At 41.5% G+C, this 288,358-nt stretch overlaps 1 protein-coding gene and 1 pseudogene across 1 annotated transcript; both read right to left on the reverse strand.

Annotated features, from left to right (window-relative positions):
- Positions 1 to 32,064: 32,064 nt before the first annotated feature.
- Positions 32,065 to 217,668, reverse strand: LOC126438124 (pro-neuregulin-2, membrane-bound isoform-like). The gene is made up of 7 exons (XM_050090490.1): positions 217,653 to 217,668; positions 217,231 to 217,561; positions 168,027 to 168,145; positions 128,330 to 128,429; positions 119,207 to 119,265; positions 102,881 to 103,052; positions 32,065 to 35,175 (listed from the first exon to the last, which is right to left on the reverse strand). The coding sequence occupies exons 1-7, from the start codon at positions 217,666 to 217,668 to the stop codon at positions 35,157 to 35,159; spliced, it is 816 nt and encodes a 271-aa protein (XP_049946447.1). The 3' UTR covers positions 32,065 to 35,156.
- LOC126438131 (5S ribosomal RNA) lies at positions 129,562 to 129,679 on the reverse strand (annotated as a pseudogene).
- Positions 217,669 to 288,358: the final 70,690 nt, after the last annotated feature.

A 288,358-nucleotide genomic window follows, 5' to 3' on the forward strand; every position in this document is an offset into this window, starting at 1 on the left:
ACAGTCTCCGTTCTCCTTCCATCCTATAAACCACCGTTGGAAGGGACAGTGTGAAGGCAGGAGAGTATGCATTTTGTTCACTCCACGTTGCTCGTATTTGCGCATGCAAGTCCCGCCCAAGGTGATATCACTCCGCTAATAGTAACCCATTTCCCTAAAACAGAAACGCATTTGTGAGATTAAGGAAAACACACATGAAAATTGAAAGGGTGATAAAGTGTGTATATGAGGGGCGTAGAAACAAGAGGGTATAAGTGACAGTTCTCACAAAAATAAGATAAGTGCATCTAGACTGTGGTAAGGCATGTAAAATAGTTGTGGAAAAGAGATACAAGTGAAATCCCACACTGTGCTGGTGCGTGGTGAACGAAAGAAAACTTTTTACAAGATGTTACGAAACAGTTACGTCCATGTAGGATTATACTGATTTTTTAGGTTAGTTATTATCTAAATAATCTTTTTATTATTCAAGAGAAAAAGGAAGTGACCCAAATGATACGAAATATTTTCAGTAATGGAATAACACATTAAACAGTAATCTTTTACTACTGTAGGCCACAAAGACATGGTGTTCATATAGTATTGCAAAAATGATTTATTATAGCACTAAACAGCAATTTTATGATAACAACAAATAATAAAGCATTATACAGAAGATGAAGTAGGCGATAGGGAATAAGAACATAACAAAATTAAATTGACAAAAAGTGCAAATTGGCTAAGAAGAAATGACTAGAGGGCAAATGTAAGGCCTTAGAAGCATCTTTCACTAGGGGAAAATTGATACCGCCTACAGGAAAATTAAAGACGCCTTTGGAGAAAGGTGAAGCAGCTATATGAATATCAAGAGCTCAGTTGAAAAACCAGTCCTAAGCAAAGAAGGGAAAGCTGGAAGGTGGAAGGCTTACACAGAGGGAAATCAACTTGAAGGTAATATTATAGAACTGGAAGAGGACGCAGACGACTATGATATCGCTAGAAGAATTTGACAGAGCACTGAAAGACATAAATCGAAACAAGGCCCCAGGAGTAGACGACATTCCGTCAAAACTGCTGATAGCCTTGGAAGAACCAGCCATGATAAAACTCTTCCAGCTGGTGTAAAAGATTTATGAGACAGGCGAAATACTCTCAGATTTGACAAACTGTGTAATAATTCAAATCCCAGAGCAAGCGGGTACTGACACATGTGAATATTAACACGAATTCTTTACAGAAGAATGGAAAAATTTGTAAAAGCCGACCCTGGGAAAATCAGTTTGGATTCCGCAGAAATCTAAGGACACGTGAGACAGTACTAACCTTACAAATTATCCTAGAGGATACATTAAGGGAAGGTAAACGTACGTTTATAGCTTTTGACAATGTTGACTGGAATACTCTTTTTGAAATTCTGAAGGTAGCAGGGGTGAAATCAAGGGAACGAAAGGCTGTTTACAACTTGTACAGAAAACAGACGGCAGTTAGAAGAGTCGAGGGTCATTAAAGGGAAGCAGCGATTGATAAGAGAGTGAGGCAGTATTGTACCCTATCGCCAATTTTATTCAATCTGTACATTTAGCAAGGAGTGCAGGAAACAAAACAAAAATTTGGAATACGAATGAAAGTTCCAGGAGAAAAAATAAAAACTCTGAGAACTTTCGATCAGACTGTAATTCTGTCAGAGACAGCAAAGGACTTGGAAGAGCTGTTTAATGAAATGGACAGTGTCTTGGAAAGGAGATATAAGATGAACATCAACAACAGCGAAACAAGGATAACGGAATGTAACAGAATTATATCAGGCGATGCTGAAGAAACTAGATTATGGAATGAGACATTTAAAGTAGTAGATGAGTTTTGTTGTCTGGGCAGCAAAATATCTGAGGATACAAAATACGGACGGGCAATAGCAAGCAGAGCGTTTGTGAAGGAAAGAAATCTGTTCGAGTATAGATTTTGGTGTGAGGAAATCTGTTGTGAAAGTATTTCTATGAAGTGTAACCATGTAAGGAACTGAAACATGGACGATAAATAGTTCAGACAAGAAGGGAACTGGAGCTTTTGAAATGTGGTCCTACAGAAGGATGTTGAACATTAAATGGGTAGATCACGTAACTAATGAGGAGATACTGAATAGAATTGGGCAGACAAGAAATTTGTGGCACAGCTTGACTAAAAAAAAAGAGGATCGGTTGACGTGACACATTTTGAGACATCATGGGCTCGCCATGTTAGCATTAGAAGGGAATTTGGAGGTGGGAGTAATCTGTAGAGGGAAACCAAGAGATGAATACAGTAAGCAGATGGAGAAGGATGTAAGTTGCAGTAGTTATTCAGAGATGAAGAGGCTTTCACAGGACAGAGCCGTATGGGAGTTACATCAAACCAGACTTCGGACTGAAGATTATGGCACAACAAACACAGAGCAAACTTAAATCACATCAGAGGTTGAAAATACCGCTTCAGTTGTAAATTTCTTTTATTACCACGACCGCTTTCGGGCTCTCATAAACCCATCCTCAGGTGTCGTAACTGTGCAGTGACACCCCCGACCGCCGCGGTGGACGTGTATTAGGCGCGGTGTGCTACCTATGAGCGCAGAAGTCCTTGTTCTGGATCCGTTCTCCCTGTTCTGCGCTCATAGGTAGCATACCGCGCGTAGTACACGTACACCGCGGCAGTGGGGGGGCCACAGCACAGTTGCGACACCTGAGGATGGGCTCATGAGAGCCCGAAACCGGTCGTGGTAATAAAAGAAATTTACGACTGAAGCGGTATTTTCAACCCCTGGTATAATGCTCAGTTGCGGATGTTCTTCAAACAGGATTGTTTGTAGTTAAATCACATCCTTCTTAATTCATAATGTTCTCAAAGCAAAGAGATACAAGGACATATAGATTTTGATGAGCCATGATGTAAAACTGATCATTTTATTAACCTGTTATTCTGACATGCGAACAGAGAATTCTGCAAAATGTTTGTATCTCTAATATACACAAAGATTTTGATAATCCATTTCGCAATCTCGAAAGGTTTCTGAAATACTGTGAACTTTAACTTCAGTTTTCTCAAAGCAACAAGTAGTGTACTAATACCCCTTTGCTTCTTAACCCTCATATATTATTTATGACTGTTGAAGGCTTAGCCGCAAGGCTAGAATGTTATTCAGAGTGGGCACCAAGAAGCACCGTTCTGCCTGCACCGACGTTCCGTCAGTCAGCTATCAACTGACGAAGGGGCTGGTGAACACTTTCGAAAGCTTGAGTTTTACCTCAGACGTAATGCTTCTTGATCGCCAAGAAAGTTTCATACATGGGTGAAACATCGATAAATTCTGAAACCGGATCACAATGTACAGAACAGCCAGGCAGCGGTAAGAGATGGAAGACAGGCGTGGTTTAAAAGAGGGAGTAAGTATGTAATATGATAGTGACAGAAACGTTTCACAGAAACGGTGCTTCCTCATGTCGCAAAATAACTACCATTGGATAAAAAAGACCTTTCGCCAGCGGCTTCAGTAGCTGTCCTCTGGATCTGGAGGAACGTCTATTTTATTCGGTGACAGCTATTTTCCGTCATGGTGAGGTACCGCTCGCAGAAACCTTTTATGCCAACGGACTCATGCAGCACAAGGTAGCTCACTTGCAGGTGTGGTCTTCAATATAGCAGCTCCACTATTCATGAATAATAGTGAGGAGACTGTGGAGGAAATGGAAAATAAAGTTATAATAGGATCAGTGTGCAATATTCTTGAGCTTCACAGATGAAATTTTCTGCTGATTTGATTGCAGCGTAGGATTTGCGTGGCGTCGGGTTTGGGCTGGGGATTGTGAAGGAGTTTGGGCTGCAGACACGGACCTTTAAAAACAGTTGATTGAACATGAAATATTCTCGACAACAGAGAAACAATAATAAACAGAATTTAATTTACACCACAATACAGTTCTTGAAGGCAGGTCTTAACAAGAAAGTAACATCATAAAATATCTTTAGGAGAATGAATACAGAATCCACAATACTTCGTCCCAGCAAATAGAATCGGGTCAACAGCGGTAATAGTTGCTTCTATGCATCTCATAGGAGATGCTTGATAAGCAATACTAAAACACAGATAAAGAAAAATAAAGATTTATTACAACCACAATAGAGAGATTTCATAACAAATGAAAAACTCTCCTCAATAAAAGTAATACAACTTCTCAGACACTAACAGGCATATGCCTGGAACACATAGTGAGTATACGTAGTGAGGTGTGAAGACTATGCCACTGATAATCCCCAATGATGGAGGTGCAGCTTTCTGCATAGTCGGCTGACAGACAATTCTCAGGATAACGCTGGAAAGTCGTAGGTCTCGCTGCGATGGCTTCTGACCATGCATGAGTTGGCCCAGAGCTTTGGTGAAGCGAACTGTCGGCCTGTTTCTTTCTTTTTTTTCTTTATTGGATTTCGATCCCCCCCCCCCCCCAGAGGGGGGCGGGCTGGCAGCAGCACAATACGTCTCTCTGCAGCCTACAGAAAAGTTAAAAAACAGAATGAGGAGATATGAGAACAATAAAAGCAGGCGATAAAACGGTGACTGTTAAAAACTGAAACATGGAGAAAAAGATATAAAAACAAACGGTCGGTGACGCTGATTAAAACACATAGTAAATAGATGGGCACAATTAAATAATACGGCGACAGTCTGCTTTCTGTTCGCAAGAGATAAAAAACACAACTAGCCACAGTATGGTGGCTGTTTGCAAGACTGACAGGGGACGCACAACACTGAACACTCACTTAAAACAGCACTATAGAGGTGACACGGTGCAGATGTGGGGAGGGGGGAGGGGGGCCCAGACTGATGAGAGAGAGAGAAAAGGGGAAGGAGGAGAGGAAAAGGAAAAAGGGGGGAACCGATGGAGGGAGGGGACATAGAAAAAGGGGGGCTGGGCAGATGCGAGAAGGAGTGGGAAAGGCAGTGTAGGGAAGAGCAAAAGGACTTAGGGGAGAGAAGGGAGTCAGAGAGAGGTTAGGCGGGGAAAAAACAGGATGGAAGGGGGGAGAGGGAGACCGAAAAAAGGAAAGAGGAAGGGAGGGGGAGGTGAGGATCAGAGTTGATAAGGGAGAGTGGGCATCATCTGAGAGGGGGAGTTGATGGAAGCCACCTTGTGAAACGAGATGAAGGGTGTAGAGGTAGAGGGTGGGAGGGACTCAATGGTGAAGATGTGGCAGAGGGCAGGGGTTGCAGAGGAGAGGAGCAACCAGGGGATGAGGGGGATCAAGTTGGCGGGAGGTGTAGAGGATGCGGATTTGTTTGAGGAAAAGGAGCAGGAGGGGGAAAGGAATCAGGTCATAGAGGATCCGCATGGGGGCAGGAGGCATATACAGAAGGCGAGGTGGAGTGCATGGCACTCAAGGATCTGGAGGGACTTGTAGAATTTGGGGGGGGGGGGGGGGGCAGACATCCAGGCGGGACTGGTGTAACAGAGGATGGGACTGATTAAGGATTTGTGGGTGTGGAGGACAGTAGGGGGGTTCAACCCCATGTCCAGCCAGAGAGGAGTTTGAAGAGTCAGAGGCAGTTGTGGGCTTTGGATTGGACAGAGTGGGGATGAGGGATCCAGGTGAGGTAATGGTCAACGGTGAGGCCAAGGTAGGTGAGGGTGGGGGAGAGGCAGACAGGCATTGGCCTGTTGACTTGCACCACCCTATATACAACTTAGGCAGGGCACAGAGGAATTCCTGCCAATCCAGTTGCGCACACGTGACACGGTGCAGGAAATAGGTCCCTCACACGGAGGACCTCTGGTGGCGCTTATACTGCTGTCTGTCGTCCTTGTGATCCACGTATCCGGGGAGGAAACGCCTGGTGAATAAGTAACCCCATGACTCGTTGGTGTCTGAGGGGTTTCCTATAATTTTGGGCGAACGTCACGCACATGGCGGTTACAGTATATGGTCCCTGGCTACAGACAAAATTATGAAGAAATTACAGTTATTAAATGCAGGACACAAAACCAGGAGACAACTTCTTCTCCCTTCCTCTTCTTGCGCCTCTGTCCAACATCGACGCAGGTTCGGCATTGCTATTAACGAATTTGTCAAGGTCAGTTTAAGGGATGGTCAGATGCCTTCCTGTCCCACTGCACTACTACCTGGGTCAGTGCAGTGTAGACTGAGTCATGTTAAAGTGAACGGAAGTTTTCTAAATGTTTGTCAACCGTGTAACTGAGGCGGGACTTGGGTACCTAGTAAGATGTGAGAAACATCCAGAATCCACATCCAAGCAGAGAGGCACACCGACCCTCGTTGTTAATCCACTAAGTGGATTCGATCTGGGGCTGGTGCACCTCCCTGTACCACAAGCAGCACTTAAACACACATCGCTATCAGTGTGGGAAAATTAAGAGAAATTTCTATCACTTAATTAAGGCTATTTACGTTAGGACTTAACTAAATATCTCCGTAAGAGCGTGCAAAAATTTAACAAGATATACTGGATGCTCCAATGAGCAATTTCTGGTAGGAAGCCCGGGGATGGAGAAGCCAGCTTAAGGAGATAGTAGGAATACAATCACATTACTGTGTACTTTTTTATTTACATTAGTTAACTGCAAATACCATCATTGACACAATGAACGTGCCATTTGCACTGTATATGACAAAATGTGCTGAAACTGACAGCCATCAACCTCAAAGCAAGCACGACATCGACGAACAAGATTCTGACGCACCCTGAAAAATATCCCTGGTGTGTCTCGGATCACATCAGACGCAGCTACAATTCTGGCAACTAATTCCATCTCCGTATCCACTGGAGCATTATACACAAGTGACGATAGATATCCTCATAGGAAATAGTCAAGGGGATTCAGTTCAGGTGACCACGCAGGCCATGGAGTAGGGTCTCCCCTTAAAATTCAGCAACCAGGAAATACAGCACTGAGATAGTTGCAGACATCCACACTGAAGTGAGGCGGTGCACCATGATATATCCACATCCTTTCACGAACAGCCAAGGGTAGGTTCTTCAACAACTCTTTACATGAACCTCAAGTACAGGTGGCCATTCAGACGGACAGGTAGAAGTTATGGGCCAATGAGATTGTCGCCTACAATGGCGGCCCAGATCTTCACAGCAAAACGTACTTGATGGTGTGACGCCTCTACAGCGTGAGGATTTTGCTCATCCCACACATGGCTATTCCCGGTGTTCGAAGTACCATCATGATCAAATGAGGCCTCGTCAGTAAACAGTACAATTTGGGGGAAATCTGGTTGACCAATCCAATGTTGGAGCAAACACTGACACAATGCAACCCTTGGTGCAAAGTCAGTCACAAGCATTGCATGGACTCGTGCTGGATGATATGGATTTAATTGTTGTTCGTGTGGTGTTCGCCACACGCTAGTATGTGCAGCCCCCACTTCACATTCAGTGGGGTCCACTGCAACACGTTCCAGCAAGAATGTACACAACTGGCCATTAAAATTTCTACACCACCAAGAAATGCAGATGATAAACGGGTATTCATTGGGCAAATATATTATACTAGAACTGACATGTGATTACATTTTCACACAATTTGGGTGCATAGATCCTGAGAAATCAGTACCCAGAACAACCACCTCTGGCCGTAATAACTGCCTTGATACACCTGGCCATTGAGTCAAACAGAGCTTGGTTACCGTGTCCAGGTACAGCTGCCCATGCAGCTTCAACACGATAGCACAGTTCATCAAGAGTAGTGACTGGCATATTGTGACGAGCCAGTTGCTCGGCCACCATTGACCAGACGTTTTCAGTTGGGCAGAGATCTGGAGAATGTGCCGGCCAGGGCAGCTGTCGAACATTTTCTGTATCCAGAAAGGCTTGTACAGGACGTGCAACATGCGGTCGTGCATTATTCTGCTGAAATGTAGGGTTTAGCAGGGATTGAATGAAGGGTACAGCTAGGGGTCGTAACACATCTGAAATGTAACGCCCACTGTTCAAAGTGCCGTCAGTGTGAATGAGAGGTGACCGAGACGTGTAACCCATACCATCACCCCGGGTGATACGCCAGTATGGCGATGACGAATCCACGCTTCCAATGTGCGTTCACCGCGATGTCGCCAAACACGGATGCGACCATCATGATGCTGTAAACAGAACCTGGATTCATCCGAAAAAATGACTTTTTGCCATTCGTGAACACAGGTTCATCGTTGAGAACACCATCCCAGGCGCTCCTGTCTGTGATGCAGCGTCAAGGGTAACCGCAGCCATGGTCTCCGAGTTGATAGTCCATGCTGCTGCAAACGTCGTCGAACTGTTCGTGCAGATGGCTGTTGTCTTGCAAACGTCCCCACGTGTTGACTCAGGGATCGAGACGTGGCTGCAGGATTCGTTACAGCCATGCGGATACAATGCCTGTCATCTCGACTGCTAGTGATACGAGACCGTTTTGATCGAGCACGACGTTCCGTATTACCATCCTGAACACACCGATTCCATATTCTGCTAACAGTCATTGGATCTCGACCAACGCGAGCAGCAATGTCGCGATACGATAAACCGCAATCGCGATAGGCTACAATCGGACCTTTATCAAAGTCGGAAACGTGATGGTACGCATGTCTCCTCCTCACACGAGGAATCTCAACAACGTTTCACCAGGCAACGCCGGTCAACTGCTGTTTGTGTATGAGAAATCGGTTGGAAACTTTCCTCATGTCAGCACGTTGTAGGTGTCACCACCGGCGCCAACCTTGTGTGAATGCTCTGTAAAGCTAATGATCTGCATATGACACCATCTTCTTCCTGTCGGTTAAATTTCGCGTCTGTAGCATGTCATCTTCGTGGTGTAGCAATTTTAATGGCCAGTAGTATACATCTAAATAAACAGCACAGTATGTGTAAACTTGTATGCATGTTACCTGTAAGTAAGCTGGAAAACAGTAATGTTAAACAAACACGGTAGACAAGATTACTTGCATATCCCCTTAACTGATTTCTCCGACCCCAAATTGTTCAGTGGAGCTCTTTCTCTGTCCTGTTACATTTTTGATTATGAAAATATTCTGTATAGATCTACAGCCACTCCGATCACTAACTGATCATTAAAGGAAAGCTGTTGTCAACCATGTACAGAACTACCTACGCAAATTTCCCAATTCAGTTCCCTGTATAAAATGATGAACCAAATGCATGACACCCACAAAGTGTAAAGTTAGAAGACAATTTTTGTTTAAATGTTACAAACAATACCAGCCACCTACACAGAGTAATAATAAGACCACTGTCTGTACAAAAGTACATAATAAATTTATCACCCTGCGTAGTTGTTCCTCTAAACAGCATCCCACACAAGCAAACCAGTTGCAACTTCACCTCATATTGGTCGCAACTTAGGCGCTTGGGCTTTGTATGACAGTTGAAACGGAATGGCTCGCTGTAACCATAGGGTCACGCCACGTATGTCCGCATTCATGCCCAGCAGCTAAATCGCTGCAAATAATAATCTGTAATTGTGATCCTGCAGTCGATCAATATATGCATTGGCTAGAATTGCGAATTAATAGAATAAACAGGAATATAAAATAACAGACAAATGAATAATTTATTAAAAATGGTTCTAGTCTAACGTCTGTAACTGATGTAGATTACAGAGAATTGTGCTGAATAATGTTTCGTCAATAAAGTGAAATGCAAATAAATGGTACGTGGTACTACGGTAATGAAGTATAGAACAGACAAAAATACTCTAGTAAAATGCAGTAAAGTTACGTTGAGAGCATAAAGAGAGTGATAATGGAATCTCCAAGCTAAATAGTCAGCAAAGAAAATCAAGTCCATTTCGTGATCATAATTCACGAAATATTCTCTAGCTCAAAACAGTTCAGAGCTCAACATGATGACGTACAAATTAACACATGAGAAATGACGAGTAGAAACTCATACTCAGTCTATCCTCTACTCGGTAACGCAATCGGAAAAAGTTAGAGTATCTACATCTACATCATACTCCGCAAGCCACCTAATGGTATGTGGCGGATCCACAATCTGATCCCTCCAACCCTGTTCCACTCGCGAATAGTGAATGGGAAGAATGATTGTCCGTAAGCCTCTGTATTGACTCTAATTTCTCGAATTTTCTCCTCGTGGTCAATACGCGAGACGTATGTGGGGGGAAGTAAAATATTGTCCGACTCCTCCTTAAAAGTGCTGTCCCGAAATTTCAGTAGTAAACCTCTCCGTGATGCACAACGCCTCTCATGTAATGACTGCCAGTGGAGTTTGTTTAGCATCTCCGTAACGCTCTCTCGCCAGCTAAAAGATCCCGTGACGAAACGCGCCGCTCTTCGTTGGATCTTCTCTATCTCCTATATCAGTCCTACCAGATAGGGATCCCAGGTAGATGAACAATACTGAAGACTCGGGCGAACAAGCGCCTTATAAGCCACTTCTTTCGTGGATGAAATACATTTCCTTAAGATTCTTCCGATGAATCTGAGTCTGGTGTCTGCTTTTCCCACTATCTGTTTTATATAGTCATTCCGCTTAAGGTCGCCCTGGATGCTTACGTCTAGATATTTTACAGCAGATGCTGTCTCCAGCTGTTTTTCATCAATAGTGTAGCTGTACAGTAGTGGATTTCTTTTCCTATGTATGCGCAATGTGTTACATTTTTTTACGTTCAGGGTCCACTGCCAGAGTCTGTACCATTCATCAATTCTCTGCAGGTCGTTCTGCCAATTCTTATTATCTTCTGGCGTTGCTACTTTGGTATTGTGGGGAGGCGCATGGAGAATTTTTCTCTATTGTTGCCGTTCTCAACACGGGCTCTCTGACTACATTGTTGGCAACCGGAAGACCTTGCGATCAAATGTTTTCGGTTCCCATTGGAGAGGCACGTCCTTTCGTCAACTAATCACACGGTTTTGCGGTGCGGTCGCAAAACACAGACACTAAACTTATTACAGTGAATAGAGACGTCAATGAACGAACGGACAGATCATAGCTTCGCGAAAATAAAGAAAGCATCATTTTCAGTCGAGGGCAGATTTGAACCAAGGAGCTGTCCACGCTAACCACGGGACCACGGCGCTCCTCGCCTCACATTGTCCTTAATATTGCCTATCTTACACATGGACGACCCAGTTTGTATATTTTGTTTATTTTTTCATAGTTCCACACAACTTCTTCCTGTTGTCTCGACTGATCTGTGTTCAGTTTTTCAAGGCCTATCCACTGTGCCAACTTATAACTAAATCTGAGGGGGTGCGATGGGGATGTTCCCTTGTAAGTAATTAATTGCTTCATTCGCTGAAGGCCAATGAAGCTCTCAATTTAATTGTGCTATCAGCACACAGGTCAGTATCTGTAATAAAATTCTGATGTGTCTAGGTTAAATACTTGTTGTTGTTGTTGTGGTCTTCAGTCCTGAGACTGGTTTGATGCAGCTCTCCATGCTACTCTATCCTGTGCAAGCTTTTTCATCTCCCAGTACCTACTGCAACCTACATCCTTCTGAATCTGCTTAGTGTATTCATCTCTTGGTCTCCCCCTACGATTTTTACCCTCCACGCTGCCCTCCAATACTAAATTGGTGATCCCTTGGTGCCTCAGAACATGTCCTACCAACCGATCCCTTCTTCTGGTCAAGTTGTGCCACAAACTTCTCTTCTCCCCAATCCTATTCAATACTTCCTCATTAGTTATGTGATCTACCCATCTAATCTTCAGCATTCTTCTGTAGCACCACATTTCGAAAGCTTCTATTCTCTTCTTGTCCAAACTATTTATCGTCCATGTTTCACTTCCATACATGGCTACACTCCATACAAATACTTTCAGAAATGACTTCCTGACACTTAAATCAATACTGGATGTTAGCAAATTTCTCTTCTTCAGAAACGCTTTCCTTGCCATTGCCAGCCTACATTTTATATCCTCTCTACTTCGACCATCATCAGTTATTTTGCTCCCCAAATAGCAAAACTCCTTTACTACTTTAAGTGCCTCATTTCCTAATCTAATTCCCTCAGCATCACCCGACTTAATTAGACTACATTCCATTATCCTTGTTTTGCTTTTGTTGATGTTCATCTTATATCCTCCTTTCAAGACACTGTCCATTCCATTCAACTGCTCTTCCAAGTCCTTTGCTGTCTCTGACAGGATTACAATGTCATCGGAGAACCTCAAAGTTTTTATTTCTTCTCCATGAATTTTAATACCTACTCCGAATTTTTCTTTTGTTTCCTTTACTGCTTGCTCAATATACAGATTGAACAACATCGGGGACAGGCTACAACCCTGTCTTACTCCCTTCCCAACCACTGCTTCCCTTTCATGTCCCTCGACTCTTATAACTGCCACCTGGTTTCTGTACAAATTGTAAATAGCCTTTCGCTCCCTGTATTTTACCCCTGCCACCTTTAGAATTTGAAAGAGAGTATTCCAGTCAACATTGTCAAAAGCTTTCTCTAAGTCTACAAATGCTAGAAACGTAGGTTTGCCTTTCCTTAATCTTTCTTCTAAGATAAGTCGTAAGGTCAGTATTGCCTCACGTGTTCCAGTGTTTCTACGGAATCCAAACTGATCTTCCCCGAGGTTGGCTTCTACTAGTTTTTCCATTCGTCTGTAAAGAATTCGTGTTAGTATTTTGCAGCTGTGACTTATTAAGCTGATAGTTCGGTAATTTTCACATCTGTCAACACCTGCTTTCTTTGGGATTGGAATTATTATATTCTTCTTGAAGTCTGAGGGTATTTCGCCTGTTTCATACATCTTGCTCACCAGATGGTAGAGTTTTGTCAGGACTGGCTCTCCCACGGCCGTCAGTAGTTCCAATGGAATATTGTCTACTCCGGGGGCCTTGTTTCGACTCAGGTCTTTCAGTGCTCTGTCAAACTCTTCACGCAGTATCGTATCTCCCATTTCATCTTCATCTACATCCTCTTCCATTTCCATAATATTGTCCTCAAGTACATCGCCCTTGTATAGACCCTCTATATACTCCTTCCACCTTTCTCCTTTCCCTTCTTTGCTTAGAACTGGGTTTCCGCCTGAGGTCTTGATATTCATACAAGTCGTTCTCTTATCTCCAAAGGTCTCTTTAATTTTCCGGTAGGCGGTATCTATCTTACCCCTAGTGAGATAGGCCTCTACATCCTTACATTTGTCCTCTAGCCATCCCTGCTTAGCCATTTTGCACTTCCTGTCGATCTCATTTTTGAGACGTTTGTATTCCTTTTTGCCTGTTTCACTTACTGCATTTTTATATTTTCTCCTTTCATCAATTAAATTCAATATTTCTTCTGTTACCCAAGGATTTCTACTAGCCTTCGTCTTTTTACCTACTTGATCCCCTGCTGCCTTCACTACTTCATCCCTCAAAGCTACCCATTCTTCTTCAACTGTATTTATTTCCCCCATTCCTGTCAATTGCTCCCTTATGCTCTCCCTGAATCTCTGTACAACCTCTGGTTCTTTTAGTTTATCCAGGTCCCATCTCCTTAAATTCCCACCTTTTTGCAGTTTCTTCAGTTTTAATCTACAGGTCATAACCAATAGATTGTGGTCAGAGTCCACATCTGCCCCTGGAAATGTCTTACAATTTAAAACCTGGTTCCTAAATCTCTGTCTTACCATTATATAATCTATCTGATACCTTTTAGTATCTCCAGGGTTCTTCCATGTATACAACCTTCTTTCATGATTCTTAAACCAAGTGTTAGTTATGATTATGTTGTGCTCTGTGCAAAATTCTACCAGGCGGCTTCCTCTTTCATTTCTGTCCCCCAATCCATATTCACCTACTATGTTTCCTTCTCTCCCTTTTCCTACACTCGAATTACAGTCACCCATGACTATTAAATTTTCGTCTCCCTTCACAATCTGAATAATTTCTTTTATTTCATCATACATTTCTTCAATTTCTTTGTCATCTGCAGAGCTAGTTGGCATATAAACTTGTACTACTGTAGTAGGTGTGGGCTTCGTATCTATCTTGGCCACAATAATGCGTTCACTATGCTGTTTGTAGTAGCTTACCCGCATTTCAATTTTCCTATTCATTATTAAACCTACTCCTGCATTACCCCTTTTTGATTTTGTGTTTATAACCCTGTAGTCACCTGACCAGAAGTCTTGTTCCTCCTGCCACCGAACTTCACTAATTCCCACTATATCTAACTTCAACCTACCCATTTCCCTTTTTAAATTTTCTAACCTACCTGCCCGATTAAGGGATCTGACATTCCACGCTCCGATTCGTAGAACGCCAGTTTTCTTTCTCCTGATAACGACATCCTCTTGAGTAGTCCCCGCCCGGAGATCCGAATGGGGGACTATTTTACCTCCGGATTTTACCCAAGAGGACGCCATCATCATGTAATCATACAGTAAAGCTGCATGCCCTCGGGAAAAATTACGGCTGTAGTTTCCCCTTGCTTTCAGCCGTTCGCAGTACCAGCACAGCAAGGCCGTTTTGGTTATTGTTACAGGGCCAGATCAGTCAATCATCCAGACTGTTGCCCTTGCAACTACTGAAAAGGCTGCTGCCCCTCTTCAGGAACCACACGTTTGTCTGGCCTCTCAACAGATACCCCTCCGTTGTGGTTGCACCTACGGTACGGCTATCTGTATCGCTGAGGCACGCAAGCCTCCCCACCAACGGCAAGGTCCATGGTTCATGGGGGGGGAGGTTAAATACTTATGCGAGATAATTATTTTAGTTGCACTGCACGCAATAGATGAGCTTTGAACTTGCCCTCTGGAGAGACGTTACAGCTATAGTTATATAGCTTCCTTTTGGAAACTTCTCATATCTTTGTTATTATATCGTATCTCCTTTCTACCTAAATCTAAGCATCCTAGCTTTATCTAATCACTTACTTAATCTATCTTGCTTCCATACTTTTAGGACACAAAAACAGAAAATCATGAATTTCAACCAACACTGTGAGATCCAGCATGGTGTTCACATTAAATTACAATGAGAAACGAATCTGAATACAAATTTTGAAGTTTCCAGCTCCTTCCTGTTGCGCCGATTATTTTTACGTAAAACGTCCACATTTTGAAAACTGTTAAAGTTACTAAACTAAAACTTAAAACGTTATTATTTTAGCATCACTCCTGACATACTATTAACTTTTCAGATAATTTACTTTACTTTTAAGGTATTTCACAACATTTGTGACGTCATAGCTAGTTAGAGCTAGGCTGGCACATAATGGAAAGCATTGAATTCTATATGGCGTGAGTACGCTGCTTCCCTACACTATAAACAACTGCACCATCTGCGAATAGCCTTCTACTACATCACTTATATATATATATATATATATATATATATATATATATATATATATATATATATATATATACTCCTGTAAATTGAAATAAGAACACCGTGAATTCATTGTCCCAGGAAGGGGAAACTTTATTGACACATTCCTGGGGTCAGATACATCACATGATCACACTGACAGAACCACAGGCACATAGACACAGCAACAGAGCATGCACAATGTCGGCACTAGTACAGTGTATATCCACCTTTTGCAGCAATGCAAGCTGCTATTCTCCCATGGAGACGATCGTAGAGATGCTGGATGTAGTCCTGTGGAACGGCTTGCCATGCCATTTCCACCTGGCGCCTCAGTTGGACCAGCGTTCGTGCTGGACGTGCAGACCGCGTGAGACGACGCTTCATCCAGTCCCAAACATGCTCAATGGGGACAGATCCGGAGATCTTGCTGGCCAGGGTAGTTGACTTACACCTTCTAGAGCACGTTGGGTGGCACGGGATACATGCGGACGTGCATTGTCCTGTTGGAACAGCAAGTTCCCTTGCCGGTCTAGGAATGGTAGAACGATGGCTTCGATGACGGTACCGTGCACTATTCAGTGTCCCCTCGACGATCACCAGTGGTGTACGGCCAGTGTAGGAGATCGCTCCCCACACCATGATGCAGGGTGTTGGCCCTGTGTGCCTCGGTCGTATGCAGTCCTGATTGTGGCGCTCACCTGCACGGCGCCAAACACGCATACGACCATCATTGGCACCAAGGCAGAAGCGACTCTCATCGCTGAAGACGACACGTCTCCATTCGTCCCTCCATTCACGCCTGTCGCGACACCACTGGAGGCGGGCTGCACGATGTTGGGGCGTGAGCGGAAGACGGCCTAACGGTGTGCGGGACCGTAGCCCAGCTTCATGCAGACGGTTGCGAATGGTCCTCGCCGATACCCCAGGAGCAACAGTGACCCTAATTTGCTGGGAAGTGGCGGTGCAGTCCCCTACGGCACTGCGTAGGATCCTACGGTCTTGGCGTGCATCCGTGCGTCGCTGCGGTCCGGTCCCAGGTCGACGGGCACGTGCACCTTCCGCCGACCACTGGCGACAACATCGATGTACTGTGGAGACCTCACGCCCCACGTGTTGAGCAATTCGGCGGTACGTCCACCCGGCCTCCCGCATGCCCACTATACGCCCTCGCTCAAAGTCCGTCAACTGCACATACGGTTCACGTCCACGCTGTCGCGGCATGCTACCAGTGTTAAAGACTGCGATGGAGCTCCGTATGCCACGGCAAACTGGCTGACACTGACGGCGGCGGTGCACAAATGCTGCGCAGCTAGCGCCATTCGACGGCCAACACCGCGGTTCCTGGTGTGTCCGCTGTGCCGTGCGTGTGATCATTGCTTGTACAGCCCTCTCGCAGTGTCCGAAGCAAGTATGGTGGGTCTGACACACCGGTGTCAATGTGTTCTTTTTTCCATTTCCAGGAGTGTATATTGTTAAGAGCAATGGTCCTATCATATTTCCCTGTGGTACTCCAGATGTTAACTTTAGATCTGTCGATTTAGTTCCGATAAGAGCGACGTGTTGAGTTCCATCCTGAATCCAGTCGCACGTCTGCTCTGATACTACGTAAGCTCGTATCTCTTTCATTAAAGGGCAATCAACCTGAGCGCCGTTGTCCACTGCGCTGAGGATCTCATGGAGGAACAGAGCGAGCTGAGTTTCGCTGGATCTCTGTTTGCGGAATCCATGTTGATTTTTATAGAGGAGATGTTCATTTTCCAAGAACGCCATAATTCTTGAGTGTAAAACATGTTCCACAATTCTACAACAGATTGACGTCAACGGTATAGGTCTATAACTGTGTGGCCTTTCTTGAAAACAGGAATGACCTGCGCTTTTTTCGCACTGGCTATTCACCGTCCAGAATCAGTCACCCACGCAACGGACATCACACATTACCATAGGCACGTCTGCCTTCCACCAGGTCTTAGCTTAAGGTGTTCTCTTCAACATCTCAATGAAAAGAGCTTAGACTCGTCCCCTGAGGTCTTCGCTCAAAGAAGTCTCTCTCTCCACGTCACTGAAGTGGTGTTCCGCGCTTGTCTGCTTTTCCATTGGCTGAAAGCTGTCCCCACCAAAATTAAACCTTTCTTAAGGTTTGCAGACATGATTTGACTGACCACTCCCCGCGCTAAACTGATATGCCACTGCAATTTTTGAAATATAAAAACGTTATAAACATTCAGGCACACTCAGACAATTCACATTAGTTACAAATACTGGTTTCTAGAATGAGATTTTCACTCTGTAGCGGAGATTGCGCTGATATGAAACTTCCTGGCAAATTAAAACTGTGTGCTGGACCGAGACTCGAGTTCAGGACCTTTGCCTTTTGCGGACAAGTGCTCTACTGTCTGGGCTACCCAAGCACGACTCGCAGGAGAGCTCCTGTAAAGTCTGGAGGGTAGTGACGAGGTATTGGCAGAAGTGAAGCTGTGAGTTTTTTTAGATTAGATTAGGTTAGATTAGTTTTTCGTTCCATAGATCCGCGCTGAGGAGACCCTCGTGGATGTGGAACATGGTTTTTTTTAAGCTGAAATAACAATACTAACGGTATGAGTATATACAATACATCATTTTTTTGTTTAAGCTGAAATAACAATACTAATAGTAAGAGTATATACAATACATCATTTGTTTCTATTAAAAAATTCGTCAATGAAGTAGGAGGAGTTGGCCACTAGTAATTCTTTCAGGCTCCTTGTGAACTGATCTTTATTTGTAACTAAATTTTTTATGTTTGCTGGCAAATTATTGAAGATGAGTGTTCCTGAGTAGTGGACCCCTTTTTGAACGAAAGTAAGTGCTTTTAAGTCCTTGTGCAGATCATTTTTGTTCCTGGTATTGTATGTATGAACTGAGCTGTATGTTGGAAAAAGAGATACATTATTTAGGACAAATTTCATTAAGGAGTAAATATACTGAGAGGCAGTAGATAGTATACCCAGTTCTTTGAAGAGGTTTCTACAGGACGTCCGTGAATGTACTCCACAAATAATACGTATTACACGCTGAGGACGTGGCGTGATCGTGCTTGGGTAGCTGAGACGGTAGAGCACTTGCCCACGAAAGGCAAAGGTCCCGTGTTCGAGTCTCGGTCCAGCACACAGTTTAATCTGCCAGGAAGTTGTTTACAAATAAATAAGTCAGTATTCTTGAGCAAGTGCACTCACATTAAATGACAACAGATTATCCCCAAATATTGTTTAAGCAATTATTTATGGTCGCTTGACACAAGCGTCTTTTGGCATTCTTTTTAATGGTGTCACCTACCACAAGTGACTGACAACTTCTTAAATTCCCATAATTTTGTATTAGGAGTTCTCATTAATATTTACATGAAGTCACTGGTAAAATAGTACAATATTCAATAGATAAATACACAAGTATGACCAGATATGAGGTATTCACTCTCCATTTATTTGCTGTCTTATTGTGAAGCATTTACGGAGGGAAAAGATATAAAAAACGCAATAATTCAAAAATTAAAGCAGATACTGATACGTAACTTTCAGAGATGATAGTTATAGTCCAATGCTGTCGAGATATCGTTTGCTGAAATTGCACGAAACATTTAATAGTTCTCAATTCAGAGCTTCACTACATTAATGTTTAGACACTGTAACACATTACCTTTCACTGGTATAAACATATTGAAAATATTGTTGTGTCATTAGATGCACCACGTTTATCTGAGACGGCAGATGCATTCAGATTTGCTTTATTATTTAACTGTTATATACTGTCGAATTTCAAAGAGCTGTAATTTAGCGCCGGCCATGGTGGCCGTGCAGTTCTAGGCGCTTCAGTCCGGAACCGCGTTGCTGCTACGGTTGCAGGTTCGAATCCTGACTCGGGCATGGATGTGTGTGATGTCCTTAGGTTAGTTAGGTTCTAGTATTACTAAGTCTAGGGGACTGATGACCTCAGATGTTAAGTCCCATAGTGCTTAGAGCCCTTTTCTTGGAGCTTAAGAAAGTGAATGGTGAAGATTGCTGACTTTGGTCACTTCTCTATAAGGAGATAGAAGTAACTCACAATATAAGTAATCCAACAACAACCTGATAATACCATGCAGAAGTTGGTGAAATTCTAGGTGTATTTATATGTATTGCTTGCGATAGGTATAAGTTCAATATTGTTTCCTTATTCGTTGCCAAGTCCGAGAGTAACCGTTGAGCGTTGTTACATTAGAGTTACATATAATAAGCTGTCCAACTGACATATTTCAATCAGATAAAGATATAAGCACCTATGGACGAGTTATGTAAATCATTTATACTCATACTTTTAGCAACAATAAGCACACAATGCGTTTTGTGAGTTTCTCAACCGAAAAAGGCATGCTTTTTACGGATGGCGTCTGTGCTGTCCAGCGCCAACCGGTAGAACAAAGCTTATGCTGAAGTGCAGGGTGTTACTCGTGAACACAAGTTTTTGAAATATTTCGTGTGTCAAGTCTATAAACTTTTAAAATTTCTGCACAAGTTTGTGAACTGAAAAATCTTTCCAGCAGAAGATCTATTTGGATTTTAGCTTTGAACAGTAACTTGGGGTTCAGGATATTGTGAATTTTTGACCGATCTCATGGATAATCTGTCGTTGCACTCAAAGCAGTTGAAGAAGTGTGAAATTAGCATTTTTATTTACTAAACTGTACTCCCACTACGTTGTGGACGTTTATATTTCGTCAACAATATCCCGCCTGCAATTTTCGTCAGTATCTGGTACTTAATAGCACAGAATTCTGGCAGTGGTTGGTGTGTGACCTTCTCCACGACTCCAGCGCAGCTACCGAGCTTTATAAATGAGCCACGTGCAAACTGATCGGGCGTGTGAAGAGAGACAGGTTGGTTTTCAACTTTTGTTCTCTATGAGAAATTCCAGCGTTTATCAGCGAGTTCTTCTAGCATATAAAAGAGCTTGTTCAAAAGCAAAGCTCTTTTTTTTGCGTCGTCAGGCTACTGACTAGATATGTGCGGCCCACCGAGCGAGGTGGCGCAGCAGTTAGCACACTGGACTCGCATTCGGGAGGACGACGGTTCAATCCCGCGTCCGGCCATCCTGATTTAGATTTTCCGTGATTTCCCTAAATCGCTCCAGGCAAATTCTGGGATGGTCCCTTTGAAAGGGCACAGCCGACTTCCTTCGCCATCCTTCCCTAATCCGATGAGACCGATGACCTCGCTGTTTGGTCTCTTCCCCCAAACAACCCAACCTCAAACCCTCAAACCAGATGCGGCATTCTACGAGTTCCTCTCCTACGCCAACCTTTTCTTCTCAGAGTAGGACTTTCAACGTATGTCCTCAATCCTCAATCAGTTGCTGGATCTGTTTCACTCTCTGTCTTCCTCTACAGTTTTTACCACCTTAAATTCCCTCAAATAACATGGAAGTTTTTCTCTGGTGTCTCAACAGACGTCCTATAATCTGGCCCCACTTCTAGACAGTGCTTTCCATGTATACCATTCCTCGGTGATTCTGAGGACAACGTCGTCATTTCTTACTTTATCAAACTAACTTTCATCATTCTTTCTGTAGCACCACTTACCAACTGCTTCGATTCTCTTCCGTTTGACAATTTTCCCACAGTCCATGTTTCACTACATGTTGTGCAATACAACCCGTTATTTTTTTAACCCATGTATCTCTTTGGTGAACAAGTAATCCCTATTGGCCTGAAATAATGGGGCGTTGAGAGCACTTTTCAGGGCCTCTGGGGTTGAAGCTGATGGCGAACATTTTTCAGAATTGACAACAACCACTCTCCCCTGTCCACCAGTGATGCACACACACCCCTCCTCCCAAGGCAGGGACAAGTCTGATGCTGTCATGTTTTCTCCTTCAGTCTCAAGATTCCTTTTAATTTATTTCCTTTCTTACTTCCTTCAGTGGTACAAGTACTATCCTTCCACGGGATGTACGCTACTGGCCATTAAAATTGCTACACCAAGAAGAAATGCAGATGATAAACGGGTATTCATTGGGCAAATATATTATATTAGAACTGACATGTGACTACATTTTCGCGCAATTTGGGTGCATAGATCCTGAGAAATAAGTACCCAGAACAACCACCTCTGGCTGTAATAAAGGCCTTGATACACCTGGGCATTGAGTCAAACAGAGCTTGAATGGCGTGTACAGGTACAGCTGCCCATGCAGCTTCTACACGATATCACAGTTCATCAAGAGTAGTGACTGGCGTATGGTGACGAGCCAGTTGCTCGGCTACCATTGACCAGACGTTTTCAATTGATGTGAGATCTGGAGAATGTGCCGGCCAGGGCAGCAGTCGAACATTTTCTGTATCCAGAAAGGCTCGTACAGGACCTTCAACATGCGGCCGTACATTATCCTGCTGAACTGTAGGGTTTCGCAGGGATCGAATGAAGGGTAGACCCACGGTTCGTAACACATCTGAATTGCAACGTCCACTGTTCAAAGTGCCGTCAGTGCGAACAAGAGGTGACCGAGACGTGTAACCAATGGCACCCCATACCATCTCGCAAGGTGATACGCCAGTATGGCGATGACGAATACACGCTTCCAATGTGTGTTCACCACGATGTCGCCACATATGGATGCGACCACTATGATGCTGTAAACAGAACCTGGATTCATTCGTCGTTGAGTACACCATCGCAGGCGCTCCTGTCTGTGATGCAGCATCAAGGGTAACCGCAGCCATGGTTTCCGAGCTGATAGTCCATGCTGCTTGCAGATGTCGTCGAACTGTTCGTGCAGATGGCTGTTGTCTCGCAAACGTCCCCATCTGTTGACTCAGGGATCGAGACGTGGCTGCACGATGCGATACAGCCATGCGGATAAGATGCCTGTCATTTCGACTGCACGGCGTTCTTTATTACCCTCCTGAACCCACCGATTCCATATTCTGCTAATAGTCATTGGATCTCGACCAACGCGAGCAGCAGTGTCGCGATACGATAAACACCAATCGTGATAAGCTACAAACCGACCTTTATCAAAGTCGGAAACGTGATGGTACGCATTTCTCCTCCTTACACGAGGCATCACAACGACGTTTCACCAGGCAACGCCGCTCAACTGCTGTTTGTGTATGAGAAATCGGTCGGAAACTTTCCTCATGTCAGCACGTCGTAGGTGTCGCCACCGGCTCCAACCGTGTGTGAATGCTCTGAAAAGCTAATCATTTGCATATCACAGCATCTTCGGTTAAATTTCGCGTCTGTAGCACGTTATCTTCTTGGTGTAGCAATTTTAATGGCCAGTAGTGTATAAGCCCTAGGAAAAACCCAGGATTTTTTAGAATTCCATGAGTTTTTCAATGTTTTAGTTTTGAGTCAAATTTTTGTAATTTTGACTGGTCGGAACTGATACTCTCACAAAGAATTTTATTTGTAGCCCACTACTGTATAAAAATACTGCAGCAATAAAACAAAAACATAAAAGAGAGCGAAACACCAATATAAAACTTAGGTTGCAAAGAAAATGTGACATTTACGACAGAAAACACAAAGTGCACACAAGCATCCACTGACAGCACAATGTGTCAAAGGCTTTAGGACAAAGACTATGCAGCACTCACAAGGGAACCTCCCCATCGCACCACCCTCAGATTTAGTTGGCACAGTGGATAGGCCTTGAAAAACTGAACACAGATCAATCGAGAAATCAGGAAGAAGTTGTGTGGAACTATGAAAAAAATAAGCAAAATATACAAACTGGGTAGTCCATGCGCAAGATAAGCAACATCAAGGACAGTGTGAGCTCAGGCGCGCCGTGGTTAGCGTGAGCAACTGTTGAACGAGAGGTCCTTGGTTCAAGTCTCCCCCCCCCCCCCCCCAAGTGAGAAGTTTAATATTTTATTTTCAGTTTATGTGACAAACTCTTATGATTTCATCTCTTTTTTGGGAGTGGTTATCACATCCACAAGAAAACCTAGATCGGGCAAGGTAAAAGAATCCTCTTACCCATTCGCCAAGTGTACAAGTTAGGCGGCTCGACAATATATTCCTGTCATGTGACGCACATGCCGTCGCCAGTGTCGTATATAATATATCAGACGTGTTTTCCTGTGGAGGAATCGGTTGACCTATGACTTGCGATCAAATGTTTTCGGTTCCCATTGGAGAGGCACGTCATTTCGTCTACTAATCGCACGGCTTTACGGTGCGGTCGCAAAACACAGACACTAAACTTATTACAGTGAACAGAGACGTTAATGAACGAACAGACAGATTATAACTTTGCGAAAATATAGAAAGTAAACTTTTCACTCGAGGGAAGACCTCTCGTTACGTAGCTGCTCACGCTAACCACGGGACTACGGCACTCCTGGTTCAAATGGCTCTGAGCACTATGGGACTTAACTACTGTGGTCATCAGTCCTCTAGAACTTAGAACTACTTAAACCTAACTAACCTAAGGACATCACACACATCCATGCCCGAGGCAGGTTTCGAACCTGCGACCGTAGCACGGCACTCCTGAGCTCACATTGTCTTTGATGTTGCCTATCTTGCGCATGGAATACTCAGTTTGTATATTTTGCTTATTTTTTCATAGTTCCACACAACTTCTTCCTGTTTTCTCGATTGATCTGTGTTCAGTTTTTCAAGGCCTATCCACTTTGCCAACTTATAACTAAATCTGAGTGGGGTGCGATGGGGAGGTTCCCTTGTTAGTAACAACAAACTGCTTTCAATGAGCCTGGCATCACAACTGTTTAAATTAGGTTTGTCTGAGCAGTTGCTAGCAGGCTCAAGTGCAAGCACAGAGCTTAAAGTCACATATGAGTCACTCCTCCTCCCACTTCTCTCTGCTTGAAATACTAATAAGGAGCGCATTGGTGGCCGGGAGACCCGTCGCGGGGCGGTTCGGCTGCTGCTCCACAAGTTATTTAACGCTACTACGGCGACTTGTGAGTGAATGAGGATGAAATGATGATGAATGACACACAACACCCAGTCATCTCGAGGCAGAGAAAATCCCCGACCCCACCAGGAATCGAACCCGGGACCCCGTGCGCGGGAAGCGAGAACGCTACCGCGGACTCTGCTTGAAGTGTGGCTGTCAGAAGTATAAGCAGTAGCTGCGAGCAGCCAAGACGCTACTCAAAAAAATTTTACTTGTGTGCCCAAGCTGCCAGATTTGCGCATGTGTAGAGCAGTTGAGTTGTAGTGGGGGAGTATGGTCTCCACGTGACCAGCATTTACATTTTGTAATTTAGCTGTTCGTTCTTCATTTACAGCTCTCGCATCAAAACGGATTTCTGTTACTGAGAGCTATGAAATGAATTAAAATACATTCGCATAATCAAGGCAGATTAAAGTACGTTATTAATGACAGTTTTCTGATTTTATTTTATTACCACATTACTGGCAGTCATGCATTAATCGCTTTGCACAACAATGAAGTTATTTTTCGGTTTGCAGAAGAAATTTGGCTTTTATTATTCTTTTGTACAGAGGCAGTCTATTTATTTGATAGGAAGTGTTTCATTCCAGACTATTAGCTAATTTCAACCATTTGCTGAATTTCAAGTGCTCATTTTCATCTTCTGGCACTTATGGAATTATGCCATCATAAAGAACCTAACATGAGATAATATGGTAATGGTACTTCAAGAAAATTGGCTCACAAAAACAATACTGAAAAGCTTTTGCAGGATTTTGCATATCTGTCTTCCACGAAAAACAATATTTTTCGATCACAAGACAATTTTGACATTTGTCAGGTACCTCATCGAGGCTTGACATTATTTCTTAATTGTGTTGTTTACATATGTAAGTAAATGTGCCTGCTATCTCGTATTTAGTGTAGCTCATGGATCACTGTGATTCAAAAAGAGAACCAAACTTCTCTCTTAAACAATATGTAGAGGAGAGCTTTTCATGTAGTAAGTACAATACATACAGTATAATATACAAAATGTAAGACTTTGTTGTATCAAACAGTGGAAACTCGAGGTTGGTATATCAACACACACACACACATACACACACACATGCATGTGTGCCAATATACACATACACATACACACACACCCACACACACATATACACACAAACAAGCACACATGATCTCTACCACCAGCAGCTCCAACTGAAGTGCGACTGTCACGTGAACAGCAATGAGGAGTAATGCATGTAAGGTGGTGGAATAGCAGGATATGTGTGGGGGAGAGAGAAGAACACTGTCTGGCAGAGCGTGCAGGGATCGCATGGAACCCTACTGTGTGAACCATCTAGAGGAAATCTCATCTGGTTCAGGTTCATCGATGGTATTTTCATGATCTGGACTAGGGGGCCAAGACACCCTATCTCCATTCCTTCACAACCTCAACACCTTCTCTTCCACACACTTTCTCTTCCACCCACTTCACCTGTACCTCCTCAACCCAGTGTACCACTTTCCTAGGTGTTGACCTCATCCTCTCTGATGTCTCCTTCCACAGTTATGTCCACATTAAACTCATCAATCACCAACAGTACTCACATTTTGACAGGTGCCATGCCTCCCACACCCAGGGATGGTGTATTTGCAGTGACAAGAACTCCCTTTCCCAGTATGCTGAGGGGTCTCATTAAGGCCTTCACAGACAGGCACTATCTCCCGGACCTAGTCCACAGACAGATTTCCCATGCCATTTTCCCACACACCCCTAATCTCCACCATCCCCAAGAGCCACCTGCAGAAGAGAGCCCCCTTCATCACCCAGTACCACAGTGGACTGGGACAAATGAACGACATCTTTTGTCAGTGCTTTGACTATCAATCATCATGCCCTGAAATGATGGACTTCCTAACCTACATCCTTCCCACCACTCCCAAAGTGGCGTTTCATCAGCCACCCAACCCTGACAACATCCTAGTCCATCCCTAGGCAACTCCCAAAGCCAACCCCTTGCCACTGGGATCATATCCCTGTGTTAGACCCAGGCGCGTGATAGGGCCCCTTAGGGATATGGCTGCAAGGGAGGGGAAGAAAACCGATGTGCACTCCATGTGCATACTGGGGGGGAGTCATTCAAGATGTGGAAAGGGTCCTTCCAGATGCCATGGAGGGTACAGAGTGCACCCATCTGCAGGTGGTCGCTCATGTCGGCACCAATGATGTCTGTCGCTATGGATCCGAGGAAATCCTCTCTGGCTTCCAGCGGCTATCTGATTTGGTGAAGACTGCCAGTCTCGCTAGCAGGATGAAAGCAGAGCTCACGATCTGCAGCATCGCCATCAGGACTGACTGTGGAGCCTTTGGTACATAGCCAAGTGGAGGGTCTGAATCAGAGGCTGAGACGGTTCTGCAACCGTGTGGGCTGCAGATTCCTCGACTTGCGTCATAGGGTGGTGGGGTTTTGGGTTCCACTGGATAGGTCAGGAGCGCACCACACACAGCAGGCAGCTACACGGGTAGCACGGGTTGTGTGATGTGGACTGGGCGGTTTTTTTAGGTTAGATTGCCTCGGGCAAGTACAGAAAGGGCAACAGCCTCAAAGAGGGTGGGGCAAAGTCAGGACATGCGGGACCAAGCAGCAATCGGTATTGTAATTGTAAACTGTCGAAGCTGCGTTGGTAAATTACCGGAACTTCAAGAGCTGATTGAAAGCACCGAAGCTGAAATCGTTATAGGTATGGAAAGCTGGCTGAAGCCATAGATAAATTCTGCCGAAATTTTTACAAAGGCACAGTGTTTAGAAAGGATAGATTGCATGCAACTGGTGGTGGCGTGTTTGTCACTGTTAGCACTAGTTTATCCTGTAGTGAAGTAGAAGTGGATAGTTCCTGTTAATTATTATGCGTGGAGGTTATACTCAACAACCGAGCTAGGTTAATAATTGGCTCCTTTTACCGACCTCCCGACTCAGCAGCATTAGTGGCAGAACAACTGGGAGAAAATCTGGAATACATTTCATATAAATTTCCTGAGCATATTATAGTCTTTGGTGGAGATTTCAATTTACCAGATATAGACTGGGACACTCAGATGTTTAGGACGAGTGGAAAGAGCATCGAGTTGCATTATACTGAGTGCACTATCTGAAAATTACCTCGAGCAATTAAACAGAGAACTGACTCTTGGACCTACTGATAACAAACTTTTCGACTCTGTAAGCGCAGAACAGGGAATCAGCGATCATAAGGCCGTTGCAGCATCCCTGAATATGGAATTTAATAGGAATATAAAAAAAGGGAGGAAGGTTTATCTGTTTAGCAAGAGTAATAGGAGGCAGATTTCAGACTACCTAACAGATCAAAACGAAAATTTCTGTTCCGACAATGACAATGTTGAGTGTTTATGGAAAAAGTTTAAGGCAATTGTAAATTGCGTTTTAGACAGGTACGTGCCGAGTAAAACTGTGAGGGACGGGAAAAACCCACCGTGGTTCATCAACAAAGTTAGGAAACTACTGCGAAAGCAAAGAGAGCGTCACTCCAAATTTAAACGCAGCCAAAACCTCTCAGACAAACAGAAGCTAAACGATCTCAAAGTTAGCGTAAGGGGAGCTATGCGTGAAGCGTTCAGTGAATTCGAAAGTAAAATTATATGTACCGACTTGACAGAAAATCCTAGGAAGTTCTGGTCTTACGTTAAATCAGTAAGTAGATCGAAACAGCATATCCAGACACTCTGGGATGATAATGGCATTGAAACAGAGGATGACACGCATAAAGTGGAAATACTAAACACCTTTTTCCAAAGCTGTTTCACTGAGGAAGACCGCACTGCAATTCCTCCTCTAAATCCTCGAACGAACAAAAAAATGGCTGACATCAAAATAAGTGCCCAAGGAATAGAAAAGCAAGTGAAATCACTCAACAGAGGAAAGTCCACTGTACCTGACGGGATACCAATTCGATTTTACACAGAGTACGCAAAAGAACTTGGCCCCTTCTAATAGTCGTGTACCGCAAGTCACTAGAGGAACGAAAGGTTCCAAATGATTTGAAAGCAGCACAGGTAGTTTCAGTTTTCAAGAAGGGTCGTCGAGCAGATGCGCAGAACTATTGGCCTATATCTCTGACATTGATCTACTGTAGAATTTTAGAACATGTTTTTTGCTCACGTATCATGTCATTTCTGGAAACCCAGAATCTACTCTGTAGGAATCAACATGGATTCCGGAAACAGCAATCGTGTGATACCTTACTTGCTTTATTTGTTCATGAGACCCAGAAAATATTAGATACAGGCTCCCAGGCAGATGCCATTTTCCTTGACTTCCGGAAGGCATTCGATACAGTTCCGCACTTTCGCCTGATAAACAAAGTAAGATCCTACGGAATATCAAACCAGCTGTGTGGCTGGTTTGATGAGTTTTTAGCAAACAGAACACAGCATGTTGTTCTCAATGGAGAGACGTCTACAGACGTTAAAGTAACCTCTGGCGTGCCACAGGGGAGTGTTATGGGACCATTGCTTTTCACAATATATATAAATGGCCTAGTAGATAATGTCGGAAATTCTATGCGGCTTTTCGCGGAAGATGCTATAGTGAACATAGAAGTTGCAGCATTAGAAAATTGCAGCGAAATGCAGGAAGATCTGCAGCAGATAGGCACTTGGTGCAGGGAGTGGCAACTGATCCTTAACATAGACAAATGTAATTTATCGCGAATACATAGAAAGAAGGATCCTTTATTGTATGATTATATGATAGTAGAACAAACACTGGTAGCAGTTACTTCTGTAAAATATCTGGGAGTATGCGTACAGAACGATTTGAAGTGGAATGATCATATAAAATTAATTGTTGGGAAGGTGGGTGCCAGGTTGAGATTCATTGGGTGAGTCCTTAGAAAATGTTGTCCATCAACAAAGGAGGTGGCTTGCAAAACACTCATTCGACCTATACTTGTGTATTGCTCGTCAATGTGGGATCCGTACCAGGTCGGGTTGACAGAGGAGATAGAGAAGATCCAAAGAAGAGCGGTGCATTTCGTCACAGGGTTATTTGGTAAGCGTGATAGCGTTACAGAGATGTTTATCAAACTCAAGTGGCAGAATCTGCAAGAGAGGCGCTCTGCATCATGGTGTAGCTTGCTGTCCAGGTTTCGAGAGGGTGCATTTCTGGATGAGGTATCGAATATAATGCTTCCCCCTACTTATACCTCCTGAGGAGATCACAAATGTAAAATTAGAGAGATTTGAGCTTGCACGGAGGCTTTCAGGCAGTTGTTCTTCCCGCAAATCATATGCGACTGGAACAGGAAAGGGAGGTAATGACAGTGGCACATAAAGTGCCCTCCGTCACACACCGTTAGGTGGCTTGCGGATTATAAATGTAGATGCAGATGTCCTGTCACAGGTGAAAAACCCCATCAAAGGCTGACCCAAATGCAAAAGCAGCCATGTTGTATACCAACTCTGCCACAATGATTGTGTAGCTTTTTTTATTGGTATGACTACCAACTGGCTGTCCATCAGGATGAACAGCCACCACCAAACTATAGTCAAGAGCAAAGTATACAATCCAGTGGCACAACATGCAACTGAATACAATGTGCTGAATTTCAATGGCTGCTTCACAATCCAGCCATCTGGATCCTCCCATCAGCTACCATCTTTTCTGAACTGCGCAGATGGGAGCTATCCTTACAAAACTTTCTTCACTCTTGAAATTATCCCGACCTCAACCTATGCTAACCTAATGTCCTCACATGCTCCACCCCAACACTTTCAGCCCCCTCATCCTATTACTTCCTCCTGTTTCACATTCCGTCTCTGGTTGCAGTCAGTTTATTTACTGATTGTCATTTTTTATTGGCAGTTTACTATTGCTATTTGAGTTTACATATTGTCATTTTGTCATTTGGAGATAGTGAGTCGAGCTGTGGATGCTAGAGACATCTCTGACATATTCTTTGTTTGAGTTCAATAGAGGGGTGACAGCAGTAATGGCAGCCAGATACATGTGCACCATGTTTGCAGATAATGCCATTGGACCGATCATGGCAAGAAAATGGTTTTCTTTTGAAATGAAAGGTTCTCCACATTCAGAAAGACGTTTGGGTATTGAAGACTGTTTAAAGGCATTAATCCTCAATGACCCACATCAGTGTACTCAAGAAGTGGTAAATAAGGTGAACTGTGATCATTACACCATCATGCAACTGTTGCATGCAGTGGGAAAGCTTCAAAAATTGTGTGTATGGATAACAGATGCTCAAAGCCAAAATCACAATATCAGCTGGTGGCCATATGTGTATCTTTGCATGTTCGTCATCAACTAGCTCTTGAACAACATTGACCATTCCTATACTGTGTTGTTACTGGTGATAAGAAATTGTATCTTTATGTTAACATAAGGAAAAGAACGGAATGGTTGAGCCTAAATAAACAGCAACTTCCTGTAGAAAGACTTGTGTGCATCACAAAAGATAACATTATGCGTCTTGTGAAACAGTGACTGTGTGGTGTACTAGTAACCATCACTGCTGTTATTTACTGTCAACAACTGAAATGTCTTGCAGATGCAGTCCAAGAACAACAACCAGGAAGACTGTGTGAAGTGATGCTGCTACACGATAACAACTACCTGCTTTTTGCTAGACTGACAAAAATCATTATATAGAAGCTGGGTTGTAAAGTCATTCCACACCCACCTAATGCACCTAATCTTACACCCTCAGGTTTTCACCTTTTCTACTCTCTATCAAACAGACTTAAAGGAACTTGCTTTCCGAATGAAAATGGGCTTCAAACATGGCTCAATGGGTTCTTCACCTCAAAACCATGTGATTTCTACAGTCCCAGAATTGAAAAGTCACCCCAGAGTTGGCAGACTGTTGTAAATAATGAAGGAGAATACATTATTGATGACTTAAGTCTGTGTTATGTGTATCTGTTGTGTTTATTAAACTTACGGAAAAAAGTTACGAACTTTTGCACCAACCCAATACTTTGCAAATGCAACAGCTATACTTCGAGTTCATTGTTGTGATGATTCCACCATATGATGCTGGCCTCAGCATGGTTCTCATGGTAAGAACTGTTGACAGAGAGATGCCTTGGAAAAGCATCAGTTTCGAACTTTGCCACTACGCATGTGGGAAGGAGTCATGTACAGCCCAGGATGCAGGCAGTCAAGTGCTGCAGCGGATGTGCTGTGCTTTCCACTTCTGTCTTCTGTTCTGTAAACACAAGCCTACCCTGTTCTCTATTGTTCCATCTGGGACCTTGGTTGAAGGGCTATTTCCAAACAGATGCAAGTTCCTGAGCTACATCTTCTACATCCTTTTACTCTGAAAGAAAACTATTACATGGCCTGATTTTTACCAGATTTGCTCCTCTTGTTCTTAAAAGGAACTGAGCTAGATGCCAACCCACCTATACCCCTCCTGATCATTCCTATGTAATGCAATGGATTTGTGCACTGCCCTTTTTGGAAGTAAGTGGGGTTTTTTGTCAACTCAAAACAGTACACAACAGTCATTTATTTACCTTTTCATTCTTCTTGTTTTTCCCACCCACTCCATTTGACATATGCTGTCACTCCAGCTGGCTGCATTGCCATAGCAAGTATGTGAGTGTGTTCTGTACATGCAGTTTTGAGTGAGATTGGATGTTAAAATATTAAAATCACAAAGCTGACTTCTGGAATTCAAAAACAACCATGAGACAGTGATGGAGATTAGAGGGACAAATCAAAGTTAAATGTATGACTGTGCTTTTAAACATTATTTATTGATTGAATTAAGAAAAGATATAACTATGTACATTTTAATCAAAAATAAAAAAGAGAAAATAAGTTTTTTTAAATACTGCTGGTTTTCAAGAATGATAATGTACTCATTTTGTATAAAACAGTCACAAAACATATGAATAAAAGATAAATCCTATAATATGGAATTTTAAACAATTCTTTTTTATGTTACTGATGCATGTAGGGTGATCATTTTGACTGGAGGAAATCTGAACTAGTAATTTTAGAAGCTGTTATTAATAACTGATTGAAGATTGATTTAATATACTATAATACTGATATACATAGGTAACATAAAAATTACTAAATTTCTAGAACAATATTACAACCTTAAACATTTAAAGCAACTACTGAGAGAATATCTGCACTGTTGAAATGACCACCATACTGCTTGCATTGGTTGTTTCCTAGAAATTTCTTTACTCATTTTGTAATTCACATCAATTCTAATGCAATACAATGTCCTGTCTAATATTCAAACTATTGTATTTGTGAAACAGTGAAAGACCAAAAGATGGCCAAAAAATACTCTTTATCAGAAATGCATTACTTGTGGCTATTATATTATTGTCACAATTTATTATCTTTCTTTGTAGAATTAGGCAATGCAGAGAAACATGAGCTCTCTTGAGGTAGCAAACTCAACCACGTACCAGTAGGATCAAGTATTTTGAAATTACTGTAAAGGCTGCACCATATGTAAGGTAATAATGTCTTAAAGAATCATAACTGTATTATATGAACTCAAATTAATAATGGCAGCTAAATACATCTACAGAGAACAGAAATGATATTGATGAGCTGCATCAATCCTTGGACAAGATGCAAAGTTCACTGTCTCTATATCAAAGGAAATTATGCCTTTTGAAAACTAACTATGCTGTTTCAGTCTAAACATTGTGCTGAGTATTTTTAGTTACACATTCATATCAAAGTGGCTGTATTGATTCAATACAAATAAAGCAAACTTGGTCAATAATTTTAAAATTAAATATATGCAAAATCTAAGCAACTGCTTTCCAAAGCTGTTGTATTAAAGAACACAAAATGTACATCGATCTTATGCACAATATAGACATATACATTTATATACATACTTTTTTCAAGGTTAATGATATTTACAGAGTAATTACAATAATTTAACACAACTTTAAATTATCTAGTTGGTGCTTTTTAATTATAATTGAGGTACTATTGTCTGTTATGATTAGAGAGAAATACCAGATTTGTTTCTGACCAACAGAAATTATCTTTAATCATTTATGAGGATAATTGAACATGTAATTTAGCTCCTGTCAGACACTGACTACATACTATCTCCTGGTAGATCTCTTGCAAATTTACATAGGAAGCAAGCATAATATAATTTTAGTAGGAATGAGTCTGTGAACGAGCACTCACATTATCACATGGTATATTTAAAATGAGAGAGCTAATTTACTTGCCCTTGATTTTGTTGCTGCTGTGAATTACATGTATGTTCATCACTGTTATTCCTTCATGTAACATAGGCACAAATAATAATATAAAATTGCGATCTGGCAGGTTGGCATTTAAACATGCATTAATTTCTTTATATTAAAGTTATTTCTATATAAAATGACTTTATCAGATCTTTTCAAAACAGAACTGCTGTCTTCATGACAGTATAGTCTTAGTTGTACTATTTTGACAAATTGGATACAAATTTTATAACTATTCTTTTATAGCTTGTTGAATTCTATTTTCAGCTGCAGCAGAAAAAACAACAGATGAATAATTTAAGAATGGTTTTTTTCTGAAAAATAGTCGGTTGGCATACAAATTGATGTTATGTAATAGTCAGCAATATATTTGATGGTAAGATGCTTATGTCTGGTATTTTGAATATCTCCATTTAATTAACTTACAATCTCCGTATAAGGTTACTCAAGAGACTGTGAAGTACTGTAAAAATAACTTTACAGATGATGTAGTAACTAAAGGCACTCCCCCTATTAGTTATATGTTATAATAACTGAAGATCCTTTGGAACCACTTTGCCTAACCTGTTGCATCTGCAGCATTTTCAACAACTGTTCTGAGTCTTCATTTCAGAAACAGTCAGCAAACCTTTACATCAGAAAGCATTGTTTCAATGGGGCTGCTGTAATCTTTTTTAAAAAGTTTTTTCAATAGTACAGCTATATAAGCTGCCATTGTTTGACTACAATAAGTTAATGTTTTTCTTATAACATTACATTGAGACATGAGCATAACAGTAACTACGCAGTTCAGTTTTAAAACACACAGCATCAAGCTGAAACGACCATTCAAATAAGCATGTATGTGGCAAGTAGTGCTAAACATGCTTTTGACAGACAACTGATGGTGTGGGTTCCAACTTCTACCTCTTTAGCATCAGTACTTATAAATCAGGTTCTTGAATATGAAGAACTCAACATAGTACACTGCTTATCTAAGACTCTGCACATTGCTGACAACAACACATATTAGCAACACTATTTTTTCAGAACTTTTAGTTACATAAAATTGAAATACCTGCAGTTGTAACTAACAGCATCACATCTTTGAAGAACAGCAGACACAGATCACAACATTCATTGTACACATAATGCAAAAGTTCTCTATTAAATATTTGGTATCTTCATTACACTTAGCATCCTATCAGTCACTTCTCCATATCTCACTCAATGTGACGAAGACATCTACGGAAAACAGGTTTTGTAAAGACACTAATTTAAAGATAGCTGTCCACGTATTTTTACGCAATAATGGCAATAAAGAGGGGAAAAGTGAAATATTTAACGTTATTCATCTCTTTCCCTACATATAAATAGTTATAATTAAGTCTTTGGTATGAATTTCTTTTAATACAAGAGGATCTGGCACGAATGCATCCCAGAACTTGCGGACTCTCTCTGGTTACACACAGTTTACTTGACACAAAAGTCACAGTCTAATCAGAAGTTTCCAGCTGTCACCTATGTGGCTTGCATTACAATCATGTCTGCACAGTGGCAACCATTGTCACTGCAATTTGAGCTCATGGAGGCATGTAAAAGCGTTCTCTGCTAGGGCGAGCAGGCAGGAGGCAGGTTGATTTTTGGACAGTGAGACGATCTACTGCAGCTCCTATGCTCCTATGCTCTGTCCCTCACTCTTCTGTTTCTGAGCTGCATACAAAAAATGATATAACTATACAAAAAAAATTCATTTTATCATCACAAAAATATAAATATATATGTAGTTTGTGTTTCTCAGAATGTACAATGTTAAAGTTGCCGAATTTATTATAAAAGATACATGGGAAGCTGAAAAAGAATCATTAGCACCTTTTTCATACAAAAGTTTCAATAGATGAAAAAATACAGAGAACGAAAGTTTGAAATTAATTTATAGATATTACTACAATACTATTTACAGTTATAATTTTTTATTACACAGGACTAAGTTAAAAGATCATGACTATAAAAAAAAACTGCTGCAATGTACATTTGTACAGGCATTATTGCACATCAACAAGTGCAATATCATTTTTACATGTACGGATAAATGTATTTTTTGTACAGTCTTAGTTTCAGTGAGCTATGTTAAATATATTCTTACCTTTTAGTTCATTATAAATCTTTAGTCCCATATATAGTGGCGTCTGGGAACAAAATTTTTATTGCTGTGGTGTTAAGTTTAAAACTTTCTTTATGAGCAGAGCCGTAATAATGCTTGAAATGGTAATTTTCAAGTTTGAAATGGTTATTGTAGAGGAAAATAAAAATTTCATAAATGTATGAAGAAGGTACAGTTAGTATTGTTAAGTAATGGGGAACATGGATCTCTGTTTGTCATTACTTCACTAAATCACATACCAAATAAAGTAGCAGTTTCACCTGACATGATGGAAAGGTAAGGATTTTTCAGCAGCTACATTACTTGTCCATTCTGTTTCACTTGAAAATATAGTTTTGGACATCATGAAATTCCATATCAGTCCCTGTACGCTATACTAAATTAAGATGTGTAACATGCTTCTCTTTTTAATTCTTCCTGAAGATTAGTACCTTAATGTTCAAATAGCTCTGTTGTGTTTTCCAGTATCACATCTGACTTTGTAAACCATGCATTGCTTATTTACAGATTTGAAAAGAAGAGAATTAGGGACACTGCCCTACAATGGCTTAAATCCTACTTACTAAACAGAAATCAAAGAATTAACATCCCTTTATATAGGGCAAATTATTATTCTGACTGGAAAAATATATCTCAAGGTGTTCCACAAGTCTCCATATTAGACCCAGTCCTATTTCTCTTGTATGTTAATGACTTACCATTAAATATCAGCTCCCTATATCCCTTGTTGATTCTGTTTGGTACAGGTCTTTCAGACTTGACAAGTATTCTATGATGGGTCACAATAGCATTTTGTAAGCTATCTCCTCTGGAGACTCTTGAATTTTGTTAGCATCCCACCAATGAATCGAAGTATGCCACCTGCTTTACCTACGACAGTGTATTTGATTGTTTCCTTTCATGTCCTAATGAATTGTTAAATCCCCCACAGGTATTTGTATGAGTTGCTTGATTCCAGTTGTGATGTGTTGATACTGTAGTCATAGAATACTACATTTCTGAGTATTTAAAACAAGTTGCCAATGCTTGCCCCACTTTTGAAATCTTACCAAAATTGGATTGAATATTTGTGTAGCTTTTTATCTGGTAGTACCTCATTATAGATAACTACATCATCAACAGAAAGTCATAAGTTATTATTAATATTTTGTACAAGAACATTAACATACAACATTAACATCAGGGGTTCCAGCACATTTCCCTCGGTCATCTTTGAGGTTACTTCTAGATCTGTTTATAACTCTCCATCCAAGATAAGAAACTGCATTTTCCCCACCAAGAAATCCTCAGTTGCACTTTTGATAACAAGCATATGTTTGGTACCAAGTCAAATGCTTTCTGAAATTCAAAGTACTGCACTGACCTGACTTCCTGATCCATGGCTTCCAGGATGTCATGTTAGGGAAGTGTGAGTTGGGTTTAGCATGATTGTTTGACTGATGTTTCCAGAATCCATGCTGGTTGGCTCGAAGGAGGTCATTCTGGTCAAGATACTTGTTTATGTTTGACATTTGAATATATTCTACAGTAGATGAATGTCTTCAAAAACATTGGATGGTAGTTTTGTGGGGCACTTTTTGTACCCTTCTTGTAGACCGATGTAACCTTTGCTCTCTTCCAGCTACTGGACACAATTTCTTGTTCAATGTATCTGTGGTATGTTATGGTTAAAAGACTGGCTAACTCAGCTGTAAATTCTGTGTAGAATTTGATTGGGGTTCCATTGGGTCCTAAAGCTTTTATCAATTTTAGGAATTTCAGCTGTTTCTCAGCACCATTTTCACTAAATTCTATATCACATTTTCAGTGGTGTGACAATTAAACTGGGGCAATAGTCTTGGATTTTTGTTGGTAAAGGAACATTTTAAAATGTAGGTCATCATGTATGCATTTGCTTGCTACTTTCAGTTTGACAGCTATATGTATTTCATTCAGCATCCGTCTATCTACAACTCTGTGCTTTGTATTACATCTGTTTCTTTAGAAGTTTCTTTGTGGTGACTGTACACCATGAAGGATCTATCCCATCATGAACTATTTAACTAGCTACCAGTACATATCTATCCAACACACAGTCAACTTAACTTTTAAACTTGTGCCATAATTCTTTTACATACTCCTGCCTAGAGCAAAATTTTTCAAGTTCCTCTTTGTGACATGAGACTATTGCTTCTTTGTCTAGTTTGCTCAACATTTAAGTTCTTTCTGTTCATCTTAGTGCCTCTTTGTACTTTGGTAATCATTGTTGCTATGACTGCCTAGTAGCCATTGGCACCACATTCAATGTAATAATTTTCAAATACATCAGGTCTATTTGTTGCCATTGCGTATAATGTGTTATATTTGTTCTATGCATGGCCTCCTTAACTATCTGCTCTAGGTAGATTTCAGAGAAAACATTTAGCAGTGTTTAGGATGTCATGTCATACCAACCACTGACAAACCTATAGCTAGCCCAAACAAATTGTTGGATGATTAATCTCTCTTTCGATGATGACAGTATGATTGGGAAATATTCATACTAGTGAACTGTGAGTTTTTGGTTCATCTTGGAGTGAGTCTGGTGGTCAACAGAAAGCTTTGATTATAAGTTTATGTCAACCCTTGATACTGACTCTTGTCCAGACACTCCCAGATGCAGATTCAATTTCTGCCTTGGTGGATTTGAATTTCCTGTTACTGTGACAAATAGATCACCTCCATTTGCCATTAGCCTATCCAATCAGTTGATAGAGTTATCTCAAAAATGTCATTGCTACCTATTTTGGCATCTTGAATAATAACTGCTTTGGTGCTCTGGTAAATAATTTATTTAATGATTAGTTTCATAGCTTAGAAGCCATGTTACCAGGTCAGCAACATTATCAGGTTAGATATGTTAACTCATGACATTAAACTTGTAACATAGATGGGTCTGAACAGTCCTTGCCTATGGGTAAATGACTCAATTAGTAATTTGTCAGGTAAGCAGAAAGCATGAGTCTATGATTCCTCAAGCATACCATGCATCTGGAAGGTCTCACATAACCAGTTAACCATTAGACTGAGGCACACAATGCAGCAGACTGTGATGGATGGAGATGCAGGCAATAGAACCTTAATTAAAAGCAACACTAAATTCAAATCAAAGCATGGTATTTCAGTCTGAGTGGACCTTGCAAATAAGAAAAGCTCTACCTACTTCACACAGCACTAAATCAGAATCCTCTGATGTCTGACTTTGTTTTCCAACATACCAGTAGAGGAATGTTTTGATATTCTGAGAAAAGTGATGTGCAAGTCTAATGTCAATTCTGTGGAATTGAATGACTTGAGACCAATCACAAAACTATTTTCAGTTCCAAGAGACTCTGCATAAACAGACAGCTTAGCTACAAGGTCTCCTCTTAGTCCACTTTTGGCTTAAATACTCGTTCACCATTTTGAACAATAGTTTTTGAATCAAGAATTTTTGAGTACAGACTGCAGATATTAAATATTGGTTTGGATACATAGGTGATGTGCAGTGTATGTAGACAGGCACTATAAGACAGCTCAACACATTTTTGCATAACTTAAGGAGAAGGTCAACATAAAAATAATTGGTTCACAATGGAAATTGGCAACAAGCCCATAATCTTCCTAGATCTCATCATTGACAACAATACATGGACACATTGTTTCAGAATTTACAGAAAAACTACAACTACAGACACAGTAATACCTACTTGTGCACCACACCCAGTAAAACACAAACATGTAGTTTCCCTCTCAAAGATGCACCATCTCATATCTGTTCCCATGCCAAGAAAGCTTTCAAAGTGAAGTTAGACACAATTAAATTTATTGCCTCAGCCAATGGCTACAATCCTGTCCTGACTGACACATCTTGCATAGGAAACAAAACCTGAAAATTATACCACTCCTCTATGGTCCCTCTGCTGGCCATTCCACAGTCTGCCAGAAGAGATGTATAGTACCACACCTAGGATAGGTATCACAGATTCTAGCAAAAACACTGAAACCCTGCAACTGTAGAGTTTCCTACTTTGTGAAGAATACCACAGCCCAGTGTATTTTCAGTAGGAAAGATAAGACCCAATTACTAGCCAACAGTGGGGTATACAAAATTACTTGTCCTTATTGTGATAAGTTTTATATTTGTCAATCAGGCAGGGACATAGCAACTAGGCTGGGTGAACATGAATGCAGGTTGCAAAATTATGACTCCACATTTGCTGATCAAGTATTGAGTGAAGGCCACGACTACCAGCCACAGTCACATGTTCTTCACTTAGCAAACAAAGACCAAAAACTCAAACTGCTAGAAGCCCTGGAATCCAACAAACATCTGTCCCACAGTCCTGATTTAATCTTACATTACCAAATGCAGCTTAATACTTCCCCTCTTCTAAACTTCACGTAATAGTGTTAGTTTTCCATTACTTCCCAAACAGTCTGTTCCTTCATATTCCTCGATATTTATGTGTTTATTCAGTTCATTTTATTTCATTATGACTACTTGTGTACTCAAAATGTTCTGTTGTTACATTTGTTATGTCTTGTTACAATTGTTACATCTTGCTTTTACTTGGTTTGTGTATCACCTTCTGTGTGCAATACTTCTTGAAGTAGTCTTCTCAGGTACTAATTTTATTTTATGTTTGTTTATTTAATGTAAACTGTTATATAGGCACTGTTTATTGAGTTTCATGTTAATGTTTTTTTCTGGTTTGCTCCCTTTATATTTATTGTTTGACTTTTTACCTCATAAACTGCATGAATAGTGCACTGTCAAAGATAACATTTACTGGTTGTTTGTGCCTCAGTCTAGATGAGTAACATCTTTTCCAATGCTGTTTACAAACGTTTGTTGATGTCCTTGTAAGTGGAAAATCTGTCACCCTGAATAAATTAATTCTGTAGAACATACACAATATAGTGCTTACCATTTATTACTTACAGACTTCTGTGATATAGATGTGAGCCCCAAAGTAAATGGTTTATCAGGCTGCAGCGGTCAAATGACAACAGTAAAGTATCCACATCAGACTGATACAAAATAGTCAGCACTTGTAATTCTGTGATACTGATCCTAAGGGAAACTGTTCAGAGAGAATTTACTGGATGAATAACAGGAAGAAGGTCACCAAGCACACACAGTAGATGAGAAATTCAATTCTTTCCTAAAAACATTCTTACGATGCTATGAATTCCTTTAAAGAGGATAATGACAGTGTAAGCTGAGAGAAAGGACAGATAACACCTTGAATCAAAGTATCTTGTGCCAGAAAGAGAGAACTTTATTCATTATTGAGGACTAGCACTAATCAAAACTTAACTAGCAAACGGGCTTGCCAATTTACATAACACAAGCGGGCACAAGTATGCATTTAAAGAATAGCAGTCTTTACATTACCAAGGAAAATCATGGTTTAATTAAAAAAGTGATCAAATAAACTTACATAATATACACAAAAGCACTATATAATTTAACAGTAATGAAATAACTTTTCATGGATTATTCTGTTCCCATAGACAGGTGTTACCCAACAGTAACGACCCACTCGAAGCATTAAACAGTGCAGTTGCATCAGATTCGAGACAGCCATTTATTCAATTGCATATTATCTCATAGAGAACTGCCTCATTTTAGTATTGTGTTGTAAGCTCATAATTTGGGTCATTTACTTGCAAAAATCATAATTTTTTCTGACCTAGATCACCTTTTATTTTATATTACTGCAGCTCACTTGGGCTTATGACAACACAGTTTATCACTGTGTTAACTGAAGCAGTAATGAAGGGACAGATATTACTCACAATTATGAAACAACAATCAAACAGTACAAAACAATTTTACTTGTGTTTGGCACACTTTTTACATAGACGCACCTGCTCCTGGGTTAAAGGTACTCTACAAGCAATATTGCAAAAGCTGACATTGTGTCATCAAAAGACAAAAGCTATGCACTCTGCACAAAAATTCCAAGTACAAAGAAGAGGCAGTTTCATGGATTACTACATATGAAATGAATAAACAGTGTAAGGTAAAAGGTTCTGAACTACCCGATGACAGTACCAGTGTGGTGGACGATGTTTAAATCATTTGCACTGAAACAAATGAAGTCTTCTTACCAATAGCTGAAAACATTGAGAGAAAAATGGGCTCTCAAAAGCAGATTCTTTAGATCTACTTGAAAAGGCGTTGGACACTTCACCAGCAGACATAAATCTGCTGTCAAAGAACTCACCCAAATTGTTAGGTAACTGAAATGTAGTAATTCTTCTGACTGTGATGGTATTTCAACCAAAGTGTTGAAATTTTATGTGCACTTACAGCACCTCCCTGGCGATAGCATTGCAATCAATTGAAGAATCGCAATATATTTCTTGAAAGATCAGAAGTGTTATACAGGAATGTGTAGGTGCCCAAACTTGCATGTGGAAAAGTGGTTTCAATAATCACAGATTCAGCACTTGGACTCAGCTGTACATTTATGTCTCTATTAAAACAATTTCCAATATGCAGCTTGAAAGTTTGATAACCTACAGGATGCATCTTTCTTGGATAAATACCGGCACTGTCTGAGACAAATCCATACTAATGATACAATTGCAAAAGTTCCCCTGTCTGTTATCTTTCCACAACCAAATTACAGAACCAATTTTGATTAAATTTGCTACAGAGAGAGTGTGAACATAAAAAAGGAACATCTACATGTATACTTGGCAAACCACCGTGAGATGCATAGCAAAGGGTATATCCCATTGTACCAGTTATTATGGTTTCTTCCCATTCAATTCACATCTTGAACACTGGAAGAATGATTGATTGAAAACCTCTGTGTGTGCAGTGATTATTGTAATCTTATCCTCTCGATCCCTATGTGAACAATACATAGGGGATTGTAGTATATTCTTAGAGTCATCATTTAAAGCCAGTTCTTGAAACTTTGGTAATAGACTTTCTCGGGATAGTTTACATCTATCTCCAAAAGTCTTCCAATTCAGTTCCTTCAGTATCTCTGAGACATTCTCCTATGGATCACTCAAATCTGTGACCATTTGTACTGCCCTTTCCTGTATAAATTCAATATCCCATTAGTCATATTTGGTACGGGTCTCACACACTTGAGCAATATTGTACATAGGCTACTTTAGAAGGTGTAATATAGAATATTTAATGATTTAAAGAATATAATGTGAATTAGAGAAACATATTTACTATTTGAAAAAGCTATGTGCTTTTTGACTTTTATACTTTATTGTCTTTGTGAAAATGCTTTTGGTTGATACAGTCTACATAATATGATTAAAAGTAATAAATACAATGCTTATACAGTCAACAATGTGTTAATCTATACTTCCATACTAACATTATTAAATGTGAAAGTAACTTTGTGTGTAACATTTCATGACTAAAGACATGAAACAATGTCAGTGGAATTTGATAATGAGCTACATCTTTTTTTTTACATTAGTGAACAAAAATCATGTTAAAAAATTATTAAATTTTTTGCACAATGTACACATTATGTAATGTATATTGACTTCAATAGCGCAATGCATAGATGCCTGCTCCTGCTGATGCCCCTCTGTGCACACCACATGGCAGCAACTGCATTGGGCAGTGGAGGAGGGGGAGGGGGGATAGGGGTGGAACATCATGAGCTATGCTTACCTGCACAGCTCTTCTAAAATATCATCATATTCTTTAGGAGGCAAGATGCCTTTTCATCGTAAGTGAAGGCATATAGCTGTGGCCAAGAACAGGATAGAAATTATCAATATTATTGAATTTCACACTCTTTTCCAAGAATGCTGTAAGCATCACCATCATAAAACTTTTTTTAATTTAACTGCTGCAAAAATCTGAGAGTAGATGTATAGTGTTTGTCCCATCATTTGGTTGTTTCTTATGTAATTGAAAAAGAAAGTCCAGCAAAGCCAAAGCAACTTGACTGCATCCCCTTGAAGATTCTGCACCCAATCAGGTGTAGGGGATCATGCTTTCTTTTGTTTGTTCCTTGGTATGGCTTATGATGCGAGGATTGTATATTCATACTTGTCTAGCATAGAAAATCTAAATGATGGCTAGTTTTGGAATACACTGATTTTGCTGCATGGCAAAGCAAGTCTTAATGGCAGTTGGATTATCTTCCTATTTCATAGTTCATTCTCCTTCTCAGACATGTTTGTGCTTTTATTTCTATTAACACGAACTTAAACATGGAAAATCCAGGATGGAATGTAACAGTATTATGAAAAGGATAGTTGCTATTCACCATATAGCGGAGATGCTGTATCATAGATAGGCACAACGGAAAGACTGTCAAACAAGTAAGCTTTGGGTAAAAAGGCCTTCATCGGAATTAGACAACATACACCCACATACAAACGCATCTCACACACATATGACCACAATCTCTGGCTGTCTGACCTGGGCTGGCCCCTGGCTGCGGAGACTGTAGTTGTGTGTGTGTGTGTGTGTGTGTGTGTGTGTGTGTGTGTGTGTGTCTCTGTTTATCTCTGATGAAGGACTTGTCGGCTGAAAGCTCACTTTTTGACAGTCTTTTTGTTGGGCTTATCTGCAGCTCAGCATCTCTGCTGTATGTCGAGTGTCATTTCCTTTTCATGGTATTGTTAAAAACCCAACTTTCAAGTGGAGGAGACATTGATGTGAAGAGTACTAAATGATACATTGAGATATTCATGAAATATATGCTTGTGTTTTGATAAGGGGCACTGTTTCAGTCCTAAACTTGTTCTTCCTTCACAGAATCTCTGGAACATCTTATTGACTGTGAGATCTGAATGCAAATAATCTTTCATACACTTTTCCCTGCCTTGTGGCTCTTTCTGCATTTGCATTTCTTCACATCATTTTTAATAGCAATAGTTAGGTTCTTATCCTTTCCTGATCTGTTATCTCTTTTCCACTGGCAGCCTGCATATTCATGATCCAGTTCATGGCAGGGACAAGCTTTGCTCTTTCCTCCATAACCTCAGCACTTTCTTCCAAATCAACTTCATCTGGTCCTTCTCAACTCAACAAGCTACCTTCTTAGATGCTGATCTCTGCCTCTTAGAATGCTCCATACATATTTTTTTTCATATCAAGTGCACCAACTACCAGCAGTATGTCAACTTTGACAACTGTCAACTGCTCCACATCAAAGTCTTCCTTACGGCCTCACCACCCATGGACACCACAGACTACAGTGGAAATCTGGCGTTGAAATACACCAATAATCTCACAAGAGCCTTTACTGACAGACAGTATCCTATACAGCTCATCCATAAACAGATCTCCCATTCTATCTCCTCTGACACCACTAAACCTTTTAGCCAGCTACCAAACAGCACTCCATCTGGCCTTCGAAACCTTAATCACATCATTCACCAGGGCTTCTGCTACCTACCGATGTGCTCTGAAATGAGGGACATCCCACCCAAAATCCTACCCACATCTCCCAAAGTTGTGTTCCATTTCTCAACCAACCTACAGAATATCCTTGTCCAGCCCTATTCCAATCCACCTCCCAATCCTGCATCCCATGGGTCATTCCCTTGTGGTCGACCCAGGTGCAAGATCTGTTCCACACAGCCACCACTTCCTGTTTCTTATCCTATGAAAGACAAGGCCACTTGTGAAAGCAGCCACATTATATATCACCTATGCTGCAATTACTGCACAGCACTCAAGTAGACATGACAAGCGACCAACTGTCTACTCACATGAAAATCCACTGTCAAACTGTGGCAAACTGAAAGCTTGACGTCCGCAGCTCGTGGTCGTGCGGTAGCGTTCTCGCTTACCACGCCCGGGTTCCCGGGTTCGATTCCCGGCAGGGTCAGGGATTTTCTCTGCCTCGTGATGACTGGGTGTTGTGTGCTGTCCTTAGGTTAGTTAGGTTTAAGTAGTTCTAAGTTCTAGGGGACTGATGACCTAAGATGTTAAGTCCCATAGTGCTCAGAGCCATTTGAACCATTTGAAAGCTTGACCTTCCAGCTGCCAAACATGTTACATCCCACAACACAAGTTACTTCAACAGTTGCTTCACCATGTGTGCCATTTGGATATTCCCTTGAGACACACTGGTTTCCCTGAACTACACTAGTGAGAATAGTGTACTTAGTGTTCTCGCAGTCCCCCAGGCCTACCTGCCTCATGTTTCCCCTTCTCGCTTCTGTCCACACCACTCTTCCCCTGTCCACATAATTTCTTCTTCCTCCCAACACTCTTCCTTCCCCATCCCCCCAATCTCCCTCCCCTCCCCCCCCCCCCCATGCAGGCCTGACCCCCCCCCCCTCTCCACCCCTCGGTGCTTGCTTTCCTTCTGCCCTTCTGTCCCTCCTCTTCTGCTCTCTCCTCCCATTACAGTCATCTCCATCTCTTTCCTCCCTATCTCCTTACTCATCTCCACTTTACTCTCCTTCACCCCTCCACTTCCCCCCTTCCCTACTTCTTATATTCTCTAACCTCTGAATTCTTTTCGTCTTGTTCCAGAATCACTCACCCACCACACAGTATCCCACTACCCTCTTCTTAGCCCACCAGTATCCTATCCAGCTTCCCAAGCAGGAAGGTGTGCCGGTTCCCAGCACGAATCTGCCCAGTGGATTAGTGTCAAGGTCCGGTGTGCTGGCCAGCCTGTGGATGGTTTTTAAGGTGGATTTCCATCTGACTTCATGAATGCGGGCTGGTTCCCCTTATTCTGCCTCAGTTACACTATGTTGGCAATTGCTGTGTGAACACTGTCTCCACATAAGTGTACACCATAATTACTCTAACACACAAATATCTGGGGTTACACTCGTCTGGTATGAGACATTCCTTGGGGGTTCACTGGGGGCTGAACTGCATAATAACCATGGATTTGGTGTGGGGCTGTGGTGGGGTGAGTGGACTGCTGTATTCTGTTGTGGGGTTGTGAACCACTGAGGGCTACGGTGTGGACAAAGCCTCTCCATTGTTTCTAGGTCCCTAGTTCAATACACACACACACACACACACACACACGTACACACACCCTCTTCTTGTCTCGTGTGCCCTTCCATACCCCTCCCCACCTCCAAGAGCCCCGGCAACTGCTATTGATAATCAACAGTCAGTCTTGCCATGGCCATGGGCTTGTGTGTTTGGTTGTCTGTGTGTGTGTGTGTGTGTGTGTGTGTGTGTGTGTGTGTGTGTGTGTGTGTGTGTGAATGTGATACATCATTAGAGAAAGAGTAAAAGCTCAAAAGATAATATAAATAGTTTTCTGTTGCTTGTATCTGTGTACCATACATAATTAGCTAAAGGTGAGTGGTTGTGTTTCCTTTTGTGTGTGTGTGTGTGTGTGTGTGTGTGTGTGTGTGTTGTGTGTGTGTGTGTGTGTGTGTGTGTGTGAGAGAGAGAGAGAGAGAGAGAGAGAGAGAGAGAGAGAGAGAGAGAGAGATCACTGAACTCTTTGGAGTACATCAATATGTAATGTTTCTACTACAAATTTAGTTTTATTCTTGAAGGTATTTGTTAATGGGCCCTCAGTTTCTTATTGTTAGGATACCACTTACAGAAGAATGAAAAAACTGGTAGAAGGGGGAGATCAGTTTGGATTCTAGGGGAAATATAGGAATATGCAGGGCAATACTGACACTACTACTTGTCTTAGATTAGATCACATTAGATTTACTTTCATTCCAATTGATATGTAGTGAGGAGGTCCTCCAGGATGCAGAACATGTCAGAAAGACAATAATTAGATTAGATTAGGTTTACTTTCATTCCAATTGATCTGAAGCGAGGAGGTCCTCCAGGATGCAGAACATGTCAGAAAAACAATAATACATGACAAATATTTACAAATAAAACAAATAAGCTAATGTATCTTCCACAGGTCCCAAGTGGAATGGTCGTCATTTTCTTAATGAACACTCTATGAAAGAATCATTTTACAAACACTAATGCACTGAATTTAAAATAAAAAAGTTTTTTTATTTATAAGGTAATAAACATGTAATAGAACTACTATAATACTTATTTACAATGAACACATTACTGCACTGAAGTTGTGCAGAAGTTATATACACACAAATCAGTTGGTTCTACTGAGAAATTCATCAATGTAGTAGAAGATAAGAAAAGATAAACCTATGTTTCCAGCATTTGTCGACTTAAAGAAAGCTTTTGACAATGTCGACTGAAACACTTTCTTTGAAAATCTGAATGTAGGAGGAGTATTATACAGGGAACAAAAGGCTATTTACAATTGTACAGAAACAAGATGGCAGCTGTAACAGTTGAGGGGCATGAAAGGGAAGTAGTGATTGAGATGGGAGTGAAACAGGGCTATAGCCTATTGCCAAAGTTATTCAGTCTGTAAATTGAGCAAGCAGTAAAGAAAACCAAAGAAAAATATGGAGAAGGAATTAAAGTTCCGGGGAAAGAAATAAAAACATTGAAATTTGCTGATAACATTATCATTCTGTCAGAGACAGCAATAGACTTGGGAGAGCAGTTGACCAGAATGGATATTGTATTGAAAGGGGGATATATTATAAGATGAATATCAACAAAAGCAAAACAAGGACAATGGAATATAGTTGAATTAAATCATGTGATGCTAAGGGAATTAGATTCGGAAATGAGACACCTAAAGTAGTGGATGAGTTTTTATAATTGGGCAGCAAAACAACTGATGATGGCCAAAGCAGAGAGGATATAAAATGTAGATTGGCAATGGCACAAAAAGCATTTCTGAAGAAGAGAAATTTGTTAAAGTCAAATATAGATTCACATGTTTGGAAGTCTTCTCTGGAAGTATTTGTCTGGCGTGTGGCCATGAATGGAAGTGAAACATGGATGATAAACAGTTTAGATAAAAAGAGAACGGAACCTTTTGAAATGTGGTGCTACAGAAGAATGCTGAAGATTAGATTGTGTAACTAACCAGGAAATATTGAATAGAATTGAAGAGACAATAAATTTGTGGCACAATTTGACCAAAAGAAGCGATCAGTTGATCCAAGACATCAAGGGATCACCAATTTAGTATTGGAAGGAAGTGTGAGGGGTAAAACTAGTAGAAGGGGGCCAAGAAATTAATACAGTAAGCATATTCAGGAGGATGTAGGTTGCAGTAGTTATTCAGAGATGAAGAGGCTCACACAGAATAGAGTAGTGTGGACAGCTGCATGAAACCAGTCTTTGGACTGAAGACCATGACCAAAACAACAACAACAACATATACAAGGGAAAAGAGAATTTTATAGTCTAGGCACATCTTTTGGTCTAGTGGTAAAGCAGCTGACTGGAAATCAGGAGGTCACAGAATTGAATCCTGGTGGAACCTTGGATTTTTCAGTGTGCATTTTATTGAGCCCTCACTTCTCAATCATGTGAGGTGTCACCAGAAATGACATGTGGGTCAGATTCTATGTAAACCTGTAGGTTCCCTTTCCCCAGTTGTATAACCAGTGTAGGTTAAGGACACACAGGCTGCCAAACTGACATCCAGTTGAAAGATATGCACCAGGCTAGTGAGCCACACAAAATTATTATTTGTGTTCTACACAAAGGCATTCCCAAGTTAACAGAAAATGCCAATTTTATTGTTTAGGTCTTTCAAGGCAGACTTTCTGGAATGATATCTTGTTTTGCTTGTATATAATCATTTATGTGTGCCATGATGAGTTCCCATTAAAGTGTTAGTGTCAGAAAATTTTACAGTATTCTAAGCTACCATCTCAAAATGTTTTGAGAATAAAGAAAGGCAGGGGATGGATCTTTAAATAAAGGTGTCTTGCTGTTCTTCATTTTTGTAAATGGGAATTACTATCATATACTTTCAACTTTCAAGAAGTTATTATTATTACAGACTATCACTTGCTTACAAATATGATTTCTTTCGGGGCCTGATAAGCACATTAGTTGTAAGTTCTCTGATGACTATATACACCAATCATGATGTTACAAACTGAGGAGAATGTTTTAGAAGTCTATGAATGCACAATTTCAAAACTGAATAAGACAAAGTAAAGGCAAAATGTTGATCATTTACATCAACTTCTGAACCAAATTTTAGAAAAGGTTGAATACTGCCATGTCTATAAGCACTCCAAATCACAAGGTTTTAATACATTATATGAATTCTTAGTGTTACAGCAAAGGTTCACAAATTCAGTAAAATTACTATCAAGTATTTTTACTTTCTTTGCATAGCAAGCAGTTGTCATTAATAGACTGGTACACCAGGCTGCCGTATGCCACATTGCTTTTTATTGTAATGATGTTTACTGGTGGAAATAGTGTTGCAATAGATTTTATTGCTGTCAAAACATCTACAGCTTAGTTTTGGACAAGCATTCACTTGATGTTCTCATGTTAATCAACAAAGAAGTATTCCAGGCTAAAGTAGAATGGATGATGATTTTGTGATCCTGAAAATGGCATACAGGTCAAAGAATGTTCAGGTGGGAGAAAATCCCGATTCAAAAAGAGGTTGCGTTGATCTGAAATGCAAAGGAAAAAGTATAAAACAGGACCTCTTATTAAATGCACTCATGGACTTGAGGTTTTGTGCCCAAAAGCTAAGAGAATGAAAGAATGCAAAACTACTGAACTCTGCTATGAAGATATTATCCAGTTTCATCTTTTGAATAAAATAAATCAACATAAATTTCTGATAAAATTTATGAATGTTTCTTCACCACAGTGCAGAGTAGTAAACACACAGAAGGCAAAATGGAAGAAAACAGTGACAGTGAAGTATACCGTTAAAAAAAGGAATGATGAAGTAGTACCTGTCTGTACTGTCATTTTCCAAGGAGTTTCTGGTTTGTGGGTTGGAGGATCGTTTATGCTACCTAATTCATTTCAAAGTAAAATTAAAGCAATAGCAGCCCACAGTTGCAAAAAAGAAATCTTTTGACATAGGTTTCTGCACTGCTATGAGTGCCTTCATCAGATGTAAAACACTCAAACTTGCATGTCATGTATAAAACTAAATATTAAGTGCTAAAGCTTTAGGCAAAAAATGTTTGAAATAGAATACATAGAAGGCAAGCCACTATGGGCTGCTCACATTTGTCAAGCTATGATAGCATTAGATCCTGTTGCATGTTGATACATGTGAACAGCTCATAGCGGCTTGCCTTCTATGTACTCTATTTCAAAAATTTTTTGACTAGAGCCTTATCACTTGATATTTAGTTTTATATGTGACATACCAGTTGGATTGTTTTACTTCTGTTGTATGCATTCATAGCAATGCTGAAACCTAGGTCAAAAGACTTCGTTTTTACTGCTAGTGCTTTAATTTTACTTTGAAATGAATGGTGTCTTAAATGTAGGGTGCAAGGTTAAAGACAATAGTGTGGAAGTGTTGGTCATAGAAGGAAGAGGTTCATTCTGTGGGAACCCTGTACCCAGCCATAATGTGAAGGATCATGGCTGTGTGCAGAGGTGTCTGAAAGTTGACGGAGGCCATCAGCCACATAGTCATTATGATTCATGACAACTGTGGTAGTCTTCACCACACGCCTCACTGACAACAGCCAAACAAACCCCACTTAGAATCTTGTTTAAAACACTTTCAACCTCCTTCCAATTGTGATCTCCCTCCCCTTCCACCTAGACATCCTCGGTAATCTTTCAGGTATTTGTCACTTATAACCTGACCTCAGATTACTAAATCACTCCCCAGTGAGTCCAAAATTGCACACAGTATCAGTATCCTAAAAATTAATCCAGACTATACCATCTTTCCCACAGACAAAGGCTCCACCACAGTGATCATGAATTGTAGTGTCTATGTGGCTGAGGGCCTCTGCCAATTTTCTGACACCTCTGCACACAAACCTTACAGCCAAGATCCCATCCCAGAAAAGCGACAGAACCTCCAACAGCTCCTCAGGACCTTACGTTCATCCCAAATCTGATACCTGAATTAGTGTCCCTCCTCACAGTAACAACTCTATGCACTACTATCTCTCACCTACTCCCCAACCTTCACAAAGCCAACCCCACAGGTCTCCTTGCTGGTTGATTCATGTGGCTAGGTACAGTGCTTCTATGGAAGGAACCTCTGCCTTTGTTGACCAGCATCATTAGCTACTGACGGGTGTTCATATACATCAATGGAGACAGTTGAAAATGTGTGCCCCTACCAGGACTTACATGGCAGACGCTCTATCCATCTGAGTCACCGAGGACACAGAGGATAGTGTGACTGCAGGGACTTATCACCAGTATGCTCCCCGAGAGACCCACATTCTCAACTTATAGTCCACACACTACATTCGTAGTGTCCCTGCCATTATACCCATAACTTGTGGCAGACAATCCACTGAGTCCCGTAAGAGTTCAGGCAATTCATGTGCATCCGCACTGCAGAAGGTCATCAGCTGGTTAGCCTTAAATGACATGAAGATGGCATCTGATCTTTCGGACATGTCCAAAAGAGCCCTTCCTGGCACAAATTAACAATATGGACATGATTGAACAATGGTACTGAGCATCTAAGCATAGTTGAACTACAGACAACATGAATCATTTACCTCCTTCCTGGTGGAATGACTGGAACTGATCAGCTATCAGACCCTCTCCATCTAATAGGTGCTGCTTACGCATGGTTGTTTTCATATTAGGGTGGGTTTAGTGACATCTATGAACAGTCAATGTCTATCTTCAGGAGTTCTGGGAAATGGGACAGGCAAAACTTTTTTTGATGTGTATATTTGATGAATTATGGCAGTGTTTGATTGTTAGTGATTGAAAAATTATGTAATATAAAGCAAATTTGTGACAATAATAAAAAATGAATGAGAGGAGAGATGGAGGGAAATTATATAAGTGATTATCACAAAAAGATAATGGATAAAGTAGGAGATAGTGGGTGAAAAGAAGTTTAAGAATGTAATGGTTGAGAGGAGACCATTCTGTGCACCAATAAACAAACTGTCATAAAAGATGAATAAAGAAGAATTTGAATGTGGAGGCATGGCAGAATCAGAAGAAAAACTTAAACCATGGTATACAGAAGAAAGGAAATGTTTTAAAATAGAGAAACTATGGGACCCTGAATAGGAGTGGGTTAATCTGCATAAAGCAGAACCCAGAACTGTGAAACAGTCTGCAGACAGGATGGCACTTATGGAGCATTTTATTTGAATCAACTGTGGGTTCTTGGTGAAACATTGTAAATTAACTAAACAAACACTGTTTTTAGCCTTGTTTTAGAATTTATTATTAATGTTATCGCACAACCTATGTCTCGGGTTATAGCCCCATTTTCAAGTACATTACTGATTCCCAAAGATGATAATTCACAGATAAACATGATGACAAGGTGAAGATAATCATCTCAACTTCGCAAGGTATCAATCCATAGCTTAATGTGCATTTATGTCAATGACCATTTTTAACAAATTACTTACATTATTACACATTCACCAATTATACTACAATGACTGGACTAAAGTTATGCATCAGCCAAGCTATTTTTAACTACGATGGACTGGGGCCCAAAGTTTTGCTTCTATCCTGGGTTGTGATCTCATCTAAAAGAGGTGAATAATTGAACTGGGTTTGCTCATTTAATAATAGGTGTGGGGATATACACATCTGTTTTTAACTTCTAAAATTTCTAACTGGTTCAGTTTGGCCCTTTGTACAAGTCCTACACACAGGAGAAAAGGGAGCCAAACTCAAGATGGTGGCTATCACAATGTGGCAGACTGAGTCTATTGAGAAATACTTTAAAATTAAACAATAATTCACAGTTTTGAACATAAAGCAAAACCAATTGCATCAGAGTAATTATGACATCAAGACGCATGTATTGAGATGTTAGTATTGTGTGTGTCACAAGAACTACTGAAGTCAGGTCATAACAGGAAATGAGTACTTTGATAAGAATCATTAAAAATTAATATCAGTTGAACAGTTCATGGGCAAAGTATTAAATGATGGCTGAGGACGCAAGCTATCATCACTAAAAGCCACATCTTCTTGTATATTTTATTTATGAAGTTATTATTTTTTATGCAAATGTGCCCCCCCCCCCCCCCCCCAGGAGCTATGAGATTGTCGTCGGTGTGGAGGCTTGCATGCATCAGCAGTGGTACAGATAGCTGTACTGTAGGTGCAGCTACAATGGAGGGGTATATGTTGAGAGGCCAGACAAATGTGTGGTTCCTGAAAAGGGGCAGCAGCCTTTTCAGTAGTTGAAGGGGCAACAGTCTGGATGATTGACTGATGTGGCCTTGTAACACTAACCAAAACAGCCTTGCTGTGCTGGTACTGTGAATGGCTGAAAGCAAGGGGAAACTACAGCTGTAATTTTTCCCGAGGACATGCAGCTTTACTGTATGGTTAAATGATGATGGTATCCTCTTGGGTAAAATATTGTGGGTAGATCAGTTTGGATTCCGTAACAATGTTGGAACACATGAGGCAATACTGACCCTATGACTTACCTTAGAAGAAAGATTAAGGAAAGGTAAACCTACGTTCCTAGCATTTGTAGACTTAGAGAAAGCTTTTGACAATGTTGATTGGAATACTCTCTTTCAAATTCTGAAGGTGGCAAGGGTAAAATACAGAGAGCAAAAGGTTATTTACAATTTGTACAGAAAGCAGATGGCAGTTATAAGAGTCGAGGGGTATGAAAGGGAAGCAGTGGTTGGGAAGGGGTGAGACAGGGTTGTAGCCTATCCCCAATGTTATTCAATCTGTACATTGAGCAAGCAGTAAAGGAAACAAAAGAAAAGTTTGGAGTAGGTATTAAAATCCATGGAGAAGAAATAAAAACTTTGAGGTTTGCCGATGACGTTGTAATTCTGTCAGAGACAGCAAAGAACTTGGAAGAGCAGTTGAACAGAATCATCAGTGTTTTGAAAGGAGGGTATAAGATGAACATCAACAAAAGCAAAATGAGGATAATGGAATGTAGTCGAATTAAGTTGGGTGATGCTGAGGGAATTAGATTAGGAAATGAGACACTTAAAGTAGTAAACGAGTTTTGCTATTTGGGGAGCAAAATAACTGATGATGGTCGAAGTAGAGAGGATATAAAATGTAGACTGGCAATGGCAAGGAAAGTGCTTCTGAAGAAGAGATATTTGTTAACATTGAGTATTGATTTAAGTGTCAGGAAGTCATTTCTGAAAGTATTTGTATGGAGTGTAGCCATGTATGGAAGTGAAACATGGACGATAAATAATTTGGACAAGAAGAGAATAGAAGCTTTTGAAATGTGGTGCTACAGAAGAATGCTGAAGATTAGATGGGTAGATAACATAACAAATGAGGAGGTATTGAATAGAATTGGGGAGAAGAGGAGCTTGTGGGGCACAACTTGACTAGAGGAAGGGATCGGTTGGTAGGATATGTTCTGAGGCATCAAGGGATCACCAAATAAGTATTGGAGGGCAGCGTGGAGGGTAAAAATCGAAGAGGGAGACCAAGAGATGAATACACTAAGCAGATTCAGAAGGATGTAGGCTGCAGTAGGTACTGGGAGATGAAGAAGCTTGCACAGGATGGAGTAGCATGGAGAGCTGCATCAAACCAGTCTCAGGACTGAAGACCACAACAACAACAGAAACCAGATGGCAGTTATAAGAGTTGAGTGGCATGAAAGGGAAGCAGTGGTTGAGAAGGGAGTGAGACAGGGCTATAGCTTATCCCCAAAGTTATAGAGTCTGTATATTGTGCAAGCAGTAAAGGAAACAAAAGAAAAACTTGAAATAGGGATTTAAATCCATGAACAAGAAATAAAAACCTTGAGGTTTGCTGACAACATTGTAATTCTGTCAGAAAACCTGGAAGAGCAGTTGGATGGAATAGACAGTATCTCGAAAGGAGGTTATAAGATGAACATCAATAAAAGCAAAATGAGGATACTGGAATGTAGTCAAATTAAATCAGGTGATGCTGAGTAAATTAGATTAGGAAATGAGAGACTTAAAGTAGTAGATGAGTTTTGCTACATGGGGAGCAAAATAGCTGATGATGGTCAAAGGAGACAGTATATAAAATTTGTTAACATTGAGAATAGATCTAAGTGTCAGGAAGTCTTTTCTGAATGATTTGTATGGAGTGTGGTCTTATATCGTTGTGAAACATGGACTATGACTAGTTCAGACAAGAAGAGAATAGAAACTTTTGAAATGTGGTGCTACAGATGAATGCTGAAGACTAGATGGGTAGATCATGTAACTAATGAGAAGACACTGAATAGAATTGGGGAGAGGAGGAATTTGTGGCACAACTTGACTAGAAGAAAGGATTGATTGGTAGGACACATTTTGAAGCATCAAGAGATCACCAATTTAGTATTGGAGGGAAGCTTGGGGGGGCAAAAATCATAGAGGGAGACCAAGAAATGAGTACACTAAGCAGGTTCAGAAGAATGAAGGTTGCAGTAGTTACTCGGAGAAGAAGAAGCTTGCACAGGATAGAGTAGCATGGAGAGCTGCATCAGACCAGGCTCTGGACTGAAGAGCACAACAACAAAAACATATAAATGTGACAGATCAGTGTATTCTCCACAATTACATGAACATGAACACAGCTTGGTGTTCCTAATACCATACACATTGTAACTAAGTATTGTGAATAACTTATTATGAGGTTCTTAGTTTACTTAATCAAACATTAAATTTGGCCTATATTAAAGCCTTTTGTTGCTCGAAACTGTAATTTAAATGGAATATTTGGTACCTCCATTGAATAGAGTGCATAGAGATGCTTCTATCGAAGAGACCACTTTTGTTTTTATCATGTTTTAACAGAAATTCATTCGTTCCTAAACTATTAGACTCATGATAATGTGTATAACTTGCAGGGGGGGGGGGGGGGGGAGCAGGAGAGAAAGACCATTCATTTAACTTATTTTATACTCAATATGAATTTTGGGGGGGACCAGAAAGCTTATAAGCAAAAGTTAGAGGATATGCAGTGTTGAACTTTGATTTTCTTTTTCTTCAGGTATGGAATTATTATTCAATAGACTGCAGGAATCTGATCATAATTATGTGATTTCTGATATGTTGATCAGCATAGTGAATGTTATTTATTCATGAACTGGCAAATATTTTGTGTTTTGCTTAACAGAATGGGACTCTGTATTTCATGGACCAATGTCATTTAAACAGTAATTGGAGAATCTGATATCACTTTAAATACACAGTCTTCACTGAATTTGAAAACTTTTTCATTCTGTTTCATGATATTGCTTAATCGTTTGGAGGACCACCATTTTAATTTCCGTGCTTTAACAGGTGAAATAAATCATCAGTTCATTATAACATAAAAGATTTGGTTTTCACTATATCAGTTGCTTAGAAGAATATAACTTTTTTCATCATTTTATTAATACTTACTTTGCTGAAACTTGTGTATATTTAAATTTGCATTACTTGCTAATGCTTCAATAAATTTGACCAAAGGGTCACAGGACAATACTATTTTTGCTGTAAACTTAGTTGTTGGGCATGAAAACAGACATGTGCAGTTTAACCCTACGACAATATTGAAGCAGTACTCCAAACAGAGCTGTGTGTCATCTGACTACCTCCACTTTTAACCTCTTCACATGGTTATTTAGTAAGCAGTGTTGTGGTAGGTCTGCCACAGGCTGTTATTTATTCAACAGTTTGATGCAGAAATCTGTCAGACTAGAGGATCAGAAAAAGTAGTGACAGACATTTTATTGAGGAACAAGTATCTGGGAGGCTGCCAGTTTTAAAATTCTTTATGTTGAGGTAAGTATAATTTTCCTCTTGTGAATATTTAATTTGTGCTCAACTTTCAAGTGCCTGGGAAGGTGACATTGTTAAAGTTGTGAATTTAGATAAGGATATATTTTCTTGGAGAGAATTTTATTTGTGTGTAAATTTTGCCTAGATGTGATACATTGCAGAATGTTTAAAGATGCTTAACATGAGTGATGTTACTTGAAGTGTCAGGGTGAAATTTGGAAGAGACTGCTATAGAAGTGTAAATGGAGAGGACCCATTGAACTGAGTGCTTAAAATAAGTGATCAAGAGTGTTCCCTTGTAAAAATGAAGAGGCAGATGAAACAGAGTAAGATGTTCGCACATGTTAGAATGCTACCTGTTGGTGTCACTGAAAGCCAGCAGCAGTGTATGATGAACTAAAACAATTGGCTGGGAACTACCAAGAAGTTGAAAGACAGTGAACTATCGAGAGACGAGAGGAAGGTGTAAGAATTATGGATTGAAACAAAGGGAATGCTGGTGCAACATCATAATGTGATCTGATGTGATTTTCATGTTCGGTTTCATGTGTAGCTGTTTTATTTTATTTCTTTTTGGAGGAAGTAAACACACTAAAATTAACTTTTAAATGTTAAATGTTGTTAACATCTTTTACAATGTGAAATAATGGCTAAATTACAAAAATGGAATTTATTGTTGGTTATCATTGGGCATTCCCTTAATTTTTGTAATTAATTTTCTAAACAAAAATTCAGCCTTGATTAAATTAACCATAAAAATGTCATTTTGTAGCATTAATATTTCAAAATCCTATTTATTACCAAATAGCTTTACTCAACAATGTTGATAGGATGGATTTTGTAACCGTCAAAATTTGGAAGTTAAAATCCAGGATGGAATAATGACAATATTATGAAAAGGATAGATTGCTACTCATCATATAGCGGAGTTGCTGAGTCACTGACAGGCATAACAAAAAGACTGTCAAACAAGTAAGCTTTCAGCCTTTCGGCTAAAAATGCCCTCATCTGACAGTTGCAGAAACATCAGCATTTCTGCAACTGGCAGATGGTTTGGCAATTCGTTTATATAAGAACAACAGAGGGCCTAACACAGTGCCCCAGGGTTTTGTGATAGGTCCTCTGTTGTTCTTGGTGTATATAAACGATTTACCAAACCATCTGAAAGTTGCAGAAACAGTGATGTTCGCTGATAACACTAGCACTTTTATAAAAGGATAAACTGAGGATAATCTACAGTAGAGTGTCTCTAGAGCAATAAATGAGACAGGAAAATGGTTTAGCGATAATGCTTTCATCATAAATAAGGATATAACAGTATTGATGAATTTCAGTAATATTAAAATTAAAGCTAGAAGAAGAGTAAAAGCTGAGTTAGGAAACAACGTTATTGCACAAGCTCCATACATAAAATTCCTAGGTATGTTGGTGGATGAGCACTTGAGATGGAAAAAGCGTCTAGAAGTTTTGAATAAAAAACTAAATAAACACTGTTATGTGCTAAGAATGCTTCAGGAATGTTGCAACACTGAATCATTGCTGTGTGCCTATTATGCTTATATGAACAGTTTGCTTAGATATGGTGTGATCTTCTGGGGAAATACAGGTATCACAAAACAAGCTTTCAAACTTCAAAAAAAAAAGGCTACTAGAATAATGAAATGGGTTCCCTGTAGAGTGTTATGCAGGGAAATATTTAAATAATTTAAAATAATGGCTCTTCCTACCTTATACATCTATGAATGTGTCTGCTTTCTGAAAACTCACCAGGAATTTTCACCATTAAATAAACAGGTTCATAAGCATGAAACGGAGATGATTTTCACAGACACCCACAATGGAGTGCTCTACCAAAAAATGTAAACTACCTGCCCAAAATACTTTTTAGTGCATTGCCTTCTACAATAAAGAAAATCAAATAATTTCATAAATTCAAGGTAAATCTTAAACAATTTTTACTAACACATAGTTTTTATAACATTGAAGAATATGTGAATATGGAAAAGTAATATTATTTATATATACTGACATGAAATATTTATATTTATTATCCAAGTTTTTGTAACAAAATAAATATAATAAATTATATTGTAACTGACTACATCCATACAATGTATACTATTAATGGCTGAATAAAGATATTTAATCAGAACTACACAAAACACATACGCACACTCCTGCAAATGCAACCCTCACATACAGGGCTATTACAAATGATTGAAACGATTTCATAAATTCACTGTAGCTCCATTCATTGACATATGGTCAAGACACACTACAGATACGTAGAAAAACTCATAAAGTTTTGTTCGGCTGAAGCCGCACTTCAGGTTTCTGCCGCCAGAGCAGATACCTGACAAAATGGCGACAGGAGCCGAGAAAGCGTATGTCGTGCTTGAAATGCACTCACATCAGTCAGTCATAACAGTGCAACGACACTTCAGGACAAAGTTCAACAAAGATCCACCAACTGCTAACTCCATTCAGCGATGGTATGCGCAGTTTAAAGCTTCTGGATGCCTCTGTAAGGGGAAATCAACGGGTCGGCCTGCAGTGAGCGAAGAAATGGTTGAACGATTGCGGGCAAGTTTCACGCGTAGCCCGCGGGAAATTGGCTCATGCCACAACTGGAGACTGACAGCGCTGACTTCATCTTTCAACAGGATCATGCTCCACCGCACTTCCATCATGATGTTCGGCATTTCTTAACCAGGAGATTGGAAAACCGATGGATCGGTCGTGGTGGAGATCATGATCAGCAATTCATGTCATGGCCTCCACGCTGTCCCGACTTAACCCCATGCAATTTCTTTCTGTGGGGTTATGTGAAAGATTCAGTGTTTAAACCTCCTCTACCAAGAAATGTGCCAGAACTGCGAGCTCACATCAACGATGCTTTCAAACTCATTGATGGGGACATGCTGCGCTGAGTGTGGGAGGAACTTGATTATCAGCTTGATGTCTGCCGAATCATTAAAGGGGCACATATCAAACATTTGTGAATGCCTAAAAAAACTTTTTGAGTTTTTGTATGTGTGTGCAAAGCATTTTGAAACTATCTCAAATAATAAAGTTATTGCAGAGCTGTGAAATCGCTTCAATCATTTGTAATAACCCTGTATATGACCTTAGTCTGAATCTGTCTGACCTTGGCAACCAGACACTGTGATCATGTGTATGTGTATGTTGTCTAATTCCAATAAAGGGATTATTGGCCAAAAGCTTATGTGTTTGGCAGCTTTTTTTTTTTTTTTTTTTTTTTGTGTGGCTTCCTGTAGTCATGTCCTAGTTCATGATGAACCACGGGCAACGTATGAGTGGCCAAGTAAGTGGTCCTGACAGTCGGGATACCAGTTACTTTGGAATAAGGCTGAGCATCTCTGACATATTCTGAGTCGTGGTCACATTTGTGCTCATACAGCAAAGACTACCAAATCCACCAGTTAGTCCCTCAACCGTTAGGGGTAAAACCCAATGGGACTTGGGGCAAGTAAGGCTAGCAACCTTCTTCCCCGGTACTTTAAATATGATACTGGCAACAATCAGAGCAAAATGCCTCGGACCTTTGGAGGTGACGGAGTCCCACCTCTAACTGACAAATCAGGGACTCCTAAGATACGACTTGGCAAACAAATGGTAATGAGAAGGGGGGCTATTAATATTAATGGGGGCTACTCTGGGAAGAAGGTAGAGCTGGCAGAGGCTGCAAGTAAGATGGGGTTGGACGTTTTAGCTGTTAGTGACATTTGGATAGGGGGTGAGAAAGAAGAGGAAGTGGGAGAATACAAGGTCTACCTGTCAGGAGTCAAAGCAGGAATAGCACAATGGGGTGTAGGGCTTTACATTAGGAAAGAAATGGAACCCAGCATAGTTGCAATAAGGTATGTAAATGAACGACTGATGTGGATAGATTTGACAGTGTCTAGCAAGAAAATTAGGATTGTGTCAGTATATTCGCATTGTGAAGGGACAGATCAAGATAAGATGGATAGTTTTTATGACACACTCAAGGATGTAGTTGTTAGAGGACAAGGACAGTGTCCTGCTCATGGGTGATTTTAATGCCAGGATTGGAAATCGAACAGAAGGGTATGAAAAGGTTATGGGTAAATTTGGAGAGGATATGGAGGCCAACAGGAATGGGAAACAACTCTTGGATTTCTGTGCCAGTATGGGCTTAGTAATCACAAACTCCATTTTTAAACATAAGAACATTCACCAGTATACTTGGGAAGGCAGGGGAACCAGATCTGTCATTGACTATATAATAACAGATCAGGAATTCGGGAAGGCTGTGAGGGACACACGTGTATTCAGGGGATTTTTTGATGACACTGATCATTATTTAATCTGCAGAGAAATTGGTATTGTGAGGCCGAAAGTGCAGGAGGTCAGATCATTATGTAGGATGATAAGAGTGGAGAGACTTCAGGATAAGGAAATCAGGCACAAGTACATAACAGCGATCTCAGAAAGGTACCAGTTAGTTGAATGTAGTCAATTACAGTCATTGGAAAAGGAATGGACAAGGTACAGGGACACAGTACTAGAAGTGGCTAAAGAATGTCTTGGAACAGTAGTGTGTAAAAGTAGGATGAAGCAAACAGCTTGGTGGAATGACACAGTCAAGGCAGCAAGTAAAAGGAAAAAGAAGGCGTATCAAACATGGCTATATACTAGAGTGCAGGTAGACAGAGAAAGTTATGTTGAAGAACGAAACAAAGCCAAACAGATAATTGCAGCATCCAAGAATAAATCTTGGGAAGACTTTGAAAACAGGTTGGAGACCATGGGTCAAGCTGCTGGAAAACCATTCTGGAGTGTAATTAGCAGTCTTCAAAAGGGAGGTAAGAAGGAAATGACAAGTATTTTGGAGAGGTCAGGAAAACTGCTGGTTAATCCTGTGGATGCCTTGGACAGATGGAGGGAATATTTTGAAGAGTTGCTCAATGTACGTGAAAATACGATCAGTAATGTTTCAGATTTCGAGGTAGAATGGGATAGGAATGATGATAGAAATAGCATCACATTTGAGGAAGTGGAGAAAATGGTCAATAAATTGCAGTGCAATAAAGCAGCTGGGGTGGATGAAATTAAAGCGGAACTCATCAAATACAGTGGAATGTCAGGTCTTAAATGGCTACACAGTATAACTGAAATGGCATGGGAGTTGGCACAAGTTCTATCAGACTGGACAGAAGCAGTAATCACACCAATCTTTAAACATGGAAACAGAAAGGATTGTAACAACTACATAGGTATCTCTTTAATCAGTGTTGTGGGTAAAATCTTCTCAGGTATTGTTGAAAGGAAAGTGCGAGTATTAGTTGAGGAAAAATTGAATGAAAATCAGTGTGGGTTTAGGCCTCTTAGAGGTTGTCAGGAGCAGATCTTTAGCTTACGGCAAATAATGGAGAAGTGTTATGAGCGGAACAGGGAATTGTATCTATGCTTTATAGATCTAGAAAAGGCATATGACCGGGTTCCTAGGAGGAAGTTATTGTCTGTTCTACGAGGTTATGGAATAGGAGGCAAACTTTTGCAAGCAATTAAAGGTCTTTACGTAGATAGTCAGTCAGCAGTTAAAGTTGATGGAAAATTGAGTTCACGGTTTGGAGTAGTTTCAGGGGTAAGACGAGGCTGCAACCTTTCTCCACTGTTGTTCATATTATTTATGGATCATATGTTGAAAACAATAGACTGGCTGGGTGAGATTAAGATATGTGAGCACAAAATAAGCAGTCTCGCATACGCGAATGACTTAGTTGTGATGGCAGATTGGATTGAAAGTTTGCAAAGTAATATTTCAGAGCTAGATCATAAATGTAAGGACTATGGTATGAAGATTAGCATCTCCAAAACGAAAGTAATGTCAGTGGGAAAGAGATATAAACGGATTGATTGCCAAATAGGAGGAACAGGTGGATGGTTTCAAGTACTTAGGATGCATATTCTCACAGGATGACAACATAGTGAAAGAACTGGAAGCGAGGTGTAGCAAAGCTAATGCAGTGAGCACTCAGCTATGATCTACTCTCTTCTGCAAGAAGGAAGTCAGTACCAAGACTAAGTTATCTGTGCACCGTTCAATCTTTCGACCAACTTCGTTGTATGGGAGTGAAAGCTGGGTGGATTCAGGTTACCTTATCAACAAGGTTGAGGTTATGGATATGAAAGTAGCTAGGATGATTGCAGGTACTAGTAGATGGGAACAATGGCAGGAGGGTGTCCACAATGAGGAAATCAAAGAAAAACTGGGAATGAACTCTATAGATGTAGCAGTCAGGGCGAACAGGCTTAGATGGTGGGGTCATGTTACATGCATGGGAGAAGCAAGGTTACCCAAGAGACTCATGGGTTCGGCAGTAGAGGGTAGGAGGAGTCGGGGCAGACCAAGGAGAAGGTACCTGGATTCAGTTAAGAATGATTTTGAAGTAATAGGTTTAACATCAGAAGAGGCATCAATGTTAGCACTGAATAGGGGATCATGGAGGAATTTTATAAGGGGGCTATCCTCCAGACTGAACGCTGAAAGGCATAATCAGCCTTAAATGATGATGATGATGATGATGATTTTTTTTTAATTGTGACTTAGCATAAGCACTGTACTTTGAGTAGCAATCTACCCTTTTCAAACTATTTATTTAAATTATCCCTTTCCCAAAGAAACAAGTAACAGAAAAAAGTAAAACATACAACAACGTGATAAAATACTTGGTAGTTGTGAGGAGTGTTAATTTTCTTGCACCACAATGAATAAATTTTGGGGAATTTTTGAACTTAATTTTGACTGAATGATTAATTTTTTGGTATTCTTTGCTGTGTTCTCATTATGTAGGTACCATCCAACTATTTGTTCATTTTGGATTGGCAGAAGTTGGTTTTGTGCCAGGTATTCTGTTACAAGCACTCAGCAAGCACAGGGGAGATACATGTAGGCAATTACTTCAAAAGATAGGAAACTAACAAATGAAGCCTAAGGTCTTTGCAGGATTCCAAGATATAAGAAAAGGCAAAAATGAGAACTCAAAGGACTGTGAACAGATGACATTAGAAAACATCCAGGGGTAACATGGATGCATATCACTCAAGATTTTAATGCATAGGTAAACCTAGAGTAGATCTTTATCCAACAGTGGATTTCAAAATGCTGATCTACTTCTATAGTCTCTGAATCATGGTGGAGTGCATGGCAAAGGATATTATTTTATTGTACCATATATTAACCCTCGAGCAGGTATGCCTATGTATAAAGTGCGCCACTTGTACCATTCCATTGTTATTTTACAGTTGCGAATCTAAACCTATTCCTTCAGTACTGCTTCAGCTAACACAGTGCTAAATGTTTCTGTCATATGTCCAAGTGAGTGGCAGTAATAGAAAATAAACTATGAGCTAGGTGGGAAAAAATTTACAATGTGTGCAAGAAAATGAGCCAGATTCTGAGCTAGCAGCATAATACTCCAATGAGGCACTAGTCTATGTGCTAATTAGCAATTGAGCAAGTGGTTGGTAGGGATCTGATGCATCTGTACTGCTTAATGCTTTGAATGGGACATTACTGTAGAGTAACACTTATACTTTGGAACAGATTGGTTATAATGATATTTTATTTTATTATTGTTTTACTATATAGTAACTTAGATAACATAGTGTAAGTTTATTTTATAGTGGTTTAATTAAACTAAGATTAAACTCTAATTTTTCCCATATATTTTTACCCTCATAATATAAAGACACTGCACACTCGTGTTACAAAAAAATGGCATGCCCATTTGAGGGTTAAGTTTTCCTCTCATTCCATTCTTGTATGAAGCATGGGAAGAACAGTGACCTGGACATTTCTGTGTGAGCTGTTGTTTACCTAATTTGATCTGCACTCTGTCTGCGGTCTAGATTTGAAAGGAGGCTGAAGAATGTTCATGATCTCTGTCTTGAAAAAATGTGTCTTCTGTTTTATGGATAGATTCTAGTGAGATGTATGGTGTGATTCACAAGTGTCCACGAGTGAAGAAGACTTTTCAAAATTTTTGTTGCCCTCTCATGGCACTCAAGCAAGCTTGTCACAATTTGCACCGTCCTTCTTGCAAAAGTGCCATGTTTTGGTCAGTTCTGTGATTGTCGAGTAATATTAAAACAGGGCCATACAACTGTTTTGTATGAATCTCTTTCATACATATTTAGCAGCTTCTCAGTATCTTACAAAAGAGTTTTATAACTTCGCACTTTGTTGTCATTCTATTTCATATTGCTACAGACTGATGAAGTGGATCCTTGATTTTACATTATTTGATTACACATTGTTCATGATTCTACACCACAAATTTGTAGCCCCTCTAAAAAGCCCATGAGATCAATGCTAAAAATTCCTCAATCTTACATTCCTTGTAAGATTTACCTCAGTTCTTACTTAACATTTCACTTGACTTTGTCCTGTTTTCTTCCTGTTGATATTTGATGTGACGGAATGAGTTATAAGTGGCACAAAAGACAGGTGGTTTGCACCACGGGTGGTTGCAGAGTTAAGGGAATATTGTAGGCTATTGTGGAGAGAGAAGATGTGAGAGAGCAAATGCTGATGTAATCCACGATCAGTGTTGCCAACACAACTTGCAACATTTAGCTTCACTGCACAATTATTACACAACTACTGCTAGGTTGCAGCAGTAATGGGAAAAATAGAGAGTCAACAAAAAGTGTTCTGGACTGAGCTGATACATGACAAATGGGCCCCGCCACCACCTTTTCTTGTGCCACCTTTAACTTCAGTCTTATCTTTTTGCCTGTTCTTCTGATGTATTGTATTCAGCAACAATATCAATCATCAACTTTTCAGATTCAAACACTGAATCTTGAAGAATATGCTTGGTGATAGTTGAGGAAATGTCACCCATTTCTGGCTAGTGAACTCTTATAGGCTGGCGACTTGTTAAGTCACCCAAGAGCCAGCACAGCCACCACACCACGCTACCACATACGAAATGAGCTTGCCTACTGCATGTGTGGAGAGGGGGAGTAGCCCTTCAGTGACAGGAGTGCTGGTAGGGGTGAAAGTATTTTGTGAAGAGCTGAAAATACAACACCAAAAAAATTTTGCATCATCCTACTTCCCAAAACTCCTGAAGATAGATGTTACTATAGATATTATATCACAGACACAGCCCCTTTGACTGTTCAGATATGTCACTAAACCCACCCAAAGGCGTAAACAACTATGTACGAGCAGCGCCTATTAGATGGAGGGGGCCCTACAGCCGATCAGTTCCAGTCATTCCAGCATGAAGAATGAACATGGCTTGTGTTGTCTGTAGTTCAATCATGCCTAGACAGTCAATACTGCAGTTCAATCATGTCTGCATTGTTCCTTTTGTGCCAGGAAGGGCTCTCAACAAGTGCAGTGTCCAGGCATCTCGAAGTGAACCAAAGCGATGTTGTTCGGATATGGAGGAGATACAGAGAGACAGGAACTGTTGATGACATGCCTCACTCCAGCCGCTCAAGGGCTACTACTGCAGTGGAAAACTGCTACCTACGGATTATGGCTCGGAGGAACCCTGACAGCAATACCACCATGTTGAATAATGCTTTTCGTGCATTGTGTTATGACTCAAATGTGCACAATAGGTTGCTTGATGCGCAACCTCACTCCTGATGTCTATGGTGAGATCCATCTTTGCAACCATGACACCATGCAGCGCAGTACACATGGGCCCAACAACATGCCGAATGGACCGCTCAGGATTGGCATCATGTTCTCTTCACCAATGACTGCTGCATATGCCTTCAACTAGACAATTGTTGGAGATGTGTTTGGAGACAACTAGGTCAGGCTGAACACCTTAGACACAGTCTACAGTGAGTGCGTCAAGGTGGAGGTTCCCTGCTGTTTTTGGGTGGCATTACGTGGGGCCAACGTATGCTGGTGGTCATGGAAGGCCCCGTAACAGCTGGACGATACATTAATGCCGTCCTCCAACTGATAGTGCAATCATATCAGCAGCATATTGGCAAGGCATTCGTCTTCATGGATGGCAATTCATGCACCCATCATGCACATCTTGTGATTGGCTTCCTTCAGGATAATGACGTCACTCGACTAGAGTGGCCAGCGTGTTCTCCAGACATGAACCCTATCGAACATGCTTGGGATAGATTGAAAAGGGCTGTTTATGGACGATGTGACCCACCAACCATTCTGAGGGATCTATGCCAAATCGCCATTGAGGAGTGGGACAATCTGGACCTACAGTGCTTTGATGAATTTGTATATAGTATGCCATGACAAATACAGGCATGCATAAATGCAATAGGATGTGCTACTGGGTATTATAGGTACCAGTGTGTACAGCAATCTGTACCACCGGCTCTAGAGGTCTTGCTGTATGGTGGTACAACATGCAATGTGTGGTTTTCAGCCGGCCATCGTGGCCGAGCGGTTCTAGGCACTACAGTCTGGAACCGTGCGACCGCTACGGTCGCAGGTTCGAATCCTGCCTCGGGCATGGATGTGTGTGATGTCCTTAGGTTAGTTAGGTTTAAGTAGTTCTAAGTTCTAGGGGACTGATGACGACAGCAGTTAAGCCCCATAGTGCTCAGAGCCATTTTTTTGTGGTTTTCATGAGCAATTAAAAGGGCAGAAATGATGTTTATGTTGGTCTCTATTCCAGTCTTCTGTATAGGTTCCAGAACTCTCAGAACTGAGGTGACGCAAAAATTTTTTTGATGTGTGTATACAGATGATGTGGTATGACATAGATTTCACATGAAACCAGAACAAGGTTTTTGCGATAGCACCTTTTGAAGACTTTCATGTTCAAATCTTTCATGATACAGTTGCAACAACTGCATAAGCTACTGATGTCAAAACTTTTCACCGCAGATCATAAAGATTGGCAGCAGAGATGGATGGTGTGATGTGAAACTGTAGCACCTGAGATTTCTTTCAAAATCACATTTTACAGTGTACAGAAATTAACTGAGCTGACTTCTAATAAATTTGTAATGATAACTGGAGAATATAAACTCATTTTTTCACATCTCTGTTTCTCTCGTCAATCCTAAAATAACACTTTAACAGTGGTGAGGATATGGAGTGCAGCTCATGAGAAAAGCATTAAGCAATAACAGCAATAGTGACACTCTGTATCATTAAGTAGATGTCTGCATTTATGGTTATGGTTTAACCACTTAGCTGCTGTGATGCTTTTGGTTTGGTTCAACATGTTCATCAAGTTTTGCTTTTTCTGAGTGATCACAAAGGATGCTCTCTCAAAAACGTGTGTTTTGGTTGTAGCATGTTGGAAAACAGCTTGGTTACCTTGTATCCACACACCAATTTCATTTTTTTACGAATTTTTACTTGCTGTTACACATCTCTCATTTTTTAAGAACTAATGAAATTGATTACCACAAATTATTGTGTAAACATTGTATTGTCCATTTAATTTCCTTCTTTAGACAGATTTTATACAAATTATTGAAGAGGATAGCAATTTTTAATTGTGTATGCCAATTACATGTGTTTTTGCTCATATTTTTGGGGGTTTTAACATTTTTCTTGACTGCACATTTCCCTCAATTTTGCATATTTTAAGGCTGGACTGCAGAAAAATGTAAAATAGGGATTTCACAGTATTGCCAAATTTCTTATGACACAACTGACTTTATTTGTCTTGCACTTGTGAGAATATACGAACATTTACACATTTCTACATTTACATGTACATCTACATGATTACTCTGTAATTTATACAATAAGTCTTGGTTTATAGAACTATTTTCAGGATATTTCTTGATAATTTAGCTTTTGAATAGCCTGTGGGAAGAATGAACACCTAAACATTTCCATAAGAGCTCCGACTTCTCTTCTTACAATCGTCATTTCCCCATATTTAGGTGGTAATCAATAAAATATTTTCAGATTTGGAGAATTTCTGGAAAGATTTCACTGCAAAGAGAAACACCCCACTCACTTATCATTTCCATGACACTGTTTAACATTTTGTGATAATACAGTACAAGCTGCCCTTCTTTGAAGTTTCTTGATGTCATCTGCCAATCCTTTCTGGTAAGGATCTCATACCATGCACCAATACTTAATCTTCTCATTGTTCTGCCAATAAAACACAGTCTTTGTTTTGCCTTACCCACAACATTTTCTATGTCATGGTTTCAGTTTAAGCTGTTTGTATTTAATTGAACTGACTAATTTTAAATTTTTGTGATTTATCATGTAAATGCAATTTAAGAAATTTCTTTTTAGTATTCATGTGGAAGGTCTCACACTTTTATTGTTTACAGTATTGTGAAAAGGGAAGGTGCTATTCACCACATAGCAGAGATTCTGAGTTGCAGATAGGCACAACAAAAAGACTCTCACAAATGAGGCATTCTTCAGTATCAGATGGCAAACATACACATACATACTCACGCAAACGTAGCTCACACACACGACTGCAGTCTGAGGCAACTGAGGTCACTCTGCAAGCAGCAGCAGCAGCAGTGCATGATGGGAGTGGCAACTGTGTGGGGGTAAGGAGGAGGCTGGGGTGTGTGGGGATGGGAGGGATAGCTGTTGGGGAGCGCAGAGGGACAAGGTGGAAAGAGGGTAGGGCAGCTATGTGCAGTCGGGAGGTTAGATGGAGGGAGCAGAGAGGGGGGGGGGGGAGATGGGCAGGGATGGGATAGTGGTGAAAAAGGAGAGAAGTAAAAAGAGCAACATACAAATTAACCTTACATCCGCAGAAAGAACAACAGTCGACCATCTTAAAACTGATCCTGATCTTACAATCCTACCTGCGGATAAAGGCTCCACCACTGTTATTTTGAACTGCAAGGATTATCTGGCAGAAGGATTCCATCAGCTGTCAGATACATCCAAGTACAAAACCTTGCCACGCTGACCACATTCAAGAAATCCAGCAGGATCTCCAGTCACTCCTCAAATCCTTAGGCTCTTCCATGAACCTTTCCCTGGACTTCATCTCTCTTCTCACCCCTACCAGTCCCCACACTCCCACCTTCTACATGCTTCCTAGAATCCATAACCCAATCATCCAGGACACCCCATTGTGGCCAGTTACTGTGGCCTCACTGAGAGAATCTCTGCTCTCATAGACCAACACCCGGAACCTACCCTTCTATATAAAAGATACCAACCATTTCTTGTAACGACTCTCCACAGTTCCTGTCCCTTTACCACATGATGCCCTGCTTATCACTATTGATGCCACCTTCCTTTACACTACCATCCCTAATGCCCATGGCCTTACCAGTACTGAAAACTACCTTTGCAAATGCCCAACCAATTCCAAACCAACTACCTCAATGGTCGCCATGACCAACTATTTCCTGACCTGCAATTACTTCTCCTTTGCAGGCATTACAGGGCACCTACAAACAAATCTGAGGTACAGCTATGGGCACCTGCATGGTACCATCCTATGCCAACCTATTTGTGGGCCATCTAGAGGAATCCTAAGCCCCTCAGCTGGTTCACATTCATTGATGACATCTTTGCGATCTGGATCGAGAGTGAGGACACGCTATCCACATTCCACCAGAACCTCAACAACTTCTCCATTTGCTTCACTTGGTCCTACTCAACCCAACAAGCCACCTTCCTAGATGTTGACCTTCTCCTCAAAAATGGCTACATCAGTACCTCCTTCCATATCAAACCTACTAACTATCAACAGTAGCTCCACTTTGACAGCTGCCATCCATTCCATACCAAGAAGTTCCTTTGATACAGCCTTGCTACCTGTGGTAATCACATCTGCAGTGACAAGCAGTCCTCTTGAAATATGTTGAGGGTCTCACTGAAGCCTTCAAAAACCATAGTTATCCTCCAAACCATGTACAAAAACAAATCTCCCATGCCTTATCTTTTCAGTCCCCCAGCACCTCACTAAGTCCCAGCATCCAGCCAAAGACGAGCATTCCCTTCATAACTCACTACCACCCAGGACTGGAGCAAATGAATTACATTCTTCACCGGGGCTTCGACTACATCTCGTTGTGCCCTGAAATGAGACATGTCCCGTCAATTATCATTCCCACCCCTCCCACAGTAGTATTCCACTGTCCACTGAATCTACACAATATACTTGTCCATCCCTACACCTTTGTGCTCCGATGGCAAAGACTACCAAATCCACCAGTTAGTCCCTCAACCATTAGGGGTAAAACCCAATGTGACTTGGAGCAAGTAAGGCTAGCAACCTGCTTCCCTGGTACTTTAAATATGATGCTGGCAACAATCAGAGCAAAATGCCTCAGAGTCCCGCCTCTAACTGACAAACCAGGGACTTCTAAGATACGACTTGGCAAACAAATGGTAATGAGATGGGGAGCTATTAATATTAATGGGGGCTACTCTGGGAAGAAGGTAGAGCTGGCAGAGGCTGCAAGTAAGATGGGGTTGGACGTTTTAGCTGTTAGTGACATTTGGGTAAGGGGTGAGACAGAAGAGGAAGTGGGAGAATAAAAGGTCTACCTGTCAGGAGTCAAAGCAGGAATAGCACAATGGGGTATAGGGCTATACATCAGGAAAGAAATGGAACCCAGCGCAGTTGCAATAAGGTATGTAAACGAACAACTGATGTGGATAGATTTGACAGTGTCTAGCAAGGAAATTAGGATTGTGTCAGTATATTTACATTGTGAAGGGTCAGATCAAGATAAGATGGATAGTTTTTATGATGCACTCAAGGATGTAGTTGTTAGAGTAAAGGACAAGGACAGTGTTCTGCTCATGGGTGATTTTAATGCCAGGTTTGGAACTCGAACAGAAGGGTATGAAAAGGTTATGGGTAAATTTGGAGAGGATATGGAGGCCAACAGGAACAGGAAACAGCTCTTGGATTTCTGTGCCAGTATGGGCTTGGTAATCACATACTCATTTTTTAAACATAAGAACATTCACCAGTATACTTGGGAAGGCAGGAGAACCAGATCTGTCAATGACTGTATAATAACAGATCAGGAATTCAGGAAGGTAGTGAGGGACCTACGTGTATTCAGGGGATTCTTTGATGACACTGATCATTATTTAATCTGCAGTGAAATTGGTATTGTGAGGCCGAAAGTGCAGGAGGTCAGGTCCATATGTATGAGGATAAGAGTGGAGATACTTCAGGATAAGGAAATCAGGCACAAGTACATAACAGTGATCTCAGAAAGGTACCAGTTAGTTGAATATAGTCAATTACAGTCATTGAGAAAGGAATGGACAAGGTAGAGGGACACACTACTAGAAGTGGCTAAAGAATGTCTTGGAACAGTAGAGTGTAAAGGTAGGATGAAGCAAACAGCTTGGTGGAATGACACAGTTAAGGCAGCCTGTAAAAGGAAAAAGAAGGCATATCAAAAATGGCTACATACTAGAACTCAGGTAGACAGAGAAAGTTATGTTGAAGAACGAAACAAAGCCAAACAGATAATTGCAGCATCCAAGAATAAATCTTGGGAAGACTTTGAAAACAGGTTGGAGACCATGGGTCAAGCTGCTGGAAAACCATTCTGGAGTGTAATTAGCAGTCTTCAAAAGGGAGGTAAGAAGGAAATGACAAGTATTTTGGAGAGGTCAGGAAAACTGCTGGTTAATCCTGTGGATGCCTTGGACAGATGGAGGGAATATTTTGAAGAGTTGCTCAATGTAGGTGAAAATACGATCAGCAATGTTTCAGATTTCAAGGTAGAATGGGATAGAAATGATGATAGAAATAGCATCACATTTGAGGAAGTGGAGAAAATAGTCAATAAATTGCAGTGCAATAAAGCAGCTGGGGTGGATGAAATTAAAGCGGAACTCATCAAATACAGTGGAATGTCAGGTCTTAAATGGCTACACAGTATAATTGAAATGGCATGGGAGTCGGCACAGGTTCCATCAGACTGGACAAAAGCAGTAATCACACCAATCTTTAAACATGGAAACAGAAAAGATTGTAACAACTACAGAGGTATCTCTTTAATCAGTGTTGTGGGTAAAATCTTCTCAGGTATTGTTGAAAGGAAAGTGCGAGTATTAGTTGAGGACCAATTGGATGAAAATCAGTTTGGATTTAGGCCTCTTAGAGGTTGTCAGGACCAGATCTTTAGCTTACGACAAATAATGGAGAAGTGTTATGAGTGGAACAGGGAATTGTATCTATGCTTTATAGATCTAGAAAAGGCATATGAACGGGTTCCTAGGAGGAAGTTATTGTCTGTTCTACAAGATTATGGAATAGGAGGCAAACTTTTGCAAGCAATTAAAGGGCTTTACATGGATAGTCGGGCAGCAGTTAGAGTTGACGGTAAATTCAGTTCATGGATCAGAGTAGTTTCAGGGGTAAGACAAGGCTACAACCTGTCTCCACTGTTGTTCATATTGTTTATGGATCATATGTTGAAAACATTAGACTGGCTGGGTGAGATTAAGATATGTGAACACAAAATAAGCAGTCTCGCATACGCGAATTACTTAGTTGTGATGGCAGATTCGATTGAAAGTTTGCAAAGTAATATTTCAGAGCTAGTTCATAAATGTAAGGACTATGGTATGAAGATTAGCATCTCCAAAACGAAAGTAATGTCAGTGGGAAAGAGATATAAACGGATTGATTGCCAAATAGGAGGAACAGGTGGACGGTTTCAAGTACTTAGGATGCATATTCTCACAGGATGACAACATAGTGAAAGAACTGCAAGCAAGTTGTAGCAAAGCTAATGCAGTGAGTGCTCAGCTATGACCTACTCTCTTCTGCAAGAAGGAAGTCAGTACCAAGACTAAGTTATCTGTGCACCGGTCAATTTTCCGACTAACTTTGTTGTATAGGAGAGAAAGCTGAGAGGATTCAGGTTACCTTATCAGTAAGGTTGAGGTTACGGATATGAAAGTAGCTAGGATGATTGCAGGTACTAGTAGATGGGAACAATGGCAGGAGGGTGTCCACAATGAGGAAATCAAAGAAAAACTGGGAATGAACTCTATAGATGTAGCAGTCAGGGCGAACAGGCTTAGATGGTGGGGTCATGTTACATGCATGGGAGAAGCAAGGTTACCCACGAGACTCATGGGTTCAGCAGCAGAGAGTAGGAGGAGTCAGGGTAGACCAAGGAGAAGGTACCTGGGTTCGGTTAAGAATGATTTTGAAGTAATAGGCTTAACATCAGAAGAGGCATCAATTTTAGCACTGAATAGGGGATTATTGAGGAATTTAATAAGGGGGAACTACACTCCAGACTGAACGCTGAAAGACATAATCAGTCTTAAATGATGATGATGATGATCCCTACATAACCCCTGCTCCCAACCTTTATTTCATGGCTCATACCCCTGTAATAGACCTAGATGCAAGACCTGTCCTAGACATCATCCTCCCACCACCGCCTACTCCAGTCCTGTCACAAACATCACCTATGCCATCAAAGTCAGGGCTACCTGTGAAACCAGTCATGTGACATAGAAGCTAAGCTGCAACCACTGTGCTGCATTCTATGTGGGCATGACAGCCAACAGGTTGTCTGTCTGCATGAATGGCCACTGACAAATTGTGGCCAATAAACAAGTGGACCACCCTGTTGCTGAGCATGCTGCCAAACATGACATCCTTCAATTCAATCACTTCTTCACAGCCTATGCCATATGGAGCCTTCCCAGAAACACCAGCTTTTCTGAATTGCGCAGTTGGGTACTTTCCCTGCAATATATCCTATGTTCCCATAACCCTCCCGGCCTCAACCTTCATTAGTTATTGTCCCCTCCCATCCACCCCTTCTCTGTCACCATTCCAGCACTACACAGCCCTCATTCCTTCATTGCAAGCAGTCATTTTACTTGTCTCTTTTCCTGCTATCCCCCCCCCCCCTCCCCCCCTCTCTGCATCCTCCGACTGCACATAGCTGCCCTGCCTCTTTACAATTTGTCTCTCTGCACTCCCTAACAGAACATCACTGTCCACTATGCCTACCCTACTATCCTTCCCCCTTCCCATCCCAGCCTCCTTCTTACCCCCACCCAACCGCCACTCCCATCATGCACAGGTGCTGCTGCTCACAGTGTGACCTCAGTTGCCTCAGACTGCTGTCACGTGTGTGTGAGTTACATTTGCCTGAGTGTGTATGCGTGTGTTTGTTGTCTAATTCTGGAGAAGGCCTTACTGTCCAAAAGCTATTATTTGTGACAGTCTTTTTTTTTGTATCTATGTGGAGTACTTCCTTGGGGAACCCCAGGTATCACTTCAATTTCACTAGATGGTTACCCGTTAATTATTAAACACTGTGATGTTTCTGACAGGAAATCACAAACTCAGTCACACGACTCAGACACTACGCCATAGGCATGCTTGTGAGCAATCGTGTCAAAAGTATTCTGGAAACTAGAAATGTGTAATCAAATTGAGATGTCCTCTCAATATCACTCATTAGTTCATGTGTACAAAGAGCTAGTTGTGTTTCTCAAGAACAATGTTTTCTGTATCTGTGCTAGTTATGTGTCAATAGATCATTCTTTTAGATATTTCATAGTGCTGGAATACATGTTACATGATTCTACTACAAAGTTATGTCAGCAGAATGAGTCAATAATTCAATGGATTACATCTATTTTCTTTCTTGTGAATGATGTGACCTGTGCAGCTTTGCAGTCTTTAGGTGTGGGTATTTTGAGCAAGTGGTTGTATATGGTTGCTAAAACTGGGTCTACTTTGTCAGCACATTCTGAAAGGAATCTAAATGATAAGTCAGGATAGAAAGACTTACTTTTATTAAGTGACTTAAGTTGAACCAAGACTGTATACTTTTGAACTACCCATGTTAGCAGCTGTTCTTGATTTTAATTTTGGAATATTTACTGCATCATCTTTGACGAAAGAATTTCGAAAAACTCCATGTAGTGGTGCTGCCATTGTTAACATTACGATTCCTATGATGCATTGGAAATATTGATTGTGACTTGCTGCTGGTTTATCTTACATATGAACAGAACCTCTGTGGATTTTTTGCCAGATTTCGAGGCAGAGTTTCATTGTGGAAACTATTAAAACCAGGTCACATTGAAATGTGCACTAAGTTTGTAGCTTCTTTAAACCATCAACAGTCTTGGAGATTTTGTATTCTTTGAAATTTAGCATGCTTTTTCTTATAGCTTTTGCAGTAGTTTCCTGTATCATGGGGGATCTGTTCTATCTTTTATTACTTTACTTCATGTAAAACTCAAATACCATAAACACTATTTCTTTGAATTTAAGCTGTATTTGGTCAACACATACATAGTTAGTATGGAAAGAATGGAGATTGTCTCTTGGGAAGGCATCAAGCAAATTTTTATCTGCTTTTTCAAAAGTTAATTTTCAACAAATTTGTATGTTACAATATTCAGTTCTGCTGTAATGACCATCTGGTCACTAATTCCTACTTCTGTCAAGACACTCTATTTGCTTAGAATTGTTTGTCACTAAGAGGTAACGTGTCCTATCATAACCATTTGCACTTTGTGTGGGCTTCTGAACTCATTACTCAACACAATTTTCAGGAAAAGCATGTGGTGCAATGATGGGCTCATTTTCAAAAGTTCGTATGTATTCAAGTACAAATCCAAAATGAAAAAGCTTTATACCAATGAAAAGATGAAGCTTCAAAATTTTTGGCGGCAGTGGTGGGTGGGCTGTTATGGTTTCATTTCCATTTCACTGTCAGTTGTGAGTGAGATGGCGACTGTGTAGTACAAGGTTTTCTGCATTCTTTGCAGAAAGAACTGTAATGGGAATCATGTACCTGGACATTCTGGAACAATGGCTGTTCCCTCAAGGTATAGAAGATCCCCAGGACTTCATTTTCCAACAGGATGTAGCTCCACCCCATTGGCACTGTGATGTATGAGGCATTTTGAATGACTCCATTCCTCAGTGCTGGATCTGTTGCAGGTGACTTGAGGACCTGGCTCTGCACTTCTGGCCACCACGTTCTTCTAGTTTCACACCCTGCGACTATTTCTTACGGGGTTATGTGAAAGAAGCTCTTTATGTCCCGCCTCTACCAACGACTCTGAATGATCTGAGGAACTGGATGACAGCTGCTGTGCACTCAGCAACAGCAGATACCTTTCGCGTGTGTGAGCAGAGTTTGGCTACTGCATCGATGTTTGCTGTGCAGCTAGCAGTGGCCACATTGAACATTTATTACATTTATAATTATTAAATAATGATTAAAAACTAATTTATCACATATTATTAAATTTAGTAAACTGATATCAAACATTATGAAAAAACTTTGAAACTTCCTCTTTTCATTGGTAGAAAGCTTGTTCATTATGGATTTGTACTTGAATAGATATGAAGTTTTGAAAATGGGTCCATCATTTAAAATAACCCTGTATTTTATGCCTACCATTGACTTTAAACATGTATTTTTGATAACATATTGAGGGTAGATTTAAGTTAGCACAAACTGCAATTTTAAGAGTTGGGTATGTATTCATATGAGATTCAAATTTTCTTTGAAACTTTCAGTGATTGGGTAAATGGAAATGTCGTGTGGCTAGGGCCTCCCGTCGGGTAGACCTTTTGCCTGGTGCAGGTCTTTCGATTTGACGCCACTTCGGTGATTGGGTGATAAGGTAAAGGAGCCAGTTAGTAATTTATTCCTTTTGTCAAGTATAACCTCTGTCCATACTGACTTACAACACCTATCTACTTCAGTTTTACTACAAGATAACCTGCTTTTGACAGCAACTAACACACCACAATCTACTGAATTTAGCCTATCCCTCCTGAACCTAGCTAGATCTGTGGCAAAAACTTTGGCTGAACTTAACCTCTGTCTTTAGTCAGCTTTCAGTACCTACAATGATTTCTGTTTCAGTGCTTTCTATGATGCTTGGAGGTCCAGCTCTTTCTCAACACAGCTGCAACAGTTCACCATAATAATAATGATGTTTCCTGTATTACCAATGCCCTGTGTTTGACCTTCTCTCTGTACCTGTTTTGGTACTTTTCCATGACCCTCTAACTTAAAAAATCTCATAGTTCAATCTACACAGCTCCCACTAGCCATGTAGGTGCTTCCTGTATGCAGAAGACCCCTGATCTATTAAATAGCTCCCAACACCTTTCAAGCAAGACTGAATGTCTTTACCACTCCAGATAGCTGCTGGAAAACAGAGAAGTCCTTGTTTGATCCAAAGCAACACACATTGCTATTGCCAACAGGAGCCACCACCTGCAGCTGGCTACTCACTGTTCTCCTCATGGCATCTGGATGGACCCATTCCATATCTGGGTGCTTTTCCATTGTATATACATGGAGTGCATATTGGATTTGTTCCCCTTCTTCACAGCCACATCCCTAAACAGCACCATCACATGCCTAACATTGGAGCTCCTAACAACCAATAATCCCACCCTCTGTGAATACGCAGACCTTGCAGATTGAAAGGCTTCTTCTGATACAGAGCAAAATTGACTGCAGCTGGCTCAGAATTTTTATCAGCCATAGATAGTGCCTGAACCTCTTTGTCAGACAAAATGTGAGGCCTTTTGATTGGTCTCCCAGAAAGTCTGCTACACTTGGAAACTACCTACCATTCTACCATGTGTGAGGGGTTGACCACAATGTGGACAGTAACTGGGTCAACCACAGCAGTGTAATAGTCAAGGGTCATGTATGTAGTGCTGCATGTCACTTGGATCTCCCACAGTAATACTCATTGGCAAAAGGCTTAAGCTTTGTGACTGAAGACAGCACCAACTAGAGCTGTGAGCAAAGGTGTTTCAGCTCAGGTTGCATTGGAATATAGCATTCACAGTCCCTATCCATGTCAAAGACAGTATACATTTATGCTACACAAGCACAAGAAATTAAAACTACAGAAGCACTTGAACTAAGTCAAATGAGTAACTTACTTGTACATAGAAACTCGTAATATAGTGAACAAACAATCAACAAGGGTGATGCTGCTTGTACAGAGGCGGGTGCCTTACTGAGCTCTCTACAGTAGTTGCTGCCTACACAGATCAACTGGCAACAGTGCTACGTACTGTATAAAGCTACACTATACAATTAATAACTGTGGGTCTACTTCTTGTAAAGACACAAATGCTCAAAAAATAAAAGATGAAATTGCAAAAACACATAGACAAAGTTAAGTAATGTAAAGTATATAAATGTGTGTTTCTCCATATAAGAACTAGATGACAGTCTTTGGCCCAGGCAGATATTTTGTTGAGATCTAACTGGAAATTACTACAAATTTTACTGTATAGAATTTCTTCACAGATAACAGCATCAGCTGCAACATGCATTAGATGGCAAGTAACACAATGACGACAGTATCCTATCACCCTATTACATTCCCCTGGGCACACCATATAACACTTCATTGACTTTAAATGATTCTACATCTAGGATAATCTGCTGGGTCCAGCTGTCAAAGTTTTCCATCCAGTCACAAATATGGTTGGATATTATTTTAAGAATATTTTTCTACAAAGAAAAATCTACTGACTCTAAATCAAATGGGTCTAGTATGTATCATGGATTTCTACTTCTGGTAACTGTAGGTCCTTTTTATTTGTCTTTGTTTAAAACTGTGTGACACATATATACTTTATCAACTAAAGTCTGTCAACTGACTGTATATCAGTTATTCAGGTTTTTGTTTCAAATATGTATTTTGTATTTCAGAGCTAAAGCTCCATCATCAGGATATCTATGATTCACTCAAGGTTTTTCGCCATTATGTGTAAAGTAGATACACTTGAGGGATGTTACTTAGTTGTGTAAATAAAAGATTACAGTTTTTAAATAGCCCTCCAGTATCAGGGACACATTATTTATAGATTCAGAACAGATGTGGACCATACCCTGTACAGTGAAGCTGCAGAACTCAATTTTTAATGTTCCCCCAATCTGAATTTATTTTTATTTTTGTGGTATCATTTGTTAATGTGATCCTCTATTTGCTTTGTTGAAGTATGATCCCACCCATGCAAGGATTGTGCATCATAATTGCAACATCTTCATGGTGTGAAATGAGTAAATTTTACAATTGTAGGACATTTTGAAGTAAAAAATATGGCAACATGTTGATCATTTTATGATTTCTTAAGACATCTACATCTTCACAGATATTCTGTAGACCACACTTAAGTGCCTGGTAGAGAGTTCATCAAAGCGCCTTCACAATAATTCTCTATCATTCCATTCTCGAACAGCACACGGAACAAACAAACTCCTATATCTTTCTGTGCAAGCTCTGATTTCTGTTATTTTATTATGGTGATCATGTCCCCCTATATAGGTTGCCATCAAAAGCATATTTTCACATACAGAGGAGAAAGTTACTGATTGAAATTTTGTGACAAGATCTCATCACAGTGAGAAACACCCTTGTTTTAATGATGTCCACCCCACATCCTGTATCATGATCACTACACTCTCCTCCCTATTTCTCAATAATATAAAATGTGGTGTTCTGCTTTGAACTTTCTTGATGTACCCCATTAATCCTATCTGTTAAGGATCCCACACCATGCAGCAATTCTCCAAAAGAGAATGGACAAGTGCAGTGTACGGAGTCTCTTTAGTAGATGTGTTGCATCTTCTAAGTGTTCTGCCTGTAAATCACAGTCTTTGTTTCACCTTTCCCACATTTTCTATGTGTTTGTTCCAATTTAAGTTGTTCATAACTGTAATTCCTAGGTATTTAGTTGAATTTGTGACCTATTTTGATTTATCATGTAACCAGAGTTTAATGGATTCCATTTAGTACTCATGTGGATGACCTCACACTTTTCAATATTTAGGGACAATTTTCACGCCATGCAGATATATTTTCTAAATAGACAATAAAGCAACGTCTACAAACAACCTAAGACGGCTGCTCACATTGTCTCCTAAATCATTGATATAGATAGGGAACAGCAGAGGGCCTATAACACTACCTTGGGCAACACCAGAAATCACTTCTGTTTTACTCAATTACTTTCCATTAATTACAGTGAACTGTAACCTCTCTAACAGGAAATTATGGATCCAGTTGCATAACTGATACAGAAAGCCATAAGCACACAGTTTGATTATAAGCCACTTATGAGGTACAGTGTCAAAAGCCTTCTGGAAATCTAGAAATACAGAATCAGTTTGAAATCCCTTGTCAATAGCATTCAACACTTCGTGTAAGTAATGAGCTGGTTGTTTTACAAGAATGGTGTTTTCTAATCCATGTTGAGTGTGTGACAATAGGACATTCCCTTCAAGATAAGTCATAATGTTTGAACACTACAATATATGTTACAAAATCCTGCTGCATATCAACGTTAATGATATGGGTCTATAATTAGTGGGATACTCCTACTGCCTTCGTAAACTTTGGTGTGACATGTGCAACTTTCCAGTCTTTGGGTACGGATCTTCCATTGAGCGAGCAGTTGTGTATGATTGTCAAGTGTGGAGTTATTGCATCAGCATACTCTGAAACAAACATAATTGGTATACAGTCAGGACTGGAAGACTTTTACTAAGTGATTTAAGTTGCTTCACTACTCCAAAGACATCTACTTCTAAGTTACTCATGTTGGCAGCTATTTTTATTAGAATTCTGAAATATTTACTTTGTCTTCTGTGGTGAAGGATTTTATGAAGGCTGTGTTTAGTAACTCTGCTTTACCAGCACTGCTGTCGATAATATTTCCATTGCTATCATGCAGAGAAGGCATTGCTTGTGTCTTGCCACTAGCAAACTTTACATATGACCAGGATCTCTTTGGGTTTTCTGCCAGGCTTCGTAACAAAGTTTTGTCTGTTCAAAATTTTCTGGAACTTTGTCCACGAAATTTTTTTATGCTTACCTTTTACTCCTTCGAAACACTCTCCTCTACAATTGATACTCAGCTGCCATTGCCATTTCCAGTACCAGAAGCAGTCTTGGTATGCCTCTTGCTGGTTCACACAAAGCACTGCCTGTGAATTTTCTTTTATCCTGTCTCTCACTGTAAATCTTCATCCTTTCGGTGGGGTTTTAAACTTTGGATTCTCTTAAGGAACAGCTCATTCTCATTTGCACAATCCAAGAGCTGTTCACAGATTGTGAGGCAAAGGTCTTTCTGGGCTTGACTCATGAGCTGTGGGACGAACTTGGAGGCAACACAATGCATTCCAAGATGCTGTGACAGGATTTCATGACAAAATCCAACTGAAATGTTACATTCTTCTGCAATCTCTCAAACAGTCAGTCTTCAACTGGCACACACAATTTTGTTGATGTTCCTGACATGAGAATTGTTGGTAGAGGAGTCCTGAATGAGAGTCATCTTTAACTTCCATCTGGCCATTTTTAAACTGTGTGAACTATTCATAACACCAAGTATGGCTTAAGCACTCATCTCCCTAGCCTTCCTGCATCATTTGGTGTGTCTCTCTAAAGGTTCTTGAGTTTGTGACAAAGCAAGCTGGGATAATTTTAATTCCTCTCTTGTTTTGCCATCTGCCTCCTTAAATTGGTTTTTTCAGTTTTTACAATTTGCTATTAACATACATGAATATAATATGTTTTCTGTAAAAGAGGAAGGTTGGTGCTCAGTTCTAAAGGTCTTAACATCAGATCTCATTTTGTGCTTAGTTTTATGTATGTAATTGATTTTTCTAATTTATGTTGATTATTCCTAGTTGGTATCTTTCATTATAGGGAGAAATCAATAACTGTTTCATAACTTAAATTCCATTGTTGACATATAAACAAATATAAGTTCTGTAATAATTGTAAACATTTGGAAGACAAAATGCTAGTAATCTAAAAGTATCTATCTGGCTCTATTCAGAAACATGTTAGCAAAACCAGCCCTTGATTAATTCCAAAGTAATTAACAGCTTTTGTCAAAAGTATTGTTTGCATAACTATATTTGTGGATTTCATGATTTAAACAAATAATTTGGCCTAACTCTTGCAGTAGAAGAAACTGTTAAAAAGAACCAATTTTTCAATGTATTCAGTTAATTGAGTGAGTTAAGTTTTAATTGTAATTTCTGTAAATTTAACTTTAAACACTGTATACTTTCGGCACCTATTATTGTGATGATATATAAGGGCCTGATTTTTGGTCATGAGACAGTCAGTTCACGGTCGAGTTTCCGATGAGTAACCTGTGCTGGTAAGAACAACAACAATGCTTCAATTTAACTGTGAAATAAGTGTTAAACAATTAGGCCACATGAAAAAACCAGTGACAGTGACTGCTCCATATGTACCTGATTATTCTTCAAGAACTGTGAACTTTGTGGTTAGGTTTTACTGCTCTTAGCTGTTCAACAGTAAACTATCGTAGAAGTGTGTGGAGTTTTGGCTGCAAATTTTAATGAGGCTTGTGGAAAGTTTTAACAATAGTGCACTGGCCATATAACTGTGTAATATTGGGGGTTGTGCCAAGTGAAAATTAAAGTACTGTGAAATGCAGCTGTGCACCTGTCAGCTATATAATTTGCAGTAGTGTGTGTTGGAATCCACAACCCATTTTTCAGCCAATGTAGCAACACAGTACGTCAACACTGAGGACAACAACCAAAATAAATAAAGCAGGTGGGACCACCAGAATTTCATGCAAAATTTAATGCAGACACATTGCTTCTCTAACTCTTGCACCTCAAAATTCACAAACTGTGCAACACAACTTTCTACTCAATACAGCACTGAACAATAATAAACAGACATACAACAATTAAACTCCCAACAGTTACACATTAAACACAGGCATGTGCAGGGATGCCTACCACATTTTGCTCCAACACACCAATGATGTGAAATTATGAATGTTTCGGAATTTTTTGAACAGACCTCATATTATAAGCATCTTGCGCTGAAGACCCCACTAAATTTTGAGCTTCAGTAAAAGATCACCAGTCCTGGAAAGTTTGCATTTGTTTAAATTTGGTATGCTTTCTTTGTTGTTTCTGCAAAAATGTTCTAACACATTTTGTGTACCAAGGGGGATCAGCTCTGTCATTTGTTAATTTATTTTTTATAAATCTCCCAATTGCTGTTGATACTATTTCTTTGAATTCAAGCCACATCTGGTGAACACTGTTAGGTCCTTCACAAAAACTTTAGCTGAACTTATCTCTGGCTTTAGCCAGATATCAGTACCCATAACGACTTGAGCATCAGTGCTTTATATTACTGCTTGGCACTCTGGTTCTTTCCCAGCACTGCTACATTTGTTTTACATATATACAGTGATTTATAATCCACTATGATCTCTCTCTCTCTCTCTCTCTCTCTCTCTCTCTCTCTCTTGCTCTCTCTCTCCCCCTCCCCCCCCCCCCCTCCCCATCTCCCCATCTGTTAAACACACACACACACACACATATGTTAAATTCTTTATATCTGTGGGTAAATGGTCAAAAATGTTTTGTACACCATGTTAAGGCTGAGTGTGAGTAATGGGTAACATAAAATTTTCCTGATGTGTTTACACTGTGGCTGATGGTTTACAACTGACTTCATAAGGGAGTAAATTTACTGTGAGACTGTTGTCAGTATGCCCAAATGTTTAAAGGTCTGTCTAAAAGAAGATTCAAGGGTGGATGGCAAATGTCATCCTTCTGTGTAAGAAACACTTTTCTTCCATATTGAAGTTATGCCTCAGAATACAATGCCAAAAGACATAAGTGAATGAAAGTGGGAAAAGTAAATCAATTTTTCAACTTTTTACTCTCAAAAATCTGATATTATCCACAACACAAAAAGTTGCAGATCTGATATTTAAGATAATCTGTAACATGTGTAACTTCCAGCTCAGGTTCCTATCAATGTAAACACCCAAAAATTTAAAATATTTTGTTTCATTTACTCTTGCTCATTATTTCTAATGGTGTCATCAGGTCTTGTACAATACTGAATTGCTTGTATTGTGTTTCATCTACATTCAGTGACTAACCATTCCCACCTCTCCATGTCCACCCCTATTAATAATTTTCAGGAGCTGTTAGCCTCAAATATTTCCAGATATTTCTGAGATACTATAATTCTGTTATTATCCAGATGATTTTTGACAAAGTCCTCACTAAACTATGTATAGTCTCTTTTAATATCTATATTTATTTATTTATTTATTTATCAGCTTATGAAGTACATCTATGGAGTAAGTCCAAGTACATATTTGCTTTGTCAGTTTTCCAATAAAATACATTACTTTTACTGAATCTTTAACTATAGTTTTGCTAAGATAACTAATAAATTTTAGCCACAACATTTCTGAAAATTAACATCATAGTAACAAAATTTTAGATACTGTAAACTGAATTAATCATATTAATTACAGAGGTATCTGTGTGGCTGCCCCTATTACACTTCAGTAACTACTGACAGTACGTTTGAGCCAGTATGCCTTGGCTGTTGGGACATGGGCCAATCTTCCAGAGAGGTCTGTACAAGTACACCAGGTGGGATTGGTTGTCACTGGGAAATCCAATGTTAGATGAGTGGTGGAGTTACTCAGAGAAATAGCAGGTGGGTCAGAAAAGGAGGCCAGTGTCCAAGCTGCTTGCAAGGGGGGCCTTATCCAAGATGTGGATGAGGTTCTGCTGGCAGCAACTGAGCATACTGGGTGCACCCAGCTGCAAATCATGACTCATGTTGGCATAAATGACTCCTACTGCCTGGGTTCAGGGGTGATCTTCAGTTTCTACAGACAGCTGGCTGATTTGGTAATGACAGCCAGCTTTGCTGTGGGGTGGATGCAGAGCTATCATTTTGTTGCATCATTCCCAGAACTGATCACAATCCTCTGGTTTGGAGCTAAGTGGATGTCTTAAACTAGGGGCTCAGGTGATTCTGTGATGACCCTGAATGTAGATTTCTTGACCTCCAATATCAGGTGGGAAAATTTAAGATTCCTTGTAATAGGTCAGGCATGCTCTAAATTCAGGAGGTTGCTACCAGGATAGCAGAGTACATGTGGCGTGCACATGTGGTCTTTTTAGATTAGATAAATCTGTTCACAGGACCAAAAACTCACATTTTGAATCCAGACAGGGTAGCATTCATCATATCAGAGAATGAAAATGTTAATGTAGTATTAGTTAACTGCAGGAGTGTCTATGAAAAGGTCACAGAATCAGTCTCACTTATAAATAATAACAAGCCCCACATAGTAGTAGGAATTGCTAGGTGGCTGAAATCAGATGTCAGTAGGATTGAAATTCTGAACTCCGACTGGAACATTTATTTCAAAGGTAGGTTGAGCACTTGTTGTAGTGGAACATTTCTAGCAATAAAATATATGATAATGTCTGGTGAGATTAGTACAGATTCAGAATGTGAAATACTTTGGTGAAGTCAACTGTTAAAGGCAGATGAAACATGGTTATCAGATGCTTTTATAGACCCCTGCCTCAGCAGCAGTAGTGATGGAACATCTGAGTGGAAACTTGAAGAATGTTTCATGTAAATGTCCTGGTCATGTTGTAATTTTAAATGGAAATTTTAACTTACCAGCTATAGACTGAGAGACTCAAGTAATTATGATGGCTAGTAGGGGCAGAGAATCATGCAAAATTGTTTTGAGGGGCTTATCTGAAACCAGAAAACCAACTCCTGAAGATAACATATGAGACCCACTGATAACAAACTGACTTAGTGTAGAAAAGGGAATCAGTGAGATTAAGGCCATTACAGCACCACTGTATACACCTGTAAATAGGAGTACAAAGGAAGGTAGGAAGATCTTTCTGTTTAACAAGAGGTGACAAGAGTCAGATTTCAGATTGCCTGACAGGTCAACAAAAAAATTTCATAACCAGCATTGACAATGTTGAATATCAAGGGATGAAGTTCAAGAGCACCTTACAAAATGCTTTAGACAGGTATGTGCCAAACAGAATTGTGAGAGATGGAAAAGATCAACCATGGTTTGATAACCATGTTAGAAAGCTACTACAAAAGCAAAAAGATCTTCATTACAAATTTAAATGTACCCAAAGTCTCACAAACAAGCAAACACCAAACAAACCATAATTAGCATAAGGAGGGTAATGTATGAAGTGTTCAATGAATTTGAAAGTAAAATTCTGTCTACCAACTTGACAGATAAGAAGTATTACTGTTATGTTAAATCAGTAAACTGATAAAAATTCAGCTGTATATACACACTGTGACTATATTGGTACTGAAACAGAGAGTAGCACAGAAAAGACTGAAATACTAAACATCTTTTCCAAAAATGTTTCACAATAGAAGACCGCACTTTAGTTCCTCCTTTAGATCATGACACGTATGGCAAAATGAGAAAAATCAAAGTAAGTAATGAAATGATAGAAAAGCAAGTGAAATCACTCAACAGCAGAAAGGCTGCTGGACCTGACAGGATGCCAATTGAATTGCACACAGAGTATGTGACGTAACTTGCCCATCTTCTAGCAGAAGTGTACCTTGGGTCTCTAGAGGAGCAAACTGTTCCTGATGATCAGAAAAAAGCCCAGGTCAGTCAGTTGAAAAAACTCACTCTTTTATGTTCACATACGGGGTGCAACAATAAAGTAATGAGACTGATGTGAAAAACAAATGTTGATTACCGTTTTAGTTAAGTTTAGTGTTGTCTCCTTCAAAGTAGTTCCCTTCTGATTGCACACACTTTTTCCAGTGCTTCTGACATTGATGGTAACATTTCTGGAACTCATCTTCTGTAATATCCTCCAAGACCCTCATCACAGCTTTTTGGACATCTCGTGTTGTTTGAAAATGGTGTCCCTTGACCGCCGTTTTGACTCTTGGAAATAGAAAAAAGTCACACAGAGTGATATCTGGTGAATAAGGTGGCTGTGGTAGTACTGAAATTTGTTTTGAGGTTAAAAATTGCTGTACTGACACAGCAGTATGGGATGGCACATTATCGTGATGCAGAATCCAATTATCAGCAATACTGGCACGGAAACGAAGAACTCTTTTACGAAGTCTTTCTAAAATTTCTTTGTAGTAATATTGGTTAACTGTTAGTCTAGGAGGCACCCATTCTTTATGTACACTTCTCTTGGAATCAAAGAAGCACACAATCATGCATTTCACTTTTGACCTTGACATGCGAGCTTTTTTTGGTCTGGATGATCCCTTTGAGCACCATTGCAAACTTTGGCATTTTGTCTCTGGATCATACTGAAAAAACCAACTTTCATCACCAGTGATAATATGGCTCAACAATTCTGGATTGATTTCTGTTTGCTCTAACAGATTGGCTGCCACATTTTTCCGTGTTTCTTGCTGTTGTGGTGTGATATTTTTGGGGACCATTTTTGCACAAATCTTTCTCATACCAAGATCTTCTGTTATTCTTAGACGAACCATTTCTTGATAGATGTTCAGTTCTTCTGCAATCATTTTCATGGATAATCTTCGATCAGATCGTACGAGTTCATGCACCCTGGCCAAGTCAACATCCGCTCGTGAGGTTGATGGTCGTCCACTGCGGTCTTCATCTTCGACATTCGTTCTACCTTCACTAAACATTTTATGCCAATGAAAAACTTGAGTTTTTGACATAACCTCCTCTCCAAAAGCCTTCTGAAGCTTACCATAATTTGTCGTCACGTTTTCACCCAATTTAACACAAAAAGAAATGGCATACCACTGTCGCACCTCGTATTATGACATTTCTAGACACCAGATATCTCATCTGTAGGAATCAACATGGGTTTTTAAAACAGTGATCATGTAAAACCCAGCTCACTCCATTCATCTACAAGACCCAGAAAGCAGTAGATACAGGCACACAGACAGATGTCATGTTCATTGACTTCCGGGACGTATTTGATACAGTTCTGCACTGCTACCAAATGAACAAAATATGAGTGTATAGAAATTCAGACCAACTGTGTAACTGGACTGAAGAGTTTCTTGCAAACCACCACATGTATTTCTGAATTGAGAGACGTCTTTAGACATAAAAGAAACTTTGCATTTGCCCAAGGGGCTCTTATAGGCTCATTACTTTTCACAGTACGTATAAATAACCTAGTAAACAACGTCCGAAGTTCCATGAGGCTTTTCATGGACAATGCTGTTGTATACAGAGAAGTCACAGCACTAGATAATTGTAGTGAAATGCAGGAAGACATGCAGAAGATTGATGCTTTCTGCAGGTAGTGGCAAGTGACTCTCTGTTTAAGCAAATGCAACATATTGTGAATAAACAGGAAGGCCCTTTATGGTGTGATTGCAGAGCAGTCACTGCAAGAAGCTACTTCCATAAAATATCTAGGTGTTTGCCTATGGAGCAGTTTGAAGTGGAATGACCACATCAAATTAATTGCAGGTAAAGCAGATGCTAGATTGAGATTTATTGGAAGAATCCTCAGGAAATGTAGTCCATCATGAAAAGGGAGTAGCTTACGAAATGCTCACACAGTCAATGCTTGTATGTTGCTCATTAGCCTGGGATCCGCACCAGATAGGATTGATAGAGGGTATAACGAAGATCTAAAGAAGAGCAACATATTTCATTGCAGGTTCATTTGGTAAGCACAAAAATGTCACAGAGGCACTCAGTCAACTCCAGTTGCAAACACTGCAAGAGAAGTGTTCCACATCATGGTATGGTCTACTGTTAAAATTTTAAGGATATATGTTCCTTGAAGAGACAATCAATATACTGCTTGCTCCTAAAATATCTTGTGAAAAGAAGATGAAAATAAAATCAGAATGCTTAGAGGACATATAGGTTTTTACCAGTAATTATTCTTCCAGTGCACCATGTGTGACTGGAACAGGAAAAGGGGGAAGTGACTTGCAGAGTATAGATGTAGAAGTGTTAACTTTCCTTTCCCAAATGAGACAGTAGTAATTTATACAGGTAGCATTGTAGTTCTAATAGAGACAGATTCAATTGGATTTCACTCTTCAAAATCTGATTACTAATTCGGAACTGATTACAGTAGTTAGCACTGACTGCCGTCTTATGCAAAAGTTATGAGACAACTTAAGGACAATAGGCTCCATCTACAATGAATTCTCTTTACTGATGAGGGTATCTTTACAAGTCATGGAATGTGAGAAATTTGCATTATTTGGACACTGAGAATCCACAGAGGTTGAAGTAGTGGTAACAAAGGAGGTAGTGGAGTGTGAATGTTTAGTGTAGGGTTCTCAGAGACTACATGATTGTTCTTTACATCATTAAAGCAACCTTAGCAGGTAAAAGATATACAAAATTTCTTACCAAAGTGCTACCAGCTCTCCTACAGGAAGTTCCACTTTTAATACATTGAGGTAGGTGGTACTAGCATGATGGATGCACAGCCCATTATCCATATGTGGCTGGCATAGTGCTCATCAAGCTCTTCCCTGGTTGCAGGGAAGGATGTGAAGGCGTCCAGTTGCCTCATACAGTCACCTGATTTGATGCCACTATGCACAAGTTCTGGCAACCCAAGATGATTTAAAAATTGCATTGTTGCTGTATGTGCAATTGTATCAATGGATTGGTTTCAGTTTTTGCACCCAGTGGCTGCAAATGAGTTTTGAAGTTGATGGTGAGCATTCAGAACACTTGATGACATAAACTTTTCTCCACCATACCATTCTGCAAGCAGACTTTCTTAGCTGCATAAAGCTGGTGCACCCTATCAGCCTGATGCAACATCTCTGAATAACACACGGAGTTTCAAATAAGACAGCAGTCAGTTTCATGTTCAGAACAAATAAATCCTAAGTTCCAAGTTGTTATTTCTCAGAAAGTATATACCAGATTTTGAAGAATGAAATGCTATTAAACTTGTGTCTTTCAGAGCTATGATACTACCATCATAAAATCAATGTTTCAAAAAATGAAGTTGATACTGACATCTCTGATATTAATATAGCTATGAAAAGAGTGAGGGCTTTTTCACTATTCATTTAGTTGAAAACAGAACTATGGTATCTTAAACTGTTCAGGCGATACCTTCCACATCGACTGCTTCAAGAACAGTGATTTTAATGTCTTAGACCAGCATGGTGGTGAAAGAGAGAATGTTTTTAAAGATGCCAAATTGGAGACATTGCTGAGTGAAGACTCACGTCAAACTCAAAAAGAATTGGCACGATTAGAAGGAGCGACACAGAAAGCCATTTCAAAACATCTCAAGGCTATAGGCATGATTCAGAAAGAAGGAACTTGGGTCCCGTGTGAGCTGAAACCAAGAGATGTTGAATGACTTTGTGTGTTTGTGAACAGTTGCTTCAGAGGCAAAAATGGAAGGGATTTCTGCATCACATTGTGACCGGGGAGGAAAAATGGGTTCATTACAATAACCCTAAATGCAAAAAATTATGGGTATATCCCAGCCATGCTTCCACATCGACGACCAAATTGAATATTCACAGCTCCAAGATCATGCTCTGCCTTTGATGAAACCAGCTCAGCGTTGTGTACTATGAGGTGTTAAAACCAGGTGATACAATCACAGGTGCTCATTATCAAATGCAATTAATGCATTTGAGCAGTGCATTAAAAGACAAATTACCACAATACAGGGAGAGGTACGATAAAGTGATTTTTCAGCACAACAACGCTCGACCCATGTTGGAAAAGAGGTCAAAACGTACTTGGAAACATTAAAATGGGAAGTACTACCACACCTGCCATATTCTCCAGACATTGTTCCCTTTGACTATCACCTGTTTAGATCAATGGCACATGGCCAGGCTGACCAACACTTCTGATCTAGTGAAGAAGTCACAAACTGGATTGATTTGTGATTTGCTTCAAAAGATGAACAATTTTTTTGATGTGGGATTCATACACTGCCCAAAAGATGGGACAAAGTAGTGGCCAGCATTGGAAAATACTTTGAATGATACATGGGTAACCAATTTGTTTCATTAAAGCCTCAAATGTTGGGCAAAAAATGGCAGAAGCAAAGTTGTACACCTTGTACGTACCAGCAGGATCCTTGATACTACAATATCTGAGCTTCTCAAGGAGAATATTATGAATTGGCACAGAAAATATTAGTTTGCAATATTTTGTCATTAAAATCTTATTTATGAGGTGAAAAATCTCAAGTTCTGTGGATAGATGATATGAAATTCATATTGTGACCAATTCATCATCTTTTCCTGCATATGTAATCTTTTCCAGTACCTTTGGGAAAGAGGTAAATAATGACACTTGTCAGTAATTATTAATATCTGTCTTACTATCTTTCTTGTAAAGGGGCCTGACAATAGTATATTTCAGTCTGTATGTGAATAACCCTTATGGTAGTAATACCTTTCGTATATGTGAAAAAAATATTTTGCCTACATCTGAAGAACAGGATTTTAGTACCAGTACTTTACTTGAGATATTATCTATGCTGTGAATTATCTATGCTGTGAGAGTTTTCAGTCTTGTGGAAGTTAATTACATTCTTAATTTCCATGGCTGAGCATTGTGTTGTATGTATGTATGTATGTATGTGACATTGCTTTATCCCTTGAACTGTTTATTCCAATGTCCTGAGCTACTTCAAGGAAGTCATTATTAACATGCTGTCTACCGAACTCCAAACCCACTACCTCATTCCTCATAGACCTTACCAACTATATTCTCACACACATCCATCGCACAACCATGGGCACCCACATGGCACCATCCTATGCCAACCTTTTTATAGGTTATCTAGAGGAAATCTTCATAGCCTCCCAAGACCCCAAACACCTTGACTGCAGGTTCATTGATGATATCTTCATGATCTGGACTGAGGGCCAAGACACACTATCCTCATCCCTACACATCATCAACACTGTCTCACCTTCATCTGATCCTCCACAGCCCAATGTGCCACCTTCCAGGTCTCTGATAGCTCCATCCATACCTCCGCATATAGTAAGCCTACTAACCACCAACAGTACCTTGATTTTGACGGCCCCTTCCACAGCAAAAAATCGCTTCCATACATCTTGGCCACCTGTGGATAGCATACTTGCAGTGACGACAGTTCACTTGCCCAGTATACTGAAGTAATGAGGGTCTCAAGAGGGACTTCACAAACAGACCCCCCCTCTCCCCTTTCCTCCTACCCCCTCCCCCCCCCCCCAAACAGATTCCCCACGCCATATCCTTACACATCCCTAATGCTTCCACCACCCTCAAAGTATCATCTGCAAAGGATATCCTTTTCCAGTGCTTTGATTACCTATCACCATGCCCAAAAATGAGGGACATGCTACCCAAGACCTTTTCTATCTCTCATAAAGTGGTTTCTGTTGTCCACCCAACATACACAACAGCCTTGTCCATCACTATCCATCCCACGCCCTTGTCACAGGTGTCATATCCCCATGGAAGACCTAGCTGCAAGGCCTGTCCTATCCACCAGTCCAGCACTTCTTACTCCACGCCTGTCACCACAGGCTTATCCTATCCCATCTGAGGCAGGGCCACCTGTGAAAGCAGACATGTCATATACCAATTCTGCTGCAATTTGCTAGACAGTCTGTTTATGTCAGTATGACAAGCAACCCAGCTGTCCACTGGAATGAATGGCCACTGCCAAACTGGGACCAAGAACAAATTTGACCAGTGGCTCAAACAGGTGAGCAAACATATTGGGTTTTGGTTGCTGCTTCATCCAGATCCTTCCCTCCCGCATCAGCTTTTCTGAACTATGCAGGTGGAAGTTATCCTTAAAAATCCTTTGCTGTCGGAACCTTCCTGCCTTCCACCTCCACTAACCCACTGTCCCCATACCCCATACCCAACTGTTTCCTCTTCCACTGTCCTGTCACTCCCTCCCAATCTGTGCTTCCACATCATATTCATCGGGCGCCTTGCCTCACCAGCTCCATTACCTATGTGCCTGGTGCCTAGCCTGTACACCTGCCACCTTTCCCTCTGACATTCCTAGTCAGCAAACCTGCTGCCTACCTCTGAGCCACTAGGCACCCACTTTGGCCCCTCCTCTCATCTCCTGCCTCTTTCTGCTTCAACTTCATCCGATACAACTCCAACCTCACCCCAGTCCACCTGCCAAAATGCAATCTGTGCATTGTGTTTCCAGCCTGCACAATGTAGAGGCACAAGTGCATGTGCATATGCGTGTGCGTGTTCGTTTTTGTGTTTGTGGGTGAGTGCATTTTTGTTTTTGTGCATGTATGGGTACTCTAGCTCAACAAAGGATTTATTGAGAAAGCTAGCAAGTTTTATTTCTGTTTTGTGTATCCGGTCAATTACTCACCTCTCCTGCTTTTCGGTGAGTGTTTTACTGTACTTCTATATTATTTAGTGTTCCAGAACTTTCCTTACTATATTTTGAACTGCTATTATTTTCATGGTTTTTTTTTAATAACAAAATTCTCATATTACTTAACTGGTTTTTTGATTTCTGTATTGCCTATTTAATGACAGATTTTATATTTATTATCTGAACTATTAATTTCAGACATTTTACAAATAATAATAATGCTTCATATTGTCTTTGTTTTCTTCCTGGAACTGTGAATTTTTTTTTGTACATAATGCAAAGTTTTTTCTTCTTCATGACAGAGAGTAGGCTTTCCAAAGTTGCTTGCAAAAGATATTTAGTTTTGATTAGAGTTAGACCTGCAGATTAAAGTTCTCCCTTCCTAGCACAAAACTCTTTCACCTCAGGTGTTAGCTACCCTTTCTCTTGATGTACACTTGTGGGGATAACAACATGCAGAGGTCAATATGGCATCTGAAATAAGAGAGTTAGGAACAAAATATGTGTTTTTATATCTTCATTTTCAGTTTAAGATATCTTTTGTGGTATCTGGTTTAGCTCATGTATACTTTTTGGTGCCTGGTAGTATGCTAATAAAGTGATTTAATTTTGTTGCAACATTAAGTGAGTGTTGTTGCCCCTACTTATCTGCATGGAATTTCCCACATCGGTGATCCACAACAAGGGTACTGAAATATTAGTACGTCAGTAGCGAATAATGCTTTGTTCCTGCCAAACAATGGATCATGAAACCAGACAAAGTTTACTGGGACATTTTGCCTAATCAATTACTGTTTTTAGTGGACTACAAGGTGTGACAAATGATATGGAGCAAATTATTTGTGAGGTGAAAAGTGAAAGTGACCATGTGAAACATTTGGAATAAATTAATATGGCATAACACTCTGATTTTACTGTGCTCATAAGTGAGATGGATCAAACTGCCTCAGTACAAAACCATACTAACTTGCTTGAACCAAACTGTCATGTAAAATTAACTGCCAATACTGTATCTCAAATGTTTGTGCTTTCACACTGAAAATTGAGGAGATGAACCCATTCTCCCCCATGTCAAACCTGGCCATTAGGTCATATTAGAAGAATTACAGTTTATCTCCCATGGCACACATGATCAATGGGGTACCATATGACGAAACCCCCAGATCACATAACCTAGTGCCATACATGCTACGTTTAGTGATGCTCCTACAACATGGTGTTCATTACCTAACTGCAGACTTGGTTCAACACTGCAAAGACTGTCGTGACTACCCACAACGTTATTAAGAATACATCAAAATTTTCTGCTTTGTTGCGCAATATTTGTAACTAAAACTTCTGTTACCTGTGACATCATCCCATCACCTTCGATTATTTGCAAGTTTGACACAGCAGAGGCAGCCTTACTGCAATTGTTGTGTAAATCACTGGAGCAACAACTTCAGTAGGTGATTTATATAGAAATTCTAAATTGCACAACACCTTGCTAGTTTTGGCAACATATGTGGGAATTAGTGGACACTACTCTTATGCTCGATGATGCACTGTCTGCAATATGGACAAGCAAGTTACCTCCTGAAATCCAAGTTTCTTTGATTTCAAATGAGGGTGATATCTGTGAGAACAAATTATGGATTGCCAACCCAATTTTTGCTCTTCCAAATCAATGACGTAACTACGAGGGTGGTTTGAAAAGTTCTTGAAATCAACACGAGAAGTCAGTGCTAGCGCAACGAGATGTTTGTGTGATATTCATTGGACTGTTGCCTGTAAACACATGCCATGTCAGTGCTCTTGGAAGAGAACTGTGGTGGTGACACGGCTCTGTTGTTGTTCCTGCTTAGTGATTTGCGAAGATGAAAAAAATCGAGATTTGAACTGTGATTAAGAACTTTGTAAAGAAAGGTATTAAAGCAAAGGACATTTATGCTGATTTCCAGAATACACTGGGGGGACTGTACTCCTTCATATTCAACTGTTGCCAAGTGGACAAATGAATTTAAATTTGGTCAGGAGAGCTTAGATGATGATCCGCGCTGTGGTCAGCCAAGATGTGTCACTACTCTAGAAATCATTGCAAAAGTGCACAAAATGGTCACGTAGGACCATCAATTGAAAGTGCATGAAATTGCTAATGCTTGCCACATGTCATCTGACAGGGTAAATCACATTTCAGCTGAAGAATTAGAAATGGAAAAATTATCTGCAAGATTGATGCTGCGACTCTTGACACTGGATCAATGCGTGCCTGCACACATGTGGCGTCGCCATTGCAAAATTACACAATCTGGGGTATGAATTATTGCCACATCCACCTTATTCACCTAGTATGGCTCTGTCAGACTTCCATGTGGTGTTGCCACGGTGAAATTACACAATCTGGGGTATGAATTATTGCCGCACCCACCTTATTCACCTGGTATGGCTCTGTCAGACTTCCATGTGGCCATGGCGAAATTACACAATCTAGGGTATGAATTGTTGCCACACCCACCTTATTCACCTGGTATGGCTCTGTCAGACTTCCATCTCTTCCCATCACTGAAAATTTTTCTTGGTATATGAAGATTCACTTCAAATGAAGAACTGATAGTTTACAACTATTTTGCAGGCCTAGAGGAAATTCATTTTCAAGGTGGGATCAAGGCACTGGAACATCAGTGGACCAAGTGCATTAATCTACAAGGAGACTACATTGAAAAATAAAGAAATTTTTCAATGATGTAAGTACTTATATTTCTATTCTGTTCCAAGAACTTTTCAAACCACCCTCGTACATAGGAATCGATGGTGACCTACAGCAGCAACAGGTATTATGCACCATATTACAGCAACCAGTAGCCAAAATGGAACAAACACATCTGTACAAACATGGTGAGGCCACCAGATATCTCCCAGATTCCCCATGATTAGCTGTGCACAGTGAACTGGCCCCAACTGATGTCACTCAGGGTTACAACCACACAGCTAGTAGATGGCATGTGGGTGTTGCCTTCATTCCTATTTCAGAGCAGAAACTCACAAGTAAATTACACCATGTTTACAACCAAATGCCAGTCATGACCTCCAGTAGGCATCATGGGTCATGATAAGATGCAACAATGCCTATGTCTCAAGCATGTAAGTCAAACGAGTTTGCCTCAGTTTTCCGGGGACAGTGGCGGATTATACATTCTTGATAGAAGCACAGATAGGTATTTTCTTGTCAACCCAAATTTGAAGTAAGCACAATCCCAAAGACAACTGTTCTATCTCATACCTCAGGTTCCCTTCTACAGCTCTGGGCAGCAAATGATACAACTATTAAGCTGTATGGTTCTACTAGATGCACAGTCAATTTAGGTCTGAATGCCCTGTTTACATGGACTTTCAACATGGCAGATGTCAATGAAGCACTGCTGGGTGCTGATTTTCTACATCATTTCTACTTGTGCCCCACTTTAACAGATGGAATAATAGTGATGATTCCGTACCTAGTGATCAGCAGATCACTTGTTCCTACACCTCTGATGTCAAAAGATTCCTGTACCTCATCAACAAAACAGTTTCAGGAATATTACTGTTCACTAAAGAAGCAGCTGGGTACTTTGGAACAGATGTATGCAGACATCAAGAATGAACATTCAAATTTAGAGAACGAAAACTGTTTTACACAAAATTTTGAGAGACAAAATCAGCGAGCTAGATGAGATCGAGCATAAGCTGTTACATTGAGGATTAGCACAGTTTCCAAAACCAAATGACCTCCTCCTTCAAACAGCCAACTCAACACAATTCTGCAAGATATGTAGACACTAAAGAGTATGACAAACATATTTAGTGGCTCTTGCAGAAATGGTAAAGAATTTATTTACCTAGATGAGAAACTAACTCAGACTTTGTTGGAGTTGGATGCTGTGGACACAGGGGCTAGAGAAGATGTAAAACAGTTAGTTAAAGATGCAGTTCGAAACATTCACAAATGTATTGAGCAGTTGGAATTGTCAGTGAACATCCCTAGTCAACCCTACTATGAACTTCGAGCAGTAACTAGCTAGCAATTACATTTCAGTGATACTGATGTCAGGAATCACCACTTCCTCCCAGTGTTACAAGTGCTTTGTCTCATTTTCCCATCTTCCCACACGTTTGGGTATTATGTCCATTTATTTCTTTTACTATTATAACAGTGGACAGCACTGTGTGACAGTGACAGGTTGCATATTGGTTTTAACTGAAAAAATAAAGCCTGAGAAAATCTCTGTCTCGTTTAGCACTTCAGAATGGTCTGTCAGTAACACAACGTCACACAGCTGTGCACAGATGCAAATTGGAACCTTATAAAGTAACAGTATTGCATCAACTGACCAATTCAGATAGCATTGTTTGTTATCTATAGTGCAACATTGTACTGCAGTGTGTCCATATTAAGGGGGTTGATCCTGAAATGCTCTTTTTTCCTGAGAAACCATGGCTGCACTTATTGGTGTACTTGAATTCACAGACTAATCCATGTTGGAATCTAGGAAATCCTCGTCAGTTACATCAAGAGCCTCTACATTGTGTGAAAAGGAGTCTGCAGTGTGCAGTTAGTGCAACACAGATTACTGGACTGATCTCATTCTGTCAAACCATAACTTCTCATAGGTGTGTGAGCAATATATTGCAACCATTTTTTAGAAAACTAACATAAAGATCTATGATTATTTCATGCAGGACAAGAGTGAAGATAGATTTAAGGCAGAATTCCAAGGTGTTTCTGTCAGCAGGAACTACCCTGCCATGAAGAGGGTCTCATCTAGTTATTGAGCAACGTGCCACTTGCCACACTGTCAGAGCAATGAACTGGAGCATCAAGCTTCCATCACAGTATGGCTACAGTGTGTTGATCCCTGCAAATAAATAATAGAAGGCAAACCCAACTGGTGTAATCCACAAATTTGTTAGTCAGTAATGTTTGGGAAATTAATTTTATTTATGCCATTTTTTTATGTGTTTCTTCTTAAAGAATGCTCTGAATGATTTCAACTTTCTTTTGGAATGGTTAATTGTTTTATTTGCAGTACACACACTTCGACATTTGTTAACCAACAAGAACACTTCATAATACTGCTCCAAATGTATATTTAATTCTTGACTGCTGATACTGGCACAAGTAACTTTAAGCCTAGCTATTTACAATTCTTCCAATTACATGAATCACTTTCCATGGTCCCAGAGAGAAGGATTTATGATGTGTGGAAAGAAATCAAGGACTACATTTTATTTATGTTTAATGCAATGAAAATGTCTTACTAATTTTTTTATTGAATTTCTTCACCTCAGGTCTCACAAATAGTATCATAAACAGTTTTGACTTCTTAGTAAGTCATGATCAGATGAGGTTTTAAAAAGAAAGAAAAGTTGGAAAAGAGAAATAGTAGGAAACTAAATTACAAAATCAAACTGACTTGTAAAGACAACTATGTGCACTTGATTATATTACATAGTAACTCATCAAAGTGTATCTAAACATGTACATTGACAAGTTATTGTGAAGTGTATTCAAATGTTTGTAATTGTATGTAGAATCTAATTTGAATTTGTAGCATTTTACCATCCTTTTTCATTCCTTTTAATCAGATCATCTAATCATGACTTGCCAAATAATCGAAACTAGTTGTGATACCAGCTGTGTTACCTGCAGTTGAAAAATAAAGTAGAAGAATTTAATTTAGAAAACACACTCAGTGCAGTATGTGTAAGAAATAACTTACTTTTATGAACGGTTATAGTGTGAGGGTAATGCCAAAAGTAAGGTCTCCTATTTTTTATAAGTACATAGACCTGTTTATTTCTACAATGGTTTACATCAGCTTTCAGCTTGAACATTTAGCTAATTTACGACATAATCACCAGTTCTGTCGATGCATTTTTGTAGATGCTGTGGCAGTTTTTGTATGCCCTTGTCATACCAGCTCACCACTATGCTGTTCAGAAAGTTGTGAACTTCTTCTTTCACCTCATCATTGTAGCTGAATCACTTTCCAGCCAAATTTTCTTTTAACCTAGGAAACAGGTGATAGTCACTGGGCGCCAAGTCAGGACTATAGGGTGGGTGGGCGATTATGTTCCACTGAAACTGTTGCAGGAGAGCAACAGTTTGCTGAGCGATGTGTGGGCAAGCATTGTCATGGAGAATGACTATGAACTTGCTCAACATTCCTCTTCTCCAGTTCCAAATTGCCCATTTAAGTTTTTTCAGAGTCTCACAGTACCTGTCAGTGTTAATTGTGGTCCTAGTGATTCAGCTCCAATGACGAGGTGAAAGAAGAGGTTCATAACTTTCTGAACAGCATGGCAGCGAGCTGGTACGAGATGGGCATACAAAAACTACCACAGCGTCTATAAAAATGCATGGACAGAAATGGTGATTATGTCAAAAAATAGCTAAATGTTCAAGCTGTAAACTGATGTAAACTATTGTAGAAATAAACAGGTCTATGTACTTATAAAAAAAAGGAGACCTTACTATTGGGATTACCCTTGTATTATAGAGTTAATACTAATTACATTATAACTGCTGTACTCTTCAGAACTCTACGGAAAATTGTTGAGTTCTGTCTTAAGCTGCATCGCATTACTCATAAAATTTTTTGTATGTTCTGGATGGATGACGCATAATGTGTTTCTATTGTAAGCTCACAATATCTTTTGGCAGACCACTATATCTTTGATATTGTGTTCCTTTGAATTTGTTATGAGTTATGTGACAGATATTTTCTGGAATTTTCTGTTGCATCTTTAGCACACCTTTAGTAGTATGGGCTGCTGGATATTATTGTGGAGGCAGGTGTGAACTGGCAGGTAGCAATGTTCGAAGGAAGTCTGAAGTGGGACGTCGATCTGGAGAGATGTGTGGGACCATGGTAATCATTATATTTAGTATGGAGTGGTTACATTGGTTTATCAAGGTAGTGAGTTAAGAATTTGTAGGTGGGAATTGAAGGAGTCAAGTGAAAGAAAGTACTAACCCTCAGTATAGCAGGGATTAGTTTGATCACGTTGTTTGTTTTATTTTCAAATGCACCACATGCTTGTAATAAGTGGTGTCACCTCTACAGCTAGAAGGAACTGTCAAAAGTGTTTTGTCTTACTGAATTTCTGTTCTTGGTTTTGAATATAACCAACATATCAAATGCAGTAACACAAAATTACACTCTTGTGGGTTAGCACTTTCTTTTGCTGATCTCTTTAAGTGATAACTTTCAAGAAACTGGCTTACTCAGTGGTAATAAGTGTGAGACAGTTCAAGTGACAGATGAGAGTATGTGGTGACTGCATTACTGATGTTACCATACAAATTTTAGGGATAATAAAATTCAGTAACTTAGGGCATTGTTTTTGTTTCACGAATCAAATTCCATTTAATAACTGTGTTACTGTGCAGAGCTTAGAACTGAATGTGCCTAGGTCATAATCATACATAATAACTTGAAGGCTTATGAAGTTAGTGCATTTGAGACATCATGATTCAATCCTCCTTACCTCTCTCCTGGACCAATAGTTTACACTATCTACAAGTCTCCTATCTGTGCAAGTGTTAAACTCCTGAAATCTGTGTAGAGGGCACTTTTGTTCCTAGTAATATATTCATTATAGTCATACTTCACACTTTTTCAAGAAAAGAGAAATAATAGTAACAACAAATAACATTGTTGTATATGTATATTGTGACACAACTATCGAAATTCCATAAATATTCCTACATTTTTAAATCCCCTATAATGGTGATTGGGGATATTGTAAACGTAGCTGATATTAAATTCTAAGAAAAAGATTTTAGAATGCAGCAAAGTGATTTATGATGGTCATCAATACATACCACCAACATAACATAAAACTACTGGCAAGTTTATAATCAATGACAATGTGAAAAAAATTAAAGAAAAAAAGAAAAGAAAAACAGACATGCTACTGAGAATAACCACAACTATTGGCTGTTCAGAATCTGGTGGTACATGCAGTGAAAGGTGTATGCTGTGTGGAAGTAAAAACTTATTTTATGTTTTGTCTCACACTACATGTATGAATATGTAGTATAGTGAAGGTAAGGAAAACAAAAAAAAAGGCTGCTAGAATTATGCAGATGAAACGAGAGGATTCATAAAAATGTTATTTGTTGTAGAACTTCAGTGCTGAGAGATTTATGTACTTCAAGATGGAAGACTGAAGATAGAGAGAGGATGTCTTAAAGTAGAGAGAGGATGCTATGGGTTCAAAGCTGCTTTGCCACAAACATCAAACAAAAAAAGGCCAAAATGTCACTTCACAACTGCCAGTTAGCAAAGCGGCATCTCTTCTAAACATACATTTTCATAACTGATGCTGTACCTCTTCTGATGAGGCAGTTTCCCAGCCTGGAAAGCAGCGGAACTGTCGTCCACCCGGTGCCACCTGCTGCCACCACCGATCACGCAACTGCCGCCCCTCGCTCGCCTCCTGCCGTCGCCATCTTCCTTCGCATCGCTCCCGCCACTCCCACCGCGGCCACACCTCTTCAGTTCTGCTTGCCAAACGTCACAGCATATGTTCGTTACATGTCTATGCCTGCAGAACACAAGACACTTACACTAGTCTACACTCTCTCTAGGTGAAACTCTGAGCAGCAGTGTCATTGTCTTAAATTCTACTAATGCTGGGAAATAACCCTATAAATTCTAGTGTATTTGCATATATGGAAATACTGTTGTATTTAAAAATGAGTAAATTTACTGAATATAAAAAGTTCAATTTAGATGGGTGAAGCAGTGATGGGCACATAGCAGCTGTACTACAGTGAATGTAACTGCTGCTGAGCATTTATTTAGTCTTGTTTCACATATTGAGTTTTCACTTGCTATGGCATCAATGGAGTATAGTTTATGAATGGAAGAAAAGTCATTGTTTCATTTTGTTTGGGACCATTGGGTGTTGCTTGCAGTCATTAAATTTCTCCCTTAGCCTCTCATATTTCTGGCGAGATGTACTGGGATTGTAGCTACAGCTTCCCACAATCAGATTAGGCTTTCTTCAGACGCACTGACCTGTTGTTTCTGGAGTCTCATTAATCCAGTCATGGAGTTCCTCATGTAGAAGTGGAGTATTCTTGAATGCAAGTTGATAAAATAATGACATTCACAGATACCGGTGTTTACAGAAAATTTCTCAAAATTTAAACCTAATGTGTGGCCCAGTTTAATGTGTGACTTTAGTAAGAGATCATATTAACTTACTTCATACCAAACAACATGACAAAGAATTACTCATTTACAAACTTAAGTATCATTTTAATTGATTTACATGAACAGGAATGGTTGCAGGAGATTGCAAATGAAATCTAGGCATTTGATTGTCTCTGCTAGAATGAAACATTTACCACTTGGTGTAAAGGTTAATTATGTACTTTAGCAGATGGTTTTAATAATTCTTAAGTACCACATGAATTACTCAGTAATTTTTCTTAAAATTAGTGGAAGTTGTAGACTACTAATGATAACAACTTCTTTCCTAATATCATAACAGTTATGTAGGGCAAGTTGTGCAATTTTTTAGTGACAGTCTCAGAAAAAGTATCAAATGTCACTCACAGGAGTGAATGCCCAAATGAGGTGTGTGAAAATGTAAACTCCATCCACAGGCCCGGACTGGCCCATTGGTACTGTCTGACTGCTGTGCCGTCCTCCGCCAGTGGCATTGTTGGATGTGGTTTGGAGGGGCATGGTGTCAGCACACTGCTCTCGCAGCCATTGTCAATTTGCATTACCCGGAGCTGCTACTACTCAGTCAAGTAACTTCTCAGTTGGCATCATGAGGGTTAGTGCACCCCTTTGCAGTCCTCCCACCAAGCCACCAAGGACAAATCCCTGGCAATACCAGGAATTGAACATGGGTGCTTCAAATGGCAGTCAATCATGCTGTCCACTCAGCAATGCAGGCAGACAATGAGGCATATGATGTTAGCTATGCTTTGTGCTATCATAGATTTAGAAAGATATGTCAAAATTCCTATTCAAGCAATTTTAACTTATGGAGTTAAATTGCTGCAAGAAACATTATCCAACTGATTTCATTCAAGTGACATCAAATTGTAGTAGGATTTTGGAATATATACTGTGTTCATACATTATGAATTACCTTAAAGAAAACAGTCTGTTGCCACACAGTCAGCACAGACTCAGAAAATATCATTGTAGGAAAACATAACTAGCTGTTTATCCTCAAGAAGTAATGAGTACTATTGAAAGGGGCTCTCAGATTGATTCCAAATTTCTAGATTTCAAAAAGACTTTCGATACCATCCCTCACAAGTGGCTTCTAATCAGATTGTGTGCCCAGGGGCATAAACTCAGTTGTTTGAATGAATTTGTGATTTCCTGTCAGAAACGTCATATTTCATAGTAATTAACAGTAGGCCATCAAGTGAAACAGGAGTGACATATGGTGTTCCCCAAGGAAGTGTTATAGGCACTCTGCTGTTTCTAGCCTATGTAATCTAAGCAGCTATCATAGATTGTTTGCAGATGATGATCTGATTTAACATTTAGTGAAGTCATCAGAAGGTCAAAACCAATTGTAAAATGATTTAGACAAGATTTATATAAGGTGCAGAAAGTGGCAATTAATTCTAAATAATGAAAAGCTTGAGGTCATCCATATGAGTACTAAAAGTAAGCCATTAGATTTTAGTTACACAATAAATCACTCAAATCTAAAGGCTGTCAGTTCAATTAAATATCTAGAAATTACAATTATGAACAACTTAAACTGGAATGATCACATAGAGAATGTCATGGGGCAGGCAAACCACAGATTGTGTTTTATTGGCGGAACACTTACTGTGTTTTATTGACAGAATGCTTAGAAGATACCACATTTCTGTTAAAGAGGCTGACTGCACTACACTTGTCCATCCTCTGCTAGAGTATGGCTGTGCAGTATGGGATCTTTACCAGATGGGATTGACGAGGACATCAGAAAAGTTCAAAGAAGGGCAGGTTCCACAGCCACAAGGATCTCATTAGCACGGATCCATGGAACAAAAAACTAATCTAATCTAATCTAATCTTGTGTGGTCACAAAATAGAGGAGAGAGTGTCATGGAATAGAAAAGCAAGAAGGGTTGGCAATCATTAAAACAAAGGTTTTTTTGTTGCAGTGAATGCAAAAATATTTTGTTGATGTCCACCTACATAGGAGAAATGATCATTGTAACAAAATAATAGAAATTCGAGCTCACACAGAAATACTGAGTGTTTGTTTTTCACATGTGTTATTAAAGAGTGGAATGGTAGAGAGTAACAATAGTTCCAAAATGGGAAAGAAACTAATTTGTTAGCCATATAGCTGCAACTATAGATTATGAGCTTTTTTAAACTAATGGGAGGAAATGAGATTAAACTAAGGAACAAGTTCACTGTCATAGAAAATAAAGATTGTTGTTGTTGTTGTTGTGGTCTTCAGTCCTGAGACTGGTTTGATGCAGCTCTCCATGCTACTCTATCCTGTGCAAGCTTTTTCATCTCCCAGTACCTACTGCAACCTACATCCTTCTGAATCTGCTTAGTGTATTCATCTCTTGGTCTCCCTCTACGATTTTTACCCTCCACGCTGCCCTCCAATACTAAATTGGTGATCCCTTGATGCCTCAGAACATGTCCTACCAACCGATCCCTTCTTCTGGTCAAGTTGTGCCACAAACTTCTCTTCTCCCCAATCCTATTCAATACTTCCTCATTAGTTATGTGATCTACCCATCTAATCTTTAGCATTCTTCTGTAGCACCACATTTTGAAAGCTTCTATTCTCTTCTTATCCAAACTATTTATCGTCCATGTTTCACTTCCATACATGGCTACACTCCATACGAATACTTTCAGAAATGACTTCCTGACACTTAAATCAATACTGGATGTTAACAAATTTCTCTTCTTCAGAAACGCTTTCCTTGCCATTGCCAGCCTACATTTTATATCCTCTCTACTTCGACCATCATCAGTTATTTTGCTCCCCAAATAGCAAAACTCCTTTACTACTTTAAGTGCCTCATTTCCTAATCTAATTCCCTCAGCATCACCCGACTTAATTAGACTACATTATTATACATTATAAAGACATTAAAAAAAGGAAATAATTTAACAAAAGTACTTAAGAAAACAGCAAAGGACACTGCAAATATAATAAAGGCAAATGAAAACAAAATCTCAACTGGAATGAAGTTGCAGTTGAGTAAGTGTTTCAAGCCAATGATGATAATAGGAACATTTGAAAAATATCTTTGAGAGGATGTGAGCAGATACAGTGAAAACAAACTGAGATACGAATCTGAATCTGAGTTTTACTGTCCCATCATTTAAGACTAAACTGTTTGATGTACAGTACTGGTCACTCATTAAAATGTATAACTATATTTTTAAACTGTTACAGTTGTTGGAAGCTCTGTTATAGATTAATGTGAAATACTGGATGCAGAATGTGATTGCAACAACAGAAAACTGCACGAGTATAAAAAGCTTATATTGGATTGGCATCACATTTCATCAGTTAATTTGGTACATGTTCCAGCAGCTAACAATGAGGAACATAGAGGCATGTAAAGAAATCTTCAAAGATTGTACACAGATCAAGAGATCAGAGAGGTGATAATGAAAATAATAAAATTCTGGAAGCTGTGCACATCAGACATATAAAACTAGTTGAGGTGTATAAAGAGAGAAGTAGTATGACAAATGAAAAGGTGCCTGGAGATTGTGGTGTTTGAGTAGAAATGGTTAAATCTGGGAAAAAAGTAATACAAAATTAACTTGCAAGTTAGTTTACAGGATGTCTGCAGAGGAAGACAATTCCACAAAACCAGAGTAAGGCTGTTATTATTGTACTTTGTACAAAAGGTGAGAGACATAAAAATAGTGTATACAATATTCACTAAACATGTCATCAAACACAGAGAAAAATAGATTTTAATCAATCAGAGGAATAAGCTCTCTTAAAAAGTAAATATAACACAATCGATCATTTCAAGTTGTGAACAAAATTACAGCAATCAGCATGAATTGCCACTTTTCTAAGGATTCATAGACAAAGTTTCTGACTCATTTCAACAAAATCTGTAGTAACAGCATTTAAGAAACAACATACTAATTCAGTCCAGGATAATATACTGACAAATATGTACATCATTGTTAAAGCTCTCATCAGATTATGAATGTGTAGTGAGAGATTTGAAATGCTAAGAAGAGTGACACAAGGGGGAGATTAAAACTATTCTCATTGGTCTTAGTGGAAGTTCTCAGATCCTTAAAAATGGGAAAATGAAAAATAAATGTGTGTTAATGGAACATATTTGGACTACATTCGTTTTTCTGACACTGTACTGTTGCCTCTACTGCAGATAAACTTCAAAAATGAATGGAAAATGTTAATAGAGGAAGTCGACCTAAAAATCAAATACAGTAAGACAAAAAAATACATAATCAACACATCAAAAAAAATTTTGCAGATCAACAATTAAGTCATAGAACAAATTGATGAATAGTCACATCTGAGGCAACTGAAGACTACAGTTTAATGGACAGCAAAACAGGTTAGTACAAGAGTAAAAGTGATCCTGAGTGCACTTGGTAAACTGAACAGCATTTTCAAAATTAAGTTTCCTCTGTGTCAGTATGTAATACTAAATTTAAGTTACAGCAATGAGACATTGATTTTCAATGAAGACATTAATGTAAGGATTAATCAAGAGGAGGCAATCACTTTGTGTAACAGTTAAGTCTAACAGGTGGCAACAGTGGTGAGAAACTGTCTGTTTCTTCTTTTCTTAGATCATCACATCAAACTGCCATGCATAGCCACTTGTGCCAAAACAGGCAATAAAGTGCACTTTAACCAGTAGATTGGGGTGGCAGTGTAGTTAACATACCTACAACATTTCCTCTCATTTCTGTTCACCCCTTATACATTAATGTACACTGTACATTCCTTAATGACAGGGTACCCCAATGGTTAGCACACTGGAGTCACATTCGGGAGGACAACAGTTTGAACCCATGTCTGACCATCCAGATTTAGATTTTCTGTGATTTTCCTAAAATTCCTTTAAATGAGGGCAGCCAATTTCCTGCCTCATCTTTGACACAATCCGAGTTTGTGTTCTGCCCCTAATGATCTTGATGTTGATAGAACATTAAACCCAATCTTCCTTCCTTCTTCCTTGTAGATTTCTTATTGAACCATACGACAGTCTTCAGTTTTTTGCTAAGGATTCATAATTGTACTACCTGTGAATGAAATTACAGTTTCCAAGCAGCCTCAGAATTAACCACTCTATGACCCTGTTTGGTTGTCTGGACTGGTTATAAGTTATTAGCACACAATAATCTGTACACAGCAGATTATAATTTCAAATCAATTTACTGCCAATTTTAGCTATCCAGTGCTACCTTAAAGAATTAAACACTGATGAATCTGTGTGGGGGACATACAGTCTCTTTTTACCAAGAAATTTTTAACATGTACATGCCATCAAGATTATTTACTGAAATAATTTAGAATCTCTGGTGGTAAGTAATACACAATCTTGAGGACAGCAAAAAGTTGTACATGACCAAGGATTAAATTTTCATCTGTGTTCTGACTACATATAACCTATCCCTGAAATACTCACTGCATACAAAAATAGAATAGATTATTTTCACCACCTAAAATGGCATGTATGGAGAGGTAATGACACTGTGGTGTCTCTGTAGCGGAGCGCCCTATCTTTGACTCTTATTTCTTTGGACTGCTTCATGCTAGCTCATTCTCAATCACAACTTGTCCTTCTGCCATGTTTGTTTGTTTTGTCTCAGAGATTGATAAATGCATATTGGATACTTTGTGTGTGTTATTACCAACCAATCATACGTGACAACCAGAGTGGTGACCCCGCCACCATCGTCATATCGTTGCGAGTTATTTTGTGCTTGTTTTTGTCATTTACAAACTTCATGTGCCAGCCCACGTTGTTTCTACCACAATGGATCTACCAGTGTCTTTTGCTGAAAGTGTCATGCACCCTATTAACTGTGCATGCGACTGCGAATGGTCAAGTGTACCTAATGAGAGTTTGGTTAAAAGTGAACAATTATTTACACCCGGCCACTCCAGCAGCTACCTAACCTTAACCAGCTCAACATAGCCACCATCTAGCATGGCAGCACAAAAACAGTCACGACATGGACAGTGCATGCCATCTAATGACGTTGTGGACATGTTTCCTGTTAAAAACATTGGGGTTTATCCTTCATCTACGCCATTACCTTCAGGATGATTTGACATACTGACAAAGTTACAGAACTGTAATTCGAACATTTCTATGCATGGTGTAGCAAATTCTTATTTGCCTAGTGCCGCAGAAACTGCTTCCCCCCCCCCCCCCCCCTTCCCACACATCATCACATCATCTCAGTGATGCCGATTGCCTAGACCATGCCGGTTTCTGTGACTGTTGCACCATAGTTGCACCACAACTGCCTTCCGCCCACTTTCATTACAGCACTGGCCATTCCGCCCACACCAATTCCCAGCTCAGCCCCTCTGTGGCAGTGCCACAACCACCTTCCACCCACTGTTGCAACGGCACTCGCTGTTACACCCGCACTGTGTTCTTCACCGGGCCTGCAGTTTGGATACACCATGCCAACTTTTATGCCTCCCCGTCCATACCGTGTGCTGCATGTGGCTGCCACCCAACACAGGCTTCGGGCGATGCACTATTCACCGCTACTGCACTTACAGAGTCAAAGGCATACTGCTCTGCTGACACGGACCTCCATCTGCCGGTGCTGCCTTAACATATCTTACCCGGCAGGTTTCCCAAGCACCCTGCTTTGCAAAATGATAACCCAAAGACTTGGTTCACCTTAGTGGATCACCTACTGGACGTAAAATGCATTTTGGATGACGATGCCCATTTTGTCTGCCTGGTAAGTCACCTTAATGCTCATTTGGACCTCATCAGCGACTTGCTTCTCTCACTTCCCGCCTCCCACAAGTATTCGATGGTGAAAGCACTGCTCATTGAGCACCTTTCTTGCCCTCTGGTGGAGGCTATTCACAACATTATTCACAATGAGCATCTCGATGACTGCACTCCTTCACAGCTTTGGCGGTGCCTACATGCGTTAACTGATTATCAAGCAGTAACTGATGCCACACTTTGGGCATTATGGGTGGTCAAAATGCCTTCGGATCTGCAGTTTCATCTATTCTCTCACGTCGTCGACCAACTTGAGGTTTGTTTAGGCATGGCAGATCAGGCTTACGCTTTCAACCATCACCGACACTGGCTGTCGTGGACAACACCTCCATCACCCTCAGATGGCACACTAGTTCCGCACTCTGCCTCCAGGGGCCAGCGCACTCACCTAGGTGCCTCAGCTGCCATTCAGGAGCTGCCACCTAGCAGCCAACAGGAGACATGTCTGTGGCCTCCTGACAGCTGCTGACCTCACCCAGGTAGCAGCCCAATCGGCTCCGCACCACCCCACTTACCGGCACCGGCATACCCGCTGTGCTGGTTCCACACTACTTATGGGGAAACCATCCACAACTGGCATGCACCTTGCACCTACCCAAATGATTCCAGTGGGCAAATTTAGGTGCCTCATCCTGCCACATTCCTTCACGGTGCCTATTGTCCAATGCTGCACCTCTTGCTTCAGTGATGTGACGCCTCTATGCCACAGACGTTGCAGTCCATGGCTCCATCAAGATGCTACGTTGCCTATCACCAGTTCACACCTCCCTTTGGACCTCCCACATTTCCGACATGGAAGAAACTGTGATCAGGTTGGATTTTCTACATCATTACAACCTTTCAACAGATCTGCAAGCTGCTGTGCTCCGCCACACATCTGGCTCTACCGTTCTGTGCTCACATGAGTTCAGTATGACTTCGTTCTCTGACTCCTTGGCTATGCTTTCCACATGTGCATCCCTGCTCAAGCGCATTACTGCACAGCTCTCTGACCTGTCAGATGTGTGCTCACAAATAGTTGAACCCGTACCCAGAACGCTGCCTTATGCACCCACATAGACTCTACCTCCACTGAGTTGTCACACACATGGCCTATCTGCAGAACTGCAACAAGGCGATCCAACACACACCTCTACAATGTCTTCTCACCAATCCGTGAACTGACATTGCCTGCGGATCCCTTCTTGACCCCTCTGGCCAACCCCCCTTCAAGACTGACAGCGATCAGTAATGGCACCACCGATGGCCCACCTGTACGTTATAAGGCCAGGCACCTTAAGCTTCCAAACGTCTTCGTGCCAAGGAGATCATTCAGGATCTGTTGGCTTCAGACATCCTCTTCCTCTCCGATAACAACTGGTCTTCACCCATTCACCTTGTTCCTAAAAAGGACGGCACCTTACACATGTGCAAGGACTACAGGTCCCCTAACACTCACGCCATTATCAATAACTACCCAGTTCCTAATGTACAGGATTTCACACAATTACTACATTGTTCTAATTTTTTCTCTGTTTCAGACTGTTGCAAGGCATACCATCAGATCCCTATGCATCCATCGGATATTCCTAAGATGGCCATCATCACACCCTTCGGCCTATTTGAATACTGATGCGTTTCATTTGGCACTTGCTGACAACAGCGTGGTGATCAATGATGAAAAATCTCAACTGTGTTCCACATCAGTGACCTTGCTATGCCATACTGTTACCACCAACAGCCTCTGACAGATGAGTTCTCATGTTGGAACCGTGCTTCATCTCCCTCTTCCTGGGGATTATGCTCAGCTCCGTCGTTTTCTGGGTATGGCTAACTTTTATCGCCACCATATTCCTCAGGCTGCCTCCGTCCAAATGGCCCTCACCGATGCCCTTTCTGGCAAAAACACCACTGGGAAATGGAAGTTGGAGTGGACCACACCCATGTTCGACGCATTTGCTAACCTTAAAACTGCCCTCGCCAAGGCTATCACACTTGCCCACCCTGATACTGAGGCCCTTGTCTCGATCACTACCAACACGAGTGACTCAGCTGTGGGCGCTGTTTTACAACAGCACACTGCCAACTCCACCCAACCCCTCTGCTTCTTTTCCAAGAAACTGACTAAGAGCCAATGTAAATGGTCGGCTTTTGACTGAGCTCCTCACAGTGTACGAGACGATTAAACGTTTCTGTAGTACCTCGATGGGTGACCTTTCATGATCTATTCAGGTCACAAGCCACTCATGGATGCTATTTGTAATCCTGCTAAGGACCTTCCACTGAGGCATTCCCACCATATGGACTACATCTGTCAGCACTCTTCTGACATGTGCTGTATCTTCGGCATGGAGAATGGTGTGGCAGACAACCTTTCTCACATCTGCATGCTAACTGCACTGCTGAATCTGGAGGAGCTCGCTCGACTTCAGGCCGAAGATGATGATATACAGCAGCTAATATCAGACAACAAGTTATTGCTCTCTGTCCAGCCCCATATACTACACACGTGGACGATCCTTGTCTATTGTGACACTTCTACAGGCACACCTCACCCTCTGTTCACTACCACCCTTTGTCACAGGGTCTTTACTGCCGTGCACATCTTGGCCACCCCGTAATGTGAGCTACAATGCGGCTGGTTACAGAGTGTTTCGTCTGGCCTGGTGTGAAGCATGACTGACATACTTGGACCCATGCATGCATCCTGTGCCAGAGCAGCAAGGTCAGCAGGCGTGCTCAATCTCCATTGGGAAAGTTTGACAGGGTGTCTTCGGCATGTCTATATCTATGTCGTTGGTCCCCTCCCCCCTTCAGAGGCTTACAGCTACTTCTTATCAATCATCAACCACGTGACCTGCTGGGTCGAGACGGTCCCTCTTATTGACATCACGGCCGAGATCATTGCACATTCTTTTGTCTTGGTGGGAGTTGCTCATTTTGTCTGTCTCCTGTCCCTCACAACCAACCAGGGACACCAGTTTGAGTCCATCCTCTTTGCACGACTCTGCAAACTCTGCAGCACCACCAAATTTCACACCACGGCTTACCACCCTCAGGCAAACGGCCTGGTCGAACAGTGGCACCACACACTCAAGGACACACTTATTTGCCATGGTGGCCTATGGTCCGAGGCCTTCCCATGGGTCCTGATGGGTAATCACTCAGCCCATAAAGAAGGCTTGAACACCTCGGTTGCTGAGATTCTATATGGTGAACCCCTCCTCCTTCCCAGTGAGTTTGTCAAGGATTCACTGTCAACCACTACTGTGGATCTTCCCGCTCTGGTTGAATGGATTTGTATGCACATCACTTGCCTCCACCCCCTCTGCTCATCCACAAGGACCTTGATTCATGTGACTTTGTGATGCTGCGGGATGACACCGTGCAAGCAGCCTTGCAGCCACCTTATTTGGGTCCTCATTGCATGCTACGTCACAGTATGAACATGTTCATCATCCACCTACATAGACGTCCACTGACTGTGTCTGCTAATTGACTGAAACTGGTGTGGTCAGTCACCGACCTGCCTCCCGACGCTGCCAACCTACCTTCAGCCGATGTCTCTCCACCTGTGCAGCTGTTGGAACCACGGGACCCTTGCACTGCAGATCCGATGTACCTACTTCTCATGCCAGTTGCTGCCTTCAACTGCCGTGATGGCACAAAGATTATGAATTTGTCTGATGAAGCTTCCCTTCGCTGTGCTCCACACTCTTGGGAGGGGGGTCTGTGGTGTCTCTGGCCCAGAATGCCCTATCTTTGACTCTTACTTCTTTGGACTACTTTATGCTAGCTCATTCTTGGCACACAACTTGTTCTTCTGCCATGTTTGTTCATTTTGTCTCAGTGATTAACAAATGCATATTTGATACTTTGTGTGTGTTGTTACCAACCAACCATATGTGATAACCACAACACCATGGCAAAAATTTCGGTGGATACATGGGGAACCCTGAACACTTTCATCCTATAATACTCTGTTACCTAATTACTGGCCAGCCGCGGTGGCCGTGCGGTTCTGGCGCTGCAGTCCGGAACCGCGAGGCTGCTACGGTCGCAGGTTCGAATCCTGCCACGGGCATGGGTGTGTGTGTGATGTCCTTAGGTTAGTTAGGTTTAAGTATTTCTAAGTTCTAGGGGACTTATGACCTAAGATGTTGAGTCCCATAGTGCTCAGAGCCATTTGAACCATTTTGAACCTAATTACTGATGAAGACAGTCAAAAATCAACTGAATGTTGGTTGATCATGTGCCATGCATCATGAATGATTCGAAGTCATGAGTGGTAATACTTTACGGGTCAAACTGACAGCCCTCTGCAAATCTGTGCACACATACCAATGTATCATGTTGATTAGGTCAACTTTTCATTCATTCTTTTTGTCACACCTAGCTGATACTAATGCTAAATATGCTACATGGTTATTAAATACCAGTCATCCATTCCGCATTGTTCAATCATGTATCAAAAATAAGGAATGGCAACTATTCTTACTAGCTTGTAGAGCATTTTATATGAAATAATGCTATGGACTGGAAGTTTCATTCTACTGTAATCAATATAAAAAGTCTGTTTTGAAGTATAGAAATTGATTGATAACATGTTGTAATGTGATAGAGTTGACCTAAGTGCTTTAGAAGGTAGGCAATGGTTTTTGAACACTGCTGCTCAGATTTCACTTATCTTTGAGAGACTTCTTGAATTATTATTAAGCTACTCCTGTATTTATGTCACAAAATAAAAGACTGGTTCTGAATTTTTCACAAAAGCAAAACAGCTTGTGAAAATACTGAGGAATAATGGCACAGGAAATGTAGATGATGGTAACCCTAAAACTATTGATACTTAAGGCAACTATTTCACTATATTAGTCATGGTGTTTCATATAAATTGTTTGCCTCTGTAACTTACAAAAAATATCTGAGAAGAATATTTATTGAGACAGGTTCACATAACAAAAGCTACACTTTCTGTGGCATTATCAACATAATTTATTGAGTTATTTTGCAGAGAGGTACAGTAACAAAATACTGTTGTTTAAACAGAACTTTAGTTTTTCTGTTATATAGCTGTTGTATTTAAACCAGCTGTGTACAAATCAAATTAAATCACATTTCTATGTGTTTAGTTTGGGAGCTATAAACCTTCAAAGTGTTAGGGGTGGATGCGACATGCTGCCAATAATAGTTGCCTGTATGCAGACAGGTGTTCTAGAGGTGGAATATTGATTTAAGTGAGGTGTTCAAATGTTTACCAATGTTTCTGAACACTCAATGCAATATGCCTTCTACACAACCTGCAGACAAGATGTAGCATAGCCAGTGTCAGGGAGCTGCAAGCTTCCATGATGTGCTGTTAGATGTCATGTTCAGTTAGACTGCGGACCATTGCCTTACACTACAGTATACATGGCAGATTGGACTGTACATGCAAATGGGGTTCAGTGTGCTGCAGATATTGATGTTGAATAAACATGGCATACACATACGAGTATATTGACATATTGCTGACCCTCGGCGAATGCCGACATAATGCCAATGAACCAGAAATGGTGGATGCCATGAGATATCCTTGTTGAAGAGCTCCAGAAGACATTATGTTCTTACGTGTTGAATTATGACTTTGCGAAACAAGTAGTTTGAGAAGGTGTGGTGGTAACAGATGTACACCAGCAAGAAGTGATGAGATGGAGGAATTTGTTTTAGCTGTGATACACCATGATCCTCGTGTTAGCTTATGAGGCATTTCTGCAGTCACTGATATCAGCCTTACATCTGTGTGGTGTATAGTACAGGGTCACTGGTTTCACCCACACCACCTGTCACTGACACAGGACCCGCAGTTGGAGAGCTACTTTCTGCAAATTCAACATGAGTAATTTCACTCTGGGCCACCTTACAAAGTGTTATGTTCTCCAATGAATACAAGTTCACAAATTATGGTGCAGTGAACCATCATAAATGCATTACTGAGCCACAGATAATCATTTGTGAGTAGGTCTTGTCAGTCATCAATGGAGGTGGTCTATTAATGTGTGGTATAGAATCCTTGGGGATGAAATCATTGGTCCACACTATTTTGCAGGTACACTGACAGGTGAGACATATCACACTTTTATCATGGACAGTTTAGGTGCTCCCCTTGAAAATGTCCATCTAGACATTAGAGGCTGTAAGTGGATGTAGCATGAATGTTGCCCAGCCCATTCTGTGTGTGATAATTTGCAAGAACTGAAAAACAGATTATCTGGAAGGTGGCTGGGGTGCTATGGTCTTCAGGAATGGCCTGCACTGTTGCCCAATTTAACAACAGTAGATTTTGTTTTGTGGGGATATCTAAAGAATAATGAGTGTAACACTGAAGCCATAATTCCAGATGGCTTCAAATGGTGCATTGAGGAAGCTTGTTGCTCCTTGACAAAGGCAGTGTGACATCTTGTCCACAGGTACTTTAAAAGGCACATTGTGTTGTGCATTCAGGAAAATCACATATTTCAACACCCCACTTTAAATCAACATTCCACTATCAGAACATCCACCAGCATACAGCCAAGAATTTTGTACAGCATGTTGTATCCACCCCCAACATTATGAATGTTTATGGCTCCCAAACCAAACATAACAGAAATGTGATTTAAACTGATTTGTACACACCTGGTTTAAGTGCATCAGTTACATAACAGGAAAAAAAACAATGTTTCACTATCTCATTGCTGTACCCTTCAAGAGATTTGTACACAGTTGTTTTAAGTACATCAGCTACATGACAGAAAAACTAGTTCGTTTAAAAAAATTGTATCTTATTGCTGTACCTTTCAGGAAAATAACTCAGTAAACTTATTGATAAACCTGCAGAAAGTATAACTTTTCTTATGTGGACCTGTCTCAATAAATATTCTTGTCATGTATTATTTTGTAAGTTACAAAGGCAAATAATTTATCTGACACACCCTGCATATCTTTCCAGCATAGTTTCACTTTCTTAGCATCTGTTACTTGAGTTTTGAATCACTGGCAGAAATTTGTTAAACAGTTACTAGCAGAGAAAAAGATACTAAGCTTTTTTATAATCAGTCTCATTTTTACTGGCAGAAGTACTCAATGTAACAATTTAGTGATTTTAAAGCATCATAAGCAGAACTAGTGGACAGGCTGTTTTTGTTCACTTGTCAACTTTACCATGGATTATTCCACAGAACACAATAATCAGAAGCAACAAAATGTTCTACTAAATACTTGCGGTGACGAACCATCTGTATGAATGATAGTTGTCAGTGACTCATAGTCTACTCTGGTTCTGTGTGTTTAATTTTGACTGCTGCCTTTTAAAAGTCGTTGGAATTTTCTGCTTATTTATTATCAGCTACGTAGGATCATTTCTCTGAATTTGTGTTGTGAAAATTAATGGAGTAGGTATGCACTGGAACTCTTTCCATGCCACAGTGCACAACTGTTACACATGCAAGTTAGTGCCTGACTGTTAGTAATACAAACAAAGTAGACTAATAGATATTAAAAATTTCACAATACATGAGAATATTACCATCATTTACAAGCTACATCAAATACGCATATCATAGGGGAGTTAATTCTCAGTATTTGTTAGAATAATTACAAACAGTAGAGATAATATCGTGCAATATTTCACAAGGTTCTGTGGTATGTTACTCAAACAGCAAGCAATGCAAGTGTGGCTCAGTATGCCTGTACATTGTATACAATATTTTATTTGTGTGACAAATGTTTCAGTAGCTCAGAAGCAGACATGTTGTGCTGATTACAAAGAAAATCAATCATGATGCACCTTCTCACAACAAATGTAGGAGCATGCTCCTAGTAAAATACTTGTTAAAAACAAAACAGATATGGTACAGTGAAGGTCATACAATCTGAACTCATTGTTCATGAGTAACAATGAAAGCTAACAGTTTCTACAAGAACTGACACTGCTGAGAGATAGTGTGTGTTTTTTTAACATCTCTTCATACTACTTGCATTTCAGTGCTCACCTCTTGCAGTGATCAGCAGTGCTTGTTTCAAACCAGAAGATGCTATCGTTGATGGATGTGAGTGAGAGAACAGAGAGTATTATTGATGTTAGCACAACACATTTATTTATATATATATACAGACAGGCAGACAAACCAACTGTTCTGAGTGGAATATGTGCGACATACCTGAATAACGCATGACACGACGTCTGTCCTGTGACTCGACTCGTCTGCCTCTGGAGAGCACCTCCGAGTACTGTCCCTCTCTCTCTCACTTTCTCACTCTGTCTTTACTTGCTTTTTACAAACATTTTATATTATTTTTACAGATTTGGCTTCCATAGGCATTGTCCTAATTTGTTGTGAGATGGATGAATAAATAAAAACTCCAGTTTTATTTCTCCATAAAAACATTCACTTTTCGAGAACTAGCAACACGCTAACAGATAAAAGTAGATATATGTGTGCATTGTACTGTGAGGGAAAACTATCCAACCAGTTTTTAATAGACACTGTGAGATTCTTTATTTCTAATTCTTTGGCACTGGGTTGCTTACGTTCTTTAAATAATTTTGTCTGGATTTTTTTGAGTGTTGAAAGACTTGCAAATTGCTGTCTTCCAACCCTCTTCCTAGCAGTAATACGAGGAAGAAATGCCTAATGTACAAGAGAGCAATCCACGTCCATACGTACTCCCATTTGACGTGAGGTCTTTGTTCTGGCAGCGGAAGCCTTGGAACCCTTCTGCGCATCTGCAACATAAATGAGAATTCCATTTCCTTGTTGCACAATTTCACAATGAATCACTGTGAGAAATAAAACATTCAGTTATCTATTCATAGTACATAAAGATCTTCTGAGAACTACATTTTATTTTCTTCAGAAATGGTACAGTGACCAAAACAGTAATATAAAAAGGATTACTAATAAGTACAACTCATTTAAAAATCAGGTATCAGTAACCATTTAAGAGGCACATTAAGTCATAATTGATTAACCATGAATATCAAACTGTAAGTTTTCCCTCTGCTAATTTAACTGCACTTTTTTGTTGACTTCATTAGTTTTGGCAGCTTTTTTGTGTCTTATAAAGACTGAGATTTCTTGCTAGAGGACAGAGGTAAGGCTGTAGAAACATATGTAGCTTGGGGACAGCTAGATACAGCCATAGAGAAATTAAACAAACATTTCGAGAAAAGAAAAGCAGCTCTGAATATCAAGAGCTCAGATGGAAAGCAAGCACTAAGCAAAGAAGGGAAGTTGACTGGTGGAATGAGTATATAGAGGGACTACACAAGGGAAATGAAGGCAGTATTATAGAAACAAAAGAGGTTGTAGATGAGATGGGAGATAATGCTACTGTGGGAAGAATTTGACAGAGCACTGAAAGACCTAAGTCGAATCAAGGCACCTGGAGTAAAGACATTATTCAGAACTACACATATCCTTGGGACAGCTAGCAGTAACAGGACTATTCCACCTAGTGTGCAAGACGTGTGAGACTGGCAAAATACCCTCAGACTTCAAGAAGAATGTAATAACAACAATTCCAAAAAAAAAAAACAAAAAACAGGAAGATGTGTTAAGTAAAGGTAAGCCCATGTTTATGGCTTTTGTAGATTTGGAAAAAGCTTTTCACTATGTCAACTGGAATAAACTCTGAAATTCTGAAGGCAGCTGGGGTACAATACAGGAAGTGAAAAGTATAAAGGTATACTCATGTTGTACAGAAACCAGATGACAGTTATAAGAGTCAAGGGGCATGAAGGGGCACAGTGGCTGAGTAAGGAATGAGGCAGCATTGTAGCCTATTGCTGATTTTATTCAATTTGTAGATTGAACAAGCAGTAAAGGAAGCCAACTAAAAATCTCGAGGAGGAGTTAAAGTTCAGGGAGAAGAAATACAAACTGAATTTTTTTCAAGGGGGCATTTGCCGGTGACATTGTAATTCTGTCAGAGACACCAAAGATCTTTGAAGACCAATTGAATGGAGTGAATAGTGTCTTGAAAGGATGAACATTATCAAAATCAAAACAAGGGTAACGGAATGGAGTTGAGTTAAATCAGGTGATGCTGAGGGTCTTTGATTAGGAAACAAAGACACTAAAACTGGTAGATGAGTTTTGCAGTTTGGGCAGCAAAATAACTGATAATGACTGAAGTAGAGAGGATACAAAATTTACTGTGGCAACAGTAAGAAAAGCATTTCTGAAGAGGAGAAATTTCTTAACATCAAATATAGACTGAACTGACAAACTACCTATTTGCTTCTGTCTTGGGTTCTTTGGCCGGCATTTGTCTGATGATTTTACTGACATTTTGCCAGCACAAGTGGCTGGAATAATCAAAGCTTCACCCTCCATTGCCAGTGGTGAACTGGAGCTGAGCTTGTGGCCACAGACTATATGTACCTGATGCGCCAACATCTGAGGGCTTCTCCGTGGTCATTTCCGGTGCGGTTCTCCTCTTGCTACCTGCGACGGTCATTTGCTGCAGTACAGTAAGCCAGGATCTGTTTACTTTAAGGCTTTCCTCTTTCTTGTTGAAGCTGTTCTTGTGTTTGTGTATTTCTACAGCTTCTCAAAACATGTGGGTGTGATAGTGCTTCTCTACAGCCAGAACTTCCATGTCGGAGAATTTTATTACATGGTCTTTCTCACTCAGTGCGTGCTCTGCCACAGCCAATTTCTCCACCTGCCCCAATGTGCAATGTTGCCTATGTTCTTTGATTGTGGTGTTGATCGATTGTCCAGTCATTCCAATGTAAACTTTTCCGCTTGTGCATGGTAAGCGGTATATTCCCGACACTGCAAGTGGGTCCCTTTTATCCTTTGCCGATCTAAAACATTCTTTGATCTTCCTTGTCGGTTTGAAAATTGTCTTTGGCTGGCCGGTGTGGCCGTGCGGTTCTAGGCGCTTCAGTCTGGAACCGCGTGACCGCTACGGTCACAGATTCGAATCCTGCCTCGGGCATGGATGTGTGTGATGTCCTTAGTTAGGTTTAATTAGTTCTAAGTTCTAGGCGACTGATGACCTCAGAAGTTAAGTCGCTTAGTGCTCAGAGCCATTTGAACCATTTTTGAAAATTGTCTTTACGCCATGTTTGTGCAATATATGGCCGATTCTGTCCGTCACTCTGGGAATGTATGGCAGAAAGGCCGTACCCGACATTTCTTTTCCTGATTTCTTATTTCGCCAAGTGTTTGGCTCTGTTACACTTCTAATATAATTTGTGGAGTACCCATTGCTCCTCAGAACACTTTCCAGATGTTGCATTTCATGTTTGAGGTGCTGTGGCTCACATATTTGTCCTGCTCGCATTACGAGCGTATGAAGGTTCGAAAGCATATCGGGTGCAGTAGTTACAGATGTAGGGGCTTGCAAAGGATAGACTAGCATGAAGAGTTGGATCAAACCTGTCTTCAGACTGAAGACCACAACAGCAACACAAATGACTGACACATAAACCTACCCAACGGGTGCACTCTGATTTTGATCAGCTTTGAATATTTTGTAGTGTACATCAAAATGAGAGACACAAATATTTTTATACATTTCCATACAGCTGTTAAGGGAGTGAGACACCCTGATGAAAAAAAATTAAGTTTATATTTCTGAATGAATACCATTGAAACAGTAACATAAAAAAAAACCTTCAAATTAAAGTTCTATAGTTTTTAATGTATGTTATAATAGTGCACCTAGATTTGTTGAAGACATCATCTTTTTTCCAAATCCTCTCCATCTCACTATTTTGTTTTTCATTTTGACATTTCACAAATATCAAAATGTACAGCATCATTAACACTAAGTTCAAATATATATGTACGATAAAGTGACACTCCCCAACGCATTTGCCAGAAATAAGCTAGAGTACCTCTAAATCACTGTACATGGGCCTGATATGTGTTCAGTTCAATTTCAATTGTGATATGTGTTGCTTAAAGCATTTCCCACATATATCTGTATGTGTGTGTGTGTGTGTACTTCTTTTTTAATTTTTTTTCTACTCAGTTTGTAATATTTTCAGATTTAATTAATTTATGTTTGAAATTGTTTGTAAATTATTGTTGTAACATTATCATAAATTTGTGCAAAAAAGAGGAAGTGCAGAATTGCTTGGGTCAAAAAAATGCAGAATGTACTTTAAATTTTGCCAACCAAACAGAGATACAACAACACATGTCTTTGCTGAACCACTTCATTAAATATCACTGAATTTTGTGTTAATGATGATATACATTTTCTATTGGTCAAATGTCGAAATGAAAACAAAATAGTAAGTGGATTTAAAAAAAATACTTTTTTCAACAAATCTTGGTGCACTGTTATAACATAAATTAAAAACAATAGAACTCTTGTTTGAAGTTTTTGTGTATCTGTTACCATTTCAACTGTATTTATTCAGAAACATTAAAATTAACTATTTCAAGGTGGTGTTACACCCTGTTAACAGAATGTCTCTTATCCTGCACTGTACTAAAAAGTATTCAAAGATGATCAAAATCAAGGTGTATCCCTTGGGTAGGTTTACTTGTGAATATTGAATAGTGAAGTTTTTTTTGAATATTACTAACAAAGTTGCAGATGAAGTGACATTATGATGACATCTTCTAGGTTTATCAACCAAGTGGCAGCATCTTGTTGATGCAAGTGAGTTTTTTTATTAATCCTCTTCATATCTATATAACAGATTTGAGGAGGGAGTTACTAAGCAGTTAACAGAAGAGGAGATTCCATTGAAGACTGAAGTTAGTTCAGTCAATGTAGTCAGATTACTGATCCCAAAAGGCTAGCATTTTAGCTCCATCTTAGGCCTACCTTTTTATCTGTTATTTAGTTAATTACTTATATAAGAACATGAATCATCCAGCATGCCATATCGATACCTATTACCTTTCTACTGAAATAATGGTAATAATGTTTCAGTTTTGCTTTTACAGAAGTACATACCAGAAATTAATATGTAAGAGACAGTAATGCAGGTGTATCACAAATCACAAGGTTTTACCATCAGTAGAGTGTCTTTCATGCAATAAAAAAAATTAAAAATGGTTTAGAGGTTGTTCAGCGATGTATTTTATTGGATCATTCAGAGTGTTTTGCGGAAGTAAACCTCGCTATATTTTCATGTGCCTGTGGCCATTTGTGTAACAGCCAAGAAGCTCCTATGAAAATGTGTAGTTCCAGATTGTGATACATGTACTATGTAAAGATTTAAGTGCACTCAAAAGAATACATGTAAATGCTGGAGGACATGGAACAGCTTTTGACTGATCATACTGAAGTTTTAAGGCATAAAGTAAAATCTCTATACATTAAGCCTCAAAAATTCTATGGCATAAAGTAAAATCTCCATACACCAACATTCAAAAATTCTATAAGTCCACACTCTCTCGCTACATGAAGTAATACATGTGTGCCACTAATAAATAAGTTTGACTCTCTGTACTGTGAAATGCATCAAGGGAATCTGTAACATGTAACTGAAGAAGATTTAAGGGACTCAGTCTATATATACAAGGGTAGTGATGGTTCACTCCTGACACATATTATCAAGCATAAAATATGAGATTTTTGTGTCAGCAAGTCATGAGAGAGCAACTCCCAGCAGCATGACTATTCTGCTAGCCACTGATACTGTGTTTCAGACCTTCTCCACAGCAATCACAATTTAAAAGCATTCAGGAAATATACATGAAACCAGATGTTCCAATGCAGGAAATCATTAAGGAAGTTGTAATGGACTATAGAAAAACCAATAACTATTGTGCTGTATTAATTGGAGGTACAATTGACATTTATAGGAATAATCTAGTGAATGCTGCCGCCAGTCTAAAGAAGCTCTGGCCACAGCTGAGAACCAGAGCATAATGAGATACAACTTAAACATTATGTCTACTTTGAATGTAAACACTGAAATTCGTAAGCTAAGAGGCAGTTTCAGGAGGCCTACCAAATATATCCAAATACTAGCTTTCTTAGTGTAGATTTTCTCAACAGGTGCTGCCATGCTGCTATACAAAACATAGCATCTTCTGAAAAGAAAGGACAAGACATTTCCATTTGGAAATATCAGTAAAGTGTTGGATGACACTAACCAAACATAATGGCAACACGTCACACTGGTCATTCCACTGGGCTAGTCTGGAAAAATCATGCAGCATATAAATCTGTCATGGATGCAGAAACAGCAGCAGAGTCAGAAATGATGGGTAGTGAACAGCAAACTATGAAGTACAGCTTATCAACACCAACTGTACAACAAACATCTGCAGCACCAGCAGAAGCAAGCAGCACATCATGGTCAGTGAGGCTCAGATGGCTTGTGCTTTCCAAGAAATTTTGATGTCACACAAGGAAAGGGACAGAACATGACACTGCAAAATGTCAATGCAATTGTAAACATTTCCTATGCTAGTCACTCACAGATTTTAAGCATCCAAAGACTGAGAAACAATTCATTAGCACTTGATTTTTTTGATTTTTTAATAAACAGTGTCAATTGTGATTGTATTTATATTGTGGGTAATCAATGGTGTCAATATTGATTGGATGTAAATTGTGGGACACTGCTACAGGAAAGTTGGACTAAGTAATATCAACATACATCTGTGTATAAATTATCAAGTCAGTACTGGTACTGCAGGAATGATGCAAAAATGGGGGAGTACATATCTTTAGTAAATCACGTATCAGATACAAAAGAAGGTGTGAAACAAAATTCTTTAGTGTAGCGGGGAGGGGGGGGGGGGGGGGGGGGGGAATTACACCAGCCATGAAATTGTATAAAGTGCGGGGTAAAGTCATTGTCATTGTGTCATTGCCGTTTATAGACAAATATTCACTAATCACTTAAAAACACTGCTGGACATTCTATTTATTGAAGGAAATACTTCAGTTGTCTGTGTGGGCTTCAGTAAAAATTAAATGTTGTGTGACTAGGGCGTCCCGTCGGGTGACCATTCGCCAGCTGCAAGTCTTTTGATGTGATGCCACTTCAGCGACTTGCGTGTCGATGGGGATGAAATGATGATGATTAGGACAACACAACATCTAGTCTCTGAGTGGAGAAAATCTCTGGCCCAGCTGGGAATTGAACCCGGGCCCTTAGGATTGACATTCTATCGCACTGACCACTCAGCTACCAGGGGCGGACACTTCTGTAAATCTCATGAAGAAAAGGTGGCTGAAAGATTAGTTCTTGAATCTCTTATTCAGGTATATAACCTATAACAATGACAAAGACTGCAGACTCGTAGACAACATCCTTGTTAATATTAAACCTATGAAAGTAGGAAATAGAAAATTCAGATTTAGGCATATCAAGTGACAGTTCTCTTGCCTTCAAAATGCCTTCAATACTATTGAAACAAACAAAAGCACATTACACATACAAAAGAAATATTTCTACAGAAAACTGTGCAAAATTTATAAATATCATAGGTAATGAGGTTTGGACAAAAGTACTGTCACTAGCAAACACAAGTGAGGAGTATAATGCTATTTCCTGAATCATAATGGGAAACTTTCCAAAGAAGCTTGTGGTTATGATGAATGGGCATAGATAGAGGATGTATGCTGGCAACAAACTGTAACTTATCGCTAGTTGTGACCTAGGTGCCTTCTTTCATAACACATGTCATTGGTACTCTACCTCCTGATGCCAGTTTCTCAGAATGCCGCAGATGGAAACTGGTATCACAAGATGTGTTTGGTTCTTGGTACCCAACTAACTTAAATTTACATGAATTTCTATGGTCTCAGCATTTCTTTTTCTTAATTATTCCTTTTCTTCAATCCCTTTTATTTTAAATCTATTTTATTTTCTGACCTGTCTATTTCTCTCCCTGCATCCCCCTGCCCCCTCACCTATCTACCACATACGATACACTTTGCCCTCCAGCCTTATTGATTCTTGCACTGTTGTAATATCCGTCTTGCTTATTACTGTATCTTTCACATTTAAGTTCTCAGGTTTTCAAATTTCCTGTAGAGCACGCATCAACAATCAGTCTTTCCTTCTCAACCCTTCTAGTAAGTCACCTCTGACATGAAATTCTGGGTAACTTTTCTGTAACTCTCCCCATTTACTAAACCTTGCCAGTCCTTTTCCTTCACCCCTCTTACTTTCTCTTCAACTGTTCTGCCAGAAGAAGGCACAAGTGGCTGCATAAGCTTGTGTACTTGGTGTCTTTTATTGAATCATTTATGGTTAGACCATATGAGGTTAAAGGTGTGTGTGATTTCAAAATAGCTCCAATTTGATGTGTTCGACAGCAACATCGTGGAGAATTAGTTCTCGAGCCACTTATAATAGCTTGTTAAGCTTTAACCATCCACTTATTATAGGCAGTGGGGTGATAGTGTGAGGATGAGTTGACACCATACTGGCAAACACCAAAGCTATTTATGTTTATTAACAATTCTATGAACTGCCTAACTAGTTCTGTTTAGCCTAGGTAAGTAGTTAGAACCTGTTTCACCATCATCGTCATAAATTTTATTTTCTTGCACTGAATTAATATGATGTTGCATTTATCTTTGGAAGCATTCATATAATACTTATTTTATGCATATGGTGAATTAATATTGTGGATATTTCTAATTTGTAGCTATGTACAGAATAATTTTGGGGAAATGCAATCTGTAGGACACTAGTGCAACCCATTGTTGAGTACTGATCGAGTGTTCGGAATCCATACAAGGTTGGATTAGAGAAAGACATCGAATCAGTTTAGAGGTGGGCTGCAAGATTTGTTACTGGTAGGTTACAACAACACACATGTATTACAGAGATCCTTTGGGAACTCAAATGGGAACCAATGGAGGAAAGGTGACATTCTTTAGGGTACCGGTATTTGAGGCTATCAGTAGAATGACTCTACAGCCACTAAAATACCTCTCGTGTAAGGCCACAAAGATGTGATTAGAGAGATTAGGTCTCATATGGAGGCTTACAGCCATTTTCTGCTTGCTTTATTTACTGAGTGGAATAGTGCGGTGGTTAGCACACTAAACTCACATTCTCAAGGACAATGGTTCAAGCCCATGTCCAGCCATTCTGGATAGATTTTCCAGGATTTCCCACAACTGCTTAAGGCAAATGGTTCCTTTGAAAGGACTCAGCCGCTTTCCTTCTCCATCCTTCCTTAATCTGAGCTTGTGCTCCATCTCTAATGACCTCATTGTCAATGGGATGTTAAACACTAATTTCCTCCCTCCTCGTCCTTGCTTTATTTGCAAGTGGAACAGGAAAGGAAATGTCTAGTAATGGTACAGGGTACTCTCTGGCTGCACCATATTGTGGCTTGCAGGGTATGTATGCAGATGTAGTCAGACTGTGTAAGTTGTTTGTTACTCCCTGAAGTAAAACTACTGAGTCTACCATTACTATAAGCACATAAAACAATAATTTTTCAAACAGAATATCTGGTAGCCTCTAATGCTTATTGCTAAAACAACTCCATTCATAATCATAGAACCAGAAGTTGTCATAACATTCATGTCCCCCAAACCAGAACACCTTCCTGTCAAAAAAAGTGCCCCAGAACAACTGACCAGTCTACATCAAACTGGAAAAGAATGTAACCTGATTAAGAACAAAATAAAATTATTTCTGATGATTTTTGATCATCAGATGATATAAAATCATTGGGTACTTAAGATAATTATGAATAATTATACATACGCACATTAAAGTATAGACTTAAGTCAGAGCATATCAAAGTCAGATTTTATATTATCTTTGATATCTCTGATGGCTGTAGATATTACAGGATCAAACATGAATAAAGAAGTTGTGTTGTACTTACTGGCAAGCTAGCTCTCCTACAGCCTTAATCAAGATGCATGTCCCGCCATTCATGCAGTATTCGACAGGGCAAGGTTCTCCATAGAACGGTGGTATCCTGTCTGTAAAGCACCAAATACAAGCAAAATAATTGCAGCTTGGAGACCGAATACCATTAAATTATAATGAGCATATACCCAAACCAAACTATGTTAAGTTGCAACTCAGATAAATGTGCAAATAACTACATGGGAAAAGATTACTAACTATTGAAGCTGAAGAGTTTTTACTTTTGTAATTCTCATCAAGTTGTCATTATCCTCATCAATTGAAATAAAAGTTCTGAATATTTCAAAATGTTATTGGCAGTGAGATTTTGGGGTGGTTGCTCATAGCAAAATTTTTGCTCTGTTAGATTGTGTGGTGGCTGTTGTCAAAAATTTGTGCTGCATATTAGTAGGAATGTAAATAAAAAGCCAATAAACCATGATAGTCGAGGCGTTCAGATGAGATAATGTTCCCCTCAGAAACATAATGAAATTTCTATTGTTTTCAGTATTTTCCATACAATTGTCCTGTTAAAGAGTGCATTATGAATTACATTGTAGCACTGTACAACCATTTTGTAGTAACCAGTTATTTAACTTACATCTACAATTTTTTTTCCATTATGTTATCTTTAGATGTCCTCATTTCAACCTCAAAAAGCAGTAAGACCCTGTACGTTGGCCATCTGGTCAATCATTTTCAACAATTTCTGTTCCTACTTTATACACTCATTCCTATGTAACCAGTTTAAGACTTTCAGTTCCATAAGTGAAGCTTTGAATGTTGACTTTGAATTTTTTCTGGAACTACATCCATACTCTGCAAACCACTGGGAAGTGCATGGCAGGGGAAATGTTCCATTTTACTTATTTGGGCATTTTCCCACTTCATTCTCGTATGGAGCATGGGAAGAACGAGTGTTTAAATACCTCGTTTTGTGCTGTAATTAATATAATTTTATCCTCATGATCCATATGAGAGCAATAGTGTGTTATAGAAATCCTCCCGAACAGGCCATGAAGGCCCAATGGTACCGACCGGCTGCCATGTCGTCCTCAGCTCACAGGCGTCACTGGATGCGGATATGGAGGGCTTGTGGTCAGCACACCACTCTCCCGGCCGTGTGTCAGTTTCCGAGACCAGAGCCGCTACTTCTCAATCAAGCAACTCCTCAGTTTGCCTCACAAGGGCTGAGTGTACCCCTCTTGCCAAAAGCACTTGTTAGACCAGATGGTCACCTATCCAAGTGCTAGCCCAGCCCGACAGTGCTTAACTTTGGTGATCTGACGGGAACCGGTGTTACCACTGTGTCAAGGCCATTGGCAGTGTGTTATAGGCCTGGTGCTAAAGTCATTTTTTAAAGTTGGTTCTTTGTAAGCAGAATTTCTTGGGACAGTTTACATCTGTCTTCACAAGTCTGCCAGTTCACTTCTTTCAACATCTTTGTGACATTCTCCCGTAGCTCAGACAAATTGGTGCTGCCCTTGTCTGTTTACGTTTAGTATCCTCTGTTAGCCCTATTTGGAATGGGTCCCACACACCTGAGAGGTATTCTAGGATGGCTCACACAAGTGATTTCTCAGCACTCTCCTATGTAGATGGATTGCACTTCCCCAGTATTCCACAAATAAACCAAAGTCTGCCATCTGCTTTACCCATGACTGAGCCTTTGTGATCATTCAATTTCATATCCTGACCAAGTGTTACTTGCAAGTACTTGTATGAGTTCACTGATTCCTCCTGACATTACAGTCACAGGATACTGGATTCATTCGTTTTGAGAAGTATACAATTTTACGTCTCTGAACATTTAAAGCAAGTTGCCTATGTTGGCATGAGTATGAAAACTTAACAAGATCTGACTGAATTTTTTTGTGCGGCTTCTTTCAGATTGTACTATTATAGGTAACTGGATATGATGTTACTATTAATTCTGTCTGCAAGGCCATTAATGTACAACATAAACAGCAAGGAACCAAGTACATTTCCCTTGGGCATTCCCAAGGTTACTAAACAAACTTTTTTGATTGCAGCAGAGAAGGGTGACCGTAAAGGATCTGTGGATCAAGCGAGTACTCATTTATCAAAAGCTATTAGCAACAGAACGCTGCAGACCTTGTGTTATGGGAAACGAGATTAAAAGAGTAACCAAGTCAATAAGAAATAAAAATTGTGTTGGTGTGAACAATATTTCTCAAAAAATATTTAAATGTTATTATAAATGCCAAATGTGTGACTGTCGTTTTTGCAATGGCTGATTTTCGTGAACAGCGTGGGGCGGGGAAATTCTGCTTTTTGCTCGGAAAAAGTGGAACAGAAAGTCTTGAAATGTTGAAAACGGCGTACAAGGACGATGATATGGGGAAAAGTCAAGTGTTTGACTGGTTTGGCGTTTCAAAAATGATAAAATGTCAGTTGATGACAAACCTTGTTCTGGTCGTCCTTCCATCGCCTGAACACATGAAAATGTTGAAAACATTGGAGCAACCATCATCAAAGATCGACGACATACCGTTGAAGCAGTTGTGGAGCCGTCGGGAGTGACTTGGAGTGCAGTGCAGTGACTTGTGACAGAAGATCTGGGAATTAAAAGGTTGGCTGCGAAATTCGTAGCACGACTAACGATTGCTCAAGAAAAACAATATCGCGTAAAGCTTGCTGTGCTTTGAAAGATGAGCCCCAAAAGATGCAAATTTTTTTTCAAAAATTATCACAGGTGACAAATTTGGTGCTATGGTTACGATCCTGAATCAACGCAACAATCAAGCCAGTGGAAGACTTCAAGTTCGCCTCGTCCCAAGAAAACTCGATAGGTTCAAACATTTAAAAAATGCTGATTTTTTTTCGATATGAGAGGAGTCGTCCATTCAGAGCTCGTTCCACAAGGTCAGACAATTATCCAGGTTTTCTACTTGGAAGTTTTGAAAAGATTGCGCAACAGTGTGCGGCAGAAGCGGACTGATTGTAGCAATCAGGTGACTGTTTTTTTCCATCATGACAATGCCTCTGCTCACACAGCGCTGTCTGTACGACAATTTTTTACCAAAAATTATATGATCCCCAGTTTCTCACCTCCATACTCATCTGACCTTGCTCCGTAAAATTTTTTTGTTTGTTTTGTTTCCTAAACTAAAAAGATACATGAAAGGAAACTCTTTTGCTTATGTTCCTGAGGTGAAGAGAGGAAACGACAGAGGCACTTTTAAGTATCACACAAGATGAATTTAAACAATGTTTTGAAAATGGAATAAAAATTAGAATAGTGTGTTAGTGTAATTGGAGAGTACTTTGAAGGGAATTTAAGATTTGTGCTTAAAATGTGAATAATCAAGTTAAAAAAGCTTGGTTTGCTTTAGGTACCCCATCGTATAAGTCCAGACTCAAAGCCTTATGAGACATATTCAATACATCCCTGTAAGGAGGAATTATCCCTGATGGACTAAAATTGGCTGTAGTGGTACCACACATTTTTTAAAAAATGACAAAAGTAAAGCCACAAACTATTATCCAATTTCCCTTTTAATGGTCTTCCCAAAAATTCTGAAAAACATTCACAGAATGACTGTCGATGATCTAAACTTCCACAACATCCTCAACAGATGTCAGTTTGGGTTTCATGATGGTCTTTCTACTGAACAAGCAATACTCTCTTTCAACAATCAGGTTTCAGAAACCATTAACACACAAATGTCAACAGTAAGTATTTTTTGAGATCTCTCGAAAACCTTCGATTGTCTAGAAAGGTGGAGGATTATGGTTTAGTAGGAACTGTCAGTTCATGACTTATATCGAGAACGTACATAATCTGTGTGGGGAATGTTAAGTTTTGATGTGCCATAAGGCTCTGTTTTAGGTCCACTGTTATTTATTATTTTCATACATGACCTCCCACTTTGTTCTCATATAAAGAATAAACTTACCCTTTTCAGCCATGATACCACAATTATCATTAATGAATTATCAGAAAATAGTCATGAACAAACTGTGGTCAAAGTTTTCACTAAAATCTTAAACTGGTTTTCTTCAAATGGTCTCACACTTAACACACATAAAATCCATTATACAAGGTTCTATACATCACAAAAATTAGCCAATCCACATTCTTCATCTTTTTAAAAGACCTGGTTCAGCAACATTTGCATTATGGTGGTCACTTCAGTGTATGAAGCAGATGGCATTAAGGCTTGTTACTTTCGCTATTTTCATTACTGTGATTGTATTCAGGTGGAACCAACCTCCTGCAAAACAAGAGAGAGAGAGAGAGTAATTAATGGTGTACCTGTTTCGAAGGGTGGGGATTCTTATCACTGACCTAAAGCATGTTTTCTACCTTGTTGACTTTTGTCTGTAATAACTTTTCTCTTTACAAAGACAACAGCAAATATCACAACCACAACACAAGAAACAAAAACAGTCTGTATGTTGAACTGAAAAGTTGTAATCTGGTTCAAAAAAGAGTTTATTATTCTAGCGTAAAGACTTTTAATGCACCCCCCATTATATATTAAATGTTTTCAAAAACAATTACCCTAATTCAAACAAAATCTCAAAGAGTACCTAATAGACAAATCTTTTTATGCAGTTGATGAATTTCTGAGACAAAATCAATATCTCTGCTAAACTTACAATCACCTTAGAAAGGGATTTGATTAATTTTATGTCCGGATATTTAATTTAAAAATTATTTTGATGCACCACTTAACAATCAGTGGAAACTACAGTGCCTGTAGCATGTTTTTCATCTTTTTTGTCGTTGCTAACCTTGAAAAACTTTGGAACTAGTCTTGAGAAATTTTATGTCAGTAATTCTATTTTAAATATGTTGCCCCACTCAAGAATAGTAACCTACAATGTGTGTATCATATTTTACATATTTATTGTCTTCCTAAATATGTTTTATGTTCGAACTTTTACTACCCTTATGCTTGGACATTATAGTAGACAAGCGAAAATTTTGTTTTTGTGCTTATGTATTTACTTATTGTAACATTTAACTTAACTTTGCAGCCTGTATACATTACTCATCCTTTCAAAGTGAAACGAAATTTTCCATTAATTTATTTTATATTCTGTAAATGATATTTTATTTGCATTACATTGCTATTGCCATCTAAGTTATACTCAAAATCCTTAGAATTTGCCACGTTCCATATCCTACCTGGATCTACGAAACACACAATAAAAATTTTAAAAAAACCTCTACATCTGTCGATGACTCTCCACCCAAGATGATTTGCTGCATCCTCATTACCAAAAAAAAAAAAAAAAAAAAAAAAAAAAAAATCCCTCAATCCAGTAGCAAATTTCACTTAATACACCACAATCGTACTTTTGATTACTAGTGCGGGTATGGTACCGGTACTGAGCCTGATACTTTTCGGAAACTGATAAATGCTGCATCTATCTGACTGCCTTGATCCATAGATTTCAGTATGTCTTGTAATGGAAGTGTAAGTTGGGTTTCACATGATCGGTGTTTTCAATATCTGTGCTTGTTGGCGTTTAGGAGGTCATTCTGTTCGAGATGCCTCATTATGTTTGAGCTCAGTATATATTCTGAGATTCTACAAAAGATATGTCAAGGATATTGAACGGTAGTTTTGTGGATCACTTCTGGTACCCTTCTTGTAGATGAATGTGATCTGTGCTTGCATTCATTCTACTATGCACATTTTTTTTCTATTAGAAGTATCTATCACGGATTATAGTAACAGATGGGCTAACTCAGCTGCAAATCTTATATGGATTCCATTTGACCGTGGGTGGGGATGGGCAAACAACATCGATATATCAAAATACGAGGGCGGTTCAGAAAGTAACCTCTGATTGGTCACAGTGCGGGTTGTGGGGGGAGTAGCGACGCCATCTGTGCGTTCACGCACTCAACAGGTCAGTCGGCATCAAGCCGTGGTCGAGTGAACGTCGTACCTGCGCTAGTTTAGTTTTTGTGGCAGTTTGAAATGTGTGCTGCAATAGAAAACCCCGCCAAATGTGAAGTGCGTGCTGTCATAAGGTTTTTTACAGCCAAAGGATATTCTGCAGCAGCTATTCATCGTGAGCTTTGTGCCGTGTACGGACCAAGAGTTATGAGTGAAGGAGTTGTCCGTGAATGGGTACGTTTATTTAAAAGTGGACGAGAAAACGTTCATGATGAAGAGAGGAGTGGTAGACCATCATTGGTGACTGATGAACTCGTTCAGACAGTTGATGCAAAAGTTCGTGAAAATCGACGTTTCTCAATGTCGGAGTTGTCTACTGGTTTTCCACAGATTTCTAAGACTCTCTTGTATGAGATAGTGACAGCAAGATTGGGTTACCGTAAGTTCTGTGCACGAAGGGTGCCCAAAATTCTTACCGACCACCACAAAACTCAAAGAATGGCCTCTGCATTAGACTTTCTGTCACGTTATGAGGACGAAGGAGAACCATTGTTAAACAGAATCGTGACCGGTGACGAAACCTGGATTAAGTACGTGAACCCTGAGACAAAAGAACAATCAAAGATGTGGGCACATTCAAATTCGCCTACCAAACCAAGAAAAGCCTCGCAAGATTTTTCTGCCAGAAAACTGATGGCAACGGTGTTTTGGGATGCCAAAGGGGTGTTGTTGGTTGAATTCATGGAACGTGGTAAGACCATTAATAAAGACGTGTACTGTGAAACAATAAAAAAGTTACGACGGGCTATACAGAACAAACGCCGTGGTATGCTGACTTCCGGTATCGTTTTTTTGCACGATAACGCCCGTCCTCACTCTGCTCGCAGAACAACGGCCCTTCTTGAGTCCTTCAAGTGGGATGTTATCAACCATCCACCTTACAGCCCAGACCTGGCGCCAAGTGATTATCACCTCTTCAAGCATTTGAAGAAATGGTTCGGGTCACAGCGGTTTGATGACGACGAAGAGCTCAAAGATGCGGTTACAGGCTGGCTCCAGGCACAAGCGGGTGATTTTTATGCAGAAGGAATTTCAAAGCTTATGAAGAGATACGATAAGTGCCTCAATCGCTATGGAGACTATGTAGAAAAATAGTGCAAAGATGTAGTTGTAAGATGTATATATTAAAATATTTTTATTTAACTTGGTGTATTTTTTTAAATCAACCGGAGGTTACTTTCTGAACGGCCCTCGTATATATACTGTCTCACAACAGTATTGAAATATGTCACCAATATCTACATAATCTCTAAATTGATCAATCTATATTAAATACTGAATATCGAAGGTGATATATTTCATTGTCTTTTCTTGACTCATAGGCACTATAGTTCTCATCGGCAGTTATCTTTAGAATCTAACAGTAAATGTCTTACATTGTACTTAATTTCATAGAGTACTACAAATCAACACCAGTTTTGAACATGAATGTATGTGTACTGCATATTGACGAACATTTGTTACTTCCATGTGTCATTTCTACCATCGAAATAAAACAAAGTAATTATCATGTGGCACTGATGGCCGGGAAACCCCATCCAGGGGAGTTTGACCGCCAAGTTGCAAGTCTTATTTCAGGTGACGCTACATTCGGCGACTTGCATCTGTGTCAAGTGTTGGTGATGATGAGAAAGGTTCAAGATGCATAACGAACACTGTTGGTGACAGCACTGTATGAAAATGGTGGAAATTACCACCCCCTGCTTCCAGCTATAGGGCGGTATGTGTGCTCTCCTTACCTCCTGAGTGTCTGGATGAGGAAAAGACAGACGGACAATAAATAGAAGTAAGGCAGACCCGGCACAAAAGTCACACTGGTATTTAATGGAAAATGGACTCTTGTTGCCTGAAATGTTTATGATAGGTACAATATTTCATGCACCGAACACACATGAAAAGTATTTCACTCCTGAGATTTGTCACGCTTAGAGAAGGGTCAAAAACACCGATGTTTGAAAATATCGGTATTTTTCGCGATAATATAGAAGCCTTTTACAAATATCGGTACAATATATATCGACATCTTTAAAAATTTATCCAGCACTATCCTAAGCCTTTGTTCAGACTTAACGATTTCAGCTGTTTCTCGATGCTAGAGGCAGCAATATGTTCCCCCTCATCTTCCCAGTCGTACGAAAACTAAAGTGGAACAATACTTCTCTGTTTTCCTTTGCAAAGGAACATCTGAAAAGAAGAACTGAGCATTTCTGTTTTTGCTTTGTTACTCTGAATTTCAGTTCCTGTCTTATCTGCGAGTGACTGGGCACTGACTTTGGTGCCTCTAATAGCCTTTACATACGACCAGAATTTCTTTGGGTTTTTGAAAGCTCTTTCGAAAATACTCACAGACGGCTTCGCATATTGCTCTTTTGACTGCCACATGCATTTCATTCAGCATCTCTGTATCTATAGCTCTATGTTTTGTTTTATACCTGTTATGCAGTAGTTTCTGTTTCTGTAGAAGTTTCTTTACAGTGACTGTGTACCATGGAGGGCCCCTCCCATCATGAAGTGTACTACTGGGTATATATCGCTCCCATGCGTGGTCAACTATTCATGTGTGGTCAATTATTTTTAACTTAAGCCGTAGTTCCTCAACATGCTTCTGTCCTGAGCTAAAAGTTTCATGTTCCTCATTGAGATATGACGCTATTGGATCTTCGTCTAGTTTTTTGAGCATATAAATCTATCTACTTGTTTTAGTTACCCTTTCTACTTGGATATTCATTGTTACTACAATCACCTCATGGTCACAGATACTAGTTTAAACGTAGACACCCTCAAAGAGGTAGAGTCTATTTGCTGCCATTGCATTTAATATATTTCCGTCATGAATGGTGTTCTGAACCATTGTTTTATGCTCACCTTTGATACGAAGTTTTACCTAAACGGTCTTGTATGGAGCTTCATTTTCTGTCTCAGTGGATTTGAGTTTCTTGTCTACAGCAACAACTAAACCACCTCCATTTCCCATTAGCCTATCCTTTCGGCATACTCTTAAATTTTCTCCAGGTGTCTCACTGCTGTCAACTTCAGGTTTTAATTAGCTCTCTGTACCTATAATATTTGAGCTTCAGCGGTTTTTAGGAGTTCTTCAAATTCTGTCACTTCATTGTGAATGCTTCGGCAGTTAACCGCTAGCATTTTAATACTCTCACCTGTGGCGGTCAGCTACCTGGTAGCTGCCTAGGATGTGTAGTGCACACCTGACCCATTTAGGGGAACCTAAAGCTCTTAGCCCTGGGGCACATGTCTAGGAAGGCATAGTCCAATTTCTCACAGAACCTTCGCAGTCTCTCATTCAAGCCTTCCACTCAGCTCAGAACCACGGGGCCACAATCAGTTCTGGGGACAATCTGCAGACCGTGAGCTTCATCGAAACTCTGTGAGCTAGTATGGTATTCTCAACTTCCTCTGCTTATTGCTGGAATGATTCACGTATGACCTCAGTCCCCAGACGAAAGACCACGTTTTTTTTTCTTTTCAATGTGTGCCACAATTTGCGGTTGGTTGCTTCTTGTTGCCTCGTTGGCTGCCAGAATAGCATTTTCTGCATGCTGAATGAGGCCGCGAGGCATACTCACTGAGAGCATCTGATGTTCCTTTCCATCTCTTGCTGCCATTACATTAAGGGGTACCATTATTTGCCAAACCTTTGAACTGCAGACATTTAATAGACCCCCCCCCCTGCCCAATTGCATTCACCTTGGCTTGTCATAGTACACAGCACTTTTCCCAACAGGTGAAGTGAAGTGAGTGTAATTGGCTCAGTTTCGGTTTTAGTGGAACACAGCACCTCGAACTTGTTGGTTAGATGAATGGATCTAACATCCTGAGTTCTCCCTGTTCCCTGTTACATCTATATATAATGCATAGACCTGCCATTGAGACGCCATTCGCAGTCAAGTGGACAAGTAATGATGGTTCCTGCATTTCCCACAGAAGAGACAGTATCCACAGGAGAGGGTAGTACTTGAGGCACCTTTGGAACCTCTCTGAATTTTCGGCTTTCCTTTTGTTCTCTTTGATTTTGGTTTCAGACTAGATAGATAACTGAATAGATGGAAATTTTCAGTCCGCTAATACGGCTGGTTATGTGATCGCGATGTAAAGATGGGAACAGACTAACTTTAAGACATAAATGGGTATGCATTTTGCATGCACGATGGCATTTTTTTCCCCAGTTGAGTAGCGCTCCTGTTCAATTGGATTGGCAATAGATGGAAAACGCAGCGTTTTTGCGTGCAAAATTAATTGTTTACAGTTGATTTTATCATCTCGGAAGCCCGTCCCCCACGAGTATAAACGTGAATGAGGAGCAGAATGAGATTTTCACTCTACAGCGGAGTGTGCGCTGATATGAAACTTCCTGGCAGATTAAAACTGCGTGCCGGACCAAGACTCGAACTCAGGAACTTTGCATTTCGCGGGCAAGTGCTCTACAAACTGAGCTACCCAAGCATGACTCACGCCCCGTTCTCACAGCTTTACTTCTGCCAGTACCTCGTCTCCTACCTTCCAAACTTTACAGAAGCTCTCCTGCGAACCTTGCAGAACTAGCACTCCTGAAAGAAAGGATATTGCGGAGACATGGCTTAGCCACAGCCTGGGGGATATTTCCAGAATGAGATTGTCGAATGTCATTCAGTTGAGACCACTATCATAACATTCAATTGTAAGTACAGTGATCAGTTATATATGTGACCAATTACCTAGGATAATTCTGTCTAGGAGTGCTTGGTGTGCAGGGTCAGTGTCCTACAGCGGTAATGATTCACGTTTCCCATTAACAGCAGGAGCTGTCCGAATGGAAAGGTCTGTTGGTAGTGAATGAATGTAGTTGACTTAACCGTATCATTCTCCAGGCGGTCGAATAGTGAACTAATACTTAGTATGTGTTGATAGCTTTCGTGATAGTGTGGAAACCTGAGAAGATTCAACATAGACATGTGTTGTGCTGAACCATTATCCCTTCCACATAAATTGTTCAGATGACTGCTTCTTCACATTTCACATCTTTATTTAGTTGAGAGGACATTGATCGTGGTGTGTGCATCTAGCAGGTAAAAGACAGGTGGAATACACGTTTGCTGGTTCTCTAGACATGAGAAACACCTTAGTCGACTTTGTAAATTATAAGGATGATTTGGAATCTGTTACATCACTGTCATCAGTGTTCGTGAGTGGAAATACCAGTTTCCTCTATTTTTTTTCGAGTTGTCATGTAAAGGTCTTCGCAGACAGGATATGTTTCTAGTTACTCCATGGTTTACAGAATGCTCCAACTAGCTAAAGTTTAGGGTTTCTAGAGAAATAATTTCCAGTCTATATCTTCGGAATTATGCCATGCAAGCGATACTGCTATGCAAGCGATATTGCTTTGTGCTTGATATCGAGAAGTACTGGGAAAATGGTATGATATTCTAGCAAACCATGTGAAATTAGATATGTTCTTGTAATCACAGAGTCTGGAGATGCATGTAGAAAAGCGAGCAAGCAAGTAGATCCGGACCAGAAACAGTAACGCATTTTTGCTGAGGGGAAAATTAGTCAGTCTTTGCACAACAGTTCTGAGAGTGACTTTGATCCACTGAGGACCCTCTGGTCATGCGTTGGTCTGGATGACCACCCGACCTTGTGGGAAATATCTAGTGCCGCGAGTATACCTATGGTGTATGTGCTTACACTGTCTGTCTTTGAGGTATATGTACGAATGATGTAAAAGGGGTGATTTTGTGTGGCACAGGATACAAACTGTATGTTTACTACATCGACACAGGACACGGTGATATATTGCTGGGTTGGAGATCAGTTTCACGCTCTCATTTTCAAGCTCCTGTCTTTTTTGGGAGAGCAGTGTAATTGATTAAGCGTCTTTCCGTGTTTGACGATATGTAGGGCACTTTGCAAGGTTTAATGGTTTGTTCAATATGATGATCTGTGTAAAACAGTTTTTTGCCACTGAAAGTCTCGTCTGCAGAAAGAAAAAATGGTGGATTGTGCTTCCACATCAGTGGCATCAGTAATTAGGTGGGTAAATTCGATAAGAGCCAATCATAAACATTCATTCACGAGACATCCTTTGCACTGGAATATAGGAGTCTCTACATAGCAGTGAGAATGTTGTCGGCACCCCTAAGCATACCCTCACATTTTCCTTGTTGTTCTGTCGATAACGATGTTGATTACAGTACACCAATCTGCGTCGGTGATGTCTTTCCAAGCATTATGTCCGTGGGTACGGTATTCATTATCACACATAGTGCCGGACGCCTGTCCTTCATAACACTTGTTTGAGAGAATCTTGGCAGGATGCAGCACCTTCCAGAAGCACTGATTCGAAGATTTTTCAGATAATTTCCTAGGACTGAGGATTATCAAGGCTCATAGCTGGTGTGAGTGTAGGCATACTATAATTTTTTTCAGGCACTGTACAGATATAAAAGATAACTGCACTGTTTGTCTGAAATGCATGTATATTGCAGTGCAAATTTACTATGGCTTATGTCGTGGCATGATCAGAGAAAATGAGTGTGTGTCCTGTTGTGAGGTTCAGCACATCGATAACTGTGAGTGTATGAGACAGATTTTTATGTGGAGAATTATGTGTGCTATAGATAGTGAGATTCGTTCCAGAACCACAGCTCTCAAGAGGAGACATTACCTGTACATCGACTGGCATCAGACTGTAGCAGCAATCATTATATTTAATTGTAGTGACACTGGTAAATATGTTCCTGGCTCCCAATATTCTTGTGAGTCTTGTATGTATTTGATGATCTGTAGACAACGTTTGTGGAGTTTAACTGCCAGTGCAATATGGCGATGTGTAGAGAATAGTTTTTTGCCACTAAAAGTCTCGTCTGCAGAAAAAAGGGCAGACAGTGCTCCCACAGTGGAGTCACAGCAGTTTGATGGGTAAATTCAGTGACGGATGGGCTGTCCTGTTAGGATTGCTAGGAACAATTCACCCTGTGCTATTCTGGGAAGCATTGCAGCATCTCTTGGCACTGGACCCGCACCTCAGCTATGCATCATCATGCCAGCAATGGTGCCTAAGTGAAAATGTATTTCAACAGGAATTTCTCGGGTATCAAGTATGAAAGGGATGACACTGCCTCATGCTTGCAGGTCCCGAATGGACACATGTGCATCACTGGGCAGCTGATGGCCACGTCACCACTTCACGGGGCCTGCCGATGCACCCAGACACTGGTGTTGGCGTCAGGTGTCAGGTGGCCGAATGTATTTTTTGTTAGTGATCTTTTGTTCTAAATTCCATTGGTTTTACCGACCAAGAGGGTGCTGTGATTTAAGAAAAACTACCCCATACATGTGAAGAATACCAATTTAATTTATTTGCATAGATATTTGTATCAACGTGGTGTTAGGAGTACAATAGTAAAGGGGCGGGTGTGTGTGAGCGGGTGACATGGAACAGAACAGCAGGTTAAGTGCAGAACAATAGGTTAACTTGCATAATTTTTATGTAAAATGCAGTACAATAGTTTAAGGGGGTGGGTGACAAAGAAGAATGTGCCAGAAATGGGGTTCAAAAGCATGTGAAATTCGAGAAGTGTACCAGAAAATGGTGGGATGACATAACTCATTACTTAATTTGGTATCAAATGCGGTACAATAATTTAAAGAAATGGGGGTGACATAGGAAACCACTTAATAGAACAATAGGTTAAGTGGCGACAAAGGGCCAAACTGTAGGTTAAGACACCCAGAGTACAGTGCTGAACATTAGGTTATGCAACATGTTTGCTCCATGCAATTGCTTTTTACAAGACCTACATGTTTCCAATCAGCAGAGAATGATGAGCAAGAGAAATCCAACCCCATAAAATGAATTTTTTATAAACAAACAATATGCCCTTGAATTTCCTGTTATGAGATCCTTCCTCTCCACCAATTTCCATGTATTCCATAGACTGCCTCAAATACCCTAAATTGTTTAAATAAACAATATTCCACACAATGTCTAAATTGTTTAAACAATATTCCATACACTACAATCGAATTCCCTGTAAATGATCGATCAACTGAGTCTTTTTCGCGCCAATTGCGGGGAGGGAGGGTGGGAGTGGAGGGGGTTTACCAGAGGGGGGGGGGGGGAGGTTAATCAATTGATCAATTTAATTAAGTAGTCAATCAAACTGATAAGTGTGAGAGAGACTTATTCCAATAACTCAGACCTGAAAGTGTGCCTGCAGCAGCGAGTGGGGACGAGGAGGGGAGGGGCAGGGGAACAATGGGTTTAGTGCATCTCAATCAAAAGGAAGGATACTTTTAGCAGAAAAATAGGTTAAGGACCTGTCAATCAAAGGAGAACAATAGGTTAAATACATGTCAATCAAAGGGGAACAATAGATTTGCCACTGAGTGCATACCTGCCCCTGAGGTTGACAGCCTGGACTGACAAAATGCACTGGTATGAAGGTTATCCCACTACCAACAAGCTGAGAGGGGCGCCGAAGGCGGCCCTAGCGTGGAATCTGTACATTGAATCTCTCATAATTAGTAGTGGAAACATACTAATTATATTCATTTTTAAAGGTATGGCAACTTATGTATGAGGGATAGAGGGAAACAGGGCTGGGAGGGGAGGGACGTGTTATGATACGCGCTTGTATGTGAAATGGGTTTACATGAACTGGCCCTGTTCATGGATTGACACCAATCGATTTTGAAAAAGAAGTTCGAAACAGAACTCTCAGCTATTACCGGCTATAGCCTTGTGAGACACTGAAGGCGCTATTCTTTTCAGTGTCCTCCACCATCGTCAAACGATCAAATCTGAAGTCTATTGTGAGACTTAGGAAATTGATGAAACGGTAATGGCATGTTCGTGGCACTAGAATGCGAACACACTTCTCCTTTTCGCAGTAACGTGGCCACGTGTGAGTATGTGCATCCGAGAGGAAATCTCAAAAATTCAGTGGAACGTTATTCCTCGTCCAACCTACAGCCTGGGTCTCACAACTTCTGACTTCCATCTCTTTGGTCCACTGATGGGTGACTGTGCAGGAAGCACTACAGCAATGGCGGGGAAGTTATTGATGCAGCAAGAACTCGGCTGAGACGCACGAGAATAGAGTCGTGGCATGACAGCAGAGAGGCTCTCAAATTAAGGTGACGTAATGCATTTGTGGTAAAAGAATACAACTCTTGTTTTTGAGGAAGAAAAATATTTGCATTATTTATTGAACGACCGTTTATCTGACAAAAGGAGATCATTTAGTAAAACTTATTGACTAACGATTTCTATGTATTAATCACTTGCTTGTTTGCTTTATTTATATTGTTCAACGATTAAGTAATGTTAGAAGCGGAAGGAGGGCTACAGAAACTAAAATTTACAACCTTTGGCCTATTTTTGTACTGTACCCGAGTTTCCAGATCTGCTGCTCAAGCCTAACTGGAGGGTCTGCTACAAACAAAGCCATTTACATTGATGTTGCAAGAAGTGGTCGTCGATGTGGAGAGATTTAGAGAAATTCACCACGTTGCTTACGTTGCAGCGGACATCATTAACGTCCAGACATCCACACGATCTCTGGCAGAACGATGAGTCAGTTGTGACAGACGAAGGCCGTGGACGGTCGTATGTCCCGAGTCTCGACTTTCAGGTCAAATTTGACGCGACAAGTCTAGCGATAATTTTACATCAGAATGCCGTCGCGAGGAACTCCTTTTCTATGTGATCAGGCTTTACTGGTACACTGTTCTATACGTTCTCTGAGTTTGTATCCATTGTAGCGATTTTACTTTCACACGTGTATTTCTGACACATATCCTGGCAGAAAGCAGAGTCAGCATTTCCATGTGTAGATTGCCTTTAGGATTACTCGTAGCCCACAGATACGTGTAGAATGCTCACGACCCTATCTCTAGAATATTCTACATACAAACCAACATGACGGAGAGCAAAAAGCCGAGTTTGTGTCATTACACACTATGCGAAATGGAGCCCTAGTTCAGTTTATCTTGTTTTCTGCTAAAATAATTGATTTTCGCGTTTCTATCCATAATTCGGTTTTTACACAAAATAAATATTTATGGTTTATGACTTTTCCTTAAACCAGTGCTGATAACGAAACAATATCATAATAAGAATACGGTGTATTAAAAAACATTGCTTATATTCAGAACTTCTGTAGTGACTTAGATAACATTCTATCGCCCAAAAATCTTCGTCATACACCGCGTTTCAGGTCTGAGGACCAATATATTTTTACGTGATAGATATATAACGATCCTTAACATGCAATTCGTAATATGTACACACAAGTAGATTCTTTCAATCAGAAACCGATTCACGTCTGCTTGGTAACGATATTACTCCTAACCTTCGGCTTGTAAATTCACTGACTTCATCTCGAAAAATGTTTTCGCAAATCATCGTTTGTTTTTATAACAACTTTACCTGTAGAATGAAATTTTACTCCCTTTAATATCTTTCGGTAAAACCAAATGTTGCACATAATTTCACGGCCAGAATAAAGATATCTTTACTGAAAACTAAAATACTTATAACACATATTTGCAAAAATAGGCCAACGACGCCTGGGAAACACATTACAGAAAAGAAACAAATCAGAGAATTTAATAAAAAGATGCCATAAGGAATCTTGGGAAAAATTAATTGCTAATGCTGAACCTGCCATTCGCAGAAGACAGAACTTATGAAACATATGAATAAAATGGATAGAGGTACTGAAACATCAATATAATAACTGAAAATTATTGATACAATACAGAAATTTGTCGTATGACGAAGATAATGGAGGAAGTTACTATATAAGAAGTAACTCTGTAGATCGAATAGACATAAAAGAATTAAAAGTACCCCTTCAATGCAACAAAAAAAGAAAAAAAGTATAAAAGCTACTGGCCTAAATGGAATTAATGCTTAATTAATCAAATAGGATTTTGTTTTCTCCATGCTTTAACTGTGTCCTGAAAGAATTGTCCATACCTAACGAATGGAAGACAGCTGAAATTATTTCTATATTTTAAAAGGTGACAGGAAATTATAGAGGAAAATGTAATAAATACAGGATACAAAATTTAAGGGAATACTCTTAATCAAAAACTGCAAACTACCGCTGACGCGATGATGCCAGAAGACCAGTCAGGCTTCATTGAACGGACGATCGTGTAATGGTAATATATTTATAATAAGACAAATTGTTGATAAACGCCATGAATTTAACTTATAAACAGAATCAGAATTTATCGATTACGGGAAAGCCTTTGATGAGGTAAAATACCACATCAGTGGAAAATATTAAAAATTAAAGGCTTTTCTAAGAAACTTATTAATACGATAAAGAGTCTGTAGGTGTATACGAAAATCGTTATAAGTAAAGGCTAAAAAATAATGGATGAAATTTCAGTAAACCAAGGTGTTCGACAAGGGGTTAGTCTATCTCTCACTTTCTTTAAAGATCTAGCATGGCATGTGATCTCGAATCTCTCTCATTTTACCTTCGCCACCTTTTGTGGGATATACGTAGGAGAAAGAAATATATTGGTTGATTCTTCTAGGAACGTAAGCTGTCAGAACACCGCGACGCAGAACACCTCTCTGGCGCTAGAGTTGGCTTTGCATCTCCGCGACGCTTTCACGCTTACTAAATGAAACTGTGGCGAAAGGTGCTGATCTGCTTCGGCCATTTTTTATTTCCTCTATCAATCCCATCTAATAGAGGTCCAAAATTGACGAGCAGTACTCAAATATTTGTCCAATGAAGGTATTGTAAGCTTCATCGTTTGTGGGTGGTCTTCACTTCCTGAGCATTCTTCCAATGACTCTCAGTTTGGCATCTGCTTTACCTCCGTTTAGTTTTATGTGGTCGTTCCAGTTTAATCACTCCCCACGTATACGTCTAGAGATTTTATGCATGTGACTGCTTCTGTTTATTCACAATGTATTAAATTTTTTTTATTTGATGAAGGCCAATTTCTGCTCCCAAGGGAAACGTCGATGCTCTGCAGGTCTTCCTGAGTTTCGCTACAATTGTCTAGCGTACCTGTATACAACACCATCATCCAGGAAAAGCCTCATGGAGCTTCTGATGTTATCTGCTACGTCATTTATATAAACTGTGAAAAGTAATGGTGCTGTTACACTCTTTTAGGGTACGCTCTAAGTTACTTTTATGTATGAAGATTTCTATTCATTGAGGATGATTGTTTTGTTCTATTTGCTGAAAACTCTTCAGTCCAGCCATAGAAATCTTTTCACTTCACGAAAGTAATTCATTATCTGTTTTAAACGAACAACTTCAGTTCAAAGACAAACATTTCTTTGAGCTTTTCGATGATCTGCTTTAGAATGTTTACTCTTCTGTCCTTTGTTTTTTAAAATTATTAAGACTTTTAGGAAATATTTTATCTTTACATTGTAATTTTATTTCACCAAACATTATTTTATGACTAACTATCTGTTTCAGAATTTTTGCTTAATTTCTTTCAGACTGCATATTGCTAATTCACATCCTTTTATTTTTGACACTATGGCTCATAATATTATAATTTTAAATTCCTTCCATTTTCATTATTTTTATTTGTTTATAAGACTGACATATAACTTAAGGAATAGCAATGCCTTTTAAAAGTTGTCACATGCTATTTACATACCAACTTCATAGACAATATTTCATATATATGGACAACTACTTCGTATCGAATTTGTGGAGCATGTAGTATACATGTCAGCTAAAGCTTATTGCAGCCTACTCATTGAAAATCGTTTCAATAAAGACATAAAGACATGTTGCTGCTCAATAATACATCGTCTGACGTGACAGTCTTCGCCATTCCACTTTCGCAACAACATCGTTGGAAAGAAGCCTGCTGCCACATCTTTGCATTGGCGTTTGTCCTCACCATGGCAGCCACTAGCTCGGCTATCGACTTTACAGCAACTTCAGTGGAAAGAAGCCTGCTGCCTCATCTTTGGAACGGCGTCCAACTTCACCATGGCAAACACTGGTTCCAAATGGTTCACTAACAGGCCTTGAGAGAGCAACCCATGTACTGCCAAACCGAAGTTCATTTATCCTACATGTTTAAATACTTTTAACGCTTCTTAATTGACAATAGCTCTTTAATAAGCTAAGTTTAGTGTGTATTTATTTTTAATTCTTGACAATGTTCTTTTAGCTAAGAGATTTTAAATTGTAATTCGACTTATAACTCATTGGTTAGTAATGACATCATGCCGTCAGAAGTGGGCGTAGCCTCCATTATATATAGTAAAACGTGCACTGGTTTCTCCAGTAGTGATTCTCCAACAGAATGAGGTTCCTATTCAATGGTAATTCATCATTTTATAGCTTTATAACTTCATGTATTTTCTTTAATCTATGTAGCCCTCTAATTAAAGCTTTGTATACAACTTGTAGGTCTGAAGATGATCACAGAAATGGTCGAAGCCGGTCACTTTGATAATTAAATCGTGATCAAGACTGTTTTTAATAGTAAACACAGCTGGTGTGATATTCCGTATTTTGTTCGCTAAGCGCGAGTCAAAGAACACAGCATCGACCTGGGCGCCTGATTTATTGCTTTCTGGATCTCGTGGACGAACAGAGCGTGCTCCGTTTCACACGATCGTTGTTTTCGGGCCCCATGTTGATTTCTACAGAGGAGTTTGTCATATACAGCCTAAGGGAATACCGTAGCCTCCAGCGGAGTGGCAAGGTCTCTAAACCACAGCCTCGTGCAGCACACTAATCGCCGACGGACAGGTGCGCCACGGCACCGAATTGTCTGGGAAGAGAGGAGCGCCCCGCTGCCTCGCGACGCGCTCTTATTTCGGGCCGTGAACTTGCCTTACTCCGGTTGCGTCAGTCGTCGCTCGTCGCGCGGACCTTTCAATGAAGGCGCCAATTGCGGCTCAATTTAGCTGAGCTATGGCCTGTGTGCGGCGGCGGGCGGCGACTGCGCAGCGACTACGCCCTATCTCGACGTGAGCCTGCCGTTGTTCGCCAGAGGTTCGAGAGAGCGATGCTCTCAATACACGCAGAGCTGCTGACTATCCCAGAAGTCGTCTACCAGACTGTTTGCTAATACTGTTGTCCAGAGGGGAAAAAATAGTTCAAATGGCTCTAAGCACTATGGGACTCAACATCTGAGGTCATCAGTCCCATAGACTTAGAACACTACTACTACCCATTATAGCTGCTACACCAAGAAGAAATGCAGATGATAAACGGGTATTCATTGGACAAATATATAATACTAGAACTGACATGTGATTACATTTTCAAGAAATATGGGTGCATAGATCCTGAGAAATCAGTACCCAGAACAACCACCTCTGGCCGTAATAATGGGCTTGATACGCCTGGGCATTGAGTCAAACGGAGCTTGGATGGCGTGTAGAGGTACAGCTGCCCATGCAGCTTCTACACGATACCACAGTTCATCAAGAGTAGTGACTGGCGTATTGTGACGAGCCAGTTGCTCGGCCACTACTGACCAGACGTTTTCAGTTGGTGAGAGATCTGGAAAATGTGAGGCCAGGGCAGCAGTCGAACATTTTCTGTATCCAGAAAGGCCCGTACAGGACCGGCAACAAGCGGTCGTGCATTATCCTGCTGAAATGTAGGGTTTCGCAGGGATCGACTGAAGGGTAGAGCCACGGGTCGTAACACATCTGAAATGTAACGTCCACTGTTCAAAGTGCCGTCAATGCGAACAAGAGATGAACGAGATGTGTCACCAACGGCACCCCACACCATCACGCCAGGTGATACGAATACACGCTTCCAATGTGCGTTCACCGCGATGTCGCCAAACACGGATGCGTCCACCATGATGCTGTAAATAGAACGTGGATTCATCAGAAAAATTTTTTTGCCATTCGTGCACCCAGGTTCGTCGTTGAGTACACCATCACAGACGCTCCTGTCTGTGATGCAGCGTCAAGAATAACCACAGCCATGGTCTCCGAGCTGATAGTCCATCCTGCTGCAAACGTCGTCGAACTATTCGTGCAGATGGTTGTTGTGTTGCAAACGTCCCCATCTGTTGTCTCAGGGATCGAGATGTGGCTGCACGATCCGTAACAGCCATGCGGATAAGATGCCTGTCATCTCGACTGTTAGTGATATGAGGCCGTTGGGATCCAGCACGGCGTTCCGTATTACCCTCCTGAACCCACCCATTCCATATTCTGCTAACAGTCATTGGATCTCGACCAACGTGAGCAACAATGTTGTGATACATAGACCGCAATCGCGATAGGCTACAATCCGATCTTTATCGAAGTCGGAAACGTGATGGTACGCATTTCTCCTCCTTACACGAGGCATCACAACACCGTTTCACCAGGCAACGCCCGTCAACTGCTGTTTGTGTATGAGAAATCTGTTGGAAACTTTCCTCATATCAGCGTGTTGTAGGTGTCGCCACCGGCACCAACCTTGTGTGAATGCTCTGAAAAGCTAACCATTTGCATATCACAGCATCTTCTTCCTGTCGTTTAAATTTCGCGTCTGTAGCACGTCATCTTCGTGGTGTAGCAATTTTAATGGCCAGTAGTGTACTTAAACCTAACTACCCTAAGGACATCACACATCCATGCCCGAGGCAGGAATCGAACCCGCGACCGTAGCAGCAGCGCGGTTCCGGACTGAAGCGCCTAGAACCACTCGGCCACAGCGGCCGGCTCTAGAGGAAAATATCGACGTTGGTCGTGTATGGATATGCACAAGAATTTGGTCAGAATTTCCATTAGGTGTAATGAGTGAAGGCTCTCTTTAAATGTGAAGAAATGCAAGATAATACGAGGGCTTTTCGAAAAGTAAGGAACGACAGATCGCGCAATAGAAACCACAGTGAAAATCAAAACTGTTTTATTTGCGATAGTTAGCTACAACTTCCAGCTACTTATCTCCACAGTCGACGATTCGACTTAGACGTTTGTCGTAGCATTGTACCAACTTTCCAATTCCTTCTTTATAGAAGGCAGCCGCCAGTGCTTTCCGCCAGTTCGCTACGCTGGCCTACAGCTCATTGTCTGTACCAAAATGTCTACATAGCCAGCGGTTCATGTGAGGAGAGACGAAACTCAGAGGGAGACAATTACGGGCTGTATTGTTGGTAATCAAACATTTCCAATTAAAAACGATGCAGAATCATCATCATTACCCCTGCAGAATGAGGCAGAATTTTCTTGAAGAAAAAACGCACGAGAGTTATGTAATGTTGACTTCATAGATTCAGGCGAAATTTCTCACCAGGATTTCGTACTTGGCGGGAGACACTATTGTTCTAGGTATCTTTATGTGCTGCCTGTGTGCTCAGAACTAGAAAGAACGACGTAACGCGATCGACGGGAATACTAGAGACACTGCCAAACACATCGGATTTTCACTGTGGTTTCCATTTCGCGACTGACCGTTCCTTACTTTCCGATTAACTCTCGTACTTATAGCAAAAATAAAGGGTCTGATTAAATCCTCCCGTGCAAACTCTGCTCTCTCTTTCTCTCTCTTTCTCTATCTATCTATCTCTTACTAAATAAAAATTTATCGCTATGTACGTGGGAGTCACTGTAATATTTTGGTATTCTGAGGAAAAATTGATGATTGAAGTGTCGTGAAACGATTTCACCGGAACGAAAAACGCCTCTCTATTAAAGATTGCCACCCCAACTTGCTTATTACAGTAGTAACACTCTGTCGCCTGTTTAGCGATAATGCGAAACGAGGTACCCTTATTTAAACTCTTTCGATGTTCTCTGTCAGCCCTGTCCCGTAGGGATACTATGCCACGAAGAAATATTCCAGAAAAGTATGAACAACCGTAGTGTATAGGTAGATTTTTACATCTTCTGTCTGCCAACAAAACAAAGTTTTTGTTTTCTCTTCCGCACATTATTTTCTTTGTGATGGTTCCAATTAAAGTTGTTCTTATTATTTACTTCAATCTAAAATCTTTAAATTTGTGAGATTTATTTCGTGGCGGAGAATTAATGGAATTTTTTAGTACTTGTGTGACGCACCTCACACTTTGTACTAACTTTCGTCATTTGCCATTTTTCACAATACGCAGATACCTTGTCTAAATCATTTTTGACAGCATCACCAGAAAACAGTCAACATTGGCTGTTTAGAATCTCTCCTAAACCGTTTATGAAGATTGAAAACAGCAGAGGTCCCAGGGAAATCCCATATATCATTTCTGCTTCGCTACATAACTTCCCATCAATTACTTTCTGCCAGAAAATCACGAATCCAGTCGTACAACTGAAACTATACTCCATAGACAAGCAATTTGATTAGTAGCCACTTGTAAAGACGGATGCGAAAAGCCTTCTGGAAATCTAGAAAGATAAAATCAACATGAGATCCCCTGTTGACAGCATTCGTCTGAAAAAAAAAAAAAAAAAATCATTTGCGTTTCACAAGAACGGTATTTTCTGAATCCATGCTGGTTGTGTGCTAATAGATCGTTTTCTTCGACGCATTTCAAAAGGTTGGAGCAAAGTAATTGTATATGTTTTGAAGTAGTCAGGGGTAATATTTAGAAGTGGGACAAACGCTTAACGTTAGTAGAAAAGAAGGCGAATGGAATACTTAGTTTGGTTGGATCTATTTCTAGGAAGCGCAGTGCGAGCGTAATGAATTTTAACAAAAAAAATTGGTTCAAATGGCTCTGAGCACTATGGGACTTAACATCTATGGTCATCAGTCCCCTATAACTTAGAACTACTTAAACCTAACTAACCTAAGGACATCACACAACACCCAGTGAATTTTAACAAAGATGGTCGGTAACGTAAGCGGAAATCTCCCTACGAAAGGTGTCTTTTGCGAAACACTTTTCGATGGACATAGAAAAACGATATTCGGCAAATAATGTGCGACAGTTCTGCTGCTACTATCGTATACTCGTATTGCACGCTGAGATCATGTGAATAAGATAAGAGAGATTAGGCTCCCTACAGTTACATTCATTCACACTGTTGATTACTTCTGTACCTACTGTTAAATGTGCCTCTCTTAAGATGGCAATGATTTTAATACAATATTATTTTATTGCGCATCCCACCCTACACGGCGTTAACAACTTCATTTTTTCGTATTACTACGTCGCCAGCAACCTTAATAACAGCAGATCCCATGCCTCTCTGTCGCAGGCACAGGCTCTGTTATAAGCGAGCTTCTCCGTTGACTCATTGAGACAGAACAAACCTCTGACGTTGCTTGCCGCTGCTTGGCTTGTCTTACGTCACTCAGCGGAGACTATTGTTGTCCCATCGCCTGACCTCCTACATCAACATCTACATCTACGCTTAGCAAGCCACGTTAAGTTTGTGGTGGAGGGTACCCACTGTCATATTTCTCCTTACCCGTTCCCTTCGCAAATTACTCTGATTTTTTCATCGTGGTAATTTCGCTAGATGTATGTGAGAAGAAGTAACATGTTGCTGGGTTCTTACTGGGCCTTAAGCCCTCGAAATTTTAACAGTTAACCTCTGTGTGATGTACTACGTCCCTTATTGCAGCATCTGTCTTTGGGTTTTGATGAGCATTACCGTAATGCTCTCCTGCCGTGAAGAGACGTGCCGCTCTTCTTTGGATCATTTTTTATCGCCTTTACTAATCCATATCGGTAAGGGTTCCAGACTGACGACCAATAGCCAAGAATCAATTGAAAGACTGTTCTGTAAGTCTCTTCTGTCGAAGATGAATTAAATTTCCTCAAGATTCTCCCAATGACTCTCAGTTTGGCATATACTCTTGCTGCAGCTGGTTTTAATTGGTCATTCCATCCTAGGCTGCAGTGGATGGCACCTCCTATATATTTTACAGTTGTTATTGTTTACTATGACTTATCGCCAATAGTGTAATACTACAGTAATGGAACTCGTCTCCAATATATGCACAGTATGCCGGCACGGTAGCTCAGCGTGTTCCGTCCGAGAACTGGCTGGGCTCTGGAATAAAAAACTGAGAGAAAGGATCAATAACGAACTTCAACGGATGTCATGTGACGTCCGCTACGACCAAATACAACGAACAATGACGAGCAAAATGAAAACAAAACAAAAAAAGGATTAGAGCGCCTGCCTAGAAAGCAGGAAATCCCGGATTCGAATCCTGGTCGAGCAAACGTTTTCAACTCTCCCTGCTGATTTATCAACGTCCCGTACGCAGCTGATGCTTGTAATTCATTGACATTTCATTCTTCAGGGCTGTCACCATCCTCCATGGTGTCTTCTTTTGGACATGTCCGAAGAAACGGACACCATACACATATAGTCACGGAGATCGCAAGCCAAGGATCATTTCTGTGCGGGTGCACACATTCGCTCGAAATCATGCCGGAGTAGGCCTTGCCACGAGCATTGAGATTAATGGGCGGGGAGCACTTCTTTCGTGGTGTGTGGAGTGAGTTGAGAATCCGAGTATGCTAGGGGGCGTGCTTGGGGTAAGCCTGCGCAGCGGCGCTAATTCCTTTTTCCTCGGTGGCTTAGGCGTTAGAACGCCAGCCGAGTGAGCAGGAGATCCCGGGTTCGAATCCTGATCGGGCACACATTTTCAACTCTCCTCGTTGATTCTATCAGTGATGTTTGTAATTCATTGACATTCCATATGTAATATTCATTTGCGTTTACAGTATTGTATCACGCTCCTGGTGCTTTCCCGAGGTTACTTTGCTTTCTTCGACTTCGTCCCGCTAAAAACAACGTGTTAGTATCTGCCTGACACCCTGACTCGAACCCAGTCACAAATCTGGGCCGATTCTCGGTGAGCCCGAATCTTGTCCATTAAGCAACAGCGTTGTATGTCATGTCAGTCATCTGCCTTCCATTAATTTTCCTGCCTTCTTTTCGCAGGCTTTTACCGCTTTACACTCATAAGAACATCAGACTGTCCTGTTCACAGTATGTACGGAATTCATGAGCAGTATTGCTTTGTGTTCTGTACATAGAGGAAGCATAGAAAACCTCCAATGCAAACTTACCAATAAGTAGCGTCGCTTGTTCCAAATGTTCCGCAAATCTCATTTCAGCCATTTGCTTTGTATACGAGCAGTGCCTTTACTGTGATATCGTATTATGTCCACCCCAGCGGGGAAAACACTCGCAGTGACGCCCATAAACACATTCACTGTGTGACGCAATCTATCCGACATTCATGGTGATACCTTCTCTGCCTTTTATTTGATGATGCATATTTGAAATAAACACTCAATCCTCGCAAATCTACATATCATTGACGACAGACCGCCACGTCTGCGTAAACTAAATTGAAGGCACGAGTGCAAATTAAGAAATTTTATACTCAGAATGTGCACGACATTTTCTTACAGTCCAGCGTCTGTGAATCCATAACTTCTAGTTCAATCGATGTGAAAATTTTATATGCAGGTTCCTTCATTATTGTTTATCTACCGAATAAGATCCTTAGCTCCATTCCCGGTTTCCTTTACTCATATGGATCAGTCACATTCTTTTTCCTTTTAATTCTTTACATTCTTACGTTCTGTGATACTGTACTACAGGGGTTGGACCGTACTATGGAAACACGTTGAGAAATGCATGCTTAAAAATAAACTCAGTTGCAAGTCAAGCCTGCAAGTGGTGCCGTCGTATTTGGCCATGAACGGCGTCTGTACAACACTCTGAATGCGTTGCATGTGTCACTCCTGTTCGAAACAGTGTGTAAGTAGGCTGTTTAGGTTTTTATGTTGGTAACGCCACGTAGCGCTCTATATGAAAATCACTGACTGTGCTGTGTGAGGTCTGTGGCTGGTCTGCATTTTTGCAGTATTGCTATTGTAGTGTTGGGCAGTTAGATGTTAACAGCGCGTAGCGTTGCGCAGTTGGAGGTGAGCCGCCAGCAGTGGTAGATGTGGGGAGAAAGATGGCGGAATTTTGAGAGCGGACGATCTGGACGTGTGTCCATCAGAAAGAGTAAATTTGTAATATTGGATATCATGGACTGATATACATATATTATGATTTTTGGAACACTATTAAGGTAAATACATTGCTTGTTCTCTATCAAAATCTTTCATTTGCTAACTATACCTATCAGTAGTTAGTGCCTTCAGCAGTTAGAATCTTTTATTTAGCTGGCGGTAGTGGCGCTCGCTGTATTGCAGTAGTTCGAGTAACGAAGATTTTTGTGAGGTAAGTGATTTGTGAAACGTATAGGTTAATGTTAGTCAGGGCCTTTCTTTTGTAAGGATTATTGAAAGTCAGATTGCGTTGCGCTAAAAATATTGTGTATCAGTTTAGCGTTGATCAGAATAGGTAAAGAGCGAAATGTCTAAGTACGTTCAGTTCTGCTCATCTGTTTGAAAATTAAATAATGTAAGAGGTTTATCAGCACAGTAATTCACTAATTTTTCTAAGGGGACGTTACAAGTATTCTGTGTACTTGTGAGTGCATTATGTCGGAGCTATGTGAATTCGAACGTGGGCAAATGTTTGGTGCTCTTAACGTGGGTGGTTCTGTAACCAAGGTAGTCGAAGTGTTTGATGTTTGAAGAGACACCATGTCGAAGATTTATACCGCATACAGAGAAAGCGGGAAACATCATCCGCTAAGTCAGGACTGGGACAAAAAGTGTGTGTGGAGTGGTAGTGACAGACGGTCATTGAGTAGAATATGACGAAAAATAAAAGGACGACAACTGCAAAGGTCACTGCAGATCTGAACGTCTCGATCGCCAGGGCCAAAACAACTCGGAGGATGCACATAATCGGCGGATTCTACACAGAGTACGCGAAAGAACTTGCCCCCCTTCTAACAGCCGTGTACCGCAATCCTCTAGAGGAACGGAAGGTTCCACATGATTGGAAAAGGGCACAGGTAGTTCCGGTTTTCAAGAAGGGTCCTCGAGCAGATGCGCAAAACTCTAGGCCTATATCTCTGACATCGATCTGTTGTAGAATTTTATAACATGTTTTTTGCTCGCGTAGCATGTCATTCCTGGAAACCCAGAATCTACTCTGTAGGAATCAACATGGATTCCGGAAACAGTGATCGTGTGAGACCCAACTCGCTTTATTTGTTCATGAGACCAGAAAATATTAGATACAGGCTCCCAGGTAGATGCCATTTTCCTTGACTTCCGGAAGGCGTTCGATACAGTTCCGCGCTGTCGTCAGATAAACAAAGTAAGAGCCTACGGAATATCAGACCAGCTGTGTGGCTGGATTGAAGAGTTTTTAGCAAACAGAACACAGCATATTGTTCTCAAGAGAGAGACGTCTACAGACGTTAAAGTAATCTCTGGTGTGCCGCAGGGGAGTGTTATGGGACCATTGCTTTTCACAATATATATAAATGACCTAGTAGATAGTGTTGGAAGTTCCATGCGGCTTTTCCCAGATGATGCTGTAGTATACAGAGAAGTTGCAGCATTAGAAAATTGCAGCGAAATGCAGGAAGATCTGCAGCGGATAGGCACTTGGTGCAGGGAGTGGCAACTGACCCTTAACAAAGGCAGATGTAATTTATTACGAATACATAGAAAGAAGGATTCTTTATTGTGTGACTGTATGATAGCGGAACAAACACTGGTAGCAGTTACTTCTGTAAAATATCTGGGAGTATGCGTACGGAACGATTTGAAGTGGAATGATCATATAAAATTAATTGTTGGTAAGGCGGGTGTCAGGTTGAGATTCATTGGGAGAATCCTTAGAAAATGTAGTCCATCAACAAAGGAGGTGGCTTACAAAACACTCGTTCGACCTATACTTGAGTATTGCTCATCAGTGTGGGATGCGTACCAGGTCGGGTTGACAGAGGAGATAGAGAAGATCCAAAGAAGAGTGGCACGTTTCGTCACAGGGTTATTTGGTTAGCGTGATAGCGTTACGGAGATGTTTAGCGAACTCAAGTGGCAGATTCTGCAAGAGAGGCGCTCTGCATCACGGTGTAGCTTACTGTACAGGTTTCGAGAGGTTGCGTTTCTGGATGAGGTATCGAATATATTGCTTCACCCTACTTAAACCTCACGAGGAGATCTCGAATTTAAAATTAGACAGATTCGAGTGCGCACGGAGGCCTTCCGGCAGTCGTTCTTCCCGTGAACAACATGCGACTGGAACTGGAAAGGGAGGTAATGACAGTGGCACGTAAAGTGCCCTCCGCCACACACCGTTGGGTGGCTTGCTGAGTATAAATGTAGATGTAGATGTAGAATTGCAGAGTGAGCTGGAATTCCAAACCCACACATGAGTGATACAAATGCCCGAAACAGGACAACGTGGCGCCGAAGCTCTGAAACCTGACTGTGGAGCAGCGGAAGAAACTCATTGGGTAGGATGAGTTTTGTTGCACAGTTTCCAACATCTGGCTGTTTGCGTCTGGTGTACGTTATCCCAAGCCAACGATACAGACTGTTTGCTGCCGAGAGTGAAGGGTGACAGGGATTTGGTGGTGATGATTTGGGCCCTACGGTTACTCTGCAAGGTCGCATTACTGACAAAGGATGTGTGACCAGCTTGGCCGATCAGGTGCGTCCCGTGTTACATTGTTTGTTTCCCAGTGGTGGTGCTGTGTCCCAAGATGACAGGACCTCTTTTCACACGGCTCTTATCGTTCGGGCTGGTTTTGCGGGCACGAGGATGAACTGTCGAATCTCCCCTGGCTACTAAAGTCACCAGATCTCAATATTATTGAACCTTTGTGGTCTGCTTTGGAGATAAGGGTGCATGATCGCTACCGACCTGTGTCGTCATTACCTGAACTTGCCACTATTTTGCAGAAGGAATCGTGTAATATTCCCTTTCAAACCATACAGGACCTGTATTTATTCATTGACCGGAAGCTATTTTGAACGGTTATTATACATCCTATTAGACATGGCAGTGGGTTGTGTTTTTGGTATTTCATATTTTTGTCCACCTCTGTACTTTTCCATATGGTTTACGTTCTTGTCTTTTCATCGTTACTGATTTTATTTCTCATTTATGCTACAGAACCTTTCGTGGGCCCTTTTCATAATTCTTCCGTTCCTAAATCCACACTGTTGTGTAGTTTTTCTGCTTCTTCCATGTTGTGTACATAGTTCCACGAAGTCAGCGCGTACATGACTTTCCCACTAGAGCGCGCCCCACTAAGCACAACAGCGCAGGCGCAGCGCTCGTCCGTCTCCGCACTACGAGATGGCACTGTCTTAGAGACGGACCAAATTCTGCTTCCGCCGAACCACGTAATAATATGTAACGCTGCCAATGAAATTGCTGCTAATGTAGAACCTTTTCTCCTTGCGGGTCACACTCGCGCAGTGATACCTGAACGCTCGAGGTGTTATAACGAGTGTACAGACCTCCGATGTCAGTCTGCATTAGTCTCTAGTCAAGTTTCAGTCTGCGCCTAATAAGATTTCATATTCCTGTACATAGCCATGAAGAGAAATGTATAGAGACTTTGTCAAGTATCAGAGATATGTGAGAATAAGATTAACGTACCAAGACCAAAGGAACTTCAGATTGTCAATTGTAAATAGCATCCAGAATCAAGTTAAGTAAGGTTTATGATTATTATTATTTTAATAAATGTGTGTGAAAATTAATCAAGTTCTGTTTAAAGTTGGTCACAGTCAATCTGCTACTCTAAGCGTGCAAGTGGCATTTCTATCGTCTGACCTAACGGCAGAAGATAAACACGCCACAATAAGACAACGAGACATATTGCTGACACTCGCCTACTTTGCTGGAGCGACAAGTCAAATAATCTGATGGTGTGTGTACCGAAGGTATTACAGTACGCACACCACATTCCATCTGTTGTTAAATCTAGTGAGCTGTTACGGTCTCATTCCATCTCCTCATTGATCCTCTTGCATCTCTTCTACCTCTGGTTGCTGTTTGAGGATTTTTCGGGGTATCTGGCTGGTCTTCATCCGTAATACATGGTCTTTCCAACATGTCCTGCACTGCGTTGATAATGGGTTTTACTTTGACATCGTTAAGGATGTAATCAGATCTTTTCCTGTCCCACAGTGTGTAGCGAGCTGTTCTCCTCGGTGCTCAGTAGTTTCAGTTTGTCCTCTGTGGAGCTCCGCTGGCATACCAGACAATTGGTTTGCCCACGGTTTTTTATCGTTTGAGACTGGTACGCCACTAAACAAGAGTTGATCTCGAAATGCTAGTTGTTGGTCATGTGGCTTCATCATGTGGCTTCATGAAGTTTGTGACTGGTTTACATGACGTTTTCGTGAATGTATTATTGTTGTCAACATCAAGTACCGTGGGTAAATGGAGCAAACTTGTTTCAAAACAAGCCACACAACGCATATGTCGGCAATTGCATAGTTGTGCAAATATTTTCATCGCAATACAAAGATTAATAAAGGTAATAAATCAAATGAAATGCAATTATTCTGTTATGAGCAACCTGTTACAAAGGGTCCCTTATACCAAAATACCCGGGAAATAACTTGGACAGCCTCAAAAATTTTGTCGGTGGGGTTTGGGTTGGCCCTGTATAAAGCGAATATCCTGTCTATCCCGGCAGGTAGAAGTTTTAACTCCTGAAGTCGAAGTCGGTATTTGAAGTGGCTTGAAAACCGAGAACATTTTAGTCAGCTGATTTTTCTGATGTATAATTTAGAACTACGCTACTGTCTACATTACATATATACTCCGCTAGCCACCAAGCGCTGTGTGGCGGAGGGCACTGTTCTTCGCGCCGAAGTCATATTCCCCTCCCACCCCCCCTCCCACCCCCCCTCTGTTCCACTCGCGGGACAGCTGGTGTGGCCGAGCGGTTCTGGGCCTTTCAGTCTGGAACCGCGCGACCGCCACGGTCGCAGGTACGAATCCTGCCTCGGGCGTGGATGTGTGTGATTTCCTTAGTTTAATTACGTTTAGGTAGTTCTAAGTTCTAGGGGACTGACGACCTCAGATGTTAACTCCCACAGTGCATCGATAGCAACGACGCCACGGAATAGTTTCTCAAGGTGGCACTACGAGAGACACTGACGACAGCGTCCTCTAGCCGGTGCTGTCGAGGTCTACGAGCTCCGCGACTGCTTCACCCCATTTGATCAGGTGCAGCCAGCCAGGACACTTCGCTTCAGCATCGCACCTACGTACAAAGTTATGTAATCGTTTCTCGCCTTGTTTTTGCATTAATCAACCACGTTTCGCCCCTACTCTTCAATCTGTACATCGAGGAAGCAATGATGGAAATAAAAGAAAGGTTCAGGAGTGGAATTAAAATACAAGGTGAAAGGATATCAATGATACGATTCGCTGATGACATTACTATCCTGAGTGAAAGTGAAGAAGAATTAAATGATCTGCTGAACGGAATGAACAGTCTAATGAGTACACAGTATGGTTTGAGCGTAAATCGGAGAAAGACGAAGGTAATGAGAAGTAGTAGAAATGAGAACAGCAAGAAACTTAACATCAGGATTGATGGTCACGAAGTCAATGAAGTTAAGGAATTCTACTACCTAGGCAGTAAAATAACCAATGACGGACGGAGCAAGGAGGACATCAAAAGCAGACTCGCTGTGGCAAAAAAGGCATTTCTGGCCAAGAGAAGTCTACTAATATCAAATACCGGCCTTAATTTGAGGAAGAAATTTCTGAGGATGTACGTCTGGAGTACAGCACTGTATGGTAGTGAAACATGGACTGTGGGAAAACCGGAACAGAAGAGAATCGAAGCATTTGAGATGTGGTGCTATAGACGAATGTTGAAAAGTAGGTGGACTGAGAAGGTAAGGAATGAGGAGGTTCTACGCAGAATCGGAGAGGAAAGGAATATGTGGAAAACACTGATAACGAGAAGGGATAGGACATCTGCTAAAACATGAGGGAATGACTCCCATGGTACTAGAGGAAGCTGTAGAGGGCAAAAACTGTAGAGGAAGACAGAGATTGGAATACGTCAAGCAAATAATTGAGGACGTAGGTTGCAAGTGCTACTCTGAGATGAAGAGGTTAGCACAGAAAGGAATTCGTGGCGGGTCGCATCAAACCAGTCAGTAGACCGATGACAAAAAAAAAAAAAAAAAAAAAAAAAAACACGTTCTTGCAGTACCGACTTGTATTACCTTTTCCCGTTCCTATCCACGCGCCGCCTCCCAGGCGGGATACAAAATTAAATCTCATAGTGCTCAGAGCCATTTTTTTTTTCCACTCGAGGATCGCGCGAGGGAAAAACGACTGTCTGAACATCTCAGTACGAGCTCTAATTTCCCTTATCTTTGAATGGTGATCACTGTGCGATTTGAAAGTTGGTGGTAATATATGCTCTACATCCTCGGCGAAGATCGGATTTTGGAATTTAGTGAGCAGCCCCTTCCGTTTAGCGCATCGTCTATCTGCAAGTGTGTCCCACTTCAAACTTTCTATGAGATTTGTAACGCTCTCACGATGGCTAAATGGACCAGTCACGAATCTTGCCGTTCGTCTTTGGACCTCCTCAATCTCTCGACTCGGACCCAACTGGTAAGGGTCCCATACAGACGAACAATACTCTAAGATTTGACGAACTAAAGTATTGCAAGCGATCTCCTTTGTTGTAGGACTGCATCACTTCAGGATTCTACCAATAAACCGCAATCTAGAGTTCACCTTACCCCCTACTTGTGTAATCTGATCATTCCATTTCAGATCATTTCGAATAGTCACACCCAGATACTTGACGGATGTTACCGCTTAAAAAGACTGGGCATTTACTTTGTATTCACATATTAATGGGGATTTTGGTTTTTGTTACACTTACTAATATTGAGAGATAACTGCCAGTAATTACACCACACATTTATTTTCTGCAAATCCTCATTGATTTGTACACAATTTTCGTGTGATGCTACTTTCCTGTAGACTACAGCATCATCGGCAAACAGTCTAATGCCGCTGTCAATACCATTAACCACATCGTTTATCTGAATCGTAAAAAGCAGCGGACCTATTACGCTGCCTTGGGGCACACTTGATGTTAAGCTTGTTTCTGCTGAAGTCTCCCTTTTCAGGACGACATACTGCTCTCTGCCTGTTAGAAAACTTTCGATCCAACCGTATATGCCATCGGACAGACCGTAAGCGCGGACTTTTTGGAGCAAGTGACAGAGCGGAACTGAGTCGAATGCCTTTCGAAAGTCGAGGAACATGGCATCAATGTGGGAGCCGGTATCTAGAGCCTGTTGTGTATCATGCACAAAGAGGGCCAGCTGTGTCTCGCATGACCGCTGTTTCCTAAAACCGTGCTGGTTTCTGCAGATGAGCTTCTCACAGACTAGAAAGGTCATTATGTGTGAACACAAAATATGTTCCACGATTCTACAACAAATCGATGTCAGTGAAATTGGTCGGTAATTATATGCATCCGATTTTCTACCCTTTTTATAGATTGCTATGACCTGGGCCTTCTTCCAGTCCCGTGGAACTTTCTGCTGTTCCAATGATCTCTGATAGGTGATGGACAAAAATCGTACACTAAACACATAGTCAACATAGAATCTTACGGGGATGCCGTCTGGCATAGATGCCTTCCTGGCCTCTAAGAATCTTAACTGTTTTACAATCCCAGATACACTAAACACTATGTTAGCCATCTTTGCGTTTGTTTGATAACTGAAACGGGGAATGGTGATGCAGTCCTCTACCGTAAACAAGTTTTTGAAAACTGGGTTTAGAATTTCGGCCTTCTGTTTATCATCATCCATTACATTACCCGTAGTGTCAGCAACAGAAGGTATTGAATTATTTGTAGCGTTCATAGATTTTACGTACGACCGAAATTTTTTGGGGTTATTTTTAGAATCTGCAGATAAAATATTGTTTTCAAATTCGTTAAAAGAGTCTCTCATCGACCTTTTGACAGCTGTTTTCATGTCGCATAATTTCTGTTTGTCAGCGGGGCAGTGAACACTTTTAAAACGACTGTGCAAAATTCTCTGCTTTTGAAACGTCCCCTTAGAAAAATTCATGAATTATGTTATTTGATTTTCAAACAGCTGAGCAAAACTCAACGTACTCAAACATTTCTCTCTTTACTTATTCTGATCAACACTAAACTGACACACAATATTTTCAGCGCAACGCAACCTGACTTTCAATAATACCTACAAAAGAATGGCCCTGACTAACAATAACCTATACCTTTCATGAATCACTTACCTCACAAAAATCTTCGTTAGTCGAACTACTGCAATACAGCGAGCGCCAATACTGCCAGCTAAATAAAACATTCTAACTACTGAAGGCACTAACTATTGATAGGCACAGTTCCCAAATGAAAGATTTTGATAGAGAACAAACAATTTAAAATCGAATCGAAATGTCAAAAAGTCTGTAATGATGTAAAAACACAAATTTTTTCGCGTCATGAAAATGCATTAAATAATCACGAAGCAGCCATAAAGGAACTGCTAACTATTGCTCATGAAAATCACGACACCTTGCAAGCCAAAATTGACTCAGTTGCATCTACAGATTCGGCTATGCAACTTGCAAAAACTCAGGAAAACTTAAAGGACGCAGTTGATACGGTTTCAACACAAATGGACACTCTGAAACTTGGTTCAGAAAAACACACTGAAGAAATCAATTCATTATCGGAGAAAGTAGCCGAACTTTCGGATCAGTTCACTAACTTATCTACTAAGATAGATGATGATCTGAATAACACAAGACCCGTAGCCTTCACTGACACAGAAGAGTTTGTCCAAATTAAGAAATCTAAACAAAATCAAAATCAAATTAATACGCAACACAGATAAATCCAGGAAGTACAAGATCAGTTAGCACTAGTAATACAAGAATTACATATTTCAGAGGAGACTCGCGCTCCAACACGGGAAGAGGGACTTAGAAATACTAAAAAGCCACAAAATAATAACACAGGGCATTTCGGAAATTATGAAAGAAATTGGCAAGGTGTACCGAATTTGGAGATGGAACTGCCGACACGACGTGACCATTACCGATTTGCGACTCGCCGACACGATAACTTTGACTTTAAGCTGTTCATTACTACACGTAAACTCAAAACATTTAAGAATTCTGGCCACGACATTCATCCACTGGCGTGGCTTCATGAATTCTCTCATTTTTTTCCTCCCAACTGGTCATTAGAGCACAGATAAGAATTTATGTGTGGCTATTTAGAGAATGAACCAGCTGTAAGATGCGATCGGTCATTCACGATTGTCACAGTGAAGGAGAATTTTATCATGCCTTCCTCTCAGCATATTGGTCTCAAGCTACACAAGTCCGAGTAAAACATAGCACCATAATGATGAAACATTTCGAACAATCTGAATTTTCCAGTCTTGTGAAATATTTTGAAGACATGTTTCACAAGAATCAGTACATGTCAAACTCATACAGCCCCTCAGAACTCATCAACATTTGCTGAATCAAATTGCCTGAACATTTACGACATGTAGTCTTGGCAGGACGTTGCAAAGACGACAATGAAGGTTTTCAGAGACTGTTACAAGAATTGGAAATTGACGCTGACAACCGCGGGACGCGAAAACAGGAACGCAACAATTAAAGAGAGATGGCAGAATTTTGAGAGTGGACCTTCTGGACGTGTGTCCATCAGAAAGAGTAAATTTGTAATACTAGATATCATACACTAATATGTACATGATGACTTTTGAATATTATGAAGATAAATACATTGTTTGTTCTCTATCAAAACCTTTCATTGGCTAACTATGCCTATCAGTAGTTAGTGCCTTCAGTAGTTAGAATCTTTTATTTAGCTGGCAGTATTGGCGCTCGCTTTATTGCAGTAGTTCGAGTAACGAAGATTTTTGTGAGGTAAGTGATTCATGAAAGGTATAGGTTATTGTTAGTCAGGCCCATTCTTTTGTAGGTATTATTGAAAGTCAGATTGCGTTGCGCTAAAAATATTGTGTGTCAGTGTAGTGATGATCAGAATAAGTAAAGATGGAAATGTCTGAGTACGTTGAGTTTTGCTCAGGTGTTTGAAAATCAAATACTATAAGGAGTTCACCAGCACAGTAATTCATGAATTTTTCTAAGGGGACGTTTCACTTTCTCAGCAACTTCCTAATATGTTTGTTGAACCAAGGTGGATCCTTTCCCTCCCTTATATTTTTGCTAGACAGATATTTCTCTAGTACACGGTGGACAATAGCTTTAAATTCCGACCAAAGATGCTCAACATCTTTGTGTCCCGCGGTGAATGCTTGGAGTTGACTGTGAAGACATTCATTAATGACACTTTTATTTGCTTCCCCAAACAAGAAAACTCTACGCTGTTTCGTTGATTCTTTTGCATCTTCCACTGACATACTGCAATAAGTGCCTTACATAATTTTCTGTAGGAGACCAAGACTGAAATTATTATTATTCTCGAATCAGAAACATACAAATTTACAGTAGCCATACACATCAATAAATATGTATATATATATATATATATATATATATATATATATATATATATATACACAAATTGTATTTATATTACATGTGTCCAGTACTTTGCAACCTCCAAGGCGCGTGGAGTGGCTTGCAGGAGATCAATCTTCGTGCAGGATGTAGGGCACAAAAGGCACAGGAGCAGGTGGCTTGTGGTTTGTTCTTGCCCACAATCACAGGACGTATCTTCTGTTATGAAGCCCCATGTCTTCAGGTTATCTCTGGATCGTCCAACTCCTGATCGTAATCTGTTTAAAGATTTCCACACCAGCCAGCTCTCGTTGTGTCCAGGTGGTAGTTCAAATTGTTCAAATGGCTCTGAGCACTACGGGACTTAACATCTATGGTCATCAGTCCCCTAGATCTTAGAACTACTTAAACCTAACTAACCTAAGGACATCACACACATCCATGCCCAAGGCAGGATTCGAACCTGCGACCGTAGCAGTCGCGCGGCTCCGGACTGAGCGCCTAGAACCGCTAGACCACCGCGGCCGGCCCAGGTGGTAGTTCTTCATGTTCTGGCGTCTGCAGGTGAGGCGTCGACTTCTTCCATAACTCCAGCCTTGCGTTCTCTGGTGAAATGGCGAGCTTTCAGTCTCTCTTTGTTGGCAGCCACTGTTCTGCGTATCCATGGTGGCTCTATTCCAGCCAGGCAGCAGAGCTTATCAGTTGGGGTAGGTCTCAAGCAACCTGTGATCAACCTGCAGGTTCCGTTGAGAGCAATGTCTCCTTGTCTGGCATGAGATGACCTGTACCAGACTGGAGAAGCATATTCAGCAGTAGAAAAGCACAGTGCCATTGCAGAACAGCGAATATTTTGTGGATGTGATCCCCACTGTGTCCCCACTAGTTTGCGAATTAGGTTGTTTCGAGCGGAGATTTTCATTTTGGTGTTCTTGTAGTGACTTTGAATCTCAGAGTTCTATCGAGAGTGACTCCCAAGTATTTAGGTGCGTAATGATGCTGGATTTGGATGCCTGACCATGCAATATGTAGCTCACGATTAGCTTCCCTGTTCCTTAAATGAAAGGCATACACTTGTGTCTTCTAAGGGTTTGGTCTGAGTTGGTTCCGATTGTAATAGCTTGACAGTGTTCTAAGTGCTGTTGTCAGGTTTCTTTCCACTCTTTCAAAGCATGAGCTCTGCGCAGCAAGGGCTAGGTCATCTGCATATAAGAATCTCCTTGTGCCTGTGATCAATGGCTGGTCGTTGGTATATATGTTCCCTGATGTAGACCATTTTTCTGCGCTCTCCAGCGACACCACCTTGGTCCTTTTCAGGACCACAGTTGACCATCATATCGATGAATATAGAAGACTGAAATGAACTTCTACGAAGCGTAAGTGGCTTATGCACAGAGTACAGAGTGAAGGAAGGAGGACTGCATATGATAAGCACATGATGGAATACGCTGGTACATACTGGTTGTGGTCATATTAATAGTGTTAGCGGCATATGAGGTGATAAGCTTAGGGACTGGGGATGGTCAGAAGTGCAGGCGCACCCTTGAGAAAGGCAGAGGTACTCACTGACGGTAACCACAATGGAAGTGCTGGCTGCGGAGCAGGTTGGTACATACTGGTTGTGGTCATATTGGTAGTGGTAGTGGCATATGAGGTGATAAGCTTAGGGACTGGGGATGGTGAGAAGTGCAGGCACACCCTTGAGAAAGGCAGAGGTACTCACTGACAGTAACCACAGTGGATGTGCTGGCCGCGGAGCAGGTTGGTACATACTGGTTGTGGTGACATTGGTAGTGTTAGCGGCATATGAGGTGATAAGCTTAGGGACTGGGGAGAGTGAGAAGTGCAGGCGCACCCTTGAGAAAGGCAGAGGTACTCACTGACAGTAACCACAGTGGAAGTGCTAGCCGCGGAGCAGGTTGGTACATACTGGTTGTGGTCACATTGGTAGTGTTAGCGGCATATGAGGTGATAAGCTTAGGGACTGGGGATGGTCAGAAGTGCAGGCGCACCCTTGAGAAAGGCAGAGGTACTCACTGACGGTAACCACAGTGGAAGTGCTGGCTGCGGAGCAGGTTGGTACATACTGGTTGTGGTCACATTGGTAGTGTTAGCGGCATATGAGGTGATAAGCTTAGGGACTGGGGACAGTGAGAAGTGCAGGCGCACCCTTGAGAAAGGCAGAGGTACTCACTGACGGCAACCACAGTGGAAGTGCTGGCTGCGGAGCAGGTTGGTGCATACTGGTTGTGGTCACATTGGTAGTGTTAGCGGCATATGAGGTGATAAACTTAGGGACTGGGGACAGTGAGAAGTGCAGGCACACCCTTGAGAAAGGCAGAGGTACTCACTGACAGTAACCACAGTGGAAGTGCTGGCTGCGGAGCAGGTGCCGGGCACGACCGCTCGGCACTCGTAGCGGCCCGCGTCCTGGAGCGTCACCTTGCTGATCAGCACCACCGACCTCCACCTGCAACACAAGCTCTCCTCGCTCACCACAACTTATCGTGTACACTAGCCGATCAAAAATATCCGCACACCGCTATGTAATGTGGAATGAACCACTAGTTGTCACGAGGGGCGAAGCCGCTTTGGCGGGGAGTGTCGTGTCGTCAGGAGAGAAGCTGTAACAGCAGAATGGGTCAGTCGAGAGACCTGAATGACTGTCAACATGGACTATAGTTCAATTCCTTTATCTTGGCGGTTCGCGCATGCCCGCCCAGACGCGGGAGATTGCTGCGTTGCCAGTTGTACCCGCCAAGAGAAGCAGTGCCATAGTATAGTTCGCAAACTTACATTTAGGGGAGAGCGCGCAGTTTATGAAGTAAAGCCACCACGGCCGCATTAACCCTTTCGCTGCTACAGAGACGTGCTCCCCGCATTCCGCGATGTGCGCGATTTTGTCATCATTGCACTGCTCGCCTGTGTAGACACATGGTGTTTCGACTGCTTTGACACAATTTATCATTCGATTTCACAAATACTATTTGGCCCAAAAATTTGATTTATACACATCTTCTTGACTGATACCTTCTCCCCATAAATGACTTAATTTTGTTTCGAAGTTCAATGCAGTTATTGTGCAGCATTAGATGTAGTAAACCATTGCACGAAATTTTGAAGAGTTTGCAGAAGTAAAAGTCCATAGCGTATAGTTGCCATTAGAAATTTCAAAAAAATTACTTTCAAACGAATAAAATTCATGAAGTGAGACACTTCGATATTGTTTTTAAATAAAGAGAATATTAAGCCCCGTAGAAGATTTGAACTGAGAACCTTTCACTTCATGGCCATGCACTTTAACCATTACTCTAACGCAGCTCACATTCAATAATTCTCCTGGAGGACTTAAAAATATCATGCAAAATACCAACAAACACTGCTGATATGACTATGACTTACTCACGTTCCATCGAAGTACAATAGGAAATAAACAATTACCGCTGTTCTTTATTGCGAAAAAGTGGTTAGTGCGAATGATACAAACACCTTTCCTTGCTATCACCTGAATTAGGAGGCTTATTGCTTGTTTGGTTTAATTAATTAATAGAATATGAAGCAGTTGGTATAAAGAATGCTTTTTCCAAACTTTCTATAAAAGAAAATCTGCTATCAAGACACTGCTTTTGTTCAGTTACTTTATTTATGACTGAACGTTTCTAAAACTGAAGACACTCGTCCGTGGTCTGCACTGCAGTCGAGCTCTGGCAACGTCATTCTCTGTTCATTCACTATCTGTGTTTTGTGACGTCAGATGCGCAGAACGAACCTGAACTTGGCCGCTGTCATAAATGACGCGCACTTTAGTTACTATGTGTAACCTAAGTAACAAATACGCCTGGGACGTTTCAGCCCTTTTAAAGCTGCCCAAGTTGGCTGCTGAAGTCTATTCACCGAGAGCTGAGACGAAACATAAACAGTGTCACGTGAGCGACTACGCTCGTTTCCAGAGAAAGCATTCGGTGTTCACGTGATACTTTGGGGTGTGGAAAATCCTTGGTGCACGCTTTGCAGCTGGCGGCGTTCGGCTGGCTACCGAGCTGTCACAGCGGACCATGAGAAACCTGGACAACAATGTACAAAATAAATTTAACAATAATGTTAAAATAATGTTAAACTGAGTTCATTCTGTCGAAGCAGATTTATTTTCGTTCAGGTTGTTAACAAAACGCTCCATTCAAACACAATTAATTGTTAACTTTAATAACAATACCAGTAATAATAATGATAAAGGAAGAAACAATGTTCACTCTGCCGAACTTGAACTGTTTTCATTGAAGTTTATAACAAACCGCTCCTCTCTCTCCTCTATAATGCAGTCTAATTTCCACGACATGGAGGACGCACTTGTTCCAACCCTCTGCAGTCACTGTTCTTACTACTTCTTCTAGCAGTACTTTAACTTTCGGCGTTTTGTATGTTTTGTTTTTCGCTGCAACATAGCCTTTGATTCTGACCCACACTAACTCGGTGGCGTTTAATTCACAGTGCTACGGAGGAATTCTGAGAACAGTTTTCCCTGCATTCTTCGCCATTTCATTTATTGTGTATTCGTTGTGCGCTGTTCTGTGATTTTTAACTATATCTAAAAGTTCTTTCTTCAACAGACCGTCTTCGAAATCGATGTTTTTAGATTTTAGCCATTCTGATATTTCGTGCTTATTGGAATTCCCATTGGGAACTTTTTCTTTTCTCCAAGAATGGTATGGCGCGTTATCAAGAACAATAACTGCATTTTCCTGAAGCCGAGGAAGTACATCTTGGAATGACTTCTCGAAGGTTTCGGCGCACATCTCCTCTCGATAATCTCCACTTTTCTTGGATTCGAAAGTCCACAAACATCCTTCAACGAGCCGGCCGGGGTGGCCGAGCGGTTCTAGGCACTACAGTCCGTAACCGCACGACCGCTACGGTCGCAGGTTCGAATCCTGCCTCGGGCATGGATGTGTGTGATGTCCTTAGGTTAGTTAGGTTTAAGTAGTTCTAAGTTCTAGGGGACTGATGACCGAAGAAGTTTAAGTCCCATAGTGCTCAGAACCATTTGAACCATCCTTCGACGAACCCTGCTTTGCTGCCAATGTTTGCGATAATCAGACGTTTCCCTTTACCTGATGGGCCCTTGCTTCCGGTGGATAATCCGGACAGAAAAGCTTGTTTTGAGAAATTTATAGTGTCATTTACCCAGGCGTAACTTCGGGTATGTCCTGCGTTCACCTACGTCTCGTCCAAATAGTAAATGGGTCTGCCTTCATCTTTCAATCGTGTAATGGTTCGAAGATAACGCCGCCTCCATAAAATGATGTGATCCCTGTCTATTAGCATGCTATCGCGCCCACACCGGACATATTTGAAATTCATTTCTCTCAATAACTTATAAAATGTAGTTCTCCGAAAATTGCCCAGATCTGCATCTTCGTTCACGACCGTAAGCACTTTGTCAATTGTTGGCAATTCGTTACGAAAAAAAAAATTCGTGTACTTTTCTTCGTATCGCATTCCTGTCGAAGTCATCAACACTTTCAGAAAGTTTCTGTCGTAATTTTCCTTTCTTGGGAGACTTCAAGGAGTGTGTGGCCTTGTACTCACTTATCACACGATACGCTGAAGAACGTCCAACACCTGTAGCTGCAGCTGTTTTCGAAACATGCGATGCTATTGGATGCGCACATAAACAGTGAATGCTCAGCGTGACTACAAACACATATACTTACTCTAATAATCAACAACTAGTCTTTCAAGCGTCTTAATAGATGAACTTAAGGTATCCTGAAATCGCCGCTGTACAACACCCACTAACGAGCTCACACCTGCATCTCAGACGGCCACACTGACTGAGCGCCGCGCCTGCGAACCGCACAATGCATCGCTCATAAAGGAGAAACGGTTGCACCCATCGAATTCGAACAAACTACATAATTAAATTCAAACCTTTCTGAAACTTTTCTCGCTTACACTCCCACAAAAAAATTTGAAGTGCAAAAGTTTGTCGCTTACTATATTTCGGATGATGATTTGGTAAAAGTTCTGCATTAGACGTGAGATTTTAATTTATTACTTCACTGTTACTGACCCTATTGGGCAGAAAATTTGCAGACGTCGTCAACATATAGTACTGAAGGCAATTATAAAATTATTTTGCTGTGCGACACACAGTTTAGGAGATATGGCGTGATAAATATAGAGTAGTGCGAAAAAACAACTTTTCATGAAAGCTTAAATATTTCTCTTTTTCAGTGACAATAAATTTTAATGTAACGTAAAAAAAGGTATCGGAAGGTAGTTCTCGGATCAATTTATCATGTTCAGGTGCCAAATTATAAAAAACAGGACTTTCATTTTTTAATTTCTGACGCTCCTGCCTTGTACACCTCTCGCCTTGTCGTGTTTACAGTACGTCTCTTGATTTGGTGAATGTAATATAGTATAGTAAAGTGACTGTGAAGCGAAAACGCGTAGGAACAACCACTAATAAACTGATACAACTCAAGCCCCATGTACTGACGGACAGGGTCCGCCGAGAATTGTGAAGGGTGGTAGTAAAACATCGCATGAAATCAGTCGAAGGAATCACTCCTGAGTTCGAAAGTGCTGCCAGCAGTCAAGCTAGCACAATGACTGTGCGTAGCGAGTTAAAAAGAGGGAGGTACAAGGGTCGAGCAGCTGCTTATGAGCCGCACATTTCTGTAATTAATTTCTGTAATTAATGCTGAGCGATTCTTGAGGGGGTGTAGAGAACGACACCACTGGGATCGGGTGCAAGAGTCTGGGTGTGACAGATGTTTGGACAACATCACCTGCTATCACTTATAGTGCAAACAGGGGAGTATGGAGGAGGTGGTGTTGCGTTTTGGAAGTATTGTACGATACTATGGCGACTGCAGACCGCACGTCAGCCCTGAGTTCGATCAAGAGCTCCTAGCTTCGGGCCGCAGTCAAGACATTTTTACTTTGACGTCATCAGTAACCTTGAACCAGCATCAAGTCAGTGACCTTGAATGTATGACGTCTTCAGGAGGGCAGGAAATTTAAAAATCAAAGATGGCGGATGGCAGCATTTGGCAAATTATTCTTTTTTATTCAATAAAATTGCAGCCAAATAGCCATATACAGTTACTTTGCTTAACATTTTACATTTTTGCATATTCATTTATCGATTTCACTCTTTTACTACACAGTTCTATGTGATATCGTTCACAGGCTTCGTTACACAGTTTACATACACATTTTGTTGTTGGGTCGTGATAAGTTTTGTTTTTGCAAATTAGATGATGAAAGCCGTGAATAGAAAATCTAGTTACGACATATCGCAGCTAGAAGTTTGGTGCTGTCCATAAGCGGTTCGTCATTGCTTCAGCGCCATAGAAATCCGGCCATACTTTTTCTCGTTTGTCCTCCATGATATTCAGTTGATTTCTGGAAGCCCTGGTGTGTGGCATCATATATCGAAGTTTGATGTCTTCAATTAGGAATGTCTCTCTCACTAGCAGGTACACTAGATCTTGTTGTCTTTGAGAGACCTAGTGCTCTTTTTTGATAAGTCGATTTTACCTTTTCTAGTGTTTCTAGATTTTTTTCTGTCAGGTGGTCCCATATGACCTCCATCCCATAGGCCAGGATTGGCAAGATTTTTGCGTTGAATAATTTCATGGCTGTTTCTAGACTGAGCAGGCGGATGTTTTTGATGTCCTGTATTGCTCTTATTGCTTGGGCTGCACGTTCTGTTGTATGTTTTGTGAAGCATTTGGCTGTTGGTTACAATGTCACCCCTAGGTACTTAAAGTCTGATGAGATGTTTATTTTTTGTCCTCTGATGTTGGTTTCCGCATTCTTGGGTGTTTTGCCTCCTTTTGTGAAAATCACCATTTCTGTCTTTGTTATGTTTATGTGTAGTTTGTGTTCACTGCACCATTTGTCTATTTTCTCAATGATTTTCTGCAGCTTATGTATATCTGTTGAACCTACGGCTATTTCGTCAGCGTATGCTTATACGTATACATCTTCTTCATAGTATCCAATTCGGAGTACTTCTTCAGTGGAAAAAATGTACAGCTAATGGCTCATTGGGTTACCCTGTAAGACTCCGTTCGATTGTAGAATGAGGTTCGAAAAAGAGAGGTTGTCTGATATTGTGATTAAGTTGTATTCGAGGACTGATTTGATTATTTTTGCCCATATGCTATATTCTCCCATTGTGTTTTCCAGTTTTCGGACTATGAGATCTCTTTCCAGTAGGTCAAAGGCTTTGGTAAAGTTTATGAACACTGTGTAGAACATTTGTTTCTTTTGTAGCTCTTCGTCGATGTTGTTTAGAAGAAGCCTGACCGCCGTAAGTGTTGATCTTCCAGATCTGAAACCCATTTGTCGTTCTGGGAGATGACTGTCCACAGAGGCTTGGATTTTTGTGTAATTATCTTCGAAAAAATCTTGAACTGAGTATTTTCCAGGGCTATGCCTCTGTACTTGTTTGGGTCCGTTGGGTCTCCTCTACCGTTGTAGATAACTTTTATTGTCGAGTCTTGAACTTGTCTCCATTGGGTCGGAATTCATCCAAGTTTAAGGCATTTGTTGAATAGTTTGATCCATACGTGTTAGAGGGCCTCTTTCGCTTCTTTTGTATGTTCATTATGTATATTAACGGGTCCTGCTGCTTTATTGTTCTTCGGTGCTTTTATTACTTCTTTTACATCTTCTTCATTTAGAGGTTCCCATACATTGTCTTTTTCCTTAGTTTGACGTTGTTTCTCTTTCTTTGGGGGTGTTTTGATTCCTCGTTTGTTCAGTATCTCATTGAAGTGGTCTCCCCATTCCTTCAAGTCTATATTTGGTGTATGAGGCAGTTTTCTTGATCTTGCTGCTATGTATGGGCCTTTCTCTGCTTCATCCGCTTCTCTTTTTGCCCTTCTTTCTATGTATTCTTCTTTCTTCTCTTCTATTAGTTTTTTGTAGATTCTCCTCTCTTCTGCGTACAGTTTGTATGTTTCCTCGTCGTGCTGGTTTCTTAATCTGTGGAGCGTTCTTAGAACAGGGTTCGTTTTGCTGTAGCATTCACCATCAAACCATCTTTTTGCTGTCCTTGTTTTTTGGTTTGTTTGTATCACTGAATTTTTTTAGGGGGTCTTCTATTTGGTCTGTTGCTTTTTCAAGGTCTCCTTCCTCTATTAAAGTTTCTATTTGTGTTATTTGTTCTTCCTGGTTTTTCTAATTTTTCTATATCTATTTTTCTTTGTGTGACTTGGTGGGTCTTTCTTGCTGGCGGTGATGTCAAATTAAAGATGAATAAAAAAATAAAAATCAGAGATGTTGGAACTAATCTACTTTGTAACATTACTACCTTGCCTTCTCTCTACCCCTTTCCTCCAATCAGAGTGTAATACTTTACAGACCACTGAAATCAGTCAGCCAATCACAATGCAGCCGTCTTTGTTGCCCAAAAGCATCCGAAAACTTTGAACTTCTTTTTGCTCTATGTTCAGAAGTATTTGCACAAAGACTACATAAATCAGCACTCACATCAGTGCAAACTTCGATTTCTGTAATATAGGTGGTGTAAGGCACAACGGAGCCTCAGATTAATTATTTTACACACCTAAATTGTTATATGATTCTTGTCAAGTGTACCAAGGCAGGCAGATAGGGCGTCATCGAAACTGAACTCGCTGATTGAGCTTATTACTTGTTCTGACAAGCCTTGTCTTGCTGACATCCAATGCATCTGACTCCCGGCTCAGCGTAGAATGAAACTACAAAATATACATGGGCACTGCAGCTGATCTAATTTACAGCTTAGAGTGCACTTGTTGACGAGAATCACCGAAGTAAACATTGTTGTTCCCGTATCTAAACTTGTCTCTAAAGCCGATATCAAAGTCAGCCAAACATTATACTGACTGCATGCTAGGGTATTAGAATTTATCTTGTAGCACAAAAAGTTTGTCACCCCTTTGAATTCTAAAGTAAGTACCCTAGCTGGACGGAATGACACTATCTGGTGAAGCTTTATCATCACCCGTCTGTGATGCAAGTACTTTTAGGTTCATATAGTGTATTACGTTTTCTTGTCATGCAAAGTAGATATTAATTTCTTTTTTAATTGAGATGTTTGCTTGTAATCAGTTCATATGTTGATTGATCATTGCGATTGCCAATATGCCTCTTAGTATCGTTGCACGAAAGATTAGTGTTTAAATGCTGGATTTTGAACTCTCGACGAAATATTTTCAGCAAACGCGTTGCTACAGAAAAGCAAAGTAGAAGCTGAAAAGCTACCTTAATGGCCATTAAATTTGCTACACCACGAAGATGACGTGATACAGACGCGAAATTTAACCGACAGGAAGAAAATGCTGTGATATGCAAATTATTAGCTTTTCAGAGCATTCACACAAGGTTGGCGCCGGTGGCGACACCTACAACGTGCTGACATGAGGAAAGTTTCCAGCCAATTTCTCATACACAAACAGCAGTTGACCGGCGTTGCCTGGTGAAACGCTGTTGTCATGCCTCGTGTAAGGAGGAGAAATGCGTACCATCACGTTTCCGACTTTGATAAAGGTCGGATTGTAGCCTATCGCGATTGCAGTTTATCGTATTGTGACATTGCTGCTCGCTTTGGTCGACATCCAATGACTGTTAGCACAATATGGAATCGGTGGGTTCAGGAGGGTAATGCGAACGCCGTGCTGGATCCCAACGGCCTCATATCACTAGCAGTCGAGATGATAGGCATCTTATCCTCATGGCTGTAACGGATCGTGCAGCCACGTCTCGATTCCTGAGTCAACAGATGGGGACGTTTGCAAGACAATACTATCTGCACGAACAGTTCGACGACGTTTGCAGCAGCATGGACTATCAGCTCGGAGACCATGGCTGCGGTTACCCTTGACGCTGCATCACACACAGGAGCGCCTGCGATGGTGTACTCAACGACGAACCTGGGTGTACGAATGGCAAACCGTCATTTTTTCGGATGAATCGAGGTTCTGTTTACAGCATCATGATGGTCGCATCCGTGTTTGACGACATTGGAAGCATGTATTAGTCATCGCCATACTGGCGTATCACCCGGCGTCATGGTATGGGGTGCCACTGGTGTAAGTAGGCTGTTTAGGTTTTTTATATTGGTAACGCCACGTAGCGCTCTGATGAAAATCACTGGCTGTGCTGTGTGCAGTCTGTGGCTAGTTTGCATTGTTGTCTGCCATTGTGGTGTTGGGCAGCTGGATGTGAACAGCGCGTAGCGTTGCGCAGTTGGAGGTGAGCCGCCAGCAGTGGTGGATGTGGGAAGAGAAATGGCGGAGTTTTGAAGTTTGTAAGACTGGATGTCATGAACTGCTAAGTATATTATGATTTTTCAACACTATTAAGGTAAATACATTGTTTGTTCTCTATTAAAATCTTTCATTTGCTAACTATACCTATCAGTAGTTAGTGCCTTCCGTAGTTTGAATCTTTTATTTAGCTGGCAGTAGTGGCGCTCGCTGTATTGCAGTAGTTCGACTAACGAAGAATTTTGTGAGGTAAGTGATTTGTGAAAGGTATAGGTTAATGTTAGTCAGGGCCACTCTTTTGTAGGGATTTTTGAAAGTCAGATTGCGTTGCGCTAAAAATATTGTGTGTGTTTAAGCACAGTCATGTATAATTTTCCTAAGGGGACGTTTCACTGGTTACACGTCTCGGTCACCTCTTGTTCGCATTGACGGCACTTTGAACAGTGGACGTTACATTTCAGGTGTGTTACGACCCATGGCTCTACCCTTCATTCGATCCCTGCGAAACCCTACATTTCAGCAGGATAATGCACGACCGCATGTTGCAGGTCCTGTACAGGCCTTTCTGGATACAGAAAATGTTCGACTGCTGCCCTGGCCAGCACATTCTCCAGATCTCCCACCAATTGAAAACGTCTGGTCAATGGTGGCCGAGCAACTGGCTCGCCACAATACGCCAGTCACTACTCTTGATGAACTGTGGTATCGTGTTGAAGCTGCAGAGGCAGCTGTACCTGTACACGCCATCCAAACTCTGTTTGACTCAATGCCCAGGCGTATCAAGGCCGTTATTACGGCCAGAGGTGGTTATTCTGGGTACTGATTTCTCAGCGTCTATGCACCCAAACTACGTGGTAATGTAATCACATGTTAGTTATAGTACAATATATTTGTACAATGAATACCCGTTTGTCATCTGCATTTCTTCTTGGTGTGTCAATTTTAATGGCCAGAAGTGTATATAATATTTATATCGCGAGTATCTTTGTTCAGTTTTTCCATTCCCTCTGTAGTATGATATTGGTGCTACATTCAAGTAACCATTACAGAGAGAGAAAGAGAGGGCTACAGAGAGAGAGAGAGAGAGAGAGAGAGAGAGAGAGAGAGAGAGAGAGAGAGAGATAGAGAAAAACGTTTTGTACTGTAAGATAAAGTTAATACCGTAGCATTGGGTCTCTATAAAGTTTGACTGAATTTCAAAGAGGGTAGTTGAAAGCATGTATTACTCCTGTTCAGGATGTTCTGTGTGACAAGATGACAAACTTTTTGAGCTGCAACATGAAGCTAATACCCTAACATGGGTTCAATATAATGTTTGTCTGACTTTGATATAGATTTTTGAGACGAATTTATACATGTGGTAATTCTTGTCAGCAAATACAAATAAAAATGGCTCTGAGCACTATGGGACTTAACATCTGAGGTCATCAGTCCCGTAGAACTTAAAACTACTTAAACCTAACTAACCTAAGGACATCACAGACATCCATGCCCGAGGCAGGATTCGAACCTACGACTGTAGTCAGCAAGTACACTTTAAGCTGTAAGTTAGATCAGCAGTAGTACCAATGTGTGTTTTGCAATGCAGTATGAGTGTCAAATTATGCCGAGAGTCAGGATCAGCAAGACAACATTTGGTGCAACAAGCATATGCTCATTCAGCGAGTTCAGTATTACTAATTCCTTCCTGCTTGACTGTTCTGTGACACTTGACAAGCATCACAGAACAATATAGAAGTGGGAAATAAATAATATGAGGCTCTGTTGTGCCTTACATCATCTGTAGTACAGAAATCAAACCTTGCTCACGCGTGAGTGCTGCTCTGCGCAATTTTTTTGGATAAATACTTTTGAACATTGCGCAAAAAATTGAGAGCATTCGGATACACTCTATTTTTCAACATGCTGCAAAGAAAACTTCAGTGAGTTGGGATATTTTGAGCAGTATCAAAAATAATTCAAGTACCACACGTGATGCAAATTTCTGGATAAACACTTTTGAACATGGTACAAAAAACAATTCAGTGCGTTCAGATACTTTTGAGCAACAAGGTGCAGGCAGTGTTATGAGCTGTTTCATTTTAATGATCTGTAAAGGACTAGGCTCTGTTTTTCGGAGGGAGGAGGGGAAGAGAGAGGAGTTAAAAAGGGAACTGGGCTAGTTCCACCATCCTGGAATTTTTCATGTTCCTGCCTGTTATCCACCATCTTAAATTTTTAAATGTCTCATCATCTCCCATCTTGATGACATCATACATTCAAAATTGTTGATGATATCATGTACTCAAGGTTATTGGTGATGTTATAAAAAAAAAACTCCCTCATCGGGTCCTGGAGCTAGAACCGCTAGATAAATGTGGAAGGATATAAACAAATTTTACAGCATGACAATGCATCCTGTCTTAAAGCAGAAGCTGTGAGGCTACGATTCGTGGATGATAACATTCCTGAAATGGTCTGGCCTGTCCAGTGTTCCTGCCTGAACCCAGTGGAACACCTATAAGATGAGGTATAAAGTGGACATCGCTCCATACCTCACTACAACCTCTGTTTTTGGCTCTTGAGGAAAAATGGGCTGCCATTCTTGCACGGACATTGGGACACCTCATTGACAGTGACCCAGCAGAGTTCAAGAGGCAAAAAGGCGAAACTTCCGTGATCAGACAGTGTACACCTACTCTCTGTAAGCACGGAAGTTACTCGAATAACGGACAATGTGTGCACGTAGAGTATCCTTTCGGGTGACCGAGTGCTGGGGCACATCGTCTGGGCAAAGTGGTTCAAAACTTACTACTGTTACTAATGTCTTATATATTATTTGTGGATCTTGCATGCTTAATAATTTCACTTATATAGAGAAAATGTATAACGTCGAATGGGGCAGCATATTTCCCATTCTTAGGCAGTGTCTTATCAACTGTAAGGACAGAAACGTATCCCAGTTTCCGTGTGCACGCAGATTTTTTTTTAAAAAAAGGCTCTGAGCACTATGGGACTTAACTTCTGAGGTCATCAGTCCGCTAGAACGTAGAACTACCTAAACCTAACTAATCTAAGGACATCGCACACACCCATGCCCGAGGCAGGATACAAACCTGCGACCGTAGCGGTCGCGCGGTTTCAGACTGTAGTGCCTAGAACCGCTCGGCCACCCCGGCCGGCCCGCAGATTACAATTGTCGGCATCTACATTTAGATACATACTCTGCAAACCACTGTGAGACGTGGGGCAGAAGGTAGTTATCATGGTACCACATGTTAGTATTTTTTCCCGTTCCAATCGCGTATGGACCGCTGGCAGAAGGCATCTTTGCGATCCTTATGTTTGTGCTACGTATGGGACGGAACAACATCGGCAGATTCTTCACTTAATGCTGTTTCTTTAAAGGTGCGGTGTTGTTGGAGAATCCCCTTCTGGGATAGCCGAGGTCGTTAAAACGCCCACTTCCACGACATGATGAGGCGCGTCGATTCAGATCAAATCCGCCTTGCGTATTAACGGCGGGTTCTGGTGTGTTGGTTACTAGAACACTAGATGCAGTGGGATGGGGAGGGGAAGGAGAGGGTAGACGGGGTTTGGGGTGGATGGCGAGGAGGACGATAGCACGGAAGTAGCGTTAAAATGCCGTTGGGAGTGGCGACCCCATTGTAATCATAACCTGTATACAGGTATGGCTGGTTCTGCGTGAGCACTGAAGATGTACCATACCAATGCCGACACGGCGTCCGCTGGAAACAGGGCACCGGAAAGAAGGAGAAGGAGTCCTATTTGGTATGGGTGCCACACACTTTGCAGTGTGTTAAGACGGGTCGCACGATAGTTAGTAAGTAGTCTCTCTTGTAGACTGCGCTGAATTTTCCCCCTGTGGTGCCAGAAAACCATAGTCCACCACTTACCGTATCCATGACTGGTGAGTCTCTTACACATACCTGCAAACTGTAATCACCCAGATACTTCTCTTAAATGGTAAATTCCAGTTGTGACCCATTGACGTTGGGGATAAAGGACGCTTTTCTTCGTTTCGTGAAATGCACAGTTGTTCATTTCTGTACGTTTAAAGCAAGATAATAATCTTTTCACCACTTTGAAATCTTGTCATGTTCTTACTGAATATTCGTGCAACTTTTTTCGGACAACAGTAGTTCCTTACTGATAACTGCATCGTCTATGAAAAACCTGAGGTTACTATCAATACGGTCTAATCAGGTCATTAAATTCTACAGGAACTGCAATGGTTCCATCGTATTGCCATGGGGCACGCCTGAAGTTATTTACACTTCTGTCGATGACTCTCCGCCAGAGACGAAATACTGCGTCCTCAGCAGGAAATGCTCAGTGGGGTGACAGATTTTGTTTGATGCTCCGTATTATCTTACTTTTGATAATAAATACTGGTATAATGCCGAATCAAATGCTTTCTGGAAGTCAAGAAATACTGCATCCATATGATTACTTTGATCTATGGCTTACGGAATGTCATGTGAGAAAACTGCAAGTTGGTGTACTACGCGTGATTGATGTTTTCAGAATCCCTGCTGGTTGACTTGGAGAAGATCATTTTGTTGGACATACACTAAGTGATCAAAAGTATCCGATCACCTGGCTGAAAATCACTTACAAGTTCGTGGCGTCCTCCATCGGTAATACTGGAATTCAATATGGTGTCGACCCACCCTTAGCCTTGATGACAGCTTCCACTCTCGCAGCCATACGTTCAATCAGGAGCTGGAACGTTTCTTCGGGAATGGCAGCCCATTCTTCACGGACTGCAGCGCTGAGGAGAGGTATCGATGTCGGTGGGTGAGGCCTGGCACGAAGTCGGCGTTCCAAAACATCCCAAAGGTGTTCTATAGGATTCAGGTCAGGACTCTGTGCAGGCCAGTCCATTACAGGGATGTTGTTGTTGTGTAACTATTCCGTCAAAGGCCCAGCATTACGAACAGGTGCTCGATCGTGTTGAAAGATGCAATCGCCATCTCCGAATTGCTCTTCAAGAGTTGGAAGCTAGAAGGTGCTTGAAACATCAATGTAGGCCTGTGCTGAGATAGTGCCACACAAAACAACAAGGCGTGCAAGCCCCCTCCATGAAAAACACGATCACACCATACCACCACCGCCTCCGAATTTTGCTGTTGGCTCTACACATGGTGGCAGATGACGTTCAGCGGGCATTCGCCATACCCACACCCTGCCATCGGATCTCCACATTGTGTACCTTGATCCGTCACTCCACACAACGTTTTCCCACTGTTCAATCGACCAATGTTTACGCTCCTTACGCCAAATGTGGCGACGTTTGGCATTTACTGGCGTGATGTGCGGCTTATGAGTAGCACACTCGACCATGAAATCCAAGTTTTCTCACCTCCCGCCTAACTGTCATAGTACTTGCAGTGTATCCTGTTGCAGTTTGGAATTCCTGTGTTATGGTGTGGATAGATGTCTGCCTATTACACATTACGACCACCTTCAACTGTCGGCGGGCTCTGTCAGTCAACATACGAGGTCGGCCTGTATGCTTTTGTGCTGTTTCCACTTCACTATCACATCGGAAACAGGGACCTAGGGATGTTTAGGAGTGTGGAAATCTCGCGCACAGAAGTATGACACATGTGACACTCGCTCACCTGACCACGTTCGAAGTCCGTGAGTTCCACGGAGCGCCCCATTCTGCTCTCTCACGATGTCTAATGATTACTGAGGTCGCTGATATGGAGTACCTGGCAGTAGGTGGCATCACAATGCACCTAATATGAAAAACGTATGTGTTTGTGGATGTACCGATACTTTTGATCACGCAGTGCATCTCTTAATTTTGTGCTCAGAATAATTTCTAGTATTCTCCAAAGAATGGACGTCAGTGGATTTGACGGTAGTTTCAGAGATCACTTCTGTAACTCTCCTTGTAGACAGGTGTGATCAGTGCTTTCTTCTAGTCAGTGGGCACAGTTTCTTGTTCAGAGGATCTGCGGTATACTATGGTGAAAACAGGAGCTGTTCCTAACAATACTGACACTAAATTCTGTATCACTTGAAAATACTGTTTTTGTTCCTTATTTGAGGTTTGACCACGTTTTGTAAATGTGGAGCAGGTGTACCACCATAAACTCTCACATGGTGCACAAGGAAAATAACGACTACTAAACGAAACGCCCGCAGGAAAGCAAGAAAAACTGCTAGAGCTACCTGAAGATTGATTTGTAGCAAATACAAACCAGTAATGGTTTGTTTTTAAGGAAACCTTACTTGTGGCTGGTTGCTCTATAATCTATATGACTCGCCTCGGCAGTGATCTGATAAGTTAACTCGGGCAGTACTTCAGTACGTGCCTTAGTAAGCGAATATTCGAGAAACGATTTCAATATTTCTGCTCTTGCGTTACTACCCTCAGTCTGAGTACCTGTGTTATGGTGTCTGGATGCTAACCTTGATTTCGCTGATAGCCTTTACATATGTATAGAATTTCTTTTGTTTTTGTGAGTGATGTTTCGGTTCAATTCTTCTACGGTAGTCATTTAAGACGTTAGTGATTTAAGACTTCACGCATCACCCTGTCGATAGCATACGCATTGTGTTCAGTATCTATCTATAGCCCTACGCTGCCAGAAGAAAACCACGTTTTGCACCTACACGGCCGGAAAAAAATACGACACCCTCAAGGACTGTGTTCAGTGACACCAGGGTATATTATGTGCATACTAAGGGATTGTAGTGTTACTGATTTACTTGTCATGGTCATCGGCGATCAGATGGCGCTCGGGAGACCTATCAGTGGACTCTGCGGACAGCAACAATGCTGTGTTTAGTGGTGAACAGTGTTTGCAGTATTCATTCTGGGGTACAACAATGCCCCAATGACGAGTACATACTCCTATTGCTCAGATACAGCCATTGAACCGGGTCGCATTGTTGCCCTGTGGAAAGATGGATGCACGTATTCACGAACTGCTGCACATGTTGCGCACAATGTATCAGTAATGCACCACTGCTTTCAGCAGTGGAATATGGAACATTCCCAAACCCTTAGATCAGGAGTAGTGGAACAAAGCAATCATCAACCCACTCTCCAGATGTATCCAATATGGCGATGATAACGTCATCCAAGATGGCGAATTTTGGCGGGAAGATAGCTCAATTGGGCTACCTCCACTAACCTAACACCCCTCCCCCCAAGACCCCCATAAAATGGCGGGTAGTTCAAATTCCATCAGGATAATGCAACACACCATAGCTTCCTCTACTAACCTAAGAAAATGGAGGGAAGATAGGTCAGTTGGGTTAACTCCACTACCCTAAGTGATCTGACTGCCACCTCTTATTAGGGATTGGAGGGAAATTTGAATTTTGGGAGTAAAGTAAGGCCACTTCAGCTATCTCTACTGTTGTTATTGTTGTTGTTGTGGTCTTCAGTCCTGAGACTGGTTTGATGCAGCTCTCCATGTTACTCTATCCTGTGCAAGCTTTTTCATCTCCCAGTACCTACTGCAACCTACATCCTTCTGAATCTGCTTAGTGTATTCATCTCTTCGTCTCCCTCTACGATTTTTACCCTCCACGCTGCCCTCCAATACTAAACTGGTGATCCCTTGATGCCCCAGAACATGTCCTACCAACCGATCCCTTCTTCTGGTCAAGTTGTGCCACAAACTTCTCTTCTCCCCAATCCTATTCAATACTTCCTCATTAGTTATGTGATCTACCCATCTAATCTTCAGCATTGTTCTGTAGCACCACATTTCGAAAGCTTCTATTCTCTTCTTGTCCAAACTATTTATCGTCCATGTTTCACTTCCATACATGGCTACACTCCATACGAATACTTTCAGAATTGACTTCCTGACACTTATATCAATACTGGATGTTATCAAATTTCTCTTCTTCAGAAACGCTTTCCTTGCCATTGCCAGCCTACATTTTATATCATCCCTACTTCGACCATCATCAGTTATTTTGCTCCCCAAATAGCAAAACTCCTTTACTACTTTAAGTGCCTCATTTCCTAATCTAATTCCCTCAGCATCACCCGACTTAATTAGACTACATTCCATTATCCTTGTTTTGCTTTTGTTGATGTTCATCTTATATCCTCCTTTCAAGACACTGTCCATTCCATTCAACTGCTCTTCCAAGTCCTTTGCTGTCTCTGACAGTATTACAATGTCATCGGCGAACTTCAAAGTTTTTATTTCTTCTCCATGAATTTTAATACCTACTCCGAATTTTTCTTTTGTTTCCTTTACTGCTTGCCCAATATACACATTGAACAACATCGGGGAGAGGCTACAACCCTGTCTTACTCCCTTCCCAACCACTGCTTCCCTTTCATGTCCCTCGACTCTTATAACTGCCATCTGGTTTCTGTACAAATTGTAAATAGCCTTTCCCTCCCTGTATTTTACCCCTACCACCTTTAGAATTTGAAAGAGAGTATTCCAGTCAACATTGTCAAAAGCTTTCTCTAAGTCTACAAATGCTAGAAACGTAGGTTTGCCTTTCCTTAATCTTTCTTCTAAGATAAGTCGTAAGGTCAGTATTGCCTCACGTGTTCCAGTGTTTCTACGGAATCCAAACTGATCTTCCCCGAGGTTGGCTTCTACTTGCTTTTCCATTCGTCTGTAAAGAATTCGTGTTAGTATTTTGCGGCTGTGACTTATTAAACTGATAGTTCGGTAATTTTCACATCTGTCAACACCTGCTTTCTTTGGGATTGGAATTATTATATTCTTCTTGAAGTCTGAGGGTATTTCGCCTGTCTCATACATCTTGCTCACCAGATGGAAGAGTTTTGTTAGGACTGGCTCTCCCAATGCCGTCAGTAGTTCTAATGGAATGTTGTCTACTCCCGGGGCCTTGTTTCGGCTCAGGTCTTTCAGTGCTCTGTCAAACTCTTCACGCAGTATCGTATCCCCCATTTCATCTTCATCTAAATTCTGTTCAATTTCTATAATATTGTCCTCAAGTACATCGCCCTTGTATAGACCCTCTATATACTCCTTCCATCTTTCTGCTTTCCCTTCTTTGGTTAGAACAGGGTTTCCATCTGAGCTCTTGATATTCATACAAGTGGTTCTCTTTTCTCCAAAAGTCTCTTTAATTTTCCTGTAGGCAGTATCTATCTTGCTCCGAGTGAGATAAGCCTCTACATCCTTACATTTGTTCTTTAGCCATCCCTGCTTAGCCATTTTGCACTTCCTGTCGATCTCATTTTTGAGACGTTTGTATTCCTTTTTGCCTGCTTCATTTACTGCATTTTTATATTTTCTCCTTTCATCAATTAAATTCAATATTTCTTCTGTTACCCAAGGATCTCTACTAGCCCTCGTCTTTTTACCTACTTGATCCTCTGCTGCCTTCACTACTTCATCTCTCAGAGCTACCCATTCTTCTTCTACTGTATTTCTTTCCCCCATTCCTGTCAATTGTTCCCTTATGCTCTCCCTGAAACTCTGTACAACCTCTGGTTCTTTCAGTTTATCCAGGTCCCATCTTCTTAAATTCCCACCTTTTTGCAGTTTCTTCAGTTTTAATCTACAGGTCATAACCAATAGATTGTGGTCAGAGTCCACATCTGCCCCTGGAAATGTCTTACAATTTAAAACCTGGTTCCTAAATCTCTGTCTTACCATTATATAATCTATCTGATACCTTTTAGTATCTCCAGGGTTCTTCCATGTATACAACCTTCTTTCATGATTCTTAAACCAAGTGTTAGTTATGATTATGTTGTGCTCTGTGCAAAATTCTACCAGACGGCTTCCTCTTTCATTTATTAGCCCCAATCCATATTCACCTACTATGTTTCCTTCTCTCCCTTTTCCTACACTCGAATTCCAGTCACCCATGACTATTAAATTTTCGTCTCCCTTCACAATCTGAATAATTTCTTTTATTTCATCATACATTTCTTCAATTTCTTCGTCATCTGCAGAGCTAGTTGGCATATAAACTTGTACTACTGTAGTAGGTGTGGGCTTCGTATCTATCTTGGCCACAATAATGCGTTCACTATGCTGTTTGTAGTAGCTTACCCGCGTTCCTATTTTCCTATTGATTATTAAACCTACTCCTGCATTACCCCTATTTGATTTTGTGTTTATAACCCTGTAGTCACCTGACCAGAAGTCTTGTTCCTCCTGCCACCGAACTTCACTAATTCCCACTATATCTAACTTCAACCTATCCATTTCCCTTTTTAAAATTTCTAACCTACCTGCCCCATTAAGGGATCTGACATTCCACACTCCGATCCGTAGAACGCCAGTTTTCTTTCTCCTGATAACGACATCCTCTTGAGTAGTCCCCGCCCGGAGATCCGAATGGGGGACTATTTTACCTCCGGAATATTTTACCCAAGAGGACGTCATCATCATTTAATCATACAGTAAAGCTGCATGCCCTCGGGAAAAATTACGGCTATAGTTTCCCCTTGCTTTCAGCCGTTCGCAGTACCAGCACAGCAAGGCCGTTTTGGTTATTGTTACAAGGCCAGATCAGTCAATCATCCAGACTGTTGCCCTTGCAACTACTGAAAAGGCTGCTGCCCCTCTTCAGGAACCACACGTTTATCTGGCCTCTCAACAGATACCCCTCCGTTGTGGTTGCACCTACGGTACGGCTATCTGTATCGCTGAGGCACGCAAGCCTCCCCACCAACGGCAAGATCCATGGTTCTCTACTAACCTAAGAAAATGGGGGGAAAGATAGGGCACTTGGGCTACCTCCACTAACCTAGGTCATCCAAAGGCCACCTCTTCCCACGATATGGTGCGAAGAAGACTTGACCTGTGCTGGACATAAGTCTTTATTTTCAGTCCTTATTTAAACCATTAGAAGCAGTACCTCCATCCAGCGTGTTCACCATGACCCAGTACACAGTACTGCCATCAGAGGGCACTGTCATCTGTTCCGTGGGGTAATCCAAGATGGCGGTCTGATGGTAGAGAGGAAGCGTCTCATAACAGGAAATTCAAAGGAAGGTCTTGTGAGAAGTAATTACATGGAGGAAACATGCTGCATAACCTAATGTTTGGCACTGTACTCTGGGTGTCTAAACCTAGTGTTTGGCCCTTTCTTGGCACTTAACCTATTGTTCTGTTAAGTGGTTTTCCATGTCACCCCCATTTCCTTAAACTATTGTAGCACCTTTGATACCAAATTAAGTAATTAGTTATGTCCTCCCAACATTTTCTGGTACACTTTTAGAATTTCACATACTTTTGAACGCCATTTCTGGCACACTACCTTAAAATATTGTACCGCATTTAACATAAAAATTATGCAAATTGAACTAGTGTTCTGCACTTAACCTGCTGTTCTGCTCCATCTCACCCACTCACGCACACCCTCCCCGTAACTGTTGTACCGCTAACACCACATAGATATAAAAAATTTATGCAAATTAATTAAATCGATATTTTTCACATGTATGGCGTAGTTTTCTTTAATTTGCAGCATCCTATTGGTCGGTGAAACATATCATCGCGTACTGTGACGATATAATACACATACAATTACAATCCTGCGCCGTACAAAATCATCCCTTTTACATCATGCATACATATACCGCAAAGACAGACAGCATAAGCGCGGCACTAGATATTTCCCACGACGTTGGGCGGTCATCCAATCCCAACGTGTGACAAGAGCGCCCTCAGTGGATCAAACTCACTCGCGGAACTGTTGTGCAAAGACTGACTCATTTCCCCCTCAGCAAAAACGCGTTACTGTTTCTGGGTCCGGACCTGTTTGGTGGCTCGCTTTCCTACACATGTCTCCAGACTCAGTGATTACAAGAACATAGCTAGTTTCGTATGGTTTGCTAGAATATCATACCATTTTCGCAGTACTTCTCGATATCAAACACATATCAATATCAGTTGCATAGCGGTATCACTCGGGCGATATAATTCTGAAGATATAGACTGGAAATTATTTATCTATAAACCAATTATTTCTCTAGAAACCAATACCTTCTAGGTACTGATCCTAGATTCTGGAATAATACTTTAAAATTGATAGCTTGGTTTATTTGCGTAAAAATCATCCATTTTTTGTTCTTCCTCACCATATGATATTACATTACAACACTTTCAAATCTGTTACTATACATCAATAAGGAGAGCTAACCTCCTCGACATGGGTGAATCTTAAGAAATCTTGTGCACTTGGATGGGCGAGGATTCAGCAACATATCAAACACATATCAATATCAGTTGCATAGCGGTATCACTCGGGCGATATAATTCTGAAGATATAGACTGGAAATTATTTCTCTATAAACCTTTTATTTCTCTAGAAACCAATACCTTCTAGGTACTGATCCTAGATTCTGGAATAATACTTTAAAATTCATAGCTTGGTTTATTTGCGTAAAAATCATCCATTTTTTGTTCTTCCTCACCATCTGATATTACATTACAACACTTTCAAATCTGTTACTATACATCAATAAGGAGAGCTAACCTCCTCGATATGGGTGAATCTTAAGAAATCTTGTGCACTTGGATGGGCGAGGATTCAGCAAGCTCCATTCATTCACGAGGCGTGGAATGTAGCAGTCTACTTCAGGTCGATTGCAGATTAAATTGGTAACAGTGCTGCAGTGCGGGTTGGTCAATGACAGTGTGAGGGAGGTCTTTCAATATCTAATTTTACCCTAAGACTGCGAGAATGCCCTGTGATGCCCATCAGCATAGAGATAGCTCGTAAATTAAACACTATGGTTGAAGTGTTAGATAAATGTAGAGCGCTGTCTGATATACTTTGATGATGAATGTGTTCGAGAATTAACAATGCATGGATGTACTGCATAGTCATCTATCCACATTCGCAATGATACTCGAAAAGTGGCGAGGGGGTGGTTTAGCTATGATACTGAAATCTGGACACATGCTGTCACATCAATGGTCAGTGTTGAAATTAATGTAAAATTGTTCACACAGTTAATTGTAACGCTTATTGTTTCATTACATCGGGGGTGTCTTTTTCATCCGATCCATGCGGCTTTTCGCGGATGATGCTGTAGTATACAGAGAAGTTGCAGCATTAGAAAATTGTAGCGAAATGCAGGAAGATCTGCAGCGGATAGGCACTTGGCGCAGGGAGTGGCAACTGACCCTTAACATAGACAAATGTAATGTATTGCGAATACATAGAAAGAAGAATCCTTTATTGTATGATTATATGATAGCGGAACAAACACTGGTAGCAGTTACTTCCGTAAAATATCTGGGAGTATGCGTGCGGAACGATTCGAAGTGGAATGATCATATAAAATTAATTGTTGGTATGGCGGGTACCAGGTTGAGATTCATTGGGAGAGTGCTTAGAAAATGTGGTCCATCAACAAAGGAGGTGGCTTACAAAACACTCGTTCGACCTATACTTGAGTATTGCTCATCAGTGTGGGATCCGTACCAGATCGGTCTGACGGAGGAGATAGAGAAGATCCAAAGAAGAGCGGCGCGTTTCGTCACAGGGTTATTTGGTAACCGTGATAGCGTTACGGAGATGTTTAATAAACTCAAGTGGCAGACTCTGCAAGAGAGGCGCTCTGCATCGCGGGGTAGCTTGCTCGCCAGGTTTCGAGAGGGTGCGTTTCTGGATGAGGTATCGAATATATTGCTTCCCCCTACTTATACCTCCCGAGGAGATCACGAATGTAAAATTAGAGAGATTAGAGCGCGCACGGAGGCTTTCAGACAGTCCCGCGAACCATACGCGACTGGAACAGGAAAGGGAGGTAATGACAGTGGCACGTAAAGTGCCCTCCGCCACACACCGTTGGGTGGCTTGCGGAGTATCAATGTAGATGTAGATGTAGATGTAGATCCACTGGCATGCTGTTGGTTACTATATAATAACTGACTGACAACACTTGTTTGAGTTGGAGAACGAGGTTTGTGGAGGGGTGACACCTTCTGGGGATGGGTAGCACCAAAACATTGATCATGTACTTAAATGCAATGTGAGGAATCAATCGAAATGGAACACAGAGCAATCAGCCATTTCATCATTGTGACAGGTGAGATTAAATGTAGTCTGGAAACCCACTTCTCCATTTTCCTCATGTTGTAAATGACTTTTATTTAAAATCATCCAGTGTGTGTGTGGTGTGTTATGGTAAGAGCAGTAACAATATGATTTATACCGTGCGATGTCTAGAGGCAAACCAACTGAGCTATCTTCCCCCCGAAATTCAAACTTCCAAACTTCCCATCAAGGGCGCTTGGCAGCGGGTGTGGCACTTTGCAGCCATCTTGGGTAACGGAACTCGCGTCATCAGTTGACGTCACGGCAGCCATATTGAATGACGTCAATCACATCATCAGCTGACGTCACAGCAGCCATCTTGAATGACATCATTCCCATCACAGTGCGACGGCTTGGATAATGGTACTTTGGGGTGATGTCCGCAATAACTGTGAGAGGTCGTGGATTAGAACATCTTAATGAATGACGGCAATCGCGTCATCAGCTCACGCCACAGCAACCATCTTGAATGATGTCACATTGCAATGTCTTAATTAACGGTACTTTGAGGTGATGTCCCCGTTGTCTGCGAGAGGCCGTGGATCATAACGTCTTAATGTCAATTTAGAACCTGACACAGACCTCGAATTCGTGGCAGAAAAACAAAATGTTTGGTAGTGTACAAAGCGTGTTAGAGCAGAAAAAAAAACAATGTTTCAACAACGAGACAGGGCCACAGGGGACGTCTCTTGCGACTTACAGTATAGTCCGTGGGATACGATCATCCTCCTACAGTACAGGTGATGAAACTCTAAACTGGTCTTTGCAGTTATCAATACCCGTATATTTAACAGGATCGTCACATTTGCGGGAGGCCGGCCGAAGTGGCCGTGCGGTTAAAGGCGCTGCAGTCTGGAACCGCAAGACCGCTACGGTCGCAGGTTCGAATCCTGCCTCGGGCATGGATGTTTGTGGTGTCCTTAGGTTAGTTAGGTTTAACTAGTTCTAAGTTCTAGGGGACTAATAACCTCAGCAGTTGAGTCCCATAGTGCTCAGAGCCATTTGAACCATTTGCGGGATCCCTGCACGCATGTGGTATTTGTTTTCGATATATGGATGGAGAGAGGTACACCACTGGTCGGATACTATCAGCAGTCAGACTAGGTAATTACCTTCCCATGCAAAGACTATCGTATCACAACACAAACGGCTGTGTTTGGAGTGGTGCTGTGTTCAGAAAACATGGCCTCGCGTGGGTTTCAGGGATGAATCGCGGTTCTGCACTTCCCCGGATGAGCATCACCAGCAAGTATGGCAGCGTCCTGTGGAAAGGTCCCATTCTACCAATCATTTGGAGAGGAACAGCGGTGTTACTCTTGTCGTCATGGGGTAGGGATCCATTGGGTATGATTTCAGTCACAGATGATAGTGACTGAAGAAATTCTGTGACAGAACTCTATGTCACGGATATCGTTCGTCCTCATGTGTCTCTTCTCTTGCACTAATATCGTGGTACTATTTGTCAACAGAAAAGTGCTCGTCCACATATGGCACGTGTCTCTAAGAGCTGCCTGCATGATGCTGAAGTACTCCTGTGGCCACCAGTATCTCCAGATCAGCTCTCAGAGACCAGGTGTGGCACTATCCCTGAAGTCATCTCCATCCCAGTGTCAGTACCCAAGATATCAAGGACAAGTTACCCACATTCGTGGGACAGATTGCCTCAGGTGAGGGTTCGACGGCTTTATAACAGCCTTCCCAACTGATCGTTTACAGAATGGAGTGCAACGTCATACGCATAAATGTGTTCATAGAACCAAATTCCTTGTAAATTTGACTCGATGTTATAATCACTGAAATCACGTACCTTCTCAAACCGTGAAAATTCATTTCGTTCCCTCCTCCACTCCTGGGTTCTTCGCTTTTCTTGACAGGCAGTGTTTTCTCATCTTGAATGGGCTCCAGAAATATTTGTTATAAATGGTTTTCAGAGAATGTGGGTTGTATTATTTCGGAGGATGTCACTCCCACCACTTACAAAACTGCAATAATCTCAATCTGCTGTTGGATGACTAAAATCTTCTCCAATAACGACAGTATAATTGGGAAAAATACGTACTAGTAAGATGAGACTTACTCTGAAGTTTTCAGCACTGATAGGATGGTACAATAGGTCATAAATCAGGAAAGGTTCTGCGAAACCATCCGCAAAGCCATGGATTTACGATGATCGCTGTACGTTAGATGTACATAAAAACGGTCAGCATCATCTACTACATATGTTTCCCAGGCCATTATTTAGTGCGTGGCTGAGGGTGCATCATAGCAAAATTATTGATGTTCGTTCAAAATCCGTTCCCGTATTGAACGAGGAAAAACTGACTGACTGTATGCCTCTGTAAGTGTCTCAGTCCCCTTTATGTCATTCTCGTGATCCTCACACGAGATTCACGTTGGTGACAGCATATTTGCTGCACAGTCATCAGTGAATACAGGTTCTTTAAATTAATCCAACGAGATCTCACGAGAAATAAATCGTCTATCTTCCACAGATTGCCCTTTAATTACCCGAGTATTTCTGTTACACTTTCGTACTGTTTCTGTCGATCTGTTGAGAATCTCTGAGTTCGTTCGCTGACTGTTCTAACACCTACATGATAAGGACTCCACACACTGGAACAATATTTTAGAACTGGTCTCAGTAGCGTCGTGTATGCGATTTCCTTTACAGATGCACCACACTTCCCCAGAACCCTTCCAACAAACTTGTTTTTCATTCGATTACCGAAGACTGACCAAATGTCATCATCCGATTTCTTAACCCATGAATGCTTATAAGATTTGACATGTTCAAGATGTTCACCACTAATCATGTAATAAGATACTATCGGGATCTTACTCTTTTTTTGTTTACAGGTAGTATCTTACATTCACCTACATTTGAAGAGAGCTGCCTTCATTATACCAAGTGGAAATTTTGCCCGAGTCTTTCTGCAGTTCGTTACTCTCGCCCAACGACGATACTTCCGTGCACACAAGAGCATGGTCAGCTAACCATCTTGTGGTATTGCTGATCGAATCTACTGTGTCGTTTATGAGTACTGAAAAATATCACAAATCCTACTCCGTTTCCTTGGGGCACGACACGGTGTTACTTCCGTTTCCGAGAAACATTCACCGTCTAGTACAATATACTTCTCAGTCAAATATTCCTCAAGTCAGTCACAGATACGTATATTATGCTAGACGCTGAATGTTCCTCGGAAACGAAAGTAACATCGTGTGTACCCCAAGGACACTGAGTAGGACATCTTATATTTTCAGTATTCATAAACGATATAGCAGATTCGATCAGCAGCACTGTAAGATGGCTAGCTGACTATGCTCTTGTGTGTAGGGAAGTATCGTCGTTGGGCGTGCGTAACGAACTGCAGAAAGACTAGGGCAAAATTTCCACTTGGTATAATGAAGGAAGCTCTCTTCAAATGTAGATAAACGTAAAATAGTTCCTGTGAAAAAGACTATGTATGATCATATCTTGGTCAGCAGTATCGAACGTCTTTTGGAAGCCAAGGAAGTCGAAATTGCGACAAAAATATAAAAAAAGTTTGACACCTTTCGTGTTATTCAAAAACCCTTCATACCAGGTCAGTAGAATAACGACATTTTATTTTATTTCTTCTCGGAAGGGCAGTAGAATAACGACATTTTGTTTTATTTCTTCTGGGTTGGGCAAGCTATGGGCCACATGCCGGTTTCAGTTCTTCTTCCGTTGTTCTCTGCATATCTTCTATTACTATTTCATCTGTTCACTATGTTTTATCTTGCTGTCTTCTAACTACGTCAGACTAGTTTTTTCCCACTGCTCTACCTTAGAATACTTCGATATTCAATACGTCCTAAAAACTTTTCTCTCGGTTGTTTCTTCAGTTTTTATATTATTTTTTATACATTTTATACTTCGTGGATCCAAATTTGTTAGCTTTTTACTCCACAAATTTTTGAAGATCTTTTTGGTTAATCTATTGTCTTACATTCGATATAAATCCCAAAAAAAAACAGTTTCTTGTAATATTTTTTCCTGTTTCTATAAATACCATCGTTACTTCATAATTTTCAACCTTCCAGTTTTCCTTGGGCCTAATATTTTGCTATTGAGTCGCTGTTTCATTATTTCTAATTTATCTAAATTATAGTTTGTTGCTAGACATTCACTTTCTAATAGATATTCTGGCTTGACTGCTGTATTGTAGTACCTTATTTTTGCGTTTTTTCACAGGAATTTGTTATTATAGAATTCTTCAGTTATACTGATCCCAGTTTAAGTATCCTTTATAACTTGGTGCCCGATCACCTCGTGCCAGTTTCAGGTTGGCCGTCTAACGGCTTCCAGGGGCAACAAATATTTTATTTTCATTATTCCAAAAAATTATTGCCCGAATTTAATAAATTTAAAATGCTGTCTTAATCAACTCATTTTGAGCTATAACTTAGGTTAAAATTTTAACAACTCTTAGTCACGTATTACAGATAGAAGCTCGTATGTATCTTTAGGCAGCGTAACTCATGGAGGGCCAGTTACACATAGTATATTCATCCAGTATTTGAGAATGAGTGCACTCAGGGACTTCCTACTTTACACATAATTTCAAATCTTTACGAAACTTTCTACCGCTGACATCCCCCACAAAATTATGAAAGGGAATAAGTTTGTCGCTTTTTTCGCTGTTCATGTACTAAAACTTGAGCACCAGGCGTGGCGTTTCACTGTATTGCTGCCGAACTACTTACTCTATTCGCAACACAACTTGCAGACGTTTTACACTTATACCACTGAACGTACCTGCAAGATTATGTCATTGTACGATAAGTAGTACAGAAGATATGAAGTCATAAACATTAAGACGAGTGAACAACTACACTACTGGCCATTGAAATTGCTACACCAAGAAGAAATGCAGATAAAAACGGGTATTCATTGGACAAATATATTATACTAGAACTGACATGTGATTACATTTTCACACAATTTGGGTGCATAGTTCCTGAGAAATCAATACCCAGAACAACCACCTCTGGCCGTAAAAACGGCCTTGATACGCCGGGGCATTCAGTCAAACACAGCTTGGATGGCGTGTACAGGTACAGCTGCCCATGCGGCTTTAACACAATACCACAGTTCATCAGCAGTACTGACTGGCGTATTGTGACGAGCCAGTTGCTCGGCCACCATTGACCAGACGTTTTCAGTTGGTGAGAGATCTGGATAATGTGCTGGCCAGGGCAGCAGTCGAACATTTTCTGTATCCAGAAAGGCCCGTACAGGACCTGCAACACGCGGTCGTGCAATATCCTGCTGAAATGTAGGGTTTCGCAGGGATCAAATGAAGGGTAGAGCCACGGATCGTAACACATGTGAAATGTAACGTCCACTGTTCAAAGTGCCGTCAATGCGAACAAGAGGTGACCGAGACGTGTAACCAGTGGCACCCCATACCATCACGCCGGGTGATACGCCAGTATGGCGATGACGAATACACGCTTCCAATCTGTGTTCACCGCGATGTCGCCAAACACGGATGCGACCATCATGATGCTGTAAACAGAATCTGGATTCATCCGAAAAAATGACGTTTTGCCATTCGTGCACCCAGGTTCGTCGTTGAGTACACCATTGCAGGCGCTCCTGTCTGTGATGCAGCGTCAAGAGTAATCGCAACTATGGTCTCCGAGCTGATAGTCCATGCTGCTGCAAACGTCGTCGAACTGTTCGTGCAGATGGTTGTTGCCTTGCAAACTTCCCCATCTGTTGACTCAGGGATCGAGACGTGGCTGCACGATCCGTTACAGCGATGCTGATAAGATGCCTGTCATCTCGACTGCTAGTGATATGAGGCCGTTGGGATCCAGCACGTCGTTCCGTATTACCCTCCTGAACCCACCGATTCCATATTTTGCTAACACTCATTGGATCTCAACCAACGCGGGCAGCAATGTCGCGATACGATAAACCGCAATCGGGACAGGCTACAATCCGACCTCTTATCAAAGTCGGAAACGTGATGGCACGCATTTCTCCTCCTTACAAGAGGCATCACAACAACGTTTCACCACGCAACGCCAGTTAACTGCTGTTTGTGTATGAGAAATCGGTTGTAAACTTTCCTCTTGTCAGCACGTTGTAGGTGTCGCCACCGGACCTTGTGTGAATGCTCTGAAAAGCTAATCATTTGCATATCACAGCATCTTCTTCCTTCCGGTTAAATTTCGCGTCTGTAGCACGTCATCTTCGTGGTGTAGCAATTTTAATGGCCAGTAGTGTAATTTCATCAGGGCCGGGTGCCTTCCTTCTCTTTAGCCTCCTTATGGTTGAAGCGACTTCCTGTGTACTGATGCGGACATTTTGCTGTGACATTTGTGCCTCAGTCGGTAGGAAACAGTATGCAAGAGGTTGTGTTGAATGATTGAGACAATGTTGGAAAGGTAAAAAGTTTCAGTAACTGGGGAGACATCACAAAGAGAGCTCCGTCCTTACACAACACTGGTAAAAATCACAACACCAAGAAGAAGTAGTGCAACTAAACGAAGTTGGTAGGTATGTTTCTAAATCTGAAGGATGATGTCTATTCAAGTTTCGCGCCAGTCTCAAATGATTGGCGCTAGTTACGTCACTATGAGGATGCAAATCAGGTTTGGTTTAAATATACGCTGTAACGGTCGTGAGCATTTCATACCTTTGAGACTCGACGTGGTGAGTTGATTTTAGTCAAGAATGCCTTTAAGGCGACAAATACACCGTTGTCAACACATCACTGATTTTGAACGAGGTCGTGTAATAAAGGTACGAGGAGCTGGACGTTCTTTCCGCGATACCGCAGAAAGATTTGGGACAACTGATGAACTGCCCGTCACTTCATTTGTCAATCAAATGACCTTGTCCTTAAGGTGCTGCATTCTTTTTTCCGGCGGTATATTATTAGGTAGTGGCTGTTGCTTTAAAAGTATAGGCTACAATGCGACCTTTATCAAAGTCGCAAACGTGATGATACGCATTTCCCCTCCTTACACGAGGCATCACAACAACGTTTCACCAGGCAACGCCGGTCAACTGCTGTTTGTGTATGAGAAATCGGTTGGAAACGTTCCTCATGTCAGCACGTTGTAGGAGTCGCCACCGGCGCCAAAAAAAATGGTTCAAATGGCTCTGAGCACTATGGGACTCAACTGCTGTGGTCATAAGTCCCCTAGAACTCAGAACTACTTAAACCTAACTAATCTAAGGACATCAAACACATCCATGCCCGAGGCAGGATTCGAACCTGCGACCGTAGCGGTCGTGCGGTTCCAGACTGTAGCGCCTTTAACCGCTCGGCCACTCCGGCCGGCCCACCGGCGCCAACTTTGCGTGAATGCTCTGAAAAGCTAATTATTTTCTTATCGGAGCATCTTTTTCCTGTCGCTTAAATTTCACGTCTGTAGCATGTCATCTTAGTGGTGTAGCAATTTTAATGGCCAGTAGTGTACTTACTCTATTCGCAACACAACTTGCAGAAATTTTACACTTATACCACTGAACGTACCTGCAAAATTATATCACTGTACGATTCATAGTCCAGGAGATATGAAGTTATAAACATTAAGACGAGTGAAAAACTAGCTTTTGCTTAAAACGGAGAGGAAATTACCAGGACTGTGCTGTGTAATTAGAGCACTTAGCGACGTCTAATAAAATGTAAACATAATTTCAAACCTTTTCTAATTCTCGACTACACGCTTAACATGAAATGTTTAACAAAATTAACTCATTTCTAAAGTAATCAGGTGTTTGGAGCTATTTTATTCGTGTGAGTTCGACTGTGTAAAGAATCGGGGGTGAGGGGCTGACTGGTTTCTTTTAAGAGATTGATCCGTATTACAGCAGATGCGGCATGTGACGACGCTGTATTCAATGTAGGCCCCACGGCAGAAATTTGAAGTCCCTATCTCGAAAAGCCTACGAGTAAAGGGGTCAGGAGCATCGGAAAGGTAGCACGGGCGAGATGGGAGCTCGATTGCAGCACAATGGTAGTCGCATTCATAACAAGGAAGCGGCGTGGCCGCAGGGGCCGGCTACGGAGGCGGAGGCGGTGGCGGCCGCTGCTATAGTTAGCAGCCCGGCGGCGCGCCTGCGGGCGCCAAGAAAAATAGAAGCGCTCCTGTGGCGGCGGCGGCGGCGGCGGCGGCGGCGGCGTACTCCGGCCCGGCTGAGTCAGCCCACCCTGTGCACACGTAAATCTTGAGTAACGACCCCACCCAGCAGCTGTCATCCACCGTGCCAATTTCCGTACAAGTACCGTCTCCTGCGACGTGTTACCAAACAGACCGGCCGCTGAGTGAACAGTTCGCAGTCAGCTTCCACACCGACGATGACGCGTTGAGGGAAAACCGCCCCTATGCGACACAGGTTACTTCATTCATACACATCCTGGAAATACACTACTTTGCCTCGGACGAAGACGTACCGCAGGATAAAATCATGGTTCCGTAGGCAACAGCAAACATTTTTCCCTGAAAGCTTCGAAGGTATTGTCTCTCAGTGGAATAAACGTATTACCAGCTGAAGCTGTTACTTCTGAAATAATAAACAGTTTACTTGCTTTTTCCAATCTCCCTCGTCTTCACATCACTGCCTCTATTATTTTTATTCAGGTATTTCACATCCAAGAAACCATTCCGCGGCCCGTCTTACATTCGTTTATCCAGGTACATGAGACGTTCTATGAAGCTTCCTTGGCCATACTCCACGTTAGTTTTATTTCTTTAGAACATTCACCATGCAGTGTGACGTATTAGAATACACTGAGGTGACAAAAGTCGTCGGATACGTCCTAAGAAGCCAACCTCGGGGAAGATCAGTTTCGATTCCGTAGAAATGTTGGAACACGTGAGGCAATACTGACCCTACGGCTTATCTTAGAAGCTAGATTAAGAAAAGGCAAACCTACGTTTCTAGCATTTGTAGACTTAATGAAAGCTTTTGACAATGTTGACTGGAATACTCTCTTTCAAATTCTGAAGGTGACAGGGGTAAAATACAGGGAGCGAAAGGCTACTTACAATTTGTACAGAAACAAGATGTCAGTTATAAGAGTCGAGGGACATTAAAGGGAAGCAGTGGTTGGGAAGGGAGTGAGACAGGATTGTGCCCTCTCCCCGATGTTATTGGGCAAGCAGTGAAGGAAACAAAAGAAAAATTCGGAGTAGGTATTAAAATCCATGGAGAAGAAATAAAAATTTTGAGGTTCGCCGATGACATTGTACTTCTGTCAGAGACAGCAAAGGACTTCGAAGAGCAGTTGAGCGGAACAGACAGTGTCTTGAAAGGAGGATATAAGATGAACATCAACAAAAGCAAAATGGGGATAATTGAATGTAGTCGAATTAAGTCGGGTGATGCTGAGGGAATTAGATTAGGAAATGAGACACTTAAAGTAATAAAGGAGTTTTGTTATTTGGGGAGCAAAATAACTGTTGATGGTCGAAGTAGAGAGGATATAAAATGTAGACTGGCAATGGCAAGGAAAGCGTTTCTGAAGAAGAGAAATTTGTTGACATCGAGTATAGATTTAAGTGTCAAGAAGTCGTTTCTGAAAGTATTTCTATGGAGTGTAGCCATGTATGGAAGTGAAACATGGACGATAAATAGTTTGGACAAGAAGAGAATAGAAGCTTTCGAAATGTGGTGCTACAGAAGAATGCTGAAGATTAGATGGGTAGATCACATAACTAATGAGGAAGTACTGAATAGGATTGGGGAGAAGAGACGTTTGTGGCACAACTTGACTAGAAGAAGAGATCGGTTGGTAGGACATGTTCTGAGGCATCAAGGGATCACCAATTTGGTATTGGAGGCAGCGTGGAGGGTAAAAATCGTATAGGGAGACAAAAACATGAATACACTAAGTAGATTCAGAAGGATGTAGGCTGCAGTACGTACTGGGAGATGAAGTAGCTTGCACAGGATAGAGTAGTATCGAGAGCTGCATCAAACCAGTGTCAGGACTGAAGACCACAACAACAACAACGCCCTAATATCGTGTCGGACTTCCTTTTGCCCGGCGAGGTGCAGCAGCTCGACTTGACATGGACTGAACAAGTCGGTTTTTGGGAATATGAAGAGAACAAGTAATGGACTCCCTGCCGTGTTCTGTGTCGTCCCGCAACATTAATACAGTAACCATCCAGGGAATTGCCTTTCCATTGGCTACTGGTAACACCAAAACTCAAACGGCTGTGTTTGGAGTAGTGACTGGAAAGCGCTGAGGGCTGGTGAATGACGTCGCACTGTGTTCAGAGACGAATCTCGGTTCTGCACTACCCAGGAGTATCATGGTTGGCCAGGATGATGGCGACCTGTAGAGAGGTCCTATTCTTCCGATGTTTTCGAGAGGCACAGCGGTGTTACTCTTGGCTCCAAGGTATGGGGAGTGATCGCGTATGACATCAGTTCACGGGTGGTAGTGATTGAGGAGAATCTGACAGTCGCCGACATCCTGCGTCTTCATGTGTCACCTCTAGTTGTGTACGCCTTCATGATGCCGTTTTTCAACAGGTTAATGCTCATCAGCACACGAAAAATACGTATGGATTGCCTGGGTGGTGTTGAGATTCTCCTGTGGTCAGCATTATCCCTAGATTCGTTCGCGATGTAATGTGTGTGGGACCAGTTCGGACATATATCAAGGGCCAGTTACAACAGTTGATGGTCAGTCCTGCACAGGGATGGGGACATTGGCTTTATGACATCCTTCCCAATCGAATCAGTGCTTCCATCCAGACCAGGGAGCCAGCAACTCCATACAGATAAGTGGGTTCATACTGCCAAGTTCACTGTGAATTTGAATCGATTTTGTAATCACTGCAATAATATCACATAACCCCTCAAACAGTGAAGTTTCATTTCGGACCTACTTCCCTTTTGGGTGCTTTACGTTTTCTGTCAGGCGGTGTATTTTAGAATGCTAGGAAGTTGAGATCGCAAACATTTACCTTAAACGAAAGAAATAGTATGGAGGTACAGTAAGAAACGAAACAAATGTGGAAAAGTGGTGTAAATGTTGAGCAGTATCCGAACAATTGTGAAAAAAAATGATGGACCTCCACCCGGTCATCCGACACTCATCGCACAGGATTTGAAGAGACAGGTTAAGAATGAACTCTTGCAGTACATCCTTTCACCGAGGATCACATACTTCTTGAGCGGAAAAAAATTGAAACTGACGCCGAAGTGACGAAAGCAGTGCGAACCGATGGCTTAATGGATTGGCGGCAGCCGACTTCGAAATGAGAATTCTTAAGCTCGTGGACAGATGTGACAAAAGCAAATAATGGAGAGGATTTGTAGACTGTTTTGTAAGTGGCTTGTTTGTCGTTAGTAAACTAAACTGCTTCAATTTATTAAAGCCAAACGTCGTAATTTTCTGGTTTCTGGTATATTAAAAGTGTTCCTTCGCGTTTTTTGCTTTCTGCAATGATTAAGAATTTTCTAGAGCTTCTTTCGCGATAGTCCCTCTAGCTGCCATCATTGGCTTTTTACATGACGCAGAAAAAAGATAACATGGCGTTAATGTGGCACTGTGGTGCTTCAGTCGAAAGTGTTGCCAGTCAGCGAGGAGTTCCTCTTAAGGAGCTGGTTGCAAGAATTTTTTAGATTACAACAATCCTTAACAAAACTCTAGGAATTTCCTAGAGGAAGGGCCAATCATTTCTTCGAGGGTGTGAACTTTGCACTAGTGCTGAAGATAAAAATTTTGGGCAATTAATGTGAAAATGACATTTCATACAAAACGTATGTCGAGAATTATTTTCTGTTTTCGTTTATTACTACTGTCTTAGTTAACAGTTACTAATTAGCTTGTTGGAACAAAAGTTAATTCATGCTCTCTATAGATTAACAACAATGAAAACAAGTCTCCCTTAGATTCTGTTATTGAAAACATTGCGTCATACAGTACACCATGTCGACTACACAGCCGTAAGTCTTGTTATATTAACCAACAAAATTGCATTAATTATAGCATAATCGATGTAGTAGTCTAGTTTTAATCGCTAAGTATCACGGAAACGGACACCTATGTTACGGATCAGCATCAGACAGTGCGCTCCAAAGATTCGAAGCTATGCAGTACAAAGCCTTGCCTATGCTCACTAGGGCGTTCATGCCAACACCAACCAACCACCGTTAAAATTGCGACGAATATTCTTGTGCAAGAAATTCCTCCTCTTGTGTCTTGACGAAAAAATCTGGGATTTAATATCCCACTATGTCTGCAGAAGGTACTGGATAAATAAGCAACTTCCACCCGTCGTGGCTGGATGTAGGAGGTGCGACAATAAAGTAATGAGACTGATTCTCTTTGCAAGATGTGGCAACCCTGCACGCTTGCGTAGGTACAATATCTTTGACCTTGGTCTATAAGCTGCTTCTAATCCAAGCGGCACATCGATGCAACTGCTCAGTCGTGAGTTGTGCTGTAATAAGTTAGAGTGGCCGAGCGGTTAAAGGCGCTACAGTCTGGAACCGCACGACCGCTGCGGTCGCAGGTTCGAATCCTGCCTCGGGCATGGATGTGTGTGATGTCCTTAGGTTAGTTAGGTTTAAGTAGTTCAAAGTTCTAGGGGACTTATGACCACAGCAGTTGAGTCCCATAGTGCTCAGAGCCATTTTTGTAATAAGTTAACATATGTTTGTGTCTCTCATCAAGGAAATGGAACCGCATAATATTGCGCAATGGTATGCCATTTCTTTTTGAGTTAAATTGGGTGAAAAGGCGACAACTTTTAGTAAGCTTCAGAAGGCTTTTGGAGAGGAGGTGACGTCAAGAGCTCAAGTTTTTCGTTGGCATAAAATGTTTAGTAAAGGCAGAACGAATGTTGAAGATGAAGACTGCAGTGGACGACCATCAACCTTCTTTGTTTCTTTGATTCCAAGGGAGTTGTTCATAAAGAGTGGGTGCCTCCTGGACAAACAGTTAACCAATATTACTACAAAGAAATTTTAGAAAGACTTCGTAAAAGAATTCTTTGTGTCCATGCCAACATTGCTGATAATTGGATTCTACATGACGATAATGCGCCATCCCATACTGCTCTCTCAGTACAGCAATTTTTAGCCTCAAAACAAATTTCAGTACTACCACAGCCATCTTATCCACCAGATATCGCTCCGTGCGACTTTTTTCTATTTCCAAGAGTCAAATTTGCGGTCAAGGGACACCATTTTCAAACACCACAAGACATTCAAGAAGCTGAGACGAGGGTCTTAGAGGATATTACAGAAGAGGAGTTCCAGAAATGTTACCATCAATGGCAGAAGTGCTGGAAAAAGTGTGTGCAATCAGAAGGGAACTACTTTGAAGAAGAATACACTAAACTTGACTAAAATGGTAAGCAACATTTTTTTTCACATCAGTATCATTACTTTATTGTCGCACATCGTATGAAAATGCAGACATTAACGCACCAGGTGTGCAAAAGCCCTCTTCTACAGCAAAGATTCAACTAACGCAACAGATGTGGAATTTATATCTCACTACTGCCAAGCGTACTTGGTGTATACAGATGTGCTCAAGTCTAGTGAAGGGGATGGTAGTGGTTTTTGGATACCGTGGAGCAAACAAGGACATACAAGATGGATCCACACTCCACAGTTGTTCTAGCCGAACTGACTGCCACTCTGGAAGCCCTACTATTCGCACAGAAGTCCACAGCAGACCCAATAGTTATGATCTCGGATAGTACGTAAGCTCTACAACTGAAACTTCCTGGCAGATTAAAACTGTGTGCCCGACCGAGACTCGAACTCGGGACCTTTGCCTTTCGCGGGCAAGTGCTCTACCAACTGAGCTACCGAAGCAAGACTCACGCCCGGTACTCACAGCTTTACTTCTGCCAGTACCTCGTCTCCTACCTTCCAAACAAAAAGTTTGGAAGGTAGGAGACGAGGTACTGGCAGAAGTAAAGCTGTGAGTACCGGGCGTGAGTCTTGCTTCGGTAGCTCAGTTGGTAGAGCACTTGCCCGCGAAAGGCAAAGGTCCCGAGTTCGAGTCTCGGTCGGGCACACAGTTTTAATCTGCCAGGAAGTTTCATATCAGCGCACACTCCGCTGCAGAGTGAAAATCTCATTCTAGCTCTACAACTAATTAGAAACTATCATTATAGTTGTACCGACCCCACAGTTGCAGCAATTGTCGACGTTGTGTTTCGTGTGCAAAGGAACAGTCGCAACGTCGTGATGATGGTAAGGTTGGAATGCCACTCTGGTATATCTGGAATTGAATAAATAGACGCCCTAGCAAAGCAGGCATCTTTGGATGGACTAAGTAAATATGATAAACTGCCTCTGACAAATATAATACCTATACTCAGAAAGCGATTATCATCGGACTAGCAAAAGAAATGGTCGCGGACATCAAAATAGAAGGCAGTCACTACGCACTAGTTCGCCCCGCGATTCCAAGAGTACCATGGTGTAATAAGACAGAAACGTCAACGAGCCTCACGACAATTACAACACGTCTGAAATTTAGTCAATGAAAGTTCAACAAACACCTCTGTCGCCTCATCGTATGCGCAGCCCGTCTATGTGAATGCGGAGAGCAAGAAAAACTGAACCCGAAACACGCACCAAATAAATGTCCTTGCTAGTAATCTTAAGTCTCTTGCTCATAAGTTCCCAAGCAGCCTCTAAACCTTGTTAACATCCAACAATGTGCCAGCTTGTAAGCTACTGTACTGGTTCGTCAACAGTGCCAACATCAAGGTATAGCTCCTTGCGCTGCTAATCTAATGCTCCTGTACTTAGAATGCGAGGGGAAGACCCAGACTCAATTAGCTGACTATATCCCTACGTAATACTCTGCAAAAAATGGAACGGTCAACTTCCAGATGTATGTCACTATGTACCTCCTACGTATACCCGTTTGAATACGTATGTAACTACATGTGTGGCTGTAACACACAATTCTGGTTAATATACACTATTCTCCTATTCTGTCTAAATGGTATTAATACACCTGCACAAATATTCAGTTCTCTATCCGAAAGTTGTGAAAGCAGTTCTCACAGCAGATGCGAAGAACATTTTATTGTTAATTTAGATATATAGTAATTAACGTTGGTCATTTGTTAATCCCATGTTACATCGTATAATGATACGAGGGTAGGACTGAAATAATTTCTGCCAAAATAGTCAAAACCAATTGTAATATGACTTTTCCCTGTGGTTTGCTGGCTGCATGGGCAAGTTTCAAATGCTAATAATTCGTGTCTAACGATGCCAGCCTTGGATAGGAGTTTAAAGTTTGCCTACCTTTGGATATTAAGCTTAATTATCTTGAGCTATTTATCCACCAGCTGCTCTCTACATCGACATGGATGCTCTGCAAATCACATTTAAGTGCCTGGCAGAGGGTTCATCAAACCATCTTCACAATTCTCTATTATTCAAATCTCGTATAGCGCGTGGAAAGAACGAACAACTACATCTTTCCGTATGAGCTCCGATTTCCCTTATTTTATCGTGGTGATCGTTTCTCCCCATGTAGATCGGTGTCAACAAAATATTTTCGCATTCGGAGGAGAGAGTTGGTGATAGGAATTTCGTGAGAAGATTCCGTCGCAACGAAAAACGCTTTTCTTTTAGTGATGTCCACCCCAAATCCTATATCATTTCTCTGACACTCTCTCCCATATTTCGCGATAATACAAAACGTGCTGCCCTTCTTTGAACTTTTTCGATATTCTCCATGAGTCCTATCTCGTAAGGATCCCACATCGCGCAGCAGAATTCTAAAAGAGTACGGACAAGTGTAGTGTAGGCAGTCTCCTTAGTAGATTTGTTACATTTTCCAAGTGTCCCGCCAATAAAAGGCAGTCTCTGGGCCGGCGTTGTGGCCGAGAGGTTCCAGGCGCTGCAGTCCGGAACCGCGCTGCTGCTACGGTCACAGCTTTGAATCCTGCCTCGGGCATGGATGTGTGTGATGTCCTAAGGTTAGTTAGGTTTAAGTAGTTCTAAGTCTAGGGGACTGATGACCCCAGATGTTAAGTCCCATAGTGCTCAGAGCCAGTTGAACCACTTTTGTGCGTCAATAGACAGTTTTCTTCGAGGTAATTCATAATCTTGTTGCATATCGACGTTAACGAATATGGGCCTTTAATTTAGTGGATTACTCCTACTACATTTCTTGAATATTGGTGTGACGTGTGCAACTTTCCAGTGTTTAGGTGCGGATCTTTGGTCGAGCGAGCGGTTGTATATGATTGTGAAGTGTGGACTAATGCATCAACATACTCCGGAAGGAACCTAATTGATATACAGTCTGGACCAGAAGACTTGCTGTTATTAAGTGATTTAAGTTGCTTCACTACTCCGAGGATATTTACTTCTACGTTACTCATGTTGGCAGCTGTTCTTGATTCAGATTCTGGAATATTCACTTTGTCTTCTTTTGCGAAGGCATTTCGGAAGGTAGTGTTTAATAACTCTGCTTTGGCAGCACTGTTCTCGATAGTATCTACATTGCCATCGTGCGTAGAAAGCATTGATTGTTTCTTGCCGCTAACATACTTCACATACGACCAGAATCTATTTGGATTTTCTACCAAGTTTGGAGACAGTTTCGTTGTTGAAACTGTTATAAGTATCTCGCATTGAAGTTCGCGCTAAATTTCGAACTTCTGTAAAAGATCACTAATCCTGGGGATTTTGCGTCTGTTTAAATTTGGCACGTTTGTTTCGTTGTTTCTGCAACAGTGTTCTAATCCGTTTTGTGTATCAAGGAGGATCAGCCCCGTCGTTTGTTAATTTATTTACTATAAATCTCTCAATTGCTGCCGATACTACTTCTTTGAATTCAAGCCACATCTGCTCTACACCTACATTATTAATTTGGAATGAGCGGAGATTGTCTCTCAATCTTGCTTTTACTTAACAGTTGTTAGCTGCGGGAAAGCAGATTAGATAAAGAGCCTTTCGTGCTCTCGCAGCAAATTTGCTGGGTAAGAAGACCCTTGACTTAGCATCAGGTTTTGCATGCGCCCACTATACCCCATGAATAGTTACACTACTGGCCTTTAAAATTGCTGCACCAAGAAGAAATGCAGACGGTAAACGGGTATTCATTGGACAAATATATTATACTAGAACTGACTTGTGGTTACATTTTCACGCAATTTGGGTGCATAGATCCTGAGAAATCAGTACCCAGAACAACCACCTCTGGCCATAATAACGGCCTTGATACGCCTGGGCATTGAGTCAAACAGAGTTTGGATGGCGTGTAGAGGTACAGCTGCCCATGCAGATTCAACACGATACCACAGTTCATCAAGAATAGTGACTGGCATATTGTGACGAGCCAGTTGCTCGGCCACCATTGACCAGATGTTTTCAATTGGTGAGAGATATGGAGAATGTGCTGGCCAGGGCAGCAGTCGAACATTTTCTGTACCCAGAAAGGCCCGACAGGGCCTGCAACATGAGGTCGTGCATTATCCTACTGCAATGTAGGTTTTCGCAGGGATCGAATGAAGAGTAGAGCCACGGGTCGTAACACATCTGAAATGTAACGTCCACTATTCAAAGTGCCGTCAATACGAACAAGAGGTGACGGAGGCGTGTAACCATTGGCACCCCATACCATCACGCCGGGCGATACGCCAGTATGGTGATGACGAAGACACGCTTCCAATGTGTGTTCACTGCGATGTTGCTAAACACGGATGCGACCATCATGATGCTGTAAACAGAACATAGATTCATCCGAAAAAATGACGTTTTCCCATTCGTACACCCAGGTCCGTCGTCGAGTTCACCATCGCAGGCGCTCCTGTCTGTAATGCAGCGTCAAGGGTAACCGCAGCCACGGTCGCCGAGCTGATAGTCCATGCTGCTGCAAATGTCGTCGAACTGTTCGTGCAGATGGTTGTTGTCTTGCAAACGTCCCAATCTGGTGACCCAGGGATCGAAACGTGGCTGCACGATCCGTCACACCCATGCGGATAAGATGCCTGTCATCTCGACTGCTAGTGATACGAGGCCGTTGGGATCCAGCACGACATTCCGTATTACCCTCCTGAAACCACCGATTCCATATTCTGCTAACAATCATTGGATCTCGACCAACGCGAGCAGCAATGTCGCGATACAATAAACCGCAATCACGATAGTCTACAATCCGACCTTTATCAAAGTCTGAAACGTCATGGTACGTATTTCTCCTCCTTACACGAGGCACAACAACAACGTTTCACCAGGCAACGCCGGACAACTGCTATTTGTGTATGAGAAATCGGTTGGAAACTTTCCTCATGTCAGCACGTTGTAGGTGTCGCCACCGACGCCAACCTTGTGTGCATGCTCTGAAAAGCTAATCATTTGCATATTACAGCGTCTTCTTCCTGTCTGTTAAATTCCGCGTCTGTAGATCGTCATCTTCGTGGTGTAGCAATTTTAATGGGCAGTAGTGTATTTTGAGTTCCGACGACGTTGCTAATTCATTCTGTCGCTATATCCCAAGTGGCTCTGTTACCTCACAAAGTTGCCCGAAAAGTCATTTCTTAATTAGAGTGTCATTTTATGTTTTCCTACTATAATAGTACTACCGTGTAATAACTTATTTGTGACCTTTTGGCGCTCTAATGCGAGTGATTTCGTCAATGTATGTAAAATATGCAAAATGGTTTTGTGGAGGAAGGCTACAGTTTACTTTTCAGTAGGTTATACACTCATCATCAATCGGATTAATGACAGCTGTTGCGATGGAGAGAAGTACTCGAATGGATTGCAAATGAAATAGTTCAGTATGTGAAGTAAGGCGATGTCGTCGGATTTTCGGGATCCTGTACTGACTGTCAGAGTAAAAGTAGAATGTAGGATGAGGAAGATGCATGGTACTGGCTATTCTCTGTCTCTCTTTTATTTATTTTTAAGCAAACTGGGCTTTTCGCGTGTCGCAGTTTCTGGTATCAGCGGACGGCGTTGACCATCAAGAGTTGTGGAGTAAACAGAAAATAATATGATCCGCATCTGCACAGACGGCGAGGTAGGAGAGGGACTGCTGTAGTGGGTGAGAGAGACTCCGTCGTGAACGACTACACTGCAATAGGGGAGGTGACAGATGGAGCCCATGCATAAACGCATATCTCGTGTAATTTAGTAGCTACAGCTGTTGTTGTTGTTGTGGTCTTCGGTCCTGAGCTCCCCATGCTACTCTATCCTGTGCAAGCTTCTTCATCTCTTAGTACCTAATGCAGCCTACATCCTTCTGAATCTGCTTAGTGTATTCATCTCTTGGTCTCCCTCTACGATTTTTACCCTCCACGCTGCCCTCCAATACTAAGTTGCTGATTCCTTCATGCCTCAGAATATACTACTTTAAGTGTCTCATTTCCTAATTTAATACCCTCAGCATCACCCGATTTAATTCGACCACATTCTTACAGCTAGTTAGTATGAAATGAATCGTATTAACAGTTTACGTCAGTACGGCCAGTAATTCGACAAATATGGACGTTAAAAGTCGATACTTTCTCACTAGAGTGCTCAAAAGGCATAGTCACGTAAGCAAAGAGTCAATCAAAGTAAAATAAGTCCGACCATCCACTGCTAGAATAAAATCTCGTAAAACTAAAAATGGGTCAGAAATGTAGCACCGTGGACAATGTTGCCTACTACGATACTGCCAGTGTAAAATAAAGAAAAACGGGCACGTGTGATACCCTGTTTGGTATTATTATCAAAAAATAAAAAATTCTTCTCCTTGTGCAGCTTTCGTGCAGTAATGAAGCGTGGGGCATTACTGGTATCCACATCCCCCAACACCCTCCTTTTTTATTCTCTTTGTTGTGGAATTAGAATAACTGGCAGTTCCTGCAACCCTCTCAAGTACACCTTTTAATCAGATTTTTGCTTCCTTGCTTGCCTCTTCCGACATTAATTTACTGACATTCCGCGTAATCAAACGTGCCTGATTACGAAAAACTTTCCCTAGTCTTGTGGTGCGCAAATATTTCAGTACAATGTTGTGTGATAAAGAGGTAGCAGCGAGAACGCTCGTAAGTCCGCACGTCACCAGGTGACGGAAACGACCGGAGGCTATGCGCTCCACTTTCTAACACAGCAGTGTTCTTGATGGGTGGGTTCACGTTAAGGGAGCTGGTTCGTGAACACTAGGGGAAATCTGGAAAAATTTGTCAGTTTTCTAATTAGTGTAGCTCAAAGAATAAGAGCTGTAAGCCCTTGTGATGTTTGCAATCTTTTAACAGATCTGGTGGAAACACTTTGGTATATGAATCACATGTTTTGGTCTCACACCAATTTCTTAATTGCATTTCGTGTTGCAACAGAAATAAAGCATGTTAATTATTTTATGTACAGCATACAACCACGTATCTATATATATATATATATATATATATATATATATATATATATATATATAACGAAGTCGGGTTTGTTACAACACTTATAACTCGAGATCTGCTGGACCAATTTTCATGGTTTTTGATTTGTTGGATTTGTCTCCGCCCCGAATAGCAGAATACATCTTAAAAATCTTAAAAATAATGAAAAATTGACGAATAAAAATTTTCATGGTTTTTGATTTATTGGATTAGTCTCCGCCCCGAATAGCAGAATACATCTTAAAAATAATGAAAAATTGACGAATACTTGAAAAATGCGTTATTTTCACTAAAAGTTCTTTAGTTTCGGAGTTGTCAAATTTTTTTGTCAAAATCTGTAAGTAATGATTGACATTTATGCATGCGTTCATAAACTATTTAAAGTGGATGAATAAACTATTATGTGTATTTTTTTAAAAAAAAGATTGAAAAATATTACGCGTACGTTCAGAAATGTGTAATGAATACTTAATCTATATATATAAAAGAAAGTCGTGTTAGTTACACTATTTATAACTGAAGAACGGCTGGACCGATTTGGCTGAAAATTGGTGGAGAGGTAGCTTAGAACCAGGAAAAATTATAACAGAAACGCATCTGGCGTGGAATAACAAAACGCAAATTAGATTTAGTAGTTCAAACGAATGTACCCCTGTTGAACCCCCAACAAAAGGAAGTTTATGATACATTAATGAAGGCAATTGATGATGGAAGTTGTGGTTTATATTTCCTGGATGCCCCTGGTGGAACTGGCATAACATTCCTCATGTCAGTAGTTTTAGCCACTGTTCGTGCGAGATCCAACATTGCGGTTGCAGTTGGTTCTTCCGGAATAGCAGACACATTGTTAGAAAGATGCCGTACGGCTCAGTCAGCATTAAAATTACAGTTAAATCAGCAAGCTCTTGAATAACCAACATGTAATATTACAAAAACCTCAGCAGTGGCCGAAGTTTTATCAGCATCCAAGATCTGGGACGAATGCATAACGGCTCATAAACGTGCATTAGAGGCACTTAACCGAACATTGAAAGATCTACGCAATGACTCGAGATGTTTTGGAGGAGCAATGATTTTACTGTCTGGCGAATTCCGCCAAACACTGCCAGTAGTTCCAAGATCAATGGCTGCAGATGAAATAAATGCTTGCCTCAAATCATCGAATCTATGGCGCTTTGTGAAGAAACTTTAACTGACAACAAACATGAGAGTTACATTGCTTAATGATACATCTGCTGAAGATTTCTTTGAGCAATTGCTGACTATCGGTAATGGTCGAGTACCTGTCGAAGAATCGAGCGGATTGATTTCATTTCCTCATAATTTCTGTAACTTTGTCTCATCGAAAGACGAACTTATCAACAAAGTATTCCCAAACATCATTACTAACTACAAAAGTAATGAATGGTTGAGTGAGCGAGCAATTTTAGCGGTTAAGAATAAAGATGTAGATGACCTAAACTACATAATTCAGAATGAGATCATTGGTAAAATGCATTCATTCAAATCTATTGACTGTGTAACAAATGAAGATGAAGCCACCAAATATCCAATTGAATTTTTAAACTCTTAGGATGTGCCTGACATACCACCGCACAATTTACGCCTAAAAGTTGGCTCCGTAGTAATCATGCTTCGAAACATAAACCAACCAAAACTGTGCAACGGTAAACGTTTTGAGGTAAGTAAATTGATGACCAATGTTATTTACGCGACGATACTCAAAGGAAAATTCGAGGGTGAGGAAGTTCTCATTCAGATGATCCCGATGGTCCCAACCGATGTGCCGTTTGAGTTTAAAAGACTTCAATTTCCGATGCGTCTTGCATTCGCCATGACCATTAACAAATCACAAGGCCAATCCTTGAAAGTTTGTGGTTTAAATCTGGAATATCCATATTTTTCAAATGGTCTATTATATGTGGCATGTTCACGGGTTGGAAGACCATATGCGTTGTTTGTTCTTGCGCCTGATAATAAAACAAAAAATGTCGTGTATCACAAGGTACTGAATTGAAGAGTGGAAGCTATGCACCAAAAAACATAAAGAATCATTAAAATACTTAATTTTTATTCGTCCTAATAAAAAATTGAACTTAACATCCAAAATCTGATTATTTATTGGCTTTAAGGCGGAACAGAGTTCGCCGGGTCAGCTAGTATAGAAATAAAAACTAAGTAGAGATTGATTTTCTTCTGGGAGTTCTTCACACAATTATGTTTACAGTAGACTTTTAAAAAGATGTTGCTCAATTTTTAATAGTGATTATAAAAATGCCAGTAATTATAGTTTTTATCTAAAAAGTCTTTAATTTTCAAATTTCAGTCGTAATAATAGCCTAATTTTTAATTAAGTATGTTTTAAGAGAATATACAAAATTTCAGCCTTCTGTCTTTTACAGTTTTTAACCCATGTGTACCAGAACATCCAAAAAGTGAACATCCGGTAAATTAAAATTAAAGCTTGCTTGTTTGATGGCTCCCAACACTGATTTCTCTTCTTCGATGAGTTGCCAGGGGTCAACGCCAGTTAAAATGCTTTGCATATTTAGTCCAACAGGCACTCTCATCAATTCGATAACCTTAAACCTTGACACTGCACCACGACTGAAGCGTGGCACAGCATCCAGGACACCTATTTTCAAAGTATTTAGTCCAACCAGAACAGTTTTTGGTATCAGTTCCCGTATACAGTTGTTAAAACTTTCATCTGGGTTTTGAGTCCTGCAGTGTAATTACTTGTCACAATCTAGTGCACTAAGAAATATGGGACTAAAAGCCATAAAAACAAACAAGTGAGAACAAAATTATGTTTCTGACAGAGCTGTCTGTGTCACATTGTCGCGCCGTCATGTGTGCATACACTTTTAATTCCTCTAGTTTTCGGGCTTTTTCGGGTGCAGTTTCCTCGAAGAAAACTTTATCTTATGCAGAAAAGTACAGAGAATTTTTAAGAAAAAAATTTAAAAATTCTGTTTTTTTTTTTTACTTGTTTACATACTAATACCCTTAAATGAAATGTGGTCGTTGACAAGTCTGCTACCGTCGTTAATTTAAGAACAAGTGTCCAATCATATGCACGTGTTTCTTTGCCTACAACGCAATAAGTGTCCTGTAACATCAGCAGCATAACGGGCAGCTAACATGACCCTTCCAAGCGTGTTGGTACTTGTATGCCGCCTCTTCCTCCCAGCCCTTGTTCCTTATCGCCTCTCTATGCGAGGTCCCTGCCACTTGCACTCAAACCTATAGCACCATCATAGACAAGACTTCCGTGAATTGCGGGTGGATGTTGAGCGGTCAGACATCAAAATAGCTCCCAATTCCATCAGTGTCTGGTGAAGTCGATGCCATGACACTTCGCCGCCGTCAGCACTGCGGAAGGGACTCTACACGCTGCTAAGAAGCTGTCTCTAACTCAGATGCTCTTGTATTTCTCTCGTTTGACGTAAAATGCTGAAGGGTGCACTGTCCGCATCTACCAGCACATTACCATCACAGGGACGAGGTCACCAGTTGTAAAAGTAATGGCCGGGTCATCTCAAGCGAATGTCGTTGCCACCATTCTTGATCACGATATACAGGATGGTCCATTGATAGTGACCGGGCCAAATATCTCACGAAATAAGCATCAAACGAAAAAACTACAAAGAACGAAACTCATCTAGCTTGAAGGGGAAACCAGATGGCGCTGTGGTTCGCCCGCTAGATGGCGCTGCCATACATCAACTGCGTTTTTTTTTTTAAATAGGAATCCCCATTTTTTATTACATATTTGTGTAGTACGTAAAGAAATATGAATGTTTTAGTTGTACCACTTTTTTCGCTTTGTGATAGATGACGCTGTAATTGGCACAAACGTATAAGTACGTGGTATCACGTAACATTCCGCCAGTGCGGACGGTATTTGCTTCGTGATACATTACCCGTGTTAAAATGGACCGTTTACCAACTGCGGAAAAGGTCGATGTCGTGTTGATGTATGGCTATTGTGATCAAAATGCCCAACGGGTGTGTGCTATGTATGATGCTCGGTATCCTGGACGACATCATCCAAGTGTCCAGACCGTTCGGCGGATAGTTACGTCATTTAAGGAAACAGGAAGTGTTCAGCCCCTTGTGAAACGTCAACCACGACCTGCAACAAATGATGATGCCCAAGTAGGTGTTTTAGCTGCTGTCGCGGCTAATCCGCACATCAGTAGCAGACAAACTGCGCGAGAATCGGGCATCTCAAAAACGTCGGTGTTGAGAATGCTACATCAACATCGATTGCACCCGTACCATATTTCTATGCACCAGGAATTGCATAGCGACAACTTTGAACGTCGTGTACAGTTCTGCCACTGGGTACAAGAGAAATTACGGGACGATCACAGATTTTTTGCACGCGTTCTATTTAACGACGAAGCGTCATTCACCAACAGCGGAAACGTAAAAAATGTTCAAATGTGTGTGAAATCTTATGAGACTTAACTGCTAAGGTCATCAATCCCTAAGCTTACACACTACTTAACCTAAATTATCCTAAGCACAAACACACACACCCATGCCCGAGGGAGGACTCGAACCTCCGCCGGGACCAGCAGCACAGTCTATAACCGCAGCGACTTAAACCGCTCGGCTAGTCCCGCGCGGCGCGGTAACATAAACCGGCATAATATGCACTATTGGGCAACGGAAAATCCACGATGGGTGCGACAAGTGGAACATCAGTGACCTTGGCGGGTTAATGTATGGTGCGGCATTATGGGAGAAAGGATAATTGGCCCCCTTTTTATCGATGGCAATCTAAATGGCGCAATGTATCCTGATTTCTTACGTAATGTTCTACCGATGTTACTACAAGATGTTTCACTGCATGACAGAATGGGATGTACTTCCAACATGATGCATGTCTGGCACATAGCTCGCGTGCCGTTGAAGCAGTATTGAATAGCATATTTCATGAGAGGTGGATTGGTCGTCGAAGCACCATAACACGGCCCGCACGTTCACCGGATCTGACGTCCCGGAATTTCTTTCTGTGGGGAAAGTTGAAGGATATTTGGTATCGTGATCCACCGACAACTCCTGACAACATGCGTCAGCGCATTGTCAATGCATGTGCGAACATTACGGAAGGTGAACTACTCACTGTTGAGAGGAATATCGTTACACGTATTGCCAAATGCATTGAGATTGGCAGACATCATTTTATTTATTGCATTAATGTGGTATTTACAGGTAATCACGCTGTAACAGCATGCGTTTTCAGAAATGATAAGTTCACAAAGGTACATTGGAACAACCGAAGTAAAATGTTCAAACGTACCTACGTTCTGTATTTTATTTTAAAAAACCTACCTGTGACCAACTGTTCGTCTAAAATTGTGAGCCATATGTTTGTGACTATTACAGCGCCATCTATCACAAAGCGAAAAACGTTGTCCAACTAGAACATTCATATTTCGTTACGTACTGTACGAATATGTAATAAAAAATGTGGGTTTGTATTTTAAAAAACGCAGTTGATATCCGTTTGACCTATGGCAGCGCCATCTAGCGCGCCAACCATAGCGCCATCTGGTTGCCCCCTTCAAGCTAGACAAGTTTGGTTCTTTGTAGCTTTTTCGTTTGACGGTTATTTCGTGAGTATTTGGCCCGTTCACGATCAATGGACCACCCTGTATAGAAAACAATGCAATGCTTTAAACCCGTTTGTGACACCTGTTAATAGGCGAAGATCATCGTTCATGTGCTTAATAACGTTCCCATTTAAGAAGCTATCGTGCAGATTCGCACTATTACGAAAACCCGTCCTACAGTCAACTTTGTCAGAGAGCAGAACCATAAGAGACTAGAGAGGCGGCAGCGGGCAGTGGGTACTTACGCTTTATTGCGGATCTTGAGGTGGGTCGGAGCGCCCTTGCCGCGCGAGTGCGCCGGCGCCGGCAGCAGGCGCGCCCTGTCGCGGTACCAGGAGAAGCTGACTGCGCCGGAGGAGGAGGAGGAGGAGAAGGAGGGGGAGGAGGGCGCCGACGCCGACGCCGACGTCCGGCGGGGCCGCCGGCCGTAGCCGGGCCGCTGGCGCTGGCGCTGGCGCTGGCGGGGTCGCTGGTGCTGCCGCCTGGCGGGCGCGCGGCACACCAGTCGCAGGCGGTCGCCCTCGCGCACGCTCACGGTGGCCGGCAGCGCCTGCAGCGACAGCCGTGGCCGCGAACCTGCAACGCGACCAACAGACACGCTAGCGGAGTGCCGCGACGGCGAGGGGCCAGCCACACCAGAAACGCTTTTAGTGATGCTGAGGCTAACACGACCAGCCACGCATGTTGGCTGACACAAACCAGTACTCCATGAACATGATGTCCGCCTCGGTAGCGCAGCGGTAGCGTTACCGTCTCCCACGCAAGGGGGCCCGGGTTCGATTCCCGGCAGGGGATTGGGTGTTGTGTGTCCTTCATCACTGACATGCCGAAGTGGCGTCAACTACAAAGACTTGCAATACGGGCGAACCCCGAAGGGGATATCCCGGCCAATAAATGCCATACGATCTTCTCATTTCGTCAACATGATCAGTCACAGTGCGGTGTCAAATCCTGCAACACGACTATCTACTGGTGCAGTTCGAGCAGTTCACAGATCGTCTGATCTCGGGCTAACGAATTCTCCAGAATGAGATTTTCACTCTGCAGCGGAGTGTGCGCAGATACGAAACTTCCTGGCAGATTAAAACTGTGTGCCCGACCGAGACTCGAACTCGGGACCTTTGCCTTTCGCGGGCAAGTGCTCTACCATCTGAGCTACCGAAGCACGACTCACGCCCGGTACTCACAGCTTTACTTCTGCCAGTATCTCGTCTCCTACCTTCCAAACTTTACTGTAGCTCTCCTGCGAAACTGTAAAGTTTGGAAGGTAGGAGACGAGATACTGGCAGAAGTAAAGCTGTGAGTACCGGGCGTGAGTCGTGCTTCGGTATCTCAGATGGTAGAGCACTTGCCCGCGAAAGGCACAGGTCCCGAGTTCGAGTCTCGGTCGGGCACACAGTTTTAATCTAACGAATTCTGTTCGTCCATCTCTATCATGTGTCACCGAGTGAGGTGGCGCAGTGGTTAGGCACTGGACTCGCATTCGGGAGGACGACGGTTAAATCCCGCGTCCGGCCATCCTGATTAATGTTTTCCGTGATTTCCCTAAATCACTCCAGGCAAATGCCGGGATGGTTTCTCTGAAAGGGCACGGCCGACTTCCTTCCCCATCCTTCCCTAATCCGATGAGACCGATGACCACGCTGTCTGGTCTCCTTCCCCAAACAACCCAACCCCAATCTTTCATGTGTCATCGCATTATTAATGTATTATGGATTTTAAACATAAAAATAACCATAAAACACGTGCTGCGGTATCTTACAGAGAACAGATCATATGTAAACACAGCCATTAAAAATGGTTCAAATGGCTCTGAGCACTATGGGAGTTAAATTTTTCAGGTCATCAGTCCCCTAGAACTTAGAACTACTTAAACCTAACTAACCTAAGGACATCACACACATCCATGCCCGAGGCAGGATTCGAACCTACGACCATTGCGGTAGCGCGGTTCCAGACTGTAGCGCCTAGAACCGCTCAGCAACAACGGCCAGCCCAACGACTGCGTTTTATTGGCGGCAAACACAGCCATTAAGGAATAAATGATCACAATCATGGTTCACACGATTCTGTCTAATCGTGGAGCCTTAAGCCGTCGGCAGACGCACCGTGCTGTCGAACGTCAACGTTGAGCGTGCCGAGTCCGACGTGCTGCTGAACGCTCAGGAACGATGCGACTTGTGCGTACGGTGTGTGGGCCCTCAACATGGTATACGCGATCGCAACGCACTCCAGCGGCAGTTGAGGGATGTTTCTAGTTCGTAAATCACACTGTTTACTCAGCGGGCGCGCGTAAAATTCCCACGTTAGCTCTATTAAAACGCACATTCCCTCCATCGTCCACGGAAAGGAAAGTACCATGTCCAATCAATAAGGACACAATCTTGGAAAAGTTCCGTTACAAAGAGTGCGGTATAAATTTGGAATACTTCTCCGCATAAGATAAACATTGTTTCACCATTTCCACATTTTAGTAAAACCCCAAGGTCAGTCTTACTTGATCATTGTTCCTACCCAGTAGCAGACTCTTTGCAACATATGAATTACGAAGCGTAAAAGGAAAGGAGCAAAATATCTTTATACAAGTAGCGCAAGCTGTCCTGTAATTAAGCCAGTCGACAAAGTCACCCCTCAAAGAAAGGTGAACTTATATTTACATAACATCAAACGTTATAATATATACTTGTATTAAACTAATAATAAAGTATCAGAACCTAATAAAAACAGGAATGTTGGGAAAAAAAATTGGAAGTCTCAAGACGCGAACCACCGCCCGTACAAATAACTCTATTCAGGACATTGACGCAACTTTTTTCTTAACGTTTTGTTCGTTGTTGATCCTTTTGTTTCGTCGTTGTGGACGTCACGTAACATCCTTTCAAGTTCGTTATTGATCCTTTCACTTAGTTTTTTATTACAGATACCAACCAGCTCTCTGACCGAATACGCTGAGCTACCGTGCCGACTCAACGCTCAATGTTCGGATGCACGGTCCGTGTGCCGACGGCTTTAGCTCGTCCTGCGATCTAGTGACGGGTGTTGGTTCTGTATCCACAACGGGTCTTGCAGCTGTTATTTATACTCGCGATCGCAACCACAGTCAATTTAACATGAATTATTTCATAATTACTATTAAAAACAGTCTTGATCACGATTTATTTTATAAGGTGACCGGTTTCGACCACTACTGTGGTCATCTTCAGACCATTGAGTGGAAACCCCTTTCTGTTGGAGAATCAAATTATTTCGTTTATTAAGGTTTCATCTCAAAATTCTCATTTTCAGGTCACACAGTAAGCTATTATTGTCTCTAACAAATAACCGAAACATTGTATTCGTATTAATCCGAGCAGAGCTAACAATTTTGAATTATATCTGTCTGATATCTACTCCGTCCCTGATGACCCACAATTTGATTACTCATTTTTCTCTACCATCCTTGAACATACAAATACCGCTGCCCCAGCCCGGCATCCAGCTTCCAGTATTCGGACAACATACTACATATAGTACTAAATACGCCAATTACAGCAAGCGACATAAAACAAGTACTCCACAAAAAGCGCAACACTTTCCCCGCTCACGTCTGCATTACTTACAGAAACCTCAAACCGCTCCATCTGCCTCACCTCAGTGTTTACCAAGGCCTTCGAATCCATTCTCTCCCGACGCATCCATCAACATTTTTACCAAAACCATTTTCTTCCCGTTAACCAGTGTTACTTCCGTCCTTACTTCTCCTCTGATGACCAGCTCCTGCATCTTACACATCTCCTATCCCACCAACCGAACTCCCATAATTCCATTACTTTTGTCTTCCCCTACCTAGAAAAAGCCTGCGACCGTGTATGGCATTCCGGTCTCCTTTTCAAACTTCAGCCATACGCATTTCCAGTTAACGACGGGCCTTATTGCATCTTTCTTATCCAATCACCCATCCTTTGTCACTATTAATAACACCTTCCATCCCACTGCAGGACTGCCCCAAAGGTCTGTTGTCGACTGCTTTATCGCCTCTACACCGCTGATATGCCCAAACCACCCCCACGAGTCCACCTCCTTCAGTATGCCGATGACACCGCTTTACTCGTCCTCTGCGCTACACTCCAGAATCCCAGAGATCCCTCCAAATCCTCCTCAATCAGTTTGTCCCCCTCTGATCACAAAGCATGCCGCCACTCTTTCAAGAAAACATCCCTCCGTCCCGACACCTGCGCACTACTCCATATCCTATCCCAGCACAACTTCAGCCAACTCCTTCTCCCAGACAATGAGATCCCTCCTAATACTTTAACTCTTCCCCGTCTATCGAACTTCACAACAGGGCTCCTATCTCCATACTCATCCCTTTCCTCTTACAACCACTGCCCTAGCTACCAGACACACAAGTCCTCGCTCTGTGTCTTTCCCATCGGCTGTATTTCCCACTAACTCAGCTCCTACCTCTCATCTACATAGTTTTGCTATCTTTCCATCCACACCCTCAAACCTATGGAATATACTCTCTCCTCCGGCAATACTTCAGAAACTAGTGCAGGTCCTTCTGATTTCAAGTGAAAGAGTAGTCCTTCGTTATTTTTATCAAAGTAATTTCACCTTCTTGCGTTATGTTCTAACATGTATGTGTTTCCGTTTTTTAACTGTCAGTCTTCCATTTTTAATTTAAAATACAAAACAGCCACAAATTTTGTTTGTATTTCTCGTCGTACATTTTTTAATTCGCTTGACTGAAGAGCGGAGAATTGTACTGGTGAGAGCCCACCCTCCCGCCTATATGGGGCGAGGGGGACGAAATAACAATAAAGAAAAAAAATATTGGGATGAGAGTCGAGTAACATTTTTGAAGGACCATACTTTCGTCTTTGTTAGCTTTACATAATCATCATAAAATGCTTACATGTGGTATTCATAAATACAGGTTCAAAATGGTTCAAATGGCTCTGATCACTATGGGACTTGACTTCTGAGGTCATCAGTCCCCCAGAACGTAGAAGTACTTAAACCTAACTAACCTAACGACATCGCACACATCCATGCCAGAGGCAGGATTCGAACCTGCGACCGTAGCGGTCGCGCGGTTCCAGACTGTAGCGCCTAGAATCGCTTGGCCACTCCGGCCGGCATAAATACAGGAGTTTGTGCCTTGGCAGTATTTATTACCATTTCTAACTGTATTGCACAATGCCTTTTCTCAAGCGGAGCTATAGCTTGCTCTTGTGACAATTTTTTAGATCCTCAGGATCGATTGCTTTCGCGCCGCGTGGGTCAAATGTCACGTGACTCTTCGAGCAGCAGCCGGCCGCGGTGGCCGAGCGGTTCTAGGCGCTTCAGTCCGGAATCGCGTGACTGCGACGGTCGCAGGTTCGAATCCTGCCTCGGGCATGGATGTGTGTGATGTCCTTAGGTTAGTTAGGTTTAAGTAGTTCTAAGTTATAGGGGACTGATGACCTCAGATGTTAAGTCCCATAGTGCTCAGAGCCATTTTTTGAATCTTTGAGCAGCACTCGACACTGTATTGAGCTCTGCGGTGTATCAGGATATCTCGAGCTCGTTCGAACGCGTCTATCGTTTTCCCAGTCCTTCCAGTCACACTTGTGGGATTACACGAAGACGCCTTACAGCACGACTACTCACTTTCGTGGGCTAACACTAAAACATCCACTTTTGAAAGCCACCAAAGGTTAGCCACAGAGCAAGCCGTTGTTGTAGTAGCTCATCTCCAACTGTGAATTGCGGATCCAGATTCCCTGCACATGAAACAAAACAATCCCAATTTTCTTTTTTTACATATTTCTGATTTCCAGCTGATCTCTGACTATCTCATTATAAACAGAGATCTCGTTTACCTCTCAAATACCTTATCTATAATAACTATTTAACTCAAGACTGAAAAAATTCACCCACTTGTCCGTAAGGTAAATTTAGACTCTTTCTTTTGTATCATCTACATCTACAATCCCTCCCCTTCGCGGCACCAGCAACCGACTCCACCTCCTCGCAGAAATGTAAAGAAAAACCCCTAGCCGTTGAACAAGAATTAATCCTCCCCTTCAGTCCAAACGAACAGCTCTTGCCGCTGGATATATTATCCCCTTAGTTGCCACTTGCAATCAAACTACCAATTCCTTTTAAGTATCTCTGTATCTCCCAACAAATCACAGCACTCCGTGTTGGACCAAACGCCACTCTCATATATTTCGAGTATCTATACTCTCTGCCAAATAGTCGGCCGGGGTGGCCGAGCGGTTCTATGCGCTACAGTCTGGAACCGCGTGACCGCTACGGTCGCAGGTTCGAATCCTGCCTCGGGCATGGATATGTGCGATGTCCTTAGGTTAGTTAGGTTTAAGTAGTTCTAAGTTCTAGGGGACTTATGACCTCAGATATTAAGTCCCACAGTGCTCAGAGCCATTTGAACCAACCTCTGTTGGAGTGCCTTAAAGATAAATATGCATTATATTAGCTCCAACGATTTGTTCCGAGAGGCCGGTACTCCCATAGCATCTTCTGTATGATGAAATTTGTTTCCGTTTGCGATGTGACTTGGGACAGCTTTCAGTGGCATTGTTTTTCAATACTTGAAGGGCATGAAAGGAAAGGAGTGGTTGAGAAACGAGTCCTCTGCCGACTTTGTACGTAGAGCAATCAAAAAAGATAACTAAGGATAAATCTGAAAAGAGAATAGGAACCAAGGGGGAAAACTTTATATACCCCTTCATTATCGAGCGGATTTTAAAAGTACAAGAGGGCTACAATTGATTAATTGCTCTGTGGTAATGTTAGTTAACAATGAATGAGCCTCAAAAAATATTTGAAACCACAGTGAGTTTTTTGTAGATGGTGTAATATGTGATAGTTCAGAACTTAAACACGACAATTATACACACAAATCTGCAGCTTCATGTTGTTCTATTGCAAAAAAACAAGTATATACATTACACGTATTACTCATGTTTGCTATAAATTTCAAGATAGGTCAAAATACACACTTGCGAACAAAACTTTCAACAATTGTAAGTAAACAATTCAAAATATTTAAACAAAATTTACCATGGCAAAAATTTTCAAAGCCCTTTTGCTTTTCCTTATATTACCATATAGATCAGTCTTGAGTTAATATTGCTTGTCCTAATTTTATTTTATTTTTTGTGGAATGTGTAAAGCAATTCCTGACATTAGGGAAGCAAAGAAACATAACATATATATATAACCTCACTTACACTGGCATTAAATCCCGGGGTCGGCCGCCAGGATGTCATGTATTCGCGCACCGATCGTAAGAACGATGTATGAAAAGCCCTCTAGTGCTTAAGTTCTTACGATCGGTGCGCGAATACGTAACATCCTGGTGGCCGACGCAACAGAGGGCGCTGATCAATGATCTGTCTTTTCTTCAGTTGTCATATAGACATTTTATCTTTCATAGGTAATTTGTAGGTTGCTACAGGCAATTTATTACGTATATTTACTTTTGACCGTAAATTGACCATAAAAGTGTCAGACCTAATATCTTTATATATTTCCTTTCAACAATTTTATATGAGTAACTATATTCGTCTTTTACTGTATCACTATTAGTTTCTATAATAGGGCAGCGTGGAGGGTAAAAATCGTAGAGGGAGACCAAGAGATGAATACACTAATCAGATTCAGAAGGATGTAGGTTGCAGTAAGTACTGGGAGATAAAGAAGCTTGCGCAGGATAGGGTAGCATGGAGAGCTGCATCAAACAAGTCTCAGGACTGAAGACCACAACAACAACAACAATAGGGATCAATATTTAATAGTCTGCTACCAAATGTGTTTTTATCAGATTATGTTTCTTACGTAAATGACTACATCTAAGCCCACAGTAGCGACATCTATGTAGGACGTAGGCAAACAGATTTCGGGTAGCTACTGTACTTCAGTAGCCAGTTGCAAAAATGACTGTGGGTACGATGTGGCCTATTCTACACCTTATTTTAGACCTATGTGACGATGCTGTGCTGAGTATATTTATGTTTTGACGATGCCATTACGGCCTTATTACATTAGGACATGGTGTAGAGCAGATACATTTTACCGTATTTTATCTGTACATTTCGCTGGTGTATGATATTATATTGTGATACATTATGCTGTATTGTGTTGAAAGTCATACTGCCTACTAGGTGTATGTATTTTTGTATTGTAGATCTGAGGATGGCCATTACGGATTGCAACCGGTCATCGTCAAAAGAATTGATATTGTGATCAAAGACTGGAATAAAAAATGTTTGACAGTAGTAGATCACTTTTCATATTCGCGACTATGTCGCAGCTGGTGAAAAACATATACAGGGTTATTACAAATGAGTCAAGCGATTTCATAAATTCACTGTAGCTCCATTCATTGACATATGGTCACGACACACTACAGATACGTAGGAAAACTCATAAAGTTTTGTTCGGCTGAAGCCGCACTTCAGGTTTCTGCCACCAGAGCGCTCGAGAGCGCAGTGAGACAAAATGGGGACAGGAGCCGAGAAAGCGTATGTCGTGCTTGAAATGCACTCACATCAGTCAGTCATAACAGTGCAACGAAACTTCAGGACGAAGTTCAACGAAGATTCACCAACTGCTAACTCCATTCGGCGATGGTATGCGCAGTTTAAAGCTTCTGGATGCCTCTGTAAGGGTAAATCAACGGGTCGGCCTGCAATGAGCGAAGAAACGGTTGAACGCGTGCGGGCAAGTTTACGCGTAGCCCGCGGAAGTCGACGAATAAAGCAAGCAAGGAGCTAAACGTACCATAGGATGGTGCTCCACCGCACTTCCATCATGATGTTCGGCATTTCTGAAACAGGAGATTGGAAAACCGATGGATCGGTCGTGGTGGAGATCATGATCAGCAATTCATGTCATGGCCTCCACGCTCTCCCGACTTAACTCCATGCGATTTCTTTCTGTGAGGTTATGTGAAAGATTCAGTGTTTAAACCTCCTCTACCAAGAAACGTGCCAGAACTGCGAGCTCGCATCAACGATGCTTTCGAACTCATTGATGGGACATGCTGCGCCGAGTGTGGGAGGAACTTGATTATCGGCTTGATGTCTGCCGAATCACTAAAGGGGCACATATCGAACATTTGTGAATGCCTAAAAAAACTTTTTGAGTTTTTGTATGTATGTGCAAAGCATTGTGAAAATATCTCAAATAATAGAGTTATTGTAGAGCTGTGAATTCGCTTCAATCATTTGTAATAACCCTGTAAGTCAGAATCATTTAAAATGAATATAAATAAGTTATCGAAATAAAAAAATACTCACAGAAGTTATCATCACAGTAAACAGGTAAAAGGGAGGTTGCTTGGATTCAAAATAAAAAAATAAAAAAAAATCGATGTTGAGATTATGAGAGACGATATTAATTCTTCGATGTCAAGACATTCAGGTACTCGATGGCGACATGAAAGTCATAGACAAAATTATATACTCTACAGGGGTTCGCTATCATTTCCGAAAATCTTTGAAGATACTACAGATTTTTATTGTTAAATGTGATTCGGCTTGGACTGCATCAAAATGGCAAAAGACCAGAAAAAGGAGTAATGTGTCGTCTGGTATGCAGAGTCCAAATCTGTGACAACGGTAGTGCGGAATTATCGACGCTAGTGTGGGAGGTCACCTCCGGCAAAAACTAGCATACTGAGGCGATTCAAAAACTTTAAAGAGACAGACAGTGTCAAAGACCTTCCTCGGAATGTGCGCCCTCCCGTGTCTTAAACGTGTGCTGACAGAGTGCAAGATGCATTTGAACGCAACCCTCAGAGGTCAATTCGTCGTGCATCACGCGAGTTGCAGAAAACAAGATCAACTGTTCATAAAGCGTTACATAAGCCACTGCGCCTCACTGCGTACAAAGTGGAAATGCTCCAAGCATCGGAGCCAGACCATCGTCCTATGTGATATGAATTCTCGTATTCTATGATGACATCCTCCGCCGTCAACGACTACCCAGAAAAATGCCATTTTTTAGATGAATCAACATTTCACATTTCTAGAAACGTGAATCGCCACAACATTAGGATTTGGGGCTCCGAAAAACACACACAGCATACGTGAACACGTCCACGATAGCCCGAAGCTGAGTGTGCGGTGTGATCTGATGCACGAGAGGTTGATGATCCCATTTTTCTTCGCAGAGAAAACCATAACGGGAAATGCTTACCTGGACGTGCTCCAACAGTTCCCGCTATCACAGATCGAAGAGCTGCAGACGTTCATCTTCTTCCAGAATGATGGTGCACCCTTACATTGGAGTCTGAAGCAGGATTTGCTGAATGACACATTTCCTTAGAGGTGGATGGTTCGTGATGGTCCCATAGCATGGCCCCCGCGCTCTCCCGATTTCGTGCCATTATTCCTGTTTTGTGGGATTACGTCAAAAATGGCGTGTACACAACACCAGTCAATGACATTGCTACCCTTCGTGCACTAATTAATGAAGCAATCAGAATTGTTGATGCTGTAGTGCTGACTCGTACCTGGGCAGAACCCTACTAACCGTCTTGATGTTCTACGAGCGATAAGTCTGGCACATATTGAACTTCTACAAGAAAGAAGACGGGGCGTATTTTAATTATAGATTGAAATAAAAAGTTTACCTTGGCGCCAGTCATGTCATGTGGTTACCAGCGGGGGTCTCTCTGGTGCTCTTAGCTTTACTCAGTATGCGTAGAATCGATAACAGCAGCAAAAGGTGTTTTCGCCAAGAATACGGTACTGCACCAAAATATTCGTCTATGGCACCAGCAGTTCCTAGACACTGTTTGATTTATTTAAGGGGAAATTGTGGAGGTTTTATGAAACATTTCGTCTTGGCGCCTAACGTTCCAACAACTTTGCGCATATTGCGACGCTGCATAACAACAGCAGTGAATGAAGTTTACTGCCATACACGCTCGCCAGAGTATGAGAGGAGTCTGAGTACCGTGCGGATGTTTCTTTTACGTCAGACAGAATGCGCATTGAATACTTGCGAAAGTTAAATGAACCTTTTGTACTAAGCGTAATAGTAAAAAGTATCCCAAGGTTGGAAGTGATTGCATGTAATGGATATACCCATTTAAAATATAATGGTTCATTTTAAAATAACAACTTCGTTAGGCATAAGTTAATATTCACCCCCTGTTTCTGTCGTCATTCATATAGAAGATATAGACTTGTGAAATTGGTTCAAATGGCTCTAAGCACTATGGGACTTAACATCGGAGGTCATCAGTCCCCTAGACTTAGAACTACTTAAACCTAACTAAGCTAAGGACATCACACGCATCCATGTCCGAGGCAGGATTCGAACCTGCGACCGTAGCAGCCTCGTGGTTCCGGACTGAAGCGCCTAGAACCGCTCGGCCACATCGGCCGGCTTGTGAAATTGGATGAATCTTATTATAACAGACTGTATTATGAGAACGTTTTCCAGGTTGTCTACCGATGTTACCCATATCCTATCACATATTCATATTATTATTTATGTATCAAACATAATAACAAAAATGGTTCAAATGGCTCTGAGCACTGTGGGACTTAACTGCTAAGGTCATCAGTCCCCTAGAACTGAGAACTACTTAAACCTAACTAACCTAAGGACATCACACACATCCATGCCCGAGGCAGGATTCGAACCTGCGACCGTAGCGGCCGCGCGGTTCCAGACTGAAGCGCCTTTAACCGCTTGGCCACCACGGCCGGCAAACATAATAACACATTGCATTTCATTAGATTTTTTTCTTTAGTCAACGTTTGCTTGTAAGCGACGTTCGATTACGAGGGAGAGTCACTCCAAAACAAATGCACGCTATTTTTGTAAAAATAGTTTTCATTCTGCATGTGTGAAAGTTTTATACTGTGTAAACACATCCTTTCCGCTTGTTTTCAAATTTAGTTCAACCTGTTCCCGTGAGTGGCGCCGTCACAGCATGTCTTCAAGATGGCTGCTACACTTGACGTTCGTCAGAAGCAACGTGCTGTCATAGAATTGCTGTGCTGTGAAAACGAGAAAGTGGGAAACATCCACAAGAGGTTGAAAAAAGGTGTATGGAGATGCTGCTGTCGATCACAGTACAGTCAGTCGGTGGGCAAGCAGGTTACGTGATGAAAGCGGGCACGGCAGTATTGAGGATTGTCCTCGCAGGCCTCGTACTGCACACACTCCAGACAATGTGCAGAGAGTTAACGAATTGGTGACTGCTGACAGACGCTTCACAGTGAACCAATTGTCACAATTGTCACAATAGCTTGAGATAGGGAAAGGAAGTGTTCGCAGAATACTGAAAGTGTTGGCGTTAAAAAAGGTTTGTGCCAAGTGGGTTCCCAGGATGTTGACAGTGGCTCACAAGGAAACAAGAAAAACGGTATGCAGCGAACTTTTGGAACAGTACGAGAATGGTGGAGATGAATTTCTTGCAAGAATTGTGACAGGTGATGAAACATGGCTCCATCATTTTTCACCAGAGACGAAGAGGCCATCAACGGAGTGGTATCAGCAAATTCACCCGAGGAAAAGTAATTCAAAACCCCACCTTCTGCTGGAAAAGTTGTGGCTGCGGTGTTTTTCGATTCCGAAGGGCTCTTGCTTGTGGACATCATGCCAAGTGGAACCACCATAAATTCTGATGCATATGTGACGACACTGAAGAAACTTCAAGCTCGACTGAGTCGTGTTCGACCACATCGGAAAAAGCAGGATGTTTTGCTGTTGCACGACAATGCACGACCACATTTCAGTCAAAAAACCATGGAAGCGATCACAAAACTCGGATGGACAACACTGAAACACCCGCCTTACAGTCCTGACCTGGCTCCATGTGACTACCATCTCTTTGGGAAACTGAAAGACTCTCTTCGTGGAACAAGTTTTGAAGATGACGACTGCCTTGTGCACGCTGCGAAACAGTGGCTCTAACAGGTTGGTCCAGAATTTTACCGGGTGGGTATACAGGCGCTGGTTCCAAGATGGCGTGAGGCAGTTGAGAGGGATGGAAATTATATAGAGAAATGAAAATATTGTTCCTAAAGGATGTATCTACACACTCTAATACTTTCAAACGTGTAGAATAAAAGATGGATTTTTAAAAAAATTGTGTGCATTTCTTTTGGAGTGACTCTCGTAATTTTTTGAACGTTCCTTGAGGGTCTATATGGAAATATCTGCACTTAGCAGTATCTTTTTATATGTTCACAACTACGTAGACAGATATAGTACATACGTATCTTTTGCTGGTTTTCATATCATGATGGATTACTGAATGTCGCAGCTTTTTGTTTGTAGTTCTCCACAGCCAGACATCGAAGCGTCTTGGATATCTTCGAAGCTTCGGATGCGACCCACGAATACTCGGAGAAATTTCTCTGTGTCAGCACAGTAATAATAATAATAATAATGGCGTGTGACGAGGGCCTCCCGTCGGGTAGACCGCTCGCCTGGTGCAAGTCTTTCGATTTGACGCCACTTCGGCTACTTGCGTGTCGATGGGGATGAAATGATGATGATTAGGACAACACAACACCCAGTTCCCGGGCCCTTAGGATTGACAGTCTGTCGCGCTGACCACTCAGCTACCGGGGGCGGACTATCAGCACAGTGTGATTCAGGAAACCACAGGACAGCGGATCAGGAAGGGGTCATCATACCTAAAAGCGCTGTGACGTCTGTCACATAGCACAGTGCCAGCAACTCCAATCTGGGAGCGGTCAATTCGCAACGTGCTCGTTAAAGGTTCAGAGCGTATCTCGTTCTGTTGTGATGACGTCGAGGCCACGCTCGCCACACACAGAAAATCTTCAAAGGCGTCCGCCGCCGCCCGGCTGCGAGGGGCCCCCAGCGCAGCACGTCACGTTTGGCGGGTCAGCCTGACATCCAGGGGAACGCCGCGACAAGGCCTTGTCACGCATGCGAAATTTTCGAGTTACGTCTCTCCCTCTAGTAAAGAAAAATCTCATAGGAAGCATGACGCGACAAGAAATTTATCGCAGGTTCAAGACAAAACTTCCGTCTGAACATAGCTAATGAGCGTGGTCAAAACATTGCTCGATGTTATCGTACATTCAGTTTTTCTACAAACGTGCTACTGTCATTGTCTTCACATGTTCCAGTCTTCCTAGTCGCCATCTTCCTCTGTCTGGTGCTTCATCCCTTTCCCTGCTTGCGGGTTCTGGATTTTTTCTTTTTCTTCCATCTGCATGTCCGTTGTTAGAAAAACGATGTGCTACACTCTTGTTTGCTTTGGTATTGTGTTTCATACAGTCTCCCTGTGGTTTCTGTCACTTTCACCACTTTCTACTCCTCCTGTAGCTAAACGACCGCTTCAAGTACTTTCACGTCGTCCTTTCAATTTTTCGTCGTAGCTTAGTTCAGTTCATACTCAACAGAGTAATGCAACCGTGTAGCTTCAAGAAATTCAGTTATAATTTTAGGCCATCGACTGAAATATACAGGTTTTCGATGGCAGTGGCGCATTTGGTGTGACGGAGAATGATTTGTTTCACTGTCCGATGAAGCTGAGGTCGCCGTTTCGAAGGTATCTGTGTGTGTTTTCAATATGTGTCACTTGTCTCTACATCACAGTATTCCTACGTGGCGTCCGACTGTAGCTTAACGTGTTGTGTATCCTCTAAAAAGAAAAAGGTGTCACTAAATATGCATAGTGAGCTGGCTTTACGCATTTTCTTCACAAGATATGAATAGTGAGCTGCCGGCCGCAGTGGTCGAGCGGTTCTATGCGCTTCAGTATGGAACCGCGAGACCGCTACGGTCGCAGGTTCGAATCCTGCCATGGGCATGGATGTGTGTGATGTCCTTAGATTAGTTAGTGTAAGTAGGCTGTTTAGGTTTTTTTATTGGTGGCGCCACCTCTGTATGAAAATCACTGGCTGTGCTGTGTGCAGTCTGTGGCTGCTTTGCATTGTTGTAATACTCGCCATTGTAGTGTTAGGCAGCTGGATGTGAACAGCGCGTAGCGTTGGCAGTTGGAGGTGAGCCGCCAGCAGTGGTGGATGTGGGGAGAGAGATGGCGGAGTTTTGTAATTTTTCATGAACTGCTATATTTATATATGATGATATCAAGGTAAATACATTGTTTGTTCTCTATTAATATCTTTCATTTGCTAACTATCCCTATCAGTAGTTAGTGCCTTCCATAGTTTGAATCTTTTATTTAGCTGGCAGTAGTGGCGCTCGCTGTATTGCAGTAGCTTGAGTAGCGAAGATTTTTGTGAGGTAAGTGATTTGTGAAAGGTATAGTTTAATGTTAGTCAGGGCCATTCTTTTGTAGGGAATTTTGAAAGTCAGATTGCGTTGCGCTAACAAAATATTGTGTGTCAGGTTAAGCACAGTCTTGTATAAATTTTTCAAAGGAGACGTTTCATTAGGTTTAAGTAGTTCCAAGTTCTAGGGGTCTGATGACCTCAGATGTTAAGTCCCATAGTGCTCAGAGCCATGTGAACCATTTTTGAATAGTGAGCTAGCTGTACGCCTTTTCCATTTCTTTTAAGTTTCCAGTCTTTGGTGCGGTCCTGTATTGTGCTGAAGGCATAGATATTGAATTAAATAAATTCCATAGGATATACAGCACAATAAGGAGACCATTAAAAAACAAAACCCGGAAGGACACATATGGTTCAAATGGCTCTGAGCACTGTGGGACTTAACCTCTGATGTCATTAGTCCCCTAGAACTTAGAACTACTTAAACCTAACTAACCTAAGGTCATCACACACATCCATGCCCGAGGCAGGATTCGAACCTGCGAGCGTAGCGGTCGCGCGGTTCCAGACTGTAGCGCCTAGAACCGCTCGGCCACCTCGGCAGGCTGAAGGATACATATCTCAGGTTGTAAAGTGTAATGCCTGTCTCTATGCTACTTTGATTGAAGTGAGTCGTAGATAATGAGAGGCAGAGGGCGATAAATGCCGTGTGCAAACCGCTGGAATTAAATTTACGAGAAGATCGATTTAGAGATGAAGGTATTAGAGGAGAGTTGCAGATATACAACCTAAATGATGAAATACAACTACGTAAAAATGGAAAGACCGTCTAAAACATATGTGTGAAAGAAGACCACCAAAAGCAGCAAGTAGATGACGAGGCAGTCGGAAGTCGAATTGTGAGAAGACGAATAAAAAAATTGGGAATGAATCCAGCAAAGCTAGAAAAGCGTCACTAAAGCCTCATCCTAGTTGGAGGGAAGAAGAGAAAAAGACCAGCTGATAATTTCGTCCCTGTAGAACTACTGACACCCACCATTCTCTAGAATCTTTTCTTTATATCTCATCTTTCCCCTGTTTTTCCCTCTACTGTTCCTCCCAGCGTAAGATAAAAAAAATAAAACTAAATAAAAAAAACCTCATACATCGTTAAGATGTCCCTTCTTTTGGGAAAGTTGTTCCATAGATATCTACCATCACCTACTCTTTGTAATAAGAAGTAACTTATTTCGTACTTCACCTGTCCACTTAATTCTGAACATACTTCGATAGTAGCTCATTTCAAATGCTTCCAGTTTCTGCATCTCCGTATTTCCGGTGCCCACATTTCACTTCCATACACTCCTGTGCTCTGGTCCAACACGTCCAGCAACTTCCCCTTCGGTTCCACATCAATACCCGACACCAGTAGACCTACATACAGAAGAAAACCTTTTGTCGCCTGCATTGCTAAGCCGTTTCCAATTTTGATGTTAAGCAAGTGGTTATTCTCCTTTTGATTGCTGCTCATCACCTTCGCCTTTACTTTTCTTATCCTTATTCTGTTACCTACTCCTATCGACAGGTATTCTGAGACTACTTTACGACCGCCAGAAGAGCTATCTACACTCCTGGAAATGGAAAAAAGAACACATTGACACCGGTGTGTCAGACCCACCATACTTGCTCCGGACACTGCGAGAGAGCTGTACAAGCAATGATCACACGCACGGCACAGCGGACACACCAGGAACCGCGGTGTTGGCCGTCGAATGGCGCTAGCTGCGCAGCATTTGTGCACCGCCGCCGTCAGTGTCAGCCAGTTTGCCGTGGCATACGGAGCTCCATCGCAGTCTTTAACACTGGTAGCATGCCGCAACAGCGTGGACGTGAACCGTATGTGCAGTTGACGGACTTTGAGCGAGGGCGTATAGTGGGCATGCGGGAGGCCGGGTGGACGTACCGCCGAATTGCTCAACACGTGGGGCGTGAGGTCTCCACAGTACATCGAAGTTGTCGCCAGTGGTCGGCGGAAGGTGCACGTGCCCGTCGACCTGGGACCGGACCGCAGCGACGCACGGATGCACGCCAAGACCGTAGGATCCTACGCAGTGCCGTAGGGGACCGCACCGCCACTTCCCAGCAAATTAGGGACACTGTTGCTCCTGGGGTATCGGCGAGGACCATTCGCAACCGTCTCCATGAAGCTGGGCTACGCTCCCGCACACCGTTAGGCCGTCTTCCGCTCACGCCCCAACATCGTGCAGCCCGCCTCCAGTGGTGTCGCGACAGGCGTGAATGGAGGGACGAATGGAGACGTGTCGTCTTCAGCGATGAGAGTCGCTTCTGCCTTGGTGCCAATGATGGTCGTATGCGTGTTTGGCGCCGTGCAGGTGAGCGCCACAATCAGGACTGCATACGACCGAGGCACACAGGGCCAACACCCGGCACCATGGTGTGGGGAGCGATCTCCTACACTGGCCGTACACCACTGGTGATCGTCGAGGGGACACTGAATAGTGCACGGTACATCCAAACCGTCATCGAACCCATCGTTCTACCATTCCTAGACCGGCAAGGTAACTTGCTGTTCCAACAGGACAATGCACGTCCGCATGTATCCCGTGCCACCCAACGTGCTCTAGAAGGTGTAAGTCAACTACCCTGGCCAGCAAGATCTCCGGATCTGTCCCCCATTGAGCATGTTTGGGACTGGATGAAGCGTCGTCTCACGCGGTCTGCACGTCCAGCACGAACGCTGGTCCAACTGAGGCGCCAGGTGGAAATGGCATGGCAAGCCGTTCCACAGGACTACATCCAGCATCTCTACGATCGTCTCCATGGGAGAATAGCAGCCTGCATTGCTGCGAAAGGTGGATATACACTGTACTAGTGCCGACATTGTGCATGCTCTGTTGCCTGTGTCTATGTGCCTGTGGTTCTGTCAGTGTGATCATGTGATGTATCAGACCCCAGGAATGTGTCAATAAAGTTTCCCCTTCCTGGGACAATGAATTCACGGTGTTCTTATTTCAATTTCCAGGAGTGCAGTTCTGGTATTTGTTGCTTTTCTCAGATTTTCTTTCGCTTACTTCCCTGGTGCGCGGCTAAGCTTCCAAGATACCAAGAAAGGCCTCTTCTCCATTCTGGTAACTTCACTGTGAACGGGGAATGTTCTCTCTGAAGTTGACCAACAAGCACAAAAAAGAAACAAAAAATAAACTAATCGCACCTGAATGGAAATAAGCCCTGCGTGATCGATATGAGAAAAGTTCACTGGTATGGCAGCTATAAGTTTGCATTTTTCTCTTTTAAGTGCTACTTACCAGCTTTTGTTCCATGCTGATGTTTTATAGAGGTGTAACTGGACATTATTTTAATTTTTTCCAGACAGAACTGAAAGGCTCGGTGGAAGAAAGTGCTAACACACGACTGAGTCATTTTGATATTACTGTATGAGAATATGTTGGTTAAATTCACAGACAAGAAGATCAATACAATTAGACAAACAATTTATGTAGTAGACAGTTTTCCCTAGCAGTGCAAATGGAACTACACTAATGGCCATTAAAATTGCTACACCAAGAAGAAATGCAGATGATAAACGGGTATTCATTGGACAAATATATTATACTGCAACTGACATGTGATTACATTTTCACGCAATTTGCGTGTATGGATCCTGAGAAATAAGTACCCAGAACAACCACCTCTGGCCATAATAACGGCCTTGATACGCCTGGGCATTGAGTCAAACAGAGTTTGGATGGCGTGTAGAGGTACAGTTGCCCATGCAGCTTCAACACGATACCACAGTTCATCAAGAGTAGTGACTGGTGTATTGTGATGAGTCAGATGCTCGGCCACCATTGACCAGACGTTTTCAATTGGTGATAGATGTGGTGAATGTGCTGGCCAGGACAGCAGTCGAACATTTTCTGTATCGAGAAAGGCCCGTACAGGACCTGCAACATGGCGTTGTGCGTTATCCTGCTGAAATGTAGGGTTTCGCAGGGATCGAATGAAGGATAGAGCCACGGGTCGTAACACATCTGAAATGTAACGTCCACTGTTCAAAGTGCCGTCAATGCGAACAAGACGTGACCGAGACATGTAACCAATGGCACCCCATACCATCACGCCGGGTGATACGCCAGTATGGCGATGACGAATACACGCTTCCAACATGCGTTCACCGCGATGTCGCCAGACACGGTTGCAACCATCATGATGCTGTAAACAGAAACTGGATTCATCAGAAAAAATGACGTTTTGCCATTCGTGCACCCAGGTTCATAGTCGAGTACACCATCACAGGCGCTCCTGTCTGTGATGCAGCGTCAAGGGTAACAGCAGCCACGGTCTCCGAGCTGATAGTCCATGCTGTTGCAAACGTCGTCGAACTGTTCGCGCACATGGTTGTTGTCTTGCATACGTCCCCATCTGTTGACTCAGGGACCGAGACGTGGCTGCACGATCCGTTACAGCCACGCGGATAAGATGCCTGTCATCTCGACTGCTAGTGATACGAGGCCGTTGGGATCCAGCACGGAGTTCCGTCTTACCCTCGTGAACGCACCGATTCCACATGCTGACAACAGTCATTGGATCTCGACCAACGCGAGCAACAATGTCGCGATACGATAAACCGCAATCGCGATAGGCTACGATCCGACCTTTATCAAAGTCGGCAACGTGGTGGTACGCATTTCTCCTCCTTACACGAGGCATCACAACAACGTTTCACCAGGCAACGCCGGTCAGCTGCTACTTGTGTATGAGAAATCGGTTGGAAACTTTCCTCATGTCGGCACGTTGTAGGTGTCACCACCGGCGCCGACCTTGTGTGAATGCTCTGAAAAGCTAATCTTTTGCGTATCACAGCATCTTCTTACTGTCGCTTAAATTTCGCGTCTGTAGCACGTCATCTTCGTGGTGTACGTTTTTCTCGCATTCACAAGCTACTTTTGCACCTAGTGGCGAAAATCGGAACTAATTTTTTTCCAGCGTAAATCGGTTCTGCATTAACGCATTAGAATACCTGGCAAGTTTCGCTACCGTACGATAATTGCAAGCTACACTGATCCTGTGTGAGTAGCTGCATCTTAATTATAACCACTCGTTATGTGTTGGTTATGCAGAGATGAAGTGCCTTGTGCAACACAGGCGATTGTGTGGAGTCGCATCACGCCTGAACTGATGACGGTAGCGAAAAGTGGTGAACGTGTGGCGCCGGTCAGCTCCCCTGGCGTCGAAGGTGCTGCGGCAGCGCGCACTCCCTCATTGGCGGCAGAGCCTGCCCGTCCCGGCCGCTGGCGCCCACTTCCGGCGCGACAGCTGCGCGCAACTGGGGCCGCCTTCCACTTAACTCCTCTTTGCGCTCGCTCCCCAAATAAATCCCTCCTCATATTTTTCCTTCCTGCTTCCTTAGCCGACCAGTTTACCTACAGTCTCCCTGTCTCGCGGCCGCTCACGCTGCATCGCCTCCGTTACAATGGTAGTCCCACTGAATTCGACCATTGCCACCCCCCGCCCCCCCCCCCCCCAATGTTACTGCTTTGTTGTTGTTGTTGTTGTGGTCTTCAGTCGAGAGACTGGTTTGATGCAACTCTCCATGCTACTCTATCCTGTGCAAGCTTCTTCATCTGTCAGTACCTACTGCAGCCTACATCCTTCTGAATCTGGTTAGTGTATTCATCTCTTGGTCTCCCTCTACGATTTTTACCCTCCGCGCTGCCCTCCAATACTAAATTGGTGATCCCTTGATGCCTCAGAATATGTCCTACGAACTGATCCCTTCTTCTACTCAAGTTGTGCCACAAATTTCTCTTCTCTCCAATTCTATTCAATACCTCCTTCTTAGCTATGTGATCTACCCATCTAATCTTCAGCATTCTTCTGTAGCACCACATTTCGAAAGCTTCTATTCTCTTCTTGTCTAAATTATTTATCGGCCACGTTTCACTTCCATATATGTCTACACTCCATACAAATACTGTCAGAAACGACTTCCTGACACTTAACTCTATAGAACGAAAGAGCTTCTGTAAAGTTTGGAAGGTAGGACACGAGGTACTGGCACAAGTAAAGCTGTGAGGACGGAGCGTGAGCCGTGCTTGGGTAGCTCAGTTGGTTGAGCACTTGCCCGCGAAAGGCAAAGGTCCCGAGTTCGAGTCTCGGTCCGGCATACAGTTTTAATCTGCCAGGAAGTTCTAGTTAACTCTATACTCGATGTTAACAAATTTCTCTTCTTCAGAAACGCTTTCCTTACCATTGCTAGTCTACATTTTATATCCTCTCTACTTCGACCACCATCAGTTATTTTGCTCCCCAAATAGCAAAACCCATTTACTACTTTAAGCCTCTCATTTCCACATCTAATTCCCGCAGCATCGCCCGATTCAATTCGACTACATTCCATTGTCCTCGTTTTGCTTCTGTTGACGTTCATCTTAAATCCTCCTTTCAAGACACTGTCCATTCCGTTCAGCTGCTCTTCCAGGTCCTTTGCTGTCTCTGACCGAATTACAATGTCATCGGCGATCCTCAAAGTTTTTATTTCTTCTCCATAGATTTGAATTCCTACTACGAATTTTTATTTTGTTTCCTTCACTGCTTGCTCAATATACAGGTTGAATAACATCGGGGATAGGCTACAACCCTGTCTCACTCCCTTACCAACCACTGCTTCCCTTTCATGCAACTCGACTCTTGTAACTGCCATCTGGTTTGTGTACAAATTGTAAATAGCCTTTCGCTCCCTGTATTTTACCCCTACCACCTTCAGAATTTGAAAGAGAGTATTGCAGTCAACATTGTCAAAAGCTTTCTCTGAGTCTACAAATGCTAGAAACATAGGTTTGTCTTTCCTTAATCTATTTTGTAAGATACGTCGTAGGGTCAGTACTGCCTCACGTGTTCCAACATTTCTACGGAATCCAAACTGATCTTCCTCGAGGTCGGGTTCTACTAGTTTTTCCATTCGTCTGTAAAGAATTCGTGTTAGTATTTTGCAGCTGTGGCTTATTTAACTGATAGTTCGGTAATTTTCACATCTGTCGACACCTACTTCCTTTGGGATTGGAATGGCTTTGTGCTAACGATTTCCATCCCCCACCCCATTTTATATGAATCCAGAGGCAGACTTAGTCCTGTTTGTAGATGGTATAAGCATTGCTGTCAACACAGAAAAAAGTACAGAATGTTTTTGTGAAAGCTGTCGGCTGGTTATGCACAAATGGGCTAGCTTAAATCCATAAGAAACAGAGGTTATCCACTTTTGCAGTGTCATAAATGCCCTCCTTATTAACCTATCACACCAACAAGAAATAATAAACATGATAGAAAGTTCTAAGTCTTTAGTTATGCATAATAAAGAAAACATAAACTGGAAAAACCATGTAGTAGACCTGCTAAATCGTTTTGGTTCGACTAGTTTTGTCATAAGAATAACTGCCAACTTTGGGGATATAAAGAAGTCAGTGAGTTAACATATTTTACGCGTTATCATTCACTGATATCTTATGGGATAAACTCTCGGGTAACTCCTCACTTTGGCAAAAAGTAATCTTTGCACAAAAGAAAATAATTAGAATCATGTGTGGGGACCGTTCACTCTCGTACATCTTGAAGGCATCTCTTTAAGAAGCTGAGAATATTAACCGTAGCTTCACATTACCTTTATCCACTTACGAATTTTGTTATCAACAGCCCATATGAATTTCAGAGTAAAAGTAATATTCACAAGTACGTCAGTAGAAGGAAAAATGATCTGCATTACCCTTTAACAAATCTAACTTTGGACGCAGAGGGATGATACATGCAGCTATATAACTCTCTGACTGTGTGCCCTTAGGAATAAGATGTCTGATAGCTAGTAGAAGTATATCCAAATGTAAATTATGTGTGTTTCTCCTTAACAGCTCATTCTACACTATAGAGGAATTCTTGAATAAGAGCAAGTCATTATTTTTGCAGGGTGATATATATGGTGAGTCAAGAGGAAAGGTGCATGCTTTGAGATGCGATAATATTAGTGATTCTGAACGAAAAACTTCATTTGGATATGTGCCCTATTGCTAACGGTTCCCGAGATGGAACACGTCTAATATCACTTTTGTACGTTTTTCTTTAATAACTCGAAAACCGCAAACTCCAACGCAAACGTGTCTCAGTACACAATTGGATGAAATTAAATTTGCTGCAAAACAGGTCCTATTTATTTTTTTGTCTAGGACTAACAGTTGGCGCGGAGAGATCGCGGGAATATTGAAAATCTCGCGCGACGCGAGTGCGCTGTAACTTAGGTACTTTTTGTAGGCCAGTTTGAGGTAGTTTTCCGACTTGATAGACCACAATCGCCCTGTATCAAAATGTTAGTCTCAACTTCCTCATTATCACTGTGGTACGTTGTAAACAATGACAATGAATAATACAGAAAATAAATAGAGATGTACGTAAAACATGTTCTATTCGGAATAGGGCATATATCCACATCAAGTTTATGTTGAGAAACAGTAATGCTATCACCCGTCATAACACGTACCTTTCCTCCTGACTCACCCTATTTATATGTTTGTGTGTGTGTGTGTGTTTTCTACGTCTACAAAAATGGTTCAAATGGCTCTGAGCACTATGGGACTTAACATCTTAGGTCAGTAGTCCCCTAGAACTTAGAACTACTTAAACCTAACTAACCTAAGGACATCACACACATCCATGCCCGAGGCAGGATTCGAACCTGCGACCGTAGCAGTCCCGCGGTTCCCGACTGCAGCGCCTAGAACCGCACGGCCACCGCGGCCGGCTTTCTATGTCTACCCGTCCTGATAGCCGTGCGTGTTAAAGGACAGCTTAACGACGAGGGCCGGCGAACCGACCAGCCTGGATGTGGTTTTAAGGCGGTTTGCTACATCCAAATAGGTGAATACCGAGCTGGTACCCCCATGCCGCCTCAATTACACGATTAGGAAATATTTCGAAACATTAAGTTGGTAACACTGCACGCGGAGAGTTTGGTTAACGACAGGAAGAGTATCCGGACAGGCCTTAAATGAACCACGCCAGACACAGTGGTAACCATGTCGACCACAAGTAGATGTGGGCCAAAACCACAAAAAAGAAGTAGATATATATGTTCTATGTTGACACGTTCCACATCATAACTTTTATCACGAATGTGATCTATGGAAATAATAATTAACAACTAATTCTCCAAAAAAATCTATCACTCTGTTACTGTATTATTGCATCTAATACATATTACGCAGCCACTATACAGTGCTTGGCGGACGGTAGTTCGAACTAGTGTTGGTAATTGAAATGACGGTGGAAAGTGTCAACCCCCAGTTTACTAAATATTAGTCTATCAAATTATCTGTTGTGCTTTCGTGTTTACCACACACTGGTAACAAATAGTTGCGGTATGATCACTAGAAAATGCTGCCTGCTATATGATTAGTTCGGTCTTATTATATTTATGTTCTTGTCTCTGAATTTAACCAGACATATAGCATGTAGCAACGCAAAATGTAATCTTGAGGTTTAGCAGTTCCTTCCGCCGACCCCTTCAGTGATATGTTCCGATCCATTCACGTACTGAGCGAACGAAAAATGACTGAGTATATGCCTCTCTGCACAGTCGAATCTCATCTGATTCTCATGCGCGCACACACACACACACACACACACACACACACACACACACACACTCAGAGAGAGAGAGACACACACACAGACACATAGAGAGAGAGAGAGAGAGAGAGAGAGAGAGACAGAGAAACACACACACACACAAACGCACTCGGAGATACCCATGCACGCAGACAAAGTTTTATTCTGACAATGGACACGCATGAAACAGCAACTTTGTAATTCTCAAAGAAATGCAGCGAAAAAGTCGAAGAACAGTCTGCAGGTGTCAATGGAATCAAAGGCGTTTATCCCTCTGAAAAGTATCTTGAAAAATATGCAATTTCGTCCTACACCAGTATCACGAATACTGCCGAATGGCATGGATGGCTTGGAGATGCCAAGGGGTCGGTTTAGCTGCCTAATCGGAAAGATTTTTCTTCTTTCGTGCACAGTGACACATTGCTGTCGCGAAGTTAGGAAGTTGTGAGTCAAATGTATCAGTTGAGTGTAGGTGATTGTGTAGGCGTGTATACGGAGTGTCTTGATTGTTTTATATGATGATGGAGAGAAAGGAGAGGGTAAAATCCGGAGAAGGTGGGACGCAGTCGTGCTCAGCGTCGCCATTTGGCGGAGGATAGATCACCATCAGCAGCGTTACATGCCCTCACTTCATGAGACATTATGTTGAAGTTTGAAATTCCAACCAGGACACTGGTGGAAACTCCTATGATCAGAAGAATTATGCCACCAGTTCCCTGCCGCACACGGAGACGAAGAAAAATGTACAATCCCTATCTCCCTTATCTTATTATCATGAGCCCTATGCGAGATATACAACGGTGGCAGCATAATACTTGTACAGTCTTCTTCCAATACAGTTTCTAGAAATGCCTTGCATGCTTGGCAGGGACTAGAAAATACTGAAGAAATACTCTAAAACTAGTCGCACTAGCTTCTTGACGCAATATTTATTACACATCCAGCGCACTTTTCCTTAGAGCCCTTCCAACAAAACTAAGTTTCCCATTCGCCTTCCCCACAAGTAGTTTGCATACTCGGCACATATTTAGCATTATCGCAAAATACTTACACAGTTTGATTGTTCTAGAGTCTAGATATTCACATCTAATATCACAGACGGGCCCTATGGGTTCCTGTTATGGCACTGTCTTTTGTTTATTCACATTTAAAGAGAGCTGCAATTCGTAACACAAAGTAGAAACTTTGTTCAAGTCTTTCTGCATTTCCATATGATCGCCCAATTACGGTACACACAAGTATCGTAAGTGAACAATTTGACAGTGCTCTGATCCTATCTGATGAAGCCTTTATGCTTTTGTTAGAGGCCATTTACTCTTCTTTGGGGTACGGTCGATGTTACTTTATTTTCCGTTCGACATTCTACCAACTGGGTTCTGTTAATCGAAAACACATCGAGAAAATCGCATATCAGTGAAGATACTTCGTACATCATACTTTTGCTATTATCCCACGAAGCCCTGGAGATTTGGTGCTACAAAAAGATGATGAAGACCAGTTCCAGAGATAAGAGTTAACAACGAGGTGGTGCTCAGAAGAGTACGGAAACCAGGTCTCTCCGGAGACAAATGGAAAAAGAGAAAATAGGACACATTTTAAGGCACAGTAACGTCATTGGAACTATGGTACAAAGATCTATTTGGGGGTAGAATCGCCGGTGACGGTCAACGATATTAGAACATGCAGAAGATTATATACACGGAAATGAAGAGGAAGGCAGACAGTAGAGTGGGCTGGCCCGCATCTCATGGTCGTGCGGTAGCGTTCTCGCTTCCCACGCCCGGGTTCCCAGGTTCGATTCCCGGCGGGGTCAGGGATTTTCTCTGCCTCGTGATGGCTGGGTGTTGTGTGATGTCCTTAGGTTAGTTAGGTTTAAGTAGTTCTAAATTCTATGGGACTGATGACCATAGATGTTAAGTCCCATAGTGCTCAGAGCCAGCCAGTGGGCTGGCGTATTGCTGCAAACCAATCTCGGGCCTGAACACTGAAGGAGATGAAGAAGGAAAACGAGAAGAAAGAAGAGTATATGCTCCAGTGTCACACACCTTTCGGAAATCTGCTCACCTACATGCTCATCTGCAGATGCTATTCGCAAAATATGGTGAGTGAAAGAATGACAATAATAATAATAATAATAAAGATACCACTTGGCTGAATACCTCTGGATTAAGTTTTTCTCTTATCCGACGTTCGTCATGAGTGAAACGCAGTAATTAAAAAGTTTTAACAACAAGTAGTCTCTCGTTATTAGCGACCTAAAAGGGTATTACGGACGTGATGGGTTACTGATAAAGCAAGCGTGTTTCGCCCGAGTAATTGTTCCTGAATTCAGTTTCTACCAGAGTGCCGTACATCGACGACTTCATCTCATCAACAAAGGAGAAAAATGCTTCAACAGTGAGAAGCGGTGATCGCGCTGGTCGTGGGACAGCATCTCATTTTTCGTTCAAGAGATACAGGTGTCTGCCAGTAATGTGAACGTTATTCCGTCTTTTGCGACTGTAATAAGGACTTACTTGTACTAAACGCGTTTCGCTTCTTTACTGGTCAGTTTTTTGGCTCTAACGATACTTCCATCCCTACTTCTACACACAGGAGTTCGATTCAGTGCAGTGCTGCGTGCTAAAAATCGAAATCCTTCGTGTAGAATAACACATGGAAATAACGTAACAGCCAGAAAACTGGCCGCTGAAGAGGCGAAACGCGTGTAGTACATAATTATAGACTTTCACTATAGTCTCAAGAAACAGAGTATCTATCATATTACTTGCAAAACTGCGACTGCTGAAGATAGGTGCCACATTAATATCCTAGTAGTGCGATGCAACACATCTTCCCGCGGACAGCTTTCCCACCCATGCTTGTCCTCCCTATCCACAACCAAGTACTATCCTCCATCCTAGACACTCCTCTCCCGTATGCCTTGTCTCCTACCACCCATTACACATCCCCATATACCAGACCACAAACTCCTTTATGATCCCACTTCTCACAGTACCAGTCAACAGTCCTCCTCCCAATTTATGCTTCGTAGTGCATATTCCACAGCTTAGTGCAGTGTAGTTATTCGTTTTCTTTACTGACATTGCCATAACCGAGAACTTAAATTTACAACTGCTCTTTTTGATAATTAAAAATGTACATAATTTTTCACTTTATTATTGCTTTTTGACAGCGGATGCACATTTTTATACTCTCGGTTGAAGGTTACCATGTTCAGCCCAACAACGAAATGGCCATAAAAAAATACCAGTCCTGATATAATAAACTGTGTTTATTTCTAGCATGTATGACTTACGGTATATTTAGTCGGCTTGTAATTATGTAGATACTCCTAATTATAATTTGTTTTTTTGCTATCGCTGATACTGTTGATAGTGTTCGTTGAAACGCGTTAATCGCGTAAGGTATTTTGATAAATTTCGATCTATATTGAACACTACTGCTCCCAGTATAATCGCTTACCTTATAAGGACGTTTTCCCGCACATTGCGTTAATCTGACGTGCTAGAATTGTGACAACAATCGTAAATCTTGTGACAAAGTTCAGTTTTGTGTTAAAAAGCAATAGTTCTGGGTACAGCAATCTTACAAATAAAGATAGGACAGTAAGAAGAAGGATATTTACGTGTGATGAAAGACTGCCACCACGAAAGCAGCTGCTGAAGATACTGTGCCTCTAGATAAAATTGTGTATGGAACTGCCTACACAACATTCACGGATGAGCTCCCATTTTCAGACTTCTAAACCATGCGACGCAAGGGAGAGGCTTCAGTTTGCAACAAGCACTCAACTAGGACTAACTAGCTGTGGTAACGCGTCATTTGACCTTGTAATTCTATTTTCTGGATGTTCGTTATAGCAGAACGTGCTTGCCATCTGGAGAGCAGTGGGATGAACTAACAGTACAGACTTCCTTCCAAATTCTTCATCCAATAAGGCAGGCAGTTATAGCAGTACAGGATATTCCCCAATAAAGCGGCTGTACTGAAAGCGGGAAGTCTGACGGCAGACAGAAAGTAAATCGTTCAAATTTCACATGTAGCTGGGACTAACGTTTTTCAAGCAGGTGCGACGATGTTATTGATGTGTGTAAAATTTAGGATGGTTACTGAGTGTTTCCTTAGATTATGAGAGCAATGCGCACACAGATAGACGAAAAAGTTGACAGAAGAGAAAATCGTCAATGAAGATAAAGAGCGCAATGGGACATAGTCAGCTGTGACTGTTTGCACGAACAGTGAGCTAGAGGACGAGTTGATTCAGGCGGACGGCTGTGTCACAACCTGTGGGATTGCTGCGCGACTGAGCTGTGGCCACAGTTCCGTACGGATGATGGTGGAAAACTTACGGGTACCATCACACAAACATAAAAGTCTGCTCTGATTTGTCTTGGGAAAAGAACCTTGATCTCAATTGGCTTCAACCTGTTGAAATGAGGATAACAGGGAGCTTTTTTTGATGCAGAATCGACGAACGAGTCACAGCCATTGTACAGGCCTAAGTATAAGATTCAACTACCAGCAAGAAAAGTACTCAGACACGCTAGAAGCTCAGAGAAGCCATTGAGCAGTCACGGCCATTCCCCAAACCTAAGTATGAGATTCAACGATCAGCATAAAAAGCACTAAGACACTTCAGAAGCTTAGAGAAGCCCAGAGGAAGAAGAACATTCGATATCAATCGGTGTTCATGACAATTAACGAACACTTGAAGTTTGGTCCGTAGCAGCCAATTCACCATGCAGCTAGGATATGGAGCCTTCCATTTCTACCTGTTTGATCCAGTGAAGGATAGTGTTTCGAGGCAACGATTCGTTGACAGGGGTGGAGAAAGTAAATATGAACACCTCTGTACTGAAGTAAGCATCTACCTTTTTCTGAAGGGTACTCCGCTGTAGAATTTGACGGTGTGAGGAATACACTTTCGTACGATGTGTCACCAACAAGTAAGACAGCTCGATGAAACTTGGACCATGCATAGAAAGATATATTACAGTGAAGTACGGAAGATATTTGAAAGAAAAATACTCAATGAGACCAAGAGAAATAACACTTTATGTGACCCCATTTTTATACTGATTGGTTGATGTGAGATGGAAGGAGAAGAGGTAGGCGGAGCATCTTCGTACTTAAGCGTATACTCGTCACTTGCTGGCACCAACTGACATCACAGCATCTGAGAAGATTGCTCCACCTACCATCTTCGAAGGATGCCATGGGTATAGCACGTCTTATTGTATTTTTTCCTTATAAGCATTATGTGGTGTCACCGCCAGACACCACACTTGCTAGGTGGTAGCCTTTAAATCGGCCGCGGTCCATTAGTATACGTCGGACCCGCGTGTCGCCACTGTCAGTGATAGCAGACCGAGCGCCACCACACGGCAGGTCTAGAGAGACTTACTAGCACTCGCCCCAGTTGTACAGCCGACTTTGCTAGCGAAGCTACACTGACCGATACGCTCTTATTTGCCGAGAAGATAGTTAGCATAGCCTTCAGCTACATTTGCTACGACCTAGCAAGGCGCCGTATTCAATTGATATTTATTATGTGAAGCATGTATCATCAAGAGCGATGTTCTACAATTGTGGATTAAAGTTAAGTATTATATCAACTACGTACTTTATTTGCAATTCTCAAGATATTGTCCTGTTCCAGACCTCACGCCAGTCAGCGTGTAATTAAACGCGTGCATTTCGGCCTCCTCTAGAAACACAGTGTTGGCTCTTCTGCTCTTCTTATTTTATTGTAAATCTAGTAAGGTTTCTATTACTTTCTAAATTAAATTACAGGTCTGATGATGGTCAGGTGATATGACCGAAACCGGTCACTTATGTTCTTGTAACATACGTGGTGTGATTAAGACTGAATTTTAAAAACAAAAAAATTTTAATACTGAAGCTGAACATCGTTTTGCTGGTAGATGAACATTTAAAGACAAAATCATCTTTTGTAGTGGTGTTATGTAACAAACGCCTCTCGCTCTTTATGTTCGAAATTGCAGATACACTCAGTCGCAAAAGTATTCGGACAGCACGTAACGGCGCATAATTTTGCAGTTTGCCGCATGATCATATACAGAAATTGCACTTTGTAATGTATTTGGGACTCTGGGTACGACGTCGCAACGTGAAACACGTGTCAAACACGAAGAATTGTTGTTGGACATGTGTCTGTTACGTAATATTTCCTGAAAACGGCACGGGGAGGTGCAACAAAAGTATTCGGACAAAGGCGGACAATGTGAGAGAATAGTTCATTCCGAGACGCAGAGAGGGTGAAGCGACTGTAGTGTGTGCGACATTTCCGCGAGACGATAGCGATGATTAGTAAACACGTATCGCGAGCCTGTGCAGGCCGACGATGGGACGCAGAGGGACGTGTTCTACGTTCGAGCAAAGGCAGCTTGTCGTTTATCATCACGCGAAGGGGAAACCTGCAGGGAAATTGCCGCAATAGTGAACATGAACAAAAGTACAGTTCACGACGGTTCGAGAAAGAAGACCGATTGGAATTCCGTTGCAGTACAGGACGGCCACGGACATTTTCACAGAGAGATGAACGTGTGATTGTGCGAAAGGTACAACAGAATCCGAAAATATCTGCCACACGAATTGCAAGTGAGGTGGAGGGAGACCTTGGTATAAAAGTTCATCCCGAAACCGTGCGGAGAGTACTACGACGATCGCAGTACCATGGTCGAGTGGCACGGCGAAAGCCATTCATAAATGCAGTGAACCAGAAAAAACGTATGCAGTTTGCGAGGGAATACGCCGAATACGATCAGGCTTGGTGGAATCGGGTGATATTTTACGACGAATGTACATTTACATTATGGCAAAGCGACGGAAAGGCAAACGTGTGGCGAAAGACCAATGAAGAGCTGAGTCCCAGGAACCACAAACGAACAGTAAAGTTTGGAGGTGGGAGCATCATGGTGTGGGGATGCTTGTCCGGCAATGGTGTGGGTGGTTTAGTGTTCATTGATGATACGATGAACAAGGAAGCGTATTTGAATATACTGCGAGGACATTTCAAGGAGAGTGCACGACATCCAGGTATTGCGGACAACTTTCATTTTTATCAGGATAATGATCCCAAGCATACCGCGCATATTGTACAAATGTGGTTGGTCTTCAATTGCCCGAAAGTATTGCACCCCCCTCCCCAATCACCAGACCTTAACCCAATCGAACATTTGTGGGATGAATTGAAACGGACCCTCCGCGCGGACAACATCTATACGAAGGAGACCTTGAAAGAGAACCTGCGCCAAGAATGGGCAAATATAGGCCCAGATTTCACGAAAAAACTCGTGGAAAGTATTCCTAGTAGATTGGAGGAGGTATTGAAAATGAAAGGTGGACGCACAAGGTATTGACATTTTCGTCGTACAACTTATGAACATTTATTGGGCAGTGTCCGAATACTTTTGTAGCAGCAGGGTGTGCAGGATGTTTCATTTTCGTTGTTAATTTTTCTGTTATTTATGTTTTGGAAACGAAATAATACAATAATTCTCTTGTAATTAATGTTGTTACGCATATATGTTGCTAATAAATATGTTTTGGTTTCATAGTCAGTGTTTCTTGAGTACTCATTGTGAAACTTCCCACTGTCCGAATACTTTTGCGACTGAGTGTATCTGATGATGACAATATCCGAAACGGCGTAATAAGCAAAGAAAGTTGTTAAGTGACCTAGAAGGTTTTATCCACAAAACAGTAAACAAAAAATAGCCTCTGTTGCGCAGTAATACGCAGAATATAGATGAAAATGTGGCCTTCTGAAAGAATCGGGGCAGACTGTTTGTGAGTTGCGGCAAAGAATCGCATTGACCCCTGCAGGACTGCGGCGCCTTTGGCCCAGCGCGGGGCCCCATTTGACGCGTGACGTGATCGCCCGCAGATGCTCGCCTCTGGCCGGGCAGCGCTGCCGCGCACAGTAGCGGCCGACGTTTTCAGAACGGACCGTAGCGCGCCGGGCGCCAGCCACACAGCCACGCAGTCTGGCTGCCGTCTGCCGCCGCCGTTACAACTTATTTAGCAGCCGCTGGGACGGGACGGACGGGAAGAGGCTCATGGCTTCTTTCTCCTCCTCCTCCCCCTCCTCAACCACCTCCAGTGTCCCGTCGCTGCAGGAACGCGATAATTACCCACGCGCTCCCACAGTTCCCTCGCTCTTCCAAACGCTCCTGACGCCCTGTTTCTTTTAACTTTCCTAAAAATGATAGGAGCTAATCCTGTGCCGTCCAGGCTGGACCGCTATCTCGAAAGACGGTAATATTTGCAGTATGAAGCAAGAGAAGCAGATACATGAGCCAGTTACACTTTCTTTCTCGAGAACACCCACGACGTGTTCCGGCATCTGTCGCGCGTCTTCTGGTGTGCAGTAGAGATGGGCAAACTCGTTCATCCTTGGGAACTAGTTCACAGCTGATCGTTCTTTTTTGGGAACCGTTCATTTTTACTCGTTCGTCGTTCATTTGTGCTTGGTATATGGTTCTTATGAAAAGCTGAAAAATAGTAGTGTAGGTGACTGAGGGATGGAGGGCACCATAAGGGGGCACTGGCCTCCCCCCTGGAGTATAGAGTTTTTATTCATTACAGAATTCTTACACACTTTTAGAAGTAATTGCTGTGCTTCTGCAGAAGCTCTCGTTTAGCCAACTGTAGCGTTGTGTGGCTGATAGCAGGGAAATAATATATAGGGTGGCGCACGGAAAACCGGCCCGAGTACAGACTGCTCGCCAATTACGGACGATGTGTTGCCAGTTACGAGCAGATACAACAAACAGACAAACATGTAATAATTAGGCAGTGAAGGAATAACAAGCTAATGCAAGCAACAATGGCGAAACAATCGATGACGATGTGTAGAGAGCTGGAGAAGAGAGCATGAAAATCTCACGCGACGCACATGGGCTATAGCACGTGTTTTTGTAAACCTGTTGGTGGCTGTTTCCCAACTTAATAGACCACAAGTGTCTTGTATAAAATTCTTCGTCTCGACTTCCATTACATAGCTATGCTACGTTGTAAACAATAATCGTTTACACTCTATATATACTTAAGTTGTCTCTGAGTTCGTAGGCGAAATAGACTTTATGGAAGCATAAAATAAAATGTGGTTTTATCATCATACTTGCGTCACATGCTTAGTAAAAATTAGGTTTTTATGTTGCATTATTAAAGTGAATGCAGCAATAATAAAAATAATTAAGTTCGCAGTAATAAAGTTTTTGGTTTGAAAGCTCCTTCTGAACAAATGTTTTTGAGATAATAAGTAAATACGATTTTATGGCAATCTATGTCTTTTCAAATGGAGAGGCACCGCTTTTGCTACTGAGCCAAAATAATCCATAACCCACTTTTTTTTTTTCAAAGAAACCAAACTAGCAGGTAATGCAAATTGGAAACAACTAAACTTAAAAAATAATTAGAGCCTTCCTAAATGTAATGTTTTGTATATGAAAGATACACGAAAATAGTTTTATATGAATTTTCTTACACTAAAAATTAAGCAAATTATTGAAAGTTAGTTCCTAAATCAAATCGATGAAACCAAAAAATAAATGAATAACAAAAAATACTTGCCTTGTTATAAGTATGTCTTCTGCTGTTCATCGATATGATGAAGTGAGCTGATATGCCCTTTTGTTACCTCAAAAGACGTACCTATTACATACAACGTGATTTTTATGTAATTTACGTAACTATAAAATACTTTTTGATTACCGGTCGTGGATGCTTAATAGCCAGTCCCAAGTGCAAGAAAAGTTTGGAACACATGTAAAATGGGCGAGCGCAGTGAACGAAACGAACATCTGTATACTGAACTAACTAGGAGCAGTCGGCAGTGGAACTGAGACAGGTGGTCATGCGAAGAACGACGAGTGCGGCCGAGGGAGACCGAGACTGAGACGAGCACGAGACCGAGGCTGGAACGAGAACTGCCGAAGTGACCGCCGCGACCGAAGTAAACTATGAACCGATCTTTCCTCGTTCCCAGGAACTATAAGTAGACCGCCGCGACCGAAGTGAACTATGAACCGATCGTTCCTCGTTCCCAGGAACTATAAGTAGACCGCCGCGACCGAAGTGAACTATGAACCGATCGTTCCTTGGAATTCGTTCCACGGTCCTTTCGTTCATCTTGGTGAACCGTTCCTTTGCACCCGTTCGTTCGCGAACTATCCATCTCTAGTGTGCAGCTTTCATTAGAAATTAAGTGGATTTACCAGGTGTACCGGTATGAAATGAGCGTTAAGATACAAATGTGTAGGCTAGAGTCATAACTCACATGCTCCAAAATAATGAAAATTGAGATGCCGACATATTCTCATATAGCTTTATACATACAACATGATTCACGAAACAGTTATTCACATTTAGCACAAGATCCTTGAGAAAACCGGTGTTAAACTTCATGGTTAGTTTCAAAAGTCTCATGATCCGCCGAATCTTGTGAGTTTTGTCTCGTACCTCATCTTGACCAATCAGCGATTAGCTCACTCGCTGCCATTTTCTTGTGTAGTAGTAAATATTGCCGGCCGCGGTGGCCGTGCGGTTCTGGCGCTGCAGTCCGGAACCGCGGGACTGCTACGGTCGCAGGTTCGAATCCTGCCTCGGGCATGGGTGTGTGTGATGTCCTTAGGTTAGTTAGGTTTAAGTAGTTCTAAGTTCTAGGGGACTTATAACCTAAGATGTTGAGTCCCATAGTGCTCAGAGCCATTTGAACCATTTAGTAAATATTGATGCCAGTGGAGTGCGTTTTCTGTTCTGTTCAGTTATTTTGGGGAATATAATAATACACGGTAGAAGTGAAAGTGGCTTGCGGTCGGTACCAAAAAGTGTTGCATATCGAGTCGCAACACGATAGTTTCCGCGAAACCAACATCGTCCAAACAGCTCAGTAGCAAAACTCACAAGATCCAATATGGGGATTATCAAAACTTACGTGTTCCATAGCTCATTAAAAAAACTCACATTATCCATAATATAACCTTAAATAATTGTAATTTCTCAATAAGCAAACATAATCTGAAATATACACAATGATTTATAGCATTGTTCTTGCACATACTGATGTCAATATATGGGATATGAGCACGACGCATGTAAAACACGTTTTCAGTCATTTGTGAAAATTTATGATTCTGGAGAATGTGAGTTATGCTTCTAACCTACTCAAATGTGTCGATAGGGAACATTTGTTGTGAACGAGCCTTAATTTTTTTTTGTTTGATTGGTATGACATCTGTGAAAAATATTTAGTATACATCAAGTCATGGAACCAACAACATCGTATGTTTTTATCGTGTTAACAATGTCGAATTTTGTACCAGAAAGTGATGATTTGTGGAAAGCATTAATCCATTTGAAAAAAAGAAAAAAGTGCTGCAGAGTCGCATCGAATGCTTGTCGAGGCATATGGTGATCATGCTCTACCAGAAGCAACATGCAAAAGATGGTTTCAACGGTTCAGAAATAATGATTTTGATGTAAGAAACGAAGAACGTGGAAGATCACCAAAAAAGTTCGAAGACGCTGAATTGCAAGCAGTACTGGATGTAGATGATACTTTGAGTCAGAAGCAAATGGCAGCAATGCTAAATGTTGCACAAAAACAATTTCTGACCGTTCGAAAGCTGTGGGAAAGATCCAAAAGTGTGGAAAATGGGTGCCACATGAATTGAATGAAAGACAGATGGAAAACGGAAAAACCGTTTGTCAAATTTTGCTTCAAAGACATGAGAGAAAATCAATTTTGCGTCGAATTGTTACTGGCGATGAAAAATGGATTTATTTTAAGAATCCTAAACGGGAAAAATCATGGGTTAATCCGGGACAACCATCAACATCGACTGCAAAACCAGATCGATTCGGCAAGAAGACAATGCTCTGTGTTTGGTGGGATCAGAAAGGTGTGGTGTATCATGAGCTTCTAAAACCCGGTGAAACTGTGAATACTAATCGCTACAGACAACAAATGATCAATTTGAACTATTCATTGATCGAAAAAAGACCAGAATGGGCCAGAAGACATGGGAAAGTAATTTTTTTACACGACAATGCACCTGCACACAAAAGCAAAACTGGTTCAGAATACAATCAAAACACTTGACTGGGAGCTGCTACCCAACCCGCGGTATTCACCAGACTTGGCCCCTTCCGACTACCAGTTGCTTTCATCAATGGGACACGCATTGGCTGAGGAACACTTCGATTCCTACGAAGAAGTCGAAAATTGGGTGTCTGATTTGTTTGCTTCAAAAGACGAACATTTCTATTGGCGTGGTGTCCACAAATTGCCAGACAGGTGGTCAAAATGTATAGAAAGCAATGGTCAGTACTTTGAATAAAATGTTTTACTTTTCCATTCAAAATTAGTGTTTCATTTTCACAAAAAACGCTCATTTCATAACGGTACACGTGGTATACAAAAGTCTATTCGCGAGTGTCCAGTGGATATTTTGTTGACACTCAAACATGTGACATCGTTTCGGATGGGAACGAAGTTTCTCGTCACGGCATCCTGAAACGATGTGTTCAAATGTCTTATTTGCTGTGTCAAACTACAATAAAAACTCGGGCTTTCCACTACAACCTCCTCCGTCTCTTCCCACTCCATTCACGGATGGAGTTTGGTAAGAATGACGGCTTATATGTCTCGCTACGAGTTGTCTGATATCATCTGCAATTCTGTCAGATTTTTGAACTTCTCTATCAGGTTTTCGATAGATGTACGGTGCCTTCCTTCGTGTGGAAACCAGTTAAGAATTTTCAACATTTTTTACTGAACACTTTATCTTTATCCCAAGAGTGAGGACCATTCGTGCAACCATTCTTTGGTAACCGACCGATGTCTCCTGTTTGATCTGATATGGGTCTTATACGCCTGACCCACATTCAAGGATGCCCCGTAAACATGTTTTGTATGTTGCGCCTTTTATGTACAATTTGCAGTTTCCCACTATCTTCCAGTGTCTGCCATTTCCTTTCCCGAAAATTGAGCCTAACGGTCGTTCTATTTTGTGTCTCTACAAATTGCTACTCTCAAATATTTTTAATAAATGACTGACACCAGTTGCAGCTCATTCACGCTGTAGTAAAAGGTAACACGATTTTACCCGGTGTAGAAGTATGAAACCGGAATTTCCCCACAGATGGTGCTTTCCGTCAGTGTAGGGTCAATGACACCACGTCAGCAGCTCCATCTGCTTCCTGTAACGGCTGACGACGAATGTCAACACACGGTAACCCAAGTTCCATACATCGTTTTCTGTTTCAAACCCGTAAACACGTCGAGTTTTATGCCTACGAACTACGATTTGCGGTCAGCATTGGTTTCCTGTTACCAAAACTGCTGCAGAATCGCATCGAATGCTCGTCGAAGCTTTCGGCGAACATGCTCTTGGGAGAACACAGTGTCACGAGTGGTTCAAAAATTTCAAAAGTGGTGATTTTGACGTGTAAAACGATGAGCTCGGGAAACCACCGAAAAAGTTCGAAGACAACGAATTGCAGGCTTTGTTGGATGAAGATGATACTCAAACTCAACATGAACTCGCGGAACAATTGAATGTGAGACAGAAAGCAGTATGTCTTCGGTTGAAGACTATGGGGAAGATGCAGTAATTGGGGAAACGGGTTCCGCATGATCTGTATGAAAGACAGCAAGCAAATCTGAAGACCACTTGTGAAATACTGCTCGCCAGATATAAAAGAAAGTCGTTTCTCCATCGAATCGTGACAGGTGATGAAAAAAGGATATATTTTGAGAATCATAAGCGTCGTAAATTATGGGTGATCCAGGTAAACCATCGACATCCACTGCAAGACCAAATCGCTTTGGAAAGAAGACAATGCTCTGTGTTTGGTGGGATCAGATGGGTGTAGTCTATTATGAGCTGCTAAAACCTGGTGAACCCGTTAACACTGATCGCTACAAACAGTAAAAGATAGATATAAATCGAGCATTATGTGAAAAACAACCGGAATATGGAAAAAGGCAACACAAAGCCATATTGCTCCATGATAACGCCCCACAGCAAAACGAGTCAGGTAAACGATCGAGGCCTTTAGTTGCGAAATACTAAGGCATGCGGCTTATTCTCCAGACTTGGTTCCATTCCATTATCATCTATGTGCGTCACTAGGACACACTCTCGCTGAACAACGCTACAATTCATATGAAAATGTACGAAAATGGTTCGCAGACTGTCGGAGAGGTGGGAGAAATTAGAAAATAGCAATGAAAATTATTTTGAATAAAATATTGTTTATCAGTTTCAAACAGCAGACGTGTATTTATTGCAACCAAATTCCGGTTTCATACTTCTACACCTAGTACGCTAGGTGAATCGCAAAACTTCTCGTTTCTCAACATAAGAAATACTGTCAGTATTTGCACGAATACGACATTGTGTACAGATCTATCTGGATATTACTGCAATTTTTCTCAGGCTGAATGCCTTTGTAGATCATCTGTAAAAAGGCTGAGAAGGAAACTAATGCTATCCGATAAATCGTGAATGTGTAACACCAAAGCAACAATCTTTCTTCACTCCCCTGGGACGTACCAGATATTACTTAAGTATCTGGAGCTGACTCTCCATCCAGGAAAAAGTGCTGCCTCTTTTTTGTAAGGAAATGTTCCATCCATTTGCAAACTTCGTTAGTTATTGTAACGTACTTAATGTGCATTAAAATGAAGGATTTTTGTCTCAGTGTTTGACCAGCCAGTGACTGAAGGCAACGCCCGCACATTAATTTACTGAAGCTCTTAGACCTTTTTTAAATGCGGAATTGACGACGTACATTGAATCACATTATAAAAACTGGCTCTCGGTGATGAAACATTAAGAAAAATTTTGTGTTGCCTTATTTACGTGGATACGACGGCGAAACGTCTGGAAGTAATCAGTACTACGCGGTCAAGTTACTTTAATGTGACCACCACCTATGTTCGACGTCATCGCGCAATAACAACTCACAGCCGACATGTGGCAGCACTAGCAGTGCAGGATATACGGGGTGACAACTACTGAACTCTATGAAAAAAACGTTAATTTATTTACAAACTACGACGTGCACACATTTTATTCAACATGTAAACGTCATTACAGATATTCGGATTTAGGTTATGACATGTTCGATATGTCTGCCATCATTGGCGATGATCTTGGCGCAGACGAATAGCTGAACTGTCGGAACATCGATGCTGTCGATGGCCTCCTGAATGTTTTCAGCTCAACAACGGTTTCTGGGTTATTGCTGTACACCTTGTCTTTAATAGACAAAAAGGAGATGCATGTGTTGAGATTCAGAGAATACGACAGCCAATCGAGGTCGATGCCAGTGGCCTCTGGTCATCCCAAAGTGCTCCTCCAGGACATCAAACAATCTTCTGCTTCGATGGCGTCGAGCTCCGTCGTGCATGAACCACATCTTGTTGAAATCAGTGTCACTTTGGATAATGGGGATGAAATCATCTTCCAAAACCTTCACGTACCGTTCAGTAGTCACCGTGCCACCAACGAATATCGCACTAATTATTTCGTGACTGGACATTGCACACCATACAGTCACCCGTTGAAGATGAACAGACTTCTCGATCGCGAAATGAGGATTCGCAGTCCCCCAAATGCGACAATTTTGCTTCTTGACGAACTCATCCAAATGAAAAATGGCCGGCAACAAGGCTCGTGCGCATGCTCATACTATTCCCATTATGTCCCGCTGCCAACCTTGCAGTTTGAACATCCTAACGCAGACAGTTCACAAGCTATGACAATTTTATTTCATATAGTTCATTAATTGTCACCCAGTAGAAAGCCCGTTGGATAGACATTGAAAAAGTGCAGTAGTTGTATTAATGCGGAAACGGAGATACTGGATATTTGTGGTAAGCTCTATGGGACCAAACTACTGACGTCATCAGTCCCTAGGCTTACACACTACTTTAATCTAACTTTTACGCTAAGGGCAACACACACCCATGCCCAAGGGAGGACTAGAAACGCCAACAGGGGGAACTGCGCGAACCGTGGCAAGGCGCCTGAGACCGCACGGGCCCGCATCTCGTGGTCGTGCGGTAGCGTTCTCGCTTCCCAGGCCCGGGTTCCCGGGTTCGATTCCCGGCGGGGTCAGGGATTTTCTCTGCCTCGTGATGGCTGGGTGTTGGGTGATGTCCTTAGGTTAGTTAGGTTTAAGTAGTTCTAAGTTCTAGGGGACTGATGACCATAGATGTTAAGTCCCATAGTGCTCAGAGCCATTTGAACTCGAGACCGCACGGCCACCCCGCGCGGCGGTACCGGAGAGATTTATCTGACGTTCAAGGGTATAATTAAGTTACGCTCCACTAAAACTACGGTTTGGTAGTTTTGGTAGAGTATATAAATGACGTAGTAAACTGTAGGATTACCGGTGGTACTGTTAGCATTGTTAGGGAAAGAAACATACATGAATGTGTGAGAGAGCAATTGGGAGCCGACGGCTTCTCTCTGTTTCTTTCTTTCTTTGGTAGTTTGTTTTGCACGTAATTAGAACAGCACATTATTCAGTGCTAGTCCGTTGTGTACTTTATATCCTTACAGAATATAAATTGCATTTTATACATAATTAAAATTAGCTGACCGCGTAACTTCTGTCCTTTTATGTAACCAAAGAAGTCGCTTCTGATGCAAGTACTGTTTACGTGCACAAACATTAAAAAAATCTGGACAATTATTATTATTTTGCATTCAATAGAACATTCTTCATCGTGATCAATCACAAGAGAGTCCTGTTATTGGTGGTAAATCCGAAAGTTCTGTATGAATGAGAACTAAATGTTTTATACAAGTTTGATGAAGTATTGAAGCGATGTTTGGTTAATTTTTATTTTGCAGATTTGTTTTAGTATTATCTTCTTTAAGAAACTGCGTTTTCCAGCGCAACATTATAAATCTGTATTTTTCTCTTTTATATTTACTGCAACATCCCTCTGTTTCACGTTACAAATCAACAAACATGGAATAAAAGCTCAAATTAAACGCTGACCATTTCGATTTTACTATTACGCTGTTTGTTTTTAAGTAACAGACAGGAGAATAGAACAAAAACGTCCCGTAGGTCGGCCCTTTTGATATCGTCTCTCAGTTTCTAGACGGTTCATCGCTTCCTGTTTCCAAAAGGAACCAGTAAGACACTGCTCGCACACAAGAAAAAAGCGATCGATTTGAGATAACGCCCAATAGGTATCCGACAAGCCTGGTGTACAGGTAATGCGGGTACGTCCATAACTGACTAAAGCTAGTAGCAAGACTACCGTAGACTACGCTTGCATACGGTAGTCTACTGTAGTTTTATGTCTCTAGGCACGATCATCGGCTTTTGGCCCAACGGTGGAAGCATTTCCGAAATAGGTAAGTCTGTAAACTGTTAAAGTATACCGTGCATGGCAAAATGGCGCCTTCCAAAACCGGAGCCGAGGCAGCTGCAGTGCACCAGAGGCCATAGACAGCAGTGATGATCGGCTGGTGAAATGTGTAGTTCGAGGTCGGCATATCTGCCTACTAAGTAAGAAGAGCGGAGTTCGAGTCCCGGCCGCAGCACAAATTTTAATTCACTTCTTCAGCTTCCAACGTTATCGTAGATAAATTAGAGACTTAAATATCTCAGGGAACATTTAATTTAAAATCTATACGACCACATGCAATATAGTACTTCCCTATTACGTCCAATTCTGGGATGCTATTCCAATGTCGGAGAGCCCTAGTAATAGTGACAATATAAGCAGTGGTTGGGAAGGGAGTGAGACAGGGTTGTAGCTTATACCCGATGTTATCCAATCTGAATATTGAGCAAGCAGTAAAGGAAACAAAAGAAAAATTCGGAGTAGGTATTAAAATCCATGGAGAAGAAATAAAAACTTTGAGCTTCGCCGATGACATTGTAATTCTGTCAGAGACAGCAAAGGACTTGGAAGAGTAGTTGAACGAAATGGATAGTGTCTTGAAAGGAGGATATAAGATGAACATCAACAAAAGCAAAACGAGGATAATGGAATGTAGTCGAATTAAGTCGGGTGATGCTGAGGGAATTAGATTAGGAAATGAGACACCTAAAGTAGTAAAGGAGTTTTGCTACTTGGGGAGCAAAATAACTGATGATGGTCGAAGTAGAGAGGATATAAAATGTAGACTGGCAATGGCAGGGAAAGCGTTTCTAAAGAAGAGAAATTTGTTAACATCAAGTATAGATTTTAGTGTCAGGAAGTCGTTTCTGAAAGTATTTGTATGGAGCGTAGCCATGTATGGAAGTGAAACATGGACGATAAATAGTTTGGACAAGAAGAGAATAGAAGCTTTCGAAATGTGGTGCTACAGAAGATTAGATGGGTAGATCACATAACTAATGAGGAGGTACTGAACAGAATTGGGGAGTAGACGAGTTTGTGGCACAACTTGACTAGAAGAAGGGATCGGTTGGTAGGACATGTTCTGAGGCATCAAGGGATCACCAATTTAGTATTGGAGGGCAGCTTGGAGGGTAAAAATCGTAGAGGGAGACGAAGAGATGAATACACTAAGCAGATTCAGAGGGATGTAGGTTGCAGTAGATACTGGGAGATGAAGAAGGTTGCACAGGATAGAGGAGCATGGAGAGCTGCATCAAACCAGTCTCAGGACTGAAGACCACAACAACAACAACAAGGGGAGATGTGAATTAGAGGTTGTGTTGAGGAGGCTAATTGACGTATGTAGTTTGTGCAGCTATGTTGACCATAGTTCTGTGGTGGTGTAATGGTCAGCGTATGTGTCTAGAAATCAAGAAGACCGTGGTTCGATTCCCGGCCGCAGCGAAAATTTTAATTCACTTCTTCAGCTTCCAACGTTAGTCGTGGAACTTGAGCATCTGACCACCCAGATGAACCAAGGGCTGCCAAGTGTCATCTCAACGACTGGCCCGCGAACTCTGCTGTCTATGGACCTCCGCAGCAGACACTTGGCTCACGCATCCGTGCTGACTGCTGTCCGTCGGCGATGAAGGCTGGAATTTGCACACCAGTACCGCAACTGGACGTCCACTGCGTCATGACATGTGATCTTTTCGAATGAATCACGTTTTGTGCTCATCGGACAGATGACCGTTGGCGTGTACGGCGTGAAACGTCTGAAAGCAAACACTGTGCATGCGTTATGGTCTGGGGAATGTTTTCGTGGCACTCTAAATGAGCACAAGTATGCATCTATCCTTGGGTACCATGCCCATCCCTACATGCAGTTTATTTTTCCTCGGCACGATGGCATCTACCAGCAGGACAATGCAACGTGTCAGACAGTTGGTACTGCACGTGCGTGATTCGAAGAGCACCAGGATAAGTCTACCGTATTCCCCTAGCCACCAAACTCGCCGGATTTAAACCCAGTCGAGAATCTTTGGACCATCTCCATCGGGCTGTGGATCCTCTACCGAGAAATCTAGAGCAGCTGGTCCCGGCAATGTAGTCGGCATGCCTCCACATCTCTGTCGGTGCCTTCCAGAACATTCCGCAGTACACAAGGTGGTTATTCAGTCTTTTTACAAGTCGTCACTTTAATGTCACTGGACGGTGTATGATACCAGTAAACCAAGCATAAAATCAAATTGAATGCCGAGAGTTACCGAAAAAGACCCAGAATTATCGTCGGTGAGCTGTCGTTCAGTATTGCTTCCTGATTATCCTCTACTACAGTTAGCAGACTGTTACCACTTCCAACTGCTAAGAGCAGATATATAAGAATGTTACCATTCTTTCTGTTCCCTAGTGTTTATCCCGTCTAGTACGTGGCCTGCTATTTCAGTAATTGGCAAATTTTATTTTATTACCAAGCTTTGTGACCTGATCCTCTTCCAGACGCCACAGCTCTTAAGGTAACCTAAGAGAAGGAAGCCGTGTTCGCCTCTGTCTGCGAACTGTGTAAACTGTGTTTTCTTAACTGTTTGTATATCGTATTCTTTGAGGTGGAATTTGTCTAAACTTTTTCTAATCTGACAAAAACCCTCCTGCTCAAGTACGGCATTTTAAATCCCATTACTCACTCATTGTCTATTGGAAAATAATGAGTCATTCGAAATTTGTGATCTACTATGTCCTTCCGGGTCGAAACTCAACGAAACTGTGGACGTTATGAGACATTAAGACATAATATTATGTTTGTTTGGTGACTGATTCGCGTCCCCGCAAATATGAAAGACTAAGCAACAAACGATTACGCAGGACTCTCATTTTCTACGTGGATGAAGATAAAAACTGGGATGCCGCTCGCTCGCTCGATTAGACGAAGTGTTCCCCACATTTGCAAGACCATGAGAAAAATTTCATTTTCCAATAGGAAGAAGCACCACCGCACTAGCAGCTGCACAAATGTGCATTTCTTAACAACGCATCGACAGCAATTTCGGGAGATCGCAAGATACACTATTTTTTTTATTGTGAGAATTCGTAAGTACTGTGTCTATTCGCCTCCCATTCCAACAACTCTGGATGAACTGCGACACTATGTAGTGAAAAACACTGTTTTGAAACAAGTTTCAAAACATTGTACAGGACATTGCCTGAAATGGTCGCAGACTCCTTCTCTTTTGTTACATCGCATACAAAGTATTAAGTTATGTAAATACGGCAGAAAACAATCTGTGGTTAATGGAGATAACATTTATAAAAAATGGTTCAAATGGCTCTGAGCACTATGGGACTCAACTTCTGAGGTCATCAGTCCCCTAGAACTGAGAACTACTTAAACCTAACTAACCTAAGGACATCACACACATCCATGCCCGAGGCAGGATTCGAACCTGCGACCGTAGCGGTCTCGCGGCTCCAGACTGTAGCGCCTAGAACCGCACGGCCACTCCGGCCGGCGATAACATTTATATTTCGCTCATCTATACAACCGAAGACCTCCACAGTCCTTTGAGACCTTATTCCAAATTAGTGTTTTGTTTTTGTCATTGTAGTCAAAATTATTATCTTCTGTGCTATTTGCACGTATTAGATTCTTGACTCCATTTCTGGTCACTTAAGAGTTTACAAACTGCGAGTGAGCTTGTTATACGACGACCGCTGCAGACCTCTACACAAACTATGAGCAACGTATTAAAATAGTGTTTAGTTTTTTGCTCTTCTGCTACGTAGTGGCATTTGCTACCCGAAAGTGGTAAACACAACACGTAAATTATACGCCGTATTTCTTCAGATACATCCAACTGATGACGGAGCTTTACATTCTGATACGCGTAGTGAAAATAAAATACGACTGATAAAAGTAAACTTGTTGTCTCCAACGGACGATTCTTTTGAAAGCTAAACTTTGGACTTTTATGCGTAATTTAAAACTTACCTCAAGTCTCTGATCTTCGTGTGAAATCGACGGATCTTGAAATACCTTGTGCTTTATCCATTACTCCAGTACAGGATTTTTAAAGTTTTGGCCAAATAATCCCATAGACATCAGTACTGAAACTCAGCTCGCTCTGTTCCTCCATGACTCCATAGGGCTGTAGACAACGGTGTTGAGCTTGATGCCGTGTTGCTTGACTTAACGAAGGCATTTGACACTTAGTGAAAGAAGTAGGAGCTTATCGAGAATCGGAACAGATCTGCGACTGGATCCAAGACTTTCTAGCAGATAATAACTCAACACACCGCTCTCAACGGATCAAAATCGACAGATGTAAAGATAAATTCCGGAGTACCCCAAGGAAATGTGATTAGACTGTTACTGTTTACATTGTATATAAATGATCTAGTAGAAGGCGTCGGATGCTCTTTAAGACTGTCCGGTTGTCTGTAACAAAGTGGCAATGCCAGAAATACAGTATCTATTTGTAAATGACCTGCAGAGGATTGATAAATGGTGCAGGCTCTGGCAGTTGACCCTGAAGGTAAACACTTGCAACATATATTGTTTATCCATAGGAAAAGAAAGTACTATCGAACAACTACACTGTTTCATCCCTATCGACACGAAAGTCACCGAAGTGGTGCTAACTCGAAAGAATTGCACCAGGTGACTGGTCTACCCGATGGGAGGCCCTAGCCACACGGCATTTCCATTTTACTACACTGCTGATGAGAAACTGCTTGAAACAGTGTCACCCAAAAAGTATCTGGAGTATCCAGAGCGACCTTCACTGAAATGACAATATTATGGCAATAGAAAAAACTGATGCCAAACTGAGATTCATAGGAAGAAGTTTACGGAAATGTTACTCATTCACGAAGAAAGTGGCTTAAAGGTGCTTGTTCGACCAATTCTTGAGTATTGTTCATCAATATGGGACCGTTCCCAGGTAGGACAGATAGAAGAGACAGAGAAGATCCAACGAAGAGCGGCGAGTTTCGCCACGGAATAGTTTAGTCGGCGCGAGAGAATTACAGAGAAGCCAAAAAACTTCACTGGCAGGCGCTGTAAGAGAGACTTTGTGCATCGCGGACAGGTCTCGAATTGAGATGTCGAGAGAGCACTTTACTGGAAGAGTCGGGCAGCATATTACTTCCTCCCACGTACGTCTCGCGTAATGATCACGACGAGAAAATTCGAGAATTAAGAGCCAATACAGAGGATTACCGACGATTATTCTTCCAGCGCGCCGTTCGCGAGTGGAACAGGGTAGAGGGGTTCAGTTAGTGGACCAGAAGTATGGCCCGCCTCAGGCTATTAGGTGGCTTGCGGGGCACTGATGTACGAGGGGTGTTCAATAGGTAATGCAACATATTTTTTCTCTGGAAGCAGGTTGGTTTCAGGGTACCAATACACGTTACTATCCCTCCACTTTTGGCTACAAAACCCTATTCTTCAACATAAGCTCCTTAGGCGATCTTATTGGGAGCGCTGTATGCCCTCGGGGTAACAGTCTATTGGCCGAAGTCGCAGTCGGCGTCTTGTTGCATGAGTAACCTACTCAGCATCCTTCATGGGTCAAACACGTGGAAGTCTTCTGTTAGGTGGTGAGGAACCCAATGAGCACACAGCTTTGAGTACCGCAACTCGAGGACGAGTGTGTCAGCATTACCAACACAGGCTTCCAGTTGAGCAGCGAGGTGTTTGATTGAGATTCGTCATCACCGCGAATGAGAGTGTCCATACGTTCCAACATTGCAGGAGTCACGACAATGTGGGCAGCCGGACGGCATGCAGGAGACCAGACAGGTTTGTGCGACCTTTGTGGGATGATAACAGACGCCTCGCCGAACGACTCACCGTGCTTTTGTGCACTGCCAGGTCTCAGTCGACATTCCGCAAGTGCCTATGAATATCTGCGAAGCTCTGATTTTTACGCAAAAACTAACTCAATGACACTTCTCTACTTGGAATGCACCTCCGTGACAGACACTCACAAGGGGAGGCCACGACATTTGGAACGCAGATTTACTGCATTCTTCGTACACTCGTTGTACTCCATGAGGACAACAAAATGTGTAAGCAATAGCCCGTACTTCTCAAGCGTTACTGAGAAAATCGCAAGATAATTTCGGTCATCAAATATATATCTGTGCGTGGCCATTTTAACCATGAAGCGGCAGCAGTTCCGGCACGGTAGCTCAGCGTGTTCGGTCAGAGGGTCGTTTCGAATGCGGGACGGCAAAGGACGTTTGGTATTTGGTGCGCCAGATATTGGCTTTTCTCACACGCACGACTCCCAACAGGATAACTACTCGATCACTTCTTTTCCCCGATGAGATGTATTTCCCAAGAGCAAAAACGAACTTTGTAACGTGGATTAGCGGCCACGCTGTTCACTACCTATTCGGTAATGGCGAAAAGGCAGTACCCGATTTTTGGTATTACCTCAACGAACGACATTGTGCGATCATCAAGAACCCTAAATACAGGCAATATTTTTCTAATTTTCTTTGGAGCGCATTCCATAATCCGCCACGCAGCTGGATTATCGATGACATGAGAAGATAGCCATAGCATCCCTTTACAGTTCCCTTTTTTATGAGATTGAACAACAACTGAAATAACACAGCATCGAGACGACAGTGATCGAAAAATTCGCAGCGGGCTATATTATGGAGCATCCTTATGTCGTAACGGGACGACTTCCGATTATTCTGTTTATGTAGCCGAAGAGGAACAGCTTTCCTTTAACTATTTGTGTAAAAATAAAATAAAAAAAAAACAGAAAAACAAAAAAAACAAAAAACAAAAAAGTGGTAAGGGGTCTGGAACGTTCCAGCCCGGCCGGCGCTGGAATTTTCAGACTTCCGAACACTAGCCTCCAGCTCTGCCCTGGCATGTGGCGCATGCCGGGTACCCCCGTGGGGTCCATGCTTCGGATCCCTCTTGGATCTCACTCCCACACTACAAACTAAACCTGATTATGCTGTTGCAAACACTTACTTTAAATTTTAATACGCTCACTTTCTTCACCAGACCATATCTACATATATTTTCAAGGTACTTTCTACATAATATATCTGACTGTCAAAAGAAACTGCATAGAATCATGAACATTTGTAGGATTACAACAATGAAATAAAATCCTTACTAAAAAAGAGGGTTAGCAGCCCTCTGTAATAAAAAAAAACTGAGTTAATCGATCAACAACGAACTTAAACGGATGTCACGACGTCCGCCCCGAGCAGATGCAACGAACGACAACGAACAAAAATGAGATTAAAAAAAAGAAAAGTGGTAAAAAAAAGCGTGTTCGGCTAGAGCATTAGCATTCTCTTCTAATAAAAGAACTGAGCGAACGGACCACCGAACAAAGTGAACGGGTATCACCGGACGTCCGCCCTGAACAAATTCAACGAAGAATACAGAAAAGATTTTTTTTTTTTTTTTAAAGACGTGGTTGGCGTTCAAACCGCTGGATCGCTGGATCGAGTTCCGTTCGTCAGTTTCTTTTTTTATTTTCAACACAGTCATTTTCTTTATTATTTATATTACAATTGATATAATGGGGAAAATACGTTTAATCGGATGAACTTTTATTAAATTTACAATGTTATTTGGCAGCCTACTAGTTTTTACTATCACAAATGATGTAATATTCATAACTATCGACTAGTAAACGGCCAAACGCATAAAGTGATACTGAAAATGTATGGTTGTCCGTAATTTGAGAACTCCCTTATACCTGGAAGGAGCCCGAAACGACTTGTTACCTCCAAGTTTTGACCGGCACAGACGGCTTTCGAAAGATGTACTATTAAACGTCGCTTTCGACTTTACGGGTACAAGTTGGAGGATGGTATTTTTCGTAAAAACATGGAAAACGTGAAGTTAAACCGCACCAGCTACATTGAATAAATGCTATGTTTCCTCATACGCAAGGTCTTTTGACGTTTTCCGTGGAAAAACAAACCTCGTAAACATTTTCAAAAACCTCTCTTTCAGACGATAGTTTGGAAGCAAACCATGCATAACACAGTATTTCCTTAAAAATCGGCGCCGATAATTGGTTATGCAGTATCGAGTGTATTTTAATAGCGTCTTTCAAGAAGCAATTTCTCGTTCTCTTTCGATTAAATACGAACAGTTTTCAAGACACGGACAAGCATACATTTTCAGTATCACTTTATGCGTTTGGTCGTTTACTAGACGATAGTTATCAATATTATATTATCTGTGGTAATAAAAATTAGTAGACTGCCAAATAACATTGTAAATATAATAAAAGTCAATCCGATTACAGGTATTTCTCCCATTATATTAATTGTAACATAAATAGTAAAGAAAATGACTATGTTGAAAATAAAAAAAAAACTGACGAACGTAAGTCGATCCAGCAATCTAGCGGGCTTCAACGCCAACCACATAAAAAAAAACATTTTGTTCTATATTGTTCGCTGAATTTGTTCAGGGCGGACGTCCGATGACACCCGTTCAGGTTGTTCGTGGATCCTTTCACTCAGTTTTTATTACAGAATGTAGCTAAACCCTCTTTTTTTATTTTTATTTTTTATTTTTTTTAATCTCATTTTGTTCGGTTTCGTTCGTTGCATCTGCTCGGGGCGGACGTCGTAAGACATCCATTTAAGTTCATTGTTGATCGATTAACTCAGTTTTTTTTATTACAGAGGGCAGCTAACCCTCTGACCGAACACGCTGAGCTACCGTGCTGTCACGACTCGGCTGCAGCCGCTTTATGGTTAAAATAGCCACGCACAGATGTATATTTGACGACCGAAATTACCTTGTGATTTTATCAGTAACGCTTGAGAACTACGCGCTACTGCTTACACATCTTGTTGTCCTCATGGATTACTGCGAGTCCAAACGTCGTGGCCTCCCCTGGTCAGTAAAGACTACGTACAGCGTCGCCACCTCTCGGAACTTTATGAAACTACAGGGGGTGGAGCGGGAATATTGCGCGATATCCCACAACAAATTCCGCATTTTTCAGCCTAAATTGGCCGCAAAAAAGAGTGCTGCATTACTTGCTGAACGCCCCTCGGAGACACACGAAGTACGGCGGCGCAGTGCAGTCGCCTCAAGCGCCCAAGAGGCAGTCGGAAGTCGGAGAGGATGCCATTAGGCGTGATTTACCGGCCGCGCGGCTCATACTTCACACATTCCGAGTCTCACGAGACGGCGTGGCTAAACGCTTAGGTAACACTGTCTCATTTTATAGCAGTCGGACGCAACTGTGCTCAGATTTACGAGCGCCCCTTGAAGCCTTCCCACATGAAACACAAGTGAGCAACTCGTGTTACTAGGATGATTTGTGCAGTGGGAGTTTCATCTTTCATATTAATTGCTGCAAAGTGGCGAGCCGCTCGGTAAATATTGTAGTTGTGGTGCTAGTCGGAAGTACTTCATAAGCTTTGGTGGGAAGGCGAGCTAGCAAACGGAACTCCGTGCGTCATCAAAAAGTAAGGTTCAAATGGCTCTGAGCACTATGGGACTTAACATCTATGGTCATCAGTCCCCTAGAACTTAGAACTACTTAAACCTAACTAACCTAAGGACAGCACACAACAAAAAGTAAGTGTGATAAGCGTAACCGTACCGCTCGCCATAGCTAGGAACTGTATAACCTTTCTTCCGCCGTTGGTTCTCTTTGAACTGCAACACGTCTGCTTCGGCGATACTGTCCGTGTGAACAGTACCGAGTCTGGGGCCAAAATAAGGACGCGAGGCACGTGGTCACGTTAAAGATATTAAAGTGGATATAACTAGTTTCTTAACAGGACAGAGACGAAATACTGTCGCGAATAATCTCATCAGACATTGTATCAGTAAGTCTGGATGATAAGTTTGTACTCTTAAGTAAAGGTTAACATTCGTTAAATAGTAACGATTCAATACATACATACATACATTAATGCTAGTTTCATAGACCATGAATACGATATTTCGTAATGATGTGGAACGTGTCACTTTAGCATAAGTTTTCTTTACAGAAAATAATTAATTAATTTAAGTTTCTTTTTACAGTTACCAGTTCATATTTAAGAATTCGTCTATTGAGTAGAAGGAGTTGTCATTCAGAAATTCTTTTAATTTGCTTTTAAATGTTGGTTGGCTATCTGTCAGACTTTTAATACTATTTGGCAAATGACCAAAGATTTTTGTGGCAGCATAATTCACCCCTTTCTGTGCCAAAGTGAGATTTCATCCAGCATAGTGAACATCATCCTTTCTTCTAGTGTTGTAGCTATGCACTTCGCTGTTATTTTTTTAACTTCGATGGGTTATTAATGACAAATTTCAGAAGTGAATATATGAATTGCGACGGTACTGTGAATATCCCGAGTTTTGTAAACAAATGCCTGAAAGATGATCTTGGGTGGGATCCAGCTATTATTCTGCTTACACGCTTTGGTCAATGAATACTTTCTCTCTTAATGACGAATTGCCCCAAAATACGAAAGCAGTGAATGAAAATAGGCATAGTAGGCTAATTTACTGATATATTCATCATCAAAATTTGCTATAACCCTAATAGCATAAGTGGCTGAACCTAACCATTTCATCAGATCATCGATGTGTTTCTTCCAATTCCATTTCTCATCAATGCATACACCCAGAAATTTTGAGTATGCTTACTTAGCAACAGACTTCCGTTCATAGTCTATATTTATCAATGGTGTTATGCCATTTACTCCACAGAATTGTATCAACTGTGTTTTCTCAAAATTTAGTGAGAGACCACTTGCAGAGAACCACTTACTAATTTTCTGAAAGACATGATTTGCAATTTCGTCAACTGCTTCTTGCTTCTTGGGTGTGATTGCTATACTTGTATCATCAGCAAAAAGAACTAGCTTTGCATCTTCATGACCATAGAGTGGCAAGTCGTTAATATATATTAAGAACAGTAAGGGACACAAGACTGAACCCTGTGGGACACCATTCTTGATACCTCCCCAGTTAGAGGACTCTACCGGTTTTTGCAGACTATCTGTACTGTTAATTGCAACTTTCTGCATTCTTCCAGTTTAAGTATGAATTAAACCATTTGTGCACTGTCCCACTCATTCCACAATACTTAAGCTTATCTAGAAGTATTTCATGATTCACACAATCAAAAGCCTTTGAGAGATCACAAAATATTCCAATGGGTGATGTTCAGTTACTAAATCCTTTTATTATTTGATCAGCGAAAGCATATGTAGCATTTTCTGTTGAAAAGCCTTTCTGAAAACCAAACTGACATTTTGTTAGAACTTCATTTTTACAAATGTGTGAAGTTACTCTTGAATACATTACTTTTTCAAGAATTTTGGATAAAGCTGTCAGGAGTGAGATTGGGCAGTAGTTGTTAGCATCAGAGCTATCCCCTTTTTATGCAATGGTTTAACACTAGTATATTTCAGTCTATTTGGAAAAATGCTTGTTTCAGTGAGCTACTACATATGTCGCTGAGAATGCTACTTATTTGTTGGGAACAAGCTTTTAGTACTCTGTTGGAAATGCCACCAATTCCGTGTGAGCTTTTACTTTTAAATGAATTTATTATTTGCCTAATTTCCGTAGGAGAGGAGGGTCGAATTTCAATTTTATCAAATTGCATAGGTACTGCCTCTTCCATATACTGCCTTGCATTTTCTAATGAATAGCTGTTTCCTATTTTCTCTACAACACTTAAAAAATAATTATGAAATATGTTTTCTACTTCTGACTTCCTGTTAATAAACTTTTCATTGTGTTTGATAGAAATATAGTCTTCCTGTGCTCTCGGTTGCCCCGTTTCCCTTTTCACAATGTTCCAAATTGTTTTAATTTTATCATCAGATGTGATAATCTCAGACATAATGCACATACTTCTGGACTTTTTAATAACTTTTCTTAATACAGTGCAGTAGTTCTTATAATGTTTTGGCATCATTACTCCTCCTAGCAATAAGATACATTTCCCTGTTATGTTTACAAGATATTTTTATCCCTTTAGTAAGCCACACCTTTTTAAATGGTTCCTTACAATTATATTTCACTGTTTTCTTAGGGAAACTGTTTTCAAAAATACTCACAAAGGTATCACGAAATCGGTTAAATTTTAAATTATCATCATGTTCCCTTCACACCTCATTTCAGTCTAACTTTTGCAAACTTCCCTAAAATTTTGAATTGTTAAATCATTAATGGAACACACTATTTTGGAGGACTGTTTTGCACTACTATATGGAGCTATATCACATACTGTAACTAGCTGTGCATCATGGTCATACAGACCAGAGGAAAAGTTTTTATTTGTTTAACTTTATCTTGGTCTATGAAAAAGTTACTTTCAAATGGTTCAAATGGCTCTAAGCACTGTGGGACTTAACATTGGAGGTCATCAGTCCCCCAGACTTAGAACTTCTTAAACCTAACTAACCTAAGGACATCATACACATCCATGGCCGAGGCAGGATTCGAACCTGCGACCGCAGCAACAGTGCAGCTCTGGACTGAAGCGCCTAGAACCGCTCGGCCACAGCGGCCGGCGTTATCTATCAGTGTGCTGCCTTCCTGTACCATCTGAGTAGAAAAATCAATAACTGATGTCAAATTGAAAGAACCAAGTAATACTTCAAGGTCAAGCTTTCAGAAAATCTACGTTGAAATCCCCACAAACAATAATTTGCTTTCCTTTGTCTTACAGGTAGCACAAAAAAAATCCAAGTTTCTCAAAAATAGTTGAAAATTTCCCAATGGGGACCTATACATAGCGACAATTATAAAAGTGCCATTATTTAGTTTAAGCTCACATGCACATGCTCTACGCAAAAATTTTTAGTTTCCATATTTCTCACACTGTGACTGGTTTTGACATATATGGCAACCCCTCCTCTCTCCATGTGCTGAAAGCTCATATCCACCTACATTTATCATTTCCATACCTGTGACAGTACGATGCTCAGACAGGCACAGTACATCTATTCCACCCTCAGGTTCTAAATCTTCTAAACAAACAAGAAGCTCATCTACTTTATTTTTTAATCCCCTGATATTCTGATGCAATATATTAACATTATTTTTCACTGTGCTTTTATGTGAATCCTGCGACGTACTAACATTTTTTCACTATACTGTTATGAGAATCTTGTGATATTTTCACATCTCCACTACCTGCCTGTCTGAACTTCTCATTAAGCTTAATTTCAATCAATGTATGATGACTGGACACTGATCTTAGCATAAAAAAGAAGTACTACCATGAGTTTCAATTACCCCCCCCCCTTTAAAAATTTTGGTATCATCCCAGCTAGTTTAACTTTCCATTTCCTGCTGAGATACAGGCCATGTCTTGTGAAGACTCACCTACCAATACAACCTATGCCTGACAAAGTAGCCGCCCGAAGCAGCTGATCTAGCTCCATATTGACCCTCCTGACAGAGCTGTTCAATTGGAGCTGGTCATACCGCATTAGAGCAGGAACCAAGCCAACATTTGTACGGTTCGTTGCAGACGCTACTTTTACCAGGTAATATTGTAGCCCTGGTCCCTATCAATACTGTTTTCCTCTCCACCCACTACCACAACATGATCCTGCTTTGTAAGCCCCTTGCAAAATGATCCTACATCCTCTATCACTTGGCTAAGACATGCACTGGGCTTCAAAATACTTGTGACCTGGTACCTATCACCTAATTTTTCCTGCAAGATCTGGCCTACACCTCTTCCATGGCTACTACCTAAAAACAGAACTTTCCTCCTAGTTTCTACTTTTTTTTGCAACAGTTGGTTTCCTAGTGAAAGTCTGTTGAGTGCTGACTACACTTACATCTACTTCAGCCTCCTCCTTAGCTGACTGAGGTAGCAAGGCAAATTTATTGTTTGTGCCAATGATGAAACTGTCTGATATTGTTCTCTTTCTGTGGCCCTTACTTGCTACCACTTCCCACCTGTCTTCACCCTCGTCCCCTCTTAATCTCATCAGTTCCTGTCTAGCACTATCCAGTTCAGCCTGAAGGGCTTAAGGCTCTAATCTTCCCTTCCTGTTCCGCTATTTTCCTATCCCTTGAACATAATCTGCAATACCATGGAAGAGACCCATTTACTTCCCCAATTCCCATGACACTACATTCACCGCAGTGCAAACATCCGCCACAACAGCTGCACAGAACCCCAGAACTGACTTTTCTAGGGCAGCTCAAACACTTCTCGCTCATGGTCGTTCACAATATTTTTTACAAAATTTATCTAGGCAATAACTGTAATGTTCTATTAACTACAGATCACAAAAGTCTCTAAAGTTATGTGGAGCACTAATATACGTGTATAATATTAATGCAGTTAAACGAACGTTAAGAATAAAAACTTGTATACCCGAAAAATTAGGCCTAAGATCGTGTATGCGTGATACGTATTTTACGCGTTTTGAAAGGAAATAAAATATAGAACTTGAAACCTTTAATTCCTCGAGTAGATACGGCACTACTAAATATATGTATAATGAAAACAACCTAAATTCTTCACTTAATACTTAAATTTTTCTGTGGCTGTGGTGACGGTCAGTCAGTACAGTAACTGTATTTAACACCGATTTTTAAGAGACTTTTTTTTCCTGTGAACTGAACAATGTCAGAGATACAGATTTTTCCGTCATTTTGGCGAGGCAGATTTCCGAAAATGCAGATGACACGGCCGAGTTCCTTTCTCAACCCTGTTTGTAACAGATGCGTCATGAATGGGACGTTCAACCTTAATCATACTTTTTTGTACTGCCCCCGTATTTAGATGCCTTCGTTATCGGTTTCCCACCAGCGCATGAAACATCAACTGGAGTCATACTGAAAGTCGCTCAAAAATGGTTCAAATGGCTCTGAGCACTATGGGACTCAACATCTGAGGTCATCAGTCCCCTAGACTTAGAACTACTTAAACCTATCTAACCTAAGGACAGCACACACATCGATGCCCGAGGCAGGATTCGAACCTGCGACCGTAGCAGCAGCGTGGTTCCGGACTGAAGCGCCTAGAACCGCTCGGCCACAAAGCCTGTCCTGAAAGTCGTGAACAACCCTTAGTTACAACTGAAATTCCAACAATTTATTAAGAAAATGCCAGCATGCTTAGTTACTTTAAGAATAGTTTGCTACCAAGATGCTGAAGTGAATCGCAAGATTGAAAAGCCGGCCGGAGTGGCCGAGCGGTTCTAGGCGCTACAGTCTGGAACCGCGCGACCGCTACGGTCGCAGGTTCGAATCCTGCCTCGGGCATGGATGTGTGTGATGTCCTTAGGTTACTTAGGTTTAACTAGTTCTGAATTCTAGGGGACTGATGACCTCAGAAGTTAAGTCCCATAGTGCTCAGAGCCATTTGAACCAAGATTGAAAATGTAAACAAGCATGCAGACACAATTAGAAACGAAATTAGGAAAATAAGACTAATTTTCTATGCACACATCCAAAGAATGAGTGCTAGCAGACTGATAAGAAAAATTGCAGAGCATTTTGAAAGATTTTCAGGCAAACCCAACTGACGTAACAAAGTACATGAAGAGATAGAAAGGTTATCGTCAACAAGGAAGGGAGAATAAAACTGGAAACAGAATTAAGAGATGGGAAGGTTTCCAAAGGAAACATTTCCAAAAAGAGAAGGAAGAAAACGAATAGTGGGAAAGAAGAAATGAACATAAAAAGGAGTATTGGAGAATGCGTAAAGTTAACGTAATGGCTTAATTGTGGCCGTTAGCGGCCTGCAACGAAAGTAGAAGAAAGTACTACATTATGCCTATCTGCAGACTTTATATGTTGACACATTATGACGTCGCTAATTTCTATCACGTGACCACAGGCTATAGTTAAAATCGTCAACATCGATGTTTCGTCTCGGTACCGCGCACTCATTAAATTCCTTGTGTACGAGGAGAAACTTGCTGCTGTACTTCATATGAGACTTCAGTGTTCACGTGGAGATATTTACATGGGTGACAGCAGTGTTAGCAGATGGGTGAAGCCCTTCAAAGACTCAGGATGAACCTTGCATCGGTCTCCTGCAACTGTCCCCAAGGTTCACGACAAGGAAGTAGCTATTGGGTTCGTTAGAGAAGACAAGCGTGTCACTGTGAATTGACTCATAATAAAACTTGCAGTAAGACATCGTGCAGTGCAGGAAACAACTCAAACCTTGGGTCATCGAAATCTTTGAGCCCGTTAAGATTCATGTTTATTCACCGAAGATCCCAAAGTTGAGAGAAGAACCGATATCCCAAGTGATCATAAGAGATTTCTAAACGAAGAAGACTTTTTCTTTTTACTAGTACAGACAACGAAAGGTGTTTCCGTCATTTTGAACGAGAAAGCGAAGACGATCCTGCAATACGACAACGGATGACGTCAAACTACCCGGAAATTGTGAAGATACTTACATTTGCGCGGCAAGATCTTCGTCAACCTCTTATAGTCCTGACTTTACACCCTCTGATAATCCATCTTCTCCGTTCTACCTGCATGGCCACCTTCGCAAGATCGTAGTGACATCCAGAAAGCGGCACACCAATGCGTTTTCAAAATATTTTATTTTACAAATTACAACTTTCACTCAATTACATCACAGTACGTAACAGCATTTATAAATAAGTTTATAGAGTGTAACACATTCACACTTCGGAGTGGAAATCGTGACACTGCGTGTTCCTTTTGTTTGTCTTCTTTGTGATCGGTGCCTCTGAACACGGTTCCATTGGAACAGATACATGTTTGCATCGTCTCCTTTAGGCTGCGGTTATCTTTGACCATTTGTGTTTCATGTACTTTTAAAAACTGACAAGTTAGCACAGGATAATTTTTAAGACTTCCTGTGTGTTTCTGTTCTTGTTATGTTCCGTAATAATGTAGTACCAGTAATCCTCCAGGCTTGCCTATTCTCCTTGACATCACACACTATGAGTAGCTGGCCAGTAACTAACGGTAACTACTTCATCGTTTTCGGGTAAGATGTCTTGTCCGGAATCAATAGGTTTTCTATGGTTATTATGTGTGGCGATGTTCTCATTACAAAAGCAAATTCTTCTTGAGTCTATTTCCATGTCATCTGTGTTTCGCATCTTATCAGTTTGTGCGCCAACGTCCTAGCTGAGTAACACACACTTGTGCGAGAAACCAAACCGTGAGAACATTTACACTGCACAGCGGTGTGTGTGCTTCTGAAAATTCCTTGTAGATGACAACTGTGTGTCGAGTCGGGACTCAGATCCGGAAGCTTTCCTTGTGATAGGTAAGAGAGAGCTACCTCCGGAACCAAGGTTGTGAAGGCGAAGAGTCTTATCTGTATAGTGCAGTCGGTGTGATAGATGCCCGCGAAAGACTAAGTTTTGTTTCCAGTAATTTGGTGTTTGTTGTGATCATTGTATGCTAGGGTGGCGGATATCGATGGAGCAACAGGCTTTCGGTTATACTGATTTTTTTTTCCAACGCCCAATGCCAGTTTAACCTGACTATTAAAACCGCCAAAAATAAGAGGTTTCCGAAGTAACCGATTTTCGGTTTTTTGTTCCCACTGTTTCTTGTAGTAAATGTAGAAATCGAGCAATATTCAAAAATTTTTACTCCCTTGTTTCAAGATGCATACACTCAAAAAATTAAATTAAACAGGCAAATAAAAGAAAACGTAGTCCGTCCATCGTTCGCTGCTCTTCTCGGAAAGTGGTGACTGTTTGAATGCTACGAAAAACCACCAGTACTCTAAATTTGTGACTCTTCCTCAAAAATCAAGTTGTATCCGAGTATCATACCACTATTTGGCCACTACGAATCGTCAGTGCTAAAGGGTGAAAACTGAGGCTCAAGAACTCAATATTTCGTGTTAATATTCCCGATTTCAAGGTCTACAAACAGATGAAGGCATGTTAGGCCGACGCAGAAAGCAGATCAGAAACTTTCTATTTTTATCACAAACTATGACTGAATTTTTAAGGCTTAAGTTTTCTCCTCAGGTTATGTCACAGGCTTGTTGTGGCTGTCCAGTTTCTAATATTTTAAAGCTAATGGAAAATTGTACTTCGTAAAATAGTTTCAGGCTAGGGATGACGCCATTCTGTAATACAACTCATATACGACGACGGCAGCTAGAAACTACCATATAGACCAGATGAAAAAAATCTTGCAAAATGCGTGTACTCGTGCACACGTACCATCTAATAGGCCACATCATATTATTGTCTCAGCAACGCTATAACAATTCTTATGCCACGTATTAGTTGCTCGTTTCTGTCGGCATTCTTATTAAAATTCCACCGATCATTTTACCAAACACAGCGAAGTGGCGCAGTGGTTAGCACACTGGACTCTCATTCGGAAGGACGACGGTTCAATCCTGCTATCCTGATTTAGGTTTTACGTGATTTCCCTAAATCGCTCCAGGCAAATGCCGGGGTGGTTTCTTTGAAAGGGCACGGCTGACTTCCTTCCCCATCCTTCCCTAATCCGATGAGACTGATGACCTCGCTGTTTGGTCTCTTACTCCAACCAACCCAACCCAACTTTTCCCATTTTGTATTGTATCGTAATTCAAAAAATGGCTCCAAGCACTGTGGGACTTAACATCTGAGGTCATCAGTCCCCTGGACTTATAACTATTTAAACCTAAGGACATCACACACATCCATGCCCGAGGCAGGATTCGAATCTGCGACCGTAGCAGCAGCGCGGACTGAAGCACCTAGAACCGCACGGCTACAACGGCAGGCCTCTATCGTAATATTTTAAAGCAATGGAAATTTTACGAATAAAAATTTATTTAAAACCAAAACTTTTGGCTCTGCTGTTATTGCTATGTGAAATTTTTCTTTTTATCCGGATATTACAAAAATTAAGAAAAACTTCTGCTAAACCGTTGCCAAACAAATACGGAAAGTACCAGTTATTCGGAACTGAAATACCTGTATCAGTCTTAACCGGTCGGTTTTTCCCATCTTTATTGTATACCCCGCTCTGTACCATACCGAGCGAGCATTCAAACTCATCGCTGGTTTCCGTACATTAATCTTCGTGGAACCTGTTCCAACTCATCTATGGGTTGTCTATATTAATCTGGACAGACTTCTACAGCAAGCCCATTTTGAGACTTGCAGAGCGGTTAGAGATGTTTCAGATGGCTCTAAGCACTATGGGACTGAGGTCATCAGTCCGCTAGACTTAGAACTACTTAAACCTAACTAACCTAAGGACATCACACACATCCATGCCCGATGCAGGAGTCGAACCTGCGACCGTAACAGCAGCGCGGTTCCAAAGCGCCTAGAATCGCTCGGCCACAGCGGCCGGCGTGGTTGGAGAAATGTGTATAAAGAAATAGAAGCTATACAGGAAAAAAAGCGGAAAAGTCTTCAGACGAAGGCTAAGTATTGGTTAGCCTAAAAAAATTAATATTCATAACAGTGAACTGCTCGTGACTTTCAGTAGTATCCTTGTTCTTTGTTCATCACTGAGTACCATGTGTGAGTGTAATGTAATGGCTCTTTCAGTGCACCAGCTGTGTGGTCCTACGACCGCCTTTCGTAGAATTTCCGCATAAGGCAGCTGACCCCTCCTTTTCCCTCTCCCGAACGGCCGAATTCCAGAGCACCGGAGGGCGCAGTTAGTCCGAGGAGACTCGAGAGAAGGGAAGGAAGGGGACCACCGCCAGAGTGGCGTGATGAAATAGATCCTTTTCGGAAGAATAGCCTCGTCCCGGTCGGGCCAGGCGGCACGGGCACACAGAAGATCAGAGAAGGAAGGATACCGGCCTGTGTTTGAGAGAGAGAAGGAGAAGGGGTGAGGGGGGGAGGTGCGGAGGGGAAGCGGCGCGTGCGTTTGTATGCTGCGGGCGGCGCAACGCGACAGACGATTGTGTGCAAATGGGCGCCTCCTGGGCCCGCTATCTGCAGCCAGGCTTGGCGCGGTCTCATGAGTGCGTACGCACACGCGCGTGCGTGCACGCAGCGCAGCCCAGGCAGGGGCGGGGGCGGGGTGGGGGCGTGCTGCAGGTCTCCGCTCTGTGATAATAAGTCAATCCGCTCAGAAAGAACGAAGTCATTCTCAAATGGGGCACGAACTGTTACGTACTCTTGGAGACGGGTGTGGTTTTCAGCGTGGCTGGTGAGCGCTCAGAAACGGTCACATGGGACAAGACAAGCTCGCCAACGACTTCGCTGCCGCGGGGCTCTTGGCTGTTGTTGGCTACATCAGGCGCACCGCACACACACACACAAACACACACACACACACAGACACACAGCAGCAGCAGCGTTGACGTCATTAGTAATTCTCAAAGACATTCTACTTGTTTTTTGTTGTTGTTGTTGTGGTCTACATCTACATCTACATATATACTCCGCTAGCCACCAAGCGCTGTGTGTCGGAGGGCACAATTGCGCCAAAGTCATATTTTTTTTTGATAATTCTTCCGGGTTAAGTGGCCGTGGTCCATGGAATTCTTCAATTCCTAACGTTTCGTCCAATACTACGTTGGACATCTTCACAGGTATGGCTGGTCCTGCTGAGTCCTGCCGACTGACTAGTCGGGCGTCGGAGAGCGGCCTAAATACCGAGGAAAGTGGGCGTGGTCTAGCTTGCACATAGTAGCAGAGAGAAAACTAGTCAAAGATAACTGCCGGCCGAAGTGGCCGTGCGGTTAAAGGCGCTGCAGTCTGGAACCGCAAGACCGCTGCGGTCGCAGGTTCGAGTCCTGCCTCGGGCATGGATGTTTGTGATGTCCTTAGGTTAGTTAGGTTTGACTAGTTCTAAGTTCTAGGGGACTAATGACCTCAGCAGTTGAGTCCCATAGTGCTCAGAGCCATTTGAACCAAAGATAACTACGTGCAAGCTAGACCACGCCCACTTTCCTCGGTATTTAGGCCGCTCTCCGACGCCCGACTCGTCAGTCGGCAGGACTCCGCAGGACCAGCCATAACTCTGAAGATGTCCAACGTAGTATTGGACGAAACGTTAGGAATTGAGAATTCCATGGACCACGGCCATATAACCCGGAAGAATTATCAACAGCAGTACCATCAGGTCGTGAAAGCCTTCTTTGTATGATTAAAGTCATACCCCCCCCCCCCCCCCCCTACTGTTCCACTCGCGGATCGCCCGAAGGAAAAACGACTGTCTGAACGCCTCTACATCTACATCTACATCCATACTCCGCAAGCCACCTGACGGTGTGTGGCGGAGGGTACCTTGAGTACCTCTATCGGTTCTCCCTTCTATTCCAGTCTCGTATTGTTCGTGGAAAGAAGAATTGTCGGTATGCCTCTGTGTGGGCTCTAATCTCCCTAATTTTATCCTCATGGTCTCATCGCGAGATATACGTAGGAGGGAGCAAAATACTGCTTGACTCCTTGGTGAAAGTATGTTCTCGAAACTTCAACAAAAGTCCGTACCGAGCTACTGAGCGTCTCTCCTGCAGAGTCTTCCATTGGAGTTTATCTATCATCTCCGTAACGCTTTCGCGATTACTAAATGATCCTGTAACGAAGCGCGCTGCTCTCCGTTGGATTTTCTCTATCTCTTCTAGCAACCCTATCTGGTACGGATACCACACTGCTGAGCAATATTCAAGCAGTGGGCGAACAGGCGTACTGTAACCTACTTCCTTTGTTTTCAGATTGCATTTCCTTAGGATTCTTCCAATGAATCTGTCTGGCATCTGCTTTACCGACGATCAACTTTATATGATCATTCCATTTTAAATCACTCCTAATGCGTACTCCCAGACAATTTATGGAATTAACTGCTTCCAGTTGCTGACCTGCTATATTGTAGCTAAATGATAAGGGATCTTTCTTTCTATGTATTCGCAGCACATTACACTTGTCTACATTGAGATTCAATTGCCTCAGTACGAGCTCTTATTTCCCTTATCTTTGAATGATGATCATTACGCGATTTGAAAGTTGGTGGTAATAATATATGCTCTACATCCTCGTCGAAGACCGGATTTCGGAATTTAGTGAGCAGCCCCTTCTGTTTAGCCCGTCGTCTATCTGCAAGTGTGTCCCACTTCAAACTTTCTTCGAGATTTTTTAACGCTCTCGCGATGGCTAAATGTACCAGTCACGAATCTTGCCGCTCTTCCTTGGACCTTCGCAATCACTTGAATCAGACCCAACTGGTAAGGGTCCCATCCAGACGAACAATATTCTAAGATTGGACGAACTAAGGTATTGTAAGCTCACTTTGGTTTGATGCAGGTCTCCTTGCTACTCTACACCCTGTGCTAGACTCTTCACCTCCACGTAACTGCTGCATCCAACATCCATTTGAGCCTGCTTTCTGGTATTCATACCATGGTCGCCCCATGATTCCCTCTGATGTGAAACCGACAATTCCTTGTTGCCTCAGAATGTGTCCTATCAACCGATCCCTTTTCCTTTAGTCGAGTTGTGCCACAAATTTCATTTCTCCGTAATTCGAATCAGTACCTCCTCGTTAGTTACGTGCAGGTAATTGATGCGAATGGTGGGTAGGTATCATACCAGCCACATTCCTAACGTGAAACTTTCCTCGTCTCACATTACTCCACTTTATACTACAACACGTGATATAACCGTGTGTTTGTTAACTGGAGAACTGCCTGAAATCATTGTACTTTACATTTTATTTACTGAATTCGAAAGCACTAACAAGTCAATTTCAACCGAAGTAGAAATAGTTTCGTAATACGGGATAGACAAAACATAATATCGACAAACGTAAGAACTCTAAAATAATATTCTCTTCTTTAATGCCACTCCAACAATTTCTGTGTTTACTGTGCAAAAGAAGTGCTGTCAGGGCTTACAAAACCCTTTTTTTTTCAAGTTAGCATCCTTAGAGATCCGAAGGGCAGCATTCTATGCACTGTTGCCCTTTCTGTATGTTACTCTTCAGAGAAACGTACACTGCAGAAAATGCACTCAGAATCTTCTTCTTCAGATTGCACATCTGAAGCACTCTCCTCAGTTAAATTTATATCAGATTACGAATGATTGTAAGATTTTTTCCGGTGTTTTTCTCTTTTTCTGTTACAGGAACAAAACATTCGCTTCTGATTCCGCTACAGCCTTCTTCTTTGTGAATTGTTTCACATGTTTCCTGTATGGAGACGATGTCAGCTACTTAACAGTTTCAGAACTACTGATTTTACTAGATCACTTGACTCTTGGTCTGGCTTGCTGATTTTGGGAGCTGGTCGGATACCATTTGGACTCGAATTTACTCTGCTGTTCGCATCTTGAATGTCAACCGCCTGGTGTACTGCAATGTTATTGTCTTTAAGTATACGTCTGTTACAGGAGACGAGACCCGTTTTCCAGAGGCAGTTATGGCATTTTATGTTATTACTGCTCAGAAAATGGCTGCTTCAAATAACTTCGTAATCAAAAAAGATGTTACTATATGACCTGGGTTATTTGCACACCAGGTTTCTATTTCTTTGAAGTCATACGTTTTGGACGGTCCCATGAATTCCCTACAATATACTGTTTTTTATGCGTCGGATGAATCGGTAAATCTACCATTCAGATGTGATAAATGCACGTAAAATATTAGCACAACTAGATCATCACCAGACCACTTGGTAAAAAAGGAGTATGAATCCAGCTACTAGGATGGCAAGCTGAAGTTACCCCAATATAAGATACTGCGTCCAAATATGTGATACTGCCGCTTATTAGGATACCCACGCGTGATGTCGCATATTAGAAATAACTTATCGTCTGCTATAAACCTAGCCTCACAGACAAGCTGCTGGATTTGAAGGACAGTTCATTACAGCGAATGAAAGAGTACTGCGTGCACAATGTAATCATATGAATATTGTTGCAACAGCTACTGAACTTCAGCTATTAAAACCCTATGAGCATATTACACTCACAAATTTGAAATTCAACGCTTTTAAAATCAAGGATTCTCGACAGTATCCAGTAGAATAATGGTCGTACTGTCACTGCTTTGCGCCTCAGGCGCTGTGGTAACTAAGTTCTGATAATTTCCAACACCAACTGAGCACTTACTTCAGTCAGAATCTAACTGTCTCGCATTAGCGAACTCTCCCACAATAGGCACCTTTCCTCTGTATACAAAATCATTCCCAGTAATGGTAGTATCTTTTGAATAAATTAAAAAATGTCAAATCATAACATAAATAGTCATTTTCTCAAATTCTAAATGCAGTAAAACGAAGAGCAGTGCGTTCCATCATCTTGCGACTTTAATTTCATATCCACGTACCACCGAAATTATTCCGAAATTTCCGTTGGAAAGCAATGTTCTATGCTTGTCCTGTCAATTAGAAGGTCACGCAATTTCGTATCCGCTTATCTCTTCCGGATCATTAATTACACACATCCAACAGGGTTTTAATAAATATTGTTTGACAGAATTTAAACCTCTCATTCAGAACCTATTACGCTGAATAGTTACGCACACGCATAATTGCAATTTTAATTCGAGACAAAAGTTTATGAGCTCATCGTTAAAAATTTAAACATTTATTCTCTCTTGTTCAATTCCATCTTAAGGCTTTTTTATGCTGCATCTGCTTTTCTGCTCTGCCTGATACTTCTATGAACAGTTTTAGGCATACAGACTGAAACTTTCTATTCGGAAACTTAATTTGGACCTCACTGTTTTCGAATTTGAGATTGATAGTGAATTTTATTGTTCTCGAATAAAAGGGCATTAGGATTTATGTTGTTCTTGGCACTTAGATTTGAGTGCATACTTTGAAAAATAAGTGCATCATTACCAGTTTAATTCGTGCCAAAGCACTGAATAATTGTTCGACTAGTTACTCTTTGGTGTGTTTGAAATATAGACTTCTTAAAAGATAACATTTTGCTAGAATCCTAATTGCTCTAAAATCACTTACTCCTCAAAATTATAATATTTTCTCACTCCTATAAAAGGGAAAGCATTAAAATAAATTGGAAATTGTGTTTAAAATTTTATGAGTTTTCTGACACACCTTTTGTTAGCTCGTGCTACAGTAGCTTTCTCAAAGGCTACAAATAATGCGCAACAGTGTCGTACACATAAAGACAAAAGATATTACCGCAGAAAGGCCGTTGGCACAAACCACGACGGGGACATGTATTGTATTGGCCAGATGGCGGACCCGAAATGTCATACAAGGAGTGACGACCCGGCACTCTGACCGTAAGCTACTTACAAAGCGACACTAACACCACCTTCGGACAAAACCTAGCGCAGCCGGTCAAATCACTACACATAGAGTGGACGGAAACAGTCTGAAGGGCTTTCACGGGTGTTGCAGGGTAGGCTCCGTACGGAAATAATTGTAAAGAAAAAATCGATACGTTGCGCTGTTTCCGAGTTCAATAGCACTGAAGTTAGACATTCAGGCCGTTGCACATGCAAATTCAAGCGGCCTGCCAGAGACGGTATCGCCAATTGGGTTGGGTTCCTAAAACCGAACAAGACAGTGTACACGGGACCGTAGTGAGGATCGAATCCAAATCAAACTCTGAGCAGTCTGCTGTGCTATCATCTGCGCTATGAGAACAACTGACAGTAATTGTATCTGGCGGGCCGCTTGAATTTACACGCGATGAAAGAAACCCTATTTTTTCAAATGGCCGCCATTTTGTTTCCTGTTGTTGTTGTTGTGGTCTTCAGTCCTGAGACTGGTTTGATGCAGCTCTCCAAGCTACTCTATCCTGTGCAAGCTTCTTCATCTCCCAGTACCTACTGCAACCTACATCCTTCTGAGTCTGCTTAGTGTATTCATCTCTTGGTCTCCCTCTACGATTTCTACCCTCCACGCTGCCCTCCAATACTAAATTGGTTATCCCTTGATGCCTCAGAATATGTCCTACCAACCGATCCCTTCTTCTAGTCAAGTTGTGCCACAAACTTCTCTTCTCCCCAGTCCTATTCAATACTTCCTCGTTAGTTATGTGATCTACCCATCTAATCGTCAGCATTCTTCTGTAGCACCACATTTCGAAAGCTTCTATTCTCTTCTTGTCCAAACTATTTATCGCCCACGTTCCACTTCCATACATGGCTACACTCCGTACAAGTACTTTCAGATATGACTTCCTGACATTTAAATCTATACTCGATGTTAACAAATTTCTCTTCTTCAGAAACGCTTTACTTTCCATTGCCAGTCTACATTTTATATCCCCTCTACTTCGACCATCATCAGTTATTTTGCTCCCCAAATAGCAAAACTCCTTTACTACTTTAAGTGTGTCATTTCCTAATCTAATTCCCTCAGCATCACCCGACTTAATTCGACTACATTCCATTATCCTCGTTTTGCTTTTGTTGATGTTCATCTTATACCCTCCTTTCAAGACACTATCCGTTCCATTCAACTGCTCTTCCAAGTTCTTTGCTGTCTCTGACAGAATTACAATGTCATCGGCGAACCTTAAAGTTTTTATTTCTTCTCCATGGATTTTAATACCTACTCCGAATTTTTCTTTTGTTTCCTTCACTGCTTGCTCAATATAGAGATTGAATAACATTGGGGAGAGACTACAACCCTGTCTCACTCCCTTCCCAACCACTGCTTCCCTTTCTTGCCCCTCGACTCTTATAACTGCCATCTGGTTTGTGTACAAATTGTAAATAGCCTTTCGCTCCCTGTATTTTACCCCTGCCACCTTCAAAATTTGAAAGAGAGTATGCCAGTCGGCATTGTCAAAAGCTTTCTCTAAGTCTATAAATGCTAGAAACGTTGGTTTGCCTTTCCTTAATCTAGCTTCTAAGATAAGTCGTAAGGTCAGTATTGCCTCACGTGGCGCCAACATTTCTACGGAATCCAAACTGATCTTCCCCGAGGTCGGCTTCTACTAGTTTTTCCATTCGTCTGTAAAGAATCCGCGTTAGTGTTTTGCAGCCGTGACTTATTAAACTAATAGTTCGGTAATTTTCACATGTGTCAACACCTGCTTTCTTTGGGATTGGAATTATTATATTCTTCTTTGGTCCAAATAACTTAAGCGAGGTACAACTCCTAAGGAACCTTATGTACTTCGCTGACGTCAACTCCATTTTGATTTCAGACGAGCCGGCTGACCTGTGACGTACCGCGCGTGGAGGTTAGACGGCACTTCAACCTTGGCTTTTCGATATTTCCGGTCTAAAAAAATTCCAGTTTGTAGAGGAAATATCAATAAACATTTTGACCAAATTTGACATTGATACCTTTAACACACCCCGAGGAAAAATTTCTCAAGTAACATTCTTTTTTCGGGCCAAAGATAGTAAGAAAATATATCGTTCCATTTTGTGAAATAAAACATACTTGCTCCAAGATTTCGTTTGTTACGAGGATTTTACATACATAAAAATTTTGTATCCGTTTGCGTACTGTCATTTGCAGAAAACCTCGTTTCGGAAATCTTGTACCGTTCACCAAATAAGAAAGATGTTACGTTTTACGTGAAATAGTGTACTATGTGAACACTGCGTTACGGATATCGCCGTACGGAACCGAGTCGTAAGGCAGCCACATGGGGCGCCAACGCTGCGCATCGTGCCGCATAACGAAGCAGAAGGAGAGAGCCACTCTCAGTAGAGTTCGCAGAACTGTATTTCGGAACGCGGACTTTGCTAGGAAAACATACAGCGGCAGCAACATCAAACAGAAGGCGCGTGCCGATGACAATTTGGACGCCTGTTGCCGATGCACCCGCAGCGGCGCAATATTAGGACTCGCCCGTGACAGACTTTGGAAGAGGCGCCGAGCGAACACTCACTAACGAGGGAGGCGTTCGGGAAATGTGTGGCAATGCTCGGCTGGCCAGTGCCTGAGGTACCAGAGTAATTGCAGTGATGATGATTTAACGGGACTCAGCTACGAGGTTATCAGCCCATTCATCCTTATTCATGAAGCGAAGAGCAGTAAAACGAGAGAGAATGTTTAAAAGTTTCAAAAATTTGTAGCTCTAGTACATTTAGTTAACACAAGTTATAAGTAGCTTTATATAACATAGGACTGAAAAAAGGCGAAATATACAGCTAATAATAGTGATAGGATTACTTCGGCGTAATGGGAGAGGTAATGGCGTGTCAATATGAGAACGGACACAGCTGGAGACACCCGTCGCCCCAGAATAGCACCAGTGCGAGAGGCGCATCATCCACTTCCCCCAGCGGCGTGAACCCCCAAGTAACTTAAGCAGATGTCTCAAAGTCTGTGCAATATGCCCTGGCTGCTGCAAACGTGTTTGAAATTTAAAGTTTTCGATCAAGGTAAGATATAACTGTGCCGACGGTGGTGTTCGTGGATTTTCGTTATTACTACGTGAATATCAGTACGGTTCTATATTTGGCATTTCTTCTTTTACTATCTGTTCTGCTCTCGGAAATACGGCTTAGATGTTCCAGATGGAGATCGTAAAAAAATTCCTTTTCATCAAAGAAAAGATAGACAACAGTGCTTATGTTATCAAGGTAAACGCAAGTATACGAGGCAGTCTCAACACATGAAAACTACGGACCTGATTTTTGACACTTTGCGGTTTTCATAGAGAATGCCAAACAGAAGAATTCTTAACTTGAAGTTTACGAGAAAGATAAAAACTTTCTTCCACCTTCATTCTTACGTTTACTTTCTTTGAAACACCGTGTATAAATCGAATCGACAATGGGTTGAATTGATTGCACATTTACGCTTGGAATGCTCCATTTGCTGTCTCAGTCCAATTTTCCCCAGTAAAATAGCATCTGTTGCAGAAACGAAGCTATTCCTGAAACCTACAACGCCGTAGCTCGCGTTGGTGTTTTCAGATAGTCTCGTAGCCCACTTTACAGAGATTGGATCGTGTGTATGAGAAACTTCCATAGGGTGTTAGGGAAGCTATTTCAGATGTGTAGATGTCCACATGTTAAAATAAACTGCTTTTGTGGAAGAATAACGAACTGTCTACCGGGTTAATATACCCTCCCGGAAAGCCACGCGTGTTAGCAGGCCGCTTTCGGGATTCGGTCAGGCGAGCCGCCCCCAGATCGTATTCGCCCGGGGATTAACGACGATGGTCCGTGTGCCGCCCAGTCTGGTTGTCGTTTCACGCGGTTTACTACATCCAGCTAGGTGAATACTGGGCTGGTACCCGCATCCCGCCTCAGCTACA

This window comes from Schistocerca serialis, unplaced genomic scaffold (assembly GCF_023864345.2).
Source record: "Schistocerca serialis cubense isolate TAMUIC-IGC-003099 unplaced genomic scaffold, iqSchSeri2.2 HiC_scaffold_1260, whole genome shotgun sequence".
Classification (NCBI taxonomy): domain Eukaryota; kingdom Metazoa; phylum Arthropoda; class Insecta; order Orthoptera; family Acrididae; genus Schistocerca; species Schistocerca serialis.

Excerpts from the sequence above, each read along its gene's own strand:
- LOC126438124 (XM_050090490.1), bottom strand. Across the intron at positions 168,146-217,230 it reads CTCAAGATCCGCAATAAAGC|GTGGAGGTCGGTGGTGCTGA; the intron begins GTAAGTACCCAC and ends CTTGTGTTGCAG. Across the intron at positions 119,266-128,329 it reads GTAGGAGAGCTAGCTTGCCA|ATGCGCAGAAGGGTTCCAAG; the intron begins GTAAGTACAACA and ends TTTATGTTGCAG.